This window comes from Dermacentor albipictus, chromosome 5, assembly GCF_038994185.2.
Source record: "Dermacentor albipictus isolate Rhodes 1998 colony chromosome 5, USDA_Dalb.pri_finalv2, whole genome shotgun sequence".
NCBI lineage: Eukaryota > Metazoa > Arthropoda > Arachnida > Ixodida > Ixodidae > Dermacentor > Dermacentor albipictus.
Window position 1 is genome coordinate 101,443,484 of NC_091825.1, and position 288,358 is coordinate 101,731,841.

Genomic DNA, 288,358 nt, shown 5'->3' on the forward strand with positions numbered 1-288,358 from the left:
AAAACAGATGCCCTGGCAAATGCGCCGGAGCGCGGTTTCGAGCTTTAGGTGCACATACGTTGCGTGAGCTCTAGAAGTGAGTCGTTTTCATCGGGCCTCGCGTTGTTACCGTAGCTGTTAGCGGTGTCGAATTTCCTTTGAAGGTACGCATTGCTTGTTTCGAATGTATCCCATTGCTCGATTGAAACGCTGGCATCCCGAATCAGGATGTCGTTCGGACGCCGAGGAAAGTTCGGTGAAGCGAAATGGCATGCCTCGAGGAGCTTTGTCTTGGAGAAGTGGAACAGAACAAGACAAATAAGAGTAGACGACAGTACCTGTCTTGTCGTCACCTGTGCTTTGCGTATTCTTATTTGTCATCCTCATTTGGAGCCATTTTCTTCCGAGGTTAAGTCTTACCGAAACTAGGCCAGCTGCAAATGCTAGTCAAAGAGCTGTTAAGTGTTTCGTTCGCACGACCCATGCGTTTTCGTGTTAATTTATAAGGCGCTGTTATTTGTACTAGTTCCCTAGCGTGGAATCCGAAGCGGATATGTTGCCTGTTGGTTGACATCAGACAATGCAGTTCAGAAATGCAAGCAAAAAAAATCTTGCTCTGGTACGCAGCTAGCGTCAGGCGACGTCAAGTCATACGACACGATAAGAGTCAGCAACGCGAGATCTTTCTCGCGAAGCGGCTGGCGAAGATAAGAGGTGTCCGTTTCTGGCGTTTCGCGGCAGCTGTTCCGAGTTTCTCGATGACTCAAACGCACGTGCTGTTCCACAGGTCGTAGAAACATTTGTTGTAATGAACTGAAAGACTTCAATGACGTTTGAGTGGAAAGGTCTCCAAATTAGAATGAAATCGTCTCTCTTTATCTTTTTTCTTTCGTTACTTGTAGTTATATCGCACTGCATACGCGGTCTACGAGAAGCCCAAACTTCAAGCGTTCTGCTGACTCTCTGAACACCCAAGAAAGCGTTGCCAGGATGCAGTTTCGCTTTCAGCTCACCAATCCAACTTTAACGCGTGTCAATGCGCGCCCTTTTCGCGGCACGCAAAACTTTTCTTTGGTTCAATTGGTTGGTACGCTTATCTAGCGCCCGCATTCCACAGATCTATGTATTCGGTGTTATATAGTGTTGCTGCTACGGTTTTAGAATTTCACGCGTACGTTATTAGGTACCTGTATACTACTCGTATCGGAACAACGACCATGTTCACATAGCGATATTAAAATGATCGCGATGTACTGCATCACATCACTATGCAAACATCACGCGAGCACAGAACGCGGTGAAGGAACTGACGCGTCTATATTAAAGACGCGGGCACAGCGAGAGCAGCAGCACCTCACTTACCCAGTCCTGGAGGCACTTCGGGGCAAAGAGGCCGCGTAACCACTTCGGCAGACGACTTCCTCGCCTTGTCCGCCGCAAACTTTCGCGTCCGTCGCACGCTGTCAGTGTCTTCGTCGTCCTCGCGGGCGGCCGTAACGGCCGACACACCACCGCCGCCCGCCCGCCGGTACACATCATCTTTCACCAACTCCCAGGAGACCTCATTGTCGTCGCCCCCCGCAGCACTCCCCAGCGTATCCTCGCGTGCCGACGTCGGCAACGTCAGCGTTGGACGCGGCGTCCCAGCCGAGGCACCGGCGAAGATGTCGCGTATCCTGGCCGCGTTCGCCAGTCCGGTCAAGATCTTGATGTTGTTGTCCACCGTGGGCGCATTGCGGTCCAGCAGTGCCTCGACCTGGAGCGCATTAGGTCGCGCCCTGACCGCCGCCTGCGCCCGGTTGTGGCTCGCGTTGGGCTTGCGGTGCGAGTATTCCCCGCCCCGGGTCCTGTGGACGGCCGACCACGCTTGAAAGTGGGCCGTGGGAGACCCAGATGGGCCGCCGTCTGGAGAGGCGGCCGCAGGCCGCAGCTGTCCCGAGGAGGAGACAACCGCGACCTGTGGCCTGGCCGGCGACGGCCTGGAGGTGCTGGCCAGTCGCCGCTGGAGGTAGATGGCCCGCCGGTGGGAGTGGATGACGGCGATCTGGACCAGGGTCACGAGTATGAGCGACAGGACGAATATGAGCAGCAGCGCGGATGGCAGCAGTCGCACGGCGCGCTTGACGGTGCAGCACAACACCGGGTGGACCACGTGGTGGTGGTGCGGCGCCGCGGTCGCGCGCACCATGATGACCATGGTGGGCCGCCGCACCGCGGTGAGTTTGAACGGCGGCGGCGAACTTTGGGAGCCGCGGCTCCGCCGCTGCTCCTGCCGGCGGCGGCAGAGCTAGGAGGCAGCATGCGGGACGGGCCGCATCCCGGTCGCCTTCTGACGGAGGAGAGGATCTCTCTGTGTCCCCCCTGGCCCACGTTGGCGCGCGTTGAGTCGGGAGATACGTGTGGGGGGCGGCCCCTTTCTCGACCCGCTCGCGCACGCCGATGTTGCGATCGATGGGCGGGAAGGGGAGTTGGAAAAGCTTCGGTGGCTTCGCCGCCGTTGCCGTGGAGATCAGCATCCCTTCGTCGCGCGCCGGATGTTATTCGCTTGCGCTTCGGACAGCTGGCGCCCTCTCTTGGTTCGGCACGCCGGCTTCTCTTCAACGGGGCTTTTCTCTGGAGCTATAGAACGGCTGATGCCCTCTCTCCGGCGGGGGAGCAACTACAGTTTGCCCTCTAGGTACCGTGGCACTGCGCGTATTATCCGACTCTACGACCCGGATAATACGGCCAGAAAAGAAATTAAAAGAAACTGCCGAGTAGCTATAGTAATTACGAAAGTCTTTATGCAGATTTCCCACTCTTAGAGTTTCAAAGCAGTCCGCACTAAATGCACAAGCTTCAAAGGGAAACCTGGGGCCGTATTCTGTAACGGTTCCTTTGGGAACCGGTTCCTTTTGGCTGTTACGTCTGGATTACGTAACTCGGAGAAAGAGTGGAACGGGGCGGCGTGAGGGGAACCAATCAACAAGCGGCGGTCTGCTGGAAGATCACGTCATCATTTTTGTTTGTACTTGGGGGACTGTATAGCAATTAAAGGATGTTGCTGGTTTGATAAAAAAACATTGGTTTCTACAGAACACTTGCAAATATATTTTCAGTAATAAATGTGAGCTTGCGGCGCAGACCGCTACTGGGAGTTGTAAGTTTATTTCTGTTGTTTTCTTATTTAGTCGCTAGGTGGTGTGCCATACGCTATGCAAACAAGTTGCCTCGCTTTGTTTACGTTTTGGACTTGCCAGTTTGCGCGCCGCGGATCCAAAACGATGTCCTCGCAGAAGGTTAGGCTGCTGGGTCCTCATGTTTCAGCGAGGCAACGCGATATACTCGTGTCATTTGTTGAAGAGCACCCCTACCTTGCGAAGGCGTCGTGTGTGCTGGGTCAACAGCTGACGGCGGCGCGCAAGGAGGAGCTCTCGCAGCAAGTGATTGCCTTGCTGCCCGGCAGTGAAAACTGCAGCCCAATGGCGCGGCGTGTGGAAGAAAGACGTGTATAACGTCCGCCGTGATGCAGCCAGGTAAGCACACTCGTTGACGGAGCTTTTGCGCACCATATTCTAACAAACGTGTTAATCACAGAGGAACCGGAGGAGGCAGCCTGCCCGGACCGCGAGGGCGGGCGAGCGCCATCGGAGTCTGCCCGCCGTTCTTTGAGCCCGACGAAGAGGTGAACATCAGGCGCATGGGTTTCAATAGGTCAACGCCAAGTCGACGTGCTGTCGCGATTCGCTCAGTCACCGCCGTTATGGCTGATGTGTGGTCGCGCGCTAGTGTTGCCGCTCAGAAGATGGCCCGAGCTTGAGCGGAAATCGTCAAGCTATTTACTATCGCTTGCGTCAAGTAAGGTCGACATTTTTGTTTAATACCTTTCATCAGTATTTCAGTCTACTCATTCAAACATTAGGGGGGTTAATAGAGTTGATTTTCCGGTCGGAGCCGGCGAAATGTCTGAGGTTGTATTTAGTGTGACGAGCATCGAGTGATTATTACAGAGTTTGAAACGAACAAAAGTGTGTGGTCCGGATGATATCCCTACATCATTCCTTATAAATTGCTCGGGCATCTTTGTACTTCTGTCGCTTATTTCAAAATTTCTTAAAATAACAGCGTTGTTCCTGGTGATTGGAAACTAGCGCGAGTGGTGCCAATTCATAAGAGTGGACAGAGGAACAGAGTTGAGAATTACGGACCAGTATCCTTAACTAGCATTTTATGTATGTAAGGTTATGGCACATGTGTATACCTGCATCATGTCTCATCTTGATAACAATAACCTTCTTCATCCTAGTCAGCATGGGTTTCGGCAGGGTTTTTCGTGTACGACACAATTGGTTGCATTCACTCATGAGCTAGTCTCAGCAGTCGACAAGAAACAAATTGTTGATTGTATATTTCTGTATTTCAAAAAAGCTTTTGACGTCGTTACGCATAGTCTACTGATCGCTAAACTTTGACTTTACAAATTGGTTGAGAAGGTTATCGCATGTATTGCCGAGTATCTTCGCTCAAGACAGATGTCTGTGGCTCTCAACGGATGTTCCTCTGAATACGTACCTGTGACTTCTGGGGTTCCTCAGAAGTCACATTCATGGCACCACTTCAGGCATTACATCATCATTTACAGCATGGTTTCCAAAAAGGATTTTCTTGCGAAACCTAACTACTAGAATTCACGTCAGACTTACGCTTTCATATGAACAGTAATAAACAAATTGACTGCATCTTTTTGGATTTCTCGAGAGCATTCGATCGTGTAGCCCATAGTCACCCGATATCAAAGCTCTCAGCAATTAAACTCAACTCACTAACCCTATCATGGATTCGCAGTTTTCTTACTAATCGCGAACAGTTCACTGTTGTTGCTAACTTTTCCTCTGGCCTCTTTGACGTCACCTCTGGTGTACCTCAAGGCAGTTTACTTGGGCCTCTTCTCTTTTTAATTTACATTAACGACTTGCCGAACAATATATCATCTTCTGTACGGTTATTATTTCACAGATTTGTTCACACAGTTGGCCTAACCTTATCAAACCTGAAAGAAGCATCCTCGACGTCACAACGACTGAACAATCAGTTCAGCTACACCCGAATTTATGGCAACACACAACGCTTTTAATTTTTCAACTTTGCCCCGTGCGGTCCGTTTATGGAACGCACTACCAGATACCATTGCATGCCAATCTAAACACACTGCATTTCGCAATCTGCTAAGCAATCAATATGCCGTTTCAATCGTCTAAACACGTCATGTCTTTTGTAATTTACTTGCATTTTTTTCTACAAGTTAAAGAATTTCAGCGCTCCCAATTTTTTTTACAATACTTACTACTGTATAACATGTAAAAACGTTTACAATGTTATTATGCTATTATGTTGTTGTTTACCATTTATTGTTATTGCTCTACATATTGTATTTGCTAATGTATTAATTTTCCATGTTCTGTGTGCACTCCTTTCATTATGCTGATGTTTATTTCTTTCCCAATTCAATACTAATATGTTACCGTATTTCCCCCTTACACTATGCCTTCTCGAAGGCCTGTAAGGTACACGTAAATAAATAAATCAATATTTAGAATGTTTGCAGATGACTGTATATAAGGTCATCAACAGCGAATCTGACCAACAAGCACTACAATATGATTTGGATTTGATTGCCACATGGTGTGAAAAATGGAAAATGTCACTGAATGAGCAAAAGAGTGTCCACGTCACCTTTACCGGGAAGCGCTCATATGACAGCAATCGTAACACTATAAATAATGCTACTCTTGAACAAGTGTCAGAATATAAATACTTAGGTGTATTTTTTTCTGCTGATCTAAGGTGGAACAGACACGTTACTCATGTTAGGAACAAGGCTGTCGGAGCATTAGGTTTCTTGAAACGTATCTTTAGTAGCTTGCCACAGAAACTTAGGGAGCAACTGTATTTCACACATGTGCGCAGTACACTAGAGTATGCGTGTGTTTGCTGGGATCCATATACTACAGAACTTTTAGATAAACGAGAAAAAGTGCAGAACAGGGCAGTTCGGTTTGTCCTTGGCAATTATGACAGGATGCTTAGCATGACAGAAAGCAAAAAGACATTAAATTGGCATCTTCTCGAACACCGTCGCCGAAACCTCAGATTAAAATTTCTTCATAACATATACCACTCTAATGCGGGGATAGCCAGGTAATTGTATTTTCAGCCGCCCACATGTTTCTCAAAGGCGAGATCACAAATTAAAAATATGTGAGATTCCTTTTGACGCTCTATTGCATGAATTATGAAAAGTCATTTTTTCAGCTTTCATATTGATTGAATGAGCAAACACGACTGTAATAATAAAGATAAAGCTTTGTGCCAAATATGGCACACCATGAAGATGGCTGAGCGCTCTTGCAGCCATGGGCGGAAAACAAACCTTCACGGACGGTGGTCTTTTTAGTGCGATGTGGGGAATGAAATGAAACAGTTGTTTGCTGCGTTCAGGCACAGATGAATGTTGCACTTCCTCTATCTTACCAACGACTTGTTTGTGCAAGGTGGCCGCTTACATCTTTGTTTCTTCTCGTCAAATTCTGGCCAGTGGCCGACTTGGTCAGATCGGTCGTCTTTGGGTGGCATTGCGGCCGCTGGTCCCTGTGCTTTTTTGACTTGAACCTGGAATTCGATGTCCTGACTAGAAGTCCTTCCTGGTCGCTAGTTGGGTAGGCACTTGTTATGCGAGGTAAGGCATTCTGCAATTTCTGCTTTTAAATGAGCCAGCGGTAGTACTTGTCTCCTCCTAAGCTGCTCCTGCACCCTCCTGTACAAGACCCATGCTGTTACTACCGATAAGTCTAGCATAGGCGTAAAAATTCGAAAGTGCCATTTCTTCGACCTCTGATATGTATGCAGTAAAGTCCAAACAGTGAGTGCAGCAGGTCAACACCACCCATGTGCCTGTTATGGACCTTTACTACGCTGGGGCAATCAATTTCGCGAAACACCTTGGCGGAGGTAAACCAGCGCTTAGTCTTTTGGACTGGATCTCTCCCAACAAAGCTCGGCAGAAATGTCACTGCGCGGTTATCGTATCAACGCACACACGATAACTCCACGTCATGTATCGCGTTTGTGAGTGCCTCTGAAGCACCACGTCCTTTACATTTCAGTTCCTTTTCGCTTTTCAGGCGGCTGTTTGGTAGACAATTCGCCCTTACCGTACCGATCGTCAAAATTCCATCTTGTGATAGAGTGACCTGCAACTTCGGGCTATTGAACAGATGGCAGCACGTTACCATATTTTGTATTTCAAGTTCATACTGTGCCAATATGGCACACACCGATTTCGGTTTCTCTGCTGTAGTTGCAGGCAAAATTGAGAAAACTAGTAACTGCCTTGAATTGACGAGACCAAAAAATATGCCAAAATAATTTTTCTATGCTTCTGCGGTCGAAATTTTCAGAGAAAAAAAAAACAATTGCTCGTGTTTGCCCCCTCCAAGTTTCACGTTGCATCCCAAAATCTACTTCACCTCTGTTTTGCGTATCGCTCAAGAGATGGCAGCACTTGCTCATAATAAGTGCGCATAACTATGAGATTTACTCTGATGGTATCACATTCTCAACTGGGAATCTCACACAAGCGAAAAAGAATGGTAACTGGTATGTGCCAAATATGGGACGCCATGCAATAGAAGGTTAAAAGCGACGCTTTCCGCTACTCTTTCTATGTTCGTACTATAAGAGATTGAAATACTCTACCACCTGACACTGTCTGTATTTGTTCAAATGATGATTTCTTCCATGCTTTATGAATGTAATTTTGAGTGTTCATTTATATGAGTTGTACCCTCCCTGCTGTAATGCCTGAATGGCGAAGCAGGTACCCAGTGAATAAAATAAAGAAATGTTTCATTGTCATGATTTTGTTTATATTGTGTTATAGCGTAGTTGCACCTTGTTAAGCAGCAATTACGAGCATTATGTGAAATCATGCGTGCAAGAAATGCAATGTTGAAGCAACTCTTGAGTTTAAACAAAGCAGTAGTAAGCATGAGTGTCTGCTATGTAAAGAAATCCTGCTCCAAAAAGTGCTTGGCATGTCTCGTTTGTTGCTATACGTTTCAATATGTGCTATACAGATTGCTTTGAACGACATTTCAGTTGCTGTGCAACTTGTGCTGTGCTTGTGTGTCACACATGAACAGACACCTTCAGCTTTGGAACAATGCATACTGCACAGTAAAATAGGCATCGCAAAGCAATATTCAACTATGCAAGATTGGTTGCCATTCACCTTGGAAATAACCTTTATTTAAAGAAATTCCCTGGCAAGACAATATTCAAAAGCACAGTGAACAAAGCAAAGGAGTAACATAATGGCACATGGCTATTTGTCACTGCATGTGTATCTGTCATGCTCAACATAGACAAATCATGTGCTTTTCACTACCGCAGTATGCAGCATACTACGATTAACCACATGTGAGCACACGCAATGTGTTATGTTGAAGTGCACGGCCTATTTACTTCATGAAAAGAAAAATAAAACATGTTCCACCAGCACATGTCTCCGCCTCATTTGCCAGCGAATGCGCCGGCGCACACTTTGCAGGTAGGCAATGCGCAAATTTCTGGGCAGCCGAAACACACCAACTATGGATTCGCGCACCGCAAGGCCTCATTGAAACAAAGCTCGAGAAGGCTGTACAGGGTGCGCCTGCGGTGGCACCTGTACTTGAAGCGGCACTTGTGCCTGGGCTGGCCGCTGTGCACTGTCGTCATGTGCACCGTCATCATCTGGGTCGTCTGGCAGAGGCACGCCTGCTGCAAGGCAGAGGTTATGCAGCGCTGCACAAGCTGCAACAATAGTGGCTGCTTTCTGAGGCGAGTAGTGGAGCACCCGATACATCTGCAGGCATCGGAAGCGGCTCTTGACGACTCCTATGTACCGCTCAACGGCATTTCGCATTGATGCGTGTGCCTCATTATAGCGCCCCTCTGCCGTGAGGCGATTTGGGTGACCAGGCACAGGAGTCATGATCCATGGCGCTAGCCGGTACCCAGAGTCCCCTGTAAAGTGTTGCATGTTAGTGAACGAAATGGATACATTAAGGCGCAATGCAAGAACACAGTCTACGCCAGGGCCCTTTTACAACAGGAGCGGGTCTTGGATTTATTGTTGCAATATCTATCAAACATTGACCTTCCCGGAAAGTTGTAAAGAAAGTTCAACTCATTTTAAAGAAAAGCCCTATTTCACCTGTTGTCTTGGCTGCAAATCTCTATCTGAGGTTAAGTTGGACATGTAATATTTATTTCATACTCGTGGTTTTCTGCTCCGTTCATCCCATTTGCCCCTCCCTAAATGTACATCTTCCACTAAAACTTATTAGCTCTTCTCTCTTCAGAAGTCTTATTTTATGAAACACTTCTAAGGTCTACTCTCGAATATGCTGCCAGTATCTGGGATCCTTGCTCTACCTTTCGTACCTCTTCTCATGAAGGTACCCAAAATCGAGCTACCCGTTTGATCCTTTCTAATCACTCCAGCACCACATGTCGCTGCAACTAAAAAAATCACACACATTGCGACACAAAGCAAAATAGCGCAACTTGCACCATTCTACAATATATACTACACCGATCACTAACGTCGATGCCGAAAGTTTCACGCACACGCTTATTCCTTTGTTCCAAGGACAGGGACCAGGTCCCCGAGTCCATTGTCACCAACCCTTTTCCACCATACTTGTAAACTGCCATTTCGACGTGTTCTGTAGAATTCCACCCCTGCCTGTAGCGCTCCACTTGGCATTCAGTGTATTGAAATTAATAAATAAACAGCATAACATGTCAGCTGTTGTATACATGCTGGTACAAATATCTGCCTTTTAAGAGAGACTTGTTTCTCTCGATAGTCGCTGCAGGTTCATTAGGTACCGCTGCATTCACAACACATTTCTAGCAAATCACGCTTTCTTAAAGTTTGCTAGGATGCAAAACTATTTGACTGTGTATGTTTTACATGTGGAAGAAGCACAGCTACTTCAGGTGCACTTACCAAGCTAGACTTCTCCATGAAGTAACAGGCCACGAGTGAGGCGGCGGCGAAATGTAGAATGCCTCCAGACGAATGAATCATGGCACGATCCCGGAAACCGTGGGTCAATTTCCAGGATATTCAGCTTCGCGTCGCACACCTCATAAGGGAAAGCAAAGAGAAGGTGTCAGTGCCCCTGCAACAAATATGTGGCACAACCTTTTGCTTACAACACTACTCGCCAAACAGTTACTGTTCAGTCAGTGAACACAATTACAGAAAAGGAGATATCAATATACGCACTAGGCAGTTGAACTAATGATCAGCATGATAACAGTGTCATCTTAACCTACAAATGCAATGTTGGCATGTGTTCACATGCTCATGTATGGCGTGCGGTAACAACACAATGCGCAAAATAATTCTTTTGGTTTCTTCCGTCCATATTGTATAAGATTCTGCTAAAGAGTGAACCTATGTTTTTTTTTTTCAGACAAAGTGCCTATTACAAGCGAAAGAACGCGGAAACAGCATGTGCCGTATTGACAGCTAGAGCAAATGGGTGTCCACACATTCTCATTCTCCCTCACACCATTTTCATTGATGGGATGCTCCTTTTCGCGTTTACAGTCTGTTGGCCACAATGCTTTAGTTTTACGTCGAATAAGAATCACAAGGGCTCGTCTTCTGTTAGGATCGCTCGCAGACGAAGACTCCCTTCACTGCTACGGCGTCTATTCCGGTTTAAGTCGCGCGTAATGTGTTTACATTGTAGCATCGAAAAGGCTATTCAACTGTGATTGGAGAGCACTGAAAAAGTGCGGCCGTGTTCTATGCAAAGATCAAAGTCGTCATTACACATACAACACAAACGCTACTTTCTCTAATAGGAACGCAAGTATTGCCGGCAATTGATGAAAAATAACGAAACGAGGTTTTTTACAACGTGCACTCGCGCAAGCACATATCGAAAATATTTGTCAATGAACAATACTCACGACCATGCAGTTGAGGGTGTAATACCCTTTACGGCTCCAGTACGATTCCGTTTCGCCGGGGCCGAGCTTCTTAGGGCGAACGATGGCTATCAGACTCCCGTCCACACATCCTAGAACTCCTGGAATTTTTCCACGGCTAAGAAAGCCTTCCTTGACGGCGGCTTTCTGTTGCGCCGTGGATGGGAATCTAACCCATCCTTTTTCCTTGCCCGCAACCGTAATGGCCTTGGCGACAGCTGTAATGATCCGGCTGACCGAAGGCTACGACAGTGCAATCGCTTCTTCATTCCCGACGCACTGTTGAAAGCTCCCGGTGGCAAAAAACCGCAGCGCGCACAGCACTTTCATCGTAGTGTCGACACCACGCAATCTTTGAGGTCCGAGATGTCCTTCCAGCTCATCGCAAAGACGTCGCACTATGTCTTTGGAGAGACTAAAATGCCTTCGAAACTCTTCTTCGGCCATGCCGAACGCGTCGCGTCGTTGCCTCTCGTCGCGTCGTTGTCTTTCGGCACTCGCCAGCAGCACAACCAAGGGAGCCGCCATTGCCGTCTCTGTCTCGTCTCGTCTAGGTGCCGGCTCGTCAGCTGGCGCGAGATTAGCCGGCAGCCGCGGTTGCCCTAGCAACCCTCGACATCATGCTCGCCTCCGCGCGCGACTCTCAAACGAACCACTTCTCCGCGGTTCCGCTCCTAGCAGGGAACCGGTTCCTTTCCAGAAGATTGGCAACCTGTGTGACGTCATCAAAATTTGTCGTCCCGCCCACCAGGGATGACGACATCGAAGCGCCGACCAATGGCAACAGCCGAAAGGAACCGGTTCCCAAAGGAACCGCTACAGAATACGGCCCCTGCCTTAAGAGCTAAAGGAACGTCAGCCTTAACACTATGGCTTACACTGTTAACAGCAAGAATAAGAAAGAAATGCGGGTAAAGATGTCTTGAACAGGACATATGTGACAATAAAAAAATAATAGTTTGCTGGTCCTAGAAGTAAAAGGACCAGTAACAACCGAAGGGAACTTTTCTCGCGCCAGCAGATGAGGAGATGGAGTGAACATAATGTAAAATTATCAGCTATAGGTAAGGGGTGCTATCAAAATGGGGCAGTCGTTGGTGATACTGTAAGTGAGGCATATGTACTTTTTGATGGATTTAATTAGAACATATATGGTCACGATGAAATAAAATGGGGTGGAAGTGCTAGCTCTATAAGCGAATCTTTGTGCACTGTTACAGTGGCACGGCAGAATGTGCAGCGAGCCTGAGAGCTACCGAACTCCCGTGATTTCGATGACACGATGTTTCGTGATGTCGTGTGTCACGGTAAGTCTTCATAGGGCGCCAGCTATGCCCGTCACGAAGGTGCCGCACGTACGCAGTTCACGTCTCTGTGCAGCTAATAACGGTGTATGGTTAACTGTGATCCGGCGACCTGATGTCGTGAAACCATAAAAGAAGAATGAGGTTGTGTTGCCATGCAAGCTGACGCTATAGTGGTGTTTCTTCTCCTGCCTCACTCAATACGTTACCAAGACTTCACTTTCAAACAAAAAGGGCCTTCTCTCGATACCGAGCGCCGTAAATCTTCCGACCCAGCGATCGAACTTTTGTTTACAAAAGTTCGAATTTACAAGTTCGTGTGCAAACGCATCTAGCATGTACATACTAAATTGAATTGTCAACAACCTTTAAATGCAAGTATTTAATCCCGTTTAAACATGGGTGTTTGAAAAGCAAGATTTCCAATCTAATTGAATAAGAACGTTCGAGAAGAACGGCCTCCGAATATCACAACCAATATTGAATATTCTCAATTTCCGAATAAAGGGAAAATCAGACATCCACCCGTTCGTAGCAATTGCTACAAAGGAAACCCATACGGATTCCTCGAAAGAAAAGCATCATAGTTGAAGAAACATTCGTCCTGGTCCGGGACTCGAACCCGGGGACCACCGCCTTTCCGGAGCAGCCACTCTACCATCTGAGTTAACCAGGCGGCTAGCAGATGGCAGGGCGAAGTCGAATTTGTCGACAACACGAAGCAAAGGCAAGAGTTTGACGTAGTAGTTCTGCGGAAACCCGCAGAACTACTACGCACTTCTCTAGCACTTCTACTAGCACTTCTCTCCACCTTGCGGGTTTCCGCAGAACTACTGCGTCATTCCCAATTTCCAAACAGAAATTGGAAAAGAACAGTTCTGTTGAGATTGTCTTACAACAGAGGGCCTGTCTGCCTTATTTTATACAAGTAATACGGCTATCAAAAGAATGCCAAGTCAACTGAGAAGCTTGTAAATGAGAAAGAAAGGGTAGTACGATCGTATCGGGTGAACGATGACAATGACATTAATGAAAAACAGAGCAGCACCTCCGAATCGAATGCACTAGAGTATAGTGCTCGTTGAAGAATATAATGTCAATACTACAGCACAGCGCATTCTTTTCAAGGAATCTCAAGATGATGTGATTCGTTGAATAATTAATTGCTTTGTCTAAATAGGGACAGCGAATGCGTAGGCTGCCTAAGGCGAGACATTCTTACCCAAAGGTTTCTAACTATTGGACATACTAGCTTCTTCCCCTTATTCGTTCCGGAACTGAATCCTCTGCGCGAGCACCCACCTGGCACTTCTGCACCAGAATCATTCAGAGGAGTCTCCACTTGCACCGGTCCTGCCCCTGTGCACGGCAAGAGCTGCTGTTGGCCCTTTGTAGTATTCGAGTGAAACGAAAATTTGGCAACTTCGAATATGGAATGCAGTTCAGTTCAGTTCAACTCAGTTTATTACCTTAATAGTCCCCCGTAGGGGCATTACATAAGGGGTGGGTTTTTATAAGATAGCGAAAGCATCGTGAGAAATAATTATTTAACAAAATGGTCGGTTCCAAGTTCCGTGAACGAAGATGGACAAGTGGTATAAGCGATGTTGGTGGGAAGGCCGTTCCAGTCTGTGGCGGTACGGAAGAAAAAGGAGGCTGCGAAGGTGGTTGTCCGTGCACGTGGGCGCGCTACTTGAAGTGGATGGCTGGTGCGATGAGATATGCGTGCTGCTGCTGTGATGTAAGGCTCTTCATTAAGGGAAGAAAAGAAGAACTTGTGGTGCAGGGAAAGACTGGAAATGTGACGTCGACATGAAAGCATTGACAAGCCGGATTCTGATTTCAGAGATAAAACCTGGACGCCGTATGAGCGTGAGGTATGAAAGAATCTAACAGCACAATTATCACATTGTATACCAATTGAAGAGCACTAGTTCGGTTCGTATTCCAAATTTTGAATATTTGCACAACACTAACTTTAACCGGTATATTACCCTCCTGAAAGTATCCTAATTTTTAGTTTACGTACAGAGGTGACTTATTTTCAGGTAGAACCATGTCTAAAAGTCTTGTGCGACCTTGTGGAATTACATCCCAGTTTTTAGCGAAGCAGTTCTTCCGAGCAGATGCAATAAGCATTTGAGTTGTCTGTGAATCACATATTTCAAACCGTTGACCTCGTGTAGCGATTTCGAGGACATGCTAAGAATTTTTTTGGAAGGCAGTAATTTATATACATGCATTTTAGTTCAAAAGAAAACAGACCATAATAGTCCACTCATTTTCACTAAACTTTATCTTGGTGGCTTTTATATTTCCCACAGAAAAGCGGATTAAATTATGCGACGTTTCTTAAACGTAACGCTACAGGGCATTTGCATGCGATATTTATTACGAAACGGCTATTAAACCACACACTTGGAACTCTGCCCACATATCACCCATAACCTACCTCTTATTTTAACCAAATGTAAAGTAACGTATATTGTTTAATTCACCGAGGACACCATAGAATTTTACTACGATCTTCGTATAACGTGTTAAAATAGCGAAATAAAAAGGTTTCGATTGGTATTTGCAGCACTCCTAATTAAGCGAGAAATTTTAAAGTTTCGCCACCCGTTCCATCACGACACCAAAGAAGCATTCCACCATTTACACCAAATTTAAGCTCGGTGTGACATGGAGTTATCTGGGCACACGGGAAACAGCGTAATATTACTGTACAACGCTTCTGAACACCTGCCCAATATGTTTTATAAAGGCTCTATTTTATCCATGCGCATTTAACTAGGCATCCACATTTGCCATAGCGTTTCTCCAAATTTCTATAAATTTGATCTCAGTGGCGTTCATGCGCATGTAACTAGGCATCCACATTTGCCATAGCGTTTCTCCAAATTTCTATAAATTTGATCTCAGTGGCGTTCATGCGCATGTAGCTAGGCATCCACATTTGCCATAGCGTTTCTCCAAATTTCTATAAATTTGATCTCAGTGGCGTTCATGCGCATGTAACTAGGCATCCACATTTGCCATAGCGTTTCTCCAAATTTCTATAAATTTGATCTCAGTGGCGTTCATGCGCATGTAACTAGGCATCCACATTTGCCATAGCGTTTCTCCAAATTTCTATCAATTTGATCTCAGTGCCGTTCATGCGCATGTAACTAGGCATCCACATTTGCCATAGCGTTTCTCCAAATTTCTATAAATTTGATCTCAGTGGCGTTCATGCGCATGTAACTAGGCATCCACATTTGCCATAGCGTTTCTCCAAATTTCTATCAATTTGATCTCAGTGGCGTTCATGCGCATGTAACTAGGCATCCACATTTGCCATAGCGTTTCTCCAAATTTCTATAAATTTGATCTCAGTGGCGTTCATGCGCATGTAGCTAGGCATCCACATTTGCCATAGCGTTTCTCCAAATTTCTATAAATTTGATCTCAGTGGCGTTCATGCGCATGTAACTAGGCATCCACATTTGCCATAGCGTTTCTCCAAATTTCTATAAATTTGATCTCAGTGGCGTTCATGCGCATGTAACTAGGCATCCACATTTGCCATAGCGTTTCTCCAAATTTCTATCAATTTGATCTCAGTGCCGTTCATGCGCATGTAACTAGGCATCCACATTTGCCATAGCGTTTCTCCAAATTTCTATAAATTTGATCTCAGTGGCGTTCATGCGCATGTAACTAGGCATCCACATTTGCCATAGCGTTTCTCCAAATTTCTATCAATTTGATCTCAGTGGCGTTCATGCGCATGTAACTAGGCATCCACATTTGCCATAGCGTTTCTCCAAATTTCTATAAATTTGATCTCAGTGGCGTTCATGCGCATGTAACTAGGCATCCACATTTGCCATAGCGTTTCTCCAAATTTCTATAAATTTGATCTCAGTGGCGTTCATGCGCATGTAACTAGGCATCCACATTTGCCATAGCATTTCTCCAAATTTCTATAAATTTGATCTCAGTGGCGTTCATGCGCATGTAACTAGGCATCCACATTTGCCATAGCGTTTCCCTAAATTTCTATAAATTTGATCTCAGTGGCGTTCATGCGCATGTAGCTAGGCATCCACATTTGCCATAGCGTTTCTCCAAATTTCTATAAATTTGATCTCAGTGGCGTTCATGCGCATGTAACTAGGCATCCACATTTGCCATAGCGTTTCTCCAAATTTCTATAAATTTGATCTCAGTGGCGTTCATGCGCATGTAACTAGGCATCCACATTTGCCATAGCGTTTCTCCAAATTTCTATAAATTTGATCTCAGTGGCGTTCATGCGCATGTAACTAGGCATCCACATTTGCCATAGCGTTTCTCCAAATTTCTATAAATTTGATCTCAGTGGCGTTCATGCGCATGTAACTAGGCATCCACATTTGCCATAGCGTTTCCCTAAATTTCTATAAATTTGATCTCAGTGGCGTTCATGCGCATGTAACTAGGCATCCACATTTGCCATAGCGTTTCTCCAAATTTCTATAAATTTGATCTCAGTGGCGTTCATGCGCATGTAACTAGGCATCCACATTTGCCATAGCGTTTCCCTAAATTTCTATAAATTTGATCTCAGTGGCGTTCATGCGCATGTAACTAGGCATCCACATTTGCCATAGCGTTTCTCCAAATTTCTATCAATTTGATCTCAGTGGCGTTCATGCGCATGTAACTAGGCATCCACATTTGCCATAGCGTTTCTCCAAATTTCTATAAATTTGATCTCAGTGGCGTTCATGCGCATGTAACTAGGCATCCACATTTGCCATAGCATTTCTCCAAATTTCTATAAATTTGATCTCAGTGGCGTTCATGCGCATGTAACTAGGCATCCACATTTGCCATAGCGTTTCTCCAAATTTCTATCAATTTGATCTCAGTGGCGTTCATGCGCATGTAACTAGGCATCCACATTTGCCATAGCGTTTCTCCAAATTTCTATAAATTTGATCTCAGTGGCGTTCATGCGCATGTAACTAGGCATCCACATTTGCCATAGCGTTTCTCCAAATTTCTATAAATTTGATCTCAGTGGCGTTCATGCGCATGTAACTAGGCATCCACATTTGCCATAGCGTTTCTCCAAATTTCTATAAATTTGATCTCAGTGGCGTTCATGCGCATGTAACTAGGCATCCACATTTGCCATAGCGTTTCTCCAAATTTCTATAAATTTGATCTCAGTGGCGTTCATGCGCATGTAACTAGGCATCCACATTTGCCATAGCGTTTCTCCAAATTTCTATAAATTTGATCTCAGTGGCGTTCATGCGCATGTAACTAGGCATCCACATTTGCCATAGCGTTTCTCCAAATTTCTATAAATTTGATCTCAGTGGCGTTCATGCGCATGTAACTAGGCATCCACATTTGCCATAGCGTTTCTCCAAATTTCTATAAATTTGATCTCAGTGGCGTTCATGCGCATGTAACTAGGCATCCACATTTGCCATAGCGTTTCTCCAAATTTCTATAAATTTGATCTCAGTGGCGTTCATGCGCATGTAACTAGGCATCCACATTTGCCATAGCGTTTCTCCAAATTTCTATAAATTTGATCTCAGTGGCGTTCATGCGCATGTAACTAGGCATCCACATTTGCCATAGCGTTTCTCCAAATTTCTATCAATTTGATCTCAGTGGCGTTCATGCGCATGTAACTAGGCATCCACATTTGCCATAGCGTTTCTCCAAATTTCTATAAATTTGATCTCAGTGGCGTTCATGCGCATGTAACTAGGCATCCACATTTGCCATAGCGTTTCTCCAAATTTCTATAAATTTGATCTCAGTGGCGTTCATGCGCATGTAACTAGGCATCCACATTTGCCATAGCATTTCTCCAAATTTCTATAAATTTGATCTCAGTGGCGTTCATGCGCATGTAACTAGGCATCCACATTTGCCACAGCGTTTCTCCAAATTTCTATCAATTTGATCTCAGTGGCGTTCATGCGCATGTAACTAGGCATCCACATTTGCCATAGCGTTTCTCCAAATTTCTATCAATTTGATCTCAGTGGCGTTCATGCGCATGTAACTAGGCATCCACATTTGCCATAGCGTTTCTCCAAATTTCTATAAATTTGATCTCAGTGGCGTTCATGCGCATGTAACTAGGCATCCACATTTGCCATAGCGCTTCTCCAAATTTCTATAAATTTGATGTCAGTGGCGTTCATAGTTTCCCAAGAGCAGCGGCCGGGCTAACTTCTGCGTCGTCGGCAAAACCCACCTATAAATCTCCGGATTGCTTCCATAGGTAATTTACTGCTAAAGCCGTAATTAGCCCGCACACTCAGGATTCCGCCTACACATTACCCGTAATATTCCCCTAATGTTGACGAATATAAAGGATCATTGTCTAATTCACCGGGGAAACATACAACCACGTAGTATGTTTCCCCGGTGAATTAGACAATGATCCTTTATATTCGTCAACATTGGGGGAATATTACGGGTAATGTGTAGGCGGAATTCTGAGTGTGCGGGCTAATTACGGCTTTAGCAGTAAATTACGTATGGAAGCAATCCGGAGATTTATAGGTGGGTTTTGCCAACGACGCAGAAGTTAGCGCGCTGCTCTTGGAAAACTATGAACGCCACTGACATCAAATTTATAGAAATTTGGGGAAACGCTATGGCAAATGTGGGAAATGCACCGAGAAAAAACTAGGGTTCGGCAATTATATGCAATGGTCCTACTTAAGCCGCAAAAGTTAAATTTTCGCCGCGCATTACACGCGTGATGTCATCCATTGCCACCGAAATGGAACTCGCTGTCCTGTACGGTTATATTACGACTCCGGGACACATTGCGGTCAGATGTAGTATATGGTACTTGCAAACACTTGCTAAAGCATTTTCGTTTTCTTTGAGGAGGCTGTATTTGATGCATAGACATTTAATAATTGTGCATACTAACGCAAACTTAACGCAAACTAATTTGACATAATGGTTCTCCCATTCTCGCTGAGTTTGGTTCTGGTGGTATTTGCAGTTATGTCAGCAACGTGGGCTAAATTTCGCACTACTCGTAAAACACATTCATAACGCTCTGGAGCGCTTTAATGTGTAATTTATTGCGAAAGCCACGATTAAACGGCACACTTCGAACTTTGCCTTCTCATAACCCATAACGTGCCCTTCATTTTTGCCAAATTCAAGCTTGGAGTAACTTACGGTTATCTTGGGACAATGGGAAACAGAACGTAAAATGGTTGTGTTGCTCTTTGAAGCAGCTAGTAAACAAATTTTTAACAAAGGCTGTAGCTTATGCACACGCACTCAACTTCGCGCACAGACTGGTTATAACATTCCCGTAATGTTCCTTAAATTTTATCTTGGTTCCGTTTGTAGTTACCTCAGGGCACCGGGCTAAATTTTACGCCACTCGTGGAACACACTTTTAACTCTCCGGTGCACTTTGACACGTAATCTGTCGCAAAGACGGAATTTAACCCACACGCTTTAAACTTTGCTTTGTTTACCTTGTCTTGTTAACTTGTTTAGCTCACCGAGGACACCAGTTAAGCTAACTTTGAAGCTCATATGACGCATGAAAATAGGAAAAAGATGAGGATTTATTAATTATTTCAGCGTTTCTAATTAAACCAGAAACTTGAGCGTTTCTGGCTTAATCCATACATCCATACACCGACACGGCGACGGGAAACGATATCCCTAGAGAGTTCTGTACACATAAACTAATGAACCTCGCCAACCTGTATATTGTATTTCTTTTCCAAATGCCACATAATTTGCTTTTTTATTACTATCAGCCGTTGGCAAACGTATACTGATTAAAAAATTGTGATGTTGCATCATAAGTACTGCTACTATATCTTCAATCTGGGCGGCACCAACCGTGCAACCTATGTTAACATCGTTCTCCCTGCTTATGAGGGCTCTGTCCTCGGTAAAACTGGCTCTCTTAATACCTTGGCACACTGACCTATTAATTAAGCTTGAGCTAATGTTTGCTGTTAATGCCGGTTTACGAGCTCGATCTGACTGGGACTGGATGTCGAAGCACTAAGCCAATGGATTATTGGCGTCTTCGGCAGGGTATTGCGTACGGATGACGGGTACATTATTTAAACCTTGACAGATGTACAGTGTTACCGGTGTTGCAGAAGAAGGTGGCTTTAGTTGGTGTTGCAGTTGGTAAGCGTCAATCTTGTCCCGTGCATATCTTCATTGAGCTGACCTTTTTTGTTTACAGCGAAGCTGTTAAGGGCTACCTTCCCCACTATCGTGTTGGTGTGTAGAAAAAAAAACTATCATCATCATCATTGGCTCCAGCGTCGTCGTCGTCGTCTTCCACAACTGGCTCGCTGGCGCCCCTCGGAGCTACCGCGCGAACGCGCTCGTGCCAATCAATCAATCTAGCACGACCTAATGTTTTATTTAGTGTCCCTTTAAAGAACTCTCCTGTCAGTGGCTCATAAAATTGTCCTTCTTTCTGTGTGTTGCGTGCAGAACAATAGAAAGCGTGGGTGAATCGTTTTTTCTTATTATTTTTTTTATCAACAGTGAATGATGTGGTTCCACTATCACGCCGATACAACAAACGACACACTGAGATCAGTTATCGTTCAAGGTTTAGTATTTAAAAATGCCGCTGAAGCGTATTGCTTTTCTTCTCTCATTATGATGATATATAGTTTGAATCATGATTTGGAGATCATTTGTTGTGCGCGCTTTTCGAAAGGCAAACACACTCGTGAACTTAGGTTTAAGTGCACGTTAAGGAAACCCAGGTGGTCTAAATTAATCCGCAGCCCCCATTATACGGCGTGCCTCATAATGATATCGTGGTTTTGGCAAGCGAAACCCCAACATTTAAGTTTTGTTCGTTTCTTTCTTTCTTTCTTTCTTTCTTTCTTTCTTTCTTTCTTTCTTTCTTTCTTTCTTTCTTTCTTTCTTCTTTTTTTTTTCTTCTTGCACAGCCTATGTCCACGAAGGGGTTGTACGCACAAATGTGCGGTATCTATAGGCTAAGTCAGTGGCGTTGTATAGCTGCGTTTTGCACACTGTTAAAATAGGAGCGTGAGCATGCCCGTGGTGTCTTTAAAGCAACAAACCGAAGACGTCTATGCGTTTTAGCTTATGATATCACTGTAAGTTAGCCCGCGTACTCTCTCTCTCTCTCTATTTCCCTTCATCATTTTTGACTTGGTACGCCTTGCGGGTTTGAAAAAAGTGGGTGGCTAGACGCATGACACCGCGCCTCACAAACTTATATACGAAACGGTGCTAAACTGCCGACCTTGACGTCATGTTCCATCCTTGAAACTATCTTTCGCTTCACAGCCGTGTTCGCTTTTGTTGCTTAGTTGCACCCTAGAATCCACGGCGAACTTCATTCACGGTGCGAACAAACGCGCCGTTTCGCCATCGCATCTTGGCCATTTGCGGCACGTCGCTCTCGAAAAGCGACGCGGACAGGAACAGACAACTTAGCGTTAGGCAGTAGCGGTCAGTCGATAACTCTGTCGATTGCACGCCACAAACCCAGGCGCTAAGGAGAGGACGCTGACGCCAGCGACAGGAGCACTCTCTCAGCGCTATAATGCGGCGCGCCCGGGTTGTAGAACAGCGCATTGACGTGCGGGAAGGTTCCTATATTTGGCAGCCAGTATACGCAAGACCGCAAGAGAACGCAGTTGCTTTCCTCGGGCTAATTCCTCTCTGGAGGTCGCGCCAAGCAATCGGCTTCGCGAGTCGGCCGTCCAAAGGAACCGGCACAAGCGATACATACCGTATAACGTACACGTAGAGTACGAGCGACAGTGTTATGCGAGTGAGGTTCTGACGGCGTAATTATCGTGAAACAATTGTGTGGCGCCGAGGACGAAGGACAGGGTGCACGCGGATACAAATGTTATTTTCAACTGACGTAGTATGCACGAACCATCTAACCTTCCAGAGCATTGCAAGCATGCGCATGCAGCTCAAACGGCCAAAGAGCTTTAAGCGTGTGTTTGCGTGCTTGATTGCTTTGTCCCTATATTATGGCGCGTACCCACCGCGGGAGATCGGCCAAGAAGCCCGTGGCTTCTTGCCCAACGTGGGGGGACAGAAAAGTTGAGAGACCCTTGTTAGGTCGGATGAATGTATGTTAATGACCAGCGTGAGAGTAGTACTCAGAGCACTTCTATTCGATAGACGCGAACGCCACAGTTCCTTCTGGAACACAAAGGATTTTCTCGCGCAAAGCAAAGAAAACGGAGCATTGGCAGGTCCAGTTATGCGAAATTTTCGTTTAACCTCGCCCCGCTCATCAGGATTGCACTGCATGTGTACATCGACCCTGCTTGCGAGTGAATATGGTGACGACATACGAAGGGCGCAGCCATATGAGACTCAGTGTCCCAACCGCCGACTGCTCTCCGATAAACACAATTCCCGGTCGGCCTCATAATGCAATCACCATCTTTTGTCTTTGTTGTTTTCTGAAGCCACAACTTAATCGAGTTTGCTCTGCTCTTCTATCCTCTATAGCTTTTTTATTTGTGACATTTTTTTTTTGATGCATTCTATGAAGTATCGTGCACCTAAAATACGAGACACACCATTGAAAATCCACGAACGTCCAGTCACTGAAGCTAGCAAAAAACGACAGGTGAAATTTATTCTAAACGACGGCACGTTAACACAATTGAGAAATTCGGATGCTCTACGGTGCTATGTTAGGAAGAGTTGCGCCTAAGAAATAACGAACATTGGGAAAAAACGAGGTAGACGGAAATAGCACGGGCGCATGTATTGTCAATTCGGAAAAGAGAAGGAGAACACTTGCCCGCTCATTGCATGTAAAGGATGTAGATCACTGTTCAACAAAATTAAGATTCTAGGCAGAAGCAAGAACAAAATATTCCGTGAGCATTTGTAAGCTTTTCGCATCAATGAAAAGGGCAATGACTGCGTAAGCGACGCTTCTGTTGCCTTATATCATGCTGAATACAACTTTCTGCGCAGCTTGTGTTGAAATGAGGCAGGCTTGATTTGCCCTCTCCTCTTCCTTCCCCCTACCGTCTTTTTTTGTCAAGTGTGAATATTGTCTATATATGCAGATTGGAATTTGCGCTCTTTCCGTATACCTCGTTTTTTTCCGGTGTTCGTTCTTGCTTAGGCGCAACTTTTCCTCCCATAGCCATGCACCAACTCGCCCAGCAAGAAGTTTTTCTAATTTACGGTGCTAGTATTAATAATTCAAAAATTATCAATAGCTCACTTTATAGTTAAATCGGCAGGATCATGCAAGTGCAGTCTTATAAACCAAGTCAAGCTTTTGTTTAACACTGCGCTTCGGACCAGTTTGTAGAAATATACGGACTCAACATGGTGTCGTGAAATTCTGGCTAACAGTTACACTGCATTGTGCACAGTGCAGAAATACATTATTGGGAGCAGCAGTGCATTCTGTGGCAAATTTTCAGAACGCCATACGAGCGCCGATCTAGTCAGCGCCAAGTGCCCGCCCGTACAGAAGACTCTTTGTAATGGAAATCGAAGCCTCTACCTTGCTTTGAGTGCACTTTAAGGAGCCCCAGATAGTACAAATTATTATTCTGTATACCCCTTCACTGTAGCGTCCCTCAACGTACTGTGCAATCTGGGGACGTTAAACTTCACGATGGTAATTAAAAGCCGCAAAAGGAGGCGTTACACATGACAGCAATATCTTATTGGACTCGTTCTGCTCGTAGCGGTTGCCCATTTGCCGCAGTATCTCACCGCCGTTGGCGTCGGCGTGCTGTTTGAACTCGCGTGACTCTAAAAGAAACTTGCTGCCAGATTATTTAACGGCGCCGCTTAACTTATTTTGGCCAAGCATTATAAATTAAGAATAACCTATGAGACAAACAACACCTTCTATCCTCTATCGCGTAAGTATAGCGTTATAACGTGCCTTGCCCCAACTACTTTCTTCACAGCACGGCGCTTGAATCCGTAACTACATACAAGTACCTCGGTGTACAAATTACTAATGACCTTTCATGGAAGTACCGCATCGAGTACGTAACATCAAAGGCCAATCGCATGCTTGGTTACCTGAAAAGAAACTTCTCTCTCGCACCTTCCTCACTCAAGCTACTGTTATATATAACTTATGTCCGATCTAATCTGGAATATGTCTCATCAATCTGGGACCCTGGCCTTGCAACTCTTACCAATACCTTAGGCAATGCAGAATCGTTCAGCACGTTTTATCCTAAGTAACTACGATCGAACTTCCAGCGTAACTAACATAAAATCGATACTTGATCTGCCCCTGCTTGCAAATAGACGGAAACTATCTCTACTTGTCTTGCTTCATGAGGTCTATCATCATAACCAAGTTCTTAGGACCCGCCTGATTAAACCGCCTAATTGTGTTTCATCTCGACTTGATCACCACCACCAAGTCCATGTCCCTCACCAAAACACTGTAACATACTCGGACTCTATCCTGCCCAAATCTAGCCTTGACTGGAACCATCTTCCTGCCTCATTGGTTAGCATTACCAACTGTGACAATTTTCGTGAAACTCTTGCCAGCGCAATTTGACGCATTTCAACATTTTTTTTTTCTGTAACCGTTCTCTATGACAGTTGGAAACTTCATCATTTAGGGTCTTAATCGGCTGCAATAGTATTTCCTTGCCGTAATTATTGTACAAGCCTTGCATGACAGTGGGAATTTTCGATATTATTAGAATTTACATTCGTTCCCATTTTTGAAATTTTCGATTGTGTATGTGCAAATAATTGTATTTATGTTGAATGATTGACCCTTCCCCTCTATAATGCCTTGAGGGTACAATATACAAAAAGGTAAATAAATAAATAAATAAATAAACATGGAGGTTGTCACAATTAGCGAGCAGCATGAGGTGTATACGAATGCGGAGCCAGCTTACAGTTTAGCGTATGTGTATTATTACTCTGTGGCTCCAGCCGTCTTTTACCATTTGCCGCCGCCAGAATAAATGATCTTTTCTCTATCATGCTCGACATCTGAGGCCATGAACAGGTCTAGGCGGATGATTCGACATGCTAACAAAACGTGCTGAAGAGTATCTACGATATTTCCACCCACTGCAGATATAGGAAGGCGTTTTCAGAATCAGATATCGTTATATTATATCTAACATTCGGGCTCAGAGCTCTGAATTACTATGAAAACTTCTCTCTCTTGATTTCGCTCTTTGCTCTGTTTGATATATAGTATTCCTATATCTGGCTTCTCACCATCGCGCCGATCCAGTATACGGTTTCTCCACCCTAGATTTACGTTTGTTATCCTTAGCTTTACCTCTACCAGTATGTTGATTAGCCTAATATTTACTAGTTATTTTAGTGGCATATATCCAAATTTTCTCTTCTGTGACTGGACGTTCTCCGGGAGTAGAACATGGCCGACATTTGCGATTTTTCAGATGGACAACGCTTTTACACATTTTTCAACGCCCTGTTATGAGAACGCTAAAAAAAATATGTTGCCAAATGCATATACACAAGGACGGGTCCGGCTGCGCCACACTCCCTAGGCTACACAACACCGTGGCACAGCTCACTCATCTGATACGACGGGTGGCCAATCGCCGCAATGGCCTCAAAGAGCACGACACTTTGCAAATGGTGCAGGCCCTCCTTTACAGCCGCATTACATACGGAACTCCTTACCTCAACCTGAAGACAGCCGAGAAACAAAAGCTCAACCTCCTAATACGAAAGGCCACGAAGCTCGCCCTAGGACTGCCGACAACCGCCTCTACTGATCGATTGCTTCGCATGGGCGTTCACAACTCCTGGGAAGAACTCGCGGAAGCGCACCTCATCAACCAGATCGAGAGACTCAAGCTAACAACCACAGGCCGAGCCGTCCTCCGACGCACAGGATACGTAACCAACCCAGAACACGATGGCGAATGTAAACAAAAGGTCACGTCGAAGATCCGAGAATGTCTACAAGTCCTTCAGATACCTCGAAACATGCATCCAGAACACCATCGAGGCAGACGGCTCGCCAGAGTAAACGCCATCAGACGCAAGCACCATAACAACACGCAGGCGCGCTACGTGGACGCAGCCAAGTATCCGGGCCGAAATGCCTTCGCCATCAGCGTCACAGACCACAAGGGTACGACACTGGCGTTGGCGACCATTCTCGCCAAACGAGCCGACACAGCTGAGGAGGCCGCTATAGCACTCGCCACCCATACAAGCGAGCATGCCATAGTGGTCTTCACCGACTCTCAAACAGCGGCACGTAACTACATGAAGGGCAGGATCTCTACAAAAGCGATCAAGATACTGAAACGTGGCGACACTCCTCCCCCCTACACCTGCATCATGTGGGTTCCGGGACACGAGGGACTCGAGGGGAATGAAGCGGCACACACCGCGGCCCGCGCAAGCGTCCACCGGGCCTCCCCGCACGAGATTCTAGGCTTGTCCCACCCACCCAAATCAGCGGAGGAAACGGCAACAATACCGCTAACTTATCAAGCACTACTGCAGCACTATCGCCTTGGACGCAGGGTATACCCTCCACCACATCCAAAACTAACGAGAAACGAAGGCACTGACTACAGGCGACTCCAGAGCAATACCTTTACCCATGGAAGCTTACTGCATCATTTCCACCCGACGCTATACAGCTACAATTGTCCACACTGCAACGTGCCAGACAGCCTGGCGCACCTCCTACTGCAATGCAAGAAAACCCGAGAAACTATCACAGCGGCACAACTAGTAGCCCCAGCAGACGCAGACCCAAACCTCCTCGCTGAAAGGTGGGAGGCTGCGATCTCCAAGCCTGACCTGGTCGACCAGCGCGAACTCGTCGCCCGGGCCCGGAGGGCGATCCAAGCCAGAGGGTTCCTGGAATAAGGGACCCTCCCACCTCGAGTGACAAGTCACTGATTCAAATAAAAGTTTCGTTCTCTCTCTCTCTTGCCAAATGCGGATGATCGCCAAGATCTGCTGCATCGTTTACGAGCCAATGTTCAGGAAATTTCTACCTGAGGACTGAGCATGCCTAATGATAGTCTGCACCACGTTCTCAGAATGAGATAGATGGAATATTACCTTGAATGGATAAGTATATTTATCGCTATCATCAGATGGAACATTATCTGCTGTAACATGAACTACCGTTTCTTTGTGGCGGTGACAAAATAAAATAACGGCGTTTTGTTGTGCAAGACAATGATCAGCGGTGCGTAGTGCTTCAACTAGAAGTTTAATATTTGCTTAATCTGACGCGCACTTTGAACATTGGTGTAAGCCCTCGTCGGGATAATGACGAGATGTAAAGGCTATGGCGCGACGTATTGTCTCTGAGCATTGCTAAGTCTACAACCTGTGCCACCCACCTGTTCAGTGCACAATTAGCAGACAGCAAGCTGAATACGGTGTAATATGCAAATAAAGTACATGAAACTTAATGTGTGTCATTTGCGTTGTAAAGAAAGTTGTTGTCCGATGCTAAGCAAAGCTGAAATACGATGAACGGAGCTAAAATAAGAGGCTAATCCGCTTTATGGTCGGAGCACACAGAGGTGCTTCACGCGATTATAAAGGAGCATGAAAAAATTGGTGATTGCACAGCCTACTTCGATTGATGTGATGCAAATCCAACAGATTGTTGCGGAATGAAGATATAGTTTTGTCAAATTGTCAAACATTTCTTACGTGCATGTAGAGGAAATTCGAAAAACAGGAGGACTGTTGCCTATGGATACAAGGAACTTGCAAGTCCACTATAGTATCGTATCGAATACATTTAATCCCCTAGTATCTTTTATCCGTACATCAAACACTTATCGCATCAATATCTTGCATCTATATCATGATACAATTTCAAAGCATCTTTGCCCAGCCCTGCTAAAGGGGCGCTGGGAGTGAGTGAGTGACTGAGTGAGTGAGTGAGTGAGTGAGTGAGTGAGTGAGTGAGTGAGTGAGTGAGTGAGTGAGTGAGTGAGTGAGTGAGTGAGTGAGTGAGTGAGTGAGTGAGTGAGTGAGTGAGTGAGTGAGTGAGTGAGTGAGTGAGTGAGTGAGTGAGTGAGTGAGTGAGCGAGCGAGCGAGCGAGCGAGCGAGCGAGTGAGTGAGTGAGTGAGTGAGTGAGTGAGTGAGTGAGTGAGTGAGTGAGTGAGTGAGTGAGTGAGTGAGTGAGTGAGTGAGTGAGTGAGTGAGTGAGTGAGTGAGTGAGTGAGTGAGTGAGTGAGTGAGTGAGTGAGTGAGTGAGTGAGTGAGTGAGTGAGTGAGTGAGTGAAAAACAACCCGAACCGTTGTTCACGCAGTCATTAATTGTTAGTCAACGTCAACAGATTGCGTCATCATCCAACAAGTGCTCGGTGCCAAATAACCGCCCGCGATGTCACTTTTGTGCTTGCGTTACGTCTCTCGTGAAAAATCCACCTCTCAAAATTTATTGTATACATCGTGATATAACGATGCTTCCGCGCGTGCCAAGGAGGTCAAATGTCTAAACGAAAAAAAAAATGCTGGCATGTTCGGACATGCATCCAGGGCATTAAGCCCCATAATGGTAATCATCTGTAGAAAGCAGAGTGCTGTTTTTTGCAGATGATTCGATACTACCCAATTTATCAGAACCTGGTTCAGCAATAAATGCTGCGTGTTATAACCAAATAATGTGAAAGGTTACTCATCAATTCCACGATAAACGTCAGGGAGACAACGGCATACTGAAGCGTGACAAAAGATTACCACTGTCCGCTCGCTTAATCTTAAAGAAAATTGTTAAAATTACTTCAAGAAGGTTTTCAGCTGGCCCTAGAGCTAAGATCCCGCACCTTTTCTCTTTACGTCGTTCGAATTTGCAAAGGCTAGAGGCTACAATGACGCTACGACGTACATGAGATCCTGTCACTTTCCTCTGACTAGTACAGGAGGGCAACTTTCAATTATCCGGAAGGGTAAGTTAGTTGATTGTATTGGTTTAACGTTTCGAAGCTATTTGGGCTACGCTGTAGTGAAGGGCTGCGGCGAAGGTTTTGAAAAGCTCTAGATAGTTATTTAGCATGTGCCTAATTTTGCGTGCACACACGTCGTCGTCATCGTCGTTGTTGTTGTTGCTGTCGTCGTCGTCGTCGTTATTGTCGTCGTTGTAGTAGTAGTAGTAGTAGTTGTTGTAGTTGTAGTTGTAGTTGTTGTAGTAGTAGTAGTAGTAGTAGTAGTAGTAGTAGTAGTAGTAGTAGTAGTAGTAGTAGTAGTAGTAGTAGTAGTAGTAGTAGTAGTAGTAGTAGTAGTAGTAGTAGTAGTTGTTGTTGTTGTTGTTGTTGTTGTTGTTGTTGTTGTTGTTGTTGTTGTTGTTGTTGTTGTTGTTGTTGTTGTTGTTGTTGTCGTCGTCGTCGTAGTCGTCGTCGTCGTCGTCTTCAAAATACCGCTACATTGATCAGGGTTTGTATCCGGAACTTTGAGCCCACCTGTACTAAGACATAGACAATGACACAGCCGCTCTGAGCGGCGTGAACATTAGTGCTTTAGGCAACTTATCAAGAAAAACGAGCAAATTAGTAACAGCGAAAGATACTCACAGTTTGAGCAATCAACGACCGTGGCTGTTAGTCTAGCCCCACCTGTAGCCGAAATAACCAACCAACCAATGCACTTTCAACGAAGTAGCTTAGGTAGTACTTAGCCGTGATGTCTAAAAAAATTCGCCTTATGGTCATCGTGTTTAAGGTTGCGTAAAATACACAAACTTCGCGGGAAACTCAGTAAGCTGATGGAAACGGAGCAGGTGGCCTTTTAAAGGAAAGCATATGCTTCCAGCTGCCAGTACATGGATGAGGTATACAATATATCTCCATGCCCAATGACTAGTAAGGTTTACGCCATGTTCAAACAGCGTTGCAGAGCCCTTTTGAAATATCACGCAAGCCTCCCGGTGAAATATTTAATGTGATTTGGTAATGTATGAGAATTGCATTAGGTGGCCAAGCTAATCTGCTTTCAAATGTTACAAAAGTGCATTAACTCTCGCTACGTGCCGTTCTCCTCTTTTGTTGCACTAATTACCAGTTCACACATAAAAATGCGCTTAAAAATTAAAGCCACCTCGATTGCTTAAACATGCACAAATGGCCACTTTCTTGTATATTGCCACAACCGGCTTAAATTTGTGTATTTTTCGTTTATGCTGTTGGTGGAGTTCGTGAAAAAACAATATAATAAAATAAAAAAAGTTATTTAATCCCCCCTCCCTACTCTTGCCTTTAGGAAATGCCCGTCATGGATGATTACTTATGGATTAAAGAAAATACGCAGATCTATCGCAACGCTCATATCTAAACGACGCAGTAGTGTAGCCAGAAGCGTGAGATGGGTGTAAAGTGCGCATCGTTCACTCCTCAAACGCTATTGTAATTGCTTTCATTTGTGTGGGCGATGTCAGCGCCTATCCTTAGCGTTTTACAGCGCGGATACCAGAACTCCCTCTACAGTCCTTAGCACATTTTGCTCACCAAAAATTGCTTTTCAAAGATTTTCGTTGGTTGTATTCCCTCATTTACCTTGCGAAGGCATCAGCAGCGCTACTGAAAACTCACTCGACGTGTGTGTGCGCTGGGAGGAAGGGTGGTGACGTAACGCACGGACAGCTTGCTGCTGCAGTTTGACGTATGTAAAGGCTTTGCGTACGTAGAGCTCTTACGTGTGGGAAGTGCGCCTGCGCGGAACGCATCGCAGACGTACGTGAGACTCACGTATGTCTGCGTTTGCAAAAGTTTGCGTGCGTTCCTTGCGCACGTAGAGAGCCCCACGCGGCGGTCTCGCGAGATCTCGAACAAGTGAGAGCATCATTGCAAGATGGCAGCCAAACACGCCGACAAGGTAGCTCCGCGCCTTTGTTTTTCGAAAAACGACTTGAATTTGTTGCCGATTTGTCGACCCATTCGAGGACAACATGCGGTATAGCACTTCTAGGCGTTGCGAAGCTCCGATCGACACAAGAACACACTTTTACGTGTTTTGCGCACCTATTCAACTCAACTGGTTTGGCTTTGATTTGTCTTGTATGTCACTGGCTACAGCAGTGCTTATACCAGGCGATAGATGGTGATACATGGTCGCTTTTAGAGTGCGTCGTGTACGTGTAGCTAAAAGCGTTTCGGGTGTAGAGCGCGTATGGTACGTAAAGCTTTCACGTTTGCGTGCGTGAAGACTCTGCGTACGTGTAACTAAAACTGTCTAACGTCACGAAACTCTCGTCTGGGTCCTCTATGAAACGCAGCACTTATTTGTTGCAAGGACGCGGAAAAGGTGCTCACGGCAGGTCCAATGAAAAGCTCACGAAAATCTTCCGTTAGCGAATTCCTGGAATGAACGTCCGAAGTGGTCATTGACTGGAGCCATAGCAGCGCCGGCATAATTCGTTGGCTGTCATCTGGTGGAGCTACTGCCCTTCACCCGTAAGCCCTCTGCATGTTATAAACCGAGGAATTGTAAGACACACCAGCAGAAGCTTTTTTTTTTCTCGGCAAGGTGAACAAATCTGTAGTGTAATTTGAAAACAGAACTATAAATAATTCAGCAATAAAGATATTCTTCGTGTGTTACAATAGCAAAATTATGGCTATGCGAGTCACGTATCAGACAGACTGGAACATGTCCGTTTGATGGTCAAGAAACTTGTGTCTATGTTGAAGAACTCATGGACTATGTAAGAAGAAAAATCAGCAGCAGCAGTTCCTACTGCCCGTGGATGCCGCTAAATATCGCTTACGAGATAAGTGTGCAAACCTGCATGCCGGCCACGCTCAGGTGTTTGCGGCGCATAGCGGCAGGAGGCTGACTGCAAGTCCACGAGGCCGCCACACTGTACGACCGCGGGCGTTCCACTTGGCTGCGTCGCCGGCAGTAAAGTAACTGGTTACATGTAAATGGTTTCTGAAGAATAAGTAATCAAATTGCAGTGAGCGCTATCGACTAAAAAAAGGTAGTCTCTGAATTCCTAAACTATGAATAGTGGTAGTAAATTACAAGTAATTCATTACATGTAATTCATTGTGAACAAATCTGGTGTATACTGAACCCTGCTTAAGACTAGATGAGTTGCATACATTTCAATTCAGTTGTCATGTGTGGAGCTTCCACGGTTTTGACTAACTACAAATAGATCCTGAATGCCCCCAAGTTGACTTTATATTTGCCCCCTTTATTGGAAAGAAAGGAACTACTTAACTACATACTAAGCATGCGACCATATGCTACCCTGCCGGCTCATCGCCCTGTCCCCCACCCCCCAGCATTTGAACAACAATAAAGAAGTGGAACATCCCTATTGCATTTAGCAGCACTTTGCAAGAAGTACTTCTTGTAACGTGCTTTTTGAAAGGCACAGCTACTTGGCACACTTTGAGATGCCAGGTTCGAATTCACAAATCTCAGATGGTGCCTAATGGCGAATGCTGTGATCCCTCTCACGTTTGTCATATCCTCATCTGGTTTTTCCATCTTGCGAATCAACTGCGTCTCTGCGCCGCATTTCTTTTTCTGCATGCTTTCAGCTTCCCATCACGTACTTACATGGGCGTGCTTGTCTGGGCGAAATAAATCAACGCAACGAAAAATTTATTGATCAAGACAGTGTGTGAGGCCTTCTTCCCCCTGTTTTCCATTTCTTCCTTCCTTCCTTTCTTTCTTTCTTTCTTTCTTTCTTTCTTTCTTTCTTTCTTTCTTCCTTTCTTTCTTTCTTTCTTTCTTTCTTTCTTTCTTTCTTTCTTTCTTTCTTCGTAGTTGATCGCTTATCAGCGTACAAGTTTCTTGCGTTTACCTTTCTTGTAGCCTTGCTTCTCCGAGATGTGAGATATTCAGGCCTCATTTGGGGAGTCTTCCCCTAACGACGTAGTCAATTAAGCAAAGGAAGATGCAACAGGAAAGAACTGTAAATTAGCGAAGTGGAAACGTTAGAGACACTCAAGCGTCGCCATTACCATGCTACATTACACCGAGCATGTATAGTGGCAAAGGGGCGAAACACCGGCGCATTTATTAAGCTGGTCGGTGAAAGAGCAGCGAAAGATTACTGATACGTTGTTCCCTTCCCGTCCATTAAGTTTACGAGGCGTCTGCACCAACCACGGTAACGTGCAACCGATGGACCTTATATTGGCAGGCAGTATCATATAGTTAATGGAAGACTTGCTGGTGTATGGTTCTAGGTACTAATCACTTTCCACGTGATCACTGCGACTTTGTTTTGAGCTTTCGGCGACTCCCGCTACTGTTGGGCGTTGCGCTAGTTACGACCCAGGGCATCTTTTGCTATCAGGCACAATGAGTGGACAGAAAACTTGACTGGGCGTAACGTATATGGGGACCGGAAATAATTGCACAGAGAAGAATCTAGAGTCAGTGGAATGCCTAAGTGCTGATAATAAAGGTTTCGGGAATGATGCCGAAATGGTCCTATTCGGTGACATGAATGCCCACATACAGGATCTAGATGGCCATACCGACAACAACAGGAAGTCAATACTAGATCTTTGTGAGAAACATAACCTCGTTATCGTGAATACAGAGCCTAAATGTGACGGGCAGACCCCGTGGGAAGTGGGAATCCGGCAATCGACCATCGATTAATGTCTGATGACAGAAAGAATTCACTATAACTTAAGAGAAATGGTCATTGACGAGGAATGGTATAGCAGCATAGGGAGTGACCATAAGCGCATCATTTTGAAAATTGAATGTGCAGTTAGTAAAAAGAGCAAGGAGTTCAAAATGGCCTTCCAAATTTGAACACGGAACGAATAAGAAATATAGTCACAAGAGTCGAGGAAGAACTTGGCAAATGACCAGGCAAAGAGTGAGAATATAATGATTTAAGTCTAATAACGACAGAAATACGGAAGCCACATGTTCGTTGGAAAGAAAAATAAAAAAAATCGAAAAGCTGGTGGAACAGGGAGATACGAGAAGCGATCGCCGAACGACAGAGAACATCCCGAGAGCACATGTAGGCAAAAAAGTGTAGTTGCCGCAGGATGAAGTACACAAAAAATGGGAACTATACCGGGAGAAAAAATCTATGATTCAAATAGTGGTGCAAGCAAAGATAAAAGGTTGGTTGTGAGAAATACGTGGAAAAAAAAGACCGCACCTAGAATATTCTGCAACTACATGAAATTATTAGGCAGGAAGTCTGGAACACTACAAAAACATACCCTAGACGAAGATGGAAACAAGCTGGAAGGGGACGCGGCATTAAATTACATCCGAAAAATAACAGCCCAATCTTTCCAAGCAAATGACGAGGTTGTAGTTGAGGAAAAGAGGGGGATGAAATTGAACCAGATGGAGAAGGAGCTAGTGCTGACAAATTTCCGCTGGAAGAAAGCGGAAGAGATAATTGCCAAGCGCACACCCACAGGGCTAGACGAGGTTCCCGTTACGCTGATTAATGAACTAGGGCCAAAAAGTAGGGAAGCTCAGTTTAAAGCCGCAGAAAAAAGCCTAAAAGATAGACGAATACCAGACAGTTGGCCACAAAGTAGAATGAATTTAATTTATAAAGGTAAGGGGGAGAAAGATAGAATTCACTCCTATAGACTCTTGACAATCACATCGTAACTACACATGTTAGCAATGCAGGCAATTAAGTTAATGTTGCAAGCATGGGAACAGAATAATGGCATTTTGGGAGAAGTTCGGAATGGCTTCAGAATAGATAGGCGTTTGGATGATAACTTATTTGTCCTTACTCAGTGTATTGAGATATCAAGAGTAGAAAGGAGACCGTTATATGTGGCCTTTTTAGACATTATAGGAGCGTATGACAACGAAGACCGCAACATTTCATTGGAAATTCTGAAAAGTGAAGGCTTAGGCGACAATTGTGTGGAGCTTTTGAGAGAGATTCACCGAGAAAATACCATTTGAATAGGAAGGGATGAGGAGCGAGGCGAAAGTTGATATCAACAAGGGACAGAGGCAGGGGGGCCCTTCATCCCCACTTGTGTTTACGATGTACATGGTGAGAATGGAAAGGGCGCTAGGAGGAAGTAATATCGGGTTTAATTTCTCATACAAACAGGCGGCAGCAGCATTAGATCAGCAGCTTTCAGGTTTGTTTTATGCCGATGACATTGTGTTGCTAGCTAACAAGCAGTGTGATATGCAATGTCTGGCTAATATCTGTGGACAAGAAGGGGATAAGTTAGGTCTGAAATTTAGCGTCAAAAATCAGGTATTATGATGAAAACAGCCAACAGACAGTGGCAATACAGGACCAAGAAATGCCTCGCGTAGAAGAATATAAATATCTTGGTATATGGATAAGCGATGACAATAGATATATGGAAACACAGGAAAAACAATAACAGTAGAGGGAAAGAGAAATGCGGCCATAATGAAACACAGAGCCCTATGAGGATACAATAGGTACGAGGTGCTCCGGGGTATGTGGAATGGTGTAATGGTTCCAGGACTTACATTTGGAAATGCGGTTGTTTGCTTGAAATCAGGGGTACAATCAGGACTCGATGGCAACCAAACGTCAGTCAAATTAGGCGCTCACAGGAGGACTACAAATGAAGCTGTACAGGGCGACATGGGCTGGACAAGTTTTGAAGTGGGAGAAGCTCACACTACAATAATTATGAAGAACGACTGCGGAATATGGAAGAAAGTAAATGTGATTCACAGTGGAGGAAAAGAACTAGCAAGCTTACCAGCAAGTATGCGGCCTGTAGGGTGGGCAACACAGCAACAAAGAACGCCAAGCGCAAAGTCAGAGAGGCTGAGATAATCTCATTGGTGGTGGCAATGGAAAAGAAACCTGCCATGAGTAGCTACTTAAGAGGAAAAAACGAAATGAGGAAAGAAACGACTTATGATAACTGAAAGGGAAGCTCATTACTTTTCGAAACGAGATCAGGACGCCTTAGAACACTCACTTATAAAGCGAGATATAAGAAGGAAGAACAAGCATGTGCTTGATACGGCAAAGCTAGGGAAACGACGGAGCATGTTTTATTAGAATGTGGAGATATCTGCCCAGTGGTGGATTTAGGAATCACTGGCCTCCTTGAAGCCCTTGGGTTCAGCGAGAGCAGGGGGAAAGTAAACACGTCCGCAATAGAGATTAGTAAGAGGTGATCGGAAGGTCGGTGGCGTGCAAACGGAGGCGAACAACGGAGGGATTGGAACAACGGAGGCGTACAAAAAGAAAGTTCACAATATGGGTTCAGAAACTTTGGTTATGTAAATTCATCGTGTTTTTTTTTCAATTACTTTTTTTAACATAGGTAGGACACTAGGCAATAACATAAGAGCTTGATGGCGCCACCCACCACCCCGTTCCAAAGGGGAGGCTCTTAATATCCATACATCCATCCAGCGTAGCCAAGAATTCTTTAGGAAGGGAGAGGGCGAGGGGGGAGCACTCAATTGACTGAGAGAAGGCGGATGGGGGTGAGGGCACAGTACATATGGGTGATGTCACACGTCGTTTTAACCCGTGTGCTTAGATTTAGGTGCACGTTAAAGAACCCCAGGTGGTCAAAATTACCGGAGTCCTCCACTACGGCGTGCCTCATAATCAGAAAGTGGTTTTGGCACGTAAAACCCCAAATATTATTATTATTATTACGTCGTTTCATGCCAAGTCTCCTCATAAACAAAAATTTTTGAAAGGGAGTGGGAAGGGGTAGAGGGGGACCGGCCGGCCCGATCTGCCCTCCTCCTTTCCCGTTGTCTACGCCACTGGCTGCAACCGTCCCGTTATATCTTCGACACTCTGTTAAGTGCATGTCTCCGACATGCATTAGGAGTCAGATGCAGACGAACGTTGTGCATCCTTGAAAGTGAAATAATTGTGGAGAGATAAGAATGTGGTTATCACAGTGTCAGGTGATTTCGTTTGCGCCAAAGGGTGATGTGCGTTGTATACCCTTCCTGCTTTAAGGTTGTTTCACATGCTGCTACTGGAGCGAAATAAATCGGTGCAGTCGCACGCGTCGCAAGGCGGTATTTAGAGGGCTCATTTCACACGATTGCGATTTCAACAATGCGGCTGGTGCGCCGCCCAGGGCTGCATGCTGCCAGAATCCGTGGCATGCGCCGCATAATTTTTCAAATGTGATAAAAAAAAAACGTCTGCATTACGATATTATTGACCAGCCTTTAATACGAGAAAACAATACGTGGGTTTTGTAATTTAAAAAACACTTCGACGTTAAAATTTGTTTTGTAGTGCGCAACAGCGGTTCTTAAAGTTCAGTGCAAGGAGACCTGGAGGACGTAAACAGCCGTTCCAGCTGGTAGTTCAACGCTGTGTGCTGTCTCGTGTATTTTCTATGTCCGTGCCTTTCTGCCTGCGCTACAACAAATGCCAAGAGGACCTATCAACAAGCCCATACAGCTATCGGAATTCGCCTGCTGCGAGGTCGTCATTTCAGCGCAGAGAGACCCTCGCGCTACCCATGCTTAGCGTCAGCTGCTGAAGAAGTGATGTGTGTATACTGCTCGATCAAAGTGCGAATCCGTCTGTGCATGTATTTAGGCTTCGTGCACATCTTATTGCGCATATGTGTTTATGTGCCTTAACTGTTTTTACTTGCAGTGGGGTACGGTTATACATACATACATACATACATACATACATACATACATACATACATACATACATACATACATACATACATACATACATACATACATACATACATACATACATACATACATACATACATACATACATACATACATACATACATACATACATACATACATACATACATACATACATACATACATACATACATACATACATACATACATACATACATACATACATACATACATACATACATACATACATACATACATACATACATACATACATACATACATACATACATACATACATACATACATACATACATACATACATACATACATACATACATACATACATACATACATACATACATACATACATACATACATATTGCATCGCTGTCATTTATTCAACTTTGTGTTGAAATGTACAAAAAGTGGCCACCCAGTAATGGCCAAGGTGGCCAGCAGTATCGGCAAAAATAAGATGCAGATCCAATGCATTTCTTAGAATCGACATGAGGCGAAGCTTGCATGCAACGGCCAATTCAATTCTATAAAACCAACTGCAATGTGTTCAATTGTCTTTGTTTTCATCCGACTCCACACAGACTCTTACACAATGTTTGCTTATGTACTGCACAGGTCACAACTTTAATGTCATGCAATGTATACATTGCTCAGTGAACTCACTCAAACGCCAGTTCTCTAATGCTTCGACCGACGCCTGCGGCTGAGTTCGTGTGAGCCTGGCTGAGTAGAAATTTGTTGAGTCTGCACTCACGTGCTCTTAAATCACACAATGGAATAAAACAGTTAGCAACTGCATCTCACAATCTAACAAAAAGAAGATTCAGATATGCAGTCACGCTGTCTTTGTATATCTTGCAAGTTGCATGGTGCTCGTTTTATAGGGGCAGTAATTAATTGCGGGATATGGTTACGAGTTCGTGCAGCCATACGTGTAACTACAAACTCATTAGCAACTTTGCCTCTGTCTTTTGGGCACGGCCTATGCCAATTGCGATTTCCGTCGCATGCGACCGTAATCGCACTTCCGGTACGATGAAAATCGCATTATATGAAACAGGCTTTAGAGGTAACATTACAAGAGTACAGCCGTCTGCAGAAGTTCTCGGCGCTCCTCATAAAAGCAGGGGAAAAAAAATATTTTATCGCAGCTAATGCATTCACCTCGGATGGAAAGGGGCAGATAATTCTTAGTGTCATCTACTTCCATCCTTTCCTTGTCTTAACCACTCTAACCTAATCTGGTGAGGTGTACGAGGCTAAAAACACGCTCTTCCAGCCGACCTCTCCTCCTTATGCTCATTAAACCCTCCGTCTTCCTCGTAGTTCATTATACAAACATATTGCTCACCTAAATTCCCGAATAATTGGCAAAATAGCAAAGAAATTTTAAGTTCTTCACGATTGTCGCACTCCGGCAAATGCGCGGAAATCGACGGTGGTAAGATCTGGGTCGGTAAATGTTTTACGGAGCACGTAGAGCATGAGTAAAGTGGCATGTTCTCGCGGCTATCACAGTCAACTCCAGTCAAGTCAATCAGTCAAGTCAAGTCAGTCAATCACAGTCAAGGTGTCAGCTGTGACGACTCTTCTTTCTTTTTCTTTTTTTTTTGTGGAATCTGTGCTCCGAAAGCTCCGTGAGAAGAGGTATGCATGGCAGAAAATACGTGTCATGCTTTTTTCACATCACTGTTGATTCTCGCGCTGGAACGCGCTTTCCGTTTGCTGAGCTGCGTCCCAGATGGACTACTTTCATGGGCTAAATTCTGAGTGATGCGCGAGCACAAGTAATCACCAAAAAGAAATTCAGGAAGCAACGGTGCACCAGAGCAGATGCGGCCTGCTCCTGCAGTAAGCATGAAGTCACGGGTTCGCCTCCTGGGCCTTGACGCGCCTTTCTAACTGGGCCGGATGCTGAAAATAGCCGTGTGCTGTGGTTTAGGTGCTCGCTGTAGTATACAACAAGATGTATTGGCCAGATGGCCAGAACCATAGCTCTATGCGTAATTTCTGTCGTCAGGCGTATAGTACTGGGAGTTTTGTGGAAACTGAGGGTCCATAAAGCCTGTTTAGTTGCATGGCCGAACAATTCTCACCTTCTTGAGCTTCACTGGTTGTGCAATTACAGTGACAGCCTGCCAAGAAGACCCGCCACAGTGCATACGTGCTCCGCACTATCTAGTCCACTATCTTATCTATCACAGTATTATTTATAAATGTCAGTTTTCCTCTTATTAGCGTATGCACTTCTAAATAGCTGTTACAATTCCGTAATAATCACGCTTGTTTTTTCTACCTTTCTAAATTTTTTGAGTAGACAAGATACGTGATGGAAGCGTTTCAAACAAGACAAATACACGAAGAAGATGGAGTGTTGCTACGTAACCACCAAAGTTTTGGTTCAATAAAGTTGTAGAGCTGCGTTTTAATAAATGTTACTACAGCAATAATGGTCTCGCGCGAATACTTGTTTGTTTGTTTGTTTGTTTGTTTGTTTGTTTGTTTGTTTGTTTGTTTGTTTGTTTGTTTGTTTGTTTGTTTGTTTGTTTGTTTGTTTGTTTGTTTGTTTGTTTGTTTTACGTTGTTCGCAACACGAATAAAGGGTCATAAAGGAAGTAATAGAGACAACATAACATAAGTCTACAAATTCCGCAGTGTCCAAGCTTATGTGTATAATGCAAGTTCCAGGTTATACAATAATCAAAGCAGAAAGCTGGGCTAGTTGGTGTATCATCATTCTTCAAAAGACTAGCGCAATAAGCAGGGACAAAGACAGAGAAAACGACAGGACGAGCGCTCGTCCTGTCGTTTTCTCTGTCTTTGTCCCTGCTTATTGCGCTAGTCTTTTGAAGAATGATATACAATAATCATTGCGTTGTTTTTTTTTATCTTTTTACCATCCATAGTGCTACACCATAGTGAATCCAGACCTGCCACATCCAGGCCAAGAAATAAGAGTATGGTTCACATCGTACACACACCATACACAACGTAGAAGGTACTGGCCACATAAAATTGACGCTACTGTCAATAATTTATTTCGTTGGAACGGCGATCGCTAACGCCAAGCAAAGGGCCTAATTGTTTAATTGTTAGGTACGGAGGACGTTGTTGTTGCTGCTTCCGAAGGATGAGTAGTAAGTGAACCACTCAACCATGACAACGGGCGTTCGGGAGGAACTCGTAGCCAAAAATAATGAGCAAATTAAATGAAACGAAATAAACTTTCTGAAGCCCTACAAAGAAAACATCCATTTTCCTTACCATCAGTTCGCAGCAGCTCCTTCTGAACGTACCATCCCTGCATTGCCGAGGAGTATATATATGCTTCCCTCTGCTTTTTTCTGCAACCACTTTTTGGCATTATCTTTTGTTAACTCAGCTTCATAGCACAAGCATTCTGTGTTCAAACTGGCTTGCCAGCTTTCCCAACCGCTTCGCTAGCACGAAACCGAAACTGAAAACGAAACACATGACCGCGCTACAAGTGTTCGCTTTTTGTACTATTGATAATCGTACATAGCCTCAGAGATGTTAAAGGCGTGGTAATCTTCGAGGCCTCAAGTTTGTAGTTTAACAGCAATACTTCAAGAGTTTATTCCTATAGAGGCATTATAGACTATGCATAATGCGTTTGAAGATACAAAAGGGTATCTAAAGCCTTAGCAGAGTGTTTTTGTTAGGCTCACAACAAGCTCTATCACGTGCGTCAGATACATCGCGATCGACACCACGCTATGGCAGCTATTGCAGATGTTGTTTACCACCGTAATTCTCATCCTGTCTCGGTATTGTGTTCCGTACGGCTGCAATGAAGCTAGTTTTGTAAACGGGCGTTGGATTTTGATAGCGTGAATATGTGACGTGACATTGTAAAACTGTTTTCTTTCCCTAGCATATCCGGTGTGGTAGGAGTGCGCGTACTCATAACAGGTAAGTCGCTTCAGCATTTTCTCTGCAACATCTTTTCCTTTCTGGGGCTGAGATTTATGAGCATCGTTCGCGTGCATGTATCAGATGAACGTTCATTGTGTTTGCTGATGTCAACGAGGCTGGTCATCTACTAGGCCATTTATCAAATGAGTGTGCGGTTCCGTCAAGAGGATCGTAAGAACGGGCCTGTTATCGTGTTCCTTCGATGTATGCCACGTCGTTGACGCATCTGGAAGTTAGAACATAAGTAAACTCTTGACCTTTCAGAAGTACCAAGAACTTGTATATTGACAGCTGGCTTCTAGCGTTCAGGCTTGCGGTGCTCGACGGCGCTCGTGTGCGTGTTTTTATGACGAAATTACCGTCATTGCTTATCGGTCGTTGCCTGTCGCATCACTCACCGCGACCTCTGCAGTCCAGTTGCTTTTGCTTTTTTGTTTCCACGTCGTTATTCAATACGCAGGAGGGGCAGGGGAAGGCAGAATTTTTCTTAATACTGTGTTTATGAAGACTTTGACTATCGATAACTCTCGCCGAACACCTGGTCACGGCAGTGTCAAACTACGCCTTGTTAGCGCAGCGCGGTTACTGATATACAAAATGAAGTATGTAATGTACGAACATGTAATCATTTGCGCTGTTCCGTGCACGTTTCAGCAACTTAAGTACATCTATTTGACCTGGTTATATGGTGGGTCAGTAAAAAGCTATAGCAAAATGTAGCCCATATATATCCTTACTAAACTGAGAGCTAATGGTTGATGAAGACAAGATTATTCTCAACCACAAGCATCTCGTATCTGTTTGTGCTTAAATATCCAGCCTTACCTCAACTGGTTGAACCCTTCGGAACTGAATGGGTAAGAATGCATAATAGGTAACGCGCCTTGTTTATCCTTGATCTTGCGGTGCTTCTAGTAAACCCGCCGCGATGGCTTAGTGGCTGTCGTATTGCACTGCTGAGCTCGAGGCCGCGAATTTGATCCCGGTGGCTGTTGCCGCATTTCGATGGGGACGCAATCCAGAAACGCTCGTGTATTGGGTGCATGTTAAAGAACCCCAGGTGGGCAGAATAAATCCGGAGCCCTTCACTGCAGCATTCCTGATAACATAACTCGCGGTGCAGTCTAAGGATGTTCAGTACCACAATGCCTGTTACACTGCCATTTTGTTCATTGCTTTGACGCAGGTGGAAGATGAATCTGCCACACTTTCGTCGAAAGAGAGTCCTTGCATACCTAGTTGTTGCAGGCATTCTGCTGCTCACTCTGAACTACATCCTCAAGTCGGAAGAAGCCAATGGTTGTGGCCGGACACCTGACACGGGGCCATGCCTCCTGTCACTTTTTCCCAAGGTGTTAGACTCACTCACGGCCCAAGGGGTGTCGAGCTACCTGTGCTATTATGCCTTGTGGGGTGCACTGAAGGACCAGCAGCCATTGCCCTGGACCAACAAAGTTGAGCTTTGTCTCCGCAACGAAGAGCTCTCTGACCTGGATGAAGGCCAACTGCTGAAGTCGTTTCGTCGATTCGGCGTAAACGCCTATTACGACTCGGCAAATGGGCTGTACAGGGCGACACTCAGAGATGGAAGCAGTGCCTGTGAGGTGTACCTCTATGTCTTTGAAGAAGACAAGATCGTTCACCGAGTGCGTAGGGTAGGCTGGAAAAACAGACTGCTGCCGCCTGATTCGTGCGACACATTACATTGCTTTCCAGTGTCTCTGCTGACACCTCCACTTAAGGAGACAACATTCCTGGGAACCACGGTGAATATCCCACACGATGGTATCGAAGTGCTCAAGTACATGTTCCCCGACTCTTGGTGGAAAGGCGAGGTGCCCCCAAAATGTGACTAGCTGTTGCTGTGAAATATGGATAGAGGGCTTGCTTTCGTGATTTTTGTTGCATATCACTATGTGCATATTATACTTATAAGGGTTAATATGGTCTTTGATGCATACCCAAGGTGGTTTTGAAGTATTTCTGTGGAATGTCAAAACATGGTCATCTTAATCATGGGCCTACTAAAGCACGCTGCCAGCAGCTTGCCTTTCAGTGCACTACTGGGCAGGAATATTTTAAATACATCAAGTGTTTTTATTGTTTTTTTTAAGTTGTGTCCAAATTAAGTTATTTTCATTGGAAACATGCAGAGATGTTAAGCTATGCCCTGTGTAGTCGCATCTCCTCATCATTGTCTTTCTATGCTCCCCTTAAGGAGACCCAATGGCTAGTATAAACTGTTACGTACACATCAGTTTACCATAACAGTTGACTTGCAGCATCTTTTTCTGCGTGTATAATATAGTGTAGCATCCTAGGGAAGAATGTTGTCTTCGTAATTCTCGAATGGGTGTGACTGTGTGATAATAGGTGGACATGTAGGAAAGGGTCAATCACATTAATCATTTAAGCTCCTTTGCTGTGAGGAGCATTCTTGGACAGCTCTTGCTTTTACTTAGTTGTTACTACTTAGGTGCATGATGAAAGTTTCTCGTCACACATTCACCACAACCTCATCTAGTCACTTCATCCTCACACGTCCCAGAATGTTGTCTCGATAGCTATGAATCACAGCCGTCGTTGTAGAGAGAATTTTTTGTGGCTACTGTTTCATGTCTTTCATAGAAGTCGCTGTAGGCCATTGGTAGAGCTTTTGACATATGTAGCACAAGCTTCTGGTTATGGCCCCCATGTTTAAGCAACTGATTCATAAGAAAGGACAATGTTTTATGTGTTGCAATCTATGCTGTAGTCACTTCAGACCTGATACCATAGGAATGGCTAGGTGGGTTATTTATTATGGTCAAACATTACTAAATATTACTCCTGTGCTGCTGAAGTTTATCTGCATTACATTCTTAACTTTTTTTATGCTCCCACCAGTCATTTATTATTGCCTGTAGATGCACTCTCTTTGGTTGTCCTGTTTTCATTATTTTCAGCACTGCTGTTGTGATGCTGTTTGAGCAATCAGGACACTGTACTTAAACACTGTATAACTAGTTTGAGGAAAAAAGTATTTCACTGCAGTTGTTTCTTTAGAAGAATTTATCAGTTGCTGCTTATTCATGTTATGCAAACAAGCCTCTGGAGAAGTCATGGAATGGTATCTAGATAGTGCAGCAAAACATGGACACGAGTGTCTGAGAGCTTTTGACGTGACTTTTAATGTGCCTGTCGACAATAAGCTTCGGCTTCTTGACCTTCAGTTCATCTCTGCTCATAGTAGGGTTTGCTGGGCTTATAGTCCACGAGCTAACAAACCACTTCTCCAATTCCATTCAGCCCATTCGAAGCTGGTGAAGATGGGCATAACTAACATAATATAATGCCCACCCCTAATGAAAACCTGTCCTGTGCTCCTTACTCACTCGTCCTGTGTCGCGCTGTTTCTGTTTTATTCCAACAATGAAAACCAGTTTCCAACAGCAGTCTGGGCGTCTTAAAGAGGCTTGTTATCTGAACCATGTGTTGGTGACGGTGGTGGAAAGGCTGCTCAAACAGAAACGTTTGAGGATGCCCCCGTGAAAATGCGAGAGCTAGCAGCTGTGTCAACATGAGAACCACCGCAATTACATACATATACCAGATATCGCATAGCCTGAAAAGATAGGAAGTCAAGGTAACGTGTGGGTTGTTTTTTCAGCTCCAATTAGGCTAAGTACCTTGTGTAAGACTACTATCCCAATGAGGACAAGAAAGAACGATGTGTGATGAGAATCAGAAATGTCAGTTCATCGGATGCATTATAGGGGTGGTCTGTTGTATTCCGCTGTCAGGTGGTAAGTGCTACATAGGCCAAACTGGAAGATTCATCAATGAGTGCTTAAGAGACCACAGAAATAAGGTCAAAGTGTATCAGGTGACTGTTTTCTTGCTTTTCGTTGCAGAATGTGTACATGTTGCACTCTTCTAAATAACGCCACTATTATAGACAGGGATAGGCAGGCGTGTGTAAGATTAATAATGGAAACTGAGCAAATCTTCTCGGCCACTGGCCATTCTGTCGGAAATCTGTCGCTATCATTGTCTGCGAGAGAGCTTATTTGCGCATGCCATGAAAGCTGATCGCATTTGCAATGAATCATTTAGGTTTTCTTGGTGTTTTCTGGATGTACAAGTTTTAGATTGTTTTCAATCTACGTATCTTCAAGGTTAATATCGCTGTGCATGTGGTTTTTGGGGTCTATAAGTATGTCCGATCCCACAAATAAATTTCGTTGTTGATGGTTAGGGTTTGCCCTTATCTTCGTTTCTTGTGCCCATGCTTTGCTGTGCTATCCCGATACCATTCCATGATGACCGACCAACAAGCCCATAACGCCGCCCTCATCTGGAGCAGTTGCAAAGTTTTGCACATGATGATATGTTGGGAGCATTTTGGCATGGTCAACAAGTTATACCAGCATATGCCTCACCATTTTGTAGACAGCCCAAACCTAGTCTTTCATTGACATGTCATTTTATATGCATGCTTGGCCTTTGTTCTTCATTGAGTCTGTGCCCTGTGTTCTGATGTGTTTCGAGTGCTACAAATCTAAGTTTATCTAGGATCGTAATTTTATTGCTTCACTGTTTTCATGATTTGAGGCAGGATATGTGCTTTAGCTGCTAGCTTGCATGATATGTACTGTGAGTGATATGGAAGTTTCCTTTTATAGAGCATATAATGTTGAGTTTTCACAGTTCTATACAATGACATATTTATACAGCAGTCAGCCAACTTATCATCACAAACTTCTTTCTGACCTTGTACAGAAATAAAACAATGTAACATGAAGCTGGCTATCACATACCTTCATCAAATCCTGGCATTGCAGCAACTCCTAGCAATGTTTTACTGAAATTGGTCATTGAATGGGATGAAACAGCAATATTTGGCTAAACATGCAACACCAAGTAGGCTTTGATCATCATTGTCTAATTCCCTAAGATGACTTAATTATTGTCCAAGTCCTTATGCTATTCTGAAAGCCTACTGCCACTTGTGCAGCTACTGGGCATACTGCACATCATGGTTGTGGAATTTTACCTCCAGAAGTGCTCTGGTAGATATCAAAATTTTCTAGGGAGCATAAGACCAAACACTCAGGTTCAATTCAGTAATTTGCTAAAATTGAGAAATGATCTTTGTCTGTGCACTTTAATTTTTACAATACACTTTCTTTGGCCACCTTTAACCTCCAAAATCGTGGAAAAATTCACCCACCCTTGTGGGGGAGTGAAAACATGTCTGTTAGATGGGTGGTACCAAAGCGCTCGTTTATTTACAATCCACATATAGTGATGGTTATCTTTAATGATCGGATTTTCTAGTTTTGCTATCACTACCATGTGTGCGCAAATTTAACTTTTCACTTTACGCAAACGTATGGTGTAATGGCAGTCATGACACGAATTTGTCATATCAATAATGTATGGAGAAAGCACTTCGCCTTGTATTCGCGCCTACGCTTTGAATATGACGCACTGCACTTTCTTTGTCTCATTCAATTCACTGCTTCGGAGTGCGGCGAACGCTGCCACTGGACAAACAGGCAATGTGGGGAAGCCAAGCTCCTGGGACTTGACCTTGCACGTTTGTGGCGTCATGGGCTTGACAATCGGAGTGGGAGGGTAGATAAGGTTCAAAGCGACCCGAGCCACTACCGCGACGCGCGCCTGCGAAGTGTAATGTGCACAAATGCAGTTTTACAGGGCAAGCGCCCGCATGGCAAGTGTGTTCAAGACGCAGCCCTGTGCACTTCGCATTTCTGTTAGTATTTGGGTGTAGCACTTTGTGTGTAATGTCGGAATTCGTGCCAGCACGGTGGCACATCGCGGTCAGAAATCGCATGCCACGTTTTGATAAAATGTGTTTGCTTGGCGCGTTGTGACTTCGCGTAATCGCAGTATTAGTTTTGTTCTTATCTTCTGAACCGTCAGAAGTTTCCCGCAGCGCTATATTCGTGGAAATAAGGCATCTGTTGATTGTACTGCGGCTATGTAACATTGACATATGTACCTTGTTATCAGCGTGGTATGGTATCTGCGTGAAAAACACTAGAACACATGAGAAAAACACTACGGGCTGTTGGTGTTCTGGACGTGATTTTGGTTGCTTAAACTATCCTAGTCTTCTTCCTGGCTGATTGTGCAGTAGGTTAAACTGAACGAAGCAATTAAAACAATTCTTCATTGCAACATCTTTAGTGTGTGTTAATCTTTCTAGAGCATGTATTCTGTGGAAGGAATACAGATTCCTGAACACGTACTGCACGCAAAACACTTATGGTGAAACTGCCGCTCACCGCTTGGACATAAATAACTTTTATTTCTTTATCTGACGAACGTGCATGCGTTTTGTTTCAAATTGGTCAGAACTTCTATCGACGACAGCGCCGTCGTGTGCTGCAGTTGGTAAAATATGTGTGAGCTTCTCTCAACTCCTCATAGGTGGCGGTAGCGCCGCTACGCAGACGTTGGCGGCGGGTTTTCGAACGAATCTCTCGTGCGAGGAATTTGGAAAATTGTAAATGGTGCCACCGCTAAATGCAATCTTATCGGGGTTGGAGATAAAGTAAATGGCAATTGGTCGAGAGGCTTTGGGAGCCCGCGCTAAACTACAAATGAGGCGGTGCAAGGGGACATGGGTTGGGCTTCTTTTGAGGCGCATGGCAAGATTAGTTTTGAACGACCAGCTTTCCAAACCCCAGTTATATAATATATGTAACCTTTAATAACACTTGCACTTGATACTGCGTGTGACCTCGAAGAAATGTTAGTATTTCCAAGATTTCATGGGGACATAGTTCAGTTTCACAGCTCGAGCCCTCTCGCATCACCGAGAATCTGGCATCTGTCTGTGGTGTAATCTTCCTTCTTGTACTTCGCTATCACTAATAGTGTTTTGCCTTTCCAAGAAAACTTGAGTTTTTTTTTTCTTTTTTTCATTGTGAGTTCAATATAAGCGCTGCAGCGCAGGCCTGATATTGATTCTGATTTAGAGTGAATCCGGCTATGCTTCATTCCGGTTACTGAGTGAATTATATATATTTACAACCTCCGCATGCAGGGGGACGATGTTTACGTCTCTGGTAGCTGTTGTCAATTATTACTAGTGCTTTCTTGTTTTTGTGAGTCCTAAGCATTGCCTACTGGAATGAGAAGCAATATTGGCACACATATCATTCACGTTCATTTCACACGCCATTGATAAACGAATCTTCCGAAGGGGTCGCTGAAGTCTGTAGACTTCTTAAGATTAAAAAAAAAAGCACGCATAGCAATTTAAGGCAAGGTGAAAAAAAAATATGGGGTTTTACGGGCCAAAACCACCCCTTATGCAACACCCCATTTACTGGTGCCTTTAAGGTAATCAAATGAAATGAAATCTAATTATGAGGCATGTCGTAGGGGGGGGGGGGGGGGGGGATGACTTCGTAAATTTGGACCACCTGGTCTCCTTTAACGTGCTGAGAATGCTATGTCACGCTGATAACGCGCATGCTTGACTTGGGACTACCGAGCTCGCAGCGTTAAAGAAAAGAGGTACGGGCAAGACAAATGACGATTGTTGTTGGACAAGATACTCCCCAAAGGGCGCGAGAGAGAGAGAGAGAGAATGATAAATTAATAGCAGGGAGGTTAACCAGGACTGAGTCCGCAAAGTGCAAACTTATGTAAGAGTGTATGGGATGAGATATGTGTGCACTGCAAAATAATAATAATAAAGAAAGAAAGAAATCGCCCGGAAACGATTAGGCACATCGTAATGGAATACCAAGATATTCACCCAGTGAGACCCATTGGGAGTGTCCACCTTCCAGAAGTGTTGGTATTGAATGTAGGTGGATGGATCAACTGGTCTGCAGTTGAGATAAGTAAAAGACGATTAGAGTATTGCTGGAAAAAGGGCAGGAAAGAGATTGATAGAACTGAAGTCATTGTAAGCGTATGTAATGGTGGAATATAGTGACAGAGGTTTTGAATACCAAAGATCGAGATCAGAGTGCCAAAAGGCTAGTTAGCGATAGACGTAGTAAAACCTTATTAAGTCAGCCGGGCTAGGCGACGATTTGTCCCGGCCATGTTTCAAAGGGGATGCCAATAAACATCCTCATCTACTAGCGCCTCAATCTCACCATTGGGCAATACAATATGAACTGTCTGCTAACGAAAGGGCTTTTAATTGGGTCGGCGTGAATCCTTTGTTTTCGGTTGTGTTGTGCCACGGTTTTCAAAGTATTAGGAATGTGGAAAGCTTCTTCCGCCCTTCCACACTACACAAGTTAGTGGAGGAGGCTTGTCTAGGCAAACTAAATCTAGACTGGCAAGGAAGTTTCGGGTGTTTCGGCGCGTTGCAACTCGGAAGTGGCAGGGAGTATCCTACGACATCGAGTTGAAGGTAAGCGCTGCGACAGTCTATCGCGGCCTGCTTTCTATGTGTTAAATTTGTCTATACATAATGTGAAGCGATGAAGTGCACGCACGATCAAATTATACAAAGCCCACTTTATATTGGCGACAAGCGCCCCCCGCGGGCAACCTTCGCCTCTTCAGTCATATTCTCACATCAGCGCTCGCTTCTTGTGGGCGTCAACCGTCTTATCGGCTCATCTTCGAGCCTGTAGTTTACGGCCGTCTTTCGTTTTTGGTTAAGCCTATTGGCTTTGGGTAAACGCTAAACAGTAAGCGAGGCACGGGCATTGCCAGTTGCACCGAGTGCAAATGGTATATAGGCAGCCACCGCCGGCGAGAAACAGGGAAGCGCTCATGCACAGTATTTTGTGAAATATTTGTGTGACGCACATGTTAGTAGTTCCGAGTTAAAAACTACACCGTAAACTTCTAAAACGGACATGAACGATGCTGCCTCGTAATCAATGTATTTCAGCTTTGGTTATCGCAGGACGGATGCGGTCGCTCACACTGTAACATAATTTACACCCTAAATAGTGAAAAAGGGTGTAAATGTGTCTATAACTCACACCGTAAGGGTGTTATCTATATGACGGATACCCTAAGGGTGCGAGTTATAGACACATTTGCACTCTTTTTCACTTTTTAGGGTGTAATTTATCTTACAGTGCAGCGTGGTGCGCGACATGCACTCATCGACAATTTATACGGCCGAAATTTGTGTGTAACGCATTCTGCGTGGCAACATGTGAGTCGTCGCGATTTGCCATGTTTGACGCTGATGTGATTGTCACCAGCGGCTCTAAAGGAAACCGCGAAATATCTTTCGGCGCAATTTCGACTGATATTCTTCCATTCTACTTTCTTTCCTCCATTTCTTTTCTGTTTGTGTATGTGTGCGTTATTGGCGTCCAAAAAAAAATTACCAATCGCTGCGATCGGTGCGACCAACTTTGGTGACCGCACGCCGGCGGCCTCGTGCGATTTCCATCGCATGCGATCGAAATTTAAGAAGGTGGAAATATGCATCGCCACGTAAGTAGAGTAACTCGCAACGTTCTTTAAATTTCTTTTTTCGCATACGAAGATGAGGCTGCAGATTATTTCTTTGTCACATCGGGCTATCACGGCACTCCGGACTCAAATAGTGCCAGCGGCCGTCCCGGAATATTCGTAGTTTCGCTTTCCCCGTATACGTTGAACGGCCCGTATTCTGCGTTCTCGCGCCTCTATTTCGTAGGAGCGGGACATAAAGTGGTAAAACTGAACCTTGTGGTGCATTGCTCCTAGGCATTGGCCATTCACGATGCAACAGCGGCGTCATGAACGGCATTGCGTCGCAGGGCGCGGCGCAGCAGCACTCGCATCCGCTTTCTGCATGAAAATCTGGCGAATGAGGCGATCAAGTATTCTAGGACGGTCGTGTATAGCGTCTCTGACCAAGGAATACAAGTTGCTAGCTTTTCTTAACTGCTACATACGCATAAAAAACACGCAATACGCGTCAGGAAGAAGTGAAATAGGCGCTTCGCATTCGAGATATGCGCGGCCAAATGAGCCAGGGCGTACAGGGCTTCGTACTACTCGATTCCACGCCTCACACGCCAGCAGGTGGCGCCACGCTTCTTTGTAAATTCTAGCGCAGGAAGTCTATTCTACGTAGCTTAACGCTCCTCGCTCAATGCACGCGCTGGTCACATTTTATGCACTTCATTCTCCACACTCGGCGGCTTCTTTTAGGGACTTCACTTCTCTGTATACCCAACTTGTTCAATATTATGTTGCCTAGACTCCTTCCCTTCTTTCCTAACGTTCTCCTTGCCTTGAACCAATGGCGCACACCCATTCGGGGACATTGGGCAAGAATGTTCGCATAGAGGGGCATATCAGCAGTGGAACATACCCTATGACCTACGTTGTCTACTCGGGTGTATACGGATGTGACTTGCGGGATGAAGAGACGGACGACTTGGAGTATAGGCGAATAAGTGAATAACTCTAATTTACAGGATATAGCAGGGGGGGGGGGGAGGAGGAAGAAATGGCATTCATAGCAGAAAACAGCTGTCCAATAGCGGCGAAATAGCCTTCGGACCCCAACAGACCGATCACATCGACTAATGGCGACTCCCTCTTCTGACGAATGCCCTTGTCGACGCAGGCTTGCCGGTACGTCGTTTTACGGAACAAGGTGGGGCAGGTGGTGACGTCACACGCGTTGCATTCTTTCTCGTTAGCAAGCAATAAGTCCTAGTGAGGCTTCGCCGTATCATTTCGCTAGCAAGGCACTTTCAAGTCACTATGGCGCTCGGTGCTGGCTGGGTTTTTCATCCGCGTCTTGCCTACAGGGCGGAACAGCAGCAGCTTGCGGGGAAGCTTAAGACTCGAAGAATGTGTGGCGCAACAGTAACCAGTGGCACATAACCAGGGACCCAGTTTGCAACAGCAGCAGCCAGCACCTGCAAAGTCCGGGGAACGAGAAAAGAAAGCTTCGCTTTGAAATGATATTCGTAAGAGGCAAGAAGACGGCGGTGTGTATTAAAGCGCAAGAGGAGGCAGCCGATATGCTAGCTTCGAGAGGAAGAAATTGAGTTGGGCAAGCCATGCAATGGCCGTGTAACAGATTGCCGCTGGTTCTTTTAGAGTTGCAAAATGGGTGGTCCAGGGAATGAAAACGCAGTCGAGGATTGCAAGAACTAGGTGGCGCGATGAAATTATGATAGTTGCAGGGGTAGGACGGCGTCAGCTAACGCAAGACAGCAGTAACTAGGTCGCTTGGAGAGGCTTTCCTCCTGCGGTGGACGTAAATTAGGCTGCTGTTGCAATGGATGACGATGAATGGCGCCGCTGACCATGGGGCACAATTACAGTGAAATGCAATATTACCGCGAAGTACGACGAGAGCAAGATGTGTACTGAAAAACGCGCATTTATGAACAAAGCAAAAAGCAAGTGACGGAGAAAGAGAGAGCACACGTTTTATTTTCAGACGTCGATACCGGTACACTACAACTGGCCTCCCAACACATTCTCCTCGGTACGCTACAGTTTATTTTATCCAAAAGCAATAAAATCACCGAGAGTGGCAACAGAGCAGCCTTGTTCTGCGAAGAATCGCCAACATAGTCTTGACGAACATCTTCCGCACCTCGCCTATAGTTGTAGCTACGGGAATACAACCAGGATGCAGTACGAGGGATGTAGAATGGGCAATTCAGCTCTGCGGAAACCCGCAAGTTCATGAAAGTTCACGAAAGGAGAAATTGTCGTCTACCCGACTCGTAGCACGAAGCAACAAAGAAAAAGAAAAGCGTTTCAGCTGAAGGAAAATTATTCCAGATCCGGGATTCGCACCCGGGACCAACGCCTTTCCGGGGCGGTCGCTCTACAATGTAAGCTAACCAGGAAGCTAGCAGATCGCAGAGCGAGGGCAAATCAATTGACAACCAGAAGCAATGTGACACTGAATATGGTAAATCAGTTCTGGTCAAGATGGATGCAGAACTGATTTGCCCGGCCGCGGCGGCCGCATTTTGATGGGGGCGAAACGCAAGAGCGCTCATTCACCGTGCATTTGGTGCACGTTATATAACTCCAGATGATTACAATTCATCTGGAGTCTCCCACTATGACGTGTCTCATATTCGTATCGTGGTTTTCGCACGTAAAATCCCACAATTTTTACGTTTCCCTCACTATCCTCGGGCAAACTGAATCCGGTAAAGTTTAACCGAGGATGGACACGGTCGCCCTCTAACAGAACATGTTCAACAGCTTCTTTGCCATTTCTATGCAATTTGTTTGCATAGCGGTTGCATACCTGGCTTCCTCTCTCCGTAGCGTTTACCTAATAAAATCCGTGAAGATATAAGAGAAATAAGGTAATGTGCCTTAGTAACAACATTATCACTATGCCAAAAAGTTCACTTTTACCGTGAGATGATAATTGTTACACCAGATAACACTCAAAGCAAATCCCCGTGTGGCGATTTTCCGCAAACATTATGTCGTATAACGCCATGAATAATGACAACGACTCCTCCTGTCTAGTTAATTCTTCATGTATATAAAAAGATTGGATTGAATTCTAAGCTAGTCAAACTCACTCAACCTACCAAGTTTGGATGACTGTGAAATTCATGAAGTCACGCTGACGTTTCGGCGCTGCGGTTGGGGCACGAAATTCAAGAAACTGAAGTTTAATTTTCATTTTTTTTTAGTAGCCATGACTCTGGCGCTAAACAAATGAAATCAGAGTTCTGCAGCAATGCCTCACTAGTCTAAAATATTCTAGCATTTCTGTTTAAAGTTTCTTTAAATATTAAACCAAATTTCTGTGTCGCTGCCTACGCTGTCATTACAATACATTTTGGTTAGTTTTCTGGTAATATTACTCCACTGTAAGTCAACATTCCTCTACGCGTACAGCCTTTGTCAAAGGAAACGAAGCCACATGAGCGCATGACCACTGCTGACTCAGCGATGTATTATCGGCTTCCTAACACGATGAATAAGCACGGCTTAAAAGCCGTAGGGAGGGAGGCGAAACCATAATCTTACCTTCCAGAGCTCTGTAGCACCTGGAACTTTATATACGTTTGTAACACGACGGGCAGGTGATTCAGCAGCCCTTATTGTAGCAGTTGTGGTAATGTATAAATGACAAAAAAATGCTGAGAGGGGAGCAAGGGAAGGGCTGCTGGTATCATACCTGAACTGTCCCGTAGCCGCGGAAAAGAAAGAAAAGCAAGAAAATGCAGGATAAAGAAATATAGGACAGAATGAAAGTAAAGTTACTATAAAAGAGTCATTGTAAAGACAATAGGACGTGACCTCATTTTATTATTTTTTTTTTCAAGAAAAGGTTGTGCCTAGGTATCCCCGCTGCCGGTTGATTTTCGCCACCATTTCTTTCTTGCCCTTCGAATAACGCCCAGTCCACGTGTCTACCTGTACTTCATTTGTCACGTCTTAACTCGATGCACACCTGATGCCACTTTTGTAAGTACTCTGGCTAACTTATGCTATTCGCGGTATTGAAGCGCAAACAAAGGCAGAAGGAGACAGACGAGACAAGCGGTCCCAGTAATTTGTTTGCGCTTTAATATGTCATGAATACCATTGCCATTGCCACGCTTTCCACACTTGAACCATTGCCATGCTTTCCACACTTGTGCACCTCTACAGCTTTGCGCACAGCATGGAGTTGCCGAACGTAAGTTCAAGAAACATTACCTCTTTCTGAAATAAAAATTGTCATCCACCGGACTCTTATCACGAAGCTGCAAAGGAAGCCCATGTATGCGAGTTTCTCGGAAAGAAATCTTTTAAGGTGAAGGAAATTCGTTCTTATCCGGAATTCGAGTCCGGGACAGACACCCGTCCGGGGTGGTCGGTCTTCTGTCTGAGCTAACCAGGAGGCTAGCGAATCACAGAACTAGAGCGAATCAGTCGACAACTCGAATTACTGGGCATATAATTATGAGAAATCAGTTCTAGTCAAGGCAGACGCAGAATTGAGTTGCCACATTCAGTGTTCTAGTGCTATTCTATTTCTTTCTTTATTTCTTAATTTCGCACATGTAGGTGCAATGAAATGCATAATACCACTTCAATATCAGCTGAGGAGATATAATAGAAAGCCGCAGAAAGCATGGGCAACTTGTGGTTCCATACCGAATAGACTCACTCTTGAGCTAGGCTGCTTTCCGAAATAAGACACAAATGTAGTGTTGAAGAGTAGCATCCTCACTCATACAGCTTATCCCAGCTTCGTAAAAGTTAGGGAAGAAGATACCTACCGAAAAAAAAAAAGAAAGAAATATGGAAACTGGGCTGCAAGAAAGTATGCGCCCAAAAAACTCCGTGAAGTCTCCCTCAAAAACATTCTCACAAAAAATAATAATAATAATAATAATTTGCGTGGAAATAAGAATCGTAAGACATGTTGCGTCAAATTTTGGAAGAACAGAAATCGAAAACGCTTAATAACTCTAGGTATCGCGTTTCACACAAAGCTAATGCTCTCGAATCGCGCATCTTCTGCGCAATTACCTGCCAGCATTATAGCATGTGGAGAGGCAGATGATCTGTACCACGTTAGAGACACTGAACAGCCAGCCACCGTCAGAACGAAAAACAAATTTAGCACGGTGTTCACAATCGACGTACGGGCTAAATATAATCTGGGTGTTAGGTTTATAGCTGCATGCTGTCTATGGGCCTGCGATATAGGCTGCGATATATTATATTGACGTGTGCCACCTCAGAATTTCGTGCGCCTATTTCCGTTTCGCTGTTCATCTTTCTTCTTCTTATCTCTATCAATCCCTCTTTCTTTGGCCCCGTACAGGGTAGCAAACTGGACTCATATGTCTAGTCAACCTCCCGCAGCCTTCCCCCCCTCTTTCTCTCTCTCTCTCACGGTAGAAAACGGGACACAGCGGCCACTGTGATGCTCCATCGTAGACACGGGAAAAGCGACACTACACGAAATATGTTACGTACAAAGGAAACACAAACATGATGCCCATTAAATGCACTTGTTGGAATCTATCTGAAGCGAATGAAGCTTTAGCCATATGGTATGTGCTAAATTTGTATAATTTACGACGATGGGTACAATTTAGTCCTATATATATAGCGTACAACCACGCCCCATACTTATTTTTATCAACCGCAAAGATTGCAACTTTCTTCTCATGCACTACACTGCTAGGCCGAAGTACAAACACCAAATCAGGCGGATGGAGTGTGACTGTGCGAGACGTATAAGTAGCGATGTCATGAGAGCGAAGGTGAACATGGTGCTTGTTGAGGGAAGAATGGGGATGGCGCGTGTATGCACGGAGAAGTATCACATGCATCTAGCTAGGTTTAACGATTCTGTACCTTTTACGTCACAGTGGCACGTCACCATTCTGGAGGATTGGTCAAGAATGAGCAGCATCGTCGTCTTAGCTACGCCGATATCGGTACCTGCTCTCGGCTTCAGCTTTCCTGTAGCAAAAATGCACACAATCAGTATTCGCAAACATTGCATTATGAATGAACAAACTTACATGATACATTTTGAGAACATCTGTTCTAAAACGATCCAGATAAGAGAAAATGCATTAAAATTTGTGGCATCCATTAGCTCCGATTACGGGAAGGGCGGGGTGCTGTCGCACCCTCCCCCCCTCTTGCCGCAAGCATTACGCTACCCCACCTACCGGCTGCATTTTGTACTTATGATAAACTATACTACTGCAATCCTATAACATAGTAGTATTCACGGCGTTTTCTATGTATGTCATTAAATAACCTACATACAGTCATCTTCAAGTCTTAACTTTAGCAAGTCTTTCTTTGTTTTACTAGAACCTGTTTAGAAAACTTCAGAGCCCTCTTGTATTTTTTATCTTTATCTGTCAGCTCTTTTCTTTGCTTGTTATGTGTTGTTGTTGAATGCTACAAGGAGTTCTTTTTCGTACAAAGGAAAGAACCAGGCTTAAGCAAACTTCCAAACTTTGATCCCAACTTTGACTGTCTTATTTTGTGTGCCTGGCAAAATTCACAGTCCGGCTTTCACACGAGAAAAAATGGGAACGCTACGCCTCTGGTGACATCATACTGGCGTGCCGGTGCTACAATTAGTGTGCAAAATTCAATAACGGGAACCTTGGCTTTCGTTTTCTCTGCGGCGGCACTCGCAGTCAACGTTTTTGCACCAAACGAATGAAAATAGAGTTTTGAAAGAATACTCTTCCAGTCTAAACCGACGCTTTTCTTTTCCTCATCAGAGTTTCCTTAATCTCACCTTGAATAATATTTATTCGCGTTTCGCGCGCTGCATTTTTCTTCCTTACCATCATTTTTCTATCACATGCTCGTCGCTCATACCTTTATACCTCTTTTCCGACCCCCCCCCCCCTTTCTTCTTTGGCTATTAACTTTAGACGAAATATGCGAGTACTTGTTTTAGCTGAAAACGGCGTGAAAAGCCTGCATGCCAGCGCGCAACTGTTTTCGTCTGTACTCTGTCAAGGTAAGAGAAGAGTGGCCCAGGTAATTTGCAAGCGTGGTGCCGAGGCGATTCGTATACCGAGCCACACCAGCAGGGCGGTCCTTTGGTCTCGTCTACCGACTGTCACGTAACGAGTCATGTACATTTCGTTTCTCACCACAGAGGTGCCGCATATTAGCGTTGCCTCTATCGGTAGCACGTGGCCAGCCGTAAAGCGAGACCGCGTTGATGTGCGGGTGTTCTGCATAAGTGGAGGAAGGTGAAGAAAAAAAAAAGGAAAACGAAAGCGTGGCCGGGAAAGCTCACACCTGGAACGCAGGTATACTCCATCGCTAGGTATACTCCACGCTTCGCCTCCCGAATGCGCTTGCTTGCTATAGCTTCTGCTCACCGAAGTGGCCGCGTGGGGGACGCGTGCAGGCTTTCAAAATATAGAGATGGCCCCCGCAACCGCACCTCACTCCCCCCCACCCACCCTAACCGCCAATCCCCGTGCCCTGCCTTCGTAGAGCCCCGTCACGCAGGTATGTGTGTATGACCCGTTTCAGCTTCTTTTCCGGCTGTCAGTCTATCCAGCCATAATGACTGAGAGGATGGTGCGACTCCGCTCTCGTTCGCGCCTCTGCATGTTGGACGGGCGGCTGGCGACTGTTTCCCTTGATCAGTTCCGGGCTTTTTTTCATTTTTAGCTGTATCACTGTCTGCAGTGGTGAAGTGAAACCAACCGTCTTGTATACTGCTTTGCGTTGCGAGCATTGCACGCTCGCAGCAGAGTTTAAGTATCGGGGACGCCTTCTGGAGCACACCAAAATCTGTTTCTGGCAGTGGAGTGGGAGGGGGTGTCTCAGAAGCGGGGTGCTGAGGGGAAGCGGCCGGGGGGGGGGGGGGGAGTGTAACGGTGAGCTGTGGTATACATAGGGGTGCAACAACCGTAGGGTTGTTAGCGCCCTGGGGTTATCAATGCGCGTAGGGAACGGAGCATAGAGACGCGAGGAGAGGGACGCACGTAGTCGATCTTTTGTGCCGAAGTTGTGAAGCTGGCGGGGCATAGAACGCGTAGGTATAGTCTACAAAACAGGCAAAGTGAGGCTGAGCGAGGGTGGGGGCAGGGGGGAGAATGGTCGGGGTCAGCGGTTGTGAATTAGTGGCGCCAAGTAGCCAGCTGTCAGCCGTTGAGATTGGCGATGATTCCGTTACGATTTGCGCACGGTCGCGCGCGCGCACAGATGCAGGGAGTAGCGCTCCTGGCTGTCACCTTCTTTTTTTTCGCTCAATCATTGAAACGATTCGCAAGGGTCCTACCACAGCTGTGAGTTCCCGCCAAAATGGTTGTATGCTGTCTATTCCTAATGGTATCAGTTTTCGCAAGCGCCCGTTTACGTCTGCTCTGGTGTTTCTGTACATACTCATTTTTCATTTTTCGTTCCCAAAAGGAAATTACTGCCGCGTTCTTTCTTCATTCTTACTCTGAAGCAGATCAGTCACGTTAGTTTGTGAAGAGCGCTGCCGAGATCATTTGCGCCACTGCTACAACTAACCTTTTATTGTGTGTGAGGACTGCATGGGGAACTTTTCGCTAGTAATTGTATTTTTTGCTGCAACTTTTTTAAATTATGGTGTGTACGTTCTAAGGCAACTGAGGGGGCCTGCACCCGAGAGTCCCAGATAAATTTCGACCCCTTCAGGTTATTTAACGTATACATCCAAGGCACGGTGCACGATCGTTCTTGCATAGGAATGCGAGAAAAATGGGGCTTTGAGAAAATGTTTCATGACGTAAGCGACACCGGTGGAATTGAGCACAGTAGAAGAGGTTGTATGATCATAAGCATAGTAATTTAGCGCAGACAAGCATGTCCATACCAACAGAAAAGAGAAAGATGACAATGTCGGGAGCGATTCTTAGCCAGTGAAACCCCCGTCCCTGCCCCAATACTTTGTGTGTGCAATTCTTGACGGAATAATCAAGTCAAATGACCGAATGCTCAGTAACAACGCACAGAATGTGAATGCAAAGTCAAATTTACAAAAGTACGTGATCTGTCCCAAAGGACCCGGTTTGGAAGCTCTAGACTATACTGTGTCCTGCTGCTAAGCATGACCTAGCGGGTTCGATTCCCAGCTGCGGTGGTCGCTCTAAGATAGGAGCGGAAAAAAGAGAAAAAAAAAGATCCCGCATATTTAGATTTGGGTGTGCGTCAACCCCTACCAGGTAACTGCCAATATAGAAAGCAAATGAGCTCATAATCGCATGTCTATACCAGAGACCTTCATAGCCCACCGAGCGACTTGGGAACATTAAACGCGCTCTGTTCAGTATTTACTGCGACTAAGCAATCGAAACACATAATGTGCCAAGTACAACATTGCCTTTATATAACAATGTGTGGCGTGCAGTTTCTTATTGGAATTACATGGTAAGTACACGTCAGCCGCATCATGTCTAGTTAATTTATTCTCTACATGTCAGCAATGTCGACATTAAAAATATTTCGTCCAACATGCTGTCTTGGCTTTCTCTAAGTCTGGTCCCTTATAAACTTATATATATATATATATATATATATCGTTGACTGTCTTTCCAACTTCTGCGTTTAGTTATTGAGCCACGGCTGGTAATAATAGCGCCATTCGGTTGGCTTTTGCAGCGCGCAGGCGTTTCGTTTCATCACGAACCCAGAGCATTTTTAAGACATGTGCCCTCTGCATTCGCTCTACCTTCGGCTTACGTACCGATTTATTCGGTTGTCCATTCAACAGTGAACGCGCATTGACGATAAGCGTCGATCTATAGAGGGCAGCACAGCGCGTCTAAGACATGGAACATCGTCGGAAATTCCAGAGCGCTCGCTCGTCGTCTAGATTTCAGTACGTGTCACCCGACGTCGTGCGCTGACCATCGGCGCAGCAGTGATATACGCCGTCCCACAATGTGGCACAATATGCATGTTTGGTCATGGTTGTTTGATGGTATCTACCACAGTAGTAGCTGTCAAAGCTTCTCAAGCGTGTACAACGTCATTGCTTTGTCTATGCAGGTCTGCGTTCGTCGAGTAGGAATTGAAGCTCTGGGGGATATTATATTGACATGCCCGTGAACGCAAATAAGTAACTTCTTCAGTGCGAAAATTTTGCCGGGGCGCTTTGCAGTTGATCGACATACGCCTTTTACTAATGCAAATGTGCACTCCTAAACATTCCGGCGGAGCCAAGGACCCAGAATAATGTTCTCTGAGAACGGTCTAAAGCATTGTCGGTTGCCAGAAAAGCGGCCTAGGTCTGTCGCTCCTGTGTCAACGCAGGCCTGAACTCTAGACTTTAAGAACGTTGCTGTGTTGACCTCCAACATTACCGTACCGCTCGCAAATCTCCACAAATCTTTCGTACCGCTTTTCCTAATAGCAGGCCTGACAGATATCTCTTTGAAAGTTGGTATACTTTTCTCCTAATTATGCCCAGCTTTTATTGTTCTCGCGAAACTTCATGAAGGATAATCGCAGCGTATGCGTCACATTTGACAGCACCGGACGGCACATTCGACGTATCTGTTAAATCTGCAATCACTCTCCGACTTCTTTGGGTGCGTAGAGACCTCGGCGCCATCTATTACTCTGTGAGGTGAGAAACGTACCGGTCAGTCAACAGTGAACTGGCGACAGATGACACTGTTACTTTTCAACGAGGTATATGAAGAGAGGATGCATATTTACCCCGATGACTTGGTTTCTTCCACCCATTCTGGAACTCCCATTGCCGTGTGCGGGCCTTCCATGACGCAATCATGCTCCAAGTGCTTTCCTTGACAACATCTATGGCAACAGAACTTGCAGGTTAGCGTTCTGCGGTTAACTGTACATTCTTCTAACCCAACTTGAGAAGGGGGTTGACTTCAAGGTAATCCTTAAGAACTTGCAGTGCAACCACGTCGTAGGATTCATGAACAATTAAGGGTAATCAGAAAAATGTTAGTTACCATGTCCTGTGCAAGAAGTGGGATGCATCTTCTTCCAAAGATGTCAGTGTTCCCTAATGTAGGAGATGAATACGAACATAGGCCCGCAAGTAAATATTTTAATTTTAAATAAAGACGTTCACGCCACCACCACCAGTGGCTGCCGGATGACTTAGGCATCGTCGACTACGCTGATTGCCTTTCACGTTCCTGCCGTTAAGGAAGTCGGAGTGAGCTCATACTTATCTCGAGGACTATCATTGCGAAGGATCTTCATTAACTTCATTTACACCAAACGCAACTTCCTGAAACATCGCGACCCTTTCAAGCTGCCCTCTCCTCACACTGGAGAATCTTCTTTGAGCTGCACTTGTTAAATCTTTCCTGCTGTGATGAAAGTTTATACAGTGTCGCCTCTGGCAATAGCGGCGGTATTTGCGAAAGTTTACTCGTGGCTCAGTGGTACGGCACGACGCATCTATGCCTGCCTTGTGCAGCTGTGAGGGCACAGTCGAACGGCTCTTAAGCTTTTGCCCTTATTGCGATGTCGAACGCGACCTTGTTCAAACTGCGTTACACCGGCTGGACTCGAGGCCATTTTCAGGCACAAGTATATTCTTGGACCTCGGCCCAATGTTCGTCGCCGGCTCAGAAATCAACGCCTCACGCTGCACCCGCTGCACCACACTATTCCCCGCACTGAACGTATCGCGCCACATTGAAGAGACACGGTCTCTCGCACGGTCTCGCGCACATGTGCCGAATTGGCACGCATCTCAAACTTTTGTTCTTTCAGCAGGCAAGCTACCACAAGCAAGCAAGCTCGCTGCACTTCCTGGTTGGTCATCGGCTGGCGCGACACAATGGGTCCTGCACCGCGGTTACGTGTATACACCGTCGGTCTGCAGAGTCATTGAAGAGGCTCCTTCTTCTTGCTCTCCTGTCGAGACCCGCTGGCAGCAGGCGTCAGCGATTCCCAGACCCCCGTGGTACGTACGGCGCGACCGGCCAAGAACATTCTCCGGTGCGTGACAGGTCTCCCGGGACTCCGCTTGCGTACAGCAAGTCGGAGAGAGACCACGGGCACTGTGTTACGCGCGGCACCCCCGTGCTGCGCGCCGACGTCGACCGCGTTCCGGGTCGGCCGCGTTTACACGGCTGGCCGGAGACGGGGGATTGCATCGGCGCTTCCTCGGCCCACGTGTGTAGTATGCGTATACCGGCTACGACGCTTCCGAAGCCCGCCGTCGCAGAGCTTAGGCGCTCAAAAGAATTGCACTCTTCGGATACACCTCGCGCTCGACTGTGGCGCGCGACCCAGCGAGCGCCGTATACGATGGCCGCGTACACCGTAGCCTGTGGAGCGGGGGACGGTTCAGTGGTCTTGCGCCCGTCTCCGAATTTGGTCTTTGTTGGCGCGTTACACCTGATGCTCCGCAAGCGCTTGCGTTTCCTTCTTTTCTTTCTTTTTGTCGTATTAATGGTCCACCGATGCGCGCTATACCAAGAGCTATAAGCAGTGTTCGTAACACTGAACTTTATTCGTTCTTTAAGTATAGCAGGGCTCAAGACGTCAGGCTGATAGAGCTAGAGAACCAATCATGAAGGCTGACAAACTAATTATTTCTTCCAAGCTTTACGTTTAACCTGGTATGGGGTGCGCACGAACACTGGTGGTATTTTCATGTTGTTATGTGCTAAGTGGACCACCTTATAATGAGCATTTCATTCTCATTAATATGTGAGACTCACGGCGCAAATTTATTCATGCAGCAAAGCATGACGCTAAGAGACTACGAACAAGCATATATATTTACTCTGTCGCGTACTGTTTTAACGTGCTCTGGAGTGCGCATCCGATCCTAAGAAATATGTAGGAATAGCGTCAAAATGGCGTCGATGAAAACTGTGGCGAGAGAAGCACAGAGGTCGTGATGCAACAGGTCATTACGCAATTACTTGTCCTTTCTTCAACGTAAAATGCTTCTATAACGGGCGTGGTTATGATGATGAGAGGGAGAGATAAAAGTGGTGCTTTGATAACGCCGGAAAAACAATTAGCCTCGTATTACTCTTCGGCAGGTACCCAGGCTTCATTCATGCCTCATGCAGACATGGAGGGCTCTATCAACAAAGAACGCTCGACAGCATTTTTGCCTAGCTACGAGAGGAGAACACCCGTTGAATTGGGCGGAGATCATTGTCAACAAGACACCAAGAAGGTATCGAGTCAATCATGGAGTCACACTGCGGTTACTATATATGGAGCGAAATTTAATACTATATACAGGGGGTGTTCTAGTCGAGTGACTCCTGTATTAATCGTAACAGTGTGCAAGAAATATCAAGCATGAAAAAAAAAAGCCAGGACTGCCGTGAGAGTGCCATCAATTCTAACAGGACTTAGTGGCGCAGATCATTGGTTCTTTCTGAAATCTACAAAAATGTTCACAACTTGTAGCACATCGGAATTAGGCGCCTCAGCTACCACCTAAAGTGCGTAATGTGCTTGGGCGGGGCATGAAAACAATACTAAAATAAATCGAGCCTATTTCTCACACGACGGTGATGTCAGTTTAGACGTTTGAAGTTGCTCAAGCACCGCGCAGCATGTTCAGTTTGTGGGAGGTGGCTCTCGCATATCACGAAGAACGGCTTCGAGAATTTCAGTCGTATTTTTAAGGTGAGAGCCTTAAGCTGCTGGTTGCAATGGCTCACACTCGAAAAAAAAGCGACGTCTAGTCGAGTGCGAGCGATCCAAGCAACTTTATTAGGAATGCCTGCAGAACGATTAGCCTCACTCGGTGAGGGAGGCGTCACCGTGACGCGGCATATGACGTCTTCCCGGCGTGTGGCGCTTCTACTGCGGCCGTGGCTGCACTGCTCCCTTTGGTTGGCCGCGCCTGCCCCACTTTTGGGGTGGCAGTCGAGTGAGATCAAAAATATAATCGTCAGAAAGGGCTTACGCTGCCGCAAGCAAGCAAAAATGCAATGGCTGAATATAAATGAAGGAACGAAAGGAAGAAACAACGAAATAAATAAAGAACAAAGAACGATAGAAACAACGAGAGAGAGAGAGAGAGAGAGAGAAAAAGAAAGAAAGAAAGAAAGAAAGAAAGAAAGAAAGAAAGAAAGAAAGAAAGAAAGAAAGAAAGAAAGAAAGAAAGAAAGAAAGAAAGAAAGAAAGAAAGAAAGAAAGAACCTTTAGGTAGTGCATTAGTGCTAGCATGTGTCGTAGAGGAGGTCGGCCTGGAGCGCCATACGTTTTACTTCACACTGCGGCTGGTTATGTCTTGCAAGAAGTCTGACTCCTCTGACCAAATAACTTAATGAATTACCACGTGTGCAGCAGGCTTTCACCTTCATCTGTTAGAGGAGTGTAACGTGCTGCCGAGCTTTTTTTTTTATTGTCACTTCAGCGGCAATGTTGTAATTTTTGAATTACCCGAAGCCTGCATGCATTAAATAAACTTAAACGACACACATTTCCAATAAAAACATGGGCATGTGCCTATAGTTGCGCAAGCCCAGTGTCCCAATCTGTCTATTCGGGCACACACACTGAGTGGCGCATACCCACTGAGTTGCCTACTCTGCACGACTGCAGCGGCCAAGACCTACTAAGCGGGTGGAAGAAACAAAGAAAGTGTCGCTTTAAAAACAATGTTTGAACCAGGAAGGAGAACAAGTTTCGGAACAGCAGACAGTGCATCGAAAATCAAGAAGGGGGTCGACAGATGGAGTAGCGCGCTGTGGTATAAAAGTTGCAAATAGGGATAAGGTCAGCCTTTCTGAGGCACCTTAATCCTCTTTGTAGCTTTTGTACCACAGACAGTATACATCGGGTCGTTTAACTTCGTCCTTGACTCCTGGGGAAACGTTATGGCTTCGTATGGTTAACCGTGTAGCGGCTCATTCATGACAAATTCTCTGCACGAGTAAGCTTATAGCTTAACTCCTTCCCTCCAAGTTTTATTAAGCGATTGCTTTGAGAATGTTGTCAATAAAGATCATTGTTAAGGATACTGCACAACATTACTCAAAATGAGTGTTGTTACTGCGGTACTATGTGGTCGTTGCTTACTCAGACCTATCCACTGATAATTTCCTGACGAGTTTGTTTTGAACTGTACTCTTGCGACGAAACGTTGCGCGGTAAGCACACAGTGCGAGAGAATATCGAGGAACAATTACGGATATGCACAGTGCGCGTTCCCGGCAAGGTGCCCGCATAGGAAGCTCTTGCATATATTGCCCACGATTCTTATGCATGGTTTGCGGAGAAATTGCACCGCCCATAGAGTTTCATACGATTACTAGAGGAAAATGTGGCGCTATATACGGTGTCTGAGCTTCAAGCAGGGCACGCTCAGGCAGCATGGGAACGATGGGTATTACATGGATTTGCCTAAACTTCGTACTTCTCCTTGGCTTTACATGGCTTCGTGATTTTACAAAGAGCTCGTGTGTAAGAAAGTTCCGCGTTTTAAATAATTACGTTAACATTATTGAAATTCTCAGACGGTAGGATTCGAGCACAGTACCTCTACAGTATACAGAAGCCCGACATTGAAACCGTTGCGCTACGGACACACGGACAAGCTGAACCACTGCAATCGGCAAAGATTACGCATGCTTGCAGAGTCTTATTACCTTCCGTATTGAAAAAAAAACAGTATTAATTGCTTTTAAAGTTAAACCAATTTCGGCCCAGATAAAGCGTAATAAACATAGCCACAGGAATGTCTGAAGCCCCAAGCACGAAGTTCAGACAAATCCACGAACTGCCCAACATTGCCCTGGTGGCTTAACGATCTTAGCGCCACAGTTCTCTAGTAATTGCTGGAAACTATACTGCACCGCCACACTTCTCTCTATCATATTGTAACATTTGTACGAAACTCTTACCGTGTGTGGGTGTGTTTAACCCATTGTGCATTATGGGTCATATATATTGAAACAATGTTTACCTAAGCTCCTCAACAGCATTTCGGGGCTTCACTGTAGTGACGTGTAGCTATATATCTACTGAACTCCGTTGTAATTTCGCGAAACGAAGGATATCGCTTTAATCCGTCTCCTTCTTATGTCCTGTGTCGTGCGCTATTACTCGTTTTTTATGCAACGTGTACCTACCGGCCCCAATGAGCACTTTATTGACTGATATTCTGCAATAACTCTTATAGTTCTCGTGAATGCAAATACGTATTCAGTTGGGTTTGATTTTACTCTGTTTAATTTTTTATTTCATTGCTTGATAAGTAACGCGCCGTATACGGCGCGTTACTAAGCAACTATACCAACTAAGCAACTATAGTTGCTTAGTGGCTATACTGTTGGGCTGCTAAACACAAAGTCGCAGGATCAAATCCCAGCCACGGCGGCCGCATTTCAATAGGGGCGAAATGCGAAAACCGTGTACTTAGATTTAGGTGCACGTTAAAGAACTCCAGGTGGTAGAAAGTTTTGGAGTCCCCCGCTATATACGGCGTGCCTCATCATCAGAAAGTGTTTTTGGCACGTAAAACACAATAATATAATTTTTTGCTTGATAAGTAAAAAGTGGTCTGTATTTCAAAGCACTGTATACGTTCCTATTATTATTTTCTTCTTAATATAGGCAGGCCTGTATGTACAACTTAGATTTTGGTCCTTTCTCTTGTCCTGCTTGCCTTGATCACACCATTGCTGTAATTGTGTGCAGGGTTCAGGAGCTCGTCAAGGTACGATTTTTACTCCTTAGCCCTGCTGAATGGCAGTACCAGTTAAGAAGGAATAAATTAAGTAATAATGAAATAAATAATTATTTAATGAAATTAATAATTACTTAATCGATTTGTTCGAGTTTACCCAACGCTCAAGTCGGTGTTTTTCTGTGTCGATGTTTACATCCCTGTACGCGCCTTGGCCGTATGCAGTCTGCAATCCTTGCGATAAACTTACTGAACCCTACAAGGAACAGAGGTCATGCCCTGAAAAAATTGGGTGGAAAGGGAAATGTGAGTGGGCTAGCTCGATCATTCGTCTTTAGAAGCCGTGCGCCGCAATTACAATATAGTTCACGCGACGTATATTAAATATTCGCTATTGGCAAGTCAAACTATGCATGGATGGAAGCGTGAAAATTGCGCGATATATAGAACTACCAGCCCGACTTGGCCTGGCACTCTGTCACGGCACCCTCTAACTTCGGGTATATTTGGGATGCCATGGAACATATCCAGTAGGCCAAGAATGGGCGATACGTAAGGAATATGAGAAAACAAAAAACCGGCGGAAAATTATGCGCTATATTTCATTCAGAGGCCTGTGTGCGCCACCACTATAATTAAAGGCTTTATGTCGAGCTTTTTATTATTATTATTATTATTATTATTATTATTATTATTATTATTATTATTATTATTATTATTATTATTATTATTATTATTATTATTATTATTATTATTATTATTATTATTATTATTATTATTATTATTATTATTATTATTATTATTACGTACACCACATGTTGCGCTCACTAGCAAAAGAGTGGAGTGACAAAGATGTGACGTCATTCAGCGACAAAGCACTGAGGTCGCGTCAGTAAACGTAACCCGTTGGGCAGAACGTCAGCGCGGATGGAAATTCCGGCAAACAGCGCGAAAGATGAAACGAATGAGCTGCATCGGTGGTCAAATTTCGTGTCACAATAGCATATGCCGTTGCATCCAGTGGCACTTGACCAGTTAATCAAAAAGTGGGATATATCAAATTAAGCAACTGAAAAGAAGGCGCTCGCTGTCATGCGCTATTTCCTTAATTTCGGATGTCTGCGTGCTTTCGAAGTACTTTTGAGGCAAAAATATAGTGCGTGCAGGTGGTGATATGTCGTTTGATTACGTGTAACGGAGGCATCTGACGACTCCCGCTTTCCTGTCGCTCACCGTGCCGAGTTTATGTGTAGGCCGGGGCTAACGTATATATTTATAAATACATCCTGCTAGATACTTACCGATGGACGCAAAAAACGTGGTGGGCTACGCTTTAAAAAAAAAAAAGAACAACACTTGAGGACTGCTTTCTGGGGACGCTGTGAAACGGGCTGTGATTTTGTAGCGATGCCTTCTTCCGATGTGATTCCTTTTCACGCTTTCCGCATTTTGTCACTGGTCGGAGTGAAACTTCACCCTCGTTATCAACGGGATCAGCCGGCCGTCAAAGGTGGGGCATAAGAGGGGTCGAGAAGGAGCCTTCGCTACAACATCACTGCCCACGCAAGCACTCTTTTCGATATATATCGCGTTTTTTTTTCTTCTTTAGTTTATATAAATTGTCTGTGGCCGCGATCAGAGCTCTGGTACTTTAGCTGGATTACTCGAAGGGTCAGACGTTATGTGCGCAAGAAAACCGAAATGCGTAATCAAGCATTCAAGAAAATATTGCTTATGAACTTCCTAATTAATTACTTTACGATACATACTATAATTGACGAATTCTAGCCCGCGAGTTCGCAAGGCGTAAGTTGAAACGAATTCTCAGGTTGACAACAGTTTGAAGATGCTCATTCTCAAAGCGTGGACGAAATACGTTGGAGGTCCAGTTCCTTTTGTGCTTTGATGGGCAAAATGACGTTTCATTTAAAAAGTAAAGGAAAGAAAACGAAGTGGGAAAACTGAGCATTGTTACCGCGCGTGCTTGACGGCGAATATTTTGTAATCTGTGCCTTCTTGAAAATTGCTTCCAAGTCGATATGTCTTGCAAGCTTTCCGTTTACAAGTTGTAAATTCCGATATGGTAACGTAAAGTAAGTGATTATAATGTTAGTGAACGTTATTTTTTTAATTTCGAATGCATTTCAATTTATTGTGCATGGTAATATCCGCCTCTTCAAGCAATGTATCTCATGGATTAGAATTGTGCCATCTACCAAAGGTAATTTAAAAGAAAAAGATGTATAATCAAAGGAGTACAGTCAAATCGGGCGGAAATAGTTATGAAGTTTCATCATAATATCTTGAAGTAGTGGCTGCTAAAATTTCGCTTTCTGTAATGCATAGGTTCTAGGAGAGGGTGGCGCTGCTTTGAGTAGGTGCCAACAAAAGCATGGATCCAGGAAATCCGAGGAATCGCTCGGGGACGGCTTTTGCATATTCTTTCTAAATCAGTGCTGCTGAAAACTAGACGCAAATGCAGAAAGGAAAAAAATGAAATGTCGCGATTTTATTGGTGCCAATGCGACAGTCTTAAAGAAGCTTCTCTAAACATCGGGCATATTACAATCAAATGGTAAAACTTGGAAGATGTATAACAATTAATTAACCTCCTACAGCTGTAGTGTTTATTGCAGCCAACGAACGTAAGGTCGTGATGGGAAAAACATTCTAATCAATACGATGATGATGCATTTGTACGAAATAAAAACAAGTAACCACGTGGAACGAATGCATTTAGTGAAAAACGATTGTCGGAAAGAGAGAGAGGATTTGTTCACATTACAGAGCGCGGCAAGATGTCGCAATCAAATAAAAACTTATTAGTGCGGTTGCGATCAACTGTAACAAAATCACCTTTATGTTAATGTGTTATCTTCCACATACACAAATCCTAATATATTTTTCGAGAAGTCCACATTTCACCGAATGCGCATCCCGATCCGCTTCCGAAATGCACTGATGGCGGCAAGGACACAGTTTCAGTCCAATTCGCACAATACTTCTTTAAATTCCCCAGCCAAATAGCAGACAAATAGCGGTGAGGCGTGGAGCAGACTCTGTTAATTAATATTTATTTATTTATTTATTTATTTATTTATTTATTTATTTATTTATTTATTTATTTATTTATATATATCATCCTGAGGCCGGAGGCTGCTCTGAAGGCACACAGTTGCTTTTCATTACAGTTCTTGTCGCCTGACAGGTATGTTGCCCACCTGACAATCCCCTTTCTTTATTCAAATACCATGTTCACATGGCAAAAGCTACGTCTCCGCTCGCGTGGACAAAACAACCATCTCCTCATGTATGTACTGATAAAAACTACCTTTATTTGTCCGAACACAGAGACGCCCATCTAACATTGCATGGTGGGTTGGGGCGTTGAGGCTGCATTATAAATTTCCATGCCATCAGGCAATATTCGAAGCTCACATCAAGGTTGCTCTTCTTCATTTGTGACGACACAACGACCTAGATCAAGTCAGTGTCAGTATCCTCGAACGCGCACGGCAAGAATACGCTTGAGTTATGTATATATCCATTTCCACATGCATTTGGGTTCATGCCCAAAATTAATCTTTTACGCAGTAACTTGCTGGTCAACTTTTAGAAGGGTTGAAATAAGCGCGCAATAGAATGTAGAAGACGCCTCGGAAGGATCTGTAAAGGCACCACGTTGTGGCATCTCCAAAGCCGCTCGTCTGTAGCCCAATGGCTGTCAGAAAGGCTAGAGCTGCCCTTCGATCACAGCTGCGTTTGGGTCAAACCGAGGTCCTAAAACAGAGTCTCCAGATAGTGGTCGGCTATCGACGTGTGCGATTGAGGAGACCTCCTTCCGGTATCGTGCGTACGCTGGACTGTGCAAAACAGCGCGCGAGGGTGTTTCAGGCGCGGAATAAGAGCCATACGTACACGTATAGGTTTCGATGAGAAACAAACAGAAAATACTCTAGGTAATCTTTTTTTCTGTGCTTGTAGTGTCTTCTGGTTTTCGTTGTCGCTTATTGTATAAATGAATATATGTAAGGCCAGAGAGTACTTGACCGGTCCGAATGTGTCGAAGAGATTGTTTGTTTACAGAGGGAACTTTCAAACAGTGTCGACGACAGGAGTGATCTGTAGGAGTGTTAAACGTTACTGAATTCGTAATGCGTTGGTTTTTAGTGTCTTGCCATGTGAGCATTAAAATAAAGACAGTTGTAAGATCTCGAAAGTACGCTCCTCGGGTCATTGTCCTCCGTGTTTACGCGCCGTAACACGAAGTTGGGGAAACGCAAACGAATTTATCGTATGTGCACAGGAGGCTTTCTTCAGCGGGGGTGCATGGAGGTTCGCTCGAGGCACGGTGCAGCTCGCCTAACGTGCGCGCGAGTGTTGTGCAGCCTGTGACACCTGTTGAAACAAAAGTGCGCAAGTTTGCTCGTGGCGCAAATCAGAAACGAGCGCTGCTGAAATGCTGCACTTTCGTCCCACTTTCACGCATGATGTCGACCCGAGGAGCTTACTTTCACTCGCGTCACAAAGGCGCCTTAGCCAGCAGCCCCGATCGTGTTCTTCAATTTTCCCGCTCCTCATTCAAAAGACCCGGCGCAGTAGCGAAAAAAAAAAAAGAAAGAAACACTAAAACGACACAAAACGGACGACGCTGTCTTCGTTTGGGACGGGCCGGCGGTTCGCGTCCTCGCCGCCGGAGCGCGCGCGTCGTTTCCACCAATGGCGTGCTAGCTGTCTTGACGTCACCGGAGTGCCCGCGCATGCGCACTTCCTCGAAAGAGCTCGGGTTGTGGAGAGAAGAAAGGGGCGCGAGGGAGGGGGGGGGGGGGGGTGAGGACCGCGCGCGGGGCAAGTAAGCGGCCGAAAAAGCGCCGATGGGAGAGGACGACCGTGCGGAGCGGCGTGGCTGCGGCAGCGGCGTCCGACAGCGCACGTTTTGATTGCAATTTCTGCCGGTCGGCCCACTGCGGGCGCACACGGGTACATGGCGCGGTCAGCGAAAGATGCGCCACGATGACACGCGCTCCTCGGCGGCGGGATAACTGGCCGGGCCCGGCGGCGTGCTGCGCTCCCCATCTTCACCTCGTGACGACGGTGCGGTGGTTGTGTGTGTGGTGGCCCCTGCAAGCGCTGCTGCTTCTGTGCGCGGGGACATGCGGCTCGCCCGACGTGGATGTGGTGGCCACTTGTTACGCCGACTGCGGATCGCGCCTGGTAAGCTCCCGCTGTTTCCACGGCGCATCAGCTGATCTCATCGGGATCAGCTGCGCCGAACAGGTCCTTCTTTTTTATTTCTTTTTCCCCGAAAGCGCAGCTTGGCGTAGTCTCCAAGAGGTGCTCATGTGAGACGACACTTGGCTTCTCTTGTCGAACGTCCCGTACTGATGCGCGATCCAGTGCTTCAGTTTATTCGTGAACACGAACTGGGCGATGTAGGCATGCATGCTCTGGGACTAAGCAAATGAAAGTGTCGCATGAGGGTGATTCAGAATAGGTTATTCCCGAACTCAAATTGTGTCGAGGGACAAATGTGCCTGCAAGTACGGAGTTCGTTTGACAACGATCGCAGGAAGGCAGTGGACACAAATGCGAAACCGAAGAAATATATTTCGCAGGTCGTTCCTTACATGTGAAGCTTATCACACAAAATGTCTGTGGCATTTACTGTCCTTCTTCTCAGTGGCATTCCTTGCACATGCATTGCAGAGTGCGGATGTAACAATGCAAGTTTGTTTCGACAAAAGTTCCTTAAATAATAATTGTTATTCTCATTTTCTTAAACGGCGTTCAGCTTGCGTATCTTCGCTACAAACACGCACACTTTTGCATTAGCAGGCGTCCACTTGATGGTGTTCCTTGCGTTTCGCTTTTACTATGGTCACTGGCCGCAAACCGAAGTTGGCCAGTGACAATCAAGTGGGCTCTGGTATAACACGCACGTTGCAAATCAAGGCACACTCGAGCGTTAACTAGCAGTGGTACTTTAACACTGCCTTATGACTATCAGTAAACAAGCGTCCCAGCAGTCCGTGTTGGCCATGTCTCATTGGCCGCGGGCAACAGCGAAACTGCGCAGCCGCAAGGAACATCGCAAGAGACGCGTGCGGAGAGTTACGCCGCCGAGAGTAAAAGAACGAACGAGTGAAGGACGAGCACACAACGGGCGCAAGTCGTCCCTCTCTCGGGCAATCCTTCATGGCGGGCTGTACGCGCGGTCGACCGTGGGGTCAACAACAACGACAACAACTGTCCCTGCGCCGTCGTATATAGTGTCCCACGTCCTTGGCCCAAGTTCTGAGACGCAGTGAGAGACGGAGCTCCCTGCGAGGAGTGTCGCAAATCTCCGGTCGACGGTCCTCCGAGAAAGTGTCCTGCTGTTCCACTCGTAAGCCGACCTCGTGGTTTAGCGCGTTGGCGCTGACCTCAGCCCGAAAGTGCCGCCGTCGGCAAGTCTCTCCGGCCGGCGGCAGCGCCTCGTGTACACGAGTAGGTCGCACTGCCTATTCAGTCGGCGCCACAGCGGATGCTGTTGGGAAAGGAGTGGTGTGATATATACTCACGAAGCGGCCATGTTGGCAGCGAGAGGGCGAGAGCGATTGGAGAGACACATTATATACATCCAAATGCCTTGACTTTGAGTCAGCTGTGCATAGCTGACACGCGACCAGTGCGGTCAGAGAACGCAAAACATTTCTCTTGTGTTTATGTTCAGTCTTATTCCTTCCTGAAGTGTATGTAAACTGTTGGAGCCAAACTAGAAAGCTGTTATTATTTGACCGTCTAGTCCGTAAGGATTCCTTCGCGTGTTATTATCCACAGACGTGACCGAGCTTATTTCAGGTATCGTGCCAGGTGTATTAGCTATTTGCATAAATGTAACGCAGCATGCTTCAGAGGAATACGGATCGGGTGCGCACTTTTGAGCACCTTGTATATCGCGCATCACCGTGCAGGGTTTCCTGCCCAACATTCACTTTTAGAAGAGTCGCAACCCTTTCGAGCACGAAAGCTAAACTCCCTCTACATAAAAATACATACCCTCTGCGTGAGGAAGCTTTCGTGTTGAGCAAGTTTCTATCGTCAGCTATAATTATATTTTTATAACTAATCGTTATTGTCATGGACCATTTCCTTGGCTTCTGTCTAACTTCGTTTATATACGATCGAAGTGCGCCACAAGTGGGATCGCGGGAGCATTTATTATGCAGTGGTATTGATTACATTTGCATGAAACGAAGACGAGCAGAATGATGGTAACGCCCGCATGTAACGGCTATGTTTACGTTTTATTGGCTTAGAAGAGTAGCAGAAAACTTGGCATGCCTCTGGGCGTTTCACTGCACGTATAGTATCTCACGAGGCGGGGCTACAACTATAGTAGTAAGCACTTTTTGTTCGTGTGCTCCCGAACCAATCAACGCATGACCGCAGCTCTGTATAGCTCACGCAGAAGAGAGTAAGCCTCTATGCTGTTTCTAACAGTAACCTCACCTAACGTAACCTACACTCCACATAACATGAGGCAATGCTTTCTTTTTATAACTTTTATGACGCCGTGTTCATTTGGTGCTTCAATGCGAAACTGCGCGGATTATTAACAGGGCGTGCTCGAGTAGCTTCCCGTAAAGATAACCTTGAAGGTGTCATTACTTGCATAGTTTTGGATGTACGTATCATCATCAGCAGCAGCCTATTTTGTGTCCACTGCAGGATGATCGAAGGCCTCTTCCCTGCGATCTCCAGTTACCCCTGTCCTGCGCCAACCGATTACAACTTGCGCCTGCGAATTTCCTAATTTCATCACCCCACCCAGTGTTCTTCAGTCCTCGACTGCGCTTCCCTTTTCTTGGCACCCATTCTGTGACCTATAATGGTCCACTGGTAGTCTAACCTACGCATTACATGGCCTGCCCAGCTCCATGTTTTTTTTCTCTCCTAATGTCAATTAGAATATCGGGTATCCCCGTTTGCTCCCTGATCCACGCCGCTCATCTTCCTGTCTCTTAACGTTACGCCTTGCATTCTTCGTTCCATCGCTTTTCGCGTGGTCGTTAATGTGTTCTCGAGTTTCTTTGTCAACCTCGAAGCTTCTGCCCCATGTTTTAGCACCGGTGGAATGCATTGATTGTGTATACTTACCGTTTTATTCTATGCTAAGGTAGTTCATCGATTTCAAGCGTGTGCCTGAAACGTGAACTTTAAGAGTATCGCGTCTGTGTTGCGCTGGGCGAATCGAGGACGGCGAGAGCGTCGTACGCGTCACTGGTTGCTGACGACGCGGGCATTATGGTTGCCTGCAGTCTCCTCGCAAACACACAATGAGCCTGCCGCGTTCTGCCCACCCAAAGACAACTACGTGGGGAACGCTTGTCTCTCGACGAGTCATCCATCATGTAGCAGCTAGGCGAACGTCTGTTGACGTTGAAATGAATGGGAAGCGCCCGCAAACTTAAAAAACGGTGTCCCCAATGCGGCATCCACAGCGCGTACGTGCCGTCTGCTGATGAAAAAGGTCGCGAAAAAAAGTGTCTTCTGGGTCCCAGGCTTAATTTACCTTGCCTCTAAACCCAAGGTGGTAGCTTACCAATCGTGGCGCGACTGCAATGGAAATAGACACTCTTCCAAGTGAAATAAAAGAGGTGGTAACCACATTGTGCCTCATAGCAAGCAACACTCAAGAACCAGTGGAACTTGCGAGGTTGCAGATAGTTTGAGTTTTCTTCACTGTCCACTTGAAATGTTTTCCACGTAAAGGCCAAATATCGTCCTTTTAGACCAATCTATTCCAGCCGAATCCGTTCAACAACGTGCACAATCCTCATGCGAAGACTTCGAAGTAGTGACAAATCTCATCGCTATGACCTATTACCGTTTACCTCTAGTGCCCATAAAGAAGAAAAAAAACTACGTTAAATGAAATTGTAAGAATAATGCACTAGCATAAAAATGCCGTTGGTTTTGCAATTTGTTGACGTTGCACGACGCACCTGCTCTTAAGCAGTTCCGTGGTTAAGAACTTATCCAGTTTACTAATGCAATGTATAGTCACTGATTTGGGCGCATATGCGAACTGCAGCGATGAAAATATGACGTAGAAATTACGCTCTAAAGAGAAAAAAAGAAAGCATGCTATCAATCTATGAACCTAACGGAAGTCTAGCGGTGCCTACAGCGGTAGCTCTATAGGCACTGATGTGTTGATCCTCTGAGCGCCTCCCGGGACACGCGCAACAAGTGGTGGGCTGAATCGCAGCTGTCCACCAAGGAAAGGCGTACATGCGCTTCGTGCGACTCGTAGCGGTATAGTCAACGCAAACGGGCATGTGGTTACTCTGCGCATGCGTCGTATATCACATGCCTTCCCTAAACTGTACGTGTAGCACACAACCCTTAAACGAGCGGCTTATAATGAACCTGGGGTGGACTAAATGTTTGCGATGACCAAGGTTGATGACCAAGACAGTGCTGGTTTTCCAGCAGATGCTGTGTAACGGTGTGAACGTATACGATTACGGCATGGCCGCGGTGGGATTATATTGTGTCTGTAACACAATAACAAACACAATTGTAACAAACAAAAGCCGCATCGTCAGCTTTCTGTGTCCACAGATTTTTTGCCCAGCGTACGCAGATATATGGAAAATTCTTGAAACCTCCAGATTTTGGCTCAGCAGATGTTGCTTTTGTAAACCTATTGGTGTCTCAACTCAGATACTTGTACCCAGAGCGAATCCAAAGCTCTTCAAATTATTTTAATTTTCCGCTTTGTACTGAAAATGAAATATACGCTGTCATGATACTGACGAGGATAAAAAACTGGTGTGCCTTTGATTCAATTGTTTCCTTCATAGCGCTTCCCCTATATGCATGCGACTGCAGCTTCATGAACGGGATCATCAGTTGAGCGCCATTTCACAGTGTCTTTCCACTCGACGCAGGAATTTCCATGTAAGGTTTACAATATTTAAGATAAGGAAGTTCATCCTGGACGTCTTCGATTCGCCGTACTGCCCGAGGCGTTGCTTTTAGCCATTGAGCGTTGGGTTATACGCGGTGTCTCGGGCACTCCTGGCCAGTCCGGGGTTGGCAGATCGAACGCACCCGGTATTCTTTTGCTGGGCCAATTTCCAAATGTCGAAGTTGGGCCTTATGAATAGAAATCTCGCAAGACCAAGGTCCTGTTCGTATATGGCGATATATTAATTTAACCACAGCGCGACGGGCATTTTTTCCGGTTCCAGCGCACTGTGGCAAAGCCGCACGCGCGCTTAGAAAAACCTGGGCAAAGGACACTGGACGGCCTCGTTGACGGTCTCGCGGATTTTCACCGAAATACTTACAGGTGTCGATTCTACATATCGCGCACTGACGGCAACGTAATCAATCGCGGGGCTGCACCAGAACGCGCGACAGGAGAGCGAACAAAGGTCCGCGCGCTGGGTCGCCTACATAGCGTCGAAAACACGCGCAGTTCATTCGCGCGTTGGAATCGCTTCATTTCGGTGACTGCGATTCTCTCCCTCTTTCCAGAACTCTCTCTCTCTTCGTCGCTGTCGCCGGAAGTGGTACCTGTTTATTACGGCGCTCCTTCGCAACGGACAGCCCCGCATGCTCCGCGCATTGTGCGGCGGTGGGCTTCAGCCATATCCCTTCGAGCCCTCCCCGGCCCTTCCCATTCGCCACCATACCCACTACGCCTACACTGCCGCTCGCTGCTGCTGCTGCGGCGGCATTTCTGACGACACACATCGTTGCCCGATGCCTTTGGCTGCGGCGGCCTCTGTCCGTTGCATGCATGCGCAGCGTTGTCAGCAGTGGTCGGTGGCAACGCTCCCCCCCTCTCCCCCCCCCCCAGACCCTCGTCCTGCCGTCGGAGACGACTTCCTGCGCTGGCGGAAGCCCGTGGTCTCGCGCGACCAATTCACGCACATCCATCCACGCGCAGTGGGTACTATACATGACTGAGTCGTGCGTGTCCGAAAAACCCCCGCGCGTTTTGTTTGTGAGTTCGTTCCTTCGTGAGCCGAGTCGGCACTGGCGGCTCAACGTGTGTGTGTGTGTGGGGGGGGGGGGGGAGAGGTATGAAGTCGCGGCGGCACATTTATCTTTTTTATTTCCTTTTTTACTAGCCTTCCAACGCGCATCGTGAAGAAGAGTGTTGACGTAAGCGCGGTTGTCCTATAGGCCCTTCGTGACTGTGCGCTTTGTTCACCGAGGTGACTCCTGTCTTACCCGGGGCTCTGGGTGTGTGCGTGCGTTTGTCGTGATGTTACGTTTAGCTCATACCGGTGTGCGTTTCGTGATGGGATGCTGAAAAATACCGCTGAATCGGAAGCTGTGAAGAGAGTGCAACAACAACCTCTCTTCCGTCTGCTGCGTCGAGTTAGTCTGCGCTGTTTGGATCGTCTCCGGAAGGAATGAGAGGGGAAATAAAACAATTGGAAAGACGCATGTAGATTTTATGCTAGCGCTGTTGTCGCAATAAATTTTTCGATTACGTAAAGGGAGCTAACCTAATATCATTAGCCGTGTGCACGGCTAATGTCAACAGAATTCTGCAAACGTTCGGTGGTGTGTAACATGAAATTTGGTCACTCTGGTTTCTTGGAAGCTGATCTGCATCAAATTTTCTTTTCATAGTCAAGGCAAATGAATTCGCAGGGTCGAGAGAGAGACATGCATTTGTGATGACCCTTCTTGGCTTCAACAAACAGTGTAACTGATGACACTTTTCCCATAAATGTCTTATGTTCTTCCTTCTTCTGCGGAAAGAGTTTGGCAGAGGGAAGGGGAAAAGAACTACAGAAAGATGAGCTGGTTTGTAAGGATTCATCGTGAAAGAAGGTAAGGCATGCAGACATGGACACAAGAGAAGAGAACCAGACGTGCGTGTTGTCTGGTTCTCTCCTTTTGTGTCCGTGTCCGCACGCCTTACCTTCTTTCACGAGGAAGAGGAAGTTCTGTTCCTGAAGGTCTGCATTTTCCTGTGTCAACTGAACTTTCAAACAATACAGCTAACGTCTGTATGTACAGCTTTAAACACTCAGGTTGTCTATACAGCGATACGCTCGGTCCTGTTCCGCAGTGTCGAACTTTCAGCGCATGAGCTCGTATAAATAATGAAGCGCTGTATAGCAAGAGTAACGTTATGTTAATCGCACGCAGCTAAATTGAAATAGCGGCTCCAGCTATAATACAGCTGCCAATTTTGCGATATCTCCCCTTTCCGAAATATTCATCGCTTTTTCAAGGCAAGACGACGATATCCCCCATTCAGCTGCGGTATTTTAGTTGATCCAGGGTCAAACTGAGGATGAATAATGACAACCTGAAAGGCGCAAACACTTGCACATGCAATGCATAGAGAATAAAACTAGAAGACAGACAAATGGGAGGCGCTCCGTTTGTCTGTCTCCTATTTTTCTTCACATTACATTGCAAGCCCGCGTGCTTGCACCATTCAGGCTGTAATTAAGGTGTGCCAGCTAACACAGCAACAAGCTCTGCTTGAGAATGAATGCGTTGCCTATTTTAATAATCTCCAAGCACACAAGCTAAGAGTTAAAAATGAAACTGGCACTTAAATATTAGTTTACTTACTTACAAGCCTTCGCTCACTTTGAAAATTAAGCAGGAAAGACCGTCCCTTAAAGAACGCGCAGTGCCCGCTACGCGGGCACAGACTTAGCCCAGCCGTAACTCCACTTCGACCACAACATAAACGACCGAACAAGCAAGCAACAAACGCGCACGCGCGCGAGCATGCATACGTGCAGACACAAGCAAACAAGGAAGCGAGCGCGAGGGAGCATTTTTCGAACGAACTCGCAGATAATCGTCCAAGAAACGCCGAGCGCACACAGCGCGTGCTTGCACGCGCGCAGCAACACCCGCGCCTAAAAACAAGAGCAGGCAAAAGCGCGCGCACTCTCTCTCGTTGCAGCCTGATAGCCGGGCTGTCGCTGCTACAAATGGGCCCGTCGGTGGTGCCCGTCCGAGCCGCGCCACCCACCCGCGCGTAGTGGCGACGAGAGTCGTCGTCCCCTCTGGCAGCCGCGGCAGACACAAAGCAGGCGTCGCATCGCGGGCCGGAACAGAGCCGCGGCAGCGCCCACGGGTGGGACCGCGCGTCTCGCAGCCCAGACCTTGCGGCCGCGCAGGCTGTTGGCCCCGGCAGCGTCGCAACGAGCGCTCCGAACGCAACGGCGACAACCGTTCTTATTTAATTTTTTTGCAAGCCGCGTAGCAATAGCGTACGCGTACGTAAATGTGCAGCGACGTTAGCGGCGCCAATGTTGCGCCAACGTTGTTCCAACGTTGCGCCACTGTGTGATGCGAAATCGAGCCTTCGATCGTTGGCTGCGCTTTCCGCGGGCGCTATAGGCGTATGTTAATTGGAGGCGCGCCCAAAGCTACAAACCTCCCTTGTGTGGCAACACCGCCACCAACGTTGCCGTTACCACGGCCGCCACCACCCCAAATTAGTAATCCATAAGCAACCATCAAAACAAGAGCGCGATCTCGCGCGAGCTCGAGAGAGTGAGAGAGAGAGAGAGAGAGAGAGAAGGCAGGGATATTAGCCAGCAAAGCGTCTAGGGAAAGGAGAAGAGGAACCAAAAGAATCAGCAAGTTTCAAAAGCGCGCTGCGGACAAGACACAAGCGCAGGAACGAGTACGATAAGCATGGCACTGTCTTCATATGGACGTTTATTGAGAGATTGAGAGAGTATATGATGCGAACGACCTTAACCATATGACGACGTGACTATCGGTTGTGTCTGCTTGCCATCCGCTGCGGTAGCTCAGTGCCTTTGCCGCAGCGCTGCTGAACAAGGGGTCACGTGCTTGATCCCGGCGCGACGGCCGCATTCCGATGGGGGAGAATTGCGAAAGCGCTCTTGTGACCCCGCGGCTGGTTAAAGTTATCCACGAGTCATAGCGTCACGTAATCAGATCGCCGTTTTGGCACTTGAAACCGAAACGTCAGTTGCAAGACGTGCTCGTTGTACTTTTGCTGTTTTTTTGTTTCCTGTTCGCAGCGCTCTCTTGAAAATTGAGTACGGATCCCCAACTCACCAATGTTCACACCCTCTTAAGCATATAAAAGTTATTGCATTTGGTTACTGTACTTTTCAAATCGGGAAAGCTTTGTATTTTCGGATGTATGCGCATTTACTTCCGGAATCTCTCATTTTTGTTGTTATCTCGTCTATCGTTCCATTATCCTTAATTTTCTTGGCCCCTTATCTGATTACAGAGTTGCCAGCGGGTATGCACACATGTCTAACCACCCCATCTCTCGCTGTCTCTTTTTTTCCCCCTCTGCTTCCTCTTTTCTGCAGTTGTGCACGTTCTTGCTTCCGTGTCCTCTTTCATTTTCATGTTCGCGCGCGTTGTGTTTGGAGTGTGTCACTCATGATGGACCTCGTTTGCATGTGTCCGGAAACATTTGTGCTCCGTAAAGTTTAGAATTGAGTTCACAATATTTTTATTTCCTTTTTCTTCTTATTTAGCCGCATGGGACCAACAATAGGCGTATCTGGAGCCAGCATTTCCACAAGGAGATTGCCTTCGTCAGGCCGAGCACAAGTCCCCTTGCCGGAACGTTGGCTGCGTAAATTTGTCTCAGTTCAATGCTTCTTTGTTCTTGTTGCCCCAGTGTTGACCATTTCAAATCTACATATTCCTCTATATATCATTCTTGCTTAGTTTTTCTCATGTCTTGCTCGTAAAGTTTGAAGCGGTTTATGCACATTTATCATTCAGCGAAGAGGAGTATGTGACTTGTGGTACAGCTATGCTTTATCTTGTTAAACAAATCTAATAAAAATAACGTAGGCCGAATGTTTGCAACAGAGGTAGTCCCTTGGGCGAGTTCTGCAGCTGTATTCGCAGTATAAACGAGAGAGAGAGAGAGAGAGTTAAAAAGAGGTCAAACATTTATTAAGTCCAGTCGATTTGGCCTGGTCTTCGCGCAGTTGTTGACGCCAGTTCAGTGCCATTTCTTACTCGTGCAGTATACTGACTGTGCACCTCCTTAATGCACGATCCTTACATGTACTACACACCTTCCGCATTGCGAGGAATCCTGTGAATCCGTGCTGCGCGAAGCCTGTGCTGTGTGAAACGAATAGCAAAGTGCAGCGCTTCCTGGGATATAGTCTTGGAAGTGCAGGTGAATAGAATGGTCCTATCACCTGTTCTTCCTCTTTCCGCTTCGCTGATGGTGACTATACACAGATGTTTTTTTTTTTTGTAGATCACACCAAATGTTTGAAAATTGCCTGTGGCACAATTGTAAACTTTGGATTGAATTGTCCGAAGAGCAACCATTACTTGTACAATAAACATTGAATCGGCTAATTAAAACGAAATAATTAAGTGTCTAACTAATAACTTTACGGCACATGATGCAATTTACAACTTGTAGCCGGTAAGTTAGCAAGGCGCATCCACTTAGAACAAATTCTGAGGATGGCTCCGGTGTCGAGATATATCCCTCCAAACTTGCGGTAACAATAGAGTGCTGATCTGCTCACTTTTTCACAAAACACCACGTTATGCTATAAAATACGAAAATAATTGTAACAGTCAAAGTGTTTCGTCCAACACTTTGGGAGTGAACATCTTTCTTTATTTATTTTGTTCATGAAAGCTTTACCAGCGTAAGCTTAACGCATGAACCAGTGATTCACATTATATACAGCGTCATACGATGGCGTTTGCTCATCGCCTTCTGCAGAACCCTTCATCCAACCGCAGAGTGATTTAATAAATGCTGAGGGGCATAAACCACGCATAAGGTCAAACATAAATAGCAAAAGCTATCCCATCGAGGGCCCCTACAAACTTTATGAACATAGCTATAACATAGCTATGTTCATAGCTATATAGTACTCGAAGGCTCTTTCCCTGGGCCGCAAAACAGCTAAACCTTTACAGCCAGCACAACAAAGAGAGATAATCAACACCATACGCACGTATCGCCGGCTCTTTTACCAATATCTCCAAGCACTAGAGCGCTTGTTTTTCCACTGTTATCGCTAGCTGATGTGCTAAACCAGTGGGGACGGGAAAGCATGCAGAGTTTCTAAGTAGCAACTGCTTAAGACCACCGTTCTCACATTCCCGTTCATTTTCGTTCGATGTAGGCCGCCTCTTACGATTTTTTAAGCGCAGACAATGTATTGTATACTGTTCTTTTGGCAATGATTGTCAGTATAAGAGTGAATGAAATTACTAGAGTGTGACAACACCTTTTAATTAATTAATCAAAATTAACTAAGCTTCGAGTCCAGCTGTGGGAGTCGATTAGAGTGCCGTCATAACGGCGGGCATCCAGATAAATTGTGTCCAGTGTTATATTGTTACCGCACCACTGCCAAGGTGTAGGGGTGAGGTTCCTTTCAATTCACATCGGCTGCATCTCCTACACGTGCTATTTAACGAGTTTGCTTGGGGAATGTGGCGTGTATGACTGTATTTACTTTGAGACGCACACCGAGATTGTCAGTGGTTGTCCTATTGGCCCATATTCCATCCTGAATTGGAGCTCCACTGTACCAAGCGATGTATTCAGCAGTTTTGTGGCCCTGCATGTAGCAGACGCACGGGTCCACGGGCCCAAGATCTTCTCCTCTGTGAAAGGCCTGTTGTCTAAGTGCCCGGAAGCTATTCGAATGGCACTCCTATCACCTCTTGATATGCACCAGCCTTTACGACCGCCTGTGACTGACTCAGTGATGAACCCTTGTGCCAGTAACCGTGCAAACTGTGAACGTCTTTCTCCCTTCTCCTATTTCAGTCCCCTTTCCCAAGTGCATAGTAGCCTACCTGGTTAACCTCCCTCCCTTTCCCTTAAGACTTCTCTCTCTCTCTCTCTCTCTCTTTCAGCAATTACTTTTTTTTCTTCTTTTCTTTATTGTTTGTTTCACGGATTCTCTCCGTGTAGGGGGCAGAGGTAAAGGCAAAATGCCTGACAGAGCCTCTGCGCCCCTACAGTTCAAGGCAGCATGACATATCATTCACATACATATTTGTCGAACATATCTTTTACAGCACACAGCAACGAAAAATTCAGTTATTCAGAACACATGTCTCCAAATCATTACTTTTGATTCAACGGGATAGATTTCGAAAAAGCAGAAGATACATACGCAATAAGTATTACATAACAATAAAATTGGCTTACACCAGAAGTCAACAAAGAAAATAAAACCATAGAATCACTTGCTCAAAAATAAATAGCACATACAGTAAGTAGATCAGTACATAGAAACATTTTAGAAAAAAAAAACGAAGGTTTAGACTGATACGCGATGTAAATGCCGAAACAATGGCAAACATGAGTTACAAGCGCTGTAACATAACTGAGGTTACATGTGTTATCAGGGATGAGCACAAGTTACTCAAAATGAAAATGTAATGTCACTGCCCACTAATAGGTTTTTACAGTCATTTTTGAAGATAATCAACACCATGATGGTCACTTCAGCAACACGTCCAGTCGGCTTTACGTATACCTGCGTTGATGAGTGTATTGACAGTTACCATCTATTGTCACTGTAGACGCACGAAACACGGCTACATCCCGCACTGGCAGTAATGCTAAGAAAATCCTCTCTTGATATTCGAACAGCGTTTACGAAAGTTGTGCTTTGCAGATAAGCCACGTTAGCGAAAGGGGTGTGGGACTTCAAAGTGACAAAGCTTGTATGGTCAGAAAACGTGAGTCTCCTGCTCACTTCTTCAGGTTCACATCCAGAAACAACTAAATATTAAAGAAACGTGCCTGAAAAAAGAGTTGAAAGCTAAATGGGGGGGAGTGAAGGACACCCGGTGCTCCTTGCTGCCGATATCGACGTTTGATTCTTTTCTTTTCTTTTTCTTAGGTTTGGCACTTAAGGCACCAGATTGTGCAGATAGGAGAAGCGAGACCCCTAATTGTTCTCGCAAATGGGCGGCGTCTTTGAGTGCTCTGACAAGACAAGAAAAAAAAAAATTCTCAAGGGCGCGACTTCGCTTTAGGACGACCGTCTACTTGTCTGGGCGCCGCTGTTTAGGAAGTCTGTAGGCTGCGTCTGCAAGACTGCAATGTTACTTTGAGCCGCGTGCCAGATGTTTTGCGTATAGTTTCTTATTTAGCTTACTTCTGGTTTATTTGTTTTTTCTTGCGTGGAGCACTTTTGCTGAGCGCGCTTTCATGGGTGGGCACTGCTGCGCCGGAATGCTTGCGCCGATATGCCGGCGTGGCTGAGTTGACTGGGGTGACGCTATTTACATCGCACAAAAAAATAATAAGTATATAACAAAATAAAAGGAAGCAGTCGTTCCGCGTACACGGACATGCGATAACAGTGGTATTTCAACCAAAGGACATACATGCTTGGGACGACATCAACAACAAATATTTACGTTTTGTTTTATTTATTGGAATGCGGAAGTATCCGTGGATATCACAACACGGTATACGGCGCCAATAATTTAACGCAACCTATTCGTATATTCTGCAATCTGTTAACCAGCTTCTTTTGAGCACGACGCACTGGTATACGGGGGAATAATGATTAAGAGACTGATTGCTATGAATGATAGAAATACTCGCGACGTACTTTCCTGGGGCAGGGAAGAGTGGAAGCTGATTTATCATCGAAAAGAAGAAAAGGAAGAATAAATTCCGCGCAGTTTTGAAAGCTGTCGAAACATGACTGGACAAGCTGGATGCACAAACACGGTCACAAGGGACCTACTTCGGGCAGCATGCACGGACGCGGCAGATCTAAAGGAGTGCAAACTTTGGACGTCGCTGTTAAGGTTACCATCGGTTATCGCTCTCGCCGCAATCCTGAGCCTGCTCCAATCTCTCTCTCTCTCTCTCTGTCTTTCTCTCTCTCTCTCTCTCTCTAGCAACTGGGGCTAGCAAGCGAAAGACTGCAGTGCGCTTGCAGAAACACGGAAAACATTTAAACCACTCCATTGCTGGACCAGAATTTTTGGGATGCAGAGTGCACGTTCAACTTGTACTGCAGCTAATTTAACTTCGCATTTACGTGTGTCGATGATCGTTGGTCGTTGATTCCGAACATTGCTCAACCTCGTGCAACCTTAACCTCATAATCTTGACCTCGTGCAAAACATTGCTCATTGGCTTCGAACCATCGCATGTTTAACCGAAAAACGATTACGTGAAACATTGTTTCTCGGTGCCAAGTCAGGTGCATGCAAAACCGTATGCAAGAGGTTTAATCGCAATCTTGTGGCCCCTTTGCAGTATTTGAGGAAATTGATAATGATTTTATCTAGGCCACTGAGTCAGCAGGGACGATGAAAGGTGCGTTTCGAATACAGTGAGACGTCACGAAAATCCAGAACGCCACATCAACGTGGCGACACCCTGCACGATGTCACATCTGCATCTTTGTGCTCACGCATTTATATACAAACAAAAAGAGGGGGGGGGGGGGGGGAATTCATATTGTGGCAAGCCTAATGAGACCGTTACATTACAATGCTGTTAGTCTAGCCCAGTATTTAAAAAAATGAATTTATCGCATTTGTAACGTTCACCAGTTGGTATTAAAAAAAAAAACTAACTTAAAATGCGATCATATCCCTGAGGTGTCTTCGGTTCCCAGGAGATCAAGGCCTGCACGTGGAAAAGACTTCTTAAGATAAGTGCACAACATATTTCCTCATTCGTGCTCCATATCGCTCTTTGTTTATTTTCTGCGTTGCGGAGAAAACAACCCGAGCTGTAACGCGCAAAAAAATAGTCGGCACTTACCAACAACGGTGGGCGATGGAGGAAAGAACCGCAATCTTATCCCGCCTTTGTTGTTCACGATGCAGACCGCGCAGGTGCATTGTTTACAAACAGACACGCAAGGAGATCATCACTCGCCCCGCTATCTTTCGACCTATTGCGTCGCGCAGGCTCTATATCGCCACATGTCCAACGCTCTTCTTTATTTATTTTTATATACCTGAGTTTTCTTCGCGACTGAAATAAGGCAGTATAGGGCTATACGTGTGCCAGAAACACGTTGCCGTACTGGCTCCATTGTCGACTCCGTATTTCTAAGTTGACTCGCTCGATAGTTCTTCATCTCCTGAATTATCCTCACCCCCATTGTTGTCGCTTGCGGCTTTGTCTACATATACTTAGAACGCGGCGAACACGACCTGGAGAAACGGCAAAGACGATGCGATGAAGGCACAGCCCGCTCCCTCAAGTTCTCTCTATAGATGAGGGTGGCGATGTGGGCTTGTTGGTCGGTCATCATTGAAGGGAATCTGTATGGCGCAACAAAACAAGGACACAAGAAGACAAGCGCTTTTAGCGCTTGTCTTCGTCTTCGTTTTCGTCTTGTCTTCGTCTTCGTTTCTTCTTGTGTCCTTGTTTTGTTGCCGCTATGCTATACAGATACCCTCTCTCTAGATGGCTTGCGTCCCATCGGCGATGTACGGACTACGCACTGCATTGAATCAAAAGATATCGTTGCCGCCATCTGGCGAATGTGGGAATCTATTACTACTGAGGAGACTCACCGCACACGGCGTCGGACAGGAAAGAGTAAAACGAAGAGGGGGAGAGAAAAACAAAGGGGGGAGGGCGACTAATCGACGCTAGCACCGCAGAGCGACCGTTCACCGAGAGACCAGTTTTATACAGGCACCGCGCAACGGTCCCAGAGCGTGACGCCAAAGGCTGCGAGATACGCTCGCGATAACTTCGTATAGACAGAGGTGTCCCATTCTATTCCTTATTGAGCAGCCTATTGTTCGCGCGTCGCTGCCCGTACGTGGAGAACTGTGTGATTCAAAAATGTAAGAATGATCGCCATGAAATCGAGCGATAAAAATGGGGGGGGGGGGGGTTATGAGAGACGCAGTACAAGGACACAAAGTGGAAATAAATGACAAAGTAAAAATAAAATAAAAGTAATGCCTCTAAGTGTGGTGCTTTAGCCTCGCTCGAACACAAGATCTGGTCTCGCGAAAGAATTGAAGACTCGGCGATCACAGATGCGTCCAGGGGGGAGGCTGCACTTCGCAGCCCGGACTTAGATGAACAATTCTAGGATGTCCAGCAGGCTCACGACGTGGCCGTGAGGCTTGGCCTTCCGGTCCCCACGTATAGGAGCGGCCCGCTTAGTGGTTGATCATCACTACTTGCAGGACCAAATAAAGTTTTCCATCCATCCATCCATCTGAGAGTGCCAGCGCTGAGTAGTTTCCTCATCAAACGCAACGAGCACGTGAAACAGGTGTAAGCGTCTCTGACAACCCTCATTTATACCACTCGGGCACTTTCGCCAATCTGCAAAGCAGGCTTATCGAAATGGCACCGTTATGAGCCTGTCGCAGGAGATACAGATATCTTCGTTTGCCTTGGCAGTCAAAGGCTCGCGAGGACAACTGGCCATAATTGACGGCCTCTGTATATTTTACGCCGGACCCATGCTCTCAACCCAGCGCAGGATGAGAAAAGCAGTTTCAGTGCAAGCTTTACCTGTCTATACACAGGTCTACCAATCACAAGTAAATAAATAAATAAATTTAATGAAGCTACGTATTCAGAGAGGACGACTTGTGAATGTGGGTGGACAAAATTTTCGTCTTATCGGAAAAGAATGGTTTACGATCTCGTCCACTGTTAGTAACGCAGGCGCTGGAACACTAACCTTTTTTCGTCAACGTATCTAAGTATAGAGCGTTCCACCTCTTGTATGCGTTATGCGCACAATCCTAATTTCATCCCGATATTTCTTCTCTCTCCTTCTCCTTTTCTTTTTTTTTCTTTTCGCAAAATAGAATGGTACAGTCCGGAATTAGGGGGCGGCTTAGCTTGTGTGTATACATAGAAGCCGTGTGCCACGTATTCACAGAAGAACACGCAGCTCGAAATAAACAGCCAAAAACAAACAGCTGCTTCCGCTTCCCCGCGCGCTAGCTCCTCTAATTGAACCGGCCGAATCGCGACCCAAATTCCGCTTCTCGCCGTGGGAAACCGCCGCATTCCGGCTAAAACAAACTGTCCCCGCCCCCGCGCGCTGTGAAAAGACACGCACGCACGCACATACATTCGCGTGCGTCCACTCCGTGTATATATATATATATATAACAGTTGTCTATGTACACACGCACACTCGACGAGAAATGAAAATCGGCTCATCGCCCCCCAGTACGGGTCTCTCTTTCTACTTGGGTTTCGGCCTGCAGGCGTGAATGCGTGTGTGTGTTATGGCTGACCGAAACGGAGCGAAACAAAACGAAAACAAGGAAGCGGGGCATTCCTATGGATATCTTTTCATATTTCTTTCTGGGTTTTTTTTTTTTTAATCGCGATGTTTGTCATTCCAGCGCCTGCTCGCCGCACGTGACCGTCGGCGGCGGGTCGCCCGACGTCGCGACAGACGTCGCCACTCTTCTCCCCGTTACTCCACCGTCACCCGTTGCCATTGGCAACGCGTACCGTTCCCGCGACCTCTGGGCGCGAGTGTTTGCTCTGCAAACGGACGTGTGGCTCGCGTCGCCGTGTGGCCGGCGGTCGGTCAGCGCGTGGCGTGTGAGTTTAGGGAGCCGCGCCGCGCCGGGGGGGATTCGGGTTGTGCTTGTTGCCTTTGGCACCTCCTCCTCGGACACCGGCTTCATCGGCCGCCGCGGGTCAGTAAGCCCGCGGTCCTAGCTCTCTCTTTCCTCCGCCCCAGTTCGCGCTGTTTATAGTAACGGAAAAGTGCCCCGCGCGTGGATTTATTTCTCCTCGCCAGAACGTTTGGTCGCTCTATACGTGAACTCCGGGTTGAAGCGGAACGCTTATGCTTTGACCGTTCTGTAGTTTCGCTCTATCGAATGCGGTATCTTGAAGTCGCAAATCATTTTTTATTATCAATTTTTTTTACTTAAGCATGCAATGGCGCGAAATTAGCGAAGCCGGATAGCGTTCAGGGCGTCTGTGAGATGATTTCATGAGGTACTTGGTTATTATGCGTTACAGAGCCCGTTCTGCAGTTAAGAGTATTACGCATTAGGATACATGGCCGGTGTTCTATTCGAGTTACAGAATTGGCGCTGAGGGAAAAGAAGCGCAGTGAGGATGGCAGAGAATCAGGCGGTCTGATGAAATTAGGAAATTTGCATGCATAACTTGGACTCAGCTAGCGCAAGACAGGGAAACGTGGAGATCACTGGGAGAGGCCTTCGCCAAGCAGTAGGTATGAAACTAACGTGATGATGATAATGATGATGATACCTGAATGGCTCAAATAATAGGGTGGCGCAAACTAACTCTTGGATAAACGGCATATAGAAGAACACGTTGCTGGTCCAGTCATTGGGTAGAACCTGGTTGGACTCCTGGGATTCGAATACGCGCGAAGTTGGTTTCGCCTTAAAAATTGTGGCTCGAAATGAGCGAAGACCTTGACAAGCATAACCAATAGCACGAGCTGCGAAGAGATATATAGTTATCTCACTTACGTGTACTTATACCGTCACGGTTTTTATCAGAAACCATCTAATATTAGCTATAGTATAAAGTATTTGTAGCAGCTTTCGCTTCTTGAGAAAGTTTCACTCGTGCCCATTGGCTGATACACTCACTGTCACTGGAGCAAGGACCTTTCTCTGGGCTTTTTTATGCCTTACTATATTCCTTTTTTTTTAACCATGCGCCAGCATAATCAGTTTATTTAATACGTACTAGACTTTGCGATGTAATACCAGACGTAGCGTATGTAACATTAAAATGCGTCGAAATTGCTTTGGAGAGGTGAGCCAAAAATGACAACATCTGCCAGAAATCGCTTCATCCGACCGTCCTCTTCAACCTGAGACATCGTTATACAATCCACGACAAACGCAAACTTGCTCGACTGTGACAATCGGCTACAGGCTAGCAAGTGGTAGTCGCGCCAATGGCCCGCCTGTATATTAGTCAACAATCGGAAGTGAGAGAAGCGCTTTGTTCACAGGAATCGCGCGGCCATATCGGCACCACATCTGGTCACTGCAAGCACGTAAAGCGATTTCTTCCGCATGGCTTCACCGTCTCTGCCGCAACTTCCTGGCCTGCAATAGCTGGGCGCTCGAGCAGCCTGGCACTTTTATCAGCCTCGAACATCTCTCGGATGACACAATGACAGCTGTTGACTCGCTCGAAAGCTCCATCTTCGGCCTTCCACGAGAACTATATGCGGACGCTCGTCGCGCGTCCGTCTTGCCCAGTACGCTCGTTTTATGGTGCTTATCGTCTGCGTATAGTACAAGCACCCAGCCCCTTCGCGGTAAAGCAACGAAAATGGCGGGGCCCACCTTTCTTTCATCCAACGTCCTTCCTCTCCCACTCGCTTTCATCTGACAGGGAGAAGGAAAGGACGTGGCCCCAAACAATGCGGTCCCAAATATCCTTGCAAATGCATTCGCAGGCGCGCATACCCATAAGTGGGGGGGGGGGGGGGGGGGGGGGGGACAACGTCCGTGGAAAGGAAAAGCGCAGTCAGGCACGCGCCCGCTTTCAAAGCCACAAAGACAGCACCTCCCCCCCCCCCCCCCGCATCTCCCATTCCTTTGGACTTGAATTGCCTCGCCTTTTGTGCGCGATGGACGGACCGCAATGAGTTTAAAGAAAGCCTCCCGTCACAGCGTCTAATGGACGTGGCACACTTACCAGTAACCGAAAGAGCGAAGGAGACATGTTAGCGAAGGGGGCACGGGGGTTGCTGTTTTTCAAAGAAATAATAAATAATTCGACATACGGACAGAGCCGAGCGAGGACTTGATGCCGCCTGTTTCCTAACCGATACTTTCTGCGTAGCCCTGCACATTTCCTGGTGCTCTGTAAGTCTGCGCGTTGGTCTGGTCTTCTGCTGCATTTCCTCGCGTGACCCTGCGGCATTCTCCACGTCTGCCCTCGCACGGGCTCTCGTCGTCTGCTATATACGCGCCGGCCATCCTCACCGTTTCGACGTTGCGGTTTCGACTCGGCGGGAATTTTGTTTCAGTTTCATCCTCGTACACGTGCGCGTGATCTTCGAAGCTTTTGCGCTGGTGCAAACGATGCCGTGAGTTCCCGTTGCGGTTCGACGTTCTTCGTCTCGCCGTCTCTGGCGCCAGAGCCAGGAAACAACGCACACGGTGGCACGCGTTCCCTTTCTGTCTTGTTCGGGCAGTCGCTGCGGTTTCGCTGCCCGGCTTATATTGGCAACTTTCTGTTGTATAGACTATGCGCACGCTCGCCCGACTGCGGGAGTTACCTGTTCTGTATACCGCCCAAGCTTCGGCTTTGCTGCGGCTTTGGTCGCGCTGGAACGAGAATTTCCATCCGCGGTAAAGTCGTGAGCGCGCAGGGACGTCTACAGAGGCGTGCACTTGACCTTGTAAAAGCTGTCATTTTCCTTCTTGCGCGGTCGTTGGGCATTATGCGCGCTCTCGGCTGGGGTCCCCCACTGTTGCCCGTGTCTTGCGTGCGAGGTATAGTTATACGGGCTGGCCATACGCAATACCTGAAAATGGGACGTCTGAAAAGCGCCCGGACTGACTCAGTGCGCTATTTGTGGCCGCTGCCAATGACGGCTTCGAACTTCGCTTCTTTATACGCGGTCCCGCGCAGACACCGCGGACGCCGACCCACTTTCTGAACTGGAAGCGCCAAGAAAACTGTCTTTGCGCGTGTTGCTTCGTGATTTCAGTAGCTACATGTACTCCCCGCAGAAATGTGCAAACGCATCTTAGCGCGGCGCGGCGCTATGGGACGGTTCAAAGGCCTCGCGCTAATCGCAGCCGACCGGCCGTATCATTACAGACGCGCGACGCTGATTAGTGGCCCTCATCAATTAACCCGGCTCCAAGGGCGGGTTCAAGGGCCGCTTTCAAGGCGATGTGTGCCCCCCCGCCCCATTTAGGTCCAAAACGTTCAAGACGTGAACGCCTTTCTCGTGACGTGCTTCTGTACGCGCATGCCCACCTCCATACCCATAATTGTATAAGACTCGTTGCCGTTCGACGGACTCCGCACCGTGCTGCGTAATGCAGTGGCTGAGTGCTCTCAAGTACTTTTGCGTTTCATGGCTTTCTCTTTGCTATGCATTTACGTACAAGCAACTGTACAGAGCTCGGCAAGTTCCGCGGAACTGATTCGAACCACATAGGGGTGCTGTATTCTGTGCCGGTTGTTTCATTTTGCAACAACAGGGTAGCTATTAGCCTATCAAATATTGGGTAAGACTTAAGGCTTTTCGGAATAAAGAGGTGCGGCTTATTTCCACAGTCCTCTACAGAAGCCACGTCGTTTGGCATATTGGCATGTATCTATCACAGACGCACGAATATATGTCTCTCGACGGTCGAGCTCACTTTGAGCTCCCCGTATGTCGCGCTGAAGACGCGAACGAGCTGCAGCGAGCGAGTGGTGCACCGACAGACCTTAACGCAACTTAACGACCCGCCGGTCCGCGCTTCCGAAGACCTTTGTAGTTTGCTCAACATCAAGACTTCATTCCTTCCGCCCCATGCGTGTCTATTCTTTTCTTTTGCTTCACGCGGAACACCGCCGCAAGCGCAAGTTTTGACCGTGAAGACAGAATAGGCGAGAGTTTTGAACCGTTCTTTTTTCACACCTTCATGGGAAGAGTCGCCCGGACACTGCTTCCGCGTTTCGTGGTAATTGCCCCTTTTACCACGTGGCTCCAGAAAGACGCAGCCTTTGTACGAGCCGAAGAGGAGGCCTGCTCCTCGAGAACGAGAAGCGCTCCGTTCCCGGAGTCGTGTCCAGCAGCTTGCCGCGCACAGTGTCAGCGTCCTCCCAGAGGTCGCTGTTCCTAATTAGGTCCCTGGATGAGCCGAGGAACCCCGCCACTTGATACCCCGCCTTTCTCCCACGAGCTGCTCAGCTCGCGGGCGAGCGAGGGCGGCCCGGCACCACAAGGACTCGTGTTTAGATCCCAGTATACATAGCGCGCGTGTGCTTGCGTGCGTGTTTTTGTATGTATACGGCCATGCTCTGTTCGGTGGTGGTTGCTGGCGAATCAAGCGACTCCATCGCTCTCGCTCGCGCCCGGCCCGGGGCCTTCGAGCCGTTCTGGCCGTCAGGGTTCAGCGAGCCTTTCCTTCGAATCCTGCGCCCACTCTGCAGCAGCAGTGAAGAGCCCCGCAGCAGCAGCGGCGGAGGCAGTGACGTCGTTATCACGTTCGCGGCGGGCGCGGCGGCTGAGGCGGGAGCCATGTTGGCAGTCATCTCGCAGACGCATGTAACACCCAGTGTCTGGTTTCGGAACAGAAAGCGCTTCGAATGTGAGCCCCGGCGCGGTTCTCGGAGAATCTCATCAGCGCCGCGTGCATGCGTGAGCCCAGTTTGGTATACCATCATATGTATACTTGCCGGGTGAATGCGCTCTGCGCGCAGTCGTCCGTCGTATAGGATGAGGCGCTGTTTTGAAAGGCGAGCACGAGCAGCCGCTGACGAGCATGCGTCCACACTGACGCGCAGTGAGTCGGAGATTACCCGATAAGGCAGCGTTGGCTGCGAGAGCTGCAGGCTTTGCGAGGCCCGTGCACCGCGCCCGAATTCGGTCCTGGCGGCCTTTTAAATGGAGGCTTTAAGAATACTTAAGCGAAACATGGCCCTATGTAGGCGTGGGACTCGGGCTGTCGGAGTTTGTCAGATAAGTGAGTGTGTTTATCGTTATAAATTGAGGCACTGAAGAAAGCTCCGCCGAAGAGTTTGCACGGGTGCTTCTACTGTTATAGCAAAACATATCGTTAGTATCCCCCCATCCCTTCCCCCACCTCGCCAAACGAGTATTACTTCGGTGTTTCTCGTTTGACGTTGTAAAAGAAAGAAAGAGGCAGTGGTTGATGTGGCTTTTCAGTTACATATGCATTAACTAAATAATAACATAAAGAGGTTGGATGGGAACACCTACAGCGCTCCAGTCTGTCAATTTTTAAATACTAATTTAGTGTTCCTCCTAACAGTGAACGATCGACTCGCGCTTAAGTGAACAAAGTTCGAAGGACCACATGGGTTGCACTGCGCGCCGAAGATATAGCAATTATTGTCCCTGCAATGAAGCAGCATATTCGCATCCATAATTCTATATTTAGCCTGCCGGCAAACGACAAATTGAAACGGCAATGAGAAAATTTTAAACTGAGTCGTGTAATGAAGGAGCTCGAAACTTACTTCTGAGACCCCCGCATACACAATCACATTGTTGCTGCCGCTGAAGTTAATTAGGAAAACTCATTTGCAGTGGTGGTCAGGGCAGTCGTGGTTATTGCACTTCATACTGCCAGAAATCCTCATTCGGAAGATGGCGTTTCAGTACAAGGGAGCACTTAAGGATACCCGAATAGCCTTCCAATATTTCTTTGTTTGTAAATATGGGAAAGCTAATTTGTGTCTTGAATTATGGCGGCTATTGTTTTCTTACTGACTATGCAACAGTTTACTACTCCATGAATGCGGCGAGATATTGGCAATCGCTTATTAAACACACACACACACACACACACACACACACACACACACACACACACACACACACACACACACACACACACACACACACACACACACACACACACACACACACACACACACACACACTGTGTGTGTGTGTGTTTGTGGCATTGCAGGGCCAGGAGCAGTGGCTTGAACCCCCGTATAGCAGAGGCTTCAAGCACTCAGCAATGTGAAGCGAAAAGTGCACACATTCTTTGGAATCACGCTTACAATATACATGACAGCATACTTTTCAATGAAGAACAAACAGGAAGCAAGCATACGAACCACGTAATTTATGGTAAGGCGCTCGCGGTAACAATGCGAAGCACGTAGCGCTCCTCGCAAGCGTTTCCAGGTAAAGATCACTGTTGCGCAAGCCGCCTCGGCGACGGCAGCTTGCGACGTGAAGAGTGACGTCCCTAGCCTTTCGTATATAAAAGTACCACCCTAGCAACTGATTTCAATGTTACTGCTGCACCGCTGTGGGCGGCGGCACGCTGTCAAGATTACCATTACTCTCATTACTCTAAATTACCGTTACTGCTATTACTCTAAAGAAATAAAGCATTTCTTACAGAACAGCATACTTTTCAATGAAGAACAAGAACAAAACAATAAAGCATTGCATTGCAAGGCATTGCATGGCCGCTTTCTTTCCCTGCGCTTTCCCTCAGCAGTTGTAATGGTGGTTTTCAACAGCTTCGCTGTACATCCACTTTCGCAGGGCCGGGATGGCGAGTCAATATTTGTTTAACTTTCTTTCATGCAGGTCCAAGCAATATAACTGACGACGGTCAAATTACGCGAAGACGATGTCTCGGCGCTTTGGCCACTTAACTTTTGTGGGCAGAAAAACCACTATAGAGCGCCGCCGGGCTTCTGCAAGCTGTCACGACCGGCCCTTCTTTATTTATTTTATTATTTTTTTTATTTTTATTTAGTTTTTTGCAGGAGAGGGAGTACTTTAGTGAACGTATTGCTGGGTGGCCCAGCACATTCAGTTCCTTTCTGCCTCTCACTATATCTCGGGCCTCTTTACTCCATCACATTTATTCTCCATCTCTTCTAACCTATTCTTACACCGTGCTCCTAACCAACCTCGGAAGCACCGCAAGCGTGGCTGCGGAAGCAAGCCCTTCTTAATCTCGCACGATCCTCTCGTTTGCTCGTTCTTTCCCGCGGCATAACGTTCCGCCGGCTCTTTTCTCGCGCAATGATTCGCCAATTTGGACCCCCCCCCCTCCCTCTCCACTAGCTCGCCCTGGCTTCGCCTCGGAAGCGAGCTCCTTGCGGCGCCGCAAGCGCACCGAGCCGACGCGAACCGATTCGACAACGCGCGGCCTTCGGCTTTTCGCACGCGGCTTGCCCAGGCGTCACGGCTGCGCCGAGACGGAAAGTCAGCCAAGCGGTTCGGCGCGCACCACGTGCTCGGTGCCAGCCGGCGGCGCGACTTCGTTAAGGGCGAGGCAAGATCGGCTGCCCGTTTCACAGGGCCCCGGCACTCGAACCTGCGCGTCCCTCCTCCTTCATTCTGTTACTCTTGTCCTCCTCCCCCCCTCCATCCCCTCACCTGCCTCCGCCGTGTCCACCTGTCCGACGCGACTGCGCGAGTCCGTGTGTGTGTATGTGTGTGTGTGTGTGTGTGTGTGTGTGTGTGTGTGTGTGTGTGTGTGTGTAGACCGGTGGCGCGTGCTCCTTGGAGCGCGTCTAAGCGGTCCGAGACCGTTCCTTGGCTGTAATGAGTGTCTCGGCCGTTACGCTGGAGCCGTGTCGCGAGGACGGGCGGTGTCGCCCCTCCTGGGGCGGCTTCTTTCATTGCGCGGGCGGTCGCGTCACTGGCGGTGCGGAAGGACTGCGGGGTAGCCCGCGCGGGTCGGTAGTCTACATAGGAGAGACCGTCTCCGCAAGATAAATGAATCTCATCCGCAGCGGGGATGTGAAACTGCCTCGCTAGCACGCTCGTGGTACTTCAAAAAATAAGAAATAATTTAGTTCGCGCCCGGCTGAAAGAGCAGTGTCCTCCTCGCGTAGTGGACCGCTGCTTGTTTTTCCTATAGGTATACCTTAAAATATTTCTGCTTAACTTGCAACACTCGGAACACTGTGACGGAAGCGTTTCTCAATCATCTTGCTTCATCTTGCGCACGCAATAACGGGTTCCATAGCTGTGACGAAAGGAGGCGTGGAGGAGGGAGGTATCTGTAAGTTGACATAACAACCGTGTCGTTTGTTTGGCGAACAGCACAAATTAAGTTGCTGAATTCAGGTCCGCCGAAAAGAAAGAAAGAACGGCTGTCTGTCTGGTTTTAGAGTTGCGCATTGTAAAGGAAATGGTAAGACCCTTGCTTACAGTTCACGAGAAACAAAAGGACTAATTCGAAACTACAAAAAAAAGATAGAGAAACTCCTGTCCTTATTAAATAAGGCAAATTTAGACCTTTGTATCGAACTCAAGCAGCCGGAGGGTGCCTCCATCCACGCATATGTCATTAAAGCCGTTACGAGTTGTGCAAAAGGAAGGACAGCGTATCCAGTTACGGGCATCCTTCCGCGACACTGAGCGTGTGACGACGACGACGACGCCTTCGAGAAAGAGGAGGAGGAGGAGGAAACGCGCGCGCGGGGCGGTTTCCCCTCCCAGCGCTCGCGCTTCTCTCGGTATCAGTGCGTAGGTGCGTCGCTCAACGCCACCGAGCAGGGGAGTCGCGTCCCTTTCCCTCCACCGCACCTTGCCCGTAAGGAGCGCCGCGCCCGCCTCACACGCGCTGCGCACCGCTAATTATTGCCGCGTACGCGCCCTGCCTCGTTCTTCGCTCCCTGACTCGGCTGTTATTAGGCGCCCCTTCTTGTCGCGTAATGACCAGAGGCATCTCTCCCCCTGCGCACGCGGAGAAAGGCTCTCGTAATAGCATCGCGTTTCTTTACGCTGGGACTGCGCGTAACAACGCCCCGGCGTAGCGCCCGCTTTGCGAACGCGGGTGTTGTGTTTGTGGCGCGAAATGGCCGTTGACGGCGGTACGTGGAAGCGCATTCGCGGGTGAAACGCGCGTCGGGTGGGGTGGAGAACTCGCCGAGTCTCCAGAGAACAGCACCTCCTTGGGTCCGCGGTTGTCGTGACCCCGATAATTGTTTCCGTCGACCGCGGCAATCGAGAGAGAGATTCGTTTGCGCGCCGAGCAGCGGCACTGTTCTTACGGGACAAAACACCTTAGCTATCGGAGCGCTTTGGATTCAGAAGTAAGTAAGTGCTCGCGTTTGTCGATTTCGGGGCACATGCAAGGTTAACGAATCTGACTCGGCCGAGACAAAGTGCGCACGGTGATGTACACGTACTCGCCAGATTTGGGCGCACGCCGTTTTGCTCCCCAGAGTAACGCGTATAGCGTCAAAGTGAATCCTGTGGTCTGACGGATGTAGCCAGCGATCGTATAGAATACACTTGTTCAACGCGGCGAATTCAGGTTATGCTTAGCCAAACAAGAAAGGCGCCGCTTTCAGGCTCAACACATCTCGGCTAGCATTAGTCAACTCCCTAACGTGACAACGAACTGCGTTGTCTTCGTGTCCTGCTGTGCGCCGAGTTGTTTCGTTCTTAATGGCCTTCCGACTAAAAAGAAAGAAAAGAAAAACTTCTCCTGTGGCCTTGCAGTTATGCATGAGTTTTGAGAACAAAAACCTTGCGTCAGCCGCCTTTCGTTTCTCGCTTCTTTTTTTTTTTTCGTTGTGCAAAAGTCGACTGACACACATATGTATGCGTAATGAGTACGCACCTAAAATTGACTCGCAACAACACGCTCTCTTATCGCTGCCTGCACTTTCGGTCGTCGCACGCGACTTGGCACTGAGCCCCCGAAGCGGCAACATTCGCGAGCAGCTGTTCACTTATAACCGAGCTCACCTCGCCCGTTCCTACCCCACTGACACGCGAGTCACTCTATAGGCATACTGTAGCGCACTGTCCTCGGCTAGCTACAAACCACTCGGCTGAGAACCTTTTTTCGTGCTCGCGAGACTGACTACCTACTAGTGCCCGAGCCGGAGAAACCTGGCCGATCGGAAGTTCCCACGGTGGTGGAAGGGGCCGGCTGGCGGCAGGTAGCACACCGTATAGTACACACGCCATGGAGAGCGGCGAAAGACACGCATATGCCGCGGGGAAAAAAAAAAAAAAAGGAGACGAACTAGCGAGTTAGCGAGGCGAGCGGCTCCAGCAGTCCGGGACTCGTGCAGCAAGCAATTGTAGGCCCCCGTTCAACGAACGGTGGGTCAGCGAAGATGGAGGAAACGACAGCTGCGGCTCGCGCTCCTTTTTTGAGCTGCTGCACCCTGCATCGGCCCGTCGTCCCACCCCTCCTCCTGGGGCCCGCCTGCCCGCCTGCCTGCCTGCTGCACGACCGCCGATTTCTGGAAAGAAAAACTTGACGGGAAGAGTAGGGCGGAAGAAAGAGGAGAGGGCGCCGCGGAAGAAACCGAAAACTTCTTCCTCTGCTGGCCCCTTCTTCTACTTCTTCTCGTACTCCTTCTTCAGCTTTGTGCGCGTACTTCTCCCTCCAGCCACCTGTCCTCCTTTCCCACACTCCCTCGCTCTTCTAAACTTTATCCTTCCTCTTTATTTCCTTCCTCGCCACTGTGATTCGAGAGCGGAAGGAGGCGGGAGCATTCGTGGAGCGAGAGATCGGCTTTTATTACGGTTGTGGAGGTGTCTTTCTTTCTCTTTTACCGCCGCGGGCACCAGCTCGGAGTTGTACGCGTAGCGTGGCTTTGACTGCTCTCGCCTGGCCAAGTCTCGGTCGAGGACGCGCGGATTTCAAGGTCGTGCCTCGGAGAGGAAACGCGAGCGCACGTTTAACGGTCTTGAAGTGTTCGCTATACGGCCGGTGTCCGCTTTCCTTCCCCGGAAGCATCCCGGTAGTGCGCGGGCGAGCTGGAGGAGGGACCGACGCCCGAGGCCTTCCGCCTGGCGTTTCGACTGAAACTGCGGCGGCTGGAGCGTTCGTGCCGGTTATTTCAGAGATAAGCGTTCTCGCGCGCTTTCGTATATCGAGAGATCGCGAATGATGAAGAGTGTTCTTCGCTCCTTTCGGCTTTGCGGTGCGAGCGAAAGCGTCTTTCGAGAACGTGCGCGCTCGGGTCTTCCGCCTCTTTGGAATGTTATGCAATTGCGCAATGTCTCGTAATTGGGTAGCTCCTGACGCGCGCTTTGCTTTTCGCGGGGATTCAACGTGGACGCTACAGATGAAGAACAGTTTCATCGCCGTTTTCTCGCAGAGCCTGCCACACGACAGCTCCGAAAGTCAATACGATCTTTCGCTCGATATGGATAACTGGTAATGTTTCGTCAGGATACGACCAGTATTCAGAAGGGTCCAGAGCACGCTTGAACTTACGAGAAGGCCATACATAATATATTCATATGCAGTGGTACAGGTCCCATTCGTAAGAGCGTGTTGCAATTATAATGCATAATAAAGTTTAAACTGCCTGTTATTACCATACGGGCAATCTGCATATAAAAGAGTCGTATGTGGCCATACTTACGAAACATCGCAGCACATGCCTTCTTTTCTTTTTCTTTTCGTAGACGCGCGAACCTCATGCTGCCGAGAGAAAAAAAAAATTAAGCGCACGGGAAGTCCATTATTCGCGGTTGTTTTATTCGTTCAGCTAATATTCAATTGCATCAATGTACGCGCAGCACATGTCCGATCTCCGTCATTCATTCATATCTTGCTTCCACCTGCCGTTTGCAGCGGTTTCACTCGGCCACATACGAATAACCGAATATCGCCACCCGTTTATCCTCTCGTTCGGTCACTCACTCAACCTTCGAAAGAGCTCCGCACACGTGGGCACACACATCATACACGGGCATCGAGCGCGCCTCGTCATCTGTGCAACTCTCCAATGGTCACGCAAACAGATCCCAGGCCCAATGTTTCTTTTCTTAACCTTTATTTTATTTTTTTACATGCGCCCTGCCTGTTCCGCTCTAGCGCGTCGTTTCGGCTTTGGCACGCCATGCATGCGCTCCGGCTACGTAGAGTTTGTACGTACACTACGTACTACGCTCTGCAAAAAAGGCACGGTGTGTTGGATTGCGAGGCGAGGGCCGAGTGTCGTGGACCGTGCCTCAGCTCGCTGCCTTCTACGAGCTCTCCTGGCTCCCGCGGCGGTCGCACCGGCGGTGCGAGGCGCGCAGGTGCTGGCTTTCCCAACCGAGCGTGCAGGAGCACCGGTTCAGCCTCCATGTATAGAGACCCCTGCACGCTCGCCGGCGACCCTTTCGTTACGGGGGACCGCCGATGAGCGGCTCGAGACAAAGGTGTGTGCAGCCGCTCTCACGTCGTCAGCGTGCCACGGCGCTGTGCGAAAGGCGGGAAATATCGCGCGTGTTGGACTGGTTTTGCAGCGTCAAGACTGTCCGGGTGTTTCTTCTCCGACTCGGAATCGTATACTTTTGCCGGCGTCCATCACCGCTGTCCTATTCATTTCATCGTGGTAGGAGAAGTCGGAAGCCACAGTTTACTAGAATGGCCGTGGTCGTCGCGGTCCTCGCTGTCGTTGTCATCGTTCTCGTCTTTATTCTGGTCATCTTCATCCTCATCTTTAGTCGCCCATGTTGTTCTCCTCCAGCCACGCCTCACTATTTATGTCGTTATATTAGGCGTCCCTTTGAGGGATCAGATTTATTTCGTATTTACGTGTATACGTGTGATACGCCCCATACTTGTGTCAAACGAATGTTATTGTGTACCTTGTTTTGTTTTCTCTCTCTATCTCTCTCTTTTCTCCATCTGCCTCGTCATAACTAATTTCTTCTTCTGCTCGTTAATTGGCTTTCCGACGGTGTCACTGGTTTGGGGAGGTCGTCAAGACGACCTCCCCAAACCTTTTTACCGTAAATGGCGAACACGAGGTATAGTGCGATCCTATTAAACACGAGGCTCCTCTTTTGAAGGCTAGTGGGCGCGGCGGTTGCATTCTCACGGGACCACGCTGCAAAAGAACCTTCTTTAAATTGAGGCCCTATAGCGCGTCGGTTTATGCTGCAGTACAGCGCATCAATTCTTCCTTCTGCATAACTTTCTCCCGCCAAAACCGTGCCCGTAGATCTCCAAACGAGGAAGTTCGCCGCCTCGCACACCTCCGTTCCTTGAGATTCGAGCCCACATTCGGTGCTTCCTCGGCCGCGGCGCTAAAAGCTGCCGCTTCAGAAGCCTGAACGCTCCGCCTTGTTTGGTACACGGCGTGGTGCGCCCGAGTGCAACTCATTGCCCGTTGTTGAGGCGTGCATTCCGCGCACACCTCCGGCGGGCCAGCCCGTCGGTGTCGGAGCGCGGCCGGGGCCGCTAAATTTTCACGCTCTAAATTTACTGATGGCGGTTGAACGAGTTCGTTGACCTGTTGCTGCATGCGTCCCGCATACTTCGCCTTTTTCACAATTCACACTCACGCTCCCCTCCCGCGCGCGGATGACTGACGAGGCAGCCGTGACGAGACTCGCTGGGCCGTACGAGGTGTATAGATATAGCGCACGACGTTCCGATGCGTAGGGACGCCGATGCCGTTCGAAAAAAACAGGAGCGCCGATGCGTTGAACGGCTGCCTGGTTTCACGTGCGAAGGCCACACTTGCGCCTCGGGTCATCAGGTGCAACCGTGAATAGGCCCCGCGTTCCGTGGTCCATTGTCCGGACCACGGAGCAATTCCTCTGACTCGCACTGCGTATAGACGGCTTCGGCGCGCGTGAGCGTTTTCTTCAAATTGGCGCCTGCAAAAGAATTGCGGATGCCCACTTGGCCACGGAGAAGAAGAGAGCCAGCGATCTCGTTCGCTGAAGCAAAACGTCCAGGCACTGAGCGCCGCTGCCGTTAGTTGGGTAGCCTATGTGCGCGTGGATTCTCAAAGACGTTTTCCCAACGCAGGAGGCACGAAATGGGGTAATTTACTTTTGGCTTTCTCGGTGGTGGAGTGGCGGTGTGTATAGAAGCGTAAGCTCAGCGCTATGCTTATGTCTACAGTGGCATTCATCGTCGTTTTCATTATCTGCTATGTGTATGCATTTTGGCTGGGGTTTTTCTTTTTTTTTCTTTGACATATGTGTATTTCGCAAGCGAGTTGGGAAATGTCACAGGAGAGTGCTTGCTGCTCGTGCGACCATTTCGGCTCCCTCTCTTCAGCGCTCACTCACTAAAGCTTTGCCGTCTCTCTCTTTCTTTTCCATATCACGCGCAACGAGCCGATGCATATCACTCATGACATAGCCAGCACGATCGCGTAAAAGCTTAAGCATTGCTTACCAATCTAGAACCGCACAATAAATAACGAGCCACCATATGCCCTCACGGATGTAAACAGGCTATGCATTGTGTTTTCCGTTACCGAAGAGCACTGAATATTCGTCGCGAACTTCTTCAATCAACGCCGTCATGGAAACACGTGTTCTATCTTCTCTTTCTTTTTTCGTTTTTCTTGCTTTTGATAAGCCTAAACCCAGCTTCTGCTCGGTTGGAAAGGACAGAGAGGAAAGCGTTGGCTTTAGGGTCTCTATACTGTATAGCTCATTGCAGAAAATCAGAAGCTATGTATTCGCAAATATTTGTAGCGAGACGCAGCCGTCGCTTTTTGTAAACGAAGCGAAACCGGCAGCACGAACAACAGGGCGTCTCGTCGTCGTGGCCATTTTGCGTGTCCCGTTAATGTCCCCGATGATGACGCAGCCGCCGTGGCGATGCGTGCAGTTCGGCGGTAAATATTTGCCCCGACTGCAAACACGGGAGGAAAGCGGGCGGGGTGCGTGACAAATTGCTTTCGTCAACAATACGCGCTGATACTGCGAGGGGCAGCAGGCGCGCCTTTGTCAACGTATGCGCCACTGCGCAACGTGGCCCTGCTTAAAGCTAATTTCCGCGCACTTGTATCGATCACGGAGTACAAACTATACGGACGTCTCGAGGGGTCTGGCTTATTTTCGGTATGGTGCCTTGTACATGTGCAAGCCGCGGTTGCTTGCGAAGCGGACAGACTCTGGTTGCCTTCTTCCGTAGCGTTTTCTCGCAGCTAATCTGGCGTTCGAGGCCACTGGAGCTCTTATGAGCACTGTTGTGTTCCGCGTGATTGATTAACGGTGGCACTGACACCGCGAGCGGTTCTATCGGCAAATAGCTCAAGAAAGTCGTAGTGAGCTGAGTACTGCTTATCGTGTCGAAGGAAACCAGAATAGACAGGTTTGTCGCTTCCGTTGGCCAGTGATACATATACCAGCATATAGTATACCAATATGTACAGGGTATACCGGAAGAGCATTAAAAATTTCGCAGCTTCTTTGGCGTTTGCTTCGCTTCGCGTACGTCAACGTCATCTTTCGCTTTTAAGCTTCACATTTCTCACGCAGCGTTTCCTTCCGCCCGAATCGTATTGCTGAATACTGCGAGGTGGAAACTGTTTCGTGGTTTGACATGATTGTGGCTTTGTAGCGCAGATCGACGTACTTCGGTAGTCACTGTTTAATTTTACGCGAATATTGGCACAATCATTGCATCTCTACCCAGAACTATTGTTTATACGGCAGGAACTTTTTTTGCAATTGCAGCCAAGGTCGTTTTCAGATGCCTCCCCTTATTTCACACATACATGCCTGTTTCTGGCATAGTTTGCCATTTTGAGAAGGATAGGATTAAGCTTTGGAATGAAATTAGCACCATTCTTCCCGCATAAAGATTCCAAGAGTGTTGCGCATCAAAGTTCATTAGCAAGTCTCTTACCATACGAAAATTAAACACCTAACTCTATATGTATAGTTGCCACATCACGGGTGGCTTACCTCCTCCGCAGTAGGCTGTTATTTAACTTAATCTAATTCTGGGAATTTGCCTGCCAGAACCACGATTTGATCATGAAACACGCCGTGGGGATTCCAGATTATTGTTACCACCTGTGGTTCTCTAACGCGCGCCTAAATCTAAGCACACGAGCGCTCTTTTTTTTTTTTTGCATTCCACCCGCAACCGGTATGGGGCCGCCGCGATCGGGATCGAACCAGCGACCTCGAGCTGGAGCATGGGCAACGCCACAGCCACTGAGCTACGGCGGCGGTTCCATTGTTTTTCGAAGGCTTGCCAGCGTGTAGGTCCTGATATATATGACAGAGAAACGAACGGCGCCGAAGAAAATGTCGAAACGTCCTTGGATTCCTCTCGTTCTGCTTTTCCCTCAGAAGCCTTTCTTTCTTTATTTCTCTCTTTCTCTTTTTATTTATTTCTTTCTTTCTCTCTTTCTTTCTCTCTTCCTTTCTTTCCTTCTTTCCCTCGCGCGCATAAAGCACGCAAGAGGTGGCACCTTGAGTTACGCGCTTATATACTGCAATCGGGGCTGCCTCTGTCCGGAGGCGAGTAGTCTGCCAGAGGAACGTAAATCAGGGAACGCCCCGCAGGGCCCGAAACAAAGTCTGTCTCTGCCGCACTCTATAGCGCGGTGGCTGTCTATACGCCGCGCCGTCTCCCGCGCTGCTCCTTCCCATCCGCGGAGCTCAAGTCGCTGCCTTCGCGAAGATGAAATGCGGTACGAGGAAGCAGCCAGAGTGTAGCTGGGCCGTTTGGCGTCTCTGACAGGCGCGCCTGTTGCGAGACGAAGCAGACAACGAAGCGGGCAGAGACGGCTGGCTTGTGCGAATGCGCGGAGTGTATAAAAAAGAATATTGGCATTTGTTTGTTTTGTTCTCGCGTAAAAGCTCTATAATAGATCCGGGTGACTGGCTTTATAAAGCAAAGGGGTATCTGTATAAGTGTGTAACAGTTGGCGGCCACTGAACTGGTGGAATCGAGACTGCGCCAACATATCGCGGTGCTGTAACGTCGTTAATTCTTCCTTTTGTTTTTAATTCAGTTTGGATGTAGGAGAACTTGGCATCATGGCTAGTGGCCATGTATATATACCAAGAATAGGCGGGCTCTGACAAGCGAGTAAAACAAAGTAATATTAAAACAAAGTGGAAATAAAAGACGGAACTTCCTGACGCATAGTGTACATGAAGTTCAAAATAGCACATTGTACGTCGCTACGCACAGTTTGCACAGCACGTATTGTGTGATCGTATAAAAAGTTCAAGTAAAAATAAAAGTATAGCTTAGTGACATGCAGTTAACATGTAGTTCAAGGAAACAGTCTAAAATACCATGCATTGCTCAGTACAACTTTGCTTAATTGTATTGTCTGTCTGCACCATGCGATCTCCTCTATAATAATGAAATCAATAATATGGACCAATGACAGATTCGAATCGATTGCGTGAGGCACATATCTAGAAAAACTTTCCTGAAAAGAAAAAAAAGAAACGCTATCGTAAAACCACTCGCTTTGAAGCCACATTCAGAATCGATGGTGTACCGCTTCTACCCCGCGATTTGTTCGATAGCCGCTACTGACGCTACCGGTCGCATACGCGAAAATATCCATGTCGCATATATAGGTGACGGCGCAGCCTTTGTCTGCTAGGCGCGACTGTCATGCGACTAAGCGCGCAGCATTTCTGAGGGCTATATATAGGCTTGCACGTCTGCGAAAGCCAGGTGGTGACACTCTACAGGACACGTTGTTAAGGAGGTTCGCTTATTCACTGCGATTTTCTCGCTGAACGTGAGTGCCTCAGAATGTGATCACGGTAGCCGTTCCAGATGCGAGTTGAATGGGTTGCATTGTGACTTCCCAATAAGGAAAAGGTCGCGTTAGACTACGAACCTGTCGTGATCGCTCAGTAGATACAAGGTGTTCTGCTGCCGAGTGCGAGGTCGCGAGTACGGCCCTCTCCCATGGTAGCCCCGTATTGTTGAAGGCGGATTGCAAAAACGCTCGTGTATGCCATGCCTTCGGTGTACGTCAAAGAGTGCCACGCGGACTTAACACGAAGGCGTGACCCCGCCTCCCTTCCTTAACGGCTTCTCTCATACACCTTAAATTCGTTTGGGACAATAAATGACACAATTATTGTTTGTTAATTGTAGTACAGCTTTAGGTTTACGAAGTTTAATTGGACAGCTAAATTTGCATAGGGTGGTGCATTAGGGTTTTCGTGCGTCGCTACACTATTAACAAGCTCCGTCTCAGGCTGATGGTCGGTGTCGTTGCTGATACTCCGAAAAGTGCCTCAGGGCACGGAGAACCCAGGCACGAAGAAACACAGAAGTCGCCACGGCGCGCCACTTCCAATTGCGCGTCCTCTATAAGACGCGTGAAACAAGAGGGAAGATAGGCGCTTCCCATTCACACACACAGCGTCTCGCGATAGGAATCGCCAACGCCGAAATTAGATTGAGCCGGTTGCGCAAGGTGCGAGCGCACGGTGAGAGGACTGACCACCGCGAAACACCGGCGGCTCTTTGTGTTGACCTTCATTTCGGGCTGGGGAGCAAGAGCGGGGCACTGCTTTTTCTCGTTCTCTGCCGGTCGGTCACGCATTTGGGACGCGGCCGATCTGCGCGCGTCCCATCCCGCCTCTCTCTCTCTCTCTCTCTCTCTCTCTCTCGAGCACGCTATACGCTCACTGTGATTTTCTCAGCAGTTTTGTTGTTATTGGTGGAGGGTGTTGCTGCTGCAGCCGCTGTGGCTATCGCCCCTCGCCGTAAGAGGTGCGGCTTGACCGACTGTTAAGCCAGGTTCAACAAACTCGGGCGGAGGTGCCGCGTTTGTAAACAATCTGTATCGCCGTTGCTGCCAACGTGTGTCGTACGCGATAACTGCGGGCCTTTTAGCGCCATGGGAAGCGATTAATTCAGTTCACGATCCGATAATTGCGATGCGTCGATGCGGTGATTTTTGCAGCGCCCGGTTTTGTGCGCTCGTGAAGCGAGGCTGATGCCAGGGGGTGTTTACGAAGGTGGTGCCGTGCTTTTCGAAACTGGCCGTTTCGGTTTTGTACGGATTGAAGTGTAAATCGCAGCAGTGATGTCAAGGAAAACACAGTACCGCAAGGTTAGCCAGTTCTGGTGTGAGGAGGTAAAGGGAATTGAAGATTAGATAAGGACAAACGAACGAGGGGAGAGAAAACAAAAATAACCAGGTATCCTTTAGCGATCACCAAAGAGACGCGAAGGTGAAAACCTTGTAAAGCCTACTGCAATTCACCTGAATCCTCCTTAACCCACCTTAATCTACCTAAATACCCCTTCATTCACCCCAATCAACCTTCACCATAATTCACCTTAATCCGTCTTAATCCACTCACTGATCATCATCATCATCAGCCTGGTTGCGCCCACTGCAGGGCAAAGGCCTCTCCCATGCTTCTCCAACAACCCTGGTCATGTACTAATTGTGGCCATGCCGTGCCTGCAAACTTCTTAATCTCATCCGCCCACCTAACTTTCTGCCGCCCCCTGCTACGCTTCCCTTCCCTTGGGATCCAGTCCGTAACCCTTAATGACCATCGGTTATCTTCCCTCCTCATTACATGTCCTGCCCATGCCCATTTCTTTTTCTTGATTTCAACTAAGATGTCATTAACTCGCGTTTGTTCCCTCACCCAATCTGCTCTTTTCTTATCCCTTAACGTTACACCTATCATTCTTCTTTCCATAGCTCGTTGTGCCGTCCTCACTGATCAATCATACATTAACTTTGTTAATCACTAATCATCTCTCATAACAGGGCTGGAGATGGTTTAATTCCCTTCTAGCCTTCCTTGGGTCACGTGATCTTTTCTGTGTCTCACAACGCGACCTTGAAGCATACATATTTAAGACTTTCGCCTAAATGTGTGAATGAGTGCGATGTACTGGCACTACACTTCTCAGAGTCTATCTCTCAGTGCACGTGTCGTCAAGAAGCGCAACAACCCGATCAACGCCTTCTGTACTGAGCGTGGTCTCGACTATATACCGTCCGAGGATTCGCGCTCATGATTATTTTCTAGGCGCACTGAAGCGAGGACATCTACAACAGACATGCACAATCATCTCTCCGCAGCCACAGCTGCCGCACGTATAGGATTGTCGACTATTGCGATACGAAATGAACCGGCGTTTGTGGAGATACGCGCCAAGCCGCAGGCGGGGGGCAAACGCTGTCTTCACGAAGACAGCGTTGAGAACGAAGCGTGTCTTCAGCTCGCGATATCTCTCGTGGAAGGCGAAGTAGTAGTTTCAGATCCAAACTATAGAGACGAGTGTTTGTAAGTTCCATCCACTTCAATCGTGCCAGTGTAACCTCAGGTGCTAAAGAAAGCAGTTAATGAAGCTCAATGTGTTAAAGGGTGCGCACATTGCCATTAGCTGCGGGCAGGCTTGTTTTTTCGGTGACCGCCCTTGCGAGAAATCACGTGTCTATGCCGTGCAAAGTTGAGCCAAATACTCGCGCGTACCGGTGTGCACGCTCTTTCGTTGAGTAAAACAGGAGGGCATTTGCTTTATCGCCTGTAGTGGCAGCCGTCGCGTTGGAAACGTCGGGGGCTGACATGAACAATTTCTTATCTAGTAAACTTTCATATTTTTTTTTTAGGAATGCAGTGTTTTCCGGTGCCTACAATCGCGGAAAACTTGCTTTGAAAATGGAACGAGAGCTACAGGGGCGGAGCTTCTGCAAATGTCCTACTGCTCCAAGAATTCCGGCAGCGTTTGACAACGCCTAGGTTTCTTAGAATATTCATACTGGAATCACCGTAGCTGCCACGTGTGACAGTTTCCCTTTTGTCCAAAACGCGGAATTTAAAAGCGGAACAATAAGTCAAATTTAGCACTCAGTAGTTTTTACGTTTTCTCGTCTCCAGCAAATCTATAACGATCTATAACTGTAAATCTATAACGATGAGAAGCGGACACTTTTCTCATGGCCGCTTTTATTTACGTGCATTCTGTATCCGCAACTTCTCCTGGAACGTTGACATGGAAAATTGTCCGTGGGTGTAGTTCGTGCGCAAGTTCACAAGTTTCTCATCGTTATGCCGAGTGAACACAGAATAGCCATCGAACCGGCTGCGCAATGACAGAAAGAAACTTTTTTCACCTGTCGGCTCTCGTACAACCGTCGTAAATGATTCGGGTATAGTTGTTATCGGCACAGGGAATACAATAACTAGAGCGCATTGCGCACGATTCCCTGCAAATCATGGCGCAAGCAGCGATAATCACGACAGACCATCGCGACGCTACTTGTAGGTTCTGCGTTTTCCACAACCTTCGTTTGCGTTCAAGTTTCCTTTGGGGCGTTCGCCTAAGTGCGTTTCTCGATGGGGAGAAGTCTTGAATAGATTGAACATCAGCAAATGTTTTCTTCGCCGGCGTGCTTACGTTAGGCTACCTTTCTCTAACACAAGGGAGCAGGACCTATAAAAGGACGGTCGCATACAAAATTATTGCGCGCTAAAGGGACCTTAATTCCTCCCTGTGCTGGATACATATTACGCATTAAAAGGCTGCTTGCTAAATGAATCCGGCACCGTGAGTTCGGCGTAAAGTATAGGTCATAAATAGGGTGATGACAACTGTGGGCTGTAAGCAATATTGCATAATGTGTATTGATAGTTCAAACAGAAGTGAAGAGACGATGCTATGTATTCAGAATATACGGTGGATGCATGTAGTAGCGGAAAGAATCGAGGTCTGGCCCAAGGACCTATGACACGATAGCTTTGGGCAAGCCAAGATGTTAAAGAAGGAGTGATCCAGTTATGTAGGCAAAATGTAACACTCGTCGAAAGCAGTGGTCGTCCCCAGAAAAGGAAGGCAACTGACACAACGACACATCGCCATGGATTGTTAACACACATGTATTACGTGGCTCTACAGTGCCGACGCGAGGTGACTGTACCGTGTTTCACGATATGACAATGGACGGTTCGTTATGAGGCGTACTTTGTCACCTGCGAACGAATCAACTTCGCTGTCACTGTCGTAGAGTGCAGGCCTAATTTCCTTAGCTATCTCGCGGGGCTCGCATGAAGCACGCGCAGCGTAGTAATTGCGTTGGCAGAGCACGTACTGAGCCCGACGCCGTGTTCACACGAACGTACTTCAAGAGCGCCAGTGTTCAGGATTACGAACTCTCTTATTCGCTTCCTAACTACACTTTTCTCCATCTATCACTGGCTTTCTTCTTTTTTAGTTCTAAGGCAGTAACTTCCTTAGTACACGACTACATGACTCCAAATCGGAGAAAACAGCGCCGCTGTTATAACTCAACTCTCTACACCTAACAAACCGTAACCGTTACATGCACTATCCCACCCCTTCTCCCTTTCATTTTTTCATGTCTTTCTTCTCGCGTTGCTATTGCATCGCGCGCTTATTAGCCCCGTGTGCCTGCCTCGTTACTTCGTTCAGCCTGCTAGCAGCGCCCACGGAGGCGACGCCGCGAAGAGCGCGAAAAGCGATCTCGGTCGGTCAAAAAGCGGGCCGCTTTTTTCTTCTCCCCGATGATCGACCGCGAAAAAGGCCACCCCCTTTCGCCTCTCCCTCTCTCTCCCTGGACCCTTCCGCACCCTCACCGCTGCACCCCCTCCCCCCTCGCAGTGCCAGGTGGGTGATCGTGAGTCCTCTTAGTAGTGCCGTATTTCGTTTATATCCGCTATCGAGCGTGGACTCGCTCGTAGCCATACCCCTCTTCCCCCCCCCCTTCTTTCCCCGTCCTCGTAAAGCTGACCTTGTCGAGGCGCTTCGGTTGAATGGAGAATCGGGAGGAGGGGAGGCGTGCATAGACGCTTTGGGTGAGGACGCCTCGAGGGGCGGTTGTGTGCGTACGCTTTGGCATTCACGGGCGAAGGGGCGCCGCCGCTCGTATTTGAGGAACGAAAATAAAGAAGGTATCGCGGAGACGATGCGGCGTCCCGGTCGGCCTCATTGAAGCGTTCGCGTTTCCTGGTTCCCTTGCGTAACCTTCGCGTAACCTTTCTTTTTCCACGTGAGCGTGTCTCTCTCTCTCTTTCTGTCTCTTCGTGTATGTGACCTGCCTCGATTACCCCGCTTTTCTGAGTGCTCGCAAGGGTGCCTTCCGATTTTCTTTGTCGACCTCGTCGCTCCCATCTGTTATAGTTCTCCGTTCTTATTTTGTCTATGTTTATTTTTCTCCCGTTCTGTCGTTGATCGCATTGGTGCCGACTTCCGCAGTTCCCTAAGAAAGCACTTTCACGATGCACCATGCGGGACGTCACATAAGTCGCACGCGGAAACCCTGGCGCTTATTTTGCATATGGACGTGTTATTGTATGAATTGGGGAAAGCAGGGCGCAAGATGGTTAAGTAAGTTTACGGCACTTTCACTGAAAGAGGGAGTTACGACTTCCGGCTTTGTTCACCTCCTCCCACCCATCCCCCCACTCAATTGTAGTGTAAGCACTGGTAGAAGTATATTACGGGGGCAGAGGGAGGTGAAATATGTTACCTCACTTTGCGATACAGGTACGCGGGATTTTTCTTTGGGGAAGGGACGGAACGGGGTCTAAGTTTGAGGCATGCAGTTTTGGCTAGTTGGTTCTCTGTACGTTATTGCCCATTTCCGATTTCCTAGGGCGCGCGAGTGTGTTGTGCTGTTAGTTTTTCCACGTTGCGGTCTACGAATAATTTTCGTCCTACGAATAATGAAGACTAGTCGCTTGTTCCATTGCGGCATATCAGAGCAACATGAATAGACGTGTCCGGTACCAGGTCGATATCGTCAAGGGCAGGGGATAATGGTATGGATTACTGCGCTTTATCCGTATTTAGTGGCCTTAATTTAGACGCAACATTCTTTTCGTAAACGAAGATGGCGATTAGACTAAATCTTTGAGAATTGGTACATGTATAACAGGATATTTCGTTGACAACGATCAATGCAGAAAAATATCGAAGTCGTTCGAAGACAGAAGGGCAAGGTTCAGACAAACACATGCACTAACCATGATTTCTATGCTGTCTAAACTGCCATCTTGCGGGAGGCCATAGGCAATTAGACAATAATCACTATAAATGGAAGTCCAGCGCTAGCTACTAGCACCATAGTTTCCTCTAGTAATTATTGTGTAGGATATACTCTGTGGCGTAGCGTACACCCGTGAGCAAAAGTACGCGGACCAGGGATTGCGCGATAAGGCCCATTTCTTCCTCTGTCTGTGAATACAACTCAAAATTAAAGACTGCAGTCCAAACTTGGAATTACTAATTTTCTAGTGCACTCGTCAGTTTCCGTTTACGCGTATTAATTACGAATAAATTCTGTTTTATCGGCGACCCTGTGGTTCGTATACACTTTTGCTCACGGGCGTGCACATTTTCCGCCGGTCGACCTATCGCAAGAGACGACCTTGTGATTTCATCGGCGCCGAAATTGTCTGCATGGTCGGTGATGCGGCGGGAGAGAAAGAGAATGTTCCGTCTGCCTCCTCGCCTCGTGGGAGAAGGACTCTCGCGTCAGCGGCGCCGCAACCGTAGATGACGAGTCCCAGATATGTACGATTGCCCGCGGCGATGCGCCATCCTATCGCCCGCTACTCGGAAGCAGGGCCCGCTTAATGCTCGCTCCACGACGACGTCCCGTCCGAGCCGCTGTTTTCTCGGGGCAAGCCGAATCGTTAGAACGCAGCGGGTTACAGAATGCGCATGCCTCTTGTTGGAATTTCGCTCGCGTGAGCCAGCCGCACCTCTCTGCGTCTAAAGACGAACGGCGGTTTCTCTGTGATGTTGATGAGTTGTAATGCCGCTTACGAGGCGATTAAAAAAAGAAAACGTGTCCGCTGGTCGCTGCTTTTTTGGTTTGGCTTTTTTTCACTCGAGCAGGATGCCGTGCGACATACGCGGGAGCGTCTACATGTCGCTGCTTTTGCGTGTCGAAATTTCCTGACGATTGCTTCCTGGGAATTCTTGTTTGAAACATTTATGATGTATACACTTGGATATGTTTAGGGCGATGTCGTGCCTGTATTAACCGTGCTCGCGTCGGCGTCGAACACGAAGCTTAATAGAATCAGATTGCTAAATTATGGAACTGCGATGACTCCATGGTTACCGCCATCTGGTGCCTGCAGTTATTTTTTTTTAACATTTAATGATTGCATGATCGAATGTTGATTGACTGAATGTTGTTTTAACTTCGAATGTTTGTAAAGCTTGAACTTGCGTATCTATTTGGATTTGAACAGCTTGCCGTTTCAGTTCCTTGTCGAGTAGTTATCGCACCGTTTATTAGCTGCGGTCACCGTCTACTGCTGACGTGTAATGTCGCTGCGAAGAAGGCGTGTAACCGACACGAGCAAATGGCGGTGTGAGGAAACATCCTGTTAATTCGTTCCGGCGGTCATGCTCGAAGTCGGCTGAATTCTTTTGGCGTTATTATTAAGTAGGCGCCTGTGTTTCTCTTTTCGCGACTTCGTATCGCTGCGCCAGCGTTTTCAGGTCCCTACGTTTAATGAAGCAGCCGCCAGGTCGCGGCGTATAGAACTGAAAGCAGAGTAGAGGCTTTACGAAATGAGTTTTAATGCATACGGGAAAACGCAGTGAAAGGAGAGGTAATATTGCTGACAACTTACTGCTCTAGCCATTCAAACTGCTTTAAGTAATGGATACAATATGCCACACGACGAACGCGTGCACGATGTATACTATAATAACGCGTACTGAGCCCCCTAGAGGAAGTGACTGCAATAAAAATGAGCGACAGAAGCAGATACGGTCACGTGCGCACGAGTGAAACGTTCTCATCAGAAAGAAAGCTTTCGCTTCCGCTTTGCGGCACGCATGTCACACGCAGCACGCGCTTCGCAGCTTTTCAATCAACGAAAACGGGCCACTCTGCGACCAAAGGAGGGAGAAAAAAAGAAGAAAAAAGAAAACTGCAGAATAGAAAAGCAGGAGGCTAGTTTTTCAACACTATAACAACCACAGCGAGGTTTGCGTTTCGCCATTTGCTCTCTTTCCTCCTCCTTTTCATCTCCTGTGGCGACCTGTACGCTTATGCTATACCATGCAGCATGACGGAGCTTACGGCCGGCTTCACATGTTCATGGTATACCGCGGATTTTCGGTGCCGCTGTCCGAACTAAATGCTATCGTGTCACTTAGCCAGCGCAGTCGCACAGCTGCCATGGCGTTCTTGCTATTGAGGACCAGGTCGTAGGTTCGACTGTTCTGCTGGGTGCAACGTTGAAGCCTGGTGGAATGTAAGAAACAGCTGCGCTTTTAAGCTTCCATGAGAGAGAGGGAGAGAGAGAGAAGAGAGGGGGGTTGCAGCAGGGTGTTCAAGTTTACTGCGAAGTTCTTCATTCGGCTGTGCTTCAAGTAATACAGCTGCGAACTTTGAACTAGAAACATCTTACATCAACCAGCTATCACCTCATTTGGTGTTACTGGGCGGCCTCATGGGGGATCGCCGGCTGTGAGTGATTGAGTTTGCATGCTTCACTTTTGTCGGGCAGCAAACGTTACCCAAGTTCAGGCGCTTATCCTGAGTATAATGCGAACTTGAGGAAGAGCGCCTGACGTACGGTAAATATATCCGTTCGGCAAACCGTATAGTTATGTCAACAGGGCAGAATGTTACCGTAATACTGTACGGCCGACGACGAAACGTGTAGCGGGATAAAACTCTACTATCGGTACATCTGGGTAGTTCAGCGAAACGTTCCCGTCCTTGACAGACGTCAGCTCCGATTGCTCCAGCAGTGCACACTATTACAGATGGACACCAAAAACATATACGAACACCGTGGGCTCTGCGTCGCTTTCCCTCCCCCGGCCGCAGCAGCGACAGAAGGAGAAGCCTCACAATAATGCCTCCTGTCGGGTTGGGTGAGGCCACGCTTTGGTGTACAACAACAAACCGCCATAGCACCACGCCGGGTGGACCCGCGGCGGTGAATCCATCGCCGCTCCCAGGAAGCTGCGAAGGGCGATGAGCGAAAGAGAGAGAGAGAGCGACACGCTGGGTGTCACGCGCTTTTTCAATGGAGGGTCCCGTTTCCTCCTCTCCTCTCGTGCATTTCGGTGTATACCCCGCCACTTCCGTTGCGTTGCCGTACCCCGCGGGCGATGGGAACGGTCAGGGAGGAGCGGAAGTTACATCCGGCGGGTATTCCTTTATGGTCCGCGCGAGCCCAGGGCGCTGACGCCGTGGCAGTGGCAGACGGGTGATCCAGATCGGTCGTCCGGGCCGATCACTCAAACTCTCTTCGCGATGCCGCGGGCAGTGAGCAGTACGTGGACGAACGGTCTAATTGGCGCGACATAATTGCGCCTGTCATCGCGCGGCTTGCTGTCACCAGCGTTTGTCGTCGTCGTCATTGTTGTCTTCCGGCAGAGCGCGCGCCGTGACGCGGCACTTCCCGAGAGCGGAGTACGCAGTCTTGCGTTGTTTGTTGTTGACAGGCGCGGCCCCGATGGGATTACTGTCCCCCGGAGTGAGCTGTATATATAGAACGAGACACGCGAGCTCTCGCTTTTGTCGTGTAGCTGTTGGGTGATCAACAAACAATGGACCCCGTTGCTCAAGGCCCGATAAACGCTCCCTGTACGGAGACGCGCGCGCGCCGGTTCACGACCTGCTGTATGATATATATATATATATATATATATATATATATATATATATATATATATATATATATATATATATATATATATATATATATAGGAGGCGTAATGGCGTTCGAAGATAATGCGATTAGGATGTTTTGTCCAATTACTGCTATTACGAGGCGAGCGTACAGCGACGGATGGTGCTTTCGCACGGCCATAGACTTCGAATAGGCGGTGTCATTGCGTGCACAGCGACAATTTATCGGTCCCGGTGGGGACGTTGTTAAGCTGTTCTCTTAAGTTCTCCTTCCGGTGATCTGCTGTGAGCGCCGAGCGAGGCGCAGCATAATATGGCACTGAACCTTTTTTGGAAAGCATGGTGACCCGCTGACGACTATGCTATATATAGGTTAAGCTTCAAGATGTTCAACCAGTACCAACTCGCCCAAATGTCGATCCTTCTATAGGTTAAGCTATCTGGCACAGTTAGTTATAGAACGGAACGTGCTGTGCGCAAGTCGGAGACTATGCCGGTATGCTAGATCATGTCGCGCTGAAAAAAAAATCACCGCCTTCACAGTCCTTCGGCATAAAGCGTGTACATTCGACTGCGTATAAAACGTATAAGCGTTACACCAGGTAACTACCCCGTTAGCTACGGAAGAATGCATACGTCACAACCACTTCTTGCTTATATATATAATCACTTTCCGGGGCGTCGCCTACAAGTCATGGCTACCTGAAATCCTTAAGGAGGTCACCCACCTCTGTGCGAATAAAGCGCGCGCCTGGTTACAGCATAAGGTTGATTACTATCTCTCTCTCTCCCTGTCTCTGTGAATATTTATTACTGTTAACTAGACTATGCTCCATAGGGCGAGAGTGATTGACTCCTTTTCACTCTCCGGGAATCCGAGCGATATATAACCTGAAGATTGTTTTCTCTCCGCGATGGGATTAACACTAAACGACACTTCTGGATAAGCTTCGGTCAAGTTATTGTAAGCAACGTTACACGCCATTTCAAGTACAACTCTTGGAATATCGATTATACACTGTAACTCGTCTACCGCGCAGTTATAGGCCGCAGACAGGAAACGCTCAAACTCAAAGCGGAAGCTACCATTAGCAGCGTGAAATGCATCCGGCCTCCACAATACAGGAACAAGGGGAAGCGACGGGTCACTTCCTGCCCGCGGAGTCCCGCATTGTCTTCGCACCGAGGTTTGTCTTCGCTTCCTCACATGGACGCGCCCGCCATCCTCGTTCAGTCATGAAAAAAAGTAAATAAAAGACAAAGGGTATGAAAAGAAGCCGTGACCCCCGCTGTGTACTTTAAAACACATTATAAGAAGCAAAAAATAATGACGCGACCATACCGGAGAGCGTACGCACAGGCATATGCCAACTATCGTAGGGCTGCGTATATACCTATACCTTCGGCTTCATCAGCTCCAGTCCCGCTACTGCTGCCGATGCGGCCTCTGCGGAAGCGCTCGGCGGAGCGGGGCGCGGGCGGGCGTGCAGCGGAAATCTCAGCCTCCCGGCCCGCCCAACTTTTAGTGGGGCCTGCCTGTCCGTTCAGGTTGGCGAGCGTGATGGTGGCGGGGAAGCACGCTTCGAAAATTGGTTTCGCCTCAGCTGCCGATACCCGAAGCGCGCGCTTCGAGACCGACCGGACGGAAGTGGTCAATGGCGGTGGTCTCCTGCAGCCGGCTAATTGCGTTAGAATGCGCGCGAGCGCCCGGAAAGGCTGCTTGCTGCATGCGGTGCGATCCACGGCGGCGGGAACTGTAACATTCGCCCCCAGCTGCGAGCTATCCCGGACTGATGGCGCGGTGCGTATGTGCGGGCCATTGTTGTCGACGTGGTAGTGGCAGCAGCAACAGCGGCGCGGATGATTCGGTGAAAACATCTGGAGCGGTCGATTCTGGCGCAGGAAAAAAAAAAAATGCGTAGCACTCGTTTACAGCTACTGCCGTCTAGCGTGCGCGGGAGTTTCCGGTCCGCCGATCTTATTGTCGCGTCGTGGTTTTAGACAACAGCGACCGTAAATAATAATAACAATAAAAAACACAATGGGAATTGAGATGTGGGTGGACGGACGTATTAAAAGGCGAAAAGACCGATGTCTCGTACCCCATCTGTCACTCGCGGCTTGGTACTTGCTGTGTACAGCTCTACCGTTTACTTGAATTCATTCTCCTAGGATTTTAGGCAACCTTACATAAGTTGCTGAGGCTAGACCAGGAGTTCTTTTTACCGTAGGTTTTATTGTTCCCGTTCCTCTCGTACATGAAGTGCGTAACAATTTATTTTCTATTTTGAAACGCGTATGGGCACAGATGTGTGCCTGATGGGAGCGAATTTGCACGCACAAGTCATGATAAGAAGCGTCCTACCAGGGGATTCCGTTGACGAAATAGCTTAAAAACTTCTTGTCACGTGCCGTATTTTTACCTCTTGATGCTCTCGAAATTATGGGAATTTACGTGCCAGAACCGCGATCTGATCCTGAGGCACGACGTACTGGGGGCTCCAAAATAATTTTGACCACCGGGGGCTCTTTAATGGGCACCTAAATCTAAGTACCACGGGCGTTTTTGCATTTCGCCACCATCGAAATGCGGCCGCCGTGGCCCTCTTGATGCTCTCATCATCACGCCTTTCATGATGCTGTTTATGAAAGGCATTGTTGGAGACTGAACACAACTGATTGGGAACATTGCGCCTGCATAGTTGAACATATTGAACACATACACTGGCTAACCTCCCTGTCTATCCCCCCTTTTCTCTCTCTCTCTCTCTGTTGAACGCAGCTCTGGTGTGTGTTCGCTTTCTTTTCCTTCGTCTTTTCGTTCTATTCCCTTGTCGAGTGAACATATTAGCTTGTCATATACCACTGCACGTGCGCGTTGTGGCTAACGGTGGCATGTACGTCTAGGCAGAACATGTGCTTCCTTGTTTCGTTCTGGCAAGAACGCATAACATGACCAAGGTCACGTTATGCCCACAGGATTGCTTCGCGAGGTGGTCATAATGTTTTGTGTCTGATGCTTACCGCCTTTAATTTCCATCGCGTCAACCTAATCTGACAATTTTTCATGAAAAAGCCGGGACCGAACCGACAAAGCTTTTCGTTCGTACGAACCGTCTGTCATTGAGTGAACGGTTTGGCTAATGATGTTCGTGTTCGCTATCGAAGAAGTGCTCACCTTTATTTGCCAACCACGCCTATACATACTACATTGGGGAAAACACGGGCCCCGACTGCAAAGACGTCGCGTCTTTGCAGTCGGTTACAATGTGGCTACAATGTTACAGAAGTTACAATGTGGCTGCAAGCCACATTGTAACTTCTCGTCAAGTTCTACACTTTTATGGCACCCTATACAGCCGGCACGGGGAGAGAAAGAGATCATTGCCGGACAACGTAATAGACCCTGACAGAAATCAGTTTGGGCAGCCGCCCAGTGGACGTACCACAGTTCCCCAGCTTGGTGTATAAATGGCTTCTCCGGCTCGCATATGTGTATCTTTAGACTTTTCGATGGCGCGGTGTGACAGTTGTCCATCGCCGGCGCGCAATTGAGGAAGAACCTCCCTTAAGCACGAATGATCCGTGCTGCGGCCTTTATAGGCTATATATACATATACGGCTCCCGTGGTGCGCCGCCTTTCCCACGCTCCAAAATCTGCTCCCCTCTCTGGTCGTCTCGCCGAGCTGAGTCAGGCCCCGTAGATTGGAGGTTTCCGACACTGAGAGAGGTCGAATCGAAGAGCCGCGCGCTTGCTGCATGGAGCCTTGCGGCCGGTGGGCAATGCGGTTCACGGCGTGCGCAGGACGCTGCAGTATCGGTTGAAGTTGTGTCTAAGCTTTTTGGGATGTCCGAAGCGAAACTGCATTGTAGCGATCAACGATTTGCGAAACAACGCACTGCCTCTGGATATACGAGTACGCGCGGCATTCGACCGAAGTCTCAAATTGCGTCTGCCACTGGCAAGCTCTTTTCCTCGGGCTTGTTAAGTATATGGCCCCGTTATAGAGCTCCTGGCAATCTTAATCTACCCTACAGTAGACAGCCGATATTTACACTGGCTAGCCTCTATGTCTTTCCTTCTCCACCTCGAGCTTCCCAAGAGACTCATCGACGCGATGTCAATATTTGGAGAGACCTTGATTGGTGGAAGTGTTGTGACCAGAATTATTTTTGATAATGACAAATGTTGTTATAAGAATGTTCAATGACAATGACTACCGACTGCAAATAAATGCAATGGGGGCAGTGGCAGCAGAAAAGTGCCACCTCTCGCAACATTTCGGTTTTACCACCACTTTGCCTGAAAACAAAAACTCTCCGTAGCCATGTGAAAATTCAATCATTCTTGTTGTCGTCGTCAGCATCCCCGATATATCTCCCGTTTGTATTTATCGTGCGTGACTTCCTAACAAATTGCTGAGGTTGAATCAAGAGCCTTTATGGCTTATAATACAGAGGCGCATTAAATTCGCAATTGAGGACAACAAATACATACAGGAACCTCTATGAATGTCCTAAGATAAAGGGAACTCGGCTCCACTCGTGCGTTGATAAGAGCAGCATTTCATTTTGTAGGTCAAGATTTCTATCTCCGTAGAACAAAGAACTTTGTTTCAAACAATTAAAGGAATTGGTGGATGTTCTTTTGTGTTGGCGGGCGTTCCGCACGAACAACCAGCACTAAATAACGCGAAGCGGCCTCTCGCAAATTGTACCACGGCGACGTCTCCTTTCCTTCGCCACGTCTTTTTACGTTAACGTTTTTTTTTTCTTCGTCGATTTCGTTCCTCGGCTTTGGTGCTTCCTCCTCGGGGGCTGCTAAGAAGAGAAGGTGGGATTACATTGCGTCGGCGACTTGTATTTCCGGGTACCATTTTTTGGGGGGTCCTCTCTGGAGTTGCAGGTCGGATGTTGACAATGCGTGCAATTGGCAAACGCATGCAGGAGAAGCAACAGACGATGATAACGATGATGATGGCGATGTTGATGATGACGAGGATTATGTAGATGCAGAAGCCGATGATGGTGATGATGAAAAAGTAGATACCAAAGAGGGCTGCCGATGAAGAAAATGATCATAAAGAAGTACATGCAGAAGATGATGATGAAGCACGAAAAGACGAAGAAGATAATGATGACAAGACGACGGCTATGATGAATAACAAGACGATAATGACGTTGAAGTAGATGAAGCAGTTGAAGTACACGAAGAAAGTGATGATGATGATGAAGCAGACGAAGATGATACAGAATATTAGTACGCTGTGCACGAATCGCGAAACACTCGCTTTGCATGTCCTTAGACCAGACTGGCCCCAGAGACACGACGTTACGAATGAAATCAGGGCGCTATTCTCGATCTTGCGCTCATCCTCTCCTAAAGTTGGCGCTTATGAGGATTGGCCATCTTCTCAACTGCTTAGCACGTGCGAGTTTCACCATACAATAACCCTGGTCCTTCTTCGTGCCACACCTGTCCTTGGTCTTAAGGAAGCGTTCTCCAGTAATAACAGCAAGCATTTACGCAAAAGTGGAGGCAGAGTTATATGTGCTATAGGCATCGCCAGTGAGTCTGTCTCTCTACCTCTCTCCAGTCGGCAATAAGTGGCATTTCATTATCATTCGACGAAGATTATACTAGCGTGCAACTGCGTGCTTCATCCCCTCCTCTGCCGACCTCGTTCGCTCGTAAATATGGCTCCGTTTGCACGCTCCAAAGCTTAGCGGCGCTACTCGTTCGATCACGCCGTTCGAATAGCCATCGCACTATACGTACGTCACGCGTTACGGTCCATGTGTTTTTTTTTCTTTTTGCCCCAGACCAGTTATCTTCCTGTATCTGCTGGCGGACACTGAAGTTTTTGGTGCTAGAGCAACCTCCGATGCCGGCCGCTGGACGGGCCGGGCCAAATGAGGACGCACAAGAAAGGCACCAGTCCGGCTTTCCGCGGCAATGAGCCCGTGCGTCCACTTGCTCCTCTCTGTGGACTCTCGTATACTTTTTTCTCGATCACCCTTTTCCGCAACCTTGCAGCCATCTCTTGTCTCTCCATTGTTCGCTAGGCGCGGTCTCACGGTGGACGGCGACAACGCTTTCCTCCTAGCGTTGTCCTCCTGTGTTTCGTTTAAACTTCACCTTCCTTCTCGGCCGCGTTATAACGTGCGTCAGTGAGTGCGTCACGCGAGTTAATAGTAACTTTCACGCGTTCCTCGCGGTTAATAATAACGCTGTTCCTTAGTCTTTTTTTGAACACGGTTTTCCTGTCGTGCATTCGAGTTCAAGGGAAACAGGAAAGCTTCCAGATGCATATTCGCCCGCGAAAGCATTTCAGGACACTATAGTGAGAAGAGTGGCACCAAGGAAGATGTGGGGTTCGCATTAGAAAGCTAAAACAATTATGGTGTGACGCCGCAAAAGAACACTCGGGCTATTATAGACTCCAGAGGGATGTGCTCTGAATAAGTTTCGACCACCTTGGGTCCCTTCACGTGCAGCGCAATTAAAGTATTCGTTCGTTATTTTGCATTCCGACTCTGAGAATGCGGCTGCAGCAGCCTCAGGAAGCGAACCCACAACCTCATGCATGCTCAGCATCAAAACATCGTATATCCACTGAGTCACCGCGGCGGGCAATTGCTATAAGACAGTTGCAGGCCTACGATGGTGTCTTTAACCAATGTTAAGGGCCTAATGATTGTTATTATCGACGCTCACATAATTCTCGTCCCACGATAAAGAATCAGTAACGTTCGCGCTATATTGTTGTAAGCTGCTTCTGCGTCGTTGCAAACAACTCTCAGCGCGCTTATTAAGAGACGGCGTGGCGCTCGTGCTTTGTGCATACCCAGCGGGCATGCACTATGTGAACAAGTAGAACCGCAAGTAGATCAAGCCCGATTAAATCGATATAATATTGATACATGCATATTGCGTGTTTCTTGTGGACGATGCACGCGGGCGCCCCGACGAAGACGACGAACGGTTTCTGGCTGTCGAGCTGTTGGCTGAACTGGCCAGCGCTGCAGTTATCCTTTGTAAGTATACTTTGCAAATAGTTTCCAGTTCTTAATCCTTCGTTCGCGTAACAACATTGCATTGATCCATCAAATTAGCCAGTCACTAAGAGACACGCGCATGCGAAAGCGTATCGACCACACAAACACCGATGTAAGAGCTTATGTTCTCCAATTCATATTGGCTTTTTGACAGCATCAGAAGGAGAGGGTACCTTTACGAACCTGTACAAGCGTTAGTTTTTCCTGGAGGACCGCAGATATTGCGCAAGACAGTGCCGCGCGTTCTCCAGTTTCTGCGAATGACTGGACTGGTTGACTCATGGTGGCATACTCGACGAGTAAATGGGCGCTCAGGCGGGCCCGTATAGCGCTATATATCATCTCAATCGCAACCACACTGTTTTGATAATCGGTTTTAGTTGCTACGCTATAGACTTCCCCATGCCGGAGCGTGTTGGATCCAACTAAGCCCCTCGGACTCGCTCGAATTGTGACGCAGCGTCGGCGCGCCAGCGCCGCAGTTTTCGGCGCGGCGCGCATATAAGCCGCTGCCCGCTGCCGACGCGCGCTGGCGCACGACGGCCATCCGAGCAGCAACGCGCCGAGCAGCGCCCTCGGCAACGGCTCTCCGTGCCAGACGAGGCGGCGCTGAGGGGAGCACTTTTCAATTGGGGTTAATTGCCCGGGCCCCGTCTGAGCTGGGAGAGCGCAAGGCACCGAATGGGACTGCAGGAGGAAGAGATGGATGCTCGAGAGACGGCGCAGCGCCTGCGCTGCTCGCTGCTCCACGCAACACCAGCGAAGGATGCAGCGCGCGAGGAAAGCATGCGTTCGCCTGCGACGCCTGCGCGAGTGAACGTACAGTCCCTTCCTTCATCGTGATCGGGTTGTTCGTGCAAAGCGCGTATAGTATACGCTTGAAAATTACACGCGGAAGAACTGTCAATGACAACGCCTCATTATGCGCGTTTGTGGAAGCAGTTTGGACTTTGTGCTCTGCCTGCATCGATTCAAGGCCGTTTGTTGGCCTCTCGTAAACAGAGCGTGAAGCATGTAATAGGGAGAACAGTTGAATTTTAGCAGGTTCGGATGGCAGCGCGTACAACCGATGCCCGTTGCAACCACGGCTACGGCAGGGTCCATCGCTACTGCGAACGGCGAATGATATAGGGTGATGGCGTGAGGACATTGTGTCCGGCTTGAAAAACGAAATGGTGGTCTGTGAAAAAAAGTCAGCCACCCCTCTCCTTTCCTATCACGTTTCGCATTTAATTTTCACTATGAGTAACAAAGCAGTTGCCATTCTTTTATGCGAAGCATATTACGAGGGCTCAACCCAGCTCCTCAGGCGCGGCGGTGACCATGAAATCACGTGACACCGTGACGTCACGACAGAGGAGAAGTGGCTTTGGCTCAACTCTTGCAAGACGGGCTGGGTGGGAATCGAACCAGGGTCTCCGGAGTGTGGGACGGAGACGCTACCACTGAGCCACGAGTTTTTTTTTTTTTCTTTATTGCCTTTTCACAAACGCAAACAAAAAGATCAATTACACGACATGTACATATTCTAAAAACACCAGCCACAGCTCGGCCAGTGTAAGCCACGAGTACAACGCTTCAAAGCGGTACAAAAGCGCCTCTAGTGAATGCGGTGTTGCCTTAGAAACGCGCTGTTTCTAAGGCGTGCGTCTCTTGCTCAGGTGCACATTTCGTTGCCGCGCCGAACGCTGCTTTGCTCGACGCTCACCGCGTCCAATGCGGGACGCGTAGTCGCTGCCCTGTAGCCCATTGTCTTACACCCCTTGGCGGGTCGACGGGAACGCTGTCGCGTTCCACTCTTGAAGGCGAAGAAGTAATGCATGAGTTGTTTCTTCGTCTAGCCGAACCAAATATAGCCAAGCAACAGCAGTTCACCAGGCTAAACAGTGGTTCAACAACTAAAATAAAGGCTAGTATGCTTCGCATCCTGGGCTTAACCTTACCTAAGCCACAGCCATTTTTATTCTTAAGATCATTGTTATGGAGCAGCACATACAGAAAACGCGAACCAAGATCAGCATACTGACCATATGTTCTCAAAAGGCGTCTCGTAGTCTCTTTATTTCTCTCATAAATGTACAGAGTGATCGGGGAACGTATCTGTCTAGTATTTCGCCACTAACTGCCGCGTAATTTTTGCCACGCATTCATTCATTCTAATATTTCATTAACATACATCATCCTAAGGTGTCATATATGACGGCCACTTTTTTTTTTTCACCGCGAAGCAAAATAATGGTTTGAGTACTGATGACGTATTTCATGCAGCTATAGAAGCTAACGACCTTGTTGGTACAGTCACTGATTGACGGGACTGTATAGAGGTATAAGATTCACTTCACTGCACGGAACTAGGCTGTACTCGGGCAATGTATACGTGTGCCCGCTTTTGAGCCCCGGATTTTGATGCGCGCGGCGCGTGCGTGAGCCCTCTAACTTTAGTGAGAAAAAAAAAGATATAAAAAAAATTACCCTCCGCCTCGGCGGAACTCGAATTGCAGTCGTTGGCAACGTCGTCGTCCTTCGCCCAGCTTTCGTTTTTTTTACGAGAGCCCCTCTACATCCTTCGCGCCATCGCGCTACTCGCCCTTCTCCAACCACGCTTCTCTCTCAAGTGCCGTTCACTCTGGAGCCGAGTTCACCACGCATCCAAGGCGGGGCCCCCCTCCTTCGCGCCAGGGTTTTCCTCGTGCACGAGACCAACGCCGGCTTGACTCGGCCACGGGGGCAACACACCGAAGCGAGCCCGAGCAGATTGTAACAAAAGCGAAGTCGAGACAAGCGGCCTCTGTTCTTTTTTTTTTTATTATTATTCCCCTCTTCCTTCCTGCTTCGCAGCCGTTCTCACCGCCTCGCAGCTTATTGTAAGCCGCGCTGCAGCGCGCATCCTCGTCCGCATCCATTGCTATCCAACGAGGCTTGACTCCTGAAAGCGTTTCCTTCACCCTGGCTGAGAACTAAGTTCGTTTCTCTGTGTTTCTTTTTTTGTCTCTGCGGCATCAGCAGTGAAGTTTAGCGTGACTTTCTCGGCCCTGTTCCCACTTTTCGCTGCTTGCGATTTCACTCATTTGTCCTCTATAGTCGTTTTGTTACAACTCGCTTTTATACACTTTCGAGACGCATGTCCTCGTTGTTCGCGGCCGGCGGAAATTGCTGCCGTTCATTACTCTTGCCGGAGCGCAGGAGAACGAAATGCGTCGAATTTTCCTTCCTCTGCCGTCGTGAGTGCCAGCGCCGGTGCATTACCACGGCCCATCGTTTCCTGGGACATGTGGAGCACACTCTGCCGGGTCGATACCGTGGCGTGCTTCATTGGTGTCCTGAAGAAAGGGAGCAGGCTTGCGCGGGGATGCGGAATCAAGAGGAGCGAAGCGTTTCGCCGATCAATTCGTTGGCGTTCCTGTGAAGAAATCATCACAAGAAGAAGAATGAGAACACTAACAAGTACACGAACAAGAACAAGAGATATTTGGCGCCTCGGAGGATGCCGCTGCTCCGCTCGATTCCGTTTCAAGCGGCCACATCGAGCGAAAGAGGTCAATGGCTCTTGGGCTTGGTACGCCTATTGTCTGCTCCTTGCACTGGCCACGTTTTCAAGTGTGCGCCAACTTTCTTGACGTCGATTCTTGACATTCTTCGGGGGCTTGTTCTTCTTCGTTTCGTTTTTTATCATATACCACCGAATTTCGGTGTTCTATACGTGTTTCGAAGACATATTCTGTAAGGGGGAGGGGGGGGCTGCGGGGGGCATCGTCGAGCTGCCTCTACTGGAGCAGCTTTTACTTGCAGCCCCCTCCATCAGTTAGATGCAAATAAAGCTATTCTATGAAGGAAAATGGGTATTTCCGCTTTCTCTTTTAGGTGAAATGTGTGTTTCTTTTTTCGCTAATGTTAGTCTCAGAGCTCTTGAGAAAGAGATGACTCCCTGGGCGGTTTCTTGAAGCATAAACATGAACTCATGCGGTCACCGAAAACGATGACAAAACGGAGCCAATAGCCATGGGAACGGGATACATGTTTTTCGGAAAAGCAGGAAATGCCCTAAGGCTTGAAGTCAAGTGGCGCGAATGAAGCAAATTAAATGTGAAACCAACCACTGAGAATGTTTTTCCGGTCTATTTTCGGTTTCTTTCTTAACAACATCGTATTGCATTACGCAAGACACCCGGATGAACGTGAGAACGTTTTTTATTGCGGGATGAACACGCAACTTAAGAACTTTCTTGACTTCAGTTTCATTCAGGTTAAATGGAAGGAATTCGGGGACGTCATAATGTAAGGAAGTGCCCACCTCCTTCTAGGGCATTTCTTCTCCTTCGTACCTCTCTGCATTTTCAACAAAAAGCTCTCTCTCTCTCTCTCTCTCTCTCTCTCTCTCTCTCTCTCTCTTTCTCTCTCAGTACCTTCGAAGGGGTAAGTGTTTTGTCCACAAAGGCTTTCTGAGTTATGCAGAACATATTTGCTGGATGGTGACCAATCGTCATGCGCCAACATGCAGTTTCGCTAGAAAGAAAAAGGGGGGGGGGGAAAGAAAAAAGGAAAAAAAAAGCTCTATTTGGATTGCTTACGACACTGTGAAATGCATTGCATGCGACAGCCGTGACAGGTCGTGTGAATCAGTACTAAGCACTGGCACCCAGATGACACTTGTGCAGGCATCCTCGTGCAGTCTAGTGCAACAATGCGATTTATAAATCGATGCTGCTCGGCTTGCTGAAAGCAAGCGCGGGTGTAATGCGAAAGCACTGCCTCTACTGGCTAAGATGAACGCTGAGATCTGTGGCGGGGCAGAGGACCGCAGCAGCAAACGCGCAGTACACTTCGCGGTAGTCCTGCGCTGCTTAATACGTTTCTCCAGTGTGCTATCGTGAGCTACCTTTCCGTCGGTAACGGTGCTTATGAGCAACATACTTTTGAGCACATAAGTCGGCGTGCAGACCTCCGCTCATTAGCTGGGACTGTCCTTGTTACGTATTCCACCCATTCTTACGCGCATTGCAGATATTCTCTGCTAAATTTGTTAGAGCGAATTATAAACGCCAGCCAAGCCAACGAACTTATCTGCCCGCGATGGTCGTTTTGCAATGCACACAATTAACGGTATGCTGTCGCTTTATTAAGATACGTTTTTTTTTTCGTGACTTTTGGTGCGGTAGTATAAATTTTTGCACTGCTAGACTACTATACAAAAATAATAAAGAAAAAAAGGAAATTGAAGCTCCTACTTCCGCCCATTCGTGCCTATACGAATGGAATGCTGGCGTGTTTCTTTTGGCACGACCCAAGGACGGCGCTTTAAAAGCTCGGCCATCTGAATTGCTCTCTCGTCTAGCCTATGCGCTCGCCCTTGGGCCTGCCGGGACGTTGTGGCAACCGAGCGCGCGCAGCTCACATAAGTCTTGAGCCATGGTTACCATGGCTCTCGAGTGCATCCGAGAAATCCGTATCCATAACGGCAAAATGTCGCTCTCGTCGGCGTGCTGTATATGTATGCAGCTGCAGCACCGTGAAGTAGTGTGACGTCAGCAAACCTTTGCCCTCTGTGGTTCGACAATGGCACGCCTATAGTCTTTTGTGCGAAGAACCCGCGTTCCTTTCCGCATTCATCACTTAATTAGTCATTGTACTTTCGGCTTTGCGATATTGTTTTAGTCTCTGGTATGTCCAGTCTCAAAACAGTACCGGTGAATCAGTGAGCAAGAAAGCACCGTATTTGCTGACGGCGACTCTTGTGAATAAGTCCTGCTGCTATACTACAGCTACACAGCTACAGAGTAAGCAAAGTAAATTCACCGCATATGTACGCAGCTGTTCATATAGATTGGATCTACGCACGCACGCTTGCATCTTGCAAACGTGTATCATGTCCCAGAAACTGTTTTACATAGAGAAGAAATCTGGGTATTTCTATATTAACACGCTACTGCTGTTGTATTGGGATATTTACAAAATTGCGCAAACGCGCAGGCTCACCCGACGCATCAGCATGCGCAGCGGATATTTTGCTTATCTAGCTGATACACAGCAAATGCTGGAGCATTCTGTGAGCGTGGTGCTTGCCGGACTTATCGGAAACAGCGCGAAAGATTGAACGTCGCGGATCTATGACAGGGCTCAGGAATTTCGCGGATTGTGACGTGCCACGTCCTTACGACGCCAGTCGTTCGTCTATGCAGCGTTCGTTTTCGAAACGTCACCCGCGTATCGAATTGCACTTCTTGCGAGCCTGTGGTATATGCATTCGGCTGGATTTTCGAAGTCCTCATTACATGTATAGTACAGTTCTTCAGTGCTTTACGCACGAACGCGACAAAACCGCCTCTGTGTACTTTCGTTGCGGATAGCAACACCGATCAAAGCTTGCTCTACACATAGCGAATTTCGAAACACTGTGAGGGCGTCCAATTACGGGTGACGCCGCGGCGGCATTCAGGTTTATATATATACGGCCGCGATCGCTCCCGCTTGTTCACACGCGACTGCACCGAGCCACGCGGTGTGTGTACGTGCAGTCGTCGGCGCCGTTGCAAAATAAATGCGCTCGGCGCGTTACACCGCATGCGATGGCGTCACGTGTATGCATATAAGCGCCACGCCGCATGGAGAACAATACGCGCAGTCACCGCTACTTCGGCACGGCCGACGCCGGCTGACTCGTCGGGAACGCGTGCGCGTATACGTGAATGCCTAATGAGCAGCCTGATGAGCGGCGCGCCCATAGTGAACCTCTTTGAGCTCTAGGTCGGGCAAGTCCTTTTCACAAGGCCATGCGTGCCCGCGTGCTTGAGAGAGAGAGAGAGAGAGAGAGTCAAATAGAGAGAACGAGGAGGGTTCACTGAGGACTGTAGAGACGAAAGCCCGCAGGGGTGCGCTCCACGTATTGGTCTGTATAAACAGCTGGATTTTCTGTTTACGTGTTCGCCTCCATGCTGGGGTCCGATTGAGATGCATGATTCTCGTGAGGTAAAAAAGAAAAAGAAGGAAAGAAAGAAAGAAAGAAAGAAAGAAAGAAAGAAAGAAAGAAAGAAAGAAAGAAAGAAAGAAAGAAAGAAAGAAAGAAAGAAAGAAAGAAAGAAAGAAAGAGAACGTGCTGTCTGCGCAGGAAGTCACGTTGAAGAGTCTAATTCCCCGCGCCGACTTTTAAGCTTGGCGTGTAGGAAGATCGTATAATTGGAGCACGCGTACATATAGTGAACGTAAGCACGAGCTATCCCCTCATATACACGTCAGCAAATAGGGACGACCGAGCGTTGATCGGCACCGCGCCGTTGTGCCGAACTGGCTTGCGGCAGTCATAATTATCCTGACTGGTCTGTTTAATGCCGTCACAACCGTCCCACACCGACTGGAGTACATCGCAGTCCGCAGTTCATAACGTGAATTGCGTCGTGGGCACCGAAGGACTCGACCATTTCAACAGAGTTTGTCAATCGACACGGCAGAAATGTTTGTTTAACAGCGGCTATATTTTACTTCATTTTGATGGCCACAACCAATATGAGCCACTGTATATTCAAAGAAAAGAGTAAGATGTTCACGCACCGCACTTGCATAGATATCGCGCTCTCTCTCTCTGTCTTGCTCTAATCTATAATATGAGCCCGTGCTACACGCGTGCCTGCATGGCATGGGGCGAATTGAACGTAGCCGTGCGCACAATGCCACGTGATCAGTGCGCTCATCCACGCTCGTACCTTATCGACGGAGCCATTGATATCACCGCGCGTTGCACCGTGGTGCTTTACACAATAGAGGCAGCTAGAAAGGCTCTCTGTGCGCGAACAATTATTCTGTGTGAGTGACTGGCAAACCAGCATAAATGCGCGCAGCGCGACGTGCAATAACCAGATCGACCCGTCGGCATGGTTATTGAACACCGCTGTGAATCGATCACTAAGCAGCTAGTCATGCGGGAAGCCAATTGTTTCATTACGCTCGACTTCCCGGAAGAAACCCTGTGCCTGTTAGAGCGCTGTCGTGGAGCTCCCCTCGATTGATTTCGAACGTTTTGGTTGCACGCGTAAGTTCTAAAATAGAAGAGTGTTCTCGCATTCCGCCCCAATTGAAATGTAACCGCGCATAGCTGCCGGGGAATCGAACCCTCGACCTCGTGCTCAACAGCTGAACGTCACAGCTGCGGACCTGTCTCTGTGAGACTCGCAGAAACCTGTTGAACGCTTTGGTATACTGCGGGTACCAATGATAAAAAATATACTAATAAAGAAAAAGAATAGAGGTGCGTTGTGAATGCGGAAGTTTCAATGAAGCCTTGCGAAACGTACGGCAAACTTTCTCAAGATCAGGCAACAATATTCGCCTTCACTTATTCGGCTTCAGATCCATGCGCGGAATCGCTCAAGAAACACGGGGCCATGCTGTATATAGTTGCAGTTGTTTGGCTAGGTCGACTGCAATTCGCCCGGAACGGTCGAAATCTGAGAGAGTATATGCACGCCACGGAGGAAGGAACCAGGCGACTGCAGACAGGGGGGCGAAGAGGGGGCCGCAGGGAGGGCACCGCGTCGTTTTCGTGATAACTGCGAGCAGTTAGCGAGTCAGTTCGGGGGAAGATTCTGTTCTGTGTCTCGGCGCACGCCCCTGTCAGGCGAATAGGATACCGCCCGGCGACCGAGCGTGGCATGGCCACGGGCACAGGGCTCGTCGCTGCAGCACCGCCAGTTCTGCGTCTGGCGGTACACGACGTGGCTCGCTTGCCAGCGCGCCTTCGGGAGGAGGAGGAGGCGATGAAGACGACGAAGAAAAACGCAAAGAGGCGGAGGGACTGGCGCAGACCAGCGTTCGCAGTGGTGGAAACACGAGTCGCTGCCTTTGCGACCAGGCGCCCTCCGCGCACTGTTCGATGCGCAGTGCATGTGGCCGCATCTATCGCTGGCCGTCCCCGCTCTGTTCGCACGGCCACGCGTCTCTGCCGGGCGCAGCAGCGTCCCCGCGTTGGTTGCGCGGGGTGTGCTGTTGGGTCATGTGTGCGATGCAGGCGTGTCTCCTATAGTCGCGGGCTTGGCTCAACTTCTATATAGTTGCTTGGACTGTGCTGTGCCCAGAAGCGTAACCCCGAATAATGAAAGCCAGTGTGAGACATTCCTCGCCATCTGCTTAGTAAGATTCAAGGAAGCCTCACTGTGACGAAAGACGGGTACGAGATAATTATCCTGAGGTTTGCGATTATGTGCGATTTCTCTATAAATACCATCTTTCCTATGCGATTGCAAGGGCCGTCAGAACGAGCAGACAGTTTGGAGTCTTAGTCATGTTAAAATGGGGAGGGGGTGTAGGGTGGATAGTACGTAGCAGCAGGCTAGTGATTGCACCAGGGAGAGGGGGGTAGTTTCCACCTAGACATAGGCGTCCAGCTTTATCGTGGAGTGTCCAAGCTTCCCGAACCATGCTCAGAGAAGAGGCCCGTGCACGTCTACGGCGTGATGGAGACTTAAAAGAGAAAAAAAGGAGAGGAAGAAGGACGTTAAAAATTTGCGCAAAAGCTGCCCGTGCCTCTGGCACGGACATAGCCATGCTCCCGAGAAAGTGCCACATGGAGCCACCTAGTGCACGTCATTACACGGCGCCTGACTCAGATGAGGCTACTTCGAAAATCTCGGTAGCGCCCAAGGCCAAGGATATCGACATGTGCTCAGGACGTTGCATGTGGGCACTCTAGTTGGTTCCTAGAGTGGCTCCCTGACCGGGTCACGGTCGTAGCCTTGAGACAGAGCCCTTGTCTCCCAGACCGCGCATTGTGTAAGCCACGTGACTAGCTCCTGCTCTGCCTTGCGTTTATGGTGCGGAAGACCAGCGATGCTTGAGGGCCCTGGTACCAGACCATAAAGACCTCTCCAGCAGACTTATATGATAGCGGCTCCTAATATGCCTTTGAAAGTAAAAAAGAAAAGGGAAAGCTGGGGAACAGAGCGTCGCATGAGGGTCATGGTTTCTCTCAGTGTCGAGCGATCTCCTGTGGCAGACCCATTGTTTATCGTTGTGCTCCAAACAAGGAACGCGCGTTCATCAGTAGACGCCAAGGTATATAGGCTTTAGGAGATAACAGAGTGTCAGGCATTCACAAAAAGCGCACCCTTAAACTGTGCTTTCTTCAGGAGTTTTCCTCGGCTTATTACGCTGATAACAATACGAAGAAAAGCTTGCTCACGTCGCTTACATCTTTTGATTTATTTGTGCCTCCTTTTTTTCACGCTTGTCTTACTTGCCTGCATCCAATTACCATATATGACGCATTGACGCAAACACTTTTATCTGTCAGCTAAGACCACGAAGTTTCTGTTTATTCCATTTTCCCGGTAAGCACGGAAACGCTACAATAACTTGCTCTGCTAAGCAGGCTAAGCTTCGCGCCAGAATTCGCGGTTTCTGAAGCCTATATATTTGCAACTCAGACGCGCGCATGTACTCTGTGAGTAAAGTTATTCACGAGTTTGCAGCAAGTCTTGTTGTACACTTGCTTAGGCTGCCGACGAAGCCCCAATAAAGCGCTTCCTCTCTCTTTCTCTCGAAATAAGGCGAAGAACGGAGGCCCACACTTCCAAGGATTCCCGGGGCCCCCGCGAATCTTTTTGGGCTCGTAATTGCAAAAGGTGGTGTCAAGTTACGTCTAGGCGTGGCGCCGTCGTCTTCTTCTCCTCCGCGCAGTGGGAAGGAACTGACTAGCTTGGCGGAACCCCACCAAAAAACACGGCCAGATAGAAACAGGGCGCCAGCCTTGTCTCTATTCTCCTCTCTCGTTTACTATCTGTAGGCTGTAGCTGTTGCTCGCTTTTTTTTCTTTTGCATTTTATTTGGTACTTCTCCTATTCGCCTCCTTACCGAACAGCTCGACCGACTGGAGACGTCTTTCTGTTGATGGCGGAGGGCCTTGTTTACTTTTAAGGAGGGAAAAGTCGTTATTGAGCAGTCGCAGAGCACGAACAAGAAAGAAAGAAAGGGAAGGTTGAGCTCTTCATCCTCTTCGTTGCTTTCGGCTTTGGAGCGTCGTCTGCTCTTGGGAGTGCTGGGCGTCGGCTTGAGGTCTTTCCCGCGCAAGGTCAAAAGCGAACACGCTTGCATCAAGTCGCTGTGGGCAGTCTGGGGTGTGTCCTGCTTCGCGCCTTGCGGCACCACTTCGAAGGCTCTCTCTCTCTGTATTTGCTTACGTATCTGTGTTCCTTCCCCCAGTCGCTTGTTCTTGAACACAAAAGCTAGCTCTGTACTAACCGCGCGGCTGTCGCGTCCAATCATGACGTATCAGCAGACTTGAGAATGACCAGTGAGATACGCGCTTGTCGAGGCAGTTGCTTATTGAGCTCTTTCAATCGCCTCCGCAGCATCTTCTAAATCCCACAGTTCTTTGTAACGTAGTTGTTTTGAGCGGTCATCTGACTGGCCGACTGTTCGACGTCAAAACAGTCTCTCGGCACACGTGACTGCAAAAGCGTAGCACACAGTTACTTATATTCAGGGACATTGCCCTAAAAGACAGACTAGGCTTGAGTGAGCTTATGCACGGTGTGTTAATCCACTTTTACTTTGTAGTGTGCCCCGTTAGCCGAGAACCAAATGAGTTGTCAAAAGCAGGTAAAGTATAGAGACATGTGTAATAATTTTGTTCATTTTTTTGTTTGCATTTCGGCGCTGAGGATAGCGTACGTTTCTGAGGAAAGTACTTTTAATATGCTCTGATTCATGGCACGAAAGCTTGCCAACAGACAAGTACACTGCAACTATCTCAGACATTCGTCGCTCCACAGTATACTGCTTGATAAATTAATAGGCGCCTATTCGCAGTCTCAGGTGCTTTTATTAGCAATACACTGCGCAGTATGTGGCAGCAATCTGGGCTCTTTTAAGAAGTCATTGCTCCCGTGCGGGGTCCTACACTTCCCACTCAGTGGGAAGCAGATAAAAAAAAAACATTTCTCGAAGTTTGTGTTTGCCCTGCCCGGCGTGCGAACAGTGGAAAGGCAGTCAGGTTGATTGATGACGTGTTGACTTTGGTTGACCAGCGGTCTCTCCTGTTTCCTCGCTGTCGCCGTATGAGACCTGACTCTGCTCGATTTTTTTTTTATCCTAAACCCCTTGTGACTCCTTCGCTACTTTGTTGTCTCGCGTATTATTTTAGCTGGCGTGTTTGTCGAATTAGCGTCGAAGGAAGGCGGCCGTTTGAGTCGCTGTCAACAGCAAATATGTCTTTGTCCATCACTGTTCCCTTCTGTTGTTGTGTAGCTGCCCTTGCTTTCTTTGCTAATCCATCGTTTGGAAGGTGGCAGGATGGCTCAGGCGTGGCAAACGCGGGATGCACTCTCGGTTGGAAACGTGTTTTTTTGTGTGTGCTTCTTATGCTACGGAAACGTGATGGTGATAACTGCAAGAGACGCCCAATGTATTGCTTGTAGGGAACTCAATGACTGTCCGTGAAAACAAAGTAGGAGGAATGGCGATATTATAGTTCGATAAGTAAATGCTATTGAAATCGCGGCAAATATTGCTGACACATGTGTTTCCACTTATGCGAACATAACAGTGAACACATAAGTGTAACATAACACTTAGCTACTGCTTCCAACCTCTTCAGTTAGTCCCCGTTTAAGCCTACGTACTATAATACTCACTGACTTCTAAAGCAGGGTGAACGGCACGATAAACGTTCCTTCCAGGCTTTACAATATATTCCACACTTATCGAACCACCCGGTACTCTAAGTAGGCTAGGACCTCAGCCTCTAATGTTTTCAAATTCTCTGATGTAGGTTAGCCTACTTATGTTCCAAGTGGGCGTGATGAGGCGGCGCACATTTTACCCACGTTTCAACCTCTGCTGTACAACGTAGCCATGGTCAAGGGCTGTACATGTTCATAGTATGAGAGATTGATCGAATGGCCTACGCACTTGCTCATGTGTAGGCCTACTACAGCAGTTTCTCAACATCGTCAGGAATGGCGCCCTTGCCAAGAGTCGTAATTCTTTATTGTCTTTGGAGCGGTGCAGTTTGCACCCTGCGTTGGAGACCCCAGTCAGTTATGGGTGTGATATATATAGCGGCTGATTCGGTAAATGCCACCATAAATAGACGCAGAGGTTGCTTTTGCATTTAAAAACGTTCTTGCAGCTTTTGCTGATGAAGTGAAGAGCAACAGCCACACCTTCTGGAAGGAACGTAATCAACAACACAGACCTACACTTCAAGCGGATGGGCACAGTTTCTGATATACTACACTATGTCACCTACCGATATCATATAGGGACGCCAAAGATCCCCCACAAGTATGTTTGGACTGCTGAACTAAGCTTTCAAAAAAATATTCGCATTTTCCTGACAGAAAAAGAATGATAAGCAGTACCGGAAGTGAGGCTTAAATTTCCCTTTTCGTGGCATTTCGCGCACGAGCCACAGTAGCGCGCCGTATTCACTTTATTTATGGTTAACGCCTTCATCTGCTAAAACTTTTATTTTCCGCCAGAGCTTTAATGACTAAGTGGCGAAATATTGCGCAAGTAAGACGAGAGACTTTGTCCCCAGCTTGACAACACACTCGCTGGCCTTTTGTTGCATATGTGACAAAACGTAAAGCTTCCTCACGATTGGTCCAAAAGACGTACTTGCCGCATACTTCTTCGGCAGAAGCACCAAAGAGGGAGCAACAGAAAGGAAAGAGGGAGAGAGTGAAAAGAGGACGCAGATAGGTCACGACCTCTATCGGCAGTCAAAGAGGACATGAGGCTAAACGGCGATGACAGACGAGAAAACAAACTCTTCTACCCCTCCGCCCTTCACCCACCCTTCTTTTTTTTTTCTTGAAGCGTCATGATGAGCTAGCTTAATGTCCCAGCAGTCTCAGTTCATTTCCCCAGAGAAAAAGGACACGGGGGAAGCCAACGTTTAAATGATCGCGATCGGGGCATATCCAAACATTGGCCTTTCCTCCGGAGCTTCGTTTTGTTTTTAAATCTTTTCTTCGGTCATCTGTTCATTTTTCTTTCCGCGTCGCATCCCCGTTCCACACGCTGCAATATCTTCGCAAAATGGGTTCCCTGACGTGACTGTCGTGTCTGCTTATACAGAAAAGTCTGGGCACGACCGACGGGCCGATGACAGCGTCGCAGCAGGCGTGCATTGATCGTGTGTGTTATTGTGTGTCGGCGCGTGCAACTAAAGAGAGAGAGAGAGAGAGAGAGAGATGAGCTTGCTTTCAAGTCTTTTTGTATCGGATTCGCCGACTGCGCGCGCCCCGAGCTCGAGCGGCTTACATTTTTTTCACATTCCCCGCGTTTCTTCATCCTCTTGGTCGTGTGAGACTTTTGTTCGCGCATGCCTCCTTCAATCTCGCGTCGCTCCGATTCGACGCAAGGAGGCGAAGGACGACGCGAAGGCAGTTGCGAAGAGACGCGAGGCCGTGCCGAGCAGCCTGCTGCTGCTCCCCCCCCCCCCCCCCCGACCGGCGCGGGTCGTGATTTTTGCACCGCGCGTTGTGTATTGCTGGGCTCCTTTACGGAGGGAGCGGGTGCGCGCTGGGGAAAAAGATACGATACACGACTATCGCGTTTCTCTAACTGCCTGTCGAAAGACGTGCGGCCCCCCATATCTTGGCCGTTAATGCTCAACGCGGGCTCGTTGTGTGTCGCCAGAGATCGGAGGAATGAAAAGGCCCATCTCTCTAAAGCGAGGTTTAAACGAGGTCCTCGTGTCTTTTGCGAAGGCAAACTTTACAACGTAATGACAGTTTGATGCGAGCTGCGAGTCACGTGTTCGCGACTTCTTTTTTTTTTCTGTTTAACGTCGCTTGCTTACGGTATTTGGTCGGTTTATGCGCGCGCTGACGTTCAAGTGCCAGACATGATTTGTTGATCGGAAGCGCAGCTAGCTGAAGTACCCTTTGTAGATCAGTGGCTTCATCACACGCAGAGGAGAAGAACGAAATAAAATAGAGAGCGACTAAAGCGAAGGCAGAAGGGACGAAGCCAAGCATCGATGTCACGTCTACATCTGCACCTCATTTGAATGAAAACTTATGCATCAACAACTCTTGTTTTGTTTATTACCGGAATAAACGTCTAGACTTGCTCTTCCCGAAGTGATCACAAAGTGTGTCGTAAATCACGGCGGTTTTACACAGCGACTTCACGACTCTGCACATTTTTCATCGTATGCGATACTTAGTGACATTGTTTGTTGCTGCGCACACGCGTCCTCCCAATTAGTGCGCACTGACGTTATTTTTTCTCTTCGACGTATCTCATTGGCCGCCAGTGATCACATACGGTTTAGCGGGAGCTATATCGTTGCTCGGTAATTCTGCCACAGGAGTGAAAGCGCGCAAACTGTCATGAAGCCGACCGCTTCTTTGCCTTCGCTTTCGGCACCGGTCTTCGTAACAATTGAGTGGGGTTGTCGCAAATCGCTTGGCTTGCTCTATTAGGGCTGACCGAAACATCCATGTCTGAGCGTTACGTCGCAAATCGTGGCACGGACAAAATGCACCCCCCCCCCCGCCAAAAAAGAAGAGAGACAGAGAGAGAGAGAGAGAGAAGTGATGCTCTCGCTTTTCATTCCGCCGCATTTAAGACCATGCTTCACTTCAACTGTGTCCAGGCGTGACTGAAAAAAAAAGGGTGGGAGGGTAGAAAGGTAGCAGACGAGGCAAAGGAACCCATTACACACTTGCGCGGATCTTATGTAAGCAACCTTGAACGTTGTAGTTCAATCGAAACCGAAAGGGTGCGCAATTTGTTGCCGCAAATATATGTGTTTGTTTTTCTGTTTCGGCAATGCACAGCTTTGGCTTGAACGTTGTATTTTGCTTTCTCTCGCATGTTCCAGTTGGTGGAAGAAGAGAGCTTCAATGTGGTGTGTGATGAGGACTGCCGTTTACGCAAGGTGAGCAGCCATCTCCCGCACTTCCTCCAGCACACACACACGCACACGCACACACACACACACACACACACACACACACACACACACACACACACACACACACACACACACACGCGCACACGCACACACACGCACACACACACACGCGCACGCACGCACACACGCACACACACACGCACACACACACACACACACACACACACACACACACACACGTACACGCACGCACACGCACACACACACACACACACACACACATACACACACACACACGTACGCGTGCACACACACACAGCTTTCTCCTGCATGTGTATGTACACACATACACTCTTTCTTAGCCAGCTTGCTTTCACCTGCACAGCAGTCTGTGCTTGCACGCCACACACACGCACACGCTCGCATACGGTGAGCAGAGCGCGTCACCGTGACATTGAACTCAACCACGCCTGTCTACCGCGGCGCAGTCCGGTGAGGCGATGCCGAGACGCCTCGCCGCCAAACCGACCTCAACTACGTATTACCGCCCTCCGTTTCACGTCCTTTTTTTTCTTTCTTTTCTTGTGTCTACTTTATCCCGTCGCTTTTGTGTGTCTGTACGTGTGCTTCTGAAGGGCACGGTTATTCCTCGGCGAAGAGGACGAGCCGCCCACGCCTGGTCCTCAAACATCGCGCCCGGTTTGACGCGCCTTTCTCCACAGACTGCACGCTTAACACCGGTTTTCTGCAAACATCCTCCGGCAGATCTTCTTTTGGGCGTCGCGCATTGTGACCCTAAAGACCTGGAAAGAAAAAAAAGGAGGGAGCCATAAAAAAAACAATGAGTGCCGTTCTCCGTCGCCTAGCTTTCGCAGAAAACATGACGCCGAGACAGCCATTGTCGCTTTCTCTCAGTGGCTTCCTTCTAGTTTTCCGCAACCTTTCGGAAACAATGAATTGCGCTTCTACGGCTGGATAGCAGGGGAAAATAATAAGTAGACAAGGTTGATGCTCGATGAAGCTATATAGAGACATGCTGGCCACTTTCACCCCCTTCCTTGACGCGCTCGTGGCTGCTGCAATCGGAGGCCGCAATTTTCGGTGGATTCGCAGCTACCTGACCGAAAGGAGCTGCTTCTTTGTAGTCACCGAGGATACTCAAACATCCGACCACTACACCAGCCGCGGAGTTCCACAAGGTAGCGTTTTTAGCGCGGTTTTGTTGAACCTGACTTTGTCTGGGGTGGCGGAACTTCTGCCACAGTCGGTCAGCCTGTCAATTTACGCCGATGACATCTACATCTGGGCGTCAGGAGTAACTCGGCTGCACGCTCGCGCAATGTTACGAAAGGCCCCAACGATGACGTGTGCTTATCTTCAGAGACAAGGCCTCGGAATTTGAACAGAAAAGCGTGCATTAGTCACGTTCAGGTGAAAATCGATGAATGGATACCCGGTTTCTATTAATGGCCGCCCTATCTTGTACAATAGAGCCCGTCGATGTTTAGGGATGATTGTCGACCGCGACCTCTCCTGCCCCCATATGTATCCTACCATAAGAAAAATACTCCTCTCAATCAGTCACCTTTTCAAAGCCATTGCTGGAAAAGCATGGGGGCTGACGGTGCGTTCTATGCTTCAAGTGTACAAAGCGCTCTTCGCGAGTTTCTTGCATTACAGCACTCCTGTGCTGTAAAGCACTCGGAGGACAAATCTCTGAGTGCTTGAGAGCATGCAAGATAAAGCGCTTAGAACATGTCCGCGTCTAACGCGATGCGCTTCAACAGCCGCTACAATTGCCATCGCCAGGGAACATGCCAGCAGTACATATATCGCCATAGACACCCTTAGAGAACAACTTCATCGCCTTTCCCGACTACAGTCAGAACAGCCTTGCTTCTTGCTCGGAAAGTAGACAAGATGCATCTTTTTCGGGCATTCTACCTATCCTCTCTTCCGTCCGATTTCACGCCTGCAGCAAGATCGCCTTCTCCTTCGTGGTGTCTCCGGCAGCCACAAGTGCGGCTTTCCATTCCAAAAACATGGAAAAAAGTCCGACTTGCCAACTTGGGTTCTGAATCAAGCCGCCCTGCATGCACTGCATAATTCATACCCCAATCGAGTTCTCGTTTATGCAGATGGCCCTTCGACTCAAATCCAGCTATACTGGTGCGGTAGTCATTCCATCGATGTCAATCTGCAAGAAGTTCGAGATCAACCATGCATGTCATAATATCGACAGGATCCGAACTTTCCGCCCTCCGTAGTGCAGTGCTATATGTGCAACAACAATCACCAAATTACTGGGCTATAATCTGTGATTCAAAGGCAGCCCTGCAATTACTTTTATCAGATCTGCGCCACAGCCCACATTAACAATTGGTAGTAGAGATATGATTGCGCTACCACCAAGCGGTGGACGGAGGCCACGAGATTGTATTTCAGTGGCTACCCTGGCACTGCAACATTGCTGGCAATGAAAGTGTCGACAAAGCTGCCCATGAGGCGTTTTGTGTATGTGATGTATATGGAGGCACATGATGTATGTGAAAGCACCTCGATGTCATTGTCGAGAACGGATGCAGCGCGGCACCTCAGCGGCCTTGTCCATATTATTACTGTAACGAAAGGGAACACACTGGAGTTCACCAACTGGCGCCTATATGCCATGGACCTGCATATGGCATTGCAACTTTTACCTGGTTATAACCGATAGGAAGAAACGCTATTGTGCCGCTTGCGAGTAGGAGTTTCTTTCACAAACGCCCAGACATTCCTAATTGGAATGGTGGATAGTCCGATATGCAGCTGATGTGATGTCGAGGAAACGACCAAACATATCCTGTGTGACTGTCCTACATACGAAGATTGGAGGAGTGCCCTTCGTACGGCTTTGGGGCACTTACACGACCGTCCTTTCACGGAGGAGAGGATCTTGGGACAGTGGCCTCGTATTTCAGCTATGTGCAAGGCCACGAAGGCGCTAGTGCGTTTCTTGAAATTCATTAGCCTGTATGACATCCTGTGACTGACTCACTGATGCATGCTTGCGTGCGTAAAAGTGTGAACTGTGAACTCCTTTCTTCCTTCTCTGCTTTCAATCTCCTTTCCTCCTTCCCCAGTGCAGGGTAGCCTACCGGGCTCAGCCTGGTTTACCGCCCTGCCTTTCCAGTATGATCTCTCTCTCTCTCTCTCTTCACCCACATAAGAATTTGTCGCAGTAATGTATACACAAGCACAAAGACGCGTCGATTAGGCTTCATGAGATCGCATTATGTGTTACATTGCCAACAGTATAGCGATTCTGGACGAACGAGATACTTGCCCGGTCGAGGGGACGATAACGAAGGCGTATTTGTAACTTCGTTGCGCACAATACGATCTTGCAAAATGAGTGTACACCCGATGACACCCGAAATCTGCTGGCTACTGCAATTAGTTGCTTCCTTTTATTTTTTATTTTACACCCTTGACGATTCTGTGTAGTTCTTGCATTCGATAACGTTTAAATAAGCCACTACGCACTGAGAATCCTAAATAATATAATATAATAATAATCCTAAGTTGAAGCCGCCTACGAGTTGTGAAGGCTATATACTCTCTCGGGACCCGGCCCGCTGGCTGTATTGGCATGTTGCTTAGGTGGTGTCACCGCCGTAGCTCGAGACAAAGCACGCGTTCTCACTTCAGGTTTTTCTCCCTTGGTGCTTTATTTTCTTTTTGTGCCAATCAGTACAAAACGGCGTGAACTTGACTCACTAAACGTAAACTTACTTGCAAAGAAGAAGGAAAGAAAGAAAGAGGGAAAGAAAAAACAAAACATAAAAGTTTTTAATTCATAAAAATGATTCCAACCTGACTTATTCTTAGTTCATTAAACTTAAGTCAATCAAGAAACATTGCACGCACTCAAATGCAATGTTAGTGCACTTCTCCGGAAATATTGCTGCCTCCTGCAGCCTCCGTTACGTCTGTCCAGTAGGCGCGGGTGGTGTTGTGATGTGCAATTGTGCCGTCTACCGGAGAAGACTCTGGTCAGAGAGAGAGAGAGAGCGTTGCCTCCGAGAATGCGAAACGAGGGCACTGATAAAGTAAAATTTCTGTTGAAATTCTATTCCTTTCCGCGCCGCCTTACTTGACCGAGCGGTGCCTCGCGTATGTCTCGTCACCAAAATCGGCCACTCCTAAGCGGCGGACGATGAACGTTGTGTGTACGATGGGGCAAAAGAAATCGTCGCATTACGCTGACACGAGTAAGCGGTCCCTATAGGCATACTCGCCGCTACACGCTCAAAATCGAGACCTGCCGGAAGAATCTCGTGTACTTATAAACGCGGCGTGTATCCCTGTCAAGTAATAGGAGATCGCGAGCACGCACTTTCTTCCCCTCGTTTCCGTCGAGCCGGCCTGCATGTTTCCTGGCGAAACTAAATGTGAAAAGCGCGTGAGCGAAGGGACACACATTCGGCCGCGCGCATACGGGAGTCGTGACCCGCGCTTGCGGTCTTAATAGGAGGGCCCTTCCTATGGGCATGCCTTACGAAAAAGATTTGGGATGCCGCAGGGGCGTTATAGGACGGGGTGCTGCGTGCGAGAGACAAAAGAAGTGCGCGCAGCTTTGCCCCGCCAGTTACACAGAGAGAGAGAGAGAGAGAGAAAGAGAGAGAAAGAGAGGTGAAAGAGAAACGTGGAATTTCTGCTTGGGCTTCTTGCCCAACCGCATCAGAAGGTTGCTCAAGCGCTCTGCGGGCTAAAAGAAAGGACCGCCGAACCGCACCTTCGTGGGGCGAAAAAGACAACGGCGCGCGTCTCGCGAGTCTTATGAGCACGCGCTCGTGCCGACGCCAGCCGCAATGCCCGCGACGTCAATTGTTCGCAGTGGCTTGCGCTTGAGCAGCAGCGAGCGGCGTCACGCATTTCGCCCCAGCGAGGAATCTACTGTGCACTCTTTTTTTTTTTCTTTCTCCCCTCCCCCCCCCCCCTTTTATTTTGTTGATGGCCGTGACGCAAAGCTCGCTTTCTATGCGCGATGCGGGTCCTAATTTCGTCACCACCGCGTGGCGGCCCAGGTAGGTGGTGATAAACTTTATTGAAAGGGGGAAGGGTAAAGAGGGACGTGGCTGAGCGTTAGGGCTCAAGCAAGGCCCTGGGCCTGCTTGGCCTTTTCCGCCCAGTCCACCAGTTCCTATTGTCGGTCGACGTCCTCGGAACTGAGCCAGGCTGTCCAGTCAGTCTCGCTGCTGACGGGGGGATGAGAGAACGGGAGCGAGGTGCATTCCCACATTATGTGTGTGAGTGTTCCTGTTTCTGAACAGAGCCTACATTTGTCGCTTTCCCTGCCCCCTGTAATTTTGTTAATGTATTTTGGGTGTGGGTATGTATTTGTCTGAAGTCGCCGAAACGCGACCGCTTGCGTTTTGTCGAGTTGCTTGGCCGGTGGTGGGAGCGCGCGACGCCTCAAGCGATACCGATGGGCTATTTCATAATAAGTCTCGCAGGGTTCCTCGTGTGTCTCCTCCTCATTCACGCCGTCCGCATCCGCGGACGAGGCTCGGCGCGCGAGATCTCGAGCCAAACTGTGAGCCGACGCGTTGCCGGGCACAGCCGCGTGAGCGGGGGTCCACACGAGGGTTTTCAAGCCGCTTAGGGGGCGTCGTGTGAGGACATGGTACGCCTGTTTGCAAATTCTACCACGGACGAAATTGCCGATGGCCTGCTTGCTGTCGCTGATGACGGTATTTGCGTCCGCATGCATGGCCATGGCAATCGCGGTTTCCTCCGCTTCCACCACTCGGCCAGCCGTGATTGTTGTATGTTCTAGCAGTCCTCCGTTGTGATCAGCTACCACCGCAGTCATGAGGTCGCCGCGAGGGTGTCTGGCTGCGTCTGTGTAGACCACTCCATCTTGCGAGCCATAGCGTCGCCAAATGGCTTCACTACGGGCCTGCCGACGGCCCTGATGGAACTCGGGGTCCATGTTGCGGGGTAGAGGTGGGGCATAAATATGCCCCCTCACCTTTCGCGGAATCGTAACGTACTCTGTAATTTCGGGGATAGCCTCGAGACTGAGCTTCCGGAGGACTGTGCGGCCAGCCGGGGTTAGCGAGAGACGACGCACTTGGGCTGTGTGGTGAGCGTCCAAGAGCTCCTCGATCGTGTTATGCATGCCTAAGGCCTCTAGCCTTGCGGTGGCCGGGTGGTCCGGAAGGCCCAAGGCTGCCTTTGTGCTTCGTCGGATCATGGTGTTTAATTTGGCTAAATCTGTGACTGCGAGTTTGACATATGGTGTCGAGTACATGGTTCTGCTGGTTATGTATGCCTGCACAAGTCGAAGCAGATCGCCCTCGCCCATGCCGTGGTGCCGATTAGCCACCCGGCGAATGAGCTGTAGTGTGTAGTTGGTCGCCCTCTGGAGTTTCTTTAACATGAGCCCGCAGCGCAGCGTGTTCTGAAAGTCTAGCCCCAATATTTTGATACTGGGGCGCTCCGGGATGGTAAGTTCTCCGACTTTAAGCTCAAGGAAGCGCCTTCTCCGTGGTAATCCCCTGGGACAGCTACTCCTGCTGGGCTTGATCAGGAGGTATTCGGATTTTTCCGGTGAGCACGTCAGGCCCCTTGACTCCGCATAAGCTTGTACGACGTCGATGCCGCGTTGCATGATCTCTTGAAGAGCTTGTGGATCATCCGCCGCTGCCCATAACGTCACGTCGTCAGCGTAAAGGCTGTGGTGAAGCCCAGGGATAGAGCACAGCAGTTCCGGGAGCCCGCACATCGCCGCGTTAAAGAGAAAAGGGGAGATGACTGATCCCTGCGGCGTGCCTCGGCTCCCCAGCTCTATAAGTTCAGTTTCATGTTCGCCGACTTTGATCCGGCACTTCCGGTCGGTGAGAAAGTCTCGGACGTATTGGTACGCTCGGTTTCCGACACCCAGTTGGGTCAGGCCCTCGAGCACCGCTGCGTGGGCGACATTGTCGAAGGCCTTCTTCAGGTCGAGGCCCAGGAGGCACCGGAATCGGCGAGCGTCCGCCGGACTTTCGGGTTGCATCACCAGCCTTTTTACCTGAAGGAGCACATCTTGGGAGGACAGGTGTGGCCTGAAACCAAACATAGAGTGGGGTAACTCGTCCCCATCTTCTACGTGTTCATTGAGACGGTCTAGGACCACGTGCTCCATCAGTTTGCCGACGCATGATGTCAGTGAAATCGGCCTGAGGTTGTCCGCATTGAGTGGTTTGCCTGGTTTTGGTATAAAGACGATCGTTGACGTCTTCCACTCTTCCGGGATGGCGCCCGTCTTCCAGCATTCGTTCATGAACTCTGTGAGCTGCTCCATTGCGGCCTCGTCCAGGTTGCGTAGCATCTTGTTGGTAACGCGGTCCGAACCCGGCGCCGAGTTCGTCCGCAGCTTGTACCTGTCCGCAACGCATACCTGGGCCGCAGCTTGTAGAGGTGTCGGCAGCCGCCTACAAGCTGCGGCCCAGGTATGCGTTGCAAGGGCGACAAAGGAGAGCGGGTGAGGAAATATATGCTCGAGCTGGTCCTGAAATGTCGGAGTTATTGCGAGGGCTAATTCGTGTCAGGAGTTTCATTGCAGTGATTCGTCTCTTCAAAACAAGGTAGGTGGGGTGGGACGGGGGGAGGAAGAGATTGTTATTGTTACTTTTTTTTAAATTTCTGTTACAGGCCAAAGGTTATAGCGCCCTACGTAAGTATATGCTTCAGAAGCGTTACGTTTTGGGCGAGTTGGTTGTACACGATTCTTTAGAGGCTGCGCACGTTGTGTGCCCCTTCTTCGTCCGACGTCCAGTCTTTGTGCGTGTATAAGTCTCTAAAGAATAAGTATATACAAGCGGAGTTATACGCAGAAAGACAGCTGTACCCAAAATTGAAATGAAGATTAGTGTACAGCTGCTAGTTCAAACCGTATTTTGCACAATCTTGTTAGTTGTCACGTTGAAGACTGTGTCACAGCAGTAACTACCTAATTTTAGGGTGAGATCAAGCGATATTAACGCAAACCAGATGTTCCGTTTCATATCTCTCGACCCTGTGCGCCTGGTGGTAAAATACGTTGCATGCTCGTCCCTCTCGTTCAGATCTTAGACCGTTTCATGTTTATGTTAATAGACCATTATGATGCGCTCCTTCGTTTTTCCCAACATTATCATATGTTCTGAGAAAGCGTGCTGTTTCAAAAAGCTTTAAAGGCTTTATCTGTTTTTGTTGCTGTGTCCAATTGGATGTCCTTGGTAAAGGCAAAGAACTGGGATCGCTTAAATTCGCCTGAGGACTAAGTCAAGTCAGTGGAAATGTTGACTTTGGTCATGTGCTTGTCTGTACGCTCGATACGTTGCATTGCTACCTATATGGATTTCTTTACTTTTTTTCTTTTTTAATAACTATAGCTCTAACAAAGGACGTGGGAACGCAATACATGGGCTACACCATAAAGCACTTGTGTTCTTTGTCTAGTACTGCTATATCTTCAGTTGATTTCGTATACACTATACAGCTAAATATGCAACAGCTTACTGACTAGCTCAATTGGTTACGATTCTTCAGGCGCATATACAGAAGCCGTAGGACGAAGTGAAATCTGTCCCAGATGCTGTCGCAAACATGCACTTGGCCTGTTCTTTGGCGTCTCTAAGCGTCTGTAGTCCCCCTGTCCCGCCAGAGTAACATCCGCGTAGTCGAAGCCACAGGCATAAATTGAGGTTAAGGTCGCGCTCCTCACTGCTCTGTAACAGCTACATGTAAGTGCCGGGGTTAGCCGAGCCGACAATACTCTCTCCCATTGCTCTCCTTCCTCTCCCAATGTAACCAGCGGCCACCAAAGATTCGCATTTAAATTACGTGCGCTGCATCGCACGTCCGCGGCCGGCAGAGAGGGAGACAGAGAGCGAGAGCGAGGGAGAGAGCAGCGAGGGAAGAGAGAGTGAGCTGGACGTGCTAATGGAGCACTTCCTCATTAGTCGCAATTGCGCGCCGCAGGAACCCGCGTCAGCGCCGGGTCCTGCCGGTGCTCCACTGTCTGCGCGGCCCCGCCCAAATGAACCGATGGCCGGAACACCTCCCTCTCCACTTCTTTGTCTATGTCCCTCGCTCTTTCCACTCAGCCGTCCCTCTTCCTTTCACCTCCCGCTAACGCTCTTTCCATTGGCACTTCTCTAATGGTGATTTACAATGGCCCACTAGCACAAAGGGCAGCGTACGTCCGTCTACCGTGGCCGAAGTTAGAGATGCATTCGGTCGACGCCGGGCCTCGTAACTACAGTGGTCACTCTTCTTCCGCAGCAGTAGAGTAGTGCCCCATGGAGCCATGTGCGTTAAAATCATGGATAGCCGCTCTGGCAACGACGAAGCTCGGCACAGCTGCGTGGAGCAGTGTGAAGGGCATCGAGGGAGCGTTTCGCGTGTAATGCCAGCGTGTGGGCATTGGTTCTGTAACTGGACGTGGCGTCAACATGGGCTTCAAGCAGTGACTGGTGGACTCGTACACGTGCTGTAACGATGGCGCGTTATCGAAGAGCACCTTTGACCGCATTTTGTTGTCCGTTTGCGAGCACGCATTCGCAGCCTCTCCCCCCCCCCTTTCCCCCCCACCTTTTTTTTCCATTCCACTTGCCCTTCTCCCAGAGTAGGCTAACCAACCTCACGAATTTATTATGAACATCCCCTGTTTCTTCTGTTCTCTCTTCCCTTTTCTCTATCTCTCGGAGTTCGTGCCTATTCACTCGGTGGAACTCGGGAACCGTGAACTCAACGGAGCTTTCTCTGGCGAGCGGTTCACGAAGCCGATGCTACAAAATGTGGAATACTATTGTATCCCATACAAACGAGTACGCAAGAGAGGACATGAAAGATGCAGACACGGCGCTTTCATGTGCCTTCCTGCGTACTCGTCTGTATGCGCTGCAGTACTGCTTCAAGCCGCCATACCAACAAGCCCGCAATGCAAGACTAGATAACTACAAAACCTGGTTGATTCTCGCGTTCGGACTCTCTCTCTCTCTATCTCTCCTTCAGTGAAGTGCAGTGATTTCTGACAAAAACTAAGCTTGGAGTATTCTTGGAATGCAATGCAGGCTGGACGCTTATGTACGCACGGACGCACGGTATTCTATTCCTTGCGTTTAGAAGAGATCATGCCAAACGAAAGAAAAAAGAAGAAAGGTATCAAGTGGAAAGAGGGGAAAGAAAAAGAAATACGTAACGTTGCAACGTGCGACCTCCAATGCTCCTTCGTCTCTTCGAAGAATCAGTCCCTCTCGTCACCCCGTTTTCCGGAGCGTGTACTTAACGAAGGGGCTGACTCACAATTCCGCCCTCCGTTGCTGCATATCACTAAGAGGAGAATCACAATGAGAAAGAAAAGTGTACATACCGCTATTTTTGGGAATGAAGGTTCGAAAAGTTTAAACGAAAAATAAATATTTCATAATTTATTACACTGACTTCTTAGATTACATTTTGGGTTAGGAGGCTCTTCCTGAGGGCAAAATAGCTCTATTTCACGGCTGGTAAAATTAAAACAATAAAAAGAAAACTGTCCTGAACACCGTAGCTTTTAAGTTGCTCTCTCCTCTGCAATACACGGTTGAGTGCCGAAATTATGCCAAGCCCGTTCATGTACGCGTGAAATAATCGCGACAGTGCATGCTGACTGATCGCGCTAGCAAACAAAGGACGGTGCTCCGGCTAACCGCGCCCTAACGAAAAGGCTCATGAAACCGGCCCCAGAATCTGACAGGCAAATCTACAGGCGCCTAAACACACGGACACATTCTTGTTTAGCCGATGTAAGGGGCTTAAACGCTTGCTTTGCTGCGTAGGTGTCCAGCGAAGGCACCAGTGACGATAACGGTGGAACTAGAACGTAAACTCCGAAAAGATCTTCCTGTGAGCCATCGCTTTCGAAACGCTGTTCTTTTCTTTTTTGCTATGGGTAAGAGACTAGCCTTCTCCAAGCCATGCCGTGGGGGTGAAATGTGTTCTGGCGTTCCAATTTCGGTGAACATACGAAACAGGATCGTGATGAACGCGCGAAACTGGAAATGAAGCGACAAGCCGAAAGCCTCAGCAGTCCTCGCATTACAGGCATGAGGCAATGGGAAGAGGGATTGGAGATGGGTCGGGGGAGGGGGGCTGATCGAGTGAACATTCTAAATCTTCTTCGAGCCCGGCAACGAAGGAAAAGGACAAAAACAAAACCAAACAAAAAAAGGAGACCGAACTGCGCAAGAAAGGGTCGTTATCCGTGCGGTCAGGAACCCTCGAAAAGATCCGGAGCAAGACCGCCGTGCCGTTAAATCTCGGTTTAATTCATGGACGCGTACAGCGGCGAGCGGCCGTCCGCGGGTCTTCCTCCTTGGTGGCCGTGGTCAAAGAAGCAAAGCGCGAGCGAAAGGCGTGGGTCGCTGCCTGGGGCGAGCGAAATCGGAGAGGACGCGACCGACCGTGAGACGCCCTAACTTGAAATTCGAGATGGAGCGAGGCGCCTTATAATCCGCGCGTTTTGCGCTATCTGGCCTGCCACGATGCGGCCTTCGCGGAGCGATATCGGGCTGCTGCTGCTGCTGCTGCTGCTGCTGCTTTGTGAGAGAAGAGAGCGTGTGCAGACAAAGATAAGGAAGACCCGGCCTGGATCTTCCTGCAACTAAGTTGTCTTCGAAGCGGCGTGTGTAACGCGCTCGTGCGGCGTAATGTGTAGCTTGCGAGGCATGACGGGAGGAACGGTTCGACTCCCTGCCCCGAAACGGACCGGTGCACCATTCCGCAATACAGTAAGCTCTCGAAGAGCATCGCGATATCGCCGGAGGGGAACGGAAAGAGATTTCTACGCGATATGCAAAGAGCTCGATAAAGAAAATGGGGATGCAAAGAGCGGCGGCGCAATCATGTGTCGCTAAGGCCGGAGACATCGCGCTAATTGGCACATAAGAGCGCGAAGAAAACAAGAATGGAAAATAATCAGGGGTGCAGAAACACCATCCAGTAGATTGGGCGGCGCCATAAATATGATTTATTTAATCCCAGGTTGACAATACTAAATGCGAACTGGAGCGCTGTATCGACGGCAAAAAAAGAAAAAGCGTGAGAGGTAATTTTTGCCGCTACGAGGCTTGCGCTGTTGCGCTCAAATACACTCACGAGTAAGTAAAAAGAAAAAAAAATATGATTAACGACAACAAACCTGACCAAACGGATTTAGCCTTAATTGGCAATAATTGCGCTGAACGTGATCCTGTGCTACGAGAATATGTGATGATCGTGGTCTCAGTCGGTCACTTGATTTTGCCCTCTTTCTCGCTCTCTCTACTTTCTTCTAGTTCCCTCTACGTCCCTTTCCTCCACACCCCTGTGCAGGGTAGCAAACCGGCTCTCTGTTCTTTCCTTTCCTTCCTGCTTGAAAACGCGCCCTGGTTGCTCAGTGGATGGTGTTGGGCTGCTGAGCACCGGGTCGCGGGATCAAATCCCGACCACGGCGGCCGCATTTCGATGGCGGCGAAATGCGAAAACACCCGTGTACTTAGATTTAGGTGCACGTTAAAGAACCCCAGGTGGTCGAAATTTCCGGAGTCCTCCACTACGGCGTGCCTCATAATCAAAACGTGGTTTTGGCACGTAAAACCCCCATAATTTTTTTCCTGTTTGAAAGAAACGGCACGGGGTTGCGATACGCTTTAGACTTTCTAGAAGTGATTTGTGGCTTGATCCAAAGTACAAGTTGTCACTTCTCTTCAACTCTTCCCACACCATCTGGGCGAGGCGGGCCAGGAGAGTTCGAGGCATCGCTTGCGCGTTGCGAAGTCTATATGAGTTACGTTTTTCTCAGCGTGCTCCAAGGGACGCCTTGTCCCGCTCAGGCGGCTGCGATGGCCGCACCGTCGGCTATTATTGGAACAGCCCGTTTAGAGCACAAGACAATCTTTTGTTGGCCGCGCTTAACGGGACCTGCGATGCACACGTGTGAAGGCAAACGATGGCTGTTCGCGCTCCTCGATGGCGACCAACGCGGTCGGTGTTCTCTTTGAGAAACGACGAGCGAGTGCATTGCACTCGTTACGCCACGTTTTGATTCTTTATTGAGTCCCTTCTGATTCTTTATTGAGTCTCTGCTCTCTGTATCCAACTTGCGGCTTTCTTTGAGTTCGTTTACCTTTCGACGCCCTGTCAGGTGAAGGATGCTCATTGTGTCGTCCTCTTGATAAATTTGACCTTCACTGTTTTTTTCTCGTCCGCTGTGGCGGTGGGGTGGGAGATAAATGGCGCCGTGTACGTCACGCCGGCCATTTGTCGTCGCTTTTGGGGCTGTAATTTTAAGCCGGCTTCATCGTGGTGTTTTGCTCAAACTATACGCTGTATTTTGTCACTGCCGTAACGTGCAACTTCTGGTAACAAGTTAACAGCTCGAGGGAAAAACGAGCACTCAGAAATAAGTCAAGAACAGCTCTGACTGCCACCTAACCCAAGCCTGCAATTTTACTCATTTTGCGCTGCGCCTGTTCCGAAAGTTACTAGCTTTATGGCTCACGGTAATATAATCACTTGGCAGTGCGCACCTCCACCCTATCATTTCCGCAGTGCCTTGCGCAACTCACTATATATATATATATATATATATATATATATATATATATATATATATATATATATATATATATATATATATATATATATATATATATATATATATATATATATGTACCGCATTCCTCATCACCCCCCCTCCCCCCCGCGCACCTTCGGGACGTTGTACTCCACATAATTACTCAGTTTTCCACTCTCTCACTCGATTACTTAATTCAATTACTTCATTCCACTGCATTTGCTGATTCCCTCTCTCTTTCTGTTCACTCACTGCATTCTACTCACGCACTAAAACCGTTCGGCACACCGCGATACGCGATCCCTGCCGACCGACGCTTCATCTTTGCACGGGCACCACTGACAGCCCGCAACGCTGCACCAACCGCACGTTGCACGTGGAGATCGCCCATCGCGGCTTCTAAATGACATTGTGATAGGCTATACGATTTACTTAATTCGCGCACTTTCTTGTGCACTCGGTCATCTATTCGCTCTCCGGCGCATTCCTTTACTCCTAATCTTGCGCACCCATTCATTCTTCCCGTTCACTCTTCCGTAAGCGCTAACGATCACTCGACGGCCCATATCGGTGCCCAAACTTTGGTCCTTACGGTGCGATCTAATCCTCGCGAGACGAGACAAAGAAAGAAGTTTATTCTCAATTTTCCCAATAAATGGAACCAGGTCAGTTTGGCCTCGGTGCGACCGCTCGCGCCAAAGAAATTGGCGCCGAAGAACAGGGCCCAAACCAAAAGGCATATGCGTGAACGAAGAACGAACGAATACCTCATTTTCGTGCCGCGTATACCGTGTATGCTTCAGTTTTCCTTAACAATCTATCGCGAAGTAATGGAGCAGCGATAAGGGAAAAACAGGGCCGTTGCCGTCATGGGTCAGTGGCCACATTAGGCACGCTTTTGCGTTAAAGAGCTCGCTGTTTCGAAATAATGGACAGTTTCTCGCCGCGAACCGCAACGCTGAACGCAAGGAAAGCGAGCATGCGTTTCGTTTGGTATTTTCAGTCTTCTCGAGACGTTCGGGCCTCCGTGTGGCTCCATAAGCTCGGTGAACTCCGTCGTGCCCGCGGACCCTTTTCCTCCTGGGAGCGCTATACGCAGCACCTTGCTTAACTAAGACAGAGCCAACCTCGTTCCAAGAAGCACCGCGTATAAGTCAGTCCACCCTCCATCCCTTTTTCGTTTTCATTTTCCCGCACCATGCGTTACAATGATAAGATCGCCGTCTCGCTCGAGAATCGATCACATTTTGGCCGCCGTGCGAGGCCGGTTAAGCGGCCAACCACCGCGTGGCGTACAATGCACGGCGAAAGCGGTTACATCGCACGCGCGGCGCTGTATAGATGTTAACGATCCGTGTGTCTCCTTATTTTGCTACACTGCAGCCGCGCACTGTACAAGGGCGAACAGACAGGACGTGGAATGGCGCGGTTCTTAGAGATGGAGACACGCAAAAGAATAAAAGAAGACAGAGAGAATACCACCGTCGAAGTATTCATGCGCACACAATATAAACGTGGCGTGCCGCCGTCGGCGGCGGTGGTCGCGCGTCTCGGGTAGTCGGCGGAGGCGGGATCGTTCGCGGGTTTTGATGGATCGCGTGGGCACGCCGAAGAAGAAGGAGCAAGCGATGAACGATTCGCGCGTGTAGGAAAGAGAGTCAACGGACGGGAGGGGACGGCGGTGCGTTCTGGAACACGGATCGTAGAGCCTCGTTCGCTGTCGGCCTGGTGCGACGGGCGCGTTCATTGCCGAGTGGCGGCGGGTGTGTGTGCGTGTTTTTGGTCCGCGCCCGAAAGGAGACTCGATACCGCGGGCGTGCTTTCTGTTGTCCAGGAGTGGACGTAGCTACGCTTCCTTGCTTAGCAACGGTGCGAGAAGTGCTGAGTTCCAGAGATTAGGGAATTGTTGGTTGTGCTGCGTAATGACGTCGGCGTACCTGTAACGACCCTCCGAATCCTGGCTCTGCCTGTCTTGGTGCCCGAAGAGTTTTACGGCCAGAATCTTACGAACAAAGAAAATGTGAGCGTCAGAACGCTTCGTTTTGCGCGCTTGTTCACCTTCGTACATATGCTAATCCTTGCGGCTAGCAGGAAATGCCGGTTTTTCACCACTTAATTTGAATGATTATGACCAGACAGGTGTTGTAACGTTTCAGTTATTATGTGGTTCCGAGCGTTGTCAAGTGCCATTGCTTAACCCTGTACGTGGCCGAAAACTAAAGAACGTTCCAAAGTGTTCTGACGCAATGCGAATGCTACTAGAACTTGACTATATATAGTGTGAAAATAAACTCTGAATGGGGCAGATATTTTACGCATGAGCTGCAATATTAGTGCATCTGACTGTGAACCCGCCGCTTCCTGTAATGCAAATCAATATGTGACGTTGCCTATAAATGCCGTATTATAGTTCCTGTAGTAGACTATTCTTACCCACTTTATTCAAACATTGACAAAGCTAACACTGCTTAACGCGAGGGTATACGTTCGAATGTTGAAGGCGTCGTGGAATTTTCCAGCGTTGTCCCTCGCGGAGCAGCGCTTAGGTTATTCTTAGGTTATTGATAAATTATCTTGCACAGCGCACAGCCGGTCTAGGCTGCACCGACCCTACATAGATCCTCTCCCGCGGCATCGTCTTATAGAGGAACCGTGTGCGGTTAGATTGTTCCCTGTGTCATGTTCGTCGTTCGAAGGCAGCGGGTGACGGAGACGGAAAGCCGTTGATGGGCTTTCCGCGGGCGATGCATCTCTCAAATCGGTGATGTCTTCAGGGTGTGTTGTCTCCTCGGCTGTGCTCCATCGTATCCGAAACCGCCCTGCCACAGACCCACAGCCGCACGATGACTGCGACACTGCTGCCTGTTTGCCGCTCGCCTTCCGTTTCCAGACTGCCGCCATCGCATTCTTTTTTTTTTCTGTTCTTGGTTTTTTTTTTGTATTTGCTGCTTTGCGCATCGACGTGATGAGATACTGCGGCGCGAAAGGCCAGATAGAATCACTCATGAAGTGCTCCGCAACGCATTTTTTCTGCTGATCCCCACCTTGCGGGATCGCTTTTTGGCGCAGGCGGGGATTCAGTGCGATGCGTTCTCAGTTACTTTTCTTGGTGTTGAACTGTCCACGCGATATGTCGTGGCAAAGTGGGCGCCTGCCCGTGAGCACTTTCTTGCAGGGTCGGTGCCTCACGTGTAATCTTACCAGCCGTTTCCTGACTTTTCCAAACTTATTCTGCAACAAAGAGGCTGAGGGCACTCCCTTAGCTTGCGCGCAGGCCATGTATGAATAATTTATTTGGCCGCTGTGCCCAATTGGGCCTGCGCGAGCGCCTTCAATATTCCTGCGTGGCTCAATATTAGCTTAGAGTAGGTGGTTCTTGCTTTTCTTTTCCGTCGCCCGTATTCCCAATCCCCAGTGTAGGATGTGCAGCAAAATGTTAGGCTTCGCCTCATTGCCTTTCCACTTTCTCTCAGCAAAGGCTCTTCGCCTATAGCTTCGAAAGTCGTTCGAACGGTTATTGCATCATGCACGCTTAGCATAGAGTAAGTTGAGTGAAATGACGCCACTGACGAATGACAAATTGTTTTAATAAAATGAAGTCGATGGCAAATAAGGGACTGTTTTCCTGAACAAGACCTGCAGCCATGCTTACGCATCGCTGGGTACAGCAGTTTTCTCGCTCGCTTTCGTTCAGTTACACGACGAATGCGCATGCTTTAACATAATTGTGGAGAAGGCGTTCGTTCGCGATCAGTCATTCTCCCGGCAGCACCATTTTCACAATTGCATTTCAGTTTAATAGCACAGAACGAGAGAGAGAGAGAGAGAGAGAGAGAGAGACGACGACGAGCAGGGAGGTTAACCAAGGACATGCCCGGTTGGCTAGCCTACACTTGGGGAGGGGAAATGGAAATAATATATAAGGAGGGAAAAGAGAGGTAATAGTCAGTCATTCACAGTCAGTCGAAGAGGACTATTCACTGTCACAAGCGTTCATACAATCCGGTACTCTTCACGAAGTGCAGAAGGGCTTTTGTGGCCTTTTGCCTGTAAGAATGCAGCGACCATGATCCACGTATCTTTTCTAACGAGAGCGCTCCGTTATCCAGCAGGTTGAGTTTAACTTGTAGTCTACGTCGTTGTATGTCAAAGAATGGGCAGTGACACAGAAGGTGCTCTAGAGTCTCATCGCACCCGCACAAATTGCACGCCGCACGGTTTGTTGGCCATCCCTATTAGCAATGGATAGGCATTGGCAAATGCGACGCCCAGTCACATGCGACAGAGTAAAGAACAAGAGCAGCAACACGTCAAAGGTGCTTGGATACCTCGTAAAATCTGTAATGAAATGTGTATACATGTCCTCGACAAAACGAAAAAAAAAAGAAGAATGGAGGCAGCGCCAATACGGCATTATCAAAGCTCTTCTCTACCAGTTGGCGCGTCAGTGAATGTTCTTGCGCACCTCTTCTGGTCCTGCCTCGTCAAATAGCGCTGCAAATGTATCAATACTGAAAGCCGACCGAATTTCCCAATTATCACCTTTGCTGCAATCGATTTCGCAACGTGTGCGTTTCTCAAACGCAGAGCTCAGGAGAGCACCATGCACGCGGTAGTTTTGTTAAAAAAGTTTCTGGGTCGCACCGCTTTCAACCGTCAGCGAGCGTGCGTGCAGGCGGCTCAACCCACTTCGAATCACCGCATCCTGCACCCGCCGTCACGGTTACCGGATGTTCCCTCCGCGCCGCTCGTCACAAGTGAGGGAGCATTCGCAGAAACTCCCTCGTGATTTGAAGCGGGTAGAGATAACAACATTAAGAAAAAAAAGAAGCAGCACGTGTGTCCAAAATGCGGGGCCTTCGCGGACAGGCTCCTATACCGTCCAGATGCAGGCGCCCGGCGAGCGTAACAGGCGCTCGACTGACCGTGGGTCACGCGAGATGCCGCTTGTCCGAGCCACTCGCTTTCCACGGACGACGACAGAAGCGGCGGTGTATACGACGACGACAAAAGGTCGCACCACTCGCTTCTCTCTAAATGAAGGAAAAAAAAAAGAAAAAAAGAAAAAGGACTACGAAGGGTGGACGCTCGGCTCGTGTAGTATAATTAGTCGAGACTGACAGTTGTGACATCACATCAGTGCACGAGAACTCAGCCAAGCCTATTCGTAGTATGCGGCTAAGTGATACGACGACTCCTTCACCGCAACTGCCGTATTTCGTTGCAGTTGTGTACGGTCGCTGAGGTGAAACCACAAAGTTCTTCCTTAATGACAATCGTAAGAACGCGATTCTTTTGTTTTCTAATTTATTGACAGAACTCTGCAGCATTGCAGTGCGTTATAGCAGCGTCACTACGCATGGTAAGCCTTTGTAATGCGAGGTGCATAAGTGATTACCTTTTTCTTTTTTTTTCGCTTTCCTTGGTCGAAAACAAAAGGAGTGACACGTCATCTGAATGTGAGACACTTCCAAAGGCTCGCGCGTGTGATAGACTGGTTAGGATTTCACACTTTTTATTGGACTAAGGGCGTTTTCTTTTTTTTAACAGAAGCTCATCACTAGACTGTATTTTGCAGTGGGCGAACGGTAGCACTCGTAACTGCTCCACCAGCGCTCCTGGGAGCACTTGCGACAGCTCTGGCGTATCACTCGAGCCCGGAGCGAATCGTCGCAAGAAGCGCCTCTGCGAGCAGTTTCCGTGCGCTGTTGCTCGGTCCCTGAAAGGCGCCGCCGTGTTCTTGCAAACCAAGTGTCGGACCTTTCGTCGCTCAGGTGTTCAGACAGGCTACATAGGAAAACACGGAACTGTGGGTTATCCCCTTGCAAGGTCTCGTATAGACCTGCCCTCGCCTTCAGCCCTCTGCGCACCCCTCTGTATGCGTATATATACCTGCTTTATGGTGTTATCGTGTCATACTTTATGAGGCAGCCGTCGGAACAAAGGAGGAGAAAGAAACGAAAAAAAATAAAAACAGAGGGAGAGGAAAACGCATAAAGAAAAGGAACCTGCCGAGCCTGAATAGAGCAAATAGCGGCGGTCCATCGGAGCGTGTCTGACGTTTCACGCTCTCCGCCACGCAGTCCTCGTCCTTCCCCACGGCCGTGAGTCGAGCGTTCCTCCAAAACGGGCCAATCCTGGCTCGATTCGTTTGTCTGCGCCCGCCAGCGCGCACGCGTCGGTCTCGTGTTCTATACCGCGTCTGCGATTGTGTTTTATTTCGTCGGTTTTTTTCTTTTTTTTTTTTACCTCCTCTCTTTCGCTACCTGCGTTATGAAAAGACGAGCAACCGACGGTACTGCGCTGTATGCGAACTCCGACGACAATCACGTGACCTCTCGTCCCCGCCCGCGCTCTAAATTGACCTTCCTCGGGGTCATCGGAGAAGGGCTTTCGGTCGGCGACGCGCTCACGTGACCCCCTATAGCGTCACGGGCTGATCGGGCTGGCGCTATACCAGCGTCTCTACGGGTCACTATTTGCGACAAGCCGTACGTTTTAAGAGAACGGTAACTTCTGTTGTTATTATAACGATATAGCAGTTATATGGACACTCGAAGCGAATTTTCGCCACAGGCCATCGTTTTGACAAGCCGTGCATTCTATAAAGACGGTAGCTTTTATTGTTACTATGGCGATAGCAATTATATGAACACTCCACGTGAATTGTTTGCCGTCGGCGTCGTCGTGATGTTTAGAATATATTCATGTACATGTATGCCTTATGTTTATCTATACTCGCGGACAACTTTCTGTGGCAATGAAGGGAAAGCTACGGAGGCAAAGCGCGCACAAGTGACAGCGCTTCTGAAAAGTCTTTAATCCACGTTCGTTTAGGCTGGGGAAGACAAAACACAAACACCTTACTAGCAACAGTTAAATAAGACAGAAAACACCATTGAGTGTAATGGTTTACTTATTTTGCGGCTTTTCCCTTCCGGGTCTATAGGGAAACGCGAAACCGTCGCACGTGGAAGCTGCGCCGATTCAGCGTCTGTTCCGAGCAACCAAAAGCATTGTCAAACGCTGGCCGATTACTTGGCGCCGCAGCTTTCCCTTCGTCGTTATTATTATTATTATTATTATTATTATTATTATCATTATTATTTGTTTTGAACACATATACACAGGTATCAGGAAAGGGAGAGCGAGGAGCAGGCTGGCAACTGCCACCGGAAGGGGCACAACGCCTGGCTACTCTTCTGAAGAGAGGTGACAGCAGCACAGAAATAGAAGATAAGAAGGAGGGCAGGAAAAAGGAAAGAAGGAGAGCAACAGGACAAATTTAAAGACCAAAGTAGAACACTGAAAGTTATTCTCGGGTACGCACAGTATATGGAAGATAGATGATGTAATTCAGGAGAGCACGTTGTTGGGCGTGTCGGTCGTACATACTTAAAGAAGGGAATTGCGCTAAAAAAGACACGGACGAGTAATGCGCCCGTCCATGTCATTACTCGTCCGTGTCTTTTTTAGCGCAATTCCCTTCTTTAAGATAGATGATATAATATAGAACAGCCAAAGTTTCTCAGACCACATCTTGCGTTCTTCAGTGATTATTCCTCAGAACATTCGTAAGAATTGGCAGCGCCCTAACAATAATCTGCAAAAATTTAATTCTCAGTAAATGCCTTTTATCTTATGCCTTCATAGATTATTGAAGAAGTACAAAATAACATTACTTCTCACAATATCAAAGTTGTAACTTCTCTGGCGCTGCTCTTCTCGGACAGAGCAGCGGCGTCCTTGTGATGTTATTACAGGCACTACACACGGCGTGGCACAGCTCTTAAGGGTGCCACATTTTTTTTTTTGACGCATCCGCGTGCAGTTGGAACACCGTCCGAGCAGTTCAAGGGCAACGTTGCACCTTGCTATCGCTACCAGTGTTGCGCCCTTTGAGCGTAACCGCCAATCTGTATTACGGTTAAATTACGTGATCTAACGTCCTGCGAAGTTGTCTAGTGTAGGGTATGATCGAGGGCGCCGCAGTGGAGGGCTTGAGATTAATTTGCACCACGTGGAGTTCTGTATCCATGCATTGAAATCGCGGTACATAGGCATTTTTACGTTGCACACCCACCGAGATGCGGCCGCCTGCGGCCGGTAATGAAACTCGCCATCTCGACCTAAGCAACGCAACGCGGTAACATTTATTAAAAGTTACCCTGTCCCCCTACTGCGGCGTGCCTTATAATTATATCCTAGTTCCGGCGCGCAAAACCTCAGAAGTTACTTTTTGATGTTCAATTTTTATTAACGGATCACATATTAGTATGTATATTTAATTAAGTGGTGCTCTCGTATAGGCAACGGGAGGATCCGCGCGGGCTTGGACCTTTCAGTAATTTTTCGTTAGACCTGAAGGTAGCATTGTTAACTTCAGCGCAAGGCACTACGTTATGTAGCTTGTGACGTGACGTTTGGAGCATGCAGTTGCATAGTATGTTGTTGCGCTTCTGTAAATTTGCTCGGTCAGTGGCGTAACCAGAATTTTTTTTTTTCGGAAGAGATGGGGGGGGGGGGGCACGCACTTAACCGGTGACAGGGAGGGAGAGGGCAAGCGATGGGCTTTCGGCAGGTTGCATTCTAGAACATAAATTCCGCTGTGTGGAAATTACTTGGTGCTCTAAATGTGTTCGTAAATCAGGTTCTATGCTAAAAAAAGACAGGCCAATTATATGCACTCGTAATAAACGAAAATCTTTGTTATTTTTTCATTCACAAGCTTTTGCGTTCATGAAAACTGCTTTTCTTAGGTGGGTAGTCTTTGATAACTGTGTATCTCCATTATACTGTTTGACAAACATCTGATAGTATACTATACGCTTTTGGCATACGAGCTGCTTAGTATATTTTAGAGAGAGAATGAAGAGGAAAGGCAGGGAGGTTAACCAGATATGAGTCTCCGGTTTGCTACCCTACACTGGGGATGGGGGATAGGGGTTAGAAAGATGGCAGAGGAAAACGCTAAAAAAAAGGAAAAAAAAACACGCACAGATGGAGGCACACACACAAAAGGTGTTCCAGTTAAAGTCGTTCACACAGGCCGGTAGATCGTAAAAAACGCAAATAGCGCTTCCACGGCCTTCTTCTGTGACGGTAGGTCCTTTCGATGTTGTAGAATTCTTTTTTCGGATAGCGGTTGGTCATCCAGTTGGTCAAGTTCATGGCGAAGGCATGCCCTCTGTCGACTGTACTGCGGGCAGGCACACAAGATATGGCCAATTGATTCTTCAAGGCCGTAGTGGTCACAGGTTGGGCTGTCGGTCATACCTATGCGGAATGCATAGGCTTTAGTAAAGGCAACGCCCAACCAAAGTCGATATGTAGTATATTTTAAATGAACGTTGCGGTGTACTGCCTGATGGCATGCTTAGCGTGCTACTCCAAATGGATACATTGAAATGAAGTGGTTCGCACAGTGCACGCCACAGATACACACGACGTGTACAAAACTCCACCACGTCACGTAACCTAAAGAACATAAGTGCCTCATTGAGACCAGTGTCGATAACGACGGTTAAAAGTGCCTTCGTTGCGCGAGGTGCCCTGGCAGCGTGAGTCCATGAGTCATGTACGTGTCATAGCAGAAGGCCTGACAGACAGTCTTTAATGAGTATTCAGTGTGGGCACTAGGGGGCTGTTTCTTTTCTTTCTTTTTTTTTTGCATGTGAACAGCCTGTAGATATAAGTGACCGACGCCACGCTGTGTGCCCATACGGCATAGTTCCTGCAAGTGGCGCCGATGGCGCGATGGTGTCGGTTTCGCGCGTCGCGCTTTCTGCTGTGTTCGCATTGCAAAAAAAAGCAGTCCCGCACGCTCGCGTTCGCTCGAATCTCGGGGGACATGGCGTGACCGCGCACACTGGACGTACACTGTGTACACGCCCGCGCGCCCGCGTACACAGAAGCGCGTCCATTGGCAGCGCTGCGCGCCGCAGAAACGAGCCCCTCCCTCTCTCGTCCCTCCGCCTAGGAAAGTGATCTCCCGGCCTGACCCTGAGTCGAGATGCGCTAGTCAAAACAGCCAGCGCCGGCCGATAGGCGATGGCTGCCTGGAGCGGCGACGAGCACCGCCGTGTTTTTTCTGCAGCCGCCGACGCCGGCACACAGGCGGCGGCGTCGCGTCGCGTCGGTCTGGCGTTACCTCGTTGTCGCGCGCCGGGCTGCTGGTCGCGCGATGACGGGCCTACCACGTCGATGGGGATGTGGTATATCGCGTTGTTGCGTGGCGTTTTCTCTCTCTCCCTTTCTTTTTTTTTTTATCTGCGTGGCCTGCTGATACGTGTAAGCGTGGCCCCGTGACCTTCCTCTCCGCGTGGATGCTGATGCGACGGTAGCGATCGTGCGCGGCCGCGCTGAATTCGCGGGGACATGGCTCGAGCTCGTGTTTCGTTCAGTATTCTTTTTCTTCTCTTTTTCTGTCGTGAGCTGGTGCCTACTGGGGATAGTGTGAAGAAAAGTTCGCAAGTCTTCGACAAATACTACAGTTAATTAATATGCGGTGTTGAGCGCCAATGCGAACTAGCTACTGCAGCGTTAATTGTTCGGAAAGAAGCGATTTCGTTATAACGGGAGCTGATATCGAATGTAGCCGATCGCTGTTGTAGAGGTGTTTGAATCTGACGGAGAGGCTACAGACAGGCAGACACTACCATTCGCGTGCCTGGGACTTCAAATATATATATAGCAGGCTTAGAATGAGGCCGCGTTCTTGTTTGTGGAGGATTCGCAGTTAAGCTGGTACAAAATCTGCACTTCCAGTTTATACCTTTTGCCGAGCTGGACGGTGTAACTGTAAAGTCAGTAGCGAAGTTGAACTCAGCTTCTAAACTTTGCCATTTTCAAGTATACAGTCGCGTTGAGTATGAGCATGGTGCCCGTGGTCGAAGAGGCTCCAAGAGGCTCCATGGGCGCTGTGTTGTAGCTCATATTGATCACGACTGCACATTGTTAATCCGCGCAATCCCGTCTACGGATTTTGGAGATAAGAGCTCAACATCCCAAAACAAAGAAGCACTCGTATGTGCGAATTTCTGATTGAACCTCGAACGTTTCTGAATCATACTATTTTGTTATTCTTACTATACACCCTCAAATGTAACCCAAAAAGATTTCAAGCACCGCGTGAACAAAGTTCTACGAACTTTGCGCTTGCAAGTTGCCGGAGAGAACATTGAAGGACGGGCAACGCTCAAGCAATTCCAGGATCATCATCAATGCCATTTCAATGGCCCGCAACATGTATCCTTCTTTGCACTATCGGTCTAGTCCGCAAACAGGGTTGGAGTATTAAAGGAAATATTTAGTGGAAAGAGGAGACATACGTTGCATGCTTGGATAACAAGAAAGCGAGGTGTGGGAAAGCTTAAATACGGCGACACGGCAATGAAAAAGACAAGAGAGAGAGAGACTTCTCTTTATTGAATCCTGAAGAGGTTTACCAGGCGGCATGCCTATAAGCATGGTACTCCAGATGGGAATGATGAAAATTGAAATGGTACGCAAACACACAAGAACACTCGACAGACAGTATCTCACGGAGACCAGTGCCTCTAAGGAAGGTTAAGAGTGTGTGCATTGCGCAGATTCACAGGCAGCCGTAGTCCACGTGCTAAACGCTGGTTGCAGCTTAAGGGATGACAAAGGCTGACATTACGGCTTTTGCTTCTAATGTTAATAGCCTGCAAGTGAAGTGGCCACGACTTCGCGCCTGTTGCACCTATGGCACAGTGGTGATCGTACCTGCTTAATTTTGAATACAGAAACTCACACAGTTCAAGTAATTTGTTCTAATGAGGGTTGATGAAAGACACCTCGACAGCACGCCAGACATTTAAGGATGCTGCAGAGGTTCTGCCATACGAGCACGTATACGCGGTAAAATTGAACAGTCAAACATTCCATGTTTACCTCATGTTAAAACATGCTTATGCCATTGTTACAAACTACCGCAATTGTAGTTTGCTGCAGTTAGAAAGTTGAAGTTGGATTTAAATAACCGCGCGCGGAAAGATGGAGCGCGCTATTGGATATAGCTTGACTTTTGGGAATATAGCTTCCTTGCAGATTCTTTATACATTCTTTTAAATAGTGTTACTGGAACGTTTCATTAAATATAACCCAGGTATGTCACATCCGCTCTTTGGTCCTCTACAAGCACAACAGTTGTGCGCTCAACTATAGTGAATAAATGGCTGTCTTCGTGAAATCGTCTTTTTTTATTCGCCCCTATGCGCCTGGCTTGTGAATAAAGTCCCGGCTTCTTTATTTTATTTTTTCGTGCCACTATCCTAAAACGGTCAATAGCCTTGCCAAACGCATGCCGCCATACTCAATAACCTTTCAACCTCTTATACGGCACGAAGCATCCATAACTTGTTATGACTGCGTGCCTTTCAGACGCGGCCCGCAAGTGCGAAGAAAACAGAGAAGCTTTCGCCATGTTTATCGCGCTGCTTTCCGATCGGTGTGAAACCGCCTTGTGCATATATACAAATACTTTACTGTAAGGCGCCCTATGTCGTGGCCTGTGTGTTGGTATGGCACACGTCGCTCGTTGGGCGAGGAATTATGCGTTCTCCGCGTTTGTGTTCTTTAGTAGCGCACTTGAGGAGAACTGTGTTCCCTGGAGGGCATTCGCTTTTGACCGCTGTACTCTGATTATTGCTGTCGGCAAGCTGTGCGCGGCCCGGAAAGTTTATGCACCGAACATCTTCCTGGTGGTGCAATATTCATCGAGAACGAAAACAAACTCTCACGCTCGTTCGTCAGCTACTTAGCTGAGTATCCTTTGTCAGATGCTAATATACGCGTATGTGAACGTATATAGGGGCAACGCGCCTTGGTACATCTGTAGGCGCGATACGCTGCGCAATATCTTGAGTCGCGGTCTTTGTTATTAGGCTCGTGTGTTCGCTGTGTTCTAGGCCGCACAGGCACACGCACGCCCTTACGAAAATGGGTGTTGAATTTCCATTGCCGATTAGTTGTACTATAATTGAGTCAAGTCAAAGTACATGGAATTTCAACACCAGTTGACTCACCACAACGAGAGTTCAACGGAATTTCCGTTGTGCACTGCCAATGATTTTTCCGTTGAATGCTTTCCAATTGATTTCCAATTGACCGGTACCATATAGTCGCTTTAAATCGTGATCTTGCTCCATTAGGATCAATAATACGCGCATCGCGTTCGAGCCTCTTTATCGCGATCATAGGCTGACTACCATTTGTTTGATACAGTGTCTCGATGCTTAGCCAAAGGTTAGTGTGGATCCAAGCACTATAAGTAGGATTGAATTTTTTTAGGACAATTGTTTACATACTGAAGACTACTGAAATCATAAATATAGAAATCAGAAAACAGAAAAAAAAAACAGAAAACTGAGAGAATGAAGGAATAGCATAATAGAGCGAATAATAATGAGGAGCAAGAATATGTCGAGAACAGTGTCATACAATCAGCTGATGATAACGGCCCTATTCACAATGACAAACGAAATATTTTCCTTTAAAAAATGTTTTATGTTGAAATTTTTACAGCACATTAGACAAATTTGACAAGTCCCTTGGACCTGGAACACCTGAAACTCCATGAGGATCACTTAATTGGACAGTGTTATCAGCTGTCACTGTCAATTGCAATCAAGAAATTTGATTCATATCAGGCTTGATTGCAATCGAAAGTGGCTCTGTGACACCAGGTATTAGATGGAATGACGAAAGCCAGGCGTTCTTCAGCTTTTGGCTGTTTGGGTTTGTTGTTCCACATGTTGACAAACTGAGCAGAGAAAACACAGACAGAAAGAATGATACGAATGCTTGTTTGTCATCTAGTTTCTTTTGTCTGTCCATGTTTTTCTGCTCTACATTTTCTCAACAGGCATCCATGTTTTCTTAATATTCCAGAGGTGTAAATTAGGATAGAGTACAGGCACACTACAACAAGGCAACAGCAACTATCTGCAAATTACTGACAACCATCGTGATTGTTGCCCGAGGATCAGCTAGGTCACACTCGTTACAGTATGAGTATGCATCCTATCCTAAAGGGAGTCAGGATAGCCGTCTGCTACAATATGAAAGAAAATGCACCTCTCACTCTATTGCACTGCTTGTTTCTTATTAAATGCAAGTGTCTATATGCAGATTTACAAGCACCCTGCTTGTATTGATACAAGTGCAATGCTGTTTAATGATGTTTGTTAGCATGCTGCAAGTGTGCATTTGAATTACCCTAGCTATTTCACTAAGTGATTGTCGAATAAGAAACGTGTTTTTGTCCTCATAGGAAAAAGCTCATTTGAAATATGTCACACTGTTTGGACTTATAATATATTCCCCAATAGACCTATATTTTGCAAGTTAGATCTAGCATGCAAATGATGACTGCTGTTGGCCACACAGTGTTGCTGCACCAATTTTCAGATTTGCAGACGTGGATAAGCAAATGAAGAGAAAATGAAGCGCATGTTCTGTGCCACCCCATGATTCCAACGTATTGCTTGTGATAATATGAGGGGCCACTCGTGAACCTGTGTGCTACTCCCCCAAGCAGCGATTACTCAAGGAACCAGACATATAATGCTCTTTATTATTTACAGGCATCGTAAAAGTGTACAAAAGCATACTATACATGAAAAAAATCTGTATATATCACTTTTGCTCACAGCACACATCATAACAAAGCATAAAAATGTGGCACAACATCACGTAATAACTTAACAAAAGCAAGCATGGTTAAATAGGATGTGCTTAATTCAAAAGAGTCCATAGAGCTTTCCAACAAAACTGAACTCTGTTGCAAGGTAATGTAACATTTTCTATGGTGTTGGAAAATCAAAATGCAGCTGCAGTATTCATTTTGTAACAAGCGATGAAAGTGACTGTAAGGTCTTGTGAGCAACTTCCAGACAGCGAATAGCTAAAGCAAGTCTAAAGCCCTTTGATGGCATCTCATATTACTCATCTTTTATTATGTAGTTTAAGGAAAATGTTACTTCACCATGCCATTTGGACAACTATCACTCACTTATCTCAAACAAAATATTACGCAAACATCTAATTTTGCCAGCTACAGTTGGCAATCTGAAATTGTGGATATCTGATGCCATTGACTTAGCGTCTAAGTGTACCATTCATAAATTCAAATGGAAAAAGAGGGTGACTCCACAAAGGACCCCAGTTTACGGCACTGTCGACAACATGCAAAAGAGGAGAGCATTATATGTCACGTACTTGATACCGTACAATTCCTGGTACTCAAGAAGAAACTTCTTCATCTTTCTCCTAACTGTAGCAAGCTCCTGAATGCAGATGCAAGGGTCAAGAAGGTAATGCATGATCACAAAAAATTTCAACTAATGGTTGTACTGTCTTTCTAGAATGCGTCCTATTAATGTGACCAGGAAACAAAACAGCAGCCAATTCCTCCAACCGGCAGCTTTCCACTCCTTTATGTCCTTTAAAGACCTTGGCAGCCTCGTGAGCTCCCATATGGGGGTGAGGCTCAGAAGACATTTGTCTGCATCAGGAAGATGTCGGCATAGATGAAATCGGTGGCACTGTCTAGACTTCAGCCACATAAACATTGTTGCCCGAACAAAACCAGAACAAACGGCATGCACGTAGTGTACTACAAAGGCCTCACTAAATGAAAAAAAAAATGAAAGAAGTGTCAGCACACTTGCTACTTTGATGCCACAACTAGGGGCCTGCACGGCCTTTTGTGCATGGTACAAAAATGGCTCGTGTTCTGAGCTTGTTTGCAGAAGCACTTGGCAGACACACGCGACAAAACCCTTCCCGTTGCAGCTCGACGTATTGTTGCAGCAACAATCTTTTCCTCTGGTACCGCCTACATTTCCACTTCCAGAATGTGGAGGCAACCTGCCCAGAGTCCTCACACGATGCACAACCATAAGCACTGTTGAATTGTGTCATACTAGTTAGTTCACATTTGGAAACGCTGTCTACTGTACGGGGACCAGGAAATGTCTTTGACGTGTGCGATACACCCCTGCTGTCCCTCCAAACAACTCCAGTGGATGATATTTCATTCATTGTTTTCACAAACTGTATCAAAAAAGAGTTCATTGATAGCTTCCCTGCGCCAAACCACAGCCCAGACAACAAAAGAGTCTGTGCACATTCTTTGCATGGCAGTTCACTAATGATCAAAAGAAGAGACCACATGCTCGCATCAGAACTTTCGAAAAGGGGCACACCGTCAGTATTCAATGTCAATGTAATGTCATTCGAAGTCACAGGCAACTTGTAGTCATATCTTTTTGTGATGTCACACACATCAAAGGAAGTGCCTGTTCTACTGTATTGCAGCTTTCCTGATTGTAACACATCTGGAATTTGGCCCTTCAGATCCATTACAAGAAAAAATGATGAGCTTTTCAGTAAGCTGCCACTCGCATAGTTCACATTGCACTGACTGCCAACCACATCATTTCCTGGTAATTCTGGTAGTTCACCAATATACCCAGAGCACACACTACAGTATAAGTGCTTAGCATACTGCTTTTCGGATCCGGCAAAGTGTCAAAAAAGAAGTATACTTTGATGTTGGGTACGCGACACCTTCTGGCAAGTGAGCTCTGAGAAGCTGCAGTAAGCTATCGGTGGCTTCTTTTGAGCAGCCATGGCGCAAGCTGTGGGCCATGACCATTAAGAGGCTTTCGGCTTTCGTAAGCTTGGCTCCAGGAAACAGGTCTTCATCCTAAGCAGAGAGGAATGGTAGCAAACAACGGTGGTGTTAGAAAAAGTACAACATTACAATCATACACTTGTAGATGCCTGTTTTGTTACCTGCACAGTAAATTGGACAGAAAGTCCTGCCATGACAAGGGCTTCATGAGTTATCTTGTGGCACTGAGTTTATACTGGCTAACATGTTACTTAACCTGGCAACCAACTTTAATGCACAATTTTAAGCTACCCCTTTTACTTTGTGAACCTGCCTCGACATAATGCAGATGCCAACTGTGCATGGTGAACACCAGATGGCCACCAAAGAAACCTCTTTAAAGCAGCCATGGTACATGCAGCACAGTGAGACTAAGCACTGTCTTGCCATGAAATGTGTGCTTCGGGACAGCAGATATTTTTAACATGTACTTTTGGAGTACTATTAAATAACGACAGATGTTCAAGGAAGATTTGAGTGCTTCATTTGCAAACAACCCCCAAAAAAGCAGGCTTTGGCCACAACACGACAAAATTACACACACACACACACACACACACACACACACACACACACACACACACACACACACACGCACGCGCACGCGCGCGCACACACACACACACACACACACACACGCACACACACGCACGCACGCGCGCACACACACGCACGCGCACACACACGCGCACGCACGCACGCACGCGCGCACACACACACACACACACACACACACACACACACACACACACACACACACGCACGCATGTATATATGCTAGAACAGGCGCCAAGATAACGCCTGAACGTTAAAGGAAAACCCTAGGAAATTCCATCAGCGCATTACGTATTCTAAGGCTCTGCGGTGCTCTGTTTCTGCCTCAGCTCCACTTTACCAGCACCGGTTTACTAATGCTTTACCATCAGTAAACACAGTTTACTGGTGTAAACTGTGTTTACATCAGTAATATGAATTTAACAGCGTCGTTTTCTCCTTAATTGGGAGAAATAACTGCTGCGAGCAATGATCGCATCGGTACGCTCCCTACTTCATTCCATCACCTCAATATTTTCACTATATGACTCGGTCACTACGCTGCATAAGCTTCAGGAGATAACCTGCGGCAGGCGTTACAGTGGGGCAAAATAAGACGTCACAGCAACAAAATAATATCTGGAAATTACGCCTGACACCACAACGCTTACCAAGTCAACCTTCCAGCCTCTCGGAAAATGCTGCTCGCCGGGGTCAGGATACACGTCAGCGCAATCAGCGTCACATTCCGATTCGCTGCTCTCAGACGACGAGGTAGACAAGGTTTCATGCGTGCTTTTCAATGGATGACAGTCTTCAGTTGCAGCGTCAATTGAAGGGAATGGTGCGATGTGGCCTGCGTCAGCGTCTGCTTCGTTTTCGCAGAAACTCTGGTCACTTGCATCAGTAGAACCCAGTTCACTGTCCAACGCGGCAGACGAAGCACCGACTGATGAACGTTTTTGAACCTATTTTGAGCGTATGGGCACGTCGATGGACGGGTCCCATAAGTAATTTCCGAATTGTCTTCTCGGCGACATTATTCGTGAACGGCGCTGGGCCTTGCACGATTACTTTACGATAAAATATAGAGCGCAACACCCAAGTAAAACATAGCGAACAGCGAATGCGGGGTACAGCGGAGTAGTCATACAATCACGTAGTAGTGCACCCGCTGGCTAGAAAACCTAAAGCGTTGCCAGACGGTCAACTGCCTCGACGCTCAATGACTCAACAGTGAAACGTTAGATCAGCGTATCCAAGAGGTAGGTCTGGAAAATGCATTTTATAGTATTAGGCAATAGTGTGTGGCTTACAGGGCCGCAAACATTTATTAAAGTTTTGTTTCAAGTTTTTGTTATGAGTTTTTTTAAAAATAATTTTAAGCCAAACACAGCCATATCTAAAAAGTGAGCAGGAAACTCTGATACCATCTCTTTCGTTTGCGTCGTGTTTGCATTTTTCCGTCGCCATTTCGTACGTATTTTTGTTAGTTGTCTCCCGTCAAGTTGGTTCTTTATTTTATGTTCCGGCCTCTGCACGTGCGTTTGTTTGCTCGGACAGCTGGAGCGTAAGATGTCTCACGTCCTTGCGAAGTGAGTTGACGATAACAAGTGGGACGTGTATCCCGTGAATGCTTTGGCCGACACGGATGTGGCCTTCCGTCTCATATCGCAGCAGGCGTCAATTAAAGAAGTATTCAACTCATCAGTTGGAAAGAAGGAGCGCCACCGGACCCGGCAGTACTCCTTGCCTTCGGTGAGTACATCTCGTGTTTTTTGACGGCTGTCCCTACTAAAGTAACATATTTAACAGGGAGAGGTGGGCTAGTTGGTGGTCGATATTGGAATGCATCATGTAACCGCGAAAACGACAACGGACGATGAAACATCCGCGCCTGTCCTGTGTGTTTCTTTCCTCGTCCGTTGTCGTTTGCGTGGTTACATGATGCATCCCAACTAAAGGCACGTTACACGGAACCTGTCTCAGAAAAGTTTATGCGCTGTCCAGGTTGCCGGTGTAGCGTGTGTGCAACACGCTACACCGGCTACACAATCAATTGATCACTAAGACACGGAAAAAAAACACATCTCATAGCGAATATGATCGACGCGACCAGTTTGTGTGCTAGACCTTGACATTTTTCATACGTCTGCCCGAGCAGCGCAATGTAATACAGCCTAGCCACAAATTCGTGCCAGCTTGCCCGCTTATCAGTCATTCTGCTCCATATTTCAGCAAAGTTCTGACTGGTGTCGCATAAAAGTCGCGGGCCACTTTTATCGTCGCGACAAGAGATTGGAGGATTTTTTACAAGCACTGCTCCCGGAGGGGACATGTAACCGGCAAACGAACGCTTCAGAAGAGCACTTGAGATTATAACAAAAGAGGCGGCGCAAGTTCTCCAGGGCACCCAAGGGGTGCGGGAGGATCAAAGCTGGAAGCAGGGCGGCCCGTGAGTTGGGGCCGCGGAGGCCGAAGCGTGTCAGGGGCATTCACACTGTAAGGCATTCGTATTTCGAGCTGCCGGTCTTCTACAGGTGGATGGTCACGCATTTATGAAAAAGAAGCAATATTTATTTATTTACAATATCGCAAAGGCCCCAGTAAAGGGATTTTACATGAGGGGTGGGCTATTTGCAAATGCTTTAAGTGTTATATACAATTTTTTTTATTACTGTATTGAAGTCGGTGCTACTGGAGAGGAGCGCAACGTCAGAGGGAAGGTAATTGAAATCTTGCAATGTTTTGACAAAAAATGAAGAAAGATTCACAGTGGTTCGAGCAGATGGTGGGTATACAGCTGTTTCGTGATTGGTGCTGACTTGATGGCAGGAGTACAAGGTGACGTGTGATAAAACTTGAACAATAGGCACAGACGTGCTATTCTGCGGCGTGCTGAAAGACTTCCAAGGTTTGCACGAGATTTTAGTTCGGTGAGACTAGAATGGTATGAGCATTCTGAGAAAATGAATCTGGCTGCATGGTTCTGCACAGATTTTAGCATTTTATTAGGGTTACATTGGTGAGGGTCCCAAACAGTACATGTGTATTCCAGTTTGGTCTGATTATTGTGTGATAGGCGAGAAGTAGGACAGAAGGATGTGGTAGATAAAGGTTACGATGTAAACAACCAAGAACGCGGTTAGCTTCATTAGTAGTGTGCATTGTATGAAAGGACCGTCTTAAATGTGATGACAAATGAACACCTACGTACTTGTACGCACTTACACATGAAATTGCGAAGTTATAGATCAAATAATTCAGTGATGAGTAATATTGCTGGCAATGAAAAGAAAGTAGTGATGTTTTATTTGTGTTTAGTGACATGAGCTACTCGTTGCACCAGATTTCGAACCGTTGAAAGTCAGACCGAAGGGAGTGAATGTCAGACAGGTTGTTAATTGGACGATATATGTAGCATGCAGTCGTCTGCAAAAAGTGTGATGTTAGAAGAAATATCACTCAGTAAATCATTGATATATATTAGGAATAATAGTGGGCCTAGGATCGTGCCCTGAGGCACGCCCAAGCTGACAGGAAGGTAGGCAGAAGACTGTTTATTGGCGTGCACGAATTGCTGGCGGTTAGTTAGAAAGTCACAAATCCATTCAAAAGCAAAAGAATTAACGCATGAAAGTTTTAGAAACGGGCGTTCATGAGGAACGTTATCAAATGCTTTCTCGAAGTCCCCCCCCCCCCCCCCCCAAAAAAGGACACACACTCACACGATATATCTCACGTGCTCCTTTCTTCCGCATTCCAAAGAAAGCCTGCGAAATATAAAAAAATACCATGTGACGGGGCAATGGTGCACTGTTATTGTGTTGCTTGCTCTCAAGCGTGCGATGGATGAAGACGTCGGCTGCAGCGAGACTGGCCCGTGACAGGGCGTTACGTCTGGTGTAGGTATCTGGGCGTGCGGCTTTTATCGCATGACGGCACAAATGCATGCTGCTGGCTGAGTGGTGCCGAAGCGATAAAGCATCTAAGGAGACGAAAGAGAACAAGAAGATAGCTTTATTTCTTTTTTATTCTTGAAATGGACATGAGCTGGCGGCCTGCCGGTGGAGTGTAATGGGGTTGGGCGGGGAGGCGGCGTTAGGGCCGGAATGATTTTGCAGTGACCTTCAATCCAAAAAGTGCCTTTCGATTATAATGCGTGTTCGAAGAGGTCACCATCTCATAGGCACATTTTCCAAGCCGTTCTTGATCATGGTATCAGGGATGGAGTTGCAAACTTGTCTTACTTTTTCTTTTAGGTTCTCTGATGTTGTAGTTGGTGTCCGGTATACTTGATCCTTGATGTAGCCCCAGAGAAAGAAAGCAAGGGAGTTAAATCTGGCGACCATGCTGGCCAAGCAATGAGCCCATGCTGTCCAATACACTGCTGCGGGAATAATTCATGCAGCCATTTGCAAGCTTTGCTGCTGCCGTGTGCATGAGCACCATCATGCTGATACCAAATATCCTTGATCCTAGCCAATGGAACTCGGCAAAGAAAATCCTCAGGCGCCCCATCAAGGATGTCATTCATATGTTTCGCCTGTAAGCATGTTATTAAAAAACAGGGGGCCAATGATAGTGCCACCGTAAATTCCACACTACACGTTAACCGACCGCTGATATTGGTAATGTCTTCAAAACCCAGTGAGGGTTTTCGTTGCTCCAATAGTGAGTGTTGTGGATGTCCACGTGGGCATTACATGAGAAGGTAGCTTCATCAGTCCACCATGTTTTGTTGGCAAAGCCCGGCGGAAGATAATCTTCCACCTTGATTATAATCCAGTTTGCAAAGTGCTTTCGATTTTTGAAATAGCGGGGCTCCAACATCTGGTGCAGCTGCATGTGGTATGGATGAGGCTGCCTCTTCTTAAGTACTCTTCACATTGAAGAATTTGGCACTCCAGCTTCAGCACCCACACTACGAGCACTTGCATGTGGGTCTGAAGAAAACTGACACAGTATCTATCTCCACGTCCTCGTCCAGGATTGAAGATTTATGTTGCTTCTTCGTAAAAGTCCCAGTCTGTCTCAGCGTTTCATATGCATGCACAATCATCATTGAGCTCAGATGCTTACCTGGATGCCAGTGTGGAAATAGCTAAAGTGCACGCCTTCTATGTCTATTGATGCACCTAGAGCCAAAACCATATCCTCCCTTTCCTCATTGGAGTAAGCCATATCCGCTGCTCAACGTTGGTCACAGCTGAATAGCGTTGCTGTAGAGAACACGCAGGGATATGTGTGCCTGAGGAGCTCTGGATATTGGGGGCGAGCTCCACCACTGGAAAATCTCATGCCACCATCGGCGTGACGTGACATATGAGAGGTCACGTGGACACAGTGGCCGCATCGGCTGCATTGGAAGCACTGAAGCGAGCTGAAAATGAAAGTTTAAAGTGCCACCTGTGCTACAGTTCTGATTAAGTGGTGAGGCTTTACAGCTTGACAACATTTGAAAGTACTCTAATAGGTAGTGGCTGCCTTTGGAAGCGTGCAGCATGGTAGGCTGCTGCTCGGTGCCGTTGTGCCGGACGTACGCAGTGGAGCCTGGTGTCAGCCTTATTCACACGTAGCCACAGAACAAAGAGCCACATGAAGCTTGACTCGCGAAACTTAGAAGTGGCAGACAGCCATCACCTACAACTCCGGTATGCAGCAAACAGGTGCGAGGAAGATTTCTGCTATGGTGTCAGGACTGTGCGATGTTCGGTGAGTAGCAGAAAACGCACACCGAGACGCTTGCCCGCGCCCACTGCCTAGCTAATGTCATGACGGTTTTGGTCTATGAACTTGTTGACGCTAGATACTGGCAAGTTCACTGGAACGGAAAGGGAGCGGCAAGAAGCACATTAAAAAAAAGTCATGGCATATGGTCACGTTATTGTTATGAATTATTGCACTGGATTACGACGAAGAAGCACAGGGAAATCGCACACTGAGAAGACCGATAAGCATACAGTGCGATGCAACTTGAGAAATAATATTGGAACGTCCAAGAATTCAAAAGACAAAAAAAGATTTAATCGTTGCGATGGCACATCACAGTCACCGTAGGTGTCGAAATCTCTATCACAAAATTATTTTTGAACAGTTGTGATAGCGTCCATGCAACAAAGATTGCCATTGTACTGTAAAATGCTCATATGCTGCAGCCTAAAGCTCACGGCATGGTGCGAAAACGCACTCACAGCGAAAGCAAAACATTGTTCACAGACATGCATGCAGACGTGCAGTCGGTCGCTGCGAACCCGTGTGATCGCTGCATTGAGGCTTCATTCTGTTATGCCCCATTTGGTTACACAGACAGCCCACTATAAGAACATATTTCGCATAGTTTATTCGCAGCATTTGCCTACCTTTCACGCAATTAGGGAGACTCCATCCTGGCGACCGCGTGCAGTGGCGCTCACTGTACATATGTATTCGGCAAAGAGATAGCGTCTGTAAACAATTCTGTGCTTTCAGTTTGCCCAAGATTTTTATATCGACAGTCAAAAACTTCCCTTGTTGTGAGAGTACTTACATAAAAGTTGAGAAGGGCCGCCACGTGGTGTTTTTTTTTTAGCGCTGTAAGCGAAACCTATGAGGAGCGCGCCGCGTGATCTCATACTACGCAAGGGAGGAGCTTCTGACAGATGGCGACTCCGTAAGTCCTCGCCCCCAACATTGCAGTTCGCTGGAATTGGTTCAGACGAGGTACATAAGGTATGATCTACATCCGGTAAACTGGAACAGCCTGTGGGCGCACTCTCTCGGGGACTGACACGCTGGTGACGGTGCACAAGTGTGAAGCCAGACGCGGCCACCCGATACTGCGACCACAAAGTGATGTGCATCCGTGGGGTGCGAGATAAAAAAAAAAAGTCTGGTAGACAGTAAGTGCGAGAAGGAGAGCAGACGGGGCCAGTATGGAAAGAGTTGTCTGAAGAATACATGTGTAATCTTCCTTGAATATAGCCAAGGTTTTTTTACCATTAGTTAGTTTTGTCCGCATGCGACTTATCCGCTGTTATTCGAGCCCTAAGGTTTAAAGTTGTAGCATCATCGTTCAATTTGAAAACTTTTACAAGGTCATTTGTGTACAAAGGCAAAATTCCAGCAGCAGTAATTGCTTTCCATCATTCCCACGCACTTCGCCCTTTCCTTCTTTCAAGCAGAATCAAAATGCTGCTTTCATCTTTTCTCTTTTGTGGCCTTAGATGCTTTATCGCTTTGGCAACATTTGGCCAGCAGCATGCATTTGCACCGTCCTGCAATAACAGCCGCATGCCCGGATACCTACACCAGGCATAACACCCTCTTGCGGGCCAGTCTCACTGCAGCCGACATTGTTCATCCATCGCACGCATCAGAGCAGCACAATAACAGTGCACAAGTGCCTCGCCACGTGGTATTTTTTCATATGTTGTGGGCTTTCTTTGGAACGCGGAAAAAGGGGCCATGTGAAATATACCGTGTTGGAAACAATTTATTGAGAGGTTTCTGTAAATGCTCTACAACTTTGCATCTCACACTTGGGGTCTGCAGCCAATGCTTAAAAAGTTGATTAATTAAACAAATAATCCGTTAGTTAAGGGGAAAATAAAAAAACAGCCTGAGTAACTCTAGAACAGTGCCAACATTATGAATTTGGTTCAACTTGCGTCCGGAGTGCCTTTCATTTTTAAAACTTTGGCTCAAGCTATGTGGGACAAGCTGTATATATAGTACAGGAGGGAGATTGAAAGGTTAGATGACATAGCTGGCTGTTCATTACACTATTACCAAAAAAGTTGTTTGTAAATTTAATAACTAACCCTCATTTATCACTAGTTACGAATAAGCTCATTATGTAAACTAGGTTGGTACTTAACCAGACTTACTTAGTCAAGACAAGCATGGGCCGGTTTTTGTAGCAATGCCTTTTCCCATGGAGGAAAGAAACAAAGTAGGAGGGCTTGACGTCACATTTTTGAAGAAGTGACTAGCGCAAGGGTGGACATGAGACAATGAGACACTAAAAAGATGACAAGGACAAGCGCCTGTCCTTGTCGCCTTTTAGTGTCCACTCTTGCGCTAGTTACTTCACCATGGAATACCAACTAGCCCGGTCTCGCACCCCACATTTTTGAAGCCGGAAATGCAGCCATGTTGGTGTGGCATCTCCCTTTGTGCCTCCACTCAGCTCGCCAGAACAGTTAGGCACGAGCTTTGAACTTGCATTGCTATGAGCTGCCAGAAGTGTGTGCTGCTGATGCGCATCAGAACAATGCCTGTAAAACTTCTTGATCAGTTTTAGAGAAGCAGACGCGATCCTGTGCCCATCTGGGGCATGTTGAAGAAGATGACAAAGACCTGCACCGCAAATACTTGAGTATGTCTGTTGCTGACACTTGCACTCACAAACCCAAAACATCTTTCAAGCTTACACACCTCGCTTCAAAGTCAGCTTGTCTTGCGAACATAATGTGCTGCGAGAAAGACGCGGGTCGAACAAGCTTATTTCACTTTTCAGAGGCCTAGCACAGCAGCGAGAGCTTAAGGGGCATGGTTGCTATGGCAAGGTTTTCATTTGGGGCACCATTACCAGTGCTGCATTGCGAAAAACAGCATGCGACTTCCGTCACACTATCTCCAACACGTCTGTGTTGGCCGGCGCCTCTCCTACGCTCTCCTTCCTCCATGCCTTTTCCCGATAACAATGCCTTTCAGTGCTCTTCGCTTTAGTGAGTGGTCAAGCGAGGCTGTGTATCGGGCGGAGCTTTAAAAGAGGCCACTCATAAATGCGAAAAGCACTGAAAGGCATTGGCATTGAGAAAAGGCATCGCTACAAAGTACTGGCCATGCTCGCCACTTCTTTCTGTATAAGTAAATACAAATAAAAATTGGCTCACAAATGTACAGGACTTGACACAGCATAAGAATTGGGGATAAGAGTTAATGGAGAATAGCTTAGTAACTTGCGAATCGCTGATGATATTGCCTTGCTTAGGAACTCGGGGGACCAATTGCAATGTATGCTCACTGACCTGGACAGGCAAAGCAGAAGGGTGGGTCTAAAAATTAATCTGCAGAAAACTAATGCTTAACAGTCTCGGAAGAGAACAGTAGTTTACTATAAGCAGCGAGGTACTGGAAGTGGTAAGGGAATACATCTACTTAGGGCAGGTAGTGACCGTGGATCCGGATCATGAGACTGAAACAATCAAAAGAATAATGGGCTGGGGTGCGTTTGGCAGGCATTTTCAGATCGTGAACAGCAGGTTGCCATTATCCCTCAAGAGAAAAGTGTGTAACAGCTGTGTCTTGCCAGTACCCATCTACGGGACAGAAACCTGGAGGCTTATGAAAAGGGTTCTCCTTAAATTGAGGACGATGCAACGAGCTATGGAAAGAAGAATGATGGGTGTAACATTAAGGGGGATAAGAGAGCAAGTTGGGTGAGGGAACAAGCACAAGTTAATTACATCTTAGTTGAAATCAAGAAAGAAATGGGCCTGGCCAGGGCATGTAATGAGGCGGGAAGATAACTGATGGTGATTAAGGGTTACGGACTGGATTCAAATAGAAAGGAAGCATAGCAGGGAGCAGCAGAAAGTTAGGTGGGCGGATGAGAGTAAGAAGTTCGCAGGGACAACATGGCCACAATTAGCACATGACCGGGGTAGTTGGAGAAGTATGGGAGAGGCGTTTGCCCCACAGTGGGCGTAGCCAGGCTGATGATGATGAAGCAAGTGATCATTGTTAGCATTGTGTTCAGTGGGGCTGGTTGGTTCATGTTTAGAATAAAGACAGGGACAGCACATCACGGAGTACAGGACAGCGCTCTGTGCTGTGCTCTTTACTCGCTCGCCCTGTGTTGCGCTGTTCCTGTTTTTATTCTAAAGGGATCATTGTCTGTGTTTATATATTTTTAAATAAGGTTTCCATTGAAACCGTTCAACGGTGTGGAGTAAACAAAAATATCGGGACATCTGAACATTCGAATATTATTCATCAAACAACCATGCAGGCTGACTGATCACTGGTTGTCCAGTTTTAATCTTTGAATAAGTTGGGAATCAAGCAACCGAATAACTGGTATTGCCAAAGGCCTGATTTAATGGTGCTTTTATAGTTTGTCAACTACCATTGGCAATATTGAATTAAGGCGTGTTTGTAAGAAGGCATTATGTTGATAACTTCGATGACAGTCTGTGAAAATGCACTGCCCACAGATAATTTTCGTGCGCGTGATACTGCTAAACCAATTGTTGTTGTATGTCTTTAAAAAAATAGATGCTTTCTTTTATTTCAGATATCAACCCATGCAGCACCTGTACTGTTCAGGTAAAGGCACTTCAAGAAGAAAATCGGGAATTAAAAGATGAAGTGGAACATATGAAGCGGATGGCAGAAAAACACGATTACATTTATGGTAAAAAGCCTTTAAACATATGTTGCCACAACATTATACAGTCAGCAGCTGTCCTAACCTTGGTGCTTGACCACTTGCCATTGCTTTTGAAAAAGTTGAAGACCCTTCAAAATAAGAAAGAAGTTAATTTCATGAAACATGTTTTTCAACGGAAAGGTTTTTGCTTCCGTTATTACCATGTGAACTTGGTCACAAAGTGCCAAACTATGTCATAAAAGGCGCTGGTAAGAACACTCTTCCTTTCCTATGAAAGCACAACAAAATTTTTCAGGTAAATGAAGAGAAAGAAGTTTTACACCATAATGCATTCGTCGAGTATCAGCCATTTCTAACATTTTTATAGGCCATTGAAAGGCAGTAAAATGGCCTGTATTTAGGATTTTTTCCAGTAAAAGCTTAAATTTTGCATCAGGCAAATGGTCAGGACCTGTACAATGCTGAAAAAAAAATGCTTGGACGGAATATGGTACAATAGTGTACACATGTGACGACCACTCAAGAAAGCTGATACGGTGTGCTAATTTAACAATGAATTGAAAAATATGCAAACACTGCCTCTTGCGATAGCTCATTGTGTTGTTATTAAACTGAGAAAGCTTTGTTAGAATAATTTTTTGCTTAAAGGGAGAAAAAAGGATATTGAAGTGCTATTCCACCAATCTCAAAATGTACAATACATCTCACTTCAGGAAGCCTCTTGGCGCCAAAGACGGAATGCATGGATACGAGCGCTCCTGTGCCAATAAATAGAGGTTAGTCTAAACTGATTTTAAGGTAATTGCTTCATTGCTAGGGTGGTTATGAGCCTCTTCAGTCAAGCAGGGCTGCTAGATTACTTGTGTTTACCAGCATGTTGCTGTCTGCTAATTTCCTGCTTGGTGCCCTTACACAGCATTGGGCAGTGCATTGATACCGACGTATTTGCTACCCGACTACTTGTGCCAGTCTAGTTAGAATTGGGCAGAATGCAATAAATAAAATAATAATAATAATTGCAGATTCTCGTAAATATCAAACGAGTAAGTTGGTGGGAATGAGCTGCCCAGTATTGTGTAAGGATGATGAGCCGGCCGTTAGTAGACAGCGACATGCTACTAAATACACGTAATCTAGCAGCTCTGCTTGACTGAAGAGGCTCGTAACCACCCCAGTACTGAAGGAATCAACATAAAATCAGTTTGCACTACCCTTATGGCGCAGTAACGCTCGTGTTTAGTACTACAGGCTCAATATATAACAAGAGATCAAAGGACGAGAGAAAAGAAATAAAATGTGCATGCATCCGCTAGCACAAAAACTTGGAAAAGGACAGCAGAAGCACAATGAGATAAACAAAGTGGCGAGTGATCGCTTTTTCATTCTGCGTAACTTGTGCATTTATCCACTTCCAGTTTCATTTCACATGCTGCCATGGCTCAGTGGCTGCATTTTGACTGTGGTGCAATCCAAAAGCACCTGTCTGTTGTGATATACTAAAGAACCATAAGTGATTGCTTTCATAATTTCGTAATCAATTTATTTTGCAGAAGCACCCAAATTAGTCAAAACGACCTAAAACGGCACTTGGCAAGGTTGTAAATCAAGCCAAACAAACAGTTGGACCTTTTGTTGCTTGCCCAAAGGTGCATATATCTATCATATCCTCTGTCTTATACCCGTGCCACACGGGCACATAAAATGGCATTCAGGAGTTAAGGCCTTAAGTTCCCGAATGACATTTTTTTCGGCAGAGCTGCCACACGACCAAATTTAATGACATTTTGACCCGATGATGTCGATGACAGCGTCTTCTGAAGTGCGCAATATTAGGGTATCAATTTATAAAATAGATATGCATTTACAAGGTTAAACTGCCGTAATAAACAGTGAAATATAAAACTAAGCATACTATGGCACAGTTAGTTTGAGTTTCTTGCTGTCTTTTAGAATCGGCTATAGCAACTGTGGCCAATGTATGTCAAATCCGAAGCCCAGAGACAAAATGGCGCCTGCCGCAGTGAGACCGTTGCAACGCCGACCTGAGGAAGTTCGTCGAGCACAACTTCTGACATCTGCGTTGATATGTATAAATATGATATGATATGTATAAATGTTTTATTACAGGTTTGAACGTTTCAAATACGTTACTTACACTAAGAAATGCGTACTCTCGACGCCGTGGCTTGCGAAGCTATGGCGTGGAGAGTACGCATTTTTCAGTCGAATGAGTTCTGGCGAACGCATTAAATAACAAATGGCATTAAGGCGAATGACATTTGATTTGCTCGTGTGGCACCACGCAAATGACATTAAATATTAAGGCATTAGGAAGTTAATGCCATTTTATGTGCCCGTGTGGCACGGGTATTAGCTAGCTAACATAAATGCATGAAATGCTACTGTTAGAAAAATGAATTTTTCGCACTATCCTTAAACTTGTTCTCTGCAAGCTCCAAGTATCTTCAAGTCAAAGGCAGGAACATGCACATTGGTATAGCAATGCAGCATCAGAAATCGCTGTTTATTTAAAAAGGCAGGATGACCTCTCATTGATAGGCTGAATTTTTCATATCAATTTTGTCTGTGAAAGCACACATTAGGGTTGATGCCTGAGGAAACTTGTCACTGTCTTCACTGTAATTATACATTTATGTTTCTGGCTAGAAACGTCATTTATAGTCCTAATATAATGTGTGCTGTGTAGCATCCATGTCTGAACCTGTACTTACTATTGCCAAAAAGCAGTCGTCCTGTCTCCCTTTCTCATCCGTGTTTTCTTCGATGAATTCATAACAGTGACCTTGCGTTCGAATCCTTTTAAGCCACTGATAACTTACACCATCACCAGACAGTAACTTTATTGTCATGAGCTTGTACAATTTCACTTGATGGAGCTCACTTTGGTGTTACATGACAAAAAAGTGTCACCTGATATTGAGGGCTATGGTGCTTATCAGAGTAGTATGCACTTGAGCTTTTCCTGTGCCTTTATGCTGTGTGTAGATATCATAAATGGATATGAAAGTGCCAGAAAAACCAAACTTGCCTCCGGTGGGAGCCGAACCCACAACCTCTTCACTACAAATTGCGTTACCGCGGCAACTGTTCCAACTTTTAGATTCTTGGGTATTTTGTTTATGTGTATCCGTGGGTGTATTAGCCAGTTCTATTCATGCCAATCCATTGGATGTGGACCATCCTTTTGGCCAATGGTGACGCATATGTGAACTTTATGAGCAGGCAGCTGACCAATAAACTCTTGTATGCTATTTGAAGACATCAAACCTGCCTGATTCAAGACCCTCATTATGAAATTAAAGACAAAGGGAACTGAGGGGCCCAATTTTGTTAAACACAATCATGTGAAACCAACAGATAATAAGCCAAATAAAGCATAAAGGAAGTTATCTGTATTTTTTTATTTAAGTGTAGAAATGATATAAGCAAAATGATAGTCGATGAAAAACAACTTGCTGCTGTAAGTCATGTCAGTAACTGCTGCAGGTTACCGCATTGTTTCTCTCCTTTAAACTTAGCTATTTGTTCCTAGATGTGTCACCCGCTGTGGTTGCTTAGTGGCTATGGTGTTGGGCTGCTAAGCATGAGGTCGCGGGATCGAATCCCGGCCACAGCGGCTGCATTTCAATAAAGACAAAATGTAAAAGCACCATTGTACTTAGATACAGATGTTTAAAAACCCCAGGTGGTCCAGATTATTCAGGAGTCCCCCACTACAGTGTGCCTCATAATCAGATCGTGGTTATGGCATGTAAAACAGCATAATTTAATTTTTTGTTAGGTATGTCATTGCCAGCAAATTCTGAATCTTACTCTGCAAAAGGTTATGGGCTATACAGCTCCCACATGTTTTTTTTTTTTTTTCATGTTCCCAGGTGGACATTGGGGCCGGTGTGAATGTTGAACAAGGCACCCTAGAGAGGCTATGCTGAGCATGCGAAAGTGGCCTTGGCAAATTTGCCAGGGCTCTTTTGTGGAATGTATTCACCCCTGAGGAGCTACGGGACGAACCGCTCCTGGGTGAGAAGAGCAACTTGCACTTAAACCAGCCATTCAAGGAGGCCTTGGACCCTATTCGTATCCGAGCTGTGATTGGTATGTACGTCAGTCCTAGTGGTACAACTCCAAATTCCAGTCTTGGAACATTATTTTAAAAATTCGCATCTCCTCGTGCGTTACTTAGCAAGAGATATGCGCCAGCACAGCAGTATTAGCTTTTAGTTTGACTGGTCAAGCTCGGCACCACCAGGTAGCTGGACCGTACAGAGCGATCAGGCCACTCACGGACGTCTAGGCTAAAAGCTCCTTATCACAGCAATAGTAGCATGGAGAGGATTTAGTGTACGCCTCCACCTATCCATCAAAATCTCCAAATCTTGCCTGTGGTTAACAGAAAACCAAACACGCTTGGCATTGCGACAGAATGCTCGCAACACATGCTGCTTCGACAGCTCGCTTGGGATCGACTGCCAGTCAGCTGGCAGAGAAGTTTGAGAGGTTTGGTGCGCTGGCTCAAGACAACTAGAAGGAGATGACAGGATGTCCCATCACGATGCAGAGCCAGTGAAGGCGGAGCTTAGCCTGGCGAATGAGTTGGAGAAAAAGCATGGCTATGGAGGTGGGTAACTTGTAATTGGCTAAAGTTCTCTTAAAGGGCCCCTGAAACAGTTCGGACAAATTTTGTAGACGCGTAAGATACAGCTAAAGTTAATCATTCACACCACAATTTGTGTGAAGCCTTGCGTATTAAGAGAGCCACTGACGATTACAAGTTACCCTCCTCCGTAGCCATGCGTTTTCTCCTCAACTCGTTTGCCAAGTGATCAGGGCTAAGCTCCGCCTTCACTGGCTCTGCGTAAGGATGGCACGTCGTGCCGTCTACTTCCAGTTCTCTAGGACCGAGTGCGCGAAGCCTCTCCAACCTCTCCACCAGTTGCTTGGCAGTCGACCCCAAGCGAGAGCTATCGAAGCAGAGTGCATTCTGAGCAGTCTGTCGCAACGCCGAATGTGTCTGGCATTCCGGTAACCACAGCTGAGCGGACTGATTAGTCTGCACGGTCTAGCCACCTGTTGGCGCAGAGCTTAACCAGCCAAACAACGAGCTAATATTGCTCTGTCTCGGCGTAAAACAATTTAAGCATTTACAAAAACATGTTAACGATTACGCTCGTGCAAAATATTTACACCAGCAGTAAGGAAGAATACACTTTGTTACTGTTACTGTTTTTGGTCAAGCTCTGTGCCATCAGGTGGCTGCGCCGTGCAGTTTGCGCTTCTGCTCATCCTGTGAAACGGCACAGTCAAACGGCCAGGCCCTGTCTCCTTGTGCTTGCATTTACACAAATACCGGACTCTCGAAACACTATTGTGGTTTTTAGTAATCCTCCGGTGTAAAGTGACAGCTGCAAACGTGCAAATCCTGGCGCCGATTCGATATCGACAGTCCGATGCACTGCAGCCACTTCGCTCGTCTGCTGCCTTGCAGAGGGACATGGTGTCGCAGCTTGACATTGCCAGTTACGTTTTCAGCCTTCAACGTAACAAAGGCGAATCGTGTTTCTTGCGAAAGGACTGAGACCGACAATGACTGCGGAGCTCTCGTAAAAATGGAGCACGTTGCAACACAAGCAGACGACACTTCTTGTGCATTCTCTTTCTGTTACTTTCTTTTTATAAAAACAAATTAACTAACATTCCAACTATTAAGAACAACATTGGTTCACCACAAAGTTAAAAAAATTATTGATGAAGCGCGCTGGGCGGCCAGTCGGATAGCTTGCCCTACCAGTATCATTAGGACAGTTTACATCAAATGGTTAGATGCGGCTGAAAATTCAGCCGAGTGGTGTGCTGTGATCGGCAGCAATGTAAATTTTTGAAATCTTATAATAAATTATGTGCTTTAACCGGAGCACCTACATGTGTCAAATAATGATCAGAAGGACCTATCCTCTAATGGCTCAGTATGTTTGTACAGAATCATCAAAATCATTTTGGGGTCCCTCTAATGTAAGATGCTTTACACAGATTGTTGTGCGAATGTTTTACTGTAGCTGTGCCCCACGTGCCTACAAAATTTGTCCGGACCATTTCGGGGACACATAAGTGTGTCTTAGCAACAAGGCTGTATGTCAATGCTTATTAGCCTTCATATAGCTGTGATACTTTAGTGTTGCTATCATTGCTTCCACTTTTGGGTGAAGCTTCAACTGTTTTTGTCATTGAAATTCATTTTTTCTGATTGCCCGATAATTTGATAAGGTTTACGCACCCTTTTGGGTAAGAGAAATTTCCTGTGAGGATAAATGAATTTATAAAAGGTCAAATTTTCATTCAACGAAATTTTTATACAACGAAGTAAAGTGCTGGTTTTACTGGCTTCGTTATAGAGGATTACCTGTACGTGCAAATGAATTATATAAAATTCCAATGAATAGCTGCTAACACACTGACCTGCTCTTTATGCATGCCAAAGAGCTTGGTGCCAGTACTGAGATGTTTATCTTCATTCTGCCTCTGCTCTTTACAATATTGTGGTGCACACTTGATAACTGCAGACCCTGGCTCAAAGTACACAACGTAGCTAAATTACTCTGTGATGATGTTTTATGACTGACACTAGCAGTGTGGCCTGCACTTAAACATAGCATAAGGCTTCAATTTGTTATTATTTTATTAGACAGCTAGAAAATCCTGTATGCATCGGTAATCTTATGCTGTATTTCTTTTCCAGACTACACATGCTCCAAGTTTCCCTCTACCAGCCTCTCCTACATAAAGAACATCATCTCCCCAGTACTGGCAAGAGAAATGAAAGAGCCTGAAGCTCAATAAATTTGTGGCCTATTGTATAAAAGGAATGATTCACATGCTTTTTGTTAATCACGAAGTTGTTTCTTTTCATAACACCACAGGGAAAGAGGCCTTGCAATGGAAAGCTAGAAAATGCACCTTGAAGATGTCCCGAGGCCAAGCCATGCCTCAATGGCGAATATCAACATTAGTTAATTTCATGTTGCATTGCACCTTACAATCCATAAATTTAATATTGCATTCCACTTGAAAATCCATAAACTTAATGTTGCATTCCACTTGAAAATCCATAAACTTATTGTTGCATTCCACTTTACAATCCATAAACTTATTGTTGCATTCCACTTTACAATCCATAAACTTAATGTTGTATTCCACATTACATTTCATGGAAATACAATTGTTCGTCCATGGGAATTCCATAGAAAGTCAAGGCAATAACTGGTAAATGAAATTACAATGGTTTCACGGTGGCCACTTTTCAATGCTGGTCAACAAATCTGCAATAGTGGGACAATGATATTTCAACAAAAATTTTGTTGATTGAGCAATAGGACGGCAATAGAATGTCTACTAAAATTCAACACTAATTTTCATAAGGCGGGCACGCGCACGCACTCAGAGAGAGAGAGAGAGACATGAATGCGCATAATACAGATGCGGAATTAAATATATTGAAATAGAACTTGAAAGGCAGCACTAAGGGAACGACGACAGGAACAAGAAAAAATACGGGACGCTAGTTATACGGGACGTCTCTTGTCAGAATGGTGCTTTTTCATTGAATTAAAAATTCTTTAACTCGAAATGAAAATAAAAAGCTTTCTTTTTTTGGCACCGGCACCGACATAGCACTTTGTGGTGTATTTTACACAGCTGGGAATTCCAATGTGTTGCGATCCAAGGAGAAACGGAAAATATCGTTATGTAAGAGGAACTACTATTCTTCATGAGACTACATTGGCAAAAAATGCTTCCCGTTTAAGGAAGCCACCAGTCACTCTTCGCACTACCCGGTCATTTGTTGTGGTGGCTTGTCTGCCAGGCCTTCTCGTTCTTAGCTTTTATTATTAGTAACTAGGCTTTGCTCGTGTGGCACTTTAATCGCTGTTTGACATCCAAAAGTACCTCCGCTGTGCTAACAGCACTTACGTAATTAAGCGAGTTCTAGTCAAGGGTAAAACAGACGCCGACCAATAACATTATAAGAAAAGAAACGAAGACGTTTCGAGTCCCATACGGGGGACTTGTTCACAATCGTTCACAAGCGGGTTCTGTACCTTAGGAGCGTGGGTATTAAATGGTCCCGGTAATCCAGCAATGAGTCTGCATTATACATATTTAATTATTATTCTCCCCCTCCTCATTCCAGTCGAGAAACAAAAGAAAAATATGCCGTAGCAAATTTCCATAGTAACACACTGGTACTAGGTACGAAATATACGATATTATAACAGAACTCACCTGAAAACATATGGATGCCAGGTCCCTTCCCACCTGAAAGTCGCCTTCTCCACATCTTGCGCGTTGGTTCTGTTCCACAGAATTGTGCTCTTGCGGTCGCTTTCCTGCTTCTATTTTGTTCGTTTCATCTCGGCCCTCATTGTTTTCACAGGCGCGTTGTTGCCGTAATAATGACAAAGGAATTCGTGGCGCACGGCCTGGCGCGACGCCAGCGCCAATTATAATTTTTAATGCGTCTTACTCTCCCGCCACAATAGCTAGGGAATCTCTGTGCTGTCGTGTGGCTCCTACGAGGAAAGTAACCGCTGTACACCGTACGGGGTTACGAAGAAAGTATAGCATCTCGAGTGTGGCTTCGAAATATTCTACACGTAAAGATTGAACGACGGAATGTGTTGTAACTTTGTTGTACACTCTTGGTTGCTGTTACTGTGGCCATTGTCGCTGCAGTTGTTGTTTTGCAAACACAAAAAAAGTGGCGCACAGCCATGGCAGAAGTTGATTACAGACGTTAAGCAGAAAGCTTCGCGCCAAGGTGACACGAAAGAAGCAAGTAACACGTGCGCATGCGCGCGCACGCAAATAAACAAATGCACACGCGCAAAAACTCTTACATGGCACACGTAGACAAACATGCACACGAACGCGCCCATACATAAACAAAAATGTACAAAAAATGCGTATAAATGCCAGTCAGAGGATAGAACGAATGAAAATGATTGCGATAATTAAACTCGCATTCTTCATTTGTTGTTCTCCGTTACTATCTTTACAGTGCCGCGACGGTTGTGACAAGTGGCGGTATCCTTCGTCATGTGATCATGTTTGCGTGAGTGACTCAATGCATTTCTAGAAAGAGATATTTGCCTCGATCCCAATCTTTCAAGAGTACCTAAACTTTATTTTTGTCTTTTTCCGCTCACAGAATAAGACCACCTCGTCTCATGGAAAGGTAAGAATATGCTTTCCCAGTAAATACTTGGCCGCACCTTACATCTTACATGGTCGAATATTTTGCGGGCTCTATTAGACTTGACAGGGAACTATAAAATAACAGTTTACAAGAAAATGGTAAGGGAACATTCAGACGCTCGCGCTTTTAACGACTTTCCTTACGTTGCCGGCGCTCTCCGCCATTGCCAGAGCGTTCGCCTCCATTGTTCTGAAACGCTTCCTCCTCGACAGTCAGGCTTCATAGAGATGATATCAGACGAGAGACAAAGACAAGGAAACGGCACATCCCGAATCCAATACTTGGAACCAATTTGTCTTGAGAGACAGCGTTTCGGGTCAAAACTATCCTGCTTTGCGCGTAGATTTCGATAGCTACAAAATGTGAACCAGCCCTTCGAAATGTACTACAAGCTTTTCTCCGCCGATTTACACTGCTATGCGCGGGGAGTTAAGTCGCCATGTTCTTGTCGCTTGCTTTCAGGACCTATTCTGCCTCATGGGATGCAACCTGGCAGTCACGGAATACCTGCGACACATCAAAGGTGGTGTGATTTCTGTATATTATCGGTTCCTTTCTTTTCTCTTTTTGCTCCCACTGGCCATTTATTTTACCTCAACCACAGTTCCGAAGCAATGAAAGGCAGGAAACACTTGTAAAGAAATTTCGATGCGCGCTGAGCGTTTTAGACGATCAACGTAGGCATGTGATGCCCTCCAATATGGGCTCTCGCGCAGATCGATTAGTTTGCTGTAGAATACGAGGTGCCGCTTTATAATTGATGCTATCTTTTTCACGATGCTAATTGTATAACTTTGCGAAAACAACTAATCCAGAATACTTCATCTTCATTAGGTAGAGGGACGTTCTGTAGGAATTTGTTTCAATGGTATCGAAGACCTTCGGGGGGACAAAAGAAGAAACAAAATAAAGTATTTTATGACCCAGTCCACAGCCACTCACCTCTGCAGTGATTAAGGTACTGAATATGCGAGTAAGCTAGTGTGACAAGATGTTATTGCTTGCCCATGTTCATGTGAGTGCGCTGTTCATCTGTGTCATCATGCCAGTAAGACTGAGGTAATGAGAGAGTTTAGCTACCATCTTAATTTTGTGTAGTCCGTTTATTTTCGCCTGCACTGAAAGCAAAGGTATCAGAAAGTGCTCCCAGCGAAAAAGAGCATAAATCAATGATGCAATTATTAATGAGAGCTAGGCTATTGGTAAGGTTTCTCGATTATTACTAATGCGTCAAAAGATGTCGATAAAAGCAGGAGGCTACTAGGAGTGGTGCACTCACAATTAAAAAGGTTTATTACAAAATATACACTTGCACAAAGATTATATAATAAAGAAAGATTCTAAAGTAACACAACGACTTCACTGTGAAAAGCAACGCATTCGAGGGCAGCAGAGAATCGGAGGGCGCACTGATATTTGAAAACTTGCTGGTATAACGTCGGTTAGGTTTCTCGTATGATATGTGTACTTCGATATGTCCGAATCAGGTTTTCGACACTACCGCGGATTGAAATGCGGAGAAGGTACGCTTGCGAGGATGGTTACGTCGACTTGTCGACTTGTCTGGTAACCGATTTGAGACGAGGAAAGAAACGTTACATTTATTTATTTATTTATTTATTTATTTATTTATTTATTTATTTATTTACTTACTTACTTATTTATTTTGGCGCACAGCACAAATCGGCCAGCCACCGCCACCCTACCTGGTGGCCGACTCGCGAACCCACGACACGGTGACCATCCGCTGGAAGGCGTCGCAGCTGGCGCCCAACGTCACCTACCTGGTGCAGTGGAAGTACGAGGCCCTGCCCAGCGACTGGGAGTACTACCGGCCCGACCTGCCGCTCGCCAAGAACGTGCTGCGCGTTCAGGGGCTCCGACCCTACACCAAGTACAGGGTGAGCACAACCGCGGACGCTGAGGCTCGTCGATTAGGCATCATTAGGCATCGATTTGGCAACGAGCTATGGAAAGAACAATGATGGGTGTAACGTTAAGGAATAAGAAAAGAGCAAATGGGGTGAGGTAAGAAACGCGAGTTAATGACATCTCAGTTGAAATCAAGAAAAAGAAATGGGCATGGGCGGGACATGTAATGAGGAGGGAAGATAACCGATGGTCATTAAGGATTACGGACTGGATTCCAAGGGAAGGGAAGCGTAGCAGGTGGCGGCAGAAGGTTAGGTGGGCTGATGAGATCAAGAAGTTCGCAGGGAAAATGTGGCCATAAAAATTAGCACATGACCGGGGTAGTTGAAGAAGTATGGTAGAGGCCTTTGTCCTGCAGTGGGCGTAGCCAGGATGATGATGATAATGATAAGTCGTAACGCATCTGGTTACAAAAACAAACAGAAATAAAAAGAAATGACTGTGTAATGTGCAACTATCCTGCAATGGCAAACAAAGAGAGAATGAGATAGAGAGAAAGACAAAAGGAGAGAGTCAGCTCAGTTTACGGCAAATAAAAAATAGCGCCAGAGGGGCAATACGGAAGTCAAACACAGGCGTACATTTCCTAAATTTTGAGAGCTGTTTAGGCGTTAAATATGTTTTCCGGATTAACAAAGGTCACACACACACACACACACACACACACACACACACACACACACACACACACACACACACACACACACACACACACACACACACACACACACACACACACACACACACACACACACACACACACATATATATATATATATATATATATATATATATATATATATATATATAACGAACAGCTGAGATCTGATGCCGAGTCTTCAGAACATTCACGGGGGTGTCCGGGCACATCGCGCTATCCTCCGCTTACATTGGTCATGCTTTCACTTCCGAGACGTTCCCGGAAGGAGCGTACATCTATCAACTCAAAATGGCTCCTGGACAACTGATTGGGTCAGTACCGTGCCTGACTGCGGACATTACGACAGTTCCTGTATTCCATTTAAAAAAAAAATGAAGGCAGTTTTATGTTGAAATCTACCCTTTTACTATATCTTTAGCAGCCTTTTATATGAAAAAAAGAAAAGAAAGACAAGATATATTTAGTGGAAAATTGTTTAGTCTCAGCCTCTAGCAGCTGCTGCGTGTCACTAACGTGCCTCGTTGTGGTTTCATGCATTTCTACGAAATGACTAGATTTTAGTTGAGCATTATAGAAGAGTACGGCATACGTAGCTACGCTGCTTTTGTCTCATCGCTGTATACTTACCTTGCAGTTCCGAGTTGCCTGGATCCTTCTGCCAAACCAGGGTCCCTTGTTTTCGCAGCCAAGCGTTGTGATATCTACAGAACCCCGCGGAGGTAATACACAAACTTCCTTTTCTTAAAATAAAGAAAAAAGAAATAGAGACAATCAATAAATTCGAGCATCATGCAATAACATGAAAGCATTTCTGGAATAAAAATTGCGGAGCTTTCCCGAAAATTGCAACTGCACGTTTTGCGGCGTAACATTAAGTGTCTGCTTTGAAGATTGTATGCCATAGACCTCGTGAAGCATATGCTGTAAACCAACAGCTGTTCCATCTCACTGATGCGTCGGGGCACCAAAACGCAAACAAATTATTGAAGTTTGAGCATCGATGTATCAGGAAATTCACATGTTTGGCATTGACAATAACAATAAAAAAGCATTCAGTTTGCTTCGGTTCATTACTTTTGAGTAGTGTTGATTTTAATTCAGCAGAGTAAACGCGAAAAACAAACAAGCAAGCAAACTAATCACTCGCTCAAATTCAAAAAGAGGCGGTTGAGCTTCATTTTTAACTCATTTACCTATTCATCCTTTGCGAAAGAAGCGGTTACATGGTTCCAAAAAATATTTCTTTTTATTTCTTCATTTCAAATATTTCAATTAGTACGATACGTAAAACACAGGGGAAGCATAAATACGCGATCGGATGTCTTACAGGACTGTAGGGAGGGACCTACCAATGGTAAACAGTTTGGGGTTAGTACAATACAGTCATACAGTAGCAGTTAACATCGCATACAGGGTGTGCTAATCAGCAGTAAAGATATAATACAAACTCTCAGAAAAAAAAAATTGGAGGACGCTTAAGCTTCGCCTTCAAGAGTGGGACGCGACAGCGTTCCCGTCGACCCGCCAAGGGGTATAAGACAATGCGCTACGGCACAGCAATCACTTACGATGCGCCCCGCATCGGACTTAGCGCCCACCTATCACGCGGTGAGCGTCAAGCAACGCAGCGTTCGGCGCGGCGACGAAACGTGCGCCTGAGCGAACGAAACGAACCAAAGAACTCGGTGTCTCGGAGGGGAAATGATCTACGCCAGCCAAACGTCGTGATCGGCACGGGCAGAAAGATAGATAGTAATCTAAACCGGAAGCACGGCGAAGCGTCGTCAGGGGAGAGGGAGTCCCGCGACGCGCCTGGCAGCGGTCCCAATGCGCGCGCGGCGCTCCTCCTGTCGGGGCAGCGCCGTACATTGAGAGGAGGGGGTCTTCTGTGTTTGCCGCAAGATGGCTCTGCGTGTGCGGAAAGCGCAGAAGAAATGCAGCGGAAACGCACTTCGCAACTCGTGTAATTGTGACTTCTGTACGTTACATGTTCATAATTACCGATATACACCGCAGCATAACTTTCCACGGCTCGTTTCGAAGGCAACACCGCATTCACTAGAGGCGCGTTTGCACCGCTTGGAAGCATCGAACTCGTGGCTGAGTGGTAGCGTCTCCGTCTCACACTCCGGAGACCTGGGTTCGATTCCCACCGGGCCAATCTTGGAAGTTGCTTTTTATTTATGAAGCGCCTGCCGTGATTTATCGCTCACGGTCAACGCCGCCGACGCCGACACCCGACGCCGACGACACCGGCTTTTCTGCGACACGAGCTCCTTAACGCTATCGCGTTAAAAAACACAGCTTCGTGTATCTAGCTCTCTGATGTCTCTTCGATGTTTCTCTTCATTCAATTTTTTCCATTTTACGTGAACAGTTCCTTCCACCCCACCAAAGATCACCAGCCTCACAACTGTCGGCCCTCGAAGCATCGCGGTCAGTTGGGACCCTCCGCTGTTCCCCAATGGGCCAATCCTTTCCTACGCTCTCTATCTCGTGGAACACCCCAGCGGCTTCACAACGGTCAAGGTGCGTAAGCCTGGGCCACTGCATGCAAAGCTAATGGGACAGATAACTGCAGTAATCAGTATTTATTTATCAACTATCTCAGTGAACTCTTCGCTCAGCGCACATAAGAAAAAATGAAAGCCCCCACAGACAAAGGAACGCAGAGAGCAATGCACATACCGCACGACTACTGATCCAACTAGCGTGTTGAAACTGCGTCGAGCTGCTTGCTGCACTTAAGAAGTTTATTGCCGGAATTGAGACAGCCTAGGACACAATGCAAACAGTACGGCTACTTTAACAGAGCAGTCATACTGTGTGCGTTATGTTATAGGCTGTCTCAGTTCCGGAAATCAACTTCTTAAGTGCAGCAAGCAGCTCGACGCAGTTTTAACGCACTAACTGCTTTGCATCGCTTGAGCAAGTATGGGTTGTCGTTCTCGTCTTGATTTCTTCTGATTACATGAGTACATTTGTCGCTACTTCAATGCCAAGTAATAATTTGGTTTAAAGATTCAAGAAAAAAAAGGAGAACATTTCTCGTAGCATGCAGTAAATAGCAGTGATGTCACCAGTTACAGCTTTAAATATAGCTTCTCGAGTGCATAATGCATCACTACGTTGTTGCTAGAAGCTTATATACATATAGTATGACGTGCCGTTATCTCTGAAATATATGAGCACCAGCTTCATAAATGATCTTTTTTCTCTACAGAACTCTTAAATAGTACAGTTTGTAGGATGCCTACATTGTACAGTTATTTTATCCTGGTGGTCCTTGAGCAGTCCTTTTCTCGGGTTTCCAGGATGTCTCGGACGTGTCTGGAGGCCTGTACTTCATGTTCAGCGGCCTTCGACCGGAAGTTCTGTACACGGTGTCCGTTGCTACTAACAACAATCTCGGCATGGGACCGGCTGACAAGCGCAACATCACAACACCTCCGCAGAGCGTGAGCAACAGTAAGTGTCATCCACCATTGCTCCTTGCGAGCCTAGTTTTAAGAACTATGTCATAAGAACGAATTCAAAACTTCTCTCCAAAGCCTACCCTGTATGTAAAAGCAACCAACGCTATATACTGCCGGTCTCGAACCAAAGCCCTTTCGACGATGCTACAGCCTAACTTTTGATGGTCAGAATTGTCGCCATAGCGGATCTTTGAAACGTCCCGAGAACGTTCTACAAAGATTCGAGGTGACTTAGCCCATGGTAAAGCTCCTGGTATAGTAACCGTACTTCGGCGTACCATCGGCTTTATTGCAACGGGTTTTTACCGTATAAGTGCAAAAGGCTACCGTGCTTATGAGATCTAGATACAAGTCAGTCTAAATCTGAAAGTGAAGTGAACGAACGTCTGTCAGGCACTGCGAGTACGCATGGAATACTGATTAGCCTTCTAATAGGCAAAATCTTGTTCTCTAATCGAACCTTGAATGCAGCAGCCTATTTGTTTTTGTTTTTTAGTGCCACTTGGACACCCCCAAGAAATTAGTAGTATTACCGTCAGCATTCTGTAAGATGTATATCTGTTTATTTATTATTAAGTGAAGAAAAATGGGAACGTAAAATGTCTGCAGCAGTCCAAAGACCTTCTGCATTCGCTTTTACGAGGGCAGGCGCACCTGCGTGGTAGCTCAATTTCAAAGTGGATGGCAGCTATGTTTTGTGCCGCAGTTTGTTTCGGCAATCAGGTGTGCTGCTTACTTACTGGTGCTTGTAAGACAAGGATTATTTCTTGCTTTTCTTTCAGTGATACCGATTCCCGAACCGTACCTCATCATCGCCACAAAGCGGCAAGTGCTGAGACAAGGGCTGAGCATCATGGACGCAGCGGTGGCAGAATTCTACACACCGTCGCATTCTGTTGAGATAGTTGGTACGTGTATACGGCTCAGGATGGTAATCCCAGCTTATTGTTCATACGCGAGTTTTGCGTTTGTATTATTTCGACTAGGAAAAGCATATCTTCACCATTATCACCATCAGCTTGTCCAAGTTTTCTGCTAGACAAATGCCTCTAGAGATATACAATTACCCCGATCTCCGTCAACCGAACACACCCTTATGCCAGCGAGTTTCCGAGTACCCTCACTCCCGATTTCTGCAGGCCCTGACTGCGTTTCAGTTTAGGGAAAATTTTATGAAAGCCGACATTCGTTTTATTTTGAAGCAGTCACAATCGCCCGTGTCCACTAATAAATTTCTGGACCTACATTTTTGTGTATTACATTGTCGTACCGCTTGTTCTCCCACGTAAGACGTTGGGTAATCGAACGTATGCCCCGCTTTCACATTACTTCCTCTTCGCACCATCGTTCTAAAGGGTTCTTCAATCTTAGAATGTCTCTCTTAAGACAAGACAATTTAGGAGCAATGTGCCGATGTCTGTTTGCCCCGGACATTTCCGTTACGTGCTTCTTTGTTACCTTAGGCGGGCTTCGACCAAGCTGTCGACCATGCCTGAATGTTCGCAAATGCATACCAGATCCCGCATCTTTACTTCCCTTTCTCTCTTTCCCTTTATGCTTCTTGTATCACTTGTGGTGTTGATCGTTTCCTCTGCCTTTTCCTACTTGCAGGCGTCGCCATGTACGTGTCTCAGAACGTGCTCTTCGTGGCGGACAGCTCGGGCACTATCTATCGCGTTGACCTCTCGGAAAAGTTTCGCTACAGCCCGATCATGCACAACGCCTCTAGTCATCCAGGTCTCCTATCAGTCGATTGGTTGAGTCAACTGCTCTACATAGTAGAAGACGGCCAGGTCAGTGGACTTGTGCAGCAAGCGCATTTTGGATTGTGGTTGCTCTTTTGCCGCTGATGCAGTTTGCCTCGGAATTGACAGCCGACTTTTTCTTTACAATTTTGCACACTGGCAGTGGCCAACAACTGATTTGCTGCTCAATTTATGGGAATTGCAGGATGGAATTCCGGATGCGACAAGTGCAATAACATGGCGGCTCAATGAAAAAAAGAATATTGCGCTCGTATTTTGCTGTACGTTGAAGACTACCGGCTGGCGGAAGCCAATGCTCAGGCCCACGCTATAGCACCTCTCACAGTCGTAGTGCGAATTTGATAGTTAAGCTTCAAAGTGTGTCGCTTTTGCTCCAAGAAGTGTGACTGAAAAGTCGCCTAGCACAACCCATTAGTTAGGGTACGTTACGTGCCAACTTTACGAAACAACGCAATTTGCTCCAAGGGCTCATGGCCTCGCTAAATGTCACTTCAATTTCACTGTCTGTCTCTGATGATGAAATTAATAATAATACACTCCCTCCTCCGTGAACTTGCGTTTCTTCTTCCAGCAATGTTGAAACGTTCAAGAACTGAACTTAAGGCGTGTTCAGTTGGATATATGTTCCGGATACGCTGAGCATTCATCTCCAGCGAAGCCAAGGACATGCAAAAAATGACTTCGTACGCTATTTACGTACGTCGACAGCGTCCTTGTATTTAAGTGGGAGGCAATCGTTATTTGCTTGCACTGTGTTGGAATGGCAAGAGAGGCAGTCTGCAGGAGCAGTTTTTCCGTGGGATGAACAGAAATCACTGTTCTGCTTCCCTTTTTTTTCACCACTTATCAGTCTGCAGTGACATACCTAATCGACCTGGATTACGCGGTGATCGGTGTAGTAAAGACAGTTGCATGCGTGAGCAGTTTGCCTTCTACCGTAATTGACATTGCTGGCAGAATTGCGCTGATGTTAAAAAAAGCCGCCTTACTTCTTAACATTCAAAGGAGTATAAATTGTGTGATCGTTTAAAGCTATCTGTATTTTTTTTTCTTTCACACAGATAACCCGGTGTAACTTCACTGGGCAGGATTGCCGAACGGCCGTGTGGGGATTTGAGCAGAGACCAAGCGAAATGAAGGTTGATCCCTATAATGGGTACGTATAATCTCTTGTGCATATTTTGAATGGAACCTAATGCAACTCGACGAATTGTCTTACCGGATGATCCAGTTAGCACAAAACCTCTTCCTCGACTCCGCACTGTGCAGGGGAGAGTTTTGGTAGGATAAAATTAAAGGGTGCCTATCCGCGAGGATAACACTGAGAAGTTAAGCAGCCGTGCAGCGACTGACAACAATATTGCAGTAGAATACAAAAGGGGCTTAATTGAGAGAGCTATCTTAAGTTGAACGACATTGAACAGCACGCATGACGACAAACGCAAGGTCACATGACGCTTCGTACTTTCAATCTAACTTTTTCACCGAATACAGCCGCTTCAACGGCGTAAAAAAATCCTATAAATACGCATTCCGAAACTACGGAAGATCCAAACATAGTAGCTACAGAGTGACGTCATTTGCGACAATGTTGACGAGTAGTCGTTTGCGATGACGATGGTGAGAATGAACTTTCTCGGCACCATTTCATCAACATGATGATGATGATGATGATGATGATGATGATGATGCGATCGTCACCATCATAGTTGTAACTTCATTGCGACAATGCAATTGTGACAGAAGTGGGTCGATGGAAGATGCATCGCGATGAGCTAACCTTCGAGTGATAGACGTTTCTTCACCCCCGCAGCTACCTTTACTGGGTCCTCCAAAACGGCACCACGGGGGGCCTCTACCGCATCGACCTGGCGCGCATTCTCAAGAGCGCCGCGGCGAGGCACGACGCGCAGCTGCTGGTCAAGGACACCGACCTCAGGACGTTCGTGGTCGACTACAAGAACTACCGTCTGCTGCTGCCGAAGAAGTCGCAGAACACCGTCGTGTCCGTGTCGCTCTCGGCGGGCGACGAGACCGACGTGCGCCGCAACTCGCAGCGCCACCAGTTCACCGACGTGCGCCGTCTGGACGCGCACGGCGGCAACCTGTACTGGACCACGGCCGCCGAGGCCTTCGGCGAGGAGTACCACGACAAGGGCGACAAGTTCTACCACAACAAGTACACCCTCGAGGGACATCCGCTCGTCTACCTGGGCGTGTTCCACCCGCTCTCCCAGCCTTTCCCGGGTGAGCCTGGTCTCTGACCCGCGCGTGGTTGTGCCTAACGGGTCCACTGCCTCCGCACTGCTGTGGAAGGAACGCTAGCTAGAAACAACTTAATCACTTTGGAGTGATGAATAATTCTTTCAGCACTCTTCGTCAAATTGATTGACGCCGTAGTACTGAGGGACAACATTAAGCACCGCTTCGATGTATCGTCGCCTATCACCTGTGCTTTTTTAAAGAAAGCTTTAAATGGTGAATATGACTTTCGCACAGAAAATGGGGGAGGATATTGTTTGCAAGTGCTGTTTATTTGGTTCTGGTTTATAGGCATGTCCAGGTGTCTCTCTCTCTCTCCGTGCGTGTGTGTGCGTGTGTGTGCGTGTGCGTGTGAGTGCGTAGAGAGAGGCGCCACGAAAATCGCCTCCGGCGAAACTGCCGATTTTTCTTTTAAGACTTCTTTGGTTAGAACGCTGCCCGAGGAACTCAAACACAACGCTAAGCCTTGCTATCGCTGTCAATGGGTTGCGATACTGCCAGCGTTTTATGCCGGCACCTCGTCCTTGTAGTGCATGCGCTGGTGTCTCTACAGAGAGCAACTGCGACAGCTTAAAATCTCTTTCGGCAATACTGTCTCACGCGTTTCGGGGTTTCGCAGTTTTATGCTAAAGAGTGCACGCTGTGAGCGGAATCCCTTAATATTGTATTCCCCTGCATAAAACTGACATATGGCTGCGACAATATTCACCGAAACTCGAGAGATCGACCAGGGCAACTGCGGAGGTTTCGCAAGGTATGCATGTAGAATTAGCGCAAGGAAGGTTTGTGTGTGGCAAAAGCTGTGTAGCGTTTTACGTCCTATCAGTAGAGAAGAATAAATGAGTCGCGATCATCATCCACTGCTAATCGAATATATTGTGAACATCGTGGTTGAAACGTTTCAGTGATGACAGGTTTCACCGTTGCGAGGTTGTGGCCAATGCATTTTTACCGAGCTGTATGTCCCATAGCTACATTTAAATTCACTTTAAGGAAAGTTTACATCTGTAATAGAACGAGACACTCTTATAAGGCTCTTTATAGTATCTCAAATAAGGAAAACCGAAGTAAAGGCTGAAGCGCAAGAGTGTGCATATAAGCCGATGCAGGGAAAAATAGTCAGTGAATCGTAATCGCCTGTATGTAAAGCAACCTGAAGTCCGGCCGAAGCCTTTCCGAACTGTTTTTAAAACACTTTTCGGAAGCAGTGCCTCAATGGCAGTCAGACAAGATCAGTAAGGCATTTTCCTTTGTAGCGACCAACTGTGTGCGCCCCTGTTAGAGATGGTGAGACAGCGCGGAGCTCGAAATATGACTTAGTCGTCGCTTCGCATTTCAGTTTAATTTCGTCCCTTACATCTTTGTGTCATTTAAAACGGTTTTGAGTGGCTTTACTGCGTCAGTAGTTAATGTTGGTTTCGCCCGATATCGATAAATCCCGTGTATGTCACGGGACACTTTATCGACGATTTGAATTGGTTGCTTTAGGACAGGGCACTTGGTGAGGCGAGCTGAAAGTTCACGCACACACAGAGTACGGTGTAGAGACCTTTTTCGGCAATTGGCATACCTAATTTGAACGAGCCCGAATAATTACGTAACGTTTTCATTATTGCCTAAAGCGAGGGGCACCCTATGGCACAGTATAATGGGCTTGCAATATGTAATTTCTTCGCTCTCCATCTAGCTTTGAAATTTGCAAAAAAAAAAAAAAATCTGCATAAGTTGGTGGTTGGTCGCAGTGGTGACGCTGGAAAGAAGTGAGTGATTAGGGGCACTCAGCTGGAATACTGGAGCCGAATTCACAAAGCTGCTTATTTGTAAGTGCTCTTTGTCATGACCGGATGCCTCCGCTAGTAATATGTACAGCATCAGTGTTGGATGGAATTCGTTCCCACGAAAAATTATCCCGCAATAACTTTTTGTGAATAACGGCCCTAGAGAAATGATGCAAAATCTTTGTCCGTCGTAAGTACAAAATATCTGCAACATTCGGATCGCAAGAAGCAACACTGTGTCACCAATGAGTCTTTCTGAAGCGAACAAATACTGCTGGTGAAGCAGTTGATGTCCATGTTTTGTATAGATGTGCACGTCTGTAAGTATTCTTTTAGCTGGATTTAAATACGAAGCAGTCGTTGCCATGTGGTGTAACGGTGGTCAGTAGTAGCGGCGGCGTCAGGATTCGAAAACTATGTTCATGAGCAGCGTCCCTCGTTGAAGCTCGGACCACTAAGATGTGCTATTCCGGGCTAATCGAGCCGCATGGCGCGAAATTCTTCGTTGTTATAATGTCACTGGTTGTAACTGCACCGTAGTGGTGCTCTAATGGCGCAAGCCGCTCATATATTTACCTATTTTGTTGTTCCTTTGTTTAATAGTGACTCTTTTGTCAATATTTTTTTTTTTTTGGAAAATGGCAAATTTGAAGTATTGCGAGCAAATATATTTCGAGGCTGCACTTGCTAACACTGAGAGCGATTCAAAATCATCATGGTTTCACAATGTTTACTGAGCTTTTCATGCCGGAGGAGGAAGGCGAAAAGAAAGGGAGAAGGCAGGGTTGTTTTAGGTGGGAAGGGTACTTAGCGTTTTCGCGCATAAGCGTCTCGTGTGCTGCATTAATGTTATGTCTGTAAAGCGTTACTAACAAAGAAATCGTCATCCTCTCTGTCTCAATGCTGCCCCAGATCACCAGGACACCAGGTAAGCTGATAGGAAGCCACTTGAACACATATCTTCCTTGGTTTTCGAACGTTAGGCAAGCTGACCTATCCTGCGTAGTGCCTTATTGTGCTAAGTGTTTCATCTTTTTTTTTAAATCGTGCAGTGAGAATGATTGATTAAGTCTTTGAACTTTACTTCCGTCTCAGTTCCTGTCAACCCAGTCCAAGGAGTGCAAGCCATTTTCAAGGAGGATCTAGCTAAGATCGCTTGGGAGAAACCGCGACTTCTTGGGGGATTAGGTAAGTCAGAAAAGAGAAGCTTGTGTTACCTTCCCCATATGCTTGGCTTTGTCCAGCCAAATAGCGCAAACCCTGAGCACACATTTTTTCAGGCTCTTGAGTTGTGGTCGTTCACAAACAGGCTGTCTAGCTGTAGAACACTAACAGTTTTGGGAAATTTTCTCCAGAAAGAAGGCTGCAGATTGCATATACTTATGCTCTTTTGTATTGTTAATTTGATGAATTCTGTTAGAATGAAGCTTCGGTTTCTTTTTTTTTCTTTGCGACTAAAAGCTGTTTCGAAAACTCTATTTCTTTGCATGTTTCTGTTATAAGTAGTCAAACTGCCTGGTTTGGCTAAGTTATCTGTTTTCTATGGCGAAGGCAAATGAATTCAATATATCAACGACAAAACAAAACAAATCTAACTGAATTGGGCATTAATATTGCGCTGCATGGACACGCAGCTCAAGCAAACGCTAGGACAAAGCTCTACGCTCTAAGCATTCTCTAAGCATTCGCTAACATCCATGCCATCGCGAATGACCGCAATTTCTGTGAATGGTTGCATTGTATCTCAGGTGGTGCCACTGGTTAGTTACTTCGCGTTGCATTCAACGTGCGGTGCGCATATGGATTGTGGTTACTAGTACAAAAGTTTGTTCTCTTCTGAAGCAATTCAAGCGCTTGGTTGCAGGACGGTTTTGGAACAACCGGGCTTGTAGTAAATCTCTCGGCATTCTAAGCATTTAGGTCGACCTGGGCTTTAATAATATGACGTAGCGGCACTGCATAGGTACGCAGGACGCACGCAGTAAGCTACGTAAGTGATTTCCCTTGTCGAGTATGTGCGAGCATTGCACTGCATACACCAGTTCGATGCCGGTAGTAGCAGGCACTTCCCACATTATGTGCGGTGCGTGTTCGATAATGGGCGGACTATCACTATAACAGAACGGGTTCCAAGTGAGAGGTGGCGCAATCAAGGGTGGCGGAGGATACGGCGAAGTGATGAAATTACGAAATTTTTAGAAATATGAGGGAGACGACTGTCGCAAGACAGGGGTAACTGAATGTCAGTGTGAAGTGGGCTTTCGTACTCAGTGAACGTAAAATTAGGCCGATGATGACAGCACAGACCAGGGCATCATGCGTAATCCAAGCCAGCCTAGGCGTAATTCTGGCTTTGCGTTTGCGGATGAGCGCTGCGACGTATTCGTTTCAGTTTCAGTTTATGTATCAAAGACTTATGTGATGTGCAGATGGAACACAATATACGGGAGGAGAACGTAAAAAAATACAGGAATCTACAACGCAAGCGTCCTGCGCAGCTAACGCGTGGTTCTAACGCATTAATCGAAGCCACAGGCACCACGGCACCTCAATTTTCACTGAGTTAAGCACATTGATTAAAACACCACTTGATGCGTTGTTGCGAGTCCGTCTGCTGCATAAATACGTTTCCATGCCATCGCAGGCCTTTGTCGTGTCATACTTTAACACCGCGCACGCTTTCGTGTGGACCATCATTTGTTGTATATGCCTTCGTGTCTGAGGTCTCTAACGACGCCTTTCCGCCAGAATAAATACTCCGATAATAGCAAATCTAGAATTTTAGAATTTGTTTTCGAGCATTGATTACTCGCAACGTGCGCATTCAAACCTGTCATGAGAGCAATACGTAATACGTGGTTTTCCTCTCAAGCGCTTAGCCTGCTGGAGCAGTTACCTGCACGGCCCGCTGAATGGGCGTTCGGGTGTGGTTGTTTCGCATTGCTCGCTGCGGTGTACTGTTGTGTACTGTGATGTACTGTGGTGTACTATGGTGTAATATGGTGTACTGTGGTGTACTGTCGTGCCGGTGACGGAGTGAACTTCGCCCGCTCTCGCAGGCGCCGGCGCATGGCAGCAGTGGCTGTACGAAGTTCGCGTGCAGGACCAGTCGACGCAGGTGTACATCTACGCGATGAACATCAGCGACACGACGACCACGGTGCGCAACCTGCGGCCTGACACCGCCTACTCGGTCAAGGTGCGCGCCTACAGCCCCGGTGGGAGGGGACCGTGGTCCGTCGACTTCGTGGGACGCACACTGCGCAAGCGTGAGTGCAGCCAAGGAGGAGGAGTCACACCCGTCTCCTCCAGTTGGAGAGAAAAATCCGGACACCTTGTAACCTTGTAAAAGTGCGGAAAGTTGGGCGAGTCGGTAGTTATTCATTATGATATGGTGACGTAGACAAAGAGTAGACGAAATTATATTCACAAGATGTATACAGAAAAAAGCACAGCCAAGAGGGCAGAATAACGACAACCACGAACGAGCTCTTTCGATCGTCCTCTCCCTCGCCCTGCCGGGCGCCTCCTTGAGAATGCGGGAATGGCCTGTAACAATATTGCAGTGCACACACAACCAACGAGGACAGAAGGCAAATGCGCTTGTGTGTTACCTTTGCCTTCTGTCCTCGTGTGTTGTGGGTGCATTGCAGTATAATAATGAATGACCATAAGCCCTTTGTTTACCGATGGCGTCAACTGTTCTTGCTATCGTACAGTACTTTGTAAGGTAGGTGCATGGCACTAGTTTCGTACGGTGCAAGCGTTACACGTTTGCGCTTTAAAACAAATTCAACTTCTTCCTACCTGCATGCATTTAAAGGGAACGTAAGGCAAAAGAAAATGCAGCATCACTCACGTGCCCATTGGAAACACAGAGTTGAGACGTTGCATGTCTTTTAAAGTACTTTTAGAGTAGCTTCGGCGCTGTGTTTCTGCGCTTACTCAGTCATTGGCAAGTTCGGAACATTTATAGGAAACGTCGCCGCTTTGCTTCCATTGTAGATGTTATGGTGCTGTGAATATGTGCAACTGTTGTCCGTAGCAGGCCTGTCTTAAACAACGATCACATTTATTCTTGGAACAGCCTCCAAGCAAGGCTTCCCCTACATGCTGTGGAGCGCCAACGAAGCTCTGCTCAAGTCCGACATCGTCGGCGACAGCGTGCAGCCACTGATCCACTGGAGTAGCCTCAACGGAGCCTACATTACAGGTGGGCATGTATTTCTTCAAAGGTTTAGCTTTAAGCTCGCCTCGAAAAACTTGCGAGTGCCAATGGCGTCTAGAAAGCTCTCCTCGAACTGCCTGCCGGGTCGTTTTAATGAGCGGTTCCACACCAAATGACTTGAACCAGTCACACCTTTAATATAAGTTAAAAAGTATCAAGCCAGCCTCGATGAGATGGCTTCATCCATGTGCCGCGTATATGTGTGCAACTGGATCGCTGTGACTGTATGGTGCATGGTCGAATGAGCTGTCAAAGTAAAAATATAATCCTGCTGAGGCATATGCAGGATATTGATGACGGCCAGGATACTAAGTTTTGATCATTTGGTTTGAACCAAAAAAAGAGAGAAGTAGAACACTTCTAAGGCTGCACTTACGGCTTTGCATGCTCTACTTCTTTTGGCAAATTTCTCAAGTCATTGTCAGTGCTTGTTTTCTCCCCCACTTTTGTTTTTGTCAGCTCTTGGGCTGTGTCATTCGAAGTGTGGGCCTCACGCTTTGCACTCACGTTAAACGCGCTACATGCTCTTTCTTTTTTTTTCAGACATCGCCTGGTATCAGAACCAACTGTTCCTGAACACTAACACATCAGCGGTCTACACGTACAACGTGTCGTCCCACTTCTCCCTTGAGCGACTGCCGAACATAACCCACGCGGCTGCCGTGGCAGTCGACTGGCTGGCACCGAAACTGTACTGGTCGAGTCCGCTCAGACAGATGGTGAGCAATAACTGAGAAACCACTAATGTCATGCTCTGCTTAGCGCACTACATGAAGTCTTTGCACGCTGAGCAAAATTAAAGCTGGTCCAAACTGCCGTCGACGTTGATCGTGTTTTGGACTCCTTGAGGAGGGCAGATGTAGCGGTTGGGCGTTGTTGAGGTTCCGTTGTAACTTGTTCTTGCTCAACATTTCATCATACATTTTAAAGATATAGCACTGCTTTTCCCTCATAATAACGAGTCAGCTTCTTTGGTAACGGCAGCCTTCCGGCACAAGCCTGATTGTGCGCTGTACCGGTATTCCCTGGGGGGAGCCAATGAGCGACCGAAGACAAATGTTAGGACTTAGTCGCTACACAAGTTGTCCTTCGACATGGCCTTATCGCACTGCCCTTAATGTCCAGACTTCTTTATGTAAATATCGTCAACTTCTGCTGTAACAGACCTTTTCATGCTATAGTTAACGCTGCCCTCACCTGCACCTCGCAGATATCCCGTTCCAACCTGGACGGCACGCACCCCGAAGCGCTTCCTTTTTTAACGATGGCTCAAGAGATAGCCGTGGACTCGCTGGCCGGCTATCTCTACTGGGCCACCTCGCACAGCGTGGAATGCTCCCGCCTCAACGGCGACGACAGGCTTTCTTTCTTTCAGACTGGGCTCTTCTCCGGAAAACAAGGTGAGCACCCAGGAAAGCCCACCTTGCATAAAACGTGGCATGTGCGCGCATCCAAGCGCACCTGCTGCATACAAACGCATTTCGTAAAACTGAGGTCTGCGTTGCAAAGCCCCATTCAGTCAGTGACCTGTAACGATGTTCGCTTGACCCATGGTTCTTTGGTTTTGCATTGCAGTTATGGGCCTAACGCTAGACGTCGGCAACAAAAAGGTGTACTGGATGGTTAGGAGCTTCGAAGGGTCCAAGCTTTTTCAAGCGCCTATGAGAAAAGATGTCCAGGACAACCACATCGCCGGGAAGATCATTGGTCCTCTTAGTGAAAGTGAAATGTAAGTAGGGAACAGTTATCATGCTTTATATGATTTATATTTGGATTTTTGGATTTGTATCTTTATTTGAAATATGGATTTTCCGGTTATTTTTTTGTCCGCGCACACATAAAGTGGCCAACGTTTACCATGTCCAGTCAGTGTTGGGCTGTTTTTGTCCCCAAAGGATAGATATCTTTGTTACCTTAAGCACAATGAGTAGTTTAGTAGGACCAAACGTTACTGAAGATAAGGATTCCCTTGCAATGATAATTAAAGAAATGAAATCTATGTAAAGTACTGTGCAAAGTAAATAGGACCGCGGAATTGGTGTCCAAGAACGATTACTTCACACGCATGAATTTGAATCCGATGCGCGAATGTGCACATAGTGCGTTCCTGCTTCACCTTCAGCCCCTTAGAATGCACTGGTGCGTGACTTGGAGTAAAATTACTTTTTTCACTTAATTGCAAAGCCAGTGTTCCCTGTCGCATTACGCGGAACTGAACACCTTTCATCAAAAATACTCAGGCCCCGCTGTTTCTGGCTTGGCCTGACTCTAAGATACGTATAGCGTCTCGTGTGGTAGTCGCAGCGCTTCAAAGCTCTGAAGAATGAAAAGACTGGTTGTTTTGGGGCTTTAATTATAGTTTCACAGTTACAGATTTATTATGTGTGTACGATCGCTGAGCCCAAAAGCAGCTGTGGTTACGTACGGAGTAGCCTGTTTGCGTTTTATGAAGACTGTGTCTGAGACCGTGTATCCGGCCTAAATGCCTCTGTAAACGCGGCAAACCTTATTTAACGAAATGCTTATATTGGCGCTGATTTTCGACCACCTTTCTCTTTTCAGGAAAGGACCGGTGTGGTATTTCAGCGACCGTCTCTACTGGATCCACCAAGAGAAGCAAGCGGTAATTTCGAACATGCTCGGTCAGAGCGTCGCCACGCTCAAGGGACTGGGTCTCTTTGAACTCAAGGCTCTGGCAGTGGTCGACTCATCACTGCAGCCCTATCCAGGTAAAAGGCTGCCCCGTCTCCGATATTGTTTGAGCTATGGTTGACCTATGGAGTCGTTTTCGTGAAAGAGAAACTTGCTTAAGGGAAAGCAGAGAGGTCGGCGTGAAGTAAAAAGGATTTCCCTTCTCTCTCTTCCCTTTCTCCTTTCCCCCGGCGTAGGGTAGCCAACCAAACTCTGGACTGGTTAACATCCCTGCCTTCCCTATCTCTCTCTCTCTTGCCTACTGCTCCGCAGGAGATATGAGCAGAAGATATGTTTAACATTCACATATAAGCGTCCGTTGAGTATTTATAAGTAAAACAACATATAGACAGCAAAGGGTCACGTTGCGTTTGCTTTCCAGGACAATTTTAGCTGATTACTTTACCGACGAGTTAAAATATAAGTTGCAGGATCCAGGCTATCTGGGAGATGACCACAGTACTACTATATTGTTCATTATCCTTATTGCGTCAAGCGTGGTTCGGAGTTGCTTGTCCTTAGAAAAGGAGCCTTCTTTTTCGTGCATAGGGTGTTATCCACTGGGCATGACGAGAATTGTGAAAATGCTTGAAACTGCTTTTTTTTTTTTCCCGCCCTTCTTTTAGGTGGCATGGACAGAGCGGTGGTTAACGTCGTCCCATCGCAAATAATGCCGGAAGGAATTCAGGTGATCGGCACCTGGGAAAATTTCACGATCATCTGGCCCTTGGAGAGCGATGTTAACTACGGAAAAGTTCACTATGAGCTCAGGATCAAGGACGACCGCGAGGTTTACACACAGGTGAGTTCGGCAGCCTTTCAGTGCACGAGGGCGTTTGCTTCGCTCGAAAATAAACTCGATATACGCGTGATATGAAACCACGTAAAATAAAACGTTGTTTGCAAGACAACCCCAATAGTGGCCTCAGCTTGAAATGGGGATACGAGATATGCAGAGGTAAAAAAAAAAATCACGTGGACGCGAGAGGTTTTTATTATTTCGAGTCTAACGTACTTCCCCTCCTCTCATTCTTTGGACTCGCCGCAGTAGTAGAGCCAGGCGGCAGTTGCGTGCAGTGCGTAACTCATTTATTACTGAGCGTGAACGTAGCTCTCTCAGTAAGCAATGCTATATTTTTCCTTTCAATACTCAGGTGACCGAAGCAAATCGCTTCGTGTATCCATCGTCCAGTCTTCTGAGACCCTACACTCGCCTGGAGATTGTTGTGAGGGCTTACACATTTTGGGCCTCCTCGCGACCGACGGCTACCGTGATTTATTCGCCAATGTCAGGTGAGCACAACATCGCTAGTGTAATTCTTTCAGTCGGTTTTCTTTTTCCTGTTTTGCACCGGTGCGCAACTCATTCAAGACGCGCCATTTATTTCCCTCTCTCTTACTGCCGTGAGGCGATGGTCAGAGTTCAGTCTCATCTTCCTCAAGCCAGCACCGATTTTTCTTTCTTTCTTTTTCTTTTTTTCAGTGTGTTACATTGTTTTGTCGCTTTCAAATTACGCGCCCATTCAGTGTTCAACGGGGAGTAAACTGTTTACGCTAAATGGCTGTATTAATAACGAAGAGCTAAAGTGGGATATCGTGATCGTGGTAAATATCCTATGTATACATATGTGAAAAATTGAGCAATTTGAGCTCATTTTTGCTCTTCAAACAAGAACCATGAGTTTGTTGAAAATCTTGCGAAAGGTTTTTTTTTACGCTGCAGGTAATTAATAGCATCCCTCTTTCATTCTGTGGCCTTTTCAAGTGAGCGTACAACCAACTTTTTACACCAGTCGCGGTGGCTTAGCGGCCATAGCGTTGCGCTGCTAAGCACGAGAGCACGGGTTCAAATCACGGCCGCGGTGGCCGCATTTCGATGGGGGCAGGGGGGTATGCGAAAACGCCCGTGTCACGTACATTGGGGACACGTTGAAGATCCCCTGGTGGTCAAAGTTAATCAGGAGTTCCCCAACACGGCATGCCTCATAATCAAATCGTGGTTTTGGCACGTAAAACCCCAGAATTCGTTCAGCCAACTTTTGACATATATCAGTGCATACAGTACTGATTTGCTCCGCGCAAATAACGCAACGTCAGTCGACTTCACTGCACGTTTCTACCTAAAATACTGCGGATTAAAAAAAAAAAAAAGTAATTAGAAAGTATAGCACGAGAAAAAAAAAACACTATATTCATAAGGCAATGAAGGCATGCGAAATGAAAAACAAAAGTGCGCCCTTTGACGCTTTCGTCGGCGTTTCCCCCGCGAAATGTCGCTTCTGGCAGGCGCGTGCTGGCGCGTGCTGGCGCGTAGTTGACGCGCGCGTGTGGTTGCCGCCTCGCAGTGCCCACGGAGCCCCTGCAACCGCGCGTGTTCGTGAGCCACAAGTCGTCGCCGCTGCGCCAGCGCTCCGTCATCGAGGCCGAGTTCCGCTGGGCGCGGCCGCAGCACCCGAACGGCGTGATCGAGAGCCACCGGGTCAACTGCTGGTTCTACAAGGACGGCAGCGTCAGCACCCTGTGCCACAACGTTCGCGTCTCCGGGGACGCCCTTCACTACCGCATCACCGACCTGCTGCCGAACACCACCTACTACTTTCAGGTGAGGGCAACACGCGGGTCAGGCATCGATCTCGCCATATATGTGATGCGATAAACATAGCGAAAACGTCCGTATTTTTATTGTCTACATCTCTCGCGCACCAGCAAGAAATTTAGTTGGAATCGTAAAACGTCCTCTGTTGCACGCTTAGGAGCTGCAAAGTTGCATTCATTTCTTTTAGTGCATGATACATTTGCCTGATTTCACTCAGAATCAAAGTAATATTCACTATTTCATCATGTGCTATTATTACATATAATTACGCAAAGAAGTCTCGTAGCCATGCAATAAAATGGGACCTCCTGTCGAAAGATTTAAAGAACTGTTAAAAGTTACATAACGCTGAGCCCTGTTATTAAGAATGTTTATAGCTCTCAGTTGTCATAGATACTGGACGTATTGTTGTCTGAAACATGCGCCAGTGAAGCCGATTTCTCCCTCCCTCACGTCCATTGCTTCTCTCCTTCCTTCCGATGCTTGACGTCAATGCCTGCCCATCACTAGCGAGATCTAGCAGTCGTATACATATCTCACACTGTCCTCGTGCGTCCGTCCTCGTGTGCGCAGGTCAGTGCGTCGACTCGCGCCGGGGAGGGCCCGATGAGCGAGATGGTGCAGATGAGCACGGCCCGCGAGCACCCCGTGCCTCGGCTGCTGCTCGCCAAGGCCGACGCCGTCAAGCTCAGCGACGTCGACCTGCACCAGGAGCGGCTGCTCTCGAGCAAGGCCAGCCGGCCCGTGGCGCTGGCCTACCTGGGCCGGGACGGGCGCGTCTTCTGGCTCGAGGAGAAAGGGCTCCTGATGGCGTCGGCGCTGGACGGATCGAACATCAGCGTGGTGAGCCACTAGCCCTCTCTGCTCAGTGCGGTTGCCATCAGAAAAGAAAGTAGCCTAAACAAAAGAGAAAAAAAAGAAGGTTGCTTGGGAGGTAGTAATTGTTTTTATCGTAGTACAGCAACAACTGAACGCCCCGCATCTTGCTTTTACTCTGATTTACCTTTGTTGGGCGGCAGAAAGCCTGCATGCACAGATATAGATTGTTTGTGTGCCCACGAACCCGTCGCAGTGCCTCGACGGCTATGGCGTTCTCCTGCCAAGCGCGTGGTCTTGGGTTCGTTGCCATGTCGCGGCAGCTGCATTCGGATAACGGAGGAATGCCAAAAAAAAAAAAAGAAACACTCACGTATCTAGATTTACGCGGATGATAACGACCCTCAGCTAGTCAGTTCTGGATTAATTTAATCCGGGAACCACAACTACAGCTTCTCTCGCAGTCCGTTTGTTGGTTAGAGATGTTAAGCCCCCCCAATTTGTTTACTGTACCAACCGCAGTCAGTGTTTCAGGCATCGCCATTTTTAAACAGGTGCACAGCCTTCCGTCGGCGGGTACGAGCCTCGCCATCGACTGGGTCGGTCGGTACCTCTACTGGACGGAGAATAAGCGTTCCACTGGGCAGAGCTCCATCATCGTCATGGACCTCAACCGAGGACACAACTTCTTCAGCGTCCTGAACAGCAGCGAACACATCAACTCCGTCGAAGTCGACCCTTTCACCAGGCAAGTCGATTGCCCGCTGTGCTATAATATTGGACAAGTTGAAAGCTATTGACGTCTCGCATTTTCACGAACGACTGGCTGGAGTGACATAAAATTGTCGGCGTGATAGGATAGGTAAATGTTCTTTTTTTTTGCGGGATTTCACGGAGTACGGCTGACAGACTCATTATAGTGTGCGTAGCTTTGCCACTTGTCCGTGCATAGTACATTCACCAACAATTGAAAAGGTGCTATGCATTGAAGTTTCGCTTTAACAAATAATGCATATTTGAAGAGTGCATCATTCGGCATGTTATAGTGTCATCGCTGTTTATAGTCCGTCGCAAGTTTACAGAGATATCTGTTTCAGCAGAGGCTTCCTCTCTTGTGTCGATTTCAATACACTGTAGGCACGGTACACTGTAAACTAATTTACACATTTACGTGTGCGTAAAGGTATAACTTGGTCTATAACCCTTACATCATTTTGGGGTTGAGTGTGTGAGTTATAAACCGATTTACCTCCTTATGCTTTTGTAAGATTGTAAATTAGTTTACGGGGTACCCGTGCGATACTGCAGCGGTACCGATACAGTAAGGCTTCAGGACCTTGTATTACGGTGTGATAGTTTGCCGATGTTAGGGCCTCTGGCACTTTTCCGCGGTAAGGACTCATAGATGTTTCAAATAATTGCTGTCACGCATAAATATTTGCCTGGGCATAGGTAAGCCAGTACAGAAAGGTGGCGGCTACTCGTAAAGTGTCCCGACAGAGAGCGCAAAAATTCATAACCTTGACAACGAGCACATTTTTGGAAACAAATACTCGTCCGTCAGAGCGACACACACAAATCTGCAGCCATTTCTAATCGCACATCGTAAATAACATTTACATCGTCGGCCTGAAGCTTTCCGCATTAATATAATCCTTGCATCCAATACCTAGCTGTCTTAATTCTTCAGGTTTTCAGAACATTTCTTGCTATTTTTGCCCCTTGAGTTCTGGTTTCGACACAGCATTAATAGAAGTACAGTGAAGACAGTTCTGCATTAAAATGCAAAGTGATTTTAAGTGCATCCAGGACAGCAGAAAAGGCGTGCAAATGGGGTGAGGGAGCAAGATGTAAGCATAAACTTATTACTGTCCTTTTCTTTTTCACTTGGGAACATCGTAAATTGAATTGCTAGCCTGAGACAAAAGGCTTTTTTTAACATTGGCGTATTTACCTGAACATAAAAGTAATCCAACCACACAGCTGAACGACAGCCATAAACCTCTGCGGCTCGCGACTTAAGGACACACATAGTGAGCCTTTCAAGTGGACGAATAAAAGGGCTCAGAACTGCTCTCAAATATACCTCGGTGAAAGCTCGTGCTGGCCTCGTGTGATTGCGCTGGCGATGTTGGCATGAGTCCCCTTGTGGGCCCAGGCCAAGCAGGCCCAGGGCCTTACTTGAGCCCTAACCCTCAGCCACGTCCCTCTTTACCCTTCCCCCTTTCAATAAAGTTTATCACCACCACCACCTCCCCTTGTGGGCACTTTTCAGGCGTTAATTTCTCGCATCTCCGGTTCGCTCATTGGGAAGTGTTCCGTAAGAGAGTGATTAGTGATGTACTTGATTAGGGAGTTTGTCTAACTTGATAACATCGTGGATTTCTTTATGCCCGTTTCAACCACAGCACGCTCATCTACACTGTGACCAACGAACGTGGCTCGACGACACTCATGACGTGCAACGCGGATGGCTCGAACCCGCGCCGGTTCTTCCAGCGGCTGCACACAGCGAAGAACGAGCTCTTCCAGTCGTCCAGGATCCGGAAGCGGCGCGACCGCTACTCTTGCACGTGCGACCCGCACTCGTCCGTCGGGCAAGCGGTCACCCTGGACAGGTCGGTCCAGACTGAACCTCGGCTATTGTGGGTAGACGGCGACTACGGTCACGTGTGGTCGGCCGACTTGGAAGGCTGCAACTGCACCATGATTGTCAACGCCACCGAGGTCAAGGACGTCGGTGAGTGGGCCCGCCTGAGATCGAGGTTGATCTTGCTTCCAACATATCTGCGATAGGAATGATACCTGCGTGTAATCTGAAAAAAAAAGAATGTTTCCAGCACGCTGGCTGTATGAGTCGTTGAGTATATGGACAATAAGAAGTAGGGAGAATTATGGCGAGTGCCTTGCGGTTACCTTGTTTGTTCAGGTAATACTAGCTTGCACAAAGAAAGGCAAAAACGTTAAGAGAGTCTAATGGTACCGAATTAACAAAATTTGGAGATACCTAGATTTTTGCCGTTTCCTATTCTTTGACTCAAAGGGATAGGTTTCGCTAATATCACAAAGGCACTCCACGCAACTTCGTGCTCACTTTGGCTGAACATTATTCAAGGGCGCAGAAGTACACATACGGAAGGACACACACATCACGGCGTTACTTTGTGTATATTGCCTTAGTTCGTATGTCTATACTTTTGCGCTCATACATAATGTTTCGTAGACCCCAGCAATTTTCGCAAGAGCTCCTTTTTGAGTTCACCTCGGTGTTTTCATTTCACTCACCAGGCTTGCCACCGACGTGCCTCACCGCTGACAAGTTCTTCATCTACTGGTCCAACTCGTCGACGGGCAAAATTTACAGCTACGACAAGTCCAAGTCGGCGGTGGTCTCGGACTCGTCCCCCAACGGCGCCAGCACGCACGGCCAACAGAAGCGGCGTGTCCAGTCCGAGGCTGCTCGAGGCATCCGGGGCATACGGGCCATCGGCGACCACCTCCAACCTTATCCTGGTGCGTGTGTATATATGTTTCACTTGGCTGCGTTTATTTCCAGATATCGTTTTCCTTTTTGTTTCTGATTTTGACGAGGTCGGTGCGGCTTCTCTGATAAGAAATATTTTTCTGCAAGAAGCGATAAAGCAAGATTACTCTCGTTTTATTTGCCTCAGTCTTTGTCGTTAGCCACCGACAGAACTTCAGCATCGTGACACTCCGATATAACTTCCGGCTAGATAAATCAAGGTGGCATCGCTTGTCTGTCTGCGATAGTGTCTTGTCCGGTTCCCTGTCAAGCAGAAGGTGTACAGCTATACGAGAACTTCTTGGAAGGCACACTATCATCATAAAGGACCGATACTTTTCACAGAGCCCATCGATATTGAATGCGGACATTTCGATCTGCCAACTGCATGTTGTGGATGCAACGCTATTGAGCTTTGGTGCGTTTTTTTTCCCGAATCGCTTTGCAGACGCTGAGTGCTTGTCACCTCCGGACAACGTGACCGCGCCGACGCTCGTTTCGTCCTCTTCGCACGAGTTGGTCATCAAGCTGCCAGAGCCCGTGAGACCCCCAGTTTGCCAGAAGGTCTCGATGGCCTCCATCAAGTACACGCTGTTCTACGGCCTGATCACGCCGGACAACGTGTGGCAGTGCTCTGAGTCTCTCTATGGCTGCAGGACGCTGGTGAGACGGGGTCGAGACTTGACAGAATAGTTTTCGTGGCTATTTTCTTCGCAGAGCACTTTCCTCTAGTTTTGCTGCAAATTTGATGGTTTATCGTTTGTTGTATTAAGTGTTCAATGCATGACAGTGAACGTGAGGTAGACATACGCATGCTTTGTGGCGCCCTTAACACCAAATTTGTAAGTTTCGATAAAGTAATGAGACACAAACGTCTTATATTACACGTTAAATTCCATGGCTGCATTTGTAGCTTACGCTTAACAATTTCTTAAATAATTCAGTAAGCAGATACAGCTAGCAAAACCTGTGTGTTGTGTTCTTGGTTGCATAACTTGCCGTGACGCCTTCTCCCTGCAGGAAACGTACAACACAACGGTTATCCTCAAAGATCTTCTTCCGTTCACAAACTACACAGTTCGAGTGGCAATGAGCAACTTCTATAGCATTGGAATGTCGAGTCCCGGACCGAACGCCATCTTCCTTACTGCGGAAGGAGGTGAGTAGGTGTCGCGCGTAGAACCTATTGGTTGGCAGCATCTGTTTCCCAGGCCTTAAGTTAATCCGAATTCTTTCATCGCCAGATCACGTTTATTTCAAAACGCCCCTCATCTGCATGTCTGAGAGGCTAACGAGAAAAAAGTCATGTCATAGCTGTACACCTTACTTAGAGGCTGCACCACTGTTAGACGTAGATGGGGGTAAAGTTGCATGTGCAGATTGAGAAGCAGCCTAATAGAAGCTGGGCTAGATGGTCACGCTCTAGCGTAAAGCGTTCGTCGAGTTCATTCCTTGTGTCAGGCCACTAAAGCTCTGACGACCTTGACGCCCTTCTCTCAGCTCCCAGTGAACCGATCCTGGTGCAAGTGGAGCCCTTGACTCCTACTCGCATAGCGGTCCAGTGGCGGCCTCCGATTAAGCCCAACGGCCACCCGTTGTCGTACGAGGTGCGCTGGTACCGCGACGGCAGCGTCCACAAGTGGCACTCCATGTCCTACCTAACGGGCGCGCCGACCGATGACCGTTCACTGAGTTACCGGATGCTGCTCAAGGAGATGGTGCCTGGCACCAAGTACAGCATCCTGGTGAGCCACTGACTTCACCCACGGTTTTGTGTTTTGTGCGGGTGTACGAGTGAGGATGCATGATTTTGCGTTTTGAAGCTAGGGATGTCCTAGCAGAGGTTATTTGGCAGCTACTTGACCACACCATTGATAAACCAAAATAATCTAGACAGGAATTGAAGATAAATTTTTGAAAGAACTTGAGGTGGCCAAAAATAGGGCCTCGGTTTGGGTGCAAACGTATTGGCAAGTTGATTGGCGGATGTCGGCATTCTCTCAACAGTTGTTCTCGTCTAAACGCTGACAGCATACAAAGTATCTTCCTTCGTCCATAATTTGCATGTTACGCAAAAGGAAAAGTACAAGTATAAGAGAATGCATTTTTTTCTCATCTCATGGATGAATCTAATATGCCTGTCAAGAGGTCGTCGTTATTACAGTGTTTTCATTCAACATTTTAAATTGTTCGTGCAGGTGAGAGCCTACTCCCGGAAAGGTGACATGCATAGCGACAGCGAGTTGCGCTCCGTCACTACCTTCGACTTGCCCTCAAACCTCACGCTAGCTCGTGTGACCTCGCGTGAAATGGACCTCACGTGGACAGCACCGAGTGAACCCGTCATTCTGAGCCACAGGGTCGAGTACCTGAAGGTGAGACCACTGCCTGACCCGTGTAAATGTTTATCGGAGGATAATTTTTTTACCCGAAGGTTGTTCTTTTCGTACGCGACTGCCGGAGTTTCTGTACGTGAGACGACTACGGACGCTTTCACCCACATGCCTTGGGCAGGGCGAGCAAGTCATATGTCTGTGCAATCGGGCAGTTGTTGCTCTTAATGCACATATGTCAATCAGCAGGGAGATTCAGCAGCGTAGCCATTCGTTCGCACTGCCCATTTGCGAAAACACGTTAGACTGTTTGTCAGATGTGCGTGGATCTCATGATTCTTGAAAAATAAATTTTCGCTAGAAGAGCACGGACACATAAATAAAAGGAAACACAATAAAAAGCGTTACTGAACATTTAGTGACCGCGCACCAGGACAAATCAAAGTCATTAGTAGGGATACCTCTGTACACTTGTAAAGCAGTGCGGGCACACATGTACCAACACTGCAGTTACAGCTCGTTCAAAGGCCTTACACGCGCGCGTACGCATTCTTCTGAAACGCGATACTAAGCTAGCTTGTTTTTTTTTCTCTCTCTCTCTCTTTTTCGCGCAAAAATATTCATGCTTCTAAGTCCACGTATTCCTCTTTTCTCCGTTCTGTCCATCAACCCTGTGGGGCGTACAGCCGAGCACCTCCGAGTGGCGCTACTTCACGAGCGAGGCGACGCAGGCGAACCGAACCTACATCTACCCGCTGCGCAAGCTCCTGCCGAGGACCCGCTACTCGCTGCGCATGGTGCTCACCTACCGCAGCTCGCTCAACGACAGCTTCCCGTGGCCCCCGACGGGACACTTCGGCTTCCAGACGCTGGCCGACAGCCCGGGCAAGGCGGCGCCGCCCGAGGTGTTGCTCCTGGGAAAGGACCTCTTCCAGGTGCGCTGGGAGGACGTGCCCCGCAACGGCGGGGAGCTGCTCCTCTACGAGCTGCAAGTCAGGTGCGCACCGAGTCATGAGGGCAAGCACTGCCCGCTATGCCTTCAGTCTTTGCGTTCTGTTAGGTGAGAGGCTTCGAGTCGTGCCCCTAAAAGTTCAAGCGATAGACGCTGTGGCACCTCTTCATTGGGTCGCGTGTCAGTCTGAGGCAATGGACAGAGAAAGATACCACGGCTTCGCCGAAACGTGACTGCGTCAGCTCGTGCAACTCTGGAGTTTTGTCACACATTTTCTGAATTCTTAACCTTTTTTTTCGCCTTGGTTTAACTTCGTGTCTCCGCATGCAAATGTATCGTCACCTGAAACTAGAAATAAGACTTGGTGTTGCGTTGACATTCAAAGTTTTGTTCGCAATCTCAAATTTTGTTCGCAAGCATTCGATGCCCACGCGTGTTATTTTTGTGTGCTCCTCGCGTGCGCGTCTCCTGCAGAATCTCGCTGTAGTCCCAATCATGAACGGCCAGCACGCTAAACGGTTATGTATTACAACTTACGCAGGTGGTTTGCTGAACATTTCCGCGCTGTAACCGAGGCAGGCCTGTACCACAAGTCCCATTCTTTTACGCAGTCATGTTAGGGTTCTCATCATCGTTTCTTGTTGACTTGTATTTAGCGCACTTTCTTTTCCCGAGGCAGGGGGCTTTAGCGTCACCATACTCGGTCAGTATACAGTTAAAATGAATTGTGGCTATGTATTGTCCTCTCAAACGAGACACGCGTGTCAGTGATGGCTGAATTCTCAACTGCGTTTTGAGATGACGCGGAATGGGATGGCACACATCGCCACCGACCCGCTATTTATACCCCGTCGCCGTACGGTCTGAAATAGTCCGCATTGTGATCCTTCGAGCTCACCTGAGAGCGTCGTGAAGAAGCCCGCGGCAGGCTTCTGACCCTTGCACGGTAGCAGAGCGGGCAACATGGAACCGAACAACACTAACCACAAGAGCGTGTATGGCTTTACGCGAAGCAATCGACGCCATTTATTCCTCTCCACGTTAACTTGTGTTAACATGAAATACAAGAAAAAATTAAAGAGACACTAAAGAGGAGGTCTAGATCTCTTTATTCGTACAAAGCATTCTCTAAAGACTATTTTTGTTAGCTTCGCAGTAGAAGGCTGAGTATTAGAAGAAAGAAAACGAATGTCATAGTTGCATTTTTATTGTTAATTTCGCGCCAGAACCTTCACGCGCGTACGCCAGTGTGACGTCATGGATTTCAATTAACTTTTAAATTGTATTTAAGTCGTCGTGTCTCAGGAAATGTTTTAGAAACTTATTGAGTGCAGTTCTTTAGCTCGTCTAAAATACAATGTAGCCCGTCTATAGGGATAAAAAGTTAACTAGGACCGAACAGTCCCGAATGAATGGTGACAGAAAAGTGATGATCCCGCTTTTTGCACTTGGTTCCCGATTTCCGTTCTGAAACAATTAAGGTGGCGACGTTGCCGTAAATTATGTGTGCAGACCTCGAGAAAAACCGTACTTCAGGTTTCGCTGTATACAGGATAGCGAAGCACGGTGTATGGTTGCATAGAAAAAAGCATGAAGCAGACGATGGGCAGCTGGACAGACGATAAGCAGCGAATAGCCTTCGTCCTAAAACATGTTTAGAGCTTACAGAGCGAACAGAACATCACGAAGGACAAGCACAGTTGTTTCGTCTCTCTTTCGGGCTTTGTTTCCTCCAAGGTTTGAATATAAAGATCGCCAGCTGTAGGCCAGCACCCTGTCGTTAGAAAGCAGCCAATGACGTCACCACGCCTTGACACGTTTCCAGGGCTGTGGACCTTGTCGCCGAGCAGCGATCGGATGACGGCAGCACACCGACCGTCCCCAGTGAATCTGCCTGGGTCACGGCTTACAACAGCAGCGCCAACCATTGGATCATACGAGACCTGCAGGTTCAGCACCAATATGTGTTCCGGGTTCGGGCCCTGAACGAGTACGGCGAAGGAGAGTACAGCGACCCCAGCGAACCGTTCACACTACCAGAGCCCGGAGGTAGGTCGCGTTTCGCACATGCCAAACTAACACGTTCCTTACACGCTGAGCTTGGACCGCACAACTTAGCCCTAACGTGTGTTTCGTGGTAAGCTCAAGAGCAGCAACCCACAAAGATTTGAGCTCAGGTTGAGCTCCACGTTCATTGCGCTGAATTGTCGTGATGAAGTTTAATTATCAAATTTCCATTCACTATTGGTCGCGATAATGTAACTCGTTAAAATGCTGGTGATATTACCATTGTGCTGTTAATAAACCCTTAATCGGTGCTGGTATTTGCTCGCGTCTATGTCACTCGAGAAAACTTCTTTGCCATGTCTTAGACGCAAACGCTGTTTGACGGAAGCACCACGCGGCCTTTATTATAAACTCGTTTTCTGCAAAGCCGGTGTTACCTTATTAGATGTCGACTGCAAGTTCCGTTTCCTAATGTTGACCGATCTTATACCAGTTAAGGCATTAAGCAGCTACAGATTGCTTATACAGCGTCATGCGTTTCTTTTTGTTATTCCGCGAGCACTAAGAATTTTGTTAATTTTTTTGTATACTTATTGATTTGTTGGTTTGCGTTCTGATTTCGCAGAAATATCGATATTCCAACCTGCGTCCCCCAGAAAAACAGTTGGTTTATTTACTTTGCCGTTCGTCCAGGTGAAAAATAACATGAAAAGCCATCGTATACGCACCATGTCATCTGAGAAGTGAGCTGCAGCAGAATAGTGGACTGGCTTCGTTGCTTGTCGGCAAACAAACGTCTAGGCAAGCCACGAGAAGAACGACGACATGTGTTTTCGTAGCCGTGCCGACTAAGGAAAGAAGTACATACTTCCCCAGAAATGTTGGTGTAGAGGCAGCAGCCTTAATTGCAACCTGTATTAAGCTTGTTAGAAGGAACGCAAGTCACTGCAGTGTTTTAGCCTAGCGTGTGTTCACGCATGACTGTGCTCAAAGCCTTGTACTCTGTGTTACCCTAAATTAATCGCTAACCGCGAAAGCAACGGTACGTGCGTGTGGCGTGGAAAGTGCCAGCAGACCAAAATGTTATTCCGTTTGTTACGTGTGTGACGAAGCAGAGTGTGGAGTTGAATCTCCTTGCGCGTTTGTTGCATCTCCTTGCGCTTAACGATAGCGTGAAATATGCACTGGGGTGAAATGGGAGCGGAGCGTAAAGTAAAAATTATGCCTATCTCCTATCTGTCACTGCAAGGAGAAAAAGAAAACACGCTAAGTTGAAGTATTCTTGTTTTTATATTGCCTAGCCACGATAAAATGGTTTATTTGTTTTATTTTTCTGCCTCTTTTCAGCTGTTATCGGCCTTGAGTACAACCCTGTCAGGAAGATCATTGTCTTTGCGTTCCTGGGCGTCCTGTTGTTCGCCAGCGTGCTTGTACTATCTCTGTACATCGGTAAGAACTTCTAGAAGGCTCTCATCAGGAGTGCCTCTCCTTCACTATAAGTGATGCGAGTGTTGAATTTTCTTTTTTTTTCTGCTTGTTCTTTCGTTCAGTCTACAAGAGGAGACAGAAGGAAAAGAAAGTTCTCCAGGACAACGGTCGGGACCACCGGCCCGACCTTGAACTGGCAACGCTAAGTGAACTGCCTCGAAACGGGAATTTTATTCAGCAGAACAACGCCCTGTACGCCCTCGGGTAAGACACCCCACATGCCGCATCGGAAAAGCTCAGTTTCACTTTCAGTCGATTCACATGTGGCAGCGTACTTTTATGTGTCCGCCCTAAAACTTTTGAAGCAGCTCTTCATCTCGACATGACGTGCTTTCATCGTGGGAGTGGAACTGGGAATACGGGAATGCCTATCAAAGAAAGCCTATCAGCAGCAACAAGATCACCTGCCGGGAATTTCGTCATAGCATTATATCTGCACGATGACGTCAATTTGCGATAACTGTACCATGACATACTGTAATGAGTTATTCTTCTTGTCAGACACTTTGGCGGCTACAAGGCGCTGGTGATTGTTATCTAGATTGTTTAAAAGTATAGCTGCCCGTCGCCACGGTACTGCAGTGCATAAGATCACGTAATAACCATATGCGTACCTTAATTAAGATAGCCGATGGAAACTTCGGTAATTGCACAGTTTAATAAAGGCACAAGAAAATTAAAGCATGGCCGCCATCCCTTAGTGTCGTTTATGCTGTTAGGCGCGGGAACCTGCCACCTGAGCTTAATTTTTGCCCATTACCTCGGTAATTTATTTTTCACATATTTGTCAAGCGTCCCACATTGTGTAAAATCATTGAGAAAATTCTGAAAAGTTCGTCCTCTTTTCTTATTTTTCTAATCTGCAGAGACCTGCCTGTAGACGAAGAACTCGCTTCTGTGCCCCTCATAGAAAGGGACCAAATAATACTTACGAAGTTCTTGGGAAGCGGAGCCTTCGGCGAAGTCTACGAAGGAATAGCCCACAACCTCGGAGGAGAAGGCATGCCACCGGCGAAAGTTGCTGTCAAGGTGCGTACCACACACTTTCATTCAATCTATGTATGCCCTATGTGAAAATACGCACTGATACAGGGAGAGTGGCTAGATAAGAAGATAATGTTTTCTTGACAAGTTATCTTTCTGACTCACAGAACCTTCGAAAAGGCGCCACGGAGCAGGAGAAAGCTGAATTCTTGAAGGAGGCAAAGCTAATGAGGTATGTTGAACGCAATAACTTTGTTTGATATTGTTACAATATTTTGAAACCCCTCTTTATTTCTTACGTTACGAAGGCCTACAGTTCGCCTTATGACTACCCTATGACTACTCATCGCGAAATGTGATTTATTTTCTGCAGCAACTTCAAGCACGAACACATCCTGAGGTTACTCGGCATATCCCTGGACAACAGCTTGCATTTTATTATCCTTGAACTCATGGAGGGAGGAGACCTTCTGTCCTACCTGCGAAGCAATCGACCAGTAGCTGTAAGTGCCCACTTTTTGCGTATCGTGGTTAGAGGATGTAACGTGCCCATATACAGGGTGTTTCTTTTTTGGCTGCACCAAACTTTTTTGAAGACTACCTATGGCAGATAGCACAATTCTAACCCTTGACCTAACTACTCGATGAGGAGGCCATTACTTATACGAGAAACCAAATGTTCAATTCGAAATTAACGTAATTACGCTAACTAACTTCTTGATTCATTATCTTAGGCCGCATATTTCAATCTACGAACTATAGCCACTGAGTTCGTACGGCGTATCCACTTGAAACGAATTATCCGGACAGCTATTAGACATTGACTTTCAAAGTGTCTATGGAAATGCATTGGTGTTCCATTTACATTTGTGTTTCAATGCATAAAACAGTGGTTGCCTTAAAAAGTAACTGGAACGCCAGTGTATTTCGTCGGACACTGAAAATAAATATATTGAAACTGGTGCTGTCCAGAGAATTGGTTGCAAGTGTATATGCCGTGCGAACTCAGTGGCTATGATTCGTAGGTTGAAGGTGAAATATGTGGGACGAAGTAGTTAACTTAAAGAATGAATTGCCGCCATTACATTAATTATTCAAATAACCATTTTTTATTTCTCGTAGAAGTAATGACCGACTCATCAAGTAACTTAGATCAAGGGTTAGTATTATGCTATCTGCCATAGGCAATCTTTAAAAAAGTTTGGCGAAGCAAAAAATAGAAGAAAAAAAAACAGCAAGAAACACGCTGTATATTAGCTAGAATAGCAACTTGGGCTTGTTGGTTTTTCATCAAGGTGTTAACAGCCCAAAAGGTAGACGGGGCACGAGACCAGAAGACGAGAGCACAAGCGCTTGTGGTGTCGTCTTCTCGTTTCGTGTCTCATCTACGTTTGGCGCATTTAACACCAGGATGTGTATTAGCGACGCTTCTATTCAGCAACGTTCTCATTTTATTTGCTCAGCTTTTTCGTATAAGAATAGTGTTGATAGCTGACATCCGCATACACGCGATGCCATATTCACCGGTTGACAGTTCATTTAAGCTTTTCGTGTCCAGGTCCGTGTTGCTCAAGAACATATGATGCTAAATTTGACGTGTGTTGTTTGTTTTCTTGTGTTAATTTAGGGAGAGAGGTCGCCACTGACACTAAATGACCTTCTCAGTATATGCGTCGACGTAGCCAAGGGTTGCAAGTACCTTGAAGACATGCATTTCGTGCACAGGTGAGTTTTTGTATGCCTTTTATTATGACTTACCACACCACTCGGTCGCCCCTTGTTTAAGCTTGGTAACATATCTGTGGGATGCGAACGGTACATTGCCCATAGCACTGTTTCTTTTGTGCCGCGATGAATTAGTGTTTACAAATGAAAGCTGAACGGAAACATTTCAGCTCAACAGAAAGGTCGAACTATTGTTACCTAATGTAGGGGATATGTATCAGCGTCGTTGATTCAAACTTGTATGTACAATGCATAGTTCATTTGGGGGGGGGAGAACGAATTGTACCTTTACGCAGAATCGTTCAGTGGAATTATCGGAAACTCTGGGATCGTGCTTGAATGGCGCTTATCTCGCTTCATCTGCCGATGATTTCGCCTGCAACTTGTCTCAGTCCCATCGTAAATGGTAGTTACCTCTCCCGAGAAACGTGAGATTTGACCGACAGTGGCGTCATTGTTGCAGGGATCTTGCGGCGAGGAACTGCCTCGTGTCGAGCACGGACCCCGCCGAGCGTGTCGTGAAGATCGGAGACTTCGGCCTGGCGCGTGACATCTACAAGCACGACTACTACCGCAAGGAGGGTGAAGGACTGCTGCCCGTGCGCTGGATGCCGCCGGAGTCGCTCGTGGACGGCGTCTTCACCAATCACTCGGACGTCTGGTCAGTCTCGGCACTCAGCGCCATCGCGTGTATGCACTCTGCGTGTTTCTGCAAAGATGTTCCGATGCCATTAACGGAACATTCTGTTCCGTTAATGGCATCGATGCCATTCCAGTTGCCATTCGATGCCATCAGAATGGCATCTATGCCATTCTGTTTCCAATCAGAACAAACCATGTTTAGCATGACGTAAAACTGATATTCCCGCCAAATACGTTGTAGGAGTCGGTATATTGGGCTTGTTCAAACTTCTCGACTGTTAAAAACGTGCAATATGGTTTGAGCCCTGTGTGCCACTCTCTCTCTATTGTCGCTGTTTCTGAGAGGGAGAACAGCTCGGGGCCTTAAAAACTCCCCTGCTTTCCGCCAGACATTCTTAGGGTGCCTGAAGCTACTCGTCGTTTTGCACCATAATAGCATAGACGAGTGTCGTTTCGTTTGTAAGTGCGAGTTAACTGATGACGAATTGTCACCAAATCTATAAATAAATAAACAAGAGATTACGTGTATAGTAGTGACACCGACAATATGCAAGTGATGATACTAACTTTGTAAGGAGCTCGTAACTGCTCACAACAACCGGTGGGTACGTTTCTGTTGTCGATTCTGCGCGCTGCACGACAGTGGCTTTGCCGACACCCATTCTTACATGTTGTGCTATTGGTACTTCTCGCTAATTCCAGAGAGTTTGCCCCAAAATGGTGTATTCATTAATAGTTTCAACTGCAGCTCCTATAAACGGGCTGTTGAGAAAACTTAGCTCAACTCCATTACAGATCCTTCTTTGTAAATATTGAGCTACTACACAAATTCAGTGCTTTAGCTTCCGAAAGAACCATTGTGAACGTTCATCCACATTGGGCACATTTCTTTGTAGCGCTGCTCGTACGTCTTTCTATCTGAGGTGATTTTTTATGTGTGCTACACGCAGGGCATTTGGCGTCCTTCTGTGGGAAGTCATGACTATGGGCCAGCAGCCTTACCCGGCCAGAAATAACCTCGAAGTCCTCCACTACGTCCGCGAGGGAGGGCGTCTTGACAATCCGGACAACTGCCCCGACGACCTGTAAGCATCCGGAGTATATATCGTATGCCGCTTGCGCTTTCTCTGCATTGTAAAACTGATAAGCTGCCTGCAACTGCCCGTTATTTCACACTATGAAAGTACAGGCGCTACTTGCTTTCTTCTATAAGAGCAAGTGCATTGTTGAAGAATCAAGGTGCTCAAGTTTATCAATAGATAAGCAAGTAAGATAATTGATAATGCTGCTGTTGGAGTTATTGTAATCATGTGCAAAGGGTCTACACATGTGTTCCTAAAGGTATAGCCTCCCTCCATGGGTAACTTTCAGGCATGCCATTAAAACATGTATTCAGAAGGTCTCATATAGGCGTCATCAGTTATATTTGCAGTATCGACTCGTTGTGAGGATGCCAATAAGTTTTCCCTTGCTCTTTATCCGCAGCCATGACCTCATGCTTAGGTGCTGGTCGTACAATCCGGAAGGCAGGCCCGATTTCGCGTTTTGCTTGGAGACCCTGGAGTTTCTGCGAGAGAAATACCAGGCTCTCGTAAGCATTGCCACGGCTGTCCACAATTCCAACTATCTTGGACAGTCCTTCATGGGTGAGCGTTTTTTTTTTTCGATTCATATTAAATGATTATCCGTTTTCACGAGAGCAATACTTGGATGTAAGCCAGTGCTTACTGTTTACAATCGCGTTTTCTTTAGAAATTGTATCTGCATTGAAACTTTGAGCAGACGAAGGGCAGTGGTGCGATGGAATATCAGCGTCATGAATGAGCTATGATGGCCTTTCTTCTAGCGAGTTTACGTCTTATGCTAACCGCCTGTTTCTATATAACCAAACCTCGAATCTACGTTGCTGAAAATATGCAGTAATATTTCTTTTTTGGTATGCAAAAAAATATTAGGCAGTCCCGCTTTCTTGCCTACCACTTCCTGTTGTCTATTTACATAAAGTGTTGTCAACTACTAAAGAGGACACGTTAGTGTGTAACTCATACTCTGAAGATATTTAGGCAGCAATTACCAGAGAAAGCAATATCAAGTTACTGCGCAGGTACGAAAAGAATAACTAGTGCCAACTATCGCAAGTCACCCCCTACAGGGTGGCGGGCGTTTGCATTCGTGACTGCTGTAAATTCGTTTATTAACCATGTTTGTGTGTTCCCTATGGTTCCCTGGTTCCCTACACGTTCCTCTGTGTTTGTTCCTTCTCAATGTTCGCGCATTCTGTCCTCAAACAAAGATGGAGCACTATGGTCGCACCCAACCGGGGAAAGCGGTGCACTTGCCCCTACCGGCACCCACACTTTTGCGCTGTCAATGGCTTGAATGCTTCCCAAGTGCCACACTATTGCACATTAAAGAAGTACGCACACCGGACATCAACTTCCCAGTATTTGCGTTCGTCGTTCTCTGTGCGTGATTTGGCTACCTTCGACCAAGTACTTACGCTGAAACAATCTGGTCTTAAATACCACATGCAAACGACTCAGGTTTATGAGAAGCACACTGCGGGGCACGACCAAAGTCGCAGAAAAGGTCGCGACCCCGGGGGATCTGCGTACCTTATTCAGCGAAGACTGCTCAACGATCACAAAGTACTCAGCTGATTTGAAAACTGGCATGCTTTGTGGAAGTCATCGATTCACAAGTCCGCGTTATCGCAATCCGTGATCACGTTGGCGTTATCTAACCCTTTGACGCCGTGAAACAACTTGGCGCCTGTCTTAACGGACGCCAGAACTTTCCGTGCTATATGTGCATATATCGGTACAATAATTTGTCAATCATTAGTGATTAAGCCTCGTGGTCATGGTTTTCATGTCAGCGGTGCCTGTTGTAAAAGCAAAAAAAAAACTAGATCAACATTTTGTGTCAGTACTTTTTCAATCACTGCTAGTCGCCATGGAAGTCTTGTAACTTAAGTTATCCTCGAAATGATCTCCAGGCAACTGGCACACACCCACATCGAAGTACCAGAGCAATGGAATAGGGTTTTCTTGAGCGCCTGCACAGAGAATGCAATGCACCATTTCCCAAAGCCAAAAGCGGCAAAATGCGGTGTTCACGTGGTTGGGTCTCTAAATTTGCCAACGCCTAGCCCCACACAGTGACTTTCTCCCAAGTACTTGCAAAATAGTGTGAAGGTTACCTCACTATGCCATTCTTACGAGCTCGTCGTGCCTTAAAGATAGCACTTCAAAAATATACAATCTTCGCTGACGTTTCTGGTACACGAATGCCCACTGGCGTCTTATAATTAAGTATAACGTAATATAGACTATATGCGTCTCATTTATGCACTTGAAGCATTGTACTTCATTTGCCAGGACTCATGTATAAAAAGTTCGTCACATATGTTCGATTCACACTAAGCCCCCCTTCCATTGACACGGCGCCTTCGCCGTTATTGTACTTTATGGAGTGACCTATACCCTGTATTAAAGCACGCTCATAGAACACGGCTTAAGTCTGTTCTGAATGTAGCCCGAAACTGTCCACTCACTCTTGCCCTATTATGCGCGAATGTGACGCCTTGTATGTTGTCGAGCGCGTCCCTTCGAGTAAACGTCTCGTGTGTGTGTCTCCCGCCGCCGTTGTAGGTGGCATTGACAATTTGGGTTACCAGGGAGAGCGTTACCCACCACCGGTCAGGTCACCGCAACCAGGTAGCGCTTTGCTTCAATTCCCGCACTGCTGTGTAATGCTGCACACGACACGCACCACCGCGTGCATGCCGCACTCTCCCGCACCCCGCATGATGCCGATGACGACCAGGCTGCTGCTGCTGCCGCCGCTGCCTCCACGCACCCTTGCACTACTTCTGTCACCTTTCTTCTTGCATGTCTTCCTTCTGTTTCGTCTGCACTTTCTCTTTAGATCTTTCATAAAGGAAGTGTGTGACTTTTTACCGAAACTACATGGAACCCTAAGTTCGCAGTACGTCACTTAGGGACGTATATAAATGTTGCTGCAATGGCTCTCGCTGTTTTGGACATCCGGAATCTAGTAAATATAGCGCTACCGAATATGCTTATTTTTGTAGCTGAAAGTTTGAAGCAGCCGTAACGTTCAATGGTGTTGCCTGAATACTCACGTTGTTTACGGCTTGAAACAGTGTTTGTGTGAAAACTTCAAATAACGTTGGTTGAACAGTTGGAATCAATGCATGAATTTCGCGATAGCTAAGATGCCTGACTACTATTCAATAAGGGTTTAGAATAAGCTAGAAAAGGGCCGTCCGCAGCCCCTAGTAAGCCGATAATACGTTGAAAAATGTTTCTGGTTAATTAAGTGTACTTCACTTTGAAAGTATAAATATAGGTGCAAACGCATGCCTGCATGGTACATATAAAAAATGTCGCATGTTTCGCTGGTCATGATTTGCTTACGACTTATGTGTGATCGATTGTTTTATTCTTTTCATCGCAAACGCTTATTGCTTAACGCATTAGGTGATGGATAGATGGTGGTGGAGGTAATAAGAGGACGCTTTTGTATTCATTTTCTACCAGCTGTGTGTTTGTGCTGCAGAATTATTACAGCCGATTTTTTGCTATTCCTTTAAAGCTTGAATACAATTAATCCGTTGTTTCTCTAAAAGCGATCTAAATAACCAATGAGATCTCGTTCATCGTTAGGTTAACCTAAAGAAGGGATAGGTAAACGATTTGTTCAATTTTGTATAATTATGTTTCTGACATAGGCAGTCGGATGATAACTAACTTATTATGCTTCTTGAAAAAGAAATGACACTTCATTGCGTGCTGCATGTGGTCGGGAAAATATTGTGTTGAATGTATCAAACAATGCTAGGATATAGATAAGGAATTCCTAAATGGTGAAGTGTCAGCTTTCACTGACTGTCTGCGTAAAAACAACCGCCTATGGTAGTACCGACGGGTTGCTGTAATATATGCCTATTTTGGATGCCCAGTACACGCTTTTCTAGAGGATGTGCTCACAGAGCAGCAACAACTTCTTAGCCATCATAAGATGTTATTGTTGAAATTTATAATTACCAGAAATAATCCCTCAGAAACACGTAAGCTACTGACCCGTACAAAGAAGCTGAAACAAAGTGAATCGTAATTTTTAACCAGACGCATCTTAAAGTTCGGTGCGTTAATAATTTGTCGTATCGCACTGTATATGAAGCAATTATGCCCTCTGCATTTTTCAACAGGTCCTAGCAAAGTTCTCAGCACTCCTGAGCAGAATTCACTGCTTCTGGCTCAAGAATCAGACTGCTTGAGCATTTCCAGTGATCCGGCGGCGACACAGGTAAGCTTGTTATTGGACACCATGCAGGTAGAAATTGTTTTCAGTGACCTCGTCGCCATCTTGCAACTGATCACTTTTTTTTAAAAAAATACGCCTTTTGGGGCCTATTTTGTCCCACGACAATAATCGTCATCTGTCTTACCGGCATTTCCTTTCTTTACCACGGCGCGTCCGATACATCCAGGTCAAAAACGGCATGCTCGTTATCAGCGTGACATAGCATTCTCGACAGGAAAGTAGGGAACGCAGAGTTTTGAAGAAAGGAAACACAAGCAAGGCAGATGACGATTATCGTTGTAGAACAAGATAAGCCCCAAAGGGTGCAATGATCTTTAAGAGTGTACAGCCTAAAGTTCACAATGACGTCACGTCTCCTTAAAGCTTGTGCGACATCCATAACAAAGACTGAACCTAGGCTGCTTTTCTCGCTTTTGAGTAACAAAACGGCTTTCAAACTGAAGAGGAAGCTTTAGCTCAGGGCCGAATCTGATTTCCCTATTCAAATACATGTAAAACGCAGAAATGCCTTTATGATACAACTCCTCGACCGAGTTAAATGAAAGATATTGCGTTTGATAGAAGAATTAAAATTCTAGTGACTATAGGATGGATGGATGGATGGATGCAAAACTTTAATGAGTGACTATAGGAAGCAGAATTTTGATATGGGGCATGAAATACTTCTCCGTTGACATGTACTTAGATTGGAGCTCCTGAGTTAAAGCTACCTAAATATTTCTCTTCTTGCGTTTTTCTTGTTGCACTGCGCAAACAGCGAGCTCGAATATTGTCTTTCATGAATGATATAATGCACTTTCGTGTAAGTGCGCTTGAAGAGCAATACAAAAGATCAAGTTAAGGTATCGCAAACAAGCTAACAGCGTAGTGATGTAGCTGTATCTTTCATGCATTAGTAATTTCTTTCAAATGAATTCTGCAGGAAACCGCGCAGTCAAAGCACGAAACTTCTCGTAGCTTAATGTACTATGCGTAATGGCATGTCATTTTGGACGTTTCATTTTCTCGCGGTAAGGAAAGGTGCAAGCCCTTGATATCCCCTGAAAACATACTGGCGAGTGTCAGAGCAACCTATAAACAATTTAGTATAACACATTGTTGCCACGCTTCAATTTCGTTCTCATGACCGCAGAGGTGGTTGCGCCATGACGTCATGATACATTAGCTCACTACTACGTGCCGGCAGTCACTGTGACTGCTGTGCCACGGTGAATGCAGGCGCGGTCGGAAGAAGCTCTTACTGGGTTTTTTCTTCCAATGAGCAACACCATCCTGCTTATCCTTATTATACGATATCAGCAAACGTTGCTATGTGTCACGACGTCACGACAATTTTGATGAAGCCAGAGCTCCGGCGTTTCGAGACTGGCTTTACTATTGAAGCGTTTGCAAACCTTTACACTTGCCGAGTGTCGTCATTTCACGAGCGAAGAATCGTGCGGAAGAGTTCCTGTGACTTAGAAAATGCGTCAGTGTTGCTTTAGTAGTACTTTCCCCTGAATGCCATTTTCCTGTTCTTTAATAATTTCTGTGTATACATCACGCGGTACTGCTAAGACACATTCTGTTTAGATAGCCTGTACTTGTCACTTAATTTTTTTTCTCACTAACTACCGTCTCCCATTTCAGGTAGTGAGCTGTGAGGAGTTTGCTGCACAGCTATCGCTGTCATTATTATAGCGATGTTAGCAATGCCTGTCACTTTAAGGTTCCACGTAAATCACATTGCACTTCTTCACGGAGCGCCGAGTGTTAACCGCTGCTCGCAGTGCGACCTTATTTCTCGTGCCTACCGTTTGTGCGATCACAAGATGCGTTTTTATCTTGCTTTCATCGTACGCAGTTGCCACTGCTGCAGCACCGTCGGTACAACGCGACGCCCCTGATGCCGGAAATCGCCGACAACGCGACGCGGTACCTGCAGCTGCTGTGCGACAGCGAGCCGGCGGTCGACGCCGACGGCTACGAAGTGCCGCTGCCGCTGCCGCCGAACCACGTCCACGCCTTCCGGCAAGCCGGAGGCGACGGCAGCGTCGGCTTCGAAACGTCTTCTCTGAGGCTCACCTCGAAGCCCCGAGCTCCTCTTCCCGTGGCGGCCACGCGGTCCTCGCGCCCGAAGGCAACGCCGCCGCCCGCGCTATCGCTTCCCAGCTTGTCGCCGCCCGCAGTTCCCAGGGCAAACAACACTAATTCCGGCAAGGAACAGAGCAGGAGCAGGGAGTCGCTCCTGGACGCCGACCAACGCCAGTGCAACGGCGACGGGAGCAGCGACTGCGGCCGGAGGTCGCCCACCGTCACGTCGGCGCTGCTCAAGTCGCCCAAGAGCAGCTGCTCGGAGTCGGACTCCGTGGAAGGGGCGGCGGCGGGGGCGTACGACCCGATCGAGACCCTCAAGGAGATCTTCACACGCGGCGGCGGCCGAGGCAGGGAGGCGGCGGACGCGCAGGGCTGGTCGCTGTCCACCTCCTCGACGGCGCCCTGCACGCCCTGCACGACGAGCGGAGACGACTCGGCGCCCGCGAGCCACCGCAACAGTGGCAGCGGAATCTCGTCCCTCTCGGCCTCGTCGGCCATGGAGTTGGACTACATGCCCAAGTCGTCGTGGTGCTGAGAGCCTTGTGCTTGTGTGTGTGCGCACGTGCGCGTATGAACTTGGAGCTTGAAGCTGGCGGCTGACTCGAGTGACCAAGCTGGGCCGCAGTTGAAAGCCTAGTTGCAAGATCGGCCGGCGTAAATGTAACGGACCAGTGCAGTGTTCCTTGCCTGCCATGGTGAAAAAGTGGTGAAAACGTGTTTTCTTTTTTTTCCTTTTGGGATCAGTTTTGCGGAACTTGTGAACGAGTGCACGCAACACTTGGACAGCAGTGCTTTTGGTCACTGTTTGCTGGCAAATGCAGCCAGCGGGCGATTACCCCTGCGAGACTGGAATGGACAGATAGAATTCGAGAAGAGCAACGACTACGGTTCAAATGAACTCTCCTTTACACGCATGAAACCCCGCGTGTACTTGTTCGACAGTAATGTGCGATACCCCTTATGCGAGGACTAGTTGCGGACCAATAGTGAGGCGTTTTGAGATCGGTGACTTGTGCTGGGTTCGACCTGTAGATCTTGATGAACGCTCTTATTTGTTTGCTTTACACGATGAAGTGATTCTTGACGGACAGTGCAATGCACACTGCATTGCAGCGCTTCACTGCTGAAACTTCTTGCCGCTAACAAATGCCGGTGCTTTATCAGTGAAAGCCGAAAGTGAAGTGTCTACGCCAAAGTTACACGAACGGACAAAAGCACCGTTCTGAACCACTTTTACTTGTTCTTTTTTAAATTTCTTTTATTCTACCTCTGTGCGAGGCACTCTCGTATACGACGCCACCAATTGTTTGCCACCGTCGTGTTTCGGTCACAGTTTTGACTATAAATTTCAGTGTTGTCATGCCAAAGTCAATTACGTATGTAGGAAACTTATGGTGCTTGGTGAACTCCTAAGAGTCTTGCCTGTGTACAAAATATATTTAATAAGCCTTTCGCTCTCGCCACTCTATGGGTACATACACGCATCATATTTTTTTACCACAACATTGTCATCCTTTCACTGATAGTTGTGTCATGTTTCTGTACAGTGTCCCTCGTACTGTGGGTATGTTTCAGGAGTGGCCTTGGGAGATGTACGTTCTTTGTAAATAATATAGATATGGATATGAAAATTATGCTTAAAATCAAACTATAGATATGAACAAACGAACTTATCTGTGTGTGTACATACGTATTTTGTGTAAATCGCCTTTTAAGTTGTATAGAAACCTTGCATGTGTCTTTATTTTTGAAGCCGCTAAATAAACTATAGGTCATATAATTAATAGTTTTTTTGCAGTGTGACGATATTTTAACCACACAAATTTATTTGGCCAACTTTGCGTGTAATATGCGGCCTTATGTAGAGTCTAAAGTGAGTAAAATCATAGGCGTCGGATATATGTCGCTGTTTTATTTGTTTGTTCCAGTTCCTAAATTAAAGAGGTCCCAGAAGCTTGCTCTTGTGATTTAAGCTCCCTTCTGTGGTATTTTCATGAGAAATGCACAAGTGATGGATGGCCAGTCATCAGGAACGTCCTAGAGATCTCACATCTTCTACTCGCATATCTACGAGACAAGGAACTCATTGACATGGGGGCAAATTCCTGAACTGTGAAATAGGCGCACAGATGGAGCGATTGTTGGACCAGACTGCCAAACTTGCCCTGCCAGTGACAAACGCCTAAAACAGCCAACCAACCAACCAACCAACCAACCGTGCTTCGCTGCTGGCCACCATGTCCACATGGTCTAAATGAAAAAGATTATAAGTTTGAGTCACAATGCTTCAAAGAAAGGATTTGCAAAAGGCATCAGCCACCGCGTTCAAAACAAGCATGTAAACCGTGATAACACAATAACTGCGTAATGTGTGCCGAACAAATGTCGAACGCATATTGCAGGAAACTCTATGGTCCAAAGTTCTTAGAAGCAGCCCTCGGCTTGCAGTTCACAATATAGGCCTATAGAAGGCGCAGTGCACCTATAGAGCGGGAAACGGTGAGAGATGTTAGGAGATTCTCCTAAAGTAAAACCACCCTCCAATACTTGCTTTCTGGTCCTGGAAGTCTCGCGTAACGCTGCGGGAGCGTTTTATATGTCGTCTGCAGAGGACGCATTGCGGCGCTGGCGCAAATGCAACTATAATATGGAGGGATAGGCCGATGGACGCGACAGGCGTTCTGTGCTTACGAAGACCATTGCGGAAGGGTTGATCAAGGTTATCGGCGTGTGGACATAGTCGACGCAACATACAATGACCGCTCCATTTCTTTGAAGTGGTGGAAAGTTGGAACGCGAACAATTTTGAAACCACTCGAATGCATTGTTTTGCTTCCAGGTTCACCAGCACTTGCCACAGCGACCTTATTCAGACTACAAAACGTACACTTGGGACCACTACACGCTGAGAAGCCGGCTACCGAACGATTACACGTTGCACTTTCATGTAACTACGCGTAAAAGATGTTCGTTGCTGTAACCCAGCGTTGCCGGTACCGGCCGCTAAGGATGCGAAACAGTGAAGCGCCTTTTTAAAGGACGACGATCCATGCCTCATCACTCGTCCGAGTGTTATATGCACCGAGATTTGCCTAGCTTAAGCGCTTGAGCTCACAAATGTTCGTGCTTGTGACCTTCATCGTAAATATGCGGCGAGTCATAGGCAGAGCATGCGCACTTCAATGTTTTCGCATCTCGGTCACTCTCGTTCCGCGATAAGCGATCGGAAGGGTCACGAGGAACGCTTATCGCATCTCTTCTTCCACCACTCGCTACAGGCTGCGTGTTCTAGCGCTGCTGTCTACTCCGGCAAGCTTCTGCGCAAGGTGCTCTGTACTATCGCGCTCAGTATAAGCTACAACGCGCGTACGCATTGCACGTGCTTTCGCGTTGTAGCGGTTGTAGCTCATACTGAGAGTGTTAGTAATTATACATGCGCTGAACGGTCCACCGCTCTTGCACTCAGTTCGCGACCGTTCGTCGTGGTGTGCTGCGTCCCCATCGGCGTCGTAACTACAGGAGGGAAACACGATGTCTCGCAGCCAGCCTTCGCAAGCCAACTCTCTGCGAAGCCGTTCCCATCGTTTTTTTTTATGCGAAGCATATTACGAGAGCTCAACCCAGCTCCTCAGGCGCGGCGGTGTCGCCATGAAACCACGTGACACCATGACGTCACGACAGAGGAGAAGTGGCTTTGGCTCAACTCTTGCAAGACGGGCTGGGTGGGAATCGAACCAGGGTCTCCGGAGTGTGGGACGGAGACGCTACCACTGAGCCACGAGTACGATGCTTCAAAGCGGTACAAAAGCGCCTCTAGTGAATGCGGTGTTGCCTTAGAAACGAGCTGTTTCTAAGGCGTGCGTCTCTTGCTCAGGCGCACATTTCGTTGCCGCGCCGAACGCTGCTTTGCTCGACGCTCACCGCGTCCAATGCGGGGCGCGTAGTCGCTGCCCTGTAGCCCATTGTCTTACACCCCTTGGCGGGTCGACGGGAACGCTGTCGCGTTCCACTCTTGAAGGCGAAGCAGTAATGCATGAGTTGTTTCTTCGTCTAGCCGAACCAAATATAGCCAAGCAACAGCAGTTCACCAGGCTAAACAGTGGTTCAACAACTAAAATAAAGGCTAGTATGCTTCGCATCCTGGGCTTAACCTTACCTAAGCCACAGCCATTTTTTTAATTCTCTCCCACGCTTCGAAAAGTTGGCTCACCAGGTGACCTCTCAGTCTCAGCAATGGCTCAACCCAGGCTGTTCGGTTGCCGGTAGGTTCTTTTTCGATGTTCACTTATTCTCGTGTTCTGCCACATCGCTCTGTGTATATATCTATTGCGATAGCAGTTATACGGACACTCCAGTCGAACTTACGCCGTCGTCATCGCCGTCGCCGTGATGTGCCGCATAAAGTCCAAGTGCGATAATATGGCGGCCGCATGCTGTAGGTGCGAGTGAAAGCTTGCGAGGGGAGCCGAGACGCACGGTGTCTTGACGCGGCGGTCTTCTCGCGATCGCAAGGGAGGAAGGCGGGGAGGGTGGGCGCCGTCTTCTAACGAGCGCAAGGAGGGTAGCGAGTAGATGTGCACGCGCTAGGAAGCGTGTAAGGGGGGGGGGGGAGAGGTCGGAGGCAGGTCAGTGCGGATCTCCTCCTCTACTTCAGCTGCGGCAGCTGAGCGCCGCCGCGCTCGTCTTGGAGGCAGCCTGCGCTGAGATCGAAGGCTAGCCGACTGGGTATATCGGGGGCGAGGAGTTAAGGAGTCGCCATCTGTCGGAAGCGCCTCCCTTGCGTAGTATGAGGGACCACGTGGCGCACTCCTAATAGGTTTCGCTTACGGCGCTCAATAAAAACACGCGGCAGCTTTCCTGGGCATTTATGTAGGTGCTCTCAAAACGAGGGAAGTTCTTGACTGTCGATATACTAATCTTGGGCAAACTTAAAGCACAGAATCTTTTACAGGCGCTATCTCTTTACCGAATACTTACAGCGAAGGCTACTACGCGAGGTCGCCGCGATGGAGTCTCCCGAACCGGCTTCTTGCGTGAAAGGTAGACCAACGCTGAGAGTAAACTATGTGAAATGTGTTCTTATAGTAGGCTGTCTCTATAACCAAATGGGGCATACCAGAATGAAGCCTCAATGCAGCGATCGCACGGGTTCGCAGCGCCCGACTGCGCGTCTGCATGCATATCCGCGCACAATGTTTTGCTTTCGCTGTGAGCGCGTTTGCGCACCGTGTGTGTGTGTGCGTGCTGTGAGCTTTAGGCCGCAGCATATGCGCATTTGACAGCTCACTAGCAACCATTGTTGCCTGGACGCTATCAGAACTGTTCAAAAATAATTTCGTTATAGAGACTACGACGTCTACGGCGACTGTGATGTGCCGCCACGACGATTAAATCTTTCTTTGTCTTCTAAATTCTTGGACATTTCAATATTATTTCTCAAGCTGCGTTGCACTGTATGTTTATCGGTCTTCTCCGAGTGCGATTCTCCCTCTGCTTCTTTTTTGTAATCCAGTGCATTATTTCTTAACACAAACGTGACCATATCCCATGCCTTTCTTTAATGTGCGTCATACCGCTCCCTTTCCGTTCCAGTGAACTTGCCCGTACCTAGCATCAACAAGTTCATAGATGAAACCGTCCTGACATTAGCCGGGCTGCGGGCGTGAGTGAGCTCTCAGTGCACGTTTTCTGCTGCTCACCGAACATCGTGCAGTCCCGGCGCCGTAGCAGAAATCTTCCTCGCGTCTGTGCTTGCTGTATACCCGAGTTGCAGCCGATGGATGTCTGCCGGTTCTAGGTTTCGCCAGCCAAGCTTCACGCAGCTCCTTCCCCTGCGGCTACGTGTGAATAAGGCTAACACCGGGCTAGTAGCCTACCGTGCTACACGTTTCCAAAGGCAGCCACTACCTATTATAGTACTTTCAGGTGCTGTCAAGTTGACACCTAAGGTGGTAAGGCCTCACCACTTAATCAGAACCGCGGCGCACTGGGAGTTTAAACTTTTCAGCTGAAGCAGCCGACGTGGCCGCTGTGTCCACGTGATCCCTCATGCCACGTCACGCCGACGGTGGCGCCAACTTTTCCAGTGGTAGAGCTCGCCGCCAATAGTCGACGGCTCTGTGTGCGCTGTGTTCTCGCGCGCATAGTTTGCGTTGAAGCGAGACATAGCATGAAAGGGAATTCGCTCGCCGTTGCTGTCGCTCTTCATCACACCATCGTTCTGAGAGCGTATCGGCAGTCATCGAGTGGGATGTGTTCGTGTTGACCTGTGCGCGCGTAACAGCGCGTTTTACTTTATTTAGTAAGCGAATGTTTACAACAGTTTATGCAGCTGATAAGACGAATAGCCTTACTTCATATAGCTGTCTAATAATTTGCTATAGCAATCACTGCTTCGCTTGTCAGGTGAAACAATCTTTTTCTCGGTATGTTTGTGCAACGTAAGTTTGCTAATTTCTCGCAACTTCTCTTTAACTTTCTTGTTGCTATACGTGAGAGTGCAGGCAGCAGGACGTGGAAGCCACGCCTGTTCAGTGTGCTCGGAAGAGCGCATGCAGGGCACGGGCCAGGCGGACACTACAGCCAACCGTTACATAACGACGTGTTAGGCTCACTTTGGTGGCGTTCAACATAGAGGAAGGAAGAAAAGGCTACGGATATGGAAAAAGCTTGAAGTCAGGCCGCCAGCCTCGGCAAAGCGACTTCCTTTGATGCCATCGCTCTCTCCCTTCGGAGCAAATCAGTGCGAATGCTATTGGGAAGGGTCATTCAAGGTTACCGGACGTTTAAAACACTTATTGGTTTTGTACTAGCTATTTGTGACACCTCCAACACTATTGGCCCTCGTACACCCGCTCTTGTCTCCCTCATACTCTCCGCGCACCTGGCCGCCAGTATTTGCCGCTTGCCTATAACTTGATGGGGAACTATATCCCATGAGGCGTTATATTTTTCGAATCTTGGCCTCAGAATTGCCATGTGAGACTCCCTCTATGTCTTTTTCCTTCTATCATGGACAACATCTTTATCACGTGACTCTCCTTCCTATAGTTTCGGTTTCCTACTTCCATGTTTTAGCACGTACCTTCTGTTTATGGTATTTCTGATTTTCTTTTTCGCACAATGAAGTCCCTTTGTCATTTACCGATGAAGGAAAGTAAATAAAGTTTTGTATACTGTTCATATTATATATCAGCTTGTACAAAGGATAAATATACTACTTGTGTCCACGCACGCTCATCCAGCAAATTATGTGCTTGCGTACACTATTCCTGTTTGGTATAGGTTCCCCAATGTAAGTCGTACAGAGGCCGGTCACCTCTGCGTACGCAGCTGCGTTCGTGTAGCACGTGTAGCACGTATTGTACCGAGGGTCACTGGAGTACGTCGATTGATTATGTTGTGCGCGTGCGTCGCGCCTTTCCTTCTTGAACTCGGGATGCATGCTCTTGGCCGTACCTCTCCCTCCTTCTGAGAGACCCAAAATTACAGGAGGAGCAAATAGGTTTCCGAATAGCCGTACTAAATTCGCGCGTGGTGCTACCACGCCGTCCCGGGCAAAAGCGTGGTTTCGTTTCAGATAAACTGGCTTGGCCTGTCTATCAAAAGAATGAGGACGCCGTGGGGCAAGCCATGGCGTAGCCGCATACTTAGAAAAAAGAAAGCGACAGAAATCTAAGGAACGTTTGCGCAGTAACGGGCTCAGCTTTTTTTATGCGAAGCATATTACGAGGGCTCAACCCAGCTCCTCAGGCGCGGCGGTGACCATGAAATCACGTGACACCGTGACGTCACGACAGAGGAGAACCGGCGCTCCAACTCCCGCCGTCGCTCGCGGCGTCGCGCCCCGCATCGGACGCGGTGCGCGTCGAGCAACGCAGCGTTCGGCGCGACAACGAAATGTGCGCCTGAGCAAGCGCCGCACGCCTGAGCCGACGCCGACGACACCGGCTTTTCTGCGACACGAGCTCCTTAACGCTGTCGCGTTAAAATAAAGGCTAGTATGCTTCGCATCCTGGGCTTAACCTTAGCTAAGCCACAGCCATTTTTTATTTTAGAAGTGACTGAAAAGATCAAAATGCGGAAGGGTAACGAAAGTTGCACTCACTCCTGCGAAAGCCGCCAATCGTTCTGCTTTCCCAATTTGCGAGGCGGCCTATCAACATCCCTCTCGCTTATCAGTGTTGCTGGCGTAGGGACTCCTGCGTTCTTAGAGACTGCTCGTACCGAAAACATTTTACTTAAAAAGATCACGCGTTTTGTACGTAACCGCTGCAGGTATATAAACACTTTCTAGCATGAGCTTTTTATGGCACCATGAAAGACTGGCTCCTCAAAAACCAGTTATCAATATTTTCAAGAAAATTCAGGTGTCACACCATACACAGATCGTTTTCTACCTTTTTTTGAAAAAGAATCCTGTTACTCACCATATAATGTCTCTGTGTTGCTTGGCCTGCATGGTTTTTGGCGCAGTCGAATCTGCGCCAGGCATGCCGAATAACCGCAATGTACTCGGCCGTTTTTTGGGGCAATTGCTGCCTACTCGTGCGGAGTGCATGCAGTGGAAGAATCCCCGCCGGAATGGACGTCGTTGTTGGACGCTTGTACTTGCGTCGCCGACTTTCTAGAGTACGTGTTGAAATTCACCTGCAGTTTTTGTGGTGCTCTGTTGTTTTCTAGAAAATTTTACTCTGATGTAATAAGGAAAAAGAAACTCCTGGTTAGCTCACACGGCAGGGCGGCCACACCCTGTCTGATCCCCGGACCAGAGTAAATTTGTCCTTCAGTTGTTAAGCGTTTTCTTTTTTCTTTCCTGGAAAACCGCGGTCGACATTCTTCGATGATGAGCGCTATTGTCAGATGGATGTCAATTTATCGCTTTCGTACAACTTCCTTCACTTTGCGGATTTCTGCAGAATTGATTCGAGGCCATATTTTTTTTTTATTCGCTATCAGCATTGGGCATAGTAGTGCCTGGCTCTTCCACTACGATCGTTTTGTGGCTTCTCCTTGAAGCATGAGAAGGAGCTCTCGCTAATTTTCAAGAAGCAAGCGTTGAAAAAAAATAGAAGAAATAAAACAGACTGACAGCTTATTTTCTGTAGTCAGTGAAACAAACAGGAACACGTGGTCGTGCATTCTAACGACACTAAAAAAAGGGCAATGCAAATCACTCGAGGAGAAACGTTTATTAGAATCTGTATATACGTTCGATTATGCTGAATTATGATAACGGGCCAGGCTCCTGAAAAAGGAAAACAAGTGATAAGGAAATTTCGAGTTTTTGCTGGCGTAATAAGCATATTGAAAACGACAGGGCATAAATTACCAACTCGATATTTCTGCCTGCCGCATACACACACTCGAAAAATAATTGCAACCAATTTTTGTTAGCTTCGTAACCATTTGAGCCAAAGGTAAAAATAAGGATTTCATGCAGATGCAATTTTCAGCCGTGCACGCGGAAATTTGGCATGAGGTGTTTCTCAGAGAGAAAAAAAAAAACTATCTGACCAGTAAGAAAAATATTACTTGAAACACGCGTTCACAAAAGAAATCATCCGCTGATATAAGTAGTTGGAAAGCCGTAGGAAACCAAAATCGGCGTGATGCGTGATCTATGAGAGATTACAAAAGAAAGTTACAAAATCTACAGAGTGTTCAATTGATATATATTTTTTTTCAATAAAAAGTGAAAAAGTTCAACTTGCTTGGACACGATACAAGCGCCGATATTGGGAAGAACAAGCAATAAACACAAAAGGCCAAGCATGTTTTTCTCAATCAGCTTTTTTTTTTGTTCTGTTTCCTATTGTGCGGTAGGCAACATGTACTTTATAAGCATCAGTCCTAACTGTCCCCCTTTCTGCATTCCCTCATGTTATATTTTGATGGAGCTATGCACTTGCAATTAAGCTTACATGCATTCAAATCGTTAGTGTTCTTAGTATGGAAAAAAGATTCAGGAGTCAAATTCACGCCTGCTACTAACGCAGTACTTGAACCTTCTGCAATAATCAGCAATGATCTGCAACAACCTTCGGAAATTTCACCCAAAAATGACGCGGGATTATTGCCATGTACATTCTTTTTTGATATATATCATGTTGTTGGAATTGGCGTTGGATATTGTCGCAACAGTTACATTTACATTATCAATGCTTATAAGCTATATACATGTTTCTGGGAGGCATTGCAGTACATCGGCTTTTCCTAACTTGATGCAGCCTGTGGTTTTAGTTAGTACGGAAAATTGTTGTACTTGTCATAGTGAGGGATGTTTATTTACGAGATTAGGTTTTATTATGCAGGCTTCATACCATGCGTAATCGGGAGGAACAATATGACAGGGAACAAAGCTTCCCTTTTTTTAAAACAACGCTTAGTGGTGATTTGCGACTGAGAACGTCGCCGGTGAAAATATATATATATATATATATATGCACTGAACACTTTAGTAACTGGAACGCCAATGCATTTATCTGTAAAGTTCGGGGCTTTATATCTTGAGACTGGTGTCGTCCTGAGAATTCGTTCCAAGTGGATCCACCTTGCCAAGTCCACTACTAGAATTTGTAAATTACAATATGGGTCCTAAGATGATTGGTTAGAAAGTTCATTAGTGAATGTTTGTCAATTATTACACTTTGCATTTCCATTTTTTGAGCAAGCAGTGTCCGCCTCTTCGAGTAGACCGGCTCATAAACTAGAATTGAGCTATCTCTCACAGGCAACCTTTAAAAAATTTTGAAAGTGTTCTCTGAAACACCATGTATATTCGAACAGACACCCATGGTTAAAAAGAAAAAAAATACAAAAGGTAAAGGCAACAAAACTACAATTAGTGGTGCACCTTCAAATACACTGTAATGCAATATATCGTTCTCTATAACCTTCTACTTGTATTGTTCCTGTGTAGAACGTTCTTGTGACCATCTATAAGCTGAGCAATCTGACCAATCGTCGCGCGCTGTGCTCCGCTTGTTCTGGAGTGAATCAGGCGTTCGCACACTCAGTCTTAAGCCTAGCGACGGGACGTACACACGCGTTGTTTGTGCAGACAACGTTATCTTGAACTCACTTACCAGGTACATTCGCATTATGTTGGCCGCGGAGAACTTTGGCGAGAGGCGTTTGGTGTGTTTTGTGCGCAAGGCGAGCACCGCCTGATCCTGGAAACTCATCTGCACCACCCACCCGGTGGGCGCGCTTCGGATGTACGCCAAGAAAGTTTCGCCCTCTTTCATGCTGATTCTCCTGAAACTGATGTTCCTCGCAGCAGCGCCCGGGTCGCTTAAGTCTACCAGCAGCCTAGAATTTAAAAAAAAAAAGAAAAAGAACAGGAAGTGGTAAGCTATTTTAAATGCGGTAAGTATACATTGAGGAAAGTTCATGCGAGGGTTTCGTGGTGTGTGTGAGTGGGAGAGAGAGATAAAGAGAGTAAGAAAGAAACAAAGAGAGAGAGAGAGAGCTAGTTTAAATGCGGCAAGTAAACCTTGAGGAAAGTTCATGCGAGGGGTTCGTGGTGTGTGTGAGTGGGAGAGCGAGATAGAATGAGTAAGAAAGAAAGAGAGAGAGAGAGTAAGAAAGAAAGAGTGAGAGAGATAGAGAGAGTAAGAAAGAAAGAGAGAGAGATAAACTTCGTGCTACAAGTCAAGCTGGATGGCTATTTACTCTTTCTTTCATTTTATACGCCACCTATAGGCTAAATGTAGCCCAGAATACACGTCTGTTATGGAATACCTGTACCAATTGGGGTATTCCTCCCGAACATTTCCAAAAGGTTACATAACGAGATATATTCTTCGCATTCGAGAGGCGCCGGCTTGGTGACGCCATACTATCACTTGGGCAGTGATGATGAGTAATTTGAGTTATTTTTTGTACGCTGTGTAACATATTGCCATTTGTTGCCCTAATTGTATAATTGTCGCTGCTGCTGGATGTTGCCATACACGCCAACTAACTAGACACTTGAATAACATCTATTATTATTTTTATTATTATTATTATTTATTATTGTTGTTTTTTGTTGATAAGTACTGACAGCTTGAAGGCTATTAAAGATAACTCATTAAACGACATAGGCTTTGTCCGAGAAATAAGTCATTATTTAATCTATATAGAACTGCGACAAACAAAGTTAAGGCTTTACTGCGATCTGCCAGAAGGCAATTGTAATACGCTCAGTTCTCATTCCCCCCCCCCCCCCCCCTTCCCGCCCGCAGCAACCTAAGGAAAACTTGGCAGTTAGTCAACAAATTGAGCAGTTCGTCGTTCCGCAATTACCGCAGACAGCATACGAAAAATATTTGTAAAAAAATATCCCAAGATGTCCACGGCTGACAGCCTGACCTAAAAGTCTGGCTTAACACGTCTTGATTTTCGAAGTGCGAGTTGAGGTACATCTGAAAAGGCTGGGCTAAGGTGATAGAACGGCAGTAGTGGTGTTTGAAAATAGATATAAATTTATTCTGGACGCGTTCAGTTAGGTTAGCGATAGATTTGCACGTTTCCACCCCAAACTACAGAGGCGTACTCTGGTAGCGGAAGGCACACAGTAGAATACACTTTCAAGAAAGGCAGCAAGGGGAGTGGAAGTCATGTGGTATACGAAAAACAATTCCAAGAGCGCCAGAGCAGTTTGCTTCCCACGTCTGACGTGCGGCCAAGGTCTTTCAGGTCATCGACGCTCCCGAAACATCGTGAAAAATGCACAAAAATTGCACGCGGTGCATTTTCCGCGTAAAACCCAATACCGTAGTTTTAAAAGTATTTTTGAGTAGCTTATTGAGGGTCGATGCACCAGTTTGAGAGTGCAACAATTTTTTCGGCACTCAATGCGTTCGCGAACGCTATATCGAGAGCCTTGAAGGACTCTAAGTTGTCAGCATGTAGAAGAAATGATGGAACGAATGACAAGTGTTGAATTACTACCCGCCGTGGTTGCTCAGTGGCTATGGTGTTGGGCTGCTGAGCACGAGGTCGCGGGATCGAATCCCGGCCACGGCGGCCGCATTTCGATGGGTGCGAAATGCGAAAACACCCGTGTGCTTAGATTTAGGTGCACGTTAAAGAACCCCAGGTGGTCAAAATTTCCGGAGTACTCCACTACGGCGTGCCTCATAATCAGAAAGTGGTTTTGGCACGTAAAACCCCAAATATTATTAAGTGTTGAATTACTGACGAAATGTCATCTCCAAACAGTAAGGAGACGGCCAAGAACGAATCCGTGTGGAACTCTGCTAGTGACCTCATAGCTAATAGAGCTATTTTCGTTAATGCTCACGAAGCAAGATATATTGCTTACGTAATTAGATAGTAAGGCAGTGACAGAATAAGGCATGTTCATTAGCGTGAGCTTTCTAATGCGGAGCTTACGAAAAGCTACGTCAAACGATTTACCTAAATCAAATTGAATGAATGAATGTGTGGCTTTTATTGGCGCAAGGGCCAGGTATGGCTAAAGAGCGCCATGCAAGTGTTAATGATTTCGCAGTGGAGTGATGGGTTCTATGGAGTTGATGTGACGTGGCTGTAAAGGGGCCTAAAATATAGTCGTTGTAAAGTGCGTAAAATTTACGTGTAATAAAATTATGGCGATGACAAATGACGCGTACTATGAGCATTGAGGTGCATTTCAAAATAACGATACGATATTAAAAATTGCATAAATTTCTAAAATTCACTAGAGCACCATGGCCTCGTTAGAGCCCTTGCGACACAAGGGCCTGGAGGCATGTGTTATATAAAGCAACTATCACAGCAGCATCCTCTGGAAAGAGGATGCGCTACGAATTTATTGGGCTCATAACATGTAGGACAACCTCATTTAAAAAATTGAGGACTACATTGGTGTTGAAAAATGGTTCCTTACCAAGAAACATAGCTGGGTGAAAAGGTATGCAATAACGACATGCAAGAGGAAAATGTTTCTTTCTTTCGGATTCGGCTTTGCGACACTCCAAGAGGACGTGGAGGACGGTCAGCCTCTCACCACATCGACCACAGGTTGGTGGTTCATCTCCAGTTAGCAGAAAATTGTGAGTACCAAACGTGTGCCCTATTCTGAGGCGGCAGAAAAAGACATCTGTTCGCCGTGAATTTGTTGGGGAGGGCCAAAAACCTAACTGCGGCTTTATAGCGTGCAGTTTATTATTTATTTCTGCGTTCCACATGCGTTGCCAGTGTTGTCGCAGTTTCTTGCGCAAGAAAGGCTTCAGATCTGTTGCAGGAACAGCAGCTGTAGGAAAAGTGTTTAGTGATGTGAGGGATGTGGCCATTTTATCAGCCAGTACATTACCCTCGATACCTCTATGGCCAGGTACCCAGCATATCACTACATGTGTATGTGATAGACAAATACTGCATAAGAGGGAGTAAAGTTGAATGAAGACAGGATTTTTAAGCTATTGTAATGAAACTAATGCTTTTACGAGACTTAGCGAGTCTGTGTATACAACTGCTCTGTCGAGTTTTATTTCTGCATATGTTTTACTGCAGACAGTACTGCATAGGTTTGTGCATAAAGATACTTGTTTGCGGGTTCAATAAGTCAGATTTAGAAAGAGAGGGACCAACAGCAGCATAAGACTGTGTCTGTGTGGTATTCGGAGCAGCTGTACTTCGATTGAAGTTCACGGAAATGCATAGCGATTTCGAGGTCAGGTGCGTGCTTTGTGACCTCTACAAAGGATACGTCACAGTCTATCACCTGCCACTCCCAGGGCGGTAATAGCTTAGCTGGAGGCATTAGGCGATGTTCCAGAACAGGGACATTCATTTCCGTGCTAAGTGCTCTTGCACGCAGTGAGAAAGGAAGTCTCATAGAAGGTTTATTATGAAAAAGTGTTTCACACGTCAAGTCGTTAACAGTTTTGAAACACGGATGTTCTTCATTGGAGCGCACATTGAGAAAATAGGTAAAGCTGATGTACGTTCTCTGAAAATGTAGTGACCACTCGTCTGACTCTGCATATAGACTTTCCACCGGGCTTGTTCTAAATGCGCCAGTGGCCAGGCGGATACCCAGATGATGAACGGGGTCTAACGTCTTTAGCGCACTCGGTGCAGCAGAGTGATATACTACGGCACCATAATCTAATCGTGATCTAACTAGGCTCCTGTAAAGATTTACGAGGCACCTCCTGTCGCTACCCTATGTAGTGTGGGATAGAACTTTAGGTAAGTTCATGGTTTTTAGACATTTTTCTTTAAGATATTTTATGTGTGAAATGAAAGTAAGCCTGGAGTCGAGAATAACACCTAGAAAGTTGTGCTCTTTCTTGCAGGAAATTTGTTGTCCACCCAGTTCTACACAGGGATCAGGTACCAGGCCTCTCTTTCTTGTGAAGAGAACACAAGTGCTTTTGTGCGGGTTAATTTTAAATCCATTTTGGTCTGCCCACTTGGACACCTTGTTTAAGCCCTGCTGTACCTGTCTTTCACACACTGTAAGGTTGCAAGATTTGAAGCCTATCTGTATATCATCTACGTAGACGGAATAAAAAATGGCCGGTGGCAGTGAAAGACGAAGTGTGTTCATTTTAACGATAAAGAGAGTGCAACTGAGTACTCCTCCCTGGGGTACACCTGTTTCCTGAATAAAAGGTCGCGACAATACGGTGTGGATTTTCACGCGGAAGCTACGATCCGACAAATTGCTTTCAAGTATGTTCAGCATACTTCCACGGATGCCCATCTCCGACAGGTCTCGCAAGATCCCGTAACGCCATGCCGTGTCATACGCTTTTTCCGTGTCAAGGAATATCGATAGGAAATACTGTCCATGTATAAATGCATCACGGATATTTCCTTCAATGCGCACCAGATGATCGGTTGTCGACCGCCCTTCTCTGAAGCCACACTGATAAGGATCGAGCATATTGTTGAGCTCAAGGAAATGTATAAGTCTGCGATTTATCATTTTTTTCAAAAATCTTACACATACAATTTGTTAGGGATATCGGACGATAACTTGTAGCCAAGGAAGGGTCTTTTCCCTGCTTTAGAACAGGAACCACAATCGCTTCTTTCCATGTGGATGGGAGGTATCCCGAAGCCCAAATAGTGTTGAATAGTGTAAGAAGTGCAACTTGTGCGTCAGTATGTAGGTTTCTGATCATGTCATACATGACTCTGTCAGGTCCCGGTGCAGTGCTTTTGCATGTGTTCAAGGCAGCTCTCAACTCGGCAATACCGAAAGGCCGGCTATATGGTTCGTTCTGCCTGGATTTTCGTATGATTGGCTTACGCTCTACTATTTCTTTATGTTTAAGAAAGGATTGGGAATAGTGCGTTGAGCTCGACACTCGCTCAAAGTGCTCCCCAAGTGAGTCTGCCTGGTCTTTCAGTGTATCGCCCTGTGTGTTTACCAGAGGGAGTGAATATGTTTGTCGCCCTCTTATCCTATTAGCCTTGTTCCAGACTTTGGCCTCATCTGTATAGGAATTTATACTCGATAAAAACTTATCCCAACTTTCTCTTCTAGCCTGTCGGCGGGTTCTCCTGCCTTGGGACTTTACTTTCTTAAAGTTAATAAGATTCTCCACAGTGGGAGAGGCGCGTAGCAGCCACCACGCTTTGTTCTGTTTTTTTACGAGCGATCCTACAATTGTCGTTCCACCACGGGACACGCCATTTGCATGCCAGGCGATTTACTTCTGATATGCATTTTGATGCGGCATCTATTATAAAGGCTGTAAAATACTCAACAGCAGCATCAATTCCTCACGAGGACATGTCATCCCATGATATACGAGTTATGGTTCGGAATTTCCCCAAGTCAGCTGTGTCAATCTTCCACCTAGGAGCCTGTGGTGGATATTAAATCAAGTTAACAGCGCCTAAGTGATCCCTACTAGGTGCCACTCTGGAAGCATGGGGCATAAATGTAACCAAGTTTGTTCTTCCGGACTGCTCTGGCACAAAGCCAAGCTGCTAATTTATTAGCATGTTCTTAGCACGAACAGAAAGCAGAAAATGCAATTATTATTTGTTTTGAAAACCTACATACACACTAGGCCGGAAAAGGAAAGCGAGGAGCAGGCTTACAATAACTGTCACTGTAAGGGGCACGACGCCTGCCTACTCTTTAGAAAAGAGGAGACAGAAACATAGAAATGAAAGATAGGAAGTAGGGGAGGGAAGAGGAGAGAGAGAGCGAGATGGCAAATCTCAAATAATTAAGCAGAACACAGAGTACAGGTCACACACAGTGCATTGCACGTCAAGCCATTAAAGAATGTCTAAACAGATGAAATAGTGTTCTGCAATCCCATCACCCGAAAACAAACAACAAACGTGAACCTAAGTTAGTTTCCTTTAAAAAAGTAAGAGCGCGATGCACCTGATCGCGTCGAGACGCTTAACTACTCGGGCACAAACATTCGTCGAGTGTCGCACATCGCAGGCCAAGGAGGTGATAGCCCCTCACTACAGTGACGTGCGCTGTGCTGTGAAAACGGGACACTCCAATATCAGGTGTCCCGCAGCAGCTGCAAGACGTAGACGATGGACTGTCCACACGTCCTTGTCGGTATAAAGGTCCGGACACGTTCACACAGCCAACCCTTAGCTTAAGTTACAGTTGTGATATCAGCACGACGAGGCGAACATCAGCCGCTAACACGGGTCGCGAACGTTCCATTTGCGACGCGTGGGTAAAATAGGGTACGTGTTGCTGGTATTGTGAGCCTGGCAGTCTGGACCAGGTGTGGACGAACCAGCAGGCTAGTGTCATCGAGATTGCACAAAATTTCAGGGCAGACAGAATCATTATGAGCGCAAGGTGAAGCCAGTCAATCAGCCTCATTTCCGGTGATCCCTACGTGCGAAGGTATCCATTTGGCAACGAGAGATACTCCATGCAATGCAATTTTGTTGGCAGGGTCAGTAATGCTGCGCACAGCTGGAGAATCAATGTAATACAGATTCAAACACATTAGGCGCATAGTAGAAGATAGATATCGGTCGGTAGTTAGTAACTGTACTTCTATCAGCCAATTAATATACGAGTGGACCCATCCCTCAGCGGAGGCCGACTGTGTCCTGCGAGCGCTTTTTGCCTTTACTGCGGAATCGGGCATTCTCCGGATGGTGCAACCATGCGGGGAAGCATTCCTCGGTAGCTGGCCCTATAATCATATCCCAACTGCCAAACTCTATTTTATTCTTAGTAGGCCGATGAGCCATCCTTCTTTTAACAAATCTGTATCACATATATATAAATATATATATATATATATATGTACATACATACACATGCTACCTTCTAGGCACTAGGAAAGGTACTAGCCTTTAGGAAGCTCTTGAACATCCGTGGGAGAGTAGAAACAAGCATAAGCTCCCAAACGTCTTAAGCAGTGCGGCAGGGATACAATTAGTGCAACAAAGAAGGGAAGGTTTCAGGCGCTTCATACACTTCAAAACAAGGTCTTCATTGATTCACAGCTTACGTACCGTACAGGACTGAGAAGGAAGTTTACTTGAGGTAGAAACATCTTTTTGTTCACTGAGAACAGAACGAAATGCTGTGTTTACAGAGCATTTCGCTCTGCAGCAGCAGCTTTCGAAACAGCATAGCCGTTTCCCTCAACATGACATACATCCTCGTCACTTTGTTTAGAAGCGTAAATGCACTACTAGCTCCGGAAATATATTGAGTTATGTGTCATGCTGGCTTAAACACCTTTAATACGGTTGCAGTGATCAGTGTTATAACAAAATGTGAAAGTGACAGCTCCTGAATTCAAGTCTACGGCTACCTAGGCCCATTCCCCCCGCTTTTCTGTGTGCATGGCCTTTCAATTTCTAGAAAACAAATGAGGAAATTCGGACTTCTTGGGTGTTTTAATATGTACGAATATGCGCCTATCATCCTCAATTACTTTCATAAACAAACTACCTTGCTCGCCAGCACCACTTGTCCCGTCTACGAAAGACCAGTCAGAATGTTCAAGGTAACGATACTAACCCAACGTACTATCACGGGAAAAGTTGAAGTGGAACTTGCAAGTACTTGCCTATAAACTTCACCGTTTCGACTTCAGGTTTCAGATTTTGCAAACTGATTGTTTTAAACGAAATATTACGTCCTAACTTGAACAATTCGCAACGATGGCGCATGTAGGCTGGATGCCGGTTGCTCTGATGTGCTGTAGCTGTGCTTAAAGAACTACGAGTGCTTGGAAATTTAGAAAGGCAAAGAGTAAAAATAACGCCACAAAAACGTTTGAAGCCACAATCACGAATATTAACAAACTGAGGTGCGAAGGCGAACCGCAAAGTCTTAGCCGTAATTTTTTAGCCAAATTGCGACTGTAAATGCGAAGTAAATATATCCATTCACAGCGGTGGACCTTTCTTGGACCAGCCCGTCCTTATCTGCCGGTAGCTCCACGGCCCGGCGCTGCTGTCAGTTGCTGAAGATGGCGGTTGCGCTTGACACGTCCACAGTGTATGAGCAATGAAGTGTGATTCGTTTTCTGTGGAGAAAGCAATGAACGCCCACCGAAATCCACAGGGAAATGCAGCCCACGTAATGGGGAAACGTGTACCGTTTTGAGAAGTGTGAGGTGGTGGTGTTGTGAGTTCGCAAAAGGCCTTGAAGACTCGCATGACAATGAGCGGTCGGGGAGGCCGCGTGCGTCGCTTATTGATTACATTTCCCGCGTGGATGCTATGGTGAAAGCGGATCGGCGGGTGCACACCAGGGATGTTTCCCGGCAGCTTGGAATTTCGTGTGGGGGTGTTTACGACATCGCTCACGGGTCCTTAGCGTACCGGAAGGTTTCAAGTTGGTGGGTACCTAAGCAGTCGGATGAAATGATGAAAGCCAAGCGAATGATTGCTTCACTGAATCATCTGTAACGGTATGCCTAGGATGGTGACAATTTCCTGTAAAGCATTGTCATTGGCGATGATTTCCCCCTCGTGATTTCCTCGTTTTCGGTTTGCTAAACAAGTTCCTGGCAGAATAGCGATTCGCGTAAAACGAAGACGAGAAAGCAGCAGTCCGACAGTGTTTCCACTGTCAGCTGGACGAATTATGCTGCATGGGCATCTCAAATTTAGTGTTGTAATGGGACAGATGGGGGGGGGGGGGGGGTCTGAACCGCGGTGTGGGGACTGTGGTAAAATAGCGTAAGGTATGTAGAATAGTACGTAAATTTGTAAATACCTGTATGTACCTTATTTTGGCTAATGACAAATAGGGGCAAAAACTTTCTGATTCGCCCTCATGTTAGGGATCTTTCTCAAAAGTTAATAATAAGAACGACCGTAATACCGTGATTCCCTCTAGTGTTTATTGTAGGAAACTCTGTGGTGTCAGAAACTGTTCGAGTATAACAAGTTTTGTATAGTGTCAGGCGCAGTCTTCGGGACAAAAATTATCAGTAGTAACTGTGGTGCTGACGCGCATGTGTGTACAAGAGCTGCGATTAGGGTGGTTCAGCTGAAATGCGAACGTTAGGTAGCACGTAGATTGGCCTCAACTTCGTCTCCGGGGCTTCAGACGGCTTTGTTACTCTACAAACTGATCAGTTTTGACAAAATCTTGCGCTAATAATGCCACAGTTTTCAGTTGTTATATACATAGGCTCAGAAGCTTATTTGCCCCCAAACGTTTACAAAAATACATTTTTTTGTTGTTGAAAATTCAGAACGATAACGGGTAATAAGTGAATAAAGCCACAAGAATGTGTGAAACCACAAGCACGAAGCTTAAGGAAATCCAAGCAGTGTACGTATGATTCCCACGGCTGCTGAGCTATGTCAACGCCAGAGTTTCCTCTACAACTTTTGGCCGAAACTCTGTGGTGCCGGGAGCGCTGCCGGCCATGCAACCACATACAAGGTAGATAGAGGGTTTATGGAAGAGTTAAAAGATTACAGAGACAGACAGAAGGCTAGGCTGATAAATCGATGTATATTACTTGACTAGCTCAAGCAGGCTAGGTGACTATTTGTCACCGTCTCGTTTCGAAGGGGGTGCCCAATAAATTAACCTCCTCATCATTATCACCATGACGACGCTTTCGGTGCCGCGCAGCACGACACATCACGAAAGCGGTCGTATCTCCCAAGGTGATCACTAGAGAATATCGTCCATGACATCCTGTTTTCGGCAACCTACGACCACCGCCGATAAACGCAGCGGAGCCTGTTCACAAGAGGTCTGTTCGAGGTCTGTTAGAGGTTTGTAAGAGGTTTGTGAGAGGTGTTCGTAAGAGGCTTGCATCGAGGCTCCCACTGGAAGGCGTGTGGAGTTGACGCCGCTAGCAAAAAAAGAAAAAAAAGAAGGAGAGAGAAAAGAAAACGAATCTCACGCACTACGACAATTTGTTTAAGCGTAGCTGTCATTGGTGTTCGCGAAGAACGCTGTTTTCGCCCTTCTTAAGGTGCGACCGCCGATATATGATCTGAGCTCTAGAATAAAATGTCTTTTGTTCCTTCCGGCGATTCGATGTCGAAAGGAGGACTTTGCTTGACAACATGCAAAGGAGAGGCATTCCATATGCGCGTTTGCGACAAAATAAATGTTTCCCGGCGAACCGAGGATTTATGCGCAAGGAGGTCCCACTCCATCTTATGGACACGGGGTATAACACGTTTCCGAACATCGCCAGAGGCGTGCGACCGAGCTGATTGCCGGCCCAGACTGTCAGGAAATACCAGCAGCAAAACCAGCAATACAATGCTAGCAGCATGCACCCTAAATTTGACCAACAAATTAACGAGACAGCGACATCATAATCTCCATTTGAAAGCCTTAGAAATGTGGTAAGCGCTGCTATGTCATACGCGCGAAGTGCTCTGTAAGCTGTCACCTACAGGACTGTCAAAAACGCCACTCACGTGGATGTACCGAAATAACTAGGCCGTTTAGTGCCTCTCTATACAGGTTAGGTATAATCAATACGTATAAATTTGAAATTATAGTTATTGTACGTTACCCGACTGTTGGCAAAACATCGCACAAATTTTGAGCGAGATAGTTGTAGCTAATACAGCGAGAGTTGCTTGGCATACGCCTGCAGGAAACTAATGTCCGCAAATCAAGCGAATGGCCCCAAATTTAACGCGGATACGCAAGCTTTTAAAACCTTCCGCCTACGGTAAACGATTTCGGGCCTGATGGTATTTACCTGAGGCTCATGAAAACAATGTAAAACATGACACTTACACATGGTCGGTCCCTGTGTACGTCATTTCAAAGATGCCGAAAGAGCCAATGTCCATTGGAAAGGCATCGTGATAGTATTCTCGTTTCTGGAAAAAAGAAAACCAGCGTTTTTAACTTGCTGTGCAAACGAAGAAACCTATGGTATAGCTCACAAAACTGTCTATGATGTATCAGATTTGGCACAGTGATAAAGTACAAACATCTAACAGGGACATCGTCATAGCTTTCTAACAAGCAATCAGACAGGATTGCCCGGTGACGACGTTACAAAATGCGTCACCGTACTTTAATTAGTGAGGTAACTACTCATAATTTGTTTATATATCTTGAAAGTGACATTTTTTTTTTGTGGGTAGCTACAACAAAATAAACCTTACTCTGCCTGTATAAGGGAACGATTGCCTTGATTTAGGAAGACGCTAACAATATTACAATAGATCCGCATTAGGGCCGTCATCGAGCCCTCCCAAATTATACTGCCACCTTTACAATGAAAAACTCTTCCTTTATCGTACAATGTCGTATTCGTCCGCTACAATATACCTGGTGTCTTTCTTTAAGATCATACAGAACGTTTTTTTTTTGAAATCCGAGGACATCTAAGCACCTTTTATGAGTTAAGAATGCGAAAACATCAGTGCAATTGAACGTCGTTGAGGGATCCTTCGTGTTATGAGGCGGAGGAAAAACTTTATTTGCTCTAATTGGTTAGAAATTAACGGTAGCAGATGTGGTCGGCCGTCGTCACCGTCTTATTCCCCATCTGCGCAGGGTCGACGCCCCTATTCCAGGGCACCACTGAGGGTGGCTACTCGGTGAGCGTGCCTTACTAGTCCATGCTGGACTTTCGTGCCGCTGCTGGAGAGCACCCTCTCCCACTGCTCCGCACTCGGGTCTTTTATTTGAAGGAATTGTTGATTCTGAACGCATTCCCATGTAATGTGATATAAGGTGGGCTTGGCGCCGCACCAGGGGCAAATGTCTCTATACTGGGTGGGAAACATCTTGCTTAGTGTGCTTAGATTTGGGTATGTTCCTGTTTGCAGCCTCCTCCAAGAGGTTGCTTCATCTTCGTGTTATGAACTGCTCGCGGTAAAGCGAGCGCGTTTTGGTTTGGCCTTAGCAAGGCGCACTTAGAATGCAGGCGAGAGCTTGTTCGGGCAGGGCACGTGTGGATAACACAGGCGTCCGGGAGCGAGAGCGAGGGTAATTGACGTCGCGGCGATGCCCTTTCCCCTCACGCAACACCTGGCCTGCTACTGCGATAGCAGCACCCCCTTTCGCCCGCTCTGATCTGTCGAGGCTCGCTCGTGATGTGACGTCACAGCCAATGGTAACTCCGTAGAGGCGCGCTCGTGACATGGCGTCGCAGCCAATGAGAATTTAGGTGCCGTTTCGCTGCTACAGACGCGGGGCGCCGGCCCTCTAGCTCAGTGAGGCATTTCACGCTTTCGCATCAAAAATTGTATGCAGTGCATAGCAGAATTCCAATATTCGAACAGGATATCTTGAAGAGGCGGACATTACCTGCATGAGAAACCAAATCTGCAGTCGAACAGTCTAAAAAGGTAATCGATTGAGTTTTTAACTAATTACATCACATATCGCAATTTTCCAATAGTAGCCGATGAGGTTGCAGGACCTAGCCATTGCGAAGGAATTATCTCGTTTACACCAGCTTCGATAAAAGCGCTGTCAAGCTAGCGGTGAAAAGTGCACGATTGTTTGACTTACTTTGTTGCACTGAAGTAAATAACTGGAACACCAATGTATTTCATCGCAAACTTTGGAAATTAGTTTCGCGAAGCTGCAGCGACCCTAAGAATTGATTTGAAGTGGATCATCGCCTTGCGAAATCGCCATCACTTGCACATATGACAATTAGTAAATTACAATATGTGTGATAATTAGTTACAATAAGTTATTTGGAAAGTTTTGCCAATTAGTAGAATATGCATTTCAATTTGACCTGTTGGGAGATATGCGCCATCAAACTCGCCGCAAAAATTCTCGGTTTTTCAACTTTTTCAACAAAACGAACTTTTATGCATTGCAGCACAAAAGTAACTGGAACGCCAATGTATTTCGCCCCACACTCCGGGAAATAATATCTACAAGCTGATGGATGGATGGATGAATAACTTTCTTGAGGTCCGTCGGTGGGCGCGGTTCGTGCACAGTGGGCCGCTTCCACGTCGGTACAGAGATGTCATGCGCCTCCGCCGCGTCGCGGGCCCGATGGACAGCCCAGAGCTGTGCTTCAAGGTCTGAGCTGCGTAGAGCTCGGTCCCACTCTTCCTCGGTGGTCCTGGCCCCCGGCGCCAGGGGGCAACCCCAGAGCACGTGAGCAGGGCTAGCTGTATCCTTACGGTAGCGACAGGCATTGCGAGTGTGTGCGTCTGGAAAGATATTGTGCAGCAAGGCCGGGCATGGGCAGGTGCCCGTCTGAAGCCGCCTGTACGTGACTTCTTGTGCTTTATTGAGTGCGTTGTGTGGTAGCGGCATGGTTCTCTTGACTAGCTTATAATGCTGCATGAGATCCTTGTAAGTGCGTCCAATGTATCCAATGCATCCGTGCTCGTGTGCATGGGTAGACCCATGGCTCTGTTGGCGAACTTACGTAGGAGCGTTTCAAGCTTCTCTCTCCATTTTGGACCAATTGTGCATGGCCACGATGTGCATGAAGTGGTTGATTACACAGGCCTGTGCCAGTCTAAGCAGGTTGTCCTCCTTGAGCCTTTGGTGCCGGTTGGCCACTCGTCTCAGTAGGCGTGGGGCATTCTCGGCCTTCGGGGTGAGCTTAGCGACTGCGATGGTGTTCGAGTCGTTCGCCTCTATTGTCATGCCTAACATCTTGATGTTACCGACCACCGGAATCGTTCTGCCTTCAGCGGCGTACATGCAGACGCATAGGTCGGCGCTTGTTTGTGCCCCATCCCTTCGGTTTGGGCCATCGTCTCTTGGGTCTATATAGCAGCAGATCAGACTTGCTCGGCGAGCGCCGTAGGCCTGTTGGTTTGAGATACCCCTCAGTAGTTCGGATCGCATTTTGTAAAGTGTGCTCGATCTGTTCTTCGCTCCCCTTTGCCACCCACGTGATCACGTTATCTGCATAGATGGTATGTTGGAGGTTCTCGACTCGATTCAATTGCCTGGGCATTCCTATCATGGGCAGGTTGAAGAGAGTAGGGGATATCACCGAGCTCTGTGGGGTATCCCTGCCGCCCAGTACGACTGGCTCCGACTGGAGGGACCCGACTCGTAGCGAGGCCTGCCTTCCCCTCAGGAAGTCACGGATGTAGTCATGGAGACGTTGACCAAGTCCGAGTGTTGATATTTGTTGTAGAATGAAGGAGTGCCGAATGTTATCAAAGGCCTTTTCTAGGTATAGGCCTCGGTTGGCCTTGACGCCTCTTGTTCTGTCTAGTATCTGGCTTTTGACCCGCTTAATGGCGTCTTGCGTCGCCAGCCCCTGACGAAATCAATGATGTTGTGAGGATATATCTAGTTCTCTTCCATGTAAGGCTTCATATGTAAGCACCGCACGCTCCAAGGTGTTACCCACCCACGGCGTAAGGGAGATTGGGCGCAGATTGTCGATGCTGAGAGGTTTCAGTTCATTTCATTTCATTTCATTTATTAATACTGTCAGCCTCATTGAGGGGCTATAACAGGAGTGGAAAAAACGGAACTGAACAGCAAAATAAGTAGTACAGTACATATTGAAAACCATAGTTATACATTAGTTAAGAGGAAAAAAAAAGATCATCTCGTGAAATGCACACATAAACAAAAACAAAAATGCATCACTCAGAAATCAGAACAGTAATCTTAAAGAGCAGCAATCTGATCTCTTCGCCCTATGCTAGTGCCATAGATGAAATTTTCTAAGTGGCGTAGGAATTCAGCTAATGATGTCGTCCGAACAGCAGAATCTGGAAGAGAGTTCCAGTCTCTACAAGTTCGGGGAAAATAACTAAACTTGAAACAATTATTTTTTATAGTCGGTAATGGGATAAACTTACTATGACGATGCCTTGATGTTTCATTAGTTAGGTTTGATTGGTTTTGGTATTAAGACCGTTTTGGCCGTTTTCCATTCTATGGGAACCTTGCCTGAACGCCACGTCTCATCCAGATTGTCCAGATTGTGGAGGGCCTTGTTAGTGATGTCATCCGGCCCCGGTGCGGATCGGCTGTTGAGATCTCTTAGCGCTTGTATGATCTCTTCTGTGGTGATCAGCATCAAGCTCCGTGTTAGGTCGATCCGAGTAGTGGGAGGTCACGTCCTCGGTAGCTGCCGCATCCGCCATGGGGAGGTACTTGGCCGTCAATCTTGTTACGAGCTCGTCCGGTGTTTAGGTCTTGCATGCCTCGTATGGCAGCTTGCACATCGCGACCCTCCACGAGGTCTTGGTGTTCGCGCCGTCCAAGAGGTGTTTCGGAAGGTACCAAGCGCCGCCTCTGTGTACTTGCCCGTCAGTCATGTTGCAAATATCGTCCCATTGCTGCCTAGCTAGTGTGGAGCAGTGCTGTTCGATGCTGCGGTTTAGCTCCGCAATCTTCTTCTGCAGCTGACGGTTCAGGCGTTGCCCTTTTGATCCTAGCAGTAACGATTGCTTGGCTTCTAGCATATAGGTAAGTCTACTGTCCACCTTCTCAGTTTCCGGGTTGGGGGTGATCGTTCGCGTTGCTGCCTCGAGATCCGTCTGGAGTTGCGTCATGCACCCGTGTAGGGGTGCGTTCACGCCTTCTGCGGACCTACCTGTCCTCAGCTCTCCGAACTTGGTCCAGTCCACTAGCTTGAATTCCTTTTCCTCTGTCCTGTGCGAGCCTACCGTCATCCGTCATGTAGTGGTCGCTAGCCAGATCCACCCCTGTTTTAGACCACGACGCTCGAGTAGTGTTCTTGGCGAAGGCGAGGTCGGGCGGGGTGTCCCTGCTGGTGGAAGTTTCCCGTCTTGTTGGTTGTGTCGGGTCAGTTATGAGCTCGAGGCCTGCCTCGACACTTTCTTCCCATAGATCTTTGCCCTTAGGTGTACTCTGCACCTATCCCCACGTCGGATGCGGGGCGTTAAAGTCTCCCGCCACGAGCAGGGGGTTACTGCCTGCCAGGTGCGTGGCCTTGGTTAGGCAAGCCTGAAACCTCTGCCTGCGCTGTTTTGGGCTGCTGTATGCGTTGAGGATGAACGTTGGCTTGCAACGTTTCCCCTTGCCTGCTATTCTTTACCAGCAGGTATTCCATGTTATTAGACAGTATGTGGATGCCGTGCTGTAAGAAAGTGAGCTTGTTCCGTACCAGAATGGCGACGCCCCTACCGAATGCTTGCCCAGGGTACGATAGCCCTGGATTTTAATGTGCTCGGTGAGCGTCTCCTGTAGCAGGATCACGCTAGGTTTCATTTCGTGTGTCCTGAGGTATTGCTGTAGCGTTTGTGCCTTGCCTCCCAGTCCTCGACAGTTTCACTGCCATACTATGAAGTCACTAGGAGTTTGTGCCATCATGAAGAGTTCTATGCATGCTGGCGGGACAGCCTGGCATTACTCGGTCCATTGTTTCACTGGTCACCATCTCGGAGAAGATGGTCGCTGGTGGTCCTAGTGCAGGGGCCACCACAATGTCTAGGAACGCCTCAATCTTAATGCAGCGTCGGTTGTATCTTTCTTCCATAGCCGCCATGTTGGTTTGGAGACTGTTCATGTAAGGGTGTAGGTTGGCTACATTTGTTTCCAGACGAGCGATATTGGATTGCATGCTGGCTACCGACTCCGTGAGCTCCTTGACACTGTCACTGAGCGCACTCAGCATCTCGCGGATCTCAGAGCTAGCGCGCCGGGCCGCCGTCGATTCTTGTTCGTCATTGAGAGCTCTGCATTTGGTGGGCCTGATGTCATCCTGTAATAACATTTCAAGTGGATACACCTTGCAAGCTAACCTACAATTCGTAACTTGCAATATAAGCCCTAAAGCATTTCATTAGAAGTTAATTTGTGAATGTTCGGCAAGTGGTTAATTATGTGTTTCGATTTCTTTTTATATTATTTCCCGCTACTGCGAGTAATCTAGCTGAAGAAGAAAAGTTATGCTATCTGCCACAGGCGATGTTTAATATTCCGTAATGATTTACAAAAAATCTGTGGGGCCGCAATGTTGACATGGGGAAGGATTACCAGCAATGCAGGAAGAAAACGGGAAATGTGAGCTTCGTTCTTGGTTTCACAGTCAAAGTCTACATTATAATCTACGACTTTTGGTTGTATTAGAAAATTCAGTTTCTCGCAGTCTAGTCATGTAGAAGCTTTATCTCTTAGGCTGCAGCCAGTGTGTTTCTTTATATATGGTTCGTTTTACATGTGTCTATCACACAGAATTCTTTCAACAGCTTTTCCTTTTCTTTTTACACAACTTCCGATCTTTCTTTCAGTGACTATTTATTTAAAGTTCTTGGAAACCTAGTCATACAGCAGCCATTCATTCTTAGAAAACTTGTTTGCAACCGTACTCCGAAGATGTTGAGAGGCTATTCATGGAGTTCTTTTGACTGTTAGTGATCTGGTGATTAAAACTAATCCAAATTTTCCATGATTACTGCCTTTCTTCACTAGTCTGTACAAGCGCGGACCCAATTATACCAAAATAAACGCTCCTGATATAAATATATGTGTCTGCGGTCGACTATTCTATATTCGATCCTATATTCGATACTTACATTTCGTAAAAGGATTGTCCCCGCGGACATCTCGTATTCTATTCGTATTTTAAAAAAATTGGTATTCGCCCACCTCTAGTTCGAAATTAATACACCTGGCAAACTCACAATCTGCAATTTGCAATTGCAGTATGTGCCTTGAAGTAATTAGTTAAAAACAAATGTTTGCATTATGCATTTCCATTTACTGTGCAAGCAGCCCCTTCGTGCAACCCACTTGAAGAATAATAATGCTATCTGCCAGTGTCAATTTTTAAAAATGTGTGTATAGTCTAATAAAAAGCGCATAACCTTACGAAAAAAAAACAGCCGTTGCCATGACGTAGACAAGCCGCCTTGCTAGCCCGTTGCTGATCAGAACTTTATCTGAATGCCATTGAACGTGAGCTCGCACATAGCGACATGCACAAGTTTAAAGTGCAATAATAAACACGTCTAAACACTAGTGTTTGAAAGAATGACTCTTCTCTGCCTGGACGAACAACTATGATAAGCCAAGCCAATGTTTTCTTCTGTCCATTACACTAAACAGTAGCAAACCGAACAGGAACACCTTTACGCATAGAACCTGGCATGTCTGCTCGCACTTAACAAATGATCTCAACTATGAAACACAAACAGATGCGTCTGAACGCAATGTATTGAAGAATGAACATTTATGCGTTCCGACTGCCATTAGTACTTGGTACTTTAAGAGTTCTGAATCGCAAGAATCACTGAAGCGCATTGATATTTAGTAACGTTCGGTAGATGGGAACACTAATACTTTCCCAAGAGTTTGAACTGCGAGAAAATGCGGCTTGTAGTGAACGATTAAAGGGGCCCTGAATCGCTTTTTATCGAAATGGAGAAAGGCATTTGAAGTGAAAGCAGTCTACTTCAGAAATACTTTGTCCCAGAAAGTACTTCAATGCGTTCAGCAGAAGCGGAGTTATTGGCAATCAAACAGGGCCTCCGCTGTGCTCTCCTTCCTTCTTCAATGCCTTGCACTGCGAAGGCTACGGCTCCGTGGGGCTTGCCCACAACGCCGCGCCTTCTAAATGTCACCGTGGCGCGCAGTTCAAATTTCAATTTGTATGTTAACGTAGACGTCACGACTTCAGCATTTGGTGCCTACGACGCGCTCTAAACATAAGTCAAACGAGGTTGCCCTCAGTCACCCGCTGTGCGCTTAGCCAGTGGATTCGTGGCGGCACCCCGCGGCGGCCACGAGTAGTACGCCATGTAGCCAACTGCAGCTTGATGTCAGCTGTCAGCCAATAGCAGCGGTCTGAGGGAATGACGAAATAAAGCGTCCAGAAGAGGGTGAGGACAGGGCCTCCTGTTGAAAAGGGAGAGTTTGAGAGAAAGGGTTACTTCGCGATCCGCTTGCCATCTCCACGCACCGCGTGCAACAGCAAAACTTGGCTGAGATGATCGCTGTAGCGTATAATACCCGCGGGCTGTGTTATTTCACCAAGCCGGAGGGGTGATTCAGGGACGCTTTAAAGTTGTGGGATGGGCAGCAGATCTCCGCCTGCCTCATTGCTGTACACATTAGCAATATGGAATAAAGATTGTTTTTACACGTAACAACTGCTTTTGAATTATTTTCAAGCTACCGCGTGGGCCCTACGTTATATATATACTTAATTCTCCTTAGCTTATATACCTCATGCCTATATATTCAATTTGTCCATTATTCATGCATACTTCGGCACCATCACAAACCATGCTACCGACTTCGGGATCGCATTCACGCAAACGCACGCACACGCACGCACGCACACACGCATACATACATACATACATACATACATACATACATACATACGTACATACATACATACATACATACATACATACATACAGACAGACAGACAGACAGACAGACAGACAGACAAGACAGATAGACAGATAGACAGACAGACAGTGTAAGGTCCTACTTACCAGGCCGTCTTTCGGAAGCTTCCCCAATTCATCGCTAATATCAACGGCTAAAAGGTAATGGGACCCAGGGCTTATCTTGAAGTGCCATTTGTCCACCGCTGGAAAGTCGAACATAACAAGAGACAGATCAAATGCGCTGTGCGCTCCAGAAAAGAAAAATCACGCATGTCACAAATCACACGGCTCTCTCCAATGCACGATGGCGTCATAACGCGGCCATCTCATGGGTACCGATACCGAAACTTAAAGAGAAGTATTAGAGCAAATTATTATTGCTATAGCAATTTTATGGACACTTCTGGCGCATTTCTGCCGTCGGTGTCGCCGTGAGGTTCTATATAAAGTCCAAGGGCGATAAAATCGTCGCCGCGCGCCGTGTGCTGTATGTGCCAGTGAAAGCGTGCGAGGGTGAGCTGGCGATCGCGGCTCAATCTCGCGCACGCAACGGACGAAAGCGAGGAGGAAGCGCGCCGCCTTCCGTCGCGCGACAGGCCTCGAGGGGAGGGCAGACACGGGGTGCCAGTTCTACTCCGGGCAGCCCTGGTGGCCGCGCGCGGCCGGCTGGGCCGCTGAATCTTGAAAGCAACGCACGCAACGGACGAAAGCGGGGAGGAACCGCGCCGCCTTCCGTCGCGCGACAGGCCTCGAGGCGAGGGCAGACAGGGGGTGCCAGTTCTACTCCGGGAGGCCCTGGTGGCCGCGCGCGGCCGGCTGGACCGCTGAATCTTGAAAGCAACGCACGCAACGGACGAAAGCGGGGAGGAACCGCGCCGCCTTCCGTCGCGCGACAGGCCTCGAGGCGAGGGCAGACAGGGGGCGCCAGTTCTACTCCGGGCGGCCCTGGTGGCCGCGCGCGGCCGGCTGGGCCGCTGAATCTTGAAAGCCATCTGCGACGGGTACAGAGTCCGCGCTGCGCTTTGTTTGGCGACCTAGTTCGCGCTGACGCGGGCGGCTGCACGAAGGTCAATTGGCTTGCTGCTGCCGCCGCGTTTCCACACTGCAGCGTTTTGACAATGAGTTTACGCGGACATCGAGTGAGACGTGTTCATGTGCTCATGCGAACATGCGATCATGGGAAAGGCGATCGACTGCTGTCGCAATCGATCGCCTTTCGGCCGAAACTGCGGCTTTTCTAGGGCACTGTGACGCTTGCCAGCATATTTTCCTTAGGTTCAGAGGGTTTGACGTTCACTTAACGCAAAACAAAACGAGTAGACGATCACGTCATGTCAGTACTGATTTTAGGCAAGGCTGCTAGACGCACTAGTAGGTTACCGAGTTCTTGATTTCTGTTGCAAGCCCTCCTTTTAGCGACTACGTAGTGCAGGGAATGACTTAATGTTGAGCAAGTTGATAGGTATGCATGTTACTAAAAGGTCGTTGCGTCAAGTACAGGAAAATTGAGCACAGGCCTTTCAAATGTCATATTTAACTGTATAATATCATATTCACCTAACACAACTCAATTTGCAGACAATCCGCCGTGGTTGCTCAGTGGCTAGGGTGTTGGACTGCTGAGCACAAGGTCGCGGGATCGAATCCCGGCCACGGCGGCCGCATTTCGATAGGGGCGAAATGCGATAATACCCGTGTACCTAGATTTATGTTAACGTTAAAGAACCCCAGATGGTCGAACTTTCCGAAGAAAGTGGTTTTGAAACGAAAAACCCCATATTATTTTTTATTTGCAGACATAAATGGCTTCTGCTCTGCATTGTTAGCACTTACCTCAAGCGTACCCTTAGGCCTGAGGTAAGTGTATTCTTAACGCAGTCTATTCTTAACGCATGCTATTCGGCATAACTTCAGTTATAGATCCCAGTGTTCACATTTGGTTTAAATGACTGCGTCATATTTCGAAAGGTGGCGTGCGGTGAATATCACACCCTTTCGAATAACGGTCTTGAATACATTTATGAATGGTATTCAAAATGGTAGATGAAATTGAATTCATAGAAAACTGTGCTACTATGTGTCATCAACAAAAATTTTCTTTTCACTTCGCCTACAATATTAATGATACACCAATAAGAGAAATCAGCGATTGCAAATATATTGGAGTTGCCTTAAGCGGTATCCTCTCCAGGTCTAAGCAAGTTGATGAGATTCGCGCATCTTCAACGCGCACAAGTTTAAATCAACACCTCCCGCACTCGACCTTCTGGCCTTCAAATTTGGCCGTTACTAGAATATAGAATCAAGCATGGCATTTGTTTTACGCAGGGCCGGATTAAGACAAAGGGGAGCCCTGGGCTAATGCGCATGCAGACCCCCTTTCCCTATATTGACCCCTCACCCTTCACTTCACTTTTATTTCCTTAAAGACCCCTCAATGGGGGTATTACACAAGAGGTGGGGTTTACAAACGTTCATTTTAATTAGTGGCCACATGAGTTCAATGAAGAATATTAGTATTAAGCTCATCAGCAAACGTCGTTGAACAGGTGATTTCGGATATGTGACGGGGCAGGCCGTTCCAGTCGGTTGATGATCGGCAAAAGAAGGATGCAGAGAAGGTTGTAGTTCGGCTGCGTGGACGGGTTACTTGTAAGGAATGCCATGTACGCAGGGAATGGCGAGGGGGTGGGGCCAACACATATGGTGCATGATGGAGCTAACGGTAATAAAACTTGTGAAAGAGGATTAACGAATCATTGCGACGCCGGGATGATAGCATGTTTAAGGCGGACTGTGCTTTTAGTAGTGATGCGCTAGTGTTGTAAGAATACGAAGAACGAATTAATCTTGCCGCACGATTCTGGATTCTTTCAAGTGCATTGATAAGGTAAGTTTGATGTGGTGACCAGATTGGGGATGCATATTCGATTTTCGGATGTACGAGCGTCTTGAATGCTAGTAGTTTGACGTGTTGCGGTGCATGACGCAGATGGCGTTTTAGGAATCCCAGTGTTTGGTTAGCGGAGGCAGTAATGCGCGTTACATGAGCAGACCAGTCTAACTCGTATGAAAGGGTGACGCCGAGGTATTTAAATGTGTCCACTTTTTCTAAGGTAGTATTTGTAATATCATACGGTGAGTATAAGGGGTGATGGCGGCGAGTGAAGCACATTACTTTACATTTATTGGCGTTAAGGGTTATTAACCAGTCGTTGCACCAGTCTTGGACTTTGTTAACGTCATTTTGCAAAATACTGTGGTCATAGTCGTTAGTAATTGTGCGGTAGATGACACAATCGTCAGCGAACATACCAATTTGAGAGGAAACATTAGGGGAAAGGTCGTTAATAAAAATAAGAAAAAGTAGGGGGCCTAGAACGCTACCTTGTGGGACGCCAGATGTTACAGGGAGGGGTGCGGAGGTGCGATTGTTGACATGTACTGACTGTGATCGGTTAGTGAGAAATTCAATAACCCAATTTAAGATGTCAGGGAGCAGGTTCAGCTGGGAGAGCTTGATTATTAAGCGTTGGTGAGCTAGGTTATCAAATGCTTTAGCATAATCCATAAAAATGGCATCGATTTGGGTGTTAGCATCGAGATTAAGGTGTAAGTCATGGACAAACATAGCAAGTTGCGTTTCACACGAGAGACCTTTACGAAAACCATGTTGGGATGGGTGAAAGAAGTTGTTAGTATGAAGGAAGTGCATAATTTGGGTGAAAATGACGTGCTCCATTATCTTGCAGGGTACGCTGGTTAGGGAAATCGGTCTGGCGAGTTTTTATAAGCTGATTTGTAGATTGGAACGACCTGCCCTTTCTTCCAGGTGGCGGGGATGTTACAGGAGGATAAAGACTGTGAGAAGATTAAAGTACGACGCGCAGATGAGCTTAGCATTTTTTAACAGTTTAGAGTTGTTGTCATCCGCCCCCGATGACGATGAGAGATTTAGCTTTTCAATTATTGCCGTTATGCCATGTTCAGTGAATTCGATGGGTGGCATAACAGATTGCACAGGTGACGGTGGTATAGGTAACAGAGCATCAGGTTCAGTGGTGAATACTGATGAAAACGCGCGGTTAAATGCATCGGCGCACTCTTCTTCGGGGATTACTATATCGTTATGGTCGGCGATAGTGATAGCATCCGGTGGCGTTGGGTTTAGAAATCGCCAGAATTTCTGGGGGTTAGTGCTTAGTACCCGAGGCAACGTGTCATGGAAAGAAGTGTGTTTTTCGCGGCGTGTAGCTGAGAGATAAACTTTCTCTGTCTGGAAATATTTGTCCCAGGCCACAGCACAATTGGTTTGCTTTGCCGACCGAAAAAATCGTAATTTTTTTGTTCTGTTTTCTAAAGTTGATCATTTTTTTGTGAACCAAGGTTTATTGCTGTTAGTCGGTACTGCTACGCTACTGGAAATATGCTATGTTTCATTTTCACCAAATTAAAAAGAACAAAGTGCGATCAACGGAATTATTACTACTGTTATTATTATAAGGAAAACAAGACAACTTGCTTGAAACACGTGCTGTCGTGAACATCAACACATATGTTCACTTTGTGATTAATCTGCATTTTGTTTTCAGCAAAAGCTAGGCTTTAAGGAAAAATTTAGTGCACTCAAGATTAACAAGAACGTAGAAAAGACAACCCAGCTGAGATATCGATCCTTCTGAAGCTAGGCTTTGTTTGCATCACTAAGTTTAATCCCGTGAGGATACGCATGGTTGTATCCAAAACATACTGTTTAAAATTCAAGCATCAGACTGCAGTAATCGTTATACACGTTACTCTGTAAGTATGCAATAGATATATACAATACTTAAGGCAACGCAAACACTATAGAAATGCACTATAATACAGATGAAAATTACCAACTGTAATTACAAAACATTATTTGAAAATATTTTCGTTAAAAGTAAGACAAGCAAGGGCGACACCAAATAAATGTGGCGCTATCAAAAACAACAAAAATACAGTTCTTTGTAAGCACGCTGAATATCACGAGAAGAACAAACAAGAGACGAACAACGAAGATTTCCATATCTTGAATTACGCTGCTCAGCGTTTCATTGGCAACGTGGAAGCTGGGAGTCGACATAACGAACCTATTGGGACTATTCATGTATAGCGCAAACAGTCCTCTTTTAAAATGGCCTCTTTCGAGCCTTCGCTTTGGCGAAATCTAATAGTCTGTTCGAAGGATAGATCGCGGAGGAGGTCACTTTCAATGGACATGATAGCAATGGGTTCACTTTGTCGTCAAGGAGGCTCGAATGAAGGCGATTTTTTTATCAGCGACAACTTGGAAAACGATCGTTCGGGCTCACAGTTTGCCACGGGTATGCTTAAGTAGATTCGCAAAGCAATACAAAGCTTCGGAAACACATCAATAAGATTTATTTCGTGCAGCAACTTTATTCCCAGGGTATACTCGTGTCCTGGCACACAGAGTTGCGCAGAAAGTTTGCAAACTGAATGATTTCAGCGGAAAATACTGGCTCCAAATCATTTTTGTAGGTTTTCACCAACTTCTCAGCCTTCTGTGCCAGAGAGGCCTTGCTCCCAACTTCTGTCAGCAATATTAAGAATCCGAACCTTTCGCAGAGTTCAATGTAGGCAGCCTTTCGCACTCGCAAAGCAGAGCCTAGACTGTCAAGTACAACGTTGTATGTCTCTACGATAAACTTTTTTCTACTTTGTAGCGCACTATCGCTTTTTCCGTCCGGGTGCTTACAAAAAATGATGCCTTTGCCCTCATCCTCATAACATTGATTGGTACTTAGCGTGCGTGCTCTCTCTCTTCGAAGGTTTCAAAGAGAGGTCGCAAAGAATTAACAAAGCCTTATAGAGAGCTCAGCAGGTCTACAGCAGTTGAAATGTCTAGGCCTAGTTTCTGAAGTGCTATGCTCGTTTTGTCAAAGCGCTCCAAGATTCCAGTCCAGAAAATCGCCATGAATGCAGTCTCTAGTTTTGTCATTTTCTTGAAGAGAGAGTGCGCTTCGTTCTTATAGTGCCACCGTTTTCTTCCTCGTTCTTTGATATAGCTTCAAGGCAACACAAGACTGCATTGAAATTTTTCAGAATGGCCTTGCATGATTCAGCGTGTCTTGACCACCTGGTCTCAGAGAGACATTTCAAAGCAAGCTGCTGGCCAGTTCCACCCATGCTGTCCAAAAGATACCCCCATCACTTACGTGAGCCAACAAATAACACGCACAGTCTCTGAATTACAGTGAAAAATTTGACTGCTTCAAGGCAACTGTCACCGCTACACGTGCCAACTAAGTTCAGTGAATGCCCAGCACACGTGACGTAGACTGCCAATTCGTTCAGGTGCTGGATTTGAGCTTGCAGTCCTTTGCATTTTCTTGACATATTACTCGCATTATCATAAGCTTGGCCCCTACAATCATCAATTGAGATGTCATTGGTCGTCAAGAGGGACATCATGGTATCGAAAAGATACAAGCCGGTATGCGATTCAATGGGAACAAATCCAAGAAAACGTTCATGCACTTACCCATTTAAATAGTATTGTAAAACTATTGACAGCTGATCAACGTGTATAAGGTCTGGAGTCGAATCAACAATTAAAGAGAAGTATTTTGCGCGTTTCACTTCGTCAACGAGACGTTCCTTGACAGCCTTTGCCATATGCTCGATAAGTTCCTCACAAATGGTTTTTGACAGATACAATGGATGACCTTTTCCTTTGTTCCCGTAGCGTCTGGTGTGCTCCTCTAGAAAGGGATCAAACTTGGCAATGGCCTCAAGCACACCCATATAATTGCCATTTATCGGTGAACCAAAAATCTCCTCATTGCCCCTACACGCTAGGTTGAGCTCAGCTAGAAGCTTAACTATGACTACGCGCTTCAACACCTCTGTCCATTAAACGGTCTCAGTGACAAGAGGTTTAACCAGCTCCTTGTCAATTGTGCTGCTCAAGTTAGAGCGGGCGAGCCATGTTGCCACGTAGTTCCGGTGCTTAACGCTATTTTCGTGTTGTTAGGAATGGTCGTACGGGGTGGCAACGTGCCAGCTTTCAGCCCGCTGCACGTGTTCCAAGCCCCCCAGACGAGGCGCCTTCCTAGAACTGCGGATGACCGGCAGCCACGTGGCGCGCGGTCAGCTCTGGAATGTGGTACGCCGCCGCGCCACCCGGGACGGAGCACAGTTTTACGAAGCCCTCGGTCGACGACACCGCGAGCTATGCTGTACCGAGAGTACTACAAAGCCCTCTGACGTCGACTCCGGAGCCTTTGTGTGTGGCCTCGAACTTGTGTGCATTAGTGTGTGTGGGCCAAACGGCGGGGCGGTGGCAAGTTTGCAATGATTGGACGAACATTCCCGACCACTCGTGCTCCGTCCACGCCGAACGATGACGTCAAGCGGAGAGCTTATAAGCAGCGTTTGCCGGCTGCTAGAGCGTGCTCATGTCGTGCTCGTCGTTGGGAGCTGAGTGTTCGTTGTTATGCTCAAAAGGTAGTAGTGAGCTGTGTGCTCGAATGCTGTTTGCTGAATGTTAATCTTGCGGGCTCCATATGGGAGTCGCGCTAGACTGCCGATGTATGTCTTGTCTTAAAATATGTTAATATGTAAATAAATCCTGTTCACCGAATTCATCTCTACGACCTTCGACTCCTTCAAATGGTGGCAGCGGCGAGGTAGTCCGACGAGTCCTACATCTGCTTGACAGCGGTAGGATCGTCCGACGAACCTAATATCTGGTGGCAGCGGTGGGATCGTCCGACGAATCTAATATCTGGTTGGCAGCGGAGGGATCCGACTACGGCTCCTAGATCGGCCTATGACTCGGGAGACAGCAACGGCAGCTGATGGACGTTGGCACATGGTGACCGACCGGCATCCTGATCAAGTTGGAGGCGACTTGAGATTGACCACCTCTTGCAACTGACTGGATACGGCGGGGAAGGACTGGTGATGTAGTGCTGCTTCGGTGGGCAAGCGTTTGGTTTTGGCTGTAAGATTTACGAGGCTTCAATTTCACTGTGTTTTTGGATTTGATTCGTTGGGATCTTTTACTTGTATTTTGTTTTGCGTGGGCATCGCAGCAAGTATTGTGTGACAGCAGAGCCAAAGCTTAAAGTAGCGACCATGGTCCTAATGTGTTTGACGAGAGCTGACCTGTTGTGGTTGTGTGAGGAGATCGAGGTAAACGTAGAGGAGGACTTGACGGAAACAGAAATTCGTAAGGGAATTCTAGAAAGTAAAAATGATTCCAAATTCATAGAACAAATGGGCAAACGAATTCTAAGCAAAAAGCGGGAACAGGAAGCAATTAGCCAGGAACAGGAAGAATTTAAGCAAGAACAGGAAAAAGCTGGGCAGGAACTGAAAAGCATTTTACAGGGAGAAGGCCTAACAGAAGTGACAAGGCAGTACATTGAGGCATTGAACAAAAAGATTGAAGGTTTCGAGCAGTTAATCGAACAAAGTCAACAGCGGCTTGAAAAATCTGTAGGCTGGACGCAGCGAAAGTGGCAGGATGTCGACAGCAGATTTCAGTCGAAAGCCGAGAGTAGTAGTACCTGTGAGAATAGCAGCACATTCATAAGTGAACTCGAAGTGCTAGCAGCTAACGATGCCTTAGTGGCAGCAGAGGCCGTTAAAGGCCAGAGTGAGAGCGACGAGGTGCTGTGCCAACAGAGGACTGTAGAGACAGCTAGGCCAGCTGCGAACAAATTGGCGCAGTTACCGCGTGTGTGCGTCGCTTCTCATGGTATCGAGGTTGTTAGCGAAGTACAGGGTACTGTTGACTTGACAGACGCGAGCACCTATGTCGAGTCAGATCTGCGTGCAGAAGTAATGTGCCAGCTGGACCATGCAGTTGAGAGTAGTTCTCGGGATGGCGAGTTCCGTAGCTCACGAGAGAACAACTGCATTGTCCAGGGATCGGTGCGGCTCTCCGCCAGTCTAGGTAGCCTAGAGATGGATGATTTAATTAGGAATCATTCGGACTGTGCGCGTGAGACAGCGATCGAGACCGACGGACAGTGTGTCGATGCACAGCGTGAGCTGGGCAATGCAGTAGAGGGCAGTTCGCAAGAGTGCGAGTTGCATAACTTGAGTAAAGCCTCCTGCATTGTGCCAGACTCTGTTGAGCTGTCCGCCAGTCGAGGCAGAGAGAATGTTGATTTAAATGAAAATCAATCAGACTGTGCGGGTAAGAGACCGATCCGGGCCGACGAGATGTGTAACGGCCAGCACGAGGCGCGCGATGACGGCATGAAAGAGAAGTCCAAGAGAAAGCGCCGCAGAAAGAAGCGCCGAAAAGATCGGAATGCGGTGACTAATGTAGCGAAGCCAAAGACGGCGACAAGCGCGAGAAGGCAGGGCGCGGAGAAAAGAAAGGTGCGGTCGTCATGGACGATGTTGACGCATCAAACACGTTCGAGCCACCGGTCAAAGGGGGACCGAGAAGCTTGTTCTGCGCGGACGCGGACAAAGGGCACGGGGCAGTCAAATTCCTCGTCGTTCCGTCGTTCTCTTCGAAGCTCAGCGTGCAGTACAAAGAACCGCAACGTGGCAAGACGAGACCAGGTGGGGAGTAGCGACGCGGTCAGTCGAGGTCATGTTGAAAGCGGGGCGCGGGGACGCAAATTGGCAGGAGACCGTAACGTCTTGGGGGAGCTGATATTGAGTCAGCCCTTTTGTTGTTCCTCCGTAGCCAGAGTAGCTTTTAAACCGCGATCACCTCGGGTCCGGCTGAAAGTATCAGTCAGTCGTAAGCAATCGGGAACGGGAAGCCAGGAGAGCTTCCGTAGAAGTGAAACGTGTTTTGTTTTATTTTTGAACATTTGCAAATTTTCGCGATTTGAGACTAGCATTTCTTTCAATATGTAAGGTATGAGCTCTGTTTATGATTTGTTTGAGAAGCTCGAGATTTGAAAGACGCGTTTAAAGTAAACCTGTAGTCTCGCGAGGTGTTCATTAATAAGTATATAGGCTTTCTTTTTTTGTGTAAGCGTGAGTAACCTGAAGGTCAAGGTTATTGTTGAGAGGCCTATCGTAACGCGCGTGTGTGTTATTTAACCTTCTTTCTTTTTAAGTTTTTTTTTTTAATTTTAAGGTTAAGCACGTAGATTTTCAGTAAGTGCGTGATTTGCACTGAGAAGAGCTCTTAGGTCTATTAGCGCGTGTCCTGTGCGGACGGAAGGAAGCAGAACGTTGATGACTGGGTTGCTCGTGTGTGTCGGGGGCAGCCGTATTCTGACTTCTCTAATACGCGTGCGAAGAGCTAGTTAGTAAAAGACACATTTGTTAAGAGGTTCCTCTGTGTTGCGTAAGTTACGGAAGAGTGGTTGTTTGTTTAAGGAACGTGTCCTGTGTGGATTAAAGGAACAAATGTGAGTCAGCGTGATGAAAACTATGTATGATGCAAGCACGTGTTTGTAATAGAGACCTCAAACTTAGCGCGTTTGTGATGACGTACCTATGGAGTTGGCCAGACGGTTCAGTGGCAGCAGTACATGAGATAAGTACGCCACTGTGATAGGGTAGGAACAGGCTGTTCGCGAAGTTAGGCTGCTGAAGTTATGTTTGAGTATTGGTGTTTGAAAGGCTTCGGTTTAATTCTGCGTAAACCTTTACTCTGGTGCAGCGCGACGGTCGGGTTTGGTCGAACTCAGGAGGAACGTGAACGCTCGCTTTGGTGGCACGAAATTTTGGGGCGAAATTTGGGATTCCCAGTTGAGTGACTTGCATGGAAATTGTGATAGGAAGCCTGGTGGACTGGCAGCTAATTCCGGGCTTTTGAACGCTGAGCGGTATTGTGTTGCCGGGCCGACTCTTCTGTGCCAGTTGTTGTAAGATGGTTTAAGGCATTCCGAGTACGCAGGGGTTGCAGAGAGCAAAGGCGTCATCTTGCTCGCCAGCCATTCTCTTCCTGCCCAGCGGTTGCCAGCACTGGCCAGGCGAGATTTTCCGGGCCATGGAAGAGCTGTTAGGAATGGCCGTACGGGGTGGCAACGTGCCAGCTTTCAGCCCGCTGCACGTGTTCCAAGCCCCCCAGACGAGGCGCCTTCCGAGAACTGCGGATGACCGGCAGCCACGTGGCGCGCGGTCAGCTCTGGAATGTGGTACGCCGCCGCGCCACCCGGAACGGAGCACAGTTTTACGAAGCCCTCGGTCGACGACACCGCGAGCTATGCTGTACCGAGAGTTCTACAAAGCCCTCTGACGTCGACTCCGGAGCCTTTGTGTGTGGGCTCGAACTTGTGTGCATTAGTGTGTGTGGGCCAAACGGCGGGGCGGTGGCAAGTTTACAATGATTGGACGAACATTCCCGACCACTCGTGCTCCGTCCACACCGAACGATGACGTCAAGCGGAGAGCTTATAAGCAGCGTTTGCCGGCTGCTAGAGCGTGCTCGTGTCGTGCTCGTCGTTGGGAGCTGAGTGCTCGTTGTTATGCTCAAAAGGTAGTAGTGAGCTGTGTGCTCGAATGCTGTTTGCTGAATGTTAATCTTGCGGGCTCCATATGGGAGTCGCGCTAGACTGCCGATGTATGTCTTGTCTTAAAATATGTTAATATGTAAATAAATCCTGTCCACCGAATTCATCTCTACGACCTTCGACTCCTTCAAATGGTGGCAGCGGCGAGGTAGTCCGACGAGTCCTACATCTGCTTGACAGCGGTAGGATCGTCCGACGGACCTAATATCTGATGGCAGCGGTGGGATCGTCCGACGAATCTAATAGTGTGCGCAAACCTTTTCTGCATGGTGCATGGTGAAAGCACTGGAGTTGCTTCAAATCGAAAATAGTTTGCACATGAAATAGTAAACGGAACCTTTGGACTCCGAGTACATTAACCAGTGTCGCTCGTACGCCTCCCCATTTACAGCCTTTCGCACGAAAAGATGAGGCGACATATAGCGTTTCTGAGTTTTCGATTGCCTTTGGAAGACAGAAAATTTTCTGCGCGATTTTGAAGATAAAATGGCCCTTTCTCAAGGCATACACTCCAAAAGCTGTCACTACTAACGTCCGACCACTTAGCAGGGTCACTTCGGAGAATCTCGCAACGTACCTCTTGCTGCGGGGGTGTCTGTACTTCATTGTTGCCGCAACAAGAAGCCATCTCATTCGTCCTCTCGAGGCACACTTGGTGGGTGGGAACATGATTATTTTAAGCCAAACTGACAGGAAACAAGTGAGTCGCTTCTTGGAGTGTTGTTTCCTGGCCCTCACCAGTAGAAGGAGGCTCATCGGGGAGGTTTGGCACCTGTTGATCAGCAGCAGTAGAAGTCGGGCGTGGTGGACCGGACACCTAGAGCTCTGTAGCAGGGGCCCGGGCGAGTAGCATAGACTTTGCTGACTCAGGAACAGGACAGGGCTCGGTAAACGTAGGTTGCTCAGAAATATGGACGACGGTGGTTGGCACCGTTTTCACAGGATCCAGACAACCAAGATGAGTCAAACCTTTCTGTTTGCAAGCCGTGGTTATGGAGTTTACAAGTGCTCCACAGAAGGACAGTTGGTACTATTGGGAGTTTCACACGGACTCTGGGTAGAGCGATCATACTGCTCCGCGGACGCTGCATTCAGTATGTACTTTGTCATCTTTGGTAGCTTCTTTTCACGCTATTCTCTTTCCAACTTCGCCCTTCGTTTAGACGCTCCACTTTGATGCCTCCGACTGAGCATTTTCGCATGGATGCTAATTAGCAATGGATGCTAATTGTTCACCGGGCACTTGGTTAGTCTGACGCGACCGCAAGTGTCCAACGGTGCCCGTCCCGATGACTGGCGCACGCTGCCTGGGTGGTCCGTGGCTAGCCGAGAGTGGTGCGTCCCCCGGGAGCTTCTCAGCGGGCGGGCTTATGCAAGCTTAACCGGCGGCTCGGGGCTGAATCACAGCCCGCGATTAACTTCTTTTTATAGACGCGCGCCGCGTCTGTCTGTCACTAGCGCCAAAGCAGGCGTTCACATACGCATAGAGTTCCTTGTACAAATTCCCTCCTTTTCCGAACAAACTCAGTCCTTCTTCCGTTCCGGTCTCGTGTTCCTATTGGCTAAGAGCAATCGTCTGTTCTGGGAGGCCTCTCGATTTTTCTTTCGCCCCGTCGACGCCGAACGCGAGAAAGAACGGGAGAGGGAAAGTTCTTTCTGGAAAGTTCGGCGGCCAGTCTGACCTACTTTTTCCGTCAAGCGCGCGCGACGGTGCGCAGCCACTAGGCAGCAATGGGCCCTGGAGACAGGCCTTTGTGTACAGCTCTCCAACTTCCCCCTTCGCTCTTCCACAACCCCAGCCCGAACAGTGAACATTCCATTCCCCTCGGCACGCGGACAAAAGCACGTGTGACGTCTTCTTTCCTTTCCTGCCTAGACTCTGCCATAAGACTCATCATCATCTGCTATCGGGTTCATCTTCCCCCGCCCAAATTACCGTCACGGTAAAGAAAAGTTGAATGGGAGACACTGTTAGGTACTGCAGCACATCCTTTCTATGAGAAGGACAGCGGCGGTACTATTTGAGAGGTGGAGGGTGGCGTGGGGGTGACGAGGGGCAAAAGAGATTTAAGTCCTCATCCCACATTACATGTTTTAGGTGTTTCCCCCTTGCCCCTCCGTTCCAGACAGCACTGGACAGACGGACTTACAGGAAACCACGAAAACTCTTTCAAGCAAACGCACCTCGCCTCGTAAGAAAGAGGGCCCCGCCGGGGTGGCGGGGGATTCCTGTTTTTGCAGCTCGAAGAGCTCTCCCCAAATGATCAGGCTAAACATATGCTGTTACATTAGGTGGGGAACCCCGTCTGCTCGTTCTGGTTTTCTCGCTTCATACATGTCGCTTGAAGTTCCGTTGCCCATGGTTCCATATACTAAGCAGGTTAAAATAAATGGGCCCCCTTCTCCTACTGTCCGAGGTTAGGCCCTGGGCCTCAGCCCCCTTAGCCCCCCTTCCTTAAACCAGCGCTGGTTTTACGTTAAACATAGTAGCATGCATTTGACTGACCGCACGTTTATTTTATTCATGTACAGTGTTCTCATTCGCCATTTTTTAATTTTGTGCATGTACGTAGACATTGTCTTCTTTGATGTCGACTTTGGTTGACGAGCCTTTCTTTATTATACATATATATAATTTCTTTATTTTTATTTTTTTTTCGTTGATTTTTTTTTTGCTGAGAGGTCATGGGTACACATCGCGGAGATAAGTCTGCAGCGCAGTTTGGTTACTTTTCGACCATATTGGCACTTACTAATGCCGTACCTTTATTTTTACCTATTATGTGACTAATTTTCGCTTTTTATTTTGTTGAGACCTACATTTGTCACCTTTTCCGACCCACTACGACGCTCTGGAGGGACCGAAAGGGCCGCTTTTTGACCAATACGCCAGGCAGATGCCCTGATAACTCGTACACCAAACCCACGTGAAGTCAGCAAAGAAGACCTCGATCCGATAATTTAATTCAACATTTTATTACATTTAGGTAGAAACACAGAAACCCTTATTCATTGCTCACGACTGGGCACCGCCTACACAAAATATACAGAACTCGCCGCACTGAACTTCCTCAGTGTGATTGTGGCTTTGTTGACAAGACACAATGTGTATTGCTGCGGCTGCCTCTGCAGCAATACACGACTGGTGTATCCAGTGGCATATGACTCTAAACATCTCGAAATGCGCGCACATGCTTATTACACGTAAAAAAATCCGCTAATTTGCACCTACATGATAAATAATATGGATAATAAACAGGTATAGGAATTCACATATCTTGGAATAATTACAGTTGATTCTAAGATGAGCTATACCGCTCATGTTCGGTATCTTTCCGCGGCAGCAACGAAAAAGTTATGGTTATTAATGCATCGTTTAAAAAACTGCACTAGTGCTACCAAATTATCCGCGTATAAGACAGTTATTAGGCCAATACTCGAGTATGCCGATATATTCTGGGACCCTCACACAAAGGCTGGTATAGACATTATCGAAACAGTACAAAAAAAGCTCTTAGATTTATCGGCAATGCTTATGATTGGCGCATTTCAGTCACCTCTTTAAGATTGCGATCTGGGCTCCAGACACTAGAAACTCGTCGCAAATGCACCGTACATAACATAGTAAACAACCACACTAAAATGAGATTTGACAACTACGTGCAATTTAATAAATCGCGACGGACCAGAGGTAAGCACAATCAAACAATATTATTGCCGCGTGCTAGAACAAACGCATATCTTTCTTCCTTCCTGCCCAAGACAATTCGCGAATGGAACGCTCTTCCGCAAAGCGAAGTCAACTCAGTCACTCCAGATTCCTTCTTATCCGCAGTACAGACGTGCTTGTAATGTCATGCATTCATTGCCTCTTTTGCTTGTGATACATGTACTGATGTCTCTTTTATTACGCCTTTCCTATTGGCAGCAATGTGACGGCATCATCGTATTTCTTTTGTGTAATTGCATATGTTTGCCTTGCCTATTAGGCTGTCTTTCTATTTATTTTTTCTATCAACCTGAGGAAAAAGTTTGAAATCACGTGATGTTTGTACCACTCCTGCCTGGGCTTCCAAATGGAAGCCGGTAGTATTGTGCAATAAATAAAATAAATAAAATACCGCCTCCTTCTAACGTGCTCGCCCCTTAAAGGGACACTAAAGGTTACTATTAAGTCAACGTGGACTGTTGAAATACCATCACAGAAACCTCGAAACGCTTGTTTCGTGCCAAGGAGAGATTTATTTTAAGAGAAAATGCGTTCTGAAGCGTCCGCGTACCTCTAGCGCAGTTCAAATCGCCCGCCCTCCGATCGAGGAGAACTGACATCATGGTCTCATAGTGACGTTGCGCCATCGGTGAGTAGAACGGCGTCCGCAGACGGCGCTACGGCTTTTCTGCGCAAAACGCAAACGCGCGGCCAGAAACAGAGCCAAGATAGAGCCGACAGCAGTGCGAAAGCGGGAGTATGGTGGCTAGCGGAAGGAGGAACGCATTACGTCTCACGGCACACGGAGAGTCCGTTTTCGTTAAACTATAGGCTGCGGCGAGCTCGCAGCGTGGTCGGCTTGGTCTGTGAGCCTTTTCGCACTCGCAACAGGGCATAAAAAAGTGCGAATCGACGCAAAACTCGGCCTAGAAACGTGCTTCGCCACAGCCAAGCTGGCATGACCCAGATGTCGTTTCCCGCACCGCCACCAGGCGCCGCTACTATACCGCAATACGCCCATAAGCTGGTACTTCATTCTATGACGCTAACTTCGACGCTTGTCGCAATGGACCCTGACACCGACAGATTGGCTCGCGATGGTGGGCTCAACTTCAGCGATTTGAGCACCGACGAGCGCAACCTGCTGCTGAGGGCTCGCACTGCCGGCGTCGTTGCGTACTACGACGGCGGCCTCGACACCGGCTCTCCGGAGCGGGAAAGCAACGAGGGCTTCCCACGACATCACATGGACGTGGCATTCTCGCTGCTTGTTCCAAATGAAAGTTTCGCGAGCCAGCAGAACCCTCACAGCACGACGCGATAACGAAAGTACTGAAACTCCAAAGCGTGCGCGGCGCAGGGTCGAGCGCGCAGAGTCGAGCGAAAACGAAACCTTTCGAACGCCCATATTACCGAAGGGCAACGTCAAAATGTTATTTTTTCTTAGAATCGAATAGACGTAGACAAGTAGCATTTTTTTCCGTCTTATAATCGAATGAAATGATATTTTTAATACGAGTAGTTGAGTATTAGTAACATAAATTACGGGGAGACCTTACGTCATCGGTTTAGTACCGGAATGTCGCTGGGGGGTCTCAAATCGCGTCATGCATTTACCTCAATTTCTCGGTTACTAAAGCTCTGTTCGCGATTATATTGACGCCTTAGACGTTCTAGAACATTGCTCTACCACTTTAACTTGACTTTCTGGTAACCTTTAGTGTCCCTTTAAGACACCAAGACGCCCATTTAAAACCTCATTATACGCATTAAACCGTGGACGTTTAAACTGGAAGGAATTATTAGAGCCGTGGCGTACAGGAGGAATGGAGAATTGAGTTTTAGGGGTATCAAAAAAACTATAGAACACAGCGGTATTATTTGCCGTTATTAATGCGCGGAAAAACTGTTCATAAGCAGTCTTTATTTTTATTGTGAATGTGTATATGTGATATTATATTGGTTAGCGACGCAGCCTTGAGTGTTTGTTTCTTATGTGACTCCGTTCGCATCATCGCTTTAAGTGCGTCTTTGCAATCTCGTCTTGCTATTTCGATCTGTCTGTTACAACACAACTTTGTTGTAACAACGTTGTATATTGTTACGCACCGACCACAAAGCGCGCCCTGTGTGCCACAGACGGAGAGGACCAATGAGAGCGGCCCCTCCAGGGACGTGCGCGCGGGAAACTGGCGGCTGTTGTGCCATTACCACAAGCCCGGATTCCGAATCTGCAAGATGCAGAATTTATCCTGCGAGCGCCCAAATTCTCCCGTGAAAAGGCAAGATGCTGAGCCGTCAGGCAGCGCTGTCCTGCGGGAGAAGCCTCGGCGAGCAGCGTGTTCGGACGTGTCAGCGTGTGCCAGACAGCCCGGCGCCGCACCTCCCTTTGCCTGGAGGTCACCGCGCGCGCGAACTTTGAACCGGGTGGCCAGCGCGGTCGCTGGTTGGACCCCTCGGACGACCGTCGTGTGCTGACTTTGTATTGGGCCGTTTGAGTGACAATGGTTCTCGGGGATTATAAAGCGGCGAGGAGGCCGCCTCGAAAACAGGATCCGCCGACCCACCGGGAGACAGTGTCGCTCCCGACTGGGGTGAGATGTGTCACGCGTTTTCGCCGGACGTCGCCGTGCGAGAACAGTCGCGTTTGTTGTGAGCACTCGGCCCCAGTGCCGGCCCGTTCATGTCCTGTATGATAACCTGTATATAATGTATAAAGTCCCTTTTGTTATTCTCATCGACGCCAGGCTCGGAGTCTTCGCTACCAACGCTCTGTCACGAAACGGGTGACGAGCGCTACGGGACCACAAAGTCGTAATCGTGGTGCAGCGGTGCAAAGTCGTAACACTGGATGGCAGCTACGGGATTGACCGGCATCAGCTACCTCGGCGCGGTGAGTGCCTGAAGTTTACCTCAAACACCAGACTTTCTCTGACACAGGTTATAGTAGCTTAGGGAAGGATTTGGTGTTGCATTGTGATAACCTTGTGTGTTTCAAGCCTAGTAAGAGTGTTTTGAAAACCAGGGGATGCTGAGGGGGTAAAACGGGGCAGTGTGTGAAATACTTGCATATGTCTTACTAGTAGTGTTATAGTAGCGTACGGCAGGTATATTCAAAAAGGGTAAACAGCAGGAGGACAGTGTGAACGATGGAGAAGTACAAGGTCAAGGAACTTCTCCAAATTTGTGAGGAGTTGGGCATTGAGTTGGGCTCAACTAAAAGAAAGAATGCGATCCTTGAGGTCATGAGGACTGGGGACGTAACGGCTGAGGAAGCCGCTGAGGCCTGGGCGGATATCAATGAACGTCGGGAAAGGGAGGAGAAGGAACGTTGCGAGCAGGAAAGGAAAGAAAATGAACGTCGGGAAAGGGAGGAGAAGGAACGTTGCGAGCAGGAAAGGAGAGAAAAGGAACTTCGCGAGGAGGAAAAGAAGGAAAGGAGAGAGAGGGAGCGACGTGAGCACGAGCTTAAAATGAAAGAGTTGGAGATCCGAAATAACTCGCCGGCGCCTAGTCTCACTTCTAACGTTCCAAGAATACGCGATCAACTTCCACCCTTTGTCGTCGGAGAGGATATGGCCAAATACCTCGTGAAATTTGAGCACGTGTGCGAACGGAATAGCATTGAGCGATCCCTTTGGGCACAGAATCTGTTAGCCTTGCTTCCTGGGGAGGCATCAGACGTAATAACTTGCTTATCGAAAGAGGCGTTTGAGAGCTACAGTGATGTGAAGGAAGCGCTACTGCGGAAGTACAAATTGTCGCCCGAAGCTTTCCGGCAGAGGTTCCGGTATGCAAAAAAGGGTAAGGAGTCGAATGTTGACTTCGCGTTTCGTCTAAAAGCCGACTTGGTGGAATGGCTGAAGGGCGAAGAGGTTTACGACGACCGCGACAAAATTGTCGAATGCATCGCGTTGGAGCAGTTCTACCGTTGCATTGATGAGGATGTCCGGCTCTGGCTGCAAGATAGGCTAAAGGATGTTAAGCTAAACAAGGCAGCAGAGTTAGCGGAAGAGTATTACACACGCCGCAGCTTGCACAGCAAGGCAGTGCGCGTAGAAAAAGCTGATAGGAGAGATTGGTTTTCCGGGAAGCCCGACGAACGGAAGCAAATCACGCGTCGCGAGTTTCGGGACGACGAATCCCTTACCAAAGAAACTGTAAGGGAAGGACAGAATGCATCTCAGAATGATGACGATGGTCCGAAACAGCGAAACGAAATGACGCGTTCTTTTGAAAAACGGAAACCGTTAACCTGCTACAATTGCAAAAAGCAAGGGCACATCGCTGCAAGCTGCCCAGAGAGAATTGCTTTTGCAACGATACAGGAAACTCACAAAACATACGTCTATTGGAGCCCTATGTGCAGGAAATTAAGGTAAACGGCAAGAAGTGCCGAGCACTGCGGGACTCTGCAGCAACTATGGACGTTGTTCACCCGTCTTTCGTCTCCTCGAGTGATTTTACGGGAGAGTGCGTTAGGATACGGCAAGTGGCCGAGAAGGAGAGTGTCTGTTTACCGATCGCAACGGTTATCATTGAAGGAGAGTTTGGGAAACTTAACACCGAAGCCGCTGTGTCAGCCGCCCTCCCGGAGCAATTTTCCTACCTCTTCTCGAATAACTCGGAGCAGCTGCTGAGGGATCAGGGCAAATCATTCTTTGGCGACGTGGCGTACATGGCCCCCACGCGATCCAAAGCGCGCCCGCTGTCGAGGGAACTTGACTTAGCGTCGGTGAGCGAAAGGCGGTGCGGCACACGGACCGATCACGGTAACTTGAGTGGCGAGCAGTCACGGGAGAGGCAGAGCTCGGAGGCTGGCCTAGACGAGCGGGTCCTGGAAGTGAGTGGGAGTGACGCGTGCAGTGCTAGCCGCGATATAGACTCGACGCCCAAATTAGGCGACGCGGGCTCCACACTCGCTCCGGTTTCCGCCAGCCGGCAGGAGCAGGCTGCAGTTGAAAGAGAAAGTCTGATTCGCGAGCAACAGGAAGATTGTTCACTAGCCGATCTGAGGAAGAGCATCAAACGGGGAGTGAAAAAAAAAGGGGTTTCATTTGGCAAGGAATCTGGCTTATTGTACCGCCGCTACACGGATAAGCAGGGTCGCAAATATAAGCAGCTTCGGATTCCGCGAAAATATCACCGGGAAAAATGAATGACCTCATTTGCTTCCTCAGTGGTATGTTTTCGGTCCAAGTGATTTCAAGGGGACCATTCCATTTGTAATTATTATTGCTGATTAATAATTGTTTCTTGTCTATTCTGTTGCGTTGTTAATTTGAAAACTGATTGTTTGAGCCTTGTGTGCTAGATCGTACACCTGCCTCTTGTTGCAGCGGGAGCAAAAGGGGATAGCGATTTAGTTAGGTTGATTTGGATTATGGCCTTGTCTGGTGTTTGACGGGAGACAGAGGGCACTTGTTCGTGTTGGGTGTTGCCTTTTGCCGGTCGGTTTTGCAAGCTGCAGAACGACCAAGCGGGACCAGTGGCGAGAAGCAAGGTCTTAGGAACGACCCGAGCGGAGCTGGTCAAGGTGCCTTGGCGACGACGCGGTGAGCAGAGCTCCTGTCCTGGCGAGTCGGACCTGGGCACGTGAAGTTACCTGGCGTCCCGACACTGGACGTGAACTTGGACGAGCCTGACGAACGTGCGCGCCTGGCATCCGAGCCACGTGGAGGCAGCTCGTCTTCCCGGCGCCTTATCTGAGGGCGGGGATGCTGTTGTGCCATTACCACAAGCCCGGATTCCGAATCTGCAAGATGCAGAATTTATCCTGCGAGCGCCCAAATTCTCCCGTGAAAAGGCAAGATGCTGAGCCGTCAGGCAGCGCTGTCCTGCGGGAGAAGCCTCGGCGAGCAGCGTGTTCGGACGTGTCAGCGTGTGCCAGACAGCCCGGCGCCGCACCTCCCTTTGCCTGGAGGTCACCGCGCGCGCGAACTTTGAACCGGGTGGCCAGCGCGGTCGCTGGTTGGACCCCTCGGACGACCGTCGTGTGCTGACTTTGTATTGGGCCGTTTGAGTGACAATGGTTCTCGGGGATTATAAAGCGGCGAGGAGGCCGCCTCGAAAACAGGATCCGCCGACCCACCGGGAGACAGTGTCGCTCCCGACTGGGGTGAGATGTGTCACGCGTTTTCGCCGGACGTCGCCGTGCGAGAACAGTCGCGTTTGTTGTGAGCACTCGGCCCCAGTGCCGGCCCGTTCATGTCCTGTATGATAACCTGTATATAATGTATAAAGTCCCTTTTGTTATTCTCATCGACGCCAGGCTCGGAGTCTTCGCTACCAACGCTCTGTCACGAAACGGGTGACGAGCGCTACGGGACCACAAAGTCGTAATCGTGGTGCCGCGGTGCAAAGTCGTAACACGGCGTCATGCGGATCCGCCCGACCGCTCGATTCGCAGTCGTTTCACTCGGCTCAGCTCTCCTTCGCGCTTGCTTTGATTCTCATGGTTTGTGACTGTGTGTGCGTGTGCGTGTGCGTGTGCGTGTGTGTGTGTGTGTGTGTGTGTGTGTGTGTGTGTGTGTGTGTGTGTGTGTGTGTGTGTGTGTGTGTGTGTGTGTGTGTGTGTGTGTGTGTGTGTGTGTGTGTGTGTGTGTGTGTGTGTGTGTGTGTGTGTGTGTGTGTGTGTGTGTGTGTGTGTGTGTGTGTGTGTGTGTGTGTGTGTGTGTGTGTGTGTGTGTGTGTGTGTGTGTGTGTGTGTGTGTGTGTGTGTGTGTGTGTGTGTGTGTGTGTGTGTGTGTGTGTGTGTGTGTGTGTGTGTGTGTGTGTGTGTGTGTGTGTGTGTGTGTGTGTGTGTGTGTGTGTGTGTGTGTGTGTGTGTGTGTGTGTGTGTGTGTGTGTGTGTGTGTGTGTGTGTGTGTGTGTGTGTGTGTGTGTGTGTGTGTGTGTGTGTGTGTGTGTGTGTGTGTGTGTGTGTGTGTGTGTGTGTGTGTGTGTGTGTGTGTGTGTGTGTGTGTGTGTGTGTGTGTGTGTGTGTGTGTGTGTGTGTGTGTGTGTGTGTGTGTGTGTGTGTGTGTGTGTGTGTGTGTGTGTGTGTGTGTGTGTGTGTGTGTGTGTGTGTGTGTGTGTGTGTGTGTGTGTGTGTGTGTGTGTGTGTGTGTGTGTGTGTGTGTGTGTGTGTGTGTGTGTGTGTGTGTGTGTGTGTGTGTGTGTGTGTGTGTGTGTGTGTGTGTGTGTGTGTGTGTGTGTGTGTGTGTGTGTGTGTGTGTGTGTGTGTGTGTGTGTGTGTGTGTGTGTGTGTGTGTGTGTGTGTGTGTGTGTGTGTGTGTGTGTGTGTGTGTGTGTGTGTGTGTGTGTGTGTGTGTGTGTGTGTGTGTGTGTGTGTGTGTGTGTGTGTGTGTGTGTGTGTGTGTGTGTGTGTGTGTGTGTGTGTGTGTGTGTGTGTGTGTGTGTGTGTGTGTGTGTGTGTGTGTGTGTGTGTGTTTACAATGATGAGTCTAAAGCGAGACGTCCCGATGAAAAGGTTTTTGTAGATAGCCCGCCATATCCGATTCTGTGATACGCGGTGACAACAGCCAGTACCTCACTCGCCTTGTCTTTCGAAGACGCCGCAGCAGAAGGGAGCACACCAACGTGATTATGATCACAGTGGCAGTGACATCCTCACCATCAGCTTTCCTGACTCGCATTAAGAGCGAAAGTAGAAGAACGTGAACAGATTGCCTATCTGTCAGCAGGCGACGCGCGCAACATCTCGCACGTACACTCAGAGTATAAGAGAGGAGGCCATTTTCAAGCTGTCAAGTGACTGCCGCCGCACTGCCTACCGGCGGCGGCGCGC

General features: G+C 47.2%; 4 protein-coding genes and 3 long non-coding RNA genes across 10 annotated transcripts in view; 3 read left to right on the forward strand and 4 right to left on the reverse strand.

The window, feature by feature from the left end:
• Positions 1–2,420, reverse strand: part of LOC135907536 (uncharacterized) — a 138,239-nt gene extending 135,819 nt beyond the window's left edge. Inside the window, exon 1 of the mRNA XM_065439223.2 lies at positions 1,342–2,420. Coding sequence (XP_065295295.2) covers positions 1,342–2,176 — 835 coding nt within the window. The 5' untranslated portion in view covers positions 2,177–2,420. The remainder of the gene's footprint in view (positions 1–1,341) is intronic.
• Positions 2,421–7,092: 4,672 nt separating this feature from the next.
• Positions 7,093–11,834, reverse strand: LOC139059980 (uncharacterized). The gene is made up of 3 exons (XR_011514538.1): positions 10,993–11,834; positions 10,016–10,154; positions 7,093–9,024 (listed from the first exon to the last, which is right to left on the reverse strand). It is a non-coding gene; the product is annotated as an uncharacterized lncRNA (long non-coding RNA).
• A 29,825-nt stretch (positions 11,835–41,659) lies between these two features.
• Positions 41,660–45,085, forward strand: LOC135907534 (uncharacterized). Its single transcript, XM_065439221.2, has 2 exons — positions 41,660–41,877; positions 43,067–45,085. The coding sequence occupies exon 2, from the start codon at positions 43,074–43,076 to the stop codon at positions 43,734–43,736; it is 663 nt and encodes a 220-aa protein (XP_065295293.1). The 5' UTR covers positions 41,660–41,877; positions 43,067–43,073; the 3' UTR covers positions 43,737–45,085.
• Positions 45,086–72,792: 27,707 nt separating this feature from the next.
• On the forward strand, positions 72,793–236,618 carry sev (receptor protein-tyrosine kinase sevenless). 2 transcript variants are annotated; one of them, XM_070538643.1, is made up of 45 exons: positions 72,793–73,150; positions 140,834–140,890; positions 191,166–191,219; positions 191,316–191,342; positions 191,826–191,886; positions 193,041–193,264; positions 194,591–194,675; positions 196,334–196,485; positions 197,271–197,424; positions 198,215–198,340; positions 199,044–199,225; positions 200,260–200,354; positions 201,012–201,445; positions 204,334–204,426; positions 206,298–206,507; positions 207,326–207,451; positions 208,010–208,185; positions 208,677–208,866; positions 209,042–209,195; positions 210,029–210,195; positions 210,784–210,959; positions 211,312–211,450; positions 212,503–212,759; positions 213,327–213,596; positions 214,124–214,317; positions 215,978–216,309; positions 216,858–217,082; positions 217,541–217,755; positions 218,113–218,251; positions 218,593–218,837; positions 219,291–219,467; positions 220,112–220,422; positions 222,203–222,426; positions 223,732–223,833; positions 223,935–224,076; positions 224,739–224,901; positions 225,024–225,088; positions 225,230–225,359; positions 226,484–226,581; positions 227,045–227,242; positions 228,174–228,308; positions 228,709–228,869; positions 230,877–230,942; positions 232,460–232,557; positions 234,419–236,618. In XM_070538643.1, exons 1-45 carry the CDS (start codon positions 72,950–72,952, stop codon positions 235,184–235,186), a joined length of 7,998 nt encoding a protein of 2,665 aa, XP_070394744.1. In that variant the 5' UTR covers positions 72,793–72,949; the 3' UTR covers positions 235,187–236,618. The 2 variants fall into 2 exon arrangements, with proteins under 2 accessions (XP_070394744.1, XP_070394746.1); XM_070538645.1 differs by lacking the exon at positions 230,877–230,942.
• LOC135905955 (uncharacterized) lies at positions 169,057–173,036 on the reverse strand. The gene is made up of 2 exons (XR_010565571.2): positions 172,386–173,036; positions 169,057–171,213 (listed from the first exon to the last, which is right to left on the reverse strand). It is a non-coding gene; the product is annotated as an uncharacterized lncRNA (long non-coding RNA).
• LOC135905954 (uncharacterized) lies at positions 173,173–188,969 on the forward strand. 2 transcript variants are annotated; one of them, XR_010565570.2, is made up of 5 exons: positions 173,173–173,472; positions 181,997–182,116; positions 183,643–183,738; positions 185,989–186,208; positions 188,847–188,969. It is a non-coding gene; the product is annotated as an uncharacterized lncRNA (long non-coding RNA). The 2 variants fall into 2 exon arrangements; XR_010565569.2 differs by lacking the exon at positions 183,643–183,738 and having other exon boundaries at positions 173,183–173,472.
• A 7,205-nt stretch (positions 236,619–243,823) lies between the features above and the next one.
• LOC135905969 (uncharacterized) overlaps positions 243,824–288,358 on the reverse strand; it is a 168,331-nt gene continuing 123,796 nt past the window's right edge. For both annotated transcript variants that reach the window (XM_065437123.1, XM_065437122.2), the window contains 4 exons: positions 265,480–265,577; positions 256,841–256,926; positions 245,739–245,964; positions 243,824–243,898 (listed from right to left, as the gene is read on the reverse strand). In XM_065437123.1, coding sequence (XP_065293195.1) covers positions 243,878–243,898; positions 245,739–245,964; positions 256,841–256,926; positions 265,480–265,577 — 431 coding nt within the window. In that variant the 3' untranslated portion in view covers positions 243,824–243,877. The remainder of the gene's footprint in view (positions 243,899–245,738; positions 245,965–256,840; positions 256,927–265,479; positions 265,578–288,358) is intronic.

What these genes read in the sequence shown, in the direction of transcription:
- LOC135907534 (XM_065439221.2), top strand. Translation starts at nt 43,074, where the DNA reads ATGAATCTGCCACACTTTCGTCGAAAGAGAGTCCTTGCATACCTAGTT.
- sev (XM_070538643.1), top strand. Translation starts at nt 72,950, where the DNA reads ATGACACGCGCTCCTCGGCGGCGGGATAACTGGCCGGGCCCGGCGGCG. An exon ending in CCTCTTAGTGAAAGTGAAAT is followed by an intron (nt 209,196 to 210,028) that starts GTAAGTAGGGAA and finishes TTCTCTTTTCAG; the next exon opens with GAAAGGACCGGTGTGGTATT. An exon ending in ACAGGGTCGAGTACCTGAAG is followed by an intron (nt 219,468 to 220,111) that starts GTGAGACCACTG and finishes TGGGGCGTACAG; the next exon opens with CCGAGCACCTCCGAGTGGCG.